The 288,358-nt window shown below is 39.8% G+C and overlaps 1 protein-coding gene, 2 long non-coding RNA genes and 1 pseudogene across 3 annotated transcripts; 2 read left to right on the forward strand and 2 right to left on the reverse strand.

The window, feature by feature from the left end:
* Window positions 1-15,251: 15,251 nt before the first annotated feature.
* LOC123393485 lies at window positions 15,252-73,271 on the reverse strand. The gene is made up of 4 exons (XR_006608273.1): window positions 73,188-73,271; window positions 68,162-68,291; window positions 36,224-36,368; window positions 15,252-16,741 (listed from the first exon to the last, which is right to left on the reverse strand). It is a non-coding gene; the product is annotated as an uncharacterized LOC123393485 (long non-coding RNA).
* Window positions 66,306-67,151, forward strand: LOC101693724 (annotated as a pseudogene).
* Window positions 73,272-73,302: 31 nt separating the features above from the next.
* On the forward strand, window positions 73,303-171,776 carry PAPSS1 (3'-phosphoadenosine 5'-phosphosulfate synthase 1). Its single transcript, XM_004748115.3, has 12 exons — window positions 73,303-73,439; window positions 87,978-88,092; window positions 94,063-94,298; window positions 100,610-100,748; window positions 103,602-103,720; window positions 120,515-120,628; window positions 123,776-123,887; window positions 125,524-125,729; window positions 128,636-128,771; window positions 142,318-142,586; window positions 157,536-157,765; window positions 171,047-171,776. Exons 1-12 carry the CDS (start codon window positions 73,380-73,382, stop codon window positions 171,183-171,185), a joined length of 1,875 nt encoding a protein of 624 aa, XP_004748172.1. The 5' UTR covers window positions 73,303-73,379; the 3' UTR covers window positions 171,186-171,776.
* On the reverse strand, window positions 129,349-177,437 carry LOC106005402. Its single transcript, XR_001178724.2, has 4 exons — window positions 177,356-177,437; window positions 147,123-147,246; window positions 142,050-142,130; window positions 129,349-129,747 (listed from the first exon to the last, which is right to left on the reverse strand). It is a non-coding gene; the product is annotated as an uncharacterized LOC106005402 (long non-coding RNA).
* Between the last annotated feature and the right edge of the window lie 110,921 nt (window positions 177,438-288,358).

The raw sequence follows: 288,358 nt of genomic DNA on the forward strand, positions 1-288,358 counted from the left end.
AAGTTCCTAGTAACTAAATATAGTCAGGAATAAGGAGACATGGAAGGTGAATAATAACAGAGGAAAATCTTTGATTTCCCAGTTTTTCAATTCTTCCGATCTTTGGCATGTTTTTAGGTAGTGGCTAGTAAAGATTATATTATATGTACAATTTGTAATTTTGACGTGAAATAACACCTGCTTTTACACTAATGTTGGCACTGAAAAGAAGCCAGGATACTTTCATATATCATTAAGTCATTTATTATATCTTTGCAACATCCTCTTAAAATATGATGGCTCCTTAGTCTGCATTCAATATTTAATATGAATGCTTTAAGATTCAGAAGAAAGTGATTGCCTATAATTTTTAAAAACATTTTCTATTTTTTTGTGTTTTAATTTTTTTAAAAGATTTTATTTATTTATTTCACAGAGAGAGACACAGCAAGAGAGGGAACACAAGCAGGGGGACTGGGAGAGGGAGAAGCAGGCTTCCCGCCGAGCAGGGAGCCCAATGCAGGGTTCAATCCCAGGACCCTGGGATCATGACCTGAGTGAAGGCAGATACTTAAGGATGGGGCCACCCAGACGTGTGTTTTTTAAAATCCACTGTTTTCTGTTTAACTTCTTAACATTATATCACTTAGTCCCACTCCTAACCTGGCATTCTTCATTCTCCTCTCTCCCCTGCCCTTGCCTTTTCTTAGCTAATTCTCATAAATTAACCTTGTCCTTCTTTTAACCATCTGTTCCTTGGTCTGGCTTCATTTACATATTTACTTTTCTGCTGATTAAATCTGAAGGAAAAAAATTATCTTTTATATATATTCTAGGTTTCTCCACCTAGCAAACTGCTGCTGATCAATAAATACATTTGATTTATTGTACTTTTCATCTGTTTTGACTCCCTCTGTCCCATCAACATTTATCAAGTACCTACTGCATGCTGAGTTTTATAAGGGAGACCAAAGGTATAGCATATATCCCTGGTTTCAAAGTGTACTCAATACAGGACACCCAGGTGACTCAGTAGGTTAAGGGTCAGACTCTTGATTTCAGCTCAGGTCACGATCTCAGGGTGGTGAAATCTAGCCCCTTATCAGACCCCATGCTATCTGCTGGTCGGCTGGAGATTATCTTTCTCTGCCCTCTCCCACCATCCCATGTGTGTTTGTTCTTTAAATAAACCAATCAATAATCTATCTATCCTCAGAGTTGGGAAAATAAGATGAACATATTACAGTTGGGAAAATAAGATGAACACATTAGAATTACATTTATCAGAATGGGATCATATTTCACCCAGAAGTAACTTAAAACTTAGTGTATTTATTTCACATTTATTTTCAAAAGGTTTTCACCCCAACTCACGGACCACATGACAATCTGCTTAGAGCCCACTTTAATTGTGTCTACCAGTGCCAACCACTTCTGGCTTCCCCTTCCCCTTCATTTCTAGGATAACACCCTTAGCCACATACTAGTTAATTTAAGTGGTATGTAACTAAATTAATAGAAAAAGCTAAGAGGAAAACATAGAATAATAGTAATTATATTCACCAAAATGCTGTACCATAGGCATGTACTCAATATAGTCAGGGTCTTGGCAGGACAAAGTTGTCAGACTCAAAGAGATTAAGTGAAAAAGAGTTTAACAAAGGGACTCTGTATAAAGGAAGTAGCCGTAGAGGCCAGTACAAAAAGGAAACAAGAAATGATGACCAGAAGTCAGGATCACCTCTGGGCCTAGGGAAAGATGTCTGCAGCACCAGTAAGAGCTAGCACCATGAGAAGGGGCTGCTAGACAGAAGCTGTGGCCTTAGGGGAGGAATGTAGCCATTCAGACTGCCGAGAGTCAGGTGAACAGTGATCCTGACCTCTTCCTTCTCTGCCCGCAGATTTCCTGCTGGTAACTGACCCGGAGGGAGGAAGGCCACATGGTGCAGTCAGTAAAGTTCAGGGTCCAGGGTTATAGAAGGGTGAGAATGGATCTGGAGGGGCAAATGGAGAAGAACCACCACAGCTCCTTCCAGAGTTTTGGGAGTCCATGAAAGGCCTGTTTATGGTAAGGTATTTCTAAATGCTGTGAGCTCCATCCAGATCCTCCACTGGGAGACATAGTAGGGCAAATTTAAAAGACCAATGACAGGACGCCTGGGTGGCACAGTTGGTGAAGTATCTGCCTTTGGCTCAGGTCATGATCCCAGGGTCCTGGAATCAAGTCCCACATCAGGCTTCCTGCTCAGCAGGGAGTCTGCTTCTCCCTTGGTCTGCTGCTCTCCTGACTTGTGCTTTCTCTCTCTCTGACAAATAAATAAAATATTTAAAAAAAAAAAAACACACAAGATCAATGACCTCAGAGTTTAGCTTAACCAGTCACTCTCCCAAACCCCTCCCCTATACCAACTACTATACAGATTAAATGTAGCCCAAGTTGTTAACATTGTATCTGCTGTTACTGAGGTGGGAAAATGCTCTTTGGTCAGGCTTGACTTTATCTTTATACAAGGGCCAATTAGGAGAAAAAGAAGCCATCGTGAAGGTAAGGTGAGCAGTTATGCAGGTGTGCCCTGGATAATCCCAAGTTAAACCACACATCCAACAAAAACCATTCTAAGTTGTGTAATTCAAAGAGTCCCTAAATATCCTTTCCTCTGAAATTTGCAGATAACCCATACTCAGGACCTTAATTAATTAGAATCAATCGTGGAAACATTCTAAGGGGTACAATGTCACACAAAAGGATTCTTGAGTGGCACGATTTGCCAACTGCTTAGTCAATTAAGATTCTGGGGCCCTAAAAAAAAAAAAAAGACTCGGGCCGTTTGCCTGTAGCAAATGACCTTCTCTTGGCTATGTAATCTGACCACAGATTCCCAGGCATTGTCTGTTGATAGCAGAGTTCTCTGAAACAACTGGGCTTTCATCAAGAAGACGGTGAAAGGAAAGCAGCCTGCTCTTCCCATCTCCGCCTACTTCCTGGCCTCCAGTTCCACATCATCTGGACCAAACTGTAGTCATTTTAAATACAGAATCATCATGATCAATACTCTCTGCTATAGAGCTGGTGAGGATAGGGAAGCAAGTATCGCATTCGTCAGTGAGGTCATGGGTCCCCTTCGCCAGAGCAAAGCAGAGCTTTCCACCTAGAGCGTACAACTGTAGTATTTTCTTTGTTAAAGAAGAGACTGAGTTAATGGCTGAGGGGAAGAGAGGTAGGACCTTGACAGAGGGTTTTCAGAGAGAGATAAATATTTGAGGTAGCTGCTTTCAGAAAAGAGAAAGGAAGCTGGCAAAAAATAAGTAAAAATTTGCCAATGTTGAGAGCCAGGCTGAGGAAGGAGCTCATAAATATATCATGAAGCGAATCCGCAGAATGATATCTTTAACACAACTGTGCCAGGACACCTGGGTGCCTGAGGAGAGGCCATTAGATGGTTTTATTGAGGACCAGCAGTTGGAAGAGCATGTTTAGTAGGGTAAACTGGTGAGAGTATTAGGGCAGCAGGTAGTAATAGGGCAGCAGGTAGTAAGAGGAGGGACAGAATTTGAACCTCTCAGAATAGGGGCCCTGCCTTATTTTCTCGGTCCTTGCTGTATCTCTGGTACCTGGAGCAGAGGTCTCTAACCTCATCTGTGGATTAGAATCTCTGGGAGAGCTTTAGAAATCCCTGATGCCTAAATGGCACCACAAACCACTTAAACTGGAATCTCTGGGTGGGTCCCAGGCAGCGTATTTTATAAAGGTCTCTGAATGAGTCAGTGTACAGGCAAGTATGAGAACAACTGGTCTAGAACAGTATCTAACAAAGCAAAAACCTAATACATTTAGTTCAGTGAATGAAGTAATGGAATTAGGGGCTAAGACTAGGAAAATGGATAAATACTGAAGTCTCTGTGAACTTGAAGTGCAGGGTTGAGGGCACTGCTCTTAGAGGGAGAGAGAGGGATTGCAAATTTATCATCTTGGAATGGACATAGTTGCAAGAGATACGATTTAACAACGTTGGCCAAGGGGATTTTGCGTGGGTACCACAGAGTGACGCTTGCTACTGTAACAGCAGTTAAAGATCTGAAGTTAAGGTATTGGAAGGTTTGTGGAGTTAATAATAATAATAAGCTGCACAGGGGATTGCCAGAGAGGAGGGGAGGAAGACTTGATGGTCATTGCTCTGAGGTTGGATGGACATTGACCTCAAGTGAACTGGTTCTGACCTAGGCTTCCTTCGGTTAACTTAATGACACCTAAATTCCTGTTTTTCAGCAAATTCCTCAGGCCCTCTGAGTCTGAGATCACCTTTGCTTCCCTGGTACTGTATCCATCTGACACTAAGACAAACATACTAAAGACTTATTGGGAATTACTTCATTCGTTTTCCTACTTTCAAAAAAAGTATCAGGCAAAGGCACTGAAGGCTGGTGATGCAATCGTAAAAAGCGGGAAAGGCTGCCTAAATCCACTTCCTTCGCCTACTAATTTTGCCTGAGGCTATTGTGACCCAGGTTTCTATTGAATAAAGATGGCGCCAGAAACCAAACCCATAAAACTCTCTCCCACAATGGTTTAGGAAAGAAATACGAGGCCAATAACGTCTAAAATGTCAAGTCTTCTTATTTGCATAAGACATATATTGCTTACTTATCTTATCACAACCCAGGACTTCTGTATTGGATTATGCCGGGTCACATTGAACTCTCATTGGGAATTAAACAACTGGGGTGGGTTGGGTTCCCAGGAAAAAACTAGATACACCCTCCCCATTGCCCAACACCCAAGTCGTTTCCAACGAACTATTTTTAAGTAGTTGGATAAAGTATGGTCAGGTGGTGAAGAAGTTGGTAACTCATTATTTTATTTCACGAAGAAGTACTTGTACTTCTCCTCCCAGCGAGGTAAACATTAACTTTCTAGATGGAAAACTGCAGTCCTAGTCATCTCTGCAGCACTCCCGTCACATGACATGTCTGGGGGCAGCTCCAGATGGCAGCACACAAAACAAATGGTATGAGCCTCAAGCAGTATTTGATTAAGAATTGTTCTCAGGGTGCCCTGGTGGCTCAGTGGGTTAAGCCTCTGCCTTTGGCTCAGGTCTTGATCTCAGGGTCCTGGGATCGAGCCCCGCCTGGGCTCTCTGCTCAGCAGGGAGCCTGCTTCCTCCTCTCTCTCTGCCTACTTGTGATCTCTCTCTGTCAAATAAATAAATACAGTCTTTAAAAAGGAAGGAAAAAAAAAGAATTGCTCTCTTGATGGGAGACAATCAGCACTCAAACCGGCAAACTTGCTGGTGAACTCTCAGGAGCATGCTGCCCTGGTGGGATGTTTTGGGAAGTTGCAGGAGAACCAAAAATACCCCTCTTACCTACCCCTAGGTAAGAGGAGGTAAGCCAAATGAATGGTCACAGGAGACTCTCTATTCCAGGGAGGGGAGTGAATAGAGGACTTCAAACCGAGGCCTCAAAGTGCTCACGAAAGTGGCAGGATTAAGGAAGGAAGCATACTAAATCTCTCTATCCCTTTGTCCTTCTCCTGTCCCAGGCCACCCCTTTCCATTTCTCACTTAGAACCTACAACAGGCAGCTGCTTTCAAAGAATTTCCTGCCTCTGCAGGTGGCCCTCGCATTCCATGTCCCTTTCTTGCGGCAGTCAGGCTCTTTTTAAAAGGCGGTTCTGGTTTTATCACTCCCCTACTTGAGCCCATTACATGTCACCCATCTCTGACAATGGCTGAAAAGGCCCACTAGAGCTTGATTTCTGCTTACCACTCCAGTTTTAAAGCTTGCCACTACCCACTCTCATTCTTCGCTCTCGGAACCTTCCAGTTTGCTTAACCCAGTGGCTTCACCTCTCTGGAAACAGTGTCTTCCACTTCTTTTTCTGGCTAACTCATTCTTACTTACCAGGACTCAATTTAGATATCCTAGTGGGTGCCGGTGTGGCACCCTAAACTTCCCTGCCAGGAGTTATTACAGCCCTTTGGCTGTTAAAATTATCTGTCTTTCTTGCTGGCCAGTATTAGCACACACTGACTATTTAATATTCGGGCCATACCCTATCAAGCATTTCCTTAGTGTATCTCCTGTGATTCCCAAAACAATCCTGTGAGATGTGAAGCAAATGTGAAGTCATTTGCTTAAGTCCTATAGCTAGAAACTTCCACAGAGCAAGATGTTGGTCTTGCCTATCATTTGATCCCTAGCATCAAATGTATATCAAGCCTTTAGTAACTAGCACTTACGTTGCCTTTAGAATGTACTGGGCATGCCACAATTTTGTATATCAATAGCATGAGGAACCTGAGGGATAAAAGTTAAATGATGTGCCCATGGTCACAGAACTCAGCAGCCAGGCTAGGATTTAAACCTAAGCAGCTGGCTTCAGAACCACTACACTCTTAACCACTGCTGTATTTTTCCTTTGCATGAGCAGAAATATTAAGCAAATGAATTAAAGAGTCAATAAACCCAAGCAAATTGAGGCCTCCATTTACTAAGGTAATTCATTAGTCTTAGGATTGCTCCCATGAAGTCCTTTACAGCACCAACAACAGAGGGGTGAATGCACAGTTCCTATAAAATGAAAATACGTCTAAAAGAAAATTCTTTTTAACTGGCAGCATCCTGGGTTACTGAGTAGTAAGCAGCGATTTAAAAAAAAATCAACTAAAGTTTCCTTCTTCTTCTTCTTTTTTTGCACTGAAATATGTACTCAAATGACATTCTCTAGAGAAAATGGGGAGAGAAATCCAATGGAATTATGGTGAGAAGTGGAAGTCAACCAACTATACTGGAAGAGAACTGCTGTGGTCCAGGGAGGGGGAAAAAAAAAAGAATGGAAAAATCCTTGCAGTTCCTAACAAGGCAAAAAGTTTAGTTTGGCCTTGTCAAGTACAAATAGAACTTGGGTGGCAGAGAGAAAAAAAGCAAAGGAATGCTTTCCTAGTTGTGTTTTTCTCCCTTCCCCAAATGGAAAATTTTATTGGTGTTTCTTCTGATTTCTGCATTGTTTTGGTGGTTTCTCCCACAGTGAATTGTTTTAAATGAACAACTCAGCATCTTTTCCTTCTTCTTTATAAAATAGAAGAAATTTAAATTAATGGGAAATTTTTTTCTTTAGGATAATGACTTGGAGCCTACGAAGGCAAGAGTGAGAGGAACCCTCCCCTAATCATCAAAGGATATGTCCCAGTGGTGTTGGTGGCTTCCACATAGGAGACCCTTAGTAATTGTCATGAATTTGATGCCAGGACCTTATTTGACTTGGTTGCTCTCTCTCTCTCTCTCTCTCTTTTTTTTTTTTTAGAGACAAGAGACAATAGTTGTTGACTAGGAATCTTGGCCTGCAGGTGGGAAGGAGTTCAGAGATGAGGGTAGGATTTGTGGGTATGTGAGAGATATAAAATAGGCAGTTGGAGAGGTGAGTCTGTAGACCAGAGGAGAGATGAAGTCTGGAAATATCCATGTAGGGTGGAAAATAGTTAAACCAAGGAGAATCTGAAGAAATTACCTAAGGGCAAGTCATGACTAGGAAAGAGAGGTTCCAGTATTAACACCTGGGAGACTCCAACATTATGTCCTCAAGTAGAGATGGAAGATGGAGAAACCAATAAAGGAAGTGGGTGATTAGAAGCAGCAATGTGGGAGAAAATCAGCAGATGTCTGGAGAGGAGTGCTACATGAAGGAGACAGGGACCAACAGAGTCCTCTCCTACTGGGTAGCTTGGTAAGAGACATTTAAGAGCCTCTACCACACTGGCAATCACAGATATTTGCCATCCTTGGTAAGGACAGTTTCCGGGGAGATGGAAGCTAAGGTGGAGTTCACCAGAGGGCTTGAGGATATGAGATGGACTGTATCTTAATACATTTCCAACAAGTAAGAAAAGAGGAACAACAACAGAAAATAAACCATGAGGTCAAAACTAACGGGAAAGGAGAAAACAGCAGGTAAGGCACTGTTGATACATTTTTGGAAGATGGAAAGCATATGAAGCAGAAGCTGACTTGACTCAGTAGGGCATGTGGGATATACGCTTAGGTAGCTGGGGGCAGGGACACGGTTGGGGAATTTTGAGGAGAAACAAATCAGTTTGCTCTGTAGAGCTCTTTAGATGTTCTGCACTTGGATCTGGCAGGTACTTCATCCAGTGCCTGGATGAAAACAGAGATGCTGGTTGAAAGTTTTTATACAATGATGAAGCTCACTGATCCCTTTTCTTAGATGATCCAGCCAGCTGACTACATTCCCACGTGCCCCCAGCCTGCCCAGGGAGTTTTATTCTCTGGAGAAAATGGATTAGGGAGACACTCTTGACTTCAGGACATCTAGTCCAGTGAAAGAACAGGACACGGCATGGAGTTGTAGGCATGCAGACAGAGTGAAAATGTTCATGCTACATTCCCAGAATTCTGTCAACAGACTGGAAAGCAGATTGGAGGATTCTTCTCTGGAGAACCTAAATTAACCCTAAGAAAAGACTGACAAAGACTGATATTTTCAGATTCATCTGGTGAGAAGCTGCTGCCTTAGTCCCCTCAGACCACTATACCCAAATGCCATAGACTGGGTGGCTTAAACTTGTATTCATTTCTCTCAGTTTTGGAAGCTGGGAAATCTGGTGAGAGCTCTCTTCCTGGCTTGCAGACAGCTAGTTGTATCCTCACATGGTGGAGAGGATTTCTTTCTCTTCCTCTTCTTATAAGGCCAGCAGGCTTATTCACTTAGAACACCACCCTTACCACCTCACTTAACCTTAATTACCTCCTAAAAGCTCTATCTCCAAATATAGTCACCTTGGAGGTTAGAGCTTCAACATGAATCCAGTGGGGGATAGAATTCAGTCTACTGCAGTAAGTAATAAATAAATGTCAATAGTGAGTCTTTTAATACATTTTGGGATCTATTATCATGGTGGGATGATCACGATCAATGCAAGGGGATCCAACAGAAGAGAAGAGTGAAGAGGTTGTGATGCCCCAAGCGGTTGGCTCAGTTGATTAAGTGCTTTAACTCAGAATGATCTCAGGGTCCTGGGATTGAGCCCATGTCGCTTCTCCCTCTACCCCTCACTCCATTCATGTTCACTCTCTCTCAAATAAATAAATATACAAAATCTTTTTTCTTTAAAAAAAAAAAGACTTTTAGTACTAGCTGGATATTTAAAAGCTGTGTGTATATACTGTAACTTTGTAAAATACATGAAATGAAAGGAGAGGAAAGGGGATGGGAAGTGTGGAAAGCTTTTTTAGGAAGCTTTGCCCCCAAAGGCGAACAAAGGTATGTATACAGCAGCTCCAGTATTCAAGGGTGGACTTAAACATTTTTTTAGAAATTAGAGTAATAATACTTAGTTAACAAATCAAATAGTGCAGAGTTTATAATGAAAAGCAAAGTTTCCTGCCCCACCCTTCTAAGATCATAGCTGTCTGTTCACTTATTTTTTTAAAAAGATTTTATTTATTTATTTGTCAGAGAGAGAGCGAGCGAGAGTGAGCACAGACAGACAGAGGGAAGGCAGTCAGAGGGAGAAGTAGGCTCCCTGCGGAGCAAGGAGCCCAATGTGGGACTCGATTCCAGGACGCTGGGATCATGACCTGAGCCGAAGGCAGATGCTTAACCAACTGAGCCACCCAGGCGTCCTGTCTGTTCACTTATAGAAGTTGAAACATTTAACATTCTCTTTCAGTGACGTTTGGGTGTACATTCTCCCACCCTGGAAGAGGAAGGCGCACATAGGATATCCACAAAGGGAGAGGAGGGTCTCACTAGCCTGGGAGCCACGGCTGGGCACAGTCGCTTTGCCCAGGTTTTACCACCGGAGCAGGGTGCCCCTTCAGAGGGTGGGACGCTCCGAGGGGAAGGAAGGAAGCAATCAGGACATTTCTGTGATCCCTCAGAATCGGTGTCCTCATTAGGAAGAAGCCTATTCCAAGAGGAAGGAAAAACCAGTTCCGTGTGTTGCATAGCTTCAAGCCGTGTGTTGCACAGTTTCAAATGAATTCCAGAGGGGAAAGGAAAAAGAGGGATTTCGAATCTCTGTCCTTCTTGGGAAAAAAGGTGAGGAGTGGCTCACAAAAGCTTTCTGTTGGTATCTTTGTCCAGACCCTGTGTGGCCATACCCATGAAGAGACACAGAATAGTTCTTGCGGTCACAGCTCTACAAGAGTATTGTACGTAAGGACAGATTTTAGTGCGCTCCAGTCCTTATAGCCATAACAGTATGTTGTAAACACATACTGTTTACCTCCTGGACATTAATGAATTATCGTATTAGTTTAGAAGAATAACCCAAACTACCAAAGATTTCAAAACAAACCTAAAGAGCCCCTAAGGGAAATGACCTCACTGGCCTGCAGATCATTAACTAATGATTTTTAAAGATTACATTTTCAATTATTTGGCATCCTATGCTTCTCCTGTTTCTAGCATATTTAAAAGAATGACAGATCTGCCGAGTTTAATGTAATATAATCCATTATAAAAATTACTGAACTCAAAGGCTATAAGCAGTGCCAAACACAGGTAGGGGCCACTGCCCGGGGATATGAATTCAGTCTGGAGGGAGGTTGTCATAACCAACTTGGGAAGAATCAACCAACTGTTTCCAGAGGGATATTTCAGAGGTACTGCCCAACAGAGACCCAGCTCTCAAGTTTTCCAGGATTCTGTCATACTGACATGTTGGTAGGGGAGTCGAGTCCCTGCCTCTTTTAGCTGTGACACATGGTCACACCAGCCTGGAGGAGGGACACTCTGATGACTTCAGGGACCAGGCAGATAAGTAAAGTGGGATTGATGTTGGGACCCCAGAGTACATGTATTCAATCGAACCTACACTTTTCCGGTAATCCCCCTTATCTCTAGGGCATACCTTCCAAGACCCCAAGTGGCTGCCTGCAAACCCAGATAGCAGCACCGAGCCATATCTACTATATTTTCTCCTATCCATGCATACCTAGATAAAGTTTAATCTATAGACTAGCCACAGTAAGAGATCAACAACAATAATAAAATAGAACAACATACTGAAATCAAAGCTACGTGAATGTGGTCTCTCTCTTTCTCAAAGTATCTTTACTTGCCCGTCTCCTGATGATGGGCTGATCTCTTATCTCTTATCCTTATCTCTTATCCTGCATGATAAGAGGAAGGGAGGCAAAAGACATTGTTTGTTGTGACATAGTGTCTGGTGCTGTCAGAAGGAAGATAATCTCCTTTCAGACCCCTGTTGACTGTGGGTAACTGAAACTGTGAAAAGTAAAACTATGGAGAAGAGGGAGGAAGGCTCTGCATACATGTATACATATACATACAAAACTCACTATGTTGGCCAAACAAGAGTCCTTCTTAGGGGCTGCCAATCTGTGACCCTTGCTCAGCTGAGGGAATGCTACCCCTGTACAAATGCTAGGATCATAACCGACCTCCAGAGTTGCCTATCCTGGGACAGAACTGATTTAGGCTTAAATATTTAATCCAAAATAACTGCCTATCCTTCAAGTCCTGCGCCAACTCCAGCTTGCCTGTGAAATTATCCCTCTCTCCCTCAGAGATGTAGCCTTACCTTGCTTTATATCTGTTATAGCAGTCACTGTCCCTTACCGCAATGGCTTGGGTATGTGTCAGTCTCAGCCCTTGAATGGCCCAGCCTTACCTAAAAAGTCATATAACTCTTTGTAGAATTTAAGTGAAGGAACTGCTTAGTATTTTAACGGATATATAGAAATTACAAAAAATCCTGTATCTGTATCCAAACCAGAGTATCTTCCCCAAGTACTCTCTCCATGTTTCCCAAACTAGGGTTCCTCAGAACATTAATCCTGAGAGATGCTTCTTGAAGAGTGCTCTGTGGCCAAACCCATACCCCGATGAAGAGTCATAAAGCACACTGACATTATGAATGCTCTGAGACGATCAGGAGAGACTAAAGAAATGTTTACTTTTTTCATCCAGGGTTTTCTTCATATATTAGACCAAGAGATCCCTTTTTAATAGGATTACTTAATGGCTTGTTCTCAGAATGGAGCCTTTGTTGGGGCAGAGGGGACAGTTTCTGGCCACTGGCTATTTACCATCCAATCCTGACCATTCATTGTCTTTGGTAAACTACTTGGCTGCTTGTTGCCTAAACTTTATCATCTATAAAATGGGCATAACAATAGAACGGACCCTTATAGGACTGCTGTGAGTATTAAGGGAGTTAATACGCACAAACTATGTGTCTCTGCCTAGATGTGGAATTTAGGTTAGAAAATCAGGCTTCTGGCCTTCAAATTCAACAGCTGAGAAATAAGGTACTTATCTAACTGGTGGCTTTGTTACCAATAAACGCTGTTTAGAGAAGGAAGCGTGTTGATGGGTTTGCTACTATGATCCACCACATCTCTGCCTTACCCACCCCACTTCACTCATTTTGATTCAAGGGTCTCAGTCGGAGGCCAGGAAGAACATGCATTCCTTCTCTGTAGGGGCAGAGTGAACAGGGAAAGTATCTGTCAGTGGTGGATTCGTTGGCTGGGACTGCCGTAACAAAGTATCACAAATGAGCAACAGAGCAATAGAAATTTACATCTTACAGTTCTGGAGGATAGAAGTCTAAAATCAAGGTATTGACGGGACCACAGTCCCTCTGAAACCTCTAGGCAAACAATCCTTCCTTGCTTCTTCCAGTTTCTTGCAACTCCGGATATTCCCTGGCTTATGGCAAAGTAATTTCCACCTCTGCCTTCAACCTCACATGGCATTCTCCCTTTCTCTTCCTGTGCACTTCCCTTAATGTGTGTCTGTCTCTGTGTCTCAATTTCCCCTTTTATGAAGACATCTGTCATGCTGGGTTAGAAACCACACCAAGGCCCTCATTTTAACTAGATTATTTTGGTAATCTAGACCTTATTACCAAATAAGGCCCCATCCTGAGGTGGATGGGTAGGGGTATCTTCTTTATGGGGACAAAATTCAACCCATAACATTCTGAGACCAGGTGTCTAAAATAGAGGAAAAGGGACTGAAGGTAAATTCTGAGACTTCATCACCAATCAGAGACTAATTTCTCCTTGCTTGGGAATCCAGAAGAGAATCTAGAAGTGCTACCAGTGCTTTCTCTCTTTCGAGGGCTGGAATTTATAAATTTACCCTTATCCCGATGGAAAATGAAGAAGTAGGGAAACGTTCTCCCCACCCCCAAAATGTAGCCCAAGGATAACTTTGGGATTACATAAATCTTTTGGAACTGCTTATGGTCCTACCTTAAAATTTGTTAGTTCCATGTCTCCTGGGGCTCAAGGGTCTATCTGTGTGTACTGAAGAAAACACTGGTTACCTAGACACTGGAAGACTTGAGTATTCCTTGGAGCTGCACATGGGGCCACCTCAATTGGCTCTGCCCTTGGGACCTACGTTCTTTCAGGCCTGATTTTTTTTTTTTTTTTTTTTTTTTGCAATATCCTCATTGGTCTTAGAAACAACCTTTAGCAACTAATCACAACAATAATAGGTATTTTGATTTTTAATAAAGTTTTGGGGGAGGGGATCGCTATTTAATGAGAAGAAAGTAGAGTTACACATGGGGCAGACAGTGTTTCAAATAGCAATGTATAGAACAAGCCAGGCATTTTGGTCCAGGGAGAGGAGCTGGCGAGTGGCCAATGTTTACAAAGTGTTTGACCCATATTGGCTCATTCAATCCTTATGCCCTGTGAAGCCTGATGGTGGGCTGTGGGTTGGGGCAACCTGTCTTCCGAGCTTGCCCTTTTAAGAACTGAGTTATACACCCTCCTCTGCATGAAACAGAGGATATTTGTTTTTATCCTTCTGCTCCAAGAGAGGTTTGTGTCCATTCTTTCACAGTACTTGAGACATTTGGAATTATACCCTCCCTTGATTGTGAGACCCTCTAGAACGGGAACTGGTCTACCCTCGTCTAATTTGTTGTCACCAAGCAAGTAAGTTTTCAGTTAAATGAATGAATGATTTTTGGCCAAAGAATCCTTTGGGGATTTTCCTGATCCCCACAGATATTACACTCTTGAAAGTACAATGATTAATGAATTATGATTGCTTCACACCCAAAAACAAAAACTTCCAGGCTAATGATCAGAGAAGAGACATTATGTTGATCATTCTTTGTCATTACTAGAACTTTCCCCACAATTTAAATTAAGAAAGCCCAGTTTCTTCTGGGGTCTCTTTATGGAATTGTCCAGGAACAGGTGCTCAATGCTGGTGCCATAGTATCTTTAGGCAACCTGCTGAGTGGTCACTTACATGGGCTCTTTCAAGACTCAGTGGGATAAGGTGACTCTCTCAGTGATTGTCAGTAGAGAAACGGGCTAACACGATGCCCCATTCAAACCTGAAGTTCGTTTATTTAGTGGATTTTAGAATGAAAGGAGTCGACTGACCCTTGTGTTACAGTCTATTTCTTGTGAAGCACCTGATTTCTGGAGCCCCTATAGCACAGGCTGGGCCTAATCAATTCACAGAAGGAAATTCATATATTAGAAGAAGCTCAAATCAAAATCTGACGGTAACTGACCCTGTGACTAACTTAGGGAAATGGAAGGGGGAGGAAGCCCTGCCTACTTGCTTATTAAACCCAGCACCCTGGTCCTTCTGTTACTCTAGACAATCTGTTCCTATAGAACGAGGGGAAATAATGTATTCATGGGAAAATAGGTACTGGAGGCTGGTTGGGGGCCAAATGGTAGGAATAGTGGTACAGAATGTGTCTCTTCTGTTTTCTGAACTCAAGAGAGAAAAAAATGGTTATGGCTTCTTGGTCTGGTGGTTTCTGACAAGCCTAGATCTTCAAATATTTGTTCAGTAGCTTCTGTTTCTTAATTTAGTCATTCACTTATTTATTAGTGTATTCATTAAATAACTTGAATAACAAACATTATTGTCTACCTACTGTGTGTCAGGCATGTAGCAGCACACTTTGAATATAGAGATGAATGAGACCTATTGCCCATCTTCCACAGTTTAGGGAAGAACGGAACCATGGAAACGCAGTAGACTAGAGAAACACCTTGAAGGCAGGAATACGATTAACTCACTGGGTAACACCAACACATGGCATGGTGGCTGGCACAGAGTAGGCATTCAATAAATGTTTATTGAGCGTCTTAACGAAGGTATTGGTCATCCATTAAGAAAGCAATGATCACCTTTTGGTGTTAAATGGCAAAATACATGTAATATAGTCAAGGACTTCAATAAATGCCAAAAAGTGATTTGCATGGTAGTAATTTAATTAGATTCGCTATCCCCCCACATCACCTATACAGTAGACATTCTTTAATATATTGAAGCCTCAACTATGCCACAGTGCTGCTGGGTTCGAACTACTCTTTCAATGATTCATCCTGAGTTAAAAGTCTCAGTGTAGAGTACTCTTCCTTAATACTAGCTAATACTTCATTCAGCGGGGGCTCGACCTAAGCGAAACAACCAGATATAAAAAGGGCATCAATCGTTCTAGTTACCTCTGAGAGAAGAATAGCATGGCACGGGATGACAGTTGCTATGAGGACATTTATTATAACAGTGCTGTGTTTATATTCTTATTGATTTCTGATAGCACTTTTAAAATAGAAGCCATGAATTATGTATAGCCAAGACCTATTAGGAACTGCAAGGGAGCTACATTTAAAACAAATGGCCCAAGAAATGTACAGTCAGCTGGCTTAGAGGGAAAATTTCTAACAACAATTTATTCGTACCCGCTACTGGTCACGTTCATGGCCTTACCGGCTGCAGAGGAGTGTCTCTGGTGGGCTATAGCTGGGGGTTGGAAACCAGCTGCAGAGAGTGCACATATGACCCAGGGCGGCCAAGCACTGGGAGTTGCTATTACCAGTGGTGGGACGATTTTCCTCACCTCCTTAGATGATTGCTTAGAGAGGGCCACAAAGTCCCCTTCACGAGACTGCGTCCTTTATAACTGAGTAGCAGTCTCTTCATATCATGATATGGACGGAAGAGCATGAGATAGGGCCACACATGTCCAACATCGGGGCCAGTGACACTGCTGGCTTGAACACGCTTCAGCCATGGCTTTCCCCATAGCTGCAGATGGAGGTCTTGAGGCAATGGCTGTCCTACAACCAAGTAGTGGCATGCACGTTAAGCTCTCCTAGTCAGAGAACTCTGTGGATAAGGGATTTGACTTGGCACTTCTAGGAAGAGGTCTCTTTGGAGTTTAGGCTCAATGACATGTGACAGTTGGATTTGAGGCATTGCAAAGATAACATTCCTTAGCTTCCCTTATCATGCGAAGACATACAAACAGCTGCTGGAAGGGCTTGGATGTCTTCCAACTGTGCAAGTGGAGGAAGATGTCCAGGAGGAAGTGGGAAAAGTGAACAATCTGTGTCGAGACCACAGGGAAGCATGCAAGTAGCCTCTATCATGCACAGGGACTTTGTGGCCACCCGGACTCAGCGTCCTCCTGCCAGCACCAGTCAGGGAATGAGCCAGTGGTTCTCTTGAAGGATGGTTGAATGACCAGGCTAGATACAATGTCTGAGCATGAGCTGGCTCTATGACAATTAAAAGGCACATCCGGGCCCTTTTCAATAGCTTCATCATAGGGCAGTGACCTGGAACTGGGAACCTGGTTGGCTGAGACCTTTCCTCCTGGCATGTAATATGGAAGCAAAGTGCATTCTTTCAACAAATATTTATTTATTGTTTGCTGCATGCTAGTTGCCAGGATTCCAGAGGTGGAAGACTTAGATTATCTTGATAGAGTTTACTATTAGCCTAGTGAGGAAAACAAAACAAAACAAAAACAGCAACTTTAAAGCCAAATCATAAAAATAAATAAATACATATTTTAAAGTAGTGATATGTGTTTTAGAAGAGAAGTATGGGATACTCTGAGGCATTGTTTTAAAAGAGGCTAAATTAAATTTGGGGGTTGGGGAAGGCCACCATATTTTGAGTATGTTAAGCTGAGAGTTGAAGGCCAGAGTTAAAATTAGCAGAGACAGAAAGAGAGAGAGGACTTGTGCCTGCATGTGTGAGGGATGGGAGATGAGTGCTGGGAAGATGGGAAGAATCCTGGGCTGAAAGAACAACAAAGGTCTTGTGGGGAAAGTCTGGCCCTTCTGAGGAATGAAAACAAGCCAGGGTGGTTGTCATGTGGTGCCTGAGACAGAGATGGGCATGACTTGAAGCTGGGGGTAGTTAGAGAACATGCCATTCATGGTTTCGTAGGCCCTGTTGAGCATCTTTGATTTTCTCCTAAGGATGGAGTGTGGTTTTTAGTGACTTGTAGTGGGCAGATGGATTAGGGGACACACCAGCTGCTAACCTGAATGGTAGTGCTTCTCAGTAGTGTGTGTGTGTGTGTGTGTGTGTGTGTGTGTATCTGTTTAAAGGGATTGGAGTGTGACCTTGGGTACAATACCAGAGAAACAGGGTGACATTTTATAACTTACTACATGGACTATCAAGGACGGTGATAGTGCTTTATGAAGATTGTGAGAAGGGTATACAATCGTGCAGGAAAATACTTCATTTTGACTTGATCTCCCCCAAACCTCATATGCCAGGAGCACAGTGGTAGACTTCCAGAAAGGAGGAGCCAGGAAACAGAGAAGGTCTCTGCCGAAAGGTGAGTCTGAAAGCAATCGTTCAACCAACATCTGGCCCTAATAGAACCTCTCTTTGCAAACTGCTCCCTCCCACCTGTCAGCTCAAGAAATTCAAAGGAAGTTTAAGTAACTCCTTAACTGACCCTTCTCTTAAGCCTGAAAAATTTTTTTCCTGTATGTTTCTGAGGAAAGAGTAACCAAGAAATACCAAGCTGCAAATCTTTAACACTCCAAAGAATGCGTGTGGTGCTGCCCACATTTGCAAAACCTGAGCTGGGATTTTGTTTTTGATTAAGATCCTAACAATAATCCTAACAATAATCTCAAGGAGCATGTACTTTATAAGATGCTTTTTGCAAGTATGTGTAATTCAACATGTTCTGCATTTCACCTGGAAAGTGATTTCTTTTACTTTTAAATTTGGTGTGTGGAAAGCCTGTATATAAGTAGGTGTCAAAACCTCAATCCCAATGAATCAGGGAAACGGCCATCATTTCAAGTTATGTTTTTATGAGTACAACCAACAAATATTAAAAAAGGAAGTTGTTGTCTAAAACAAATATATGATCTCTTGTTTACAGATATATTATATTAGGTCAGGAGAATAATAAATTCTTGGGTTTTAAGTAAGTATTAGAAATGACAACCATGACTGCTCCAGAATGAATCTGAATGTGTTGGAGAGGCAATGGGCTGTTTCAGAAGATCGAGGATGAGAACAAAAAAGTGCTCGGATTGCACAGTATAAATGAACTCCATACACTGCCCAGTAGATGACTGACAGGCTCGAGTCCTAAGTCAGTAAATCTGAACTAATGCTTAACGTATTATGTGCCTTACTTCACAGAAAAATCACTTCACTTTCCTCTGTTACATCCGCATAACTTTAAGAGAAATGGGAAAGTAATAATAAACCACTTGACAACCAGAAGTGTGGTCACAAAGAAAAATGATTCCAAACCCTTTGGCAATTGGGGGCTGGATCCATGGAACTGAGCAGAATGAGGCTTGAGCAAATATTTCTCAAGTTCTATATGCCACAGGATTGTGCAGTCAGCCTTCTAGAAAGTACAGCAGGCCAGTCTTATTCCCAAGCTCATCTTGGACCATGAAAAGTGGATATAGCCAGCTTGACTAGGCAGTCTACTCATAAAATGTAATATGCACAATACAGTCTCAGTATTATATAAATGCTTCATCATTCCTGAGTCTTGATTGTCCATTGAGTCCCATTTTATTTTTTAAAATATTTATTTACGAGAGAGAGAGAGAGAGCATGCATGGGGGCAGAGGAGGGGCAGAGGGAGAGGGAGGGGAAGGGAGAGAATCCTCAAGCAGACTCCCTGCTGAGCACAGAGCCTGACATGGGATTCCATCCCAGGACCCAAAGATCATGATCTGAGCTAAAATTAAGAGCCAGCTGCTTAACTGAGCCACCCAAGCACCCCCTCTTGAGTCCCATTTTAAAACTCCGGAGATTCCATACTAGAGTGCAAGGGAAATGAGCACTTCTTAGCTGTGAACATGGCTCAAAGGTGAGAGGGTAAAATTTAGACTGCCATTCAGAGCCCAAAGATTCCCAAAGTTTGAACCATAATTTAATTGTCTGAAAATTAATTTTTCGGGGGCGCCTTGGTGGCTCAGTGGGTTAAGCCTCTGCCTTCGGCCCAGGATCCGTCCCAGGATCGAGCCCCGCATCAGGCTCTGTGCTAAGCAGGGAGCCTGCTTCCCCCCCACTCCCCACCACCTGATTCTCTGCCTACTTGTGATCTCTCTCTTTCTGTGTCAATGAAAAAAAGAAAGAAAGAAAGAAAGGAAGGAGGGAAGGAAGGAAGGAAGAAAGTTAATTTTTCTTTGCGGTTAATTTTCGAGAAACTTAAGGATCCATTTAGGTAACATACCAATATTTTAAGGAATGATCCCTAAAGGAGTTGTTCTAATGATTTATTAGTTAGTATTTGAGAAGTGCTGGTAAAGAAGGAAAGGTCTCATCACTGATCACTGTTTTATTTAGCCTTGCATAGAGATCTCTTCCACTTTTACAATTTGTGTTGGTGCTTTGTTTGGTGTTATAGTTAAAGTATACTTGAGTATTATTAAAATGGAAAATGCTATTTAATTTCTTTGTTTTATTTTCTCACTTTATATGAAGATTCTTTATAATCTCTAACCAGGAAATTATGAAGTCCTTAAAAATAAAAATAAGTAAATGCTGAGAGCATCAAGGTATATAACTTCTTCAATAAACTGAGTTTTGGGGGCATCTGGGTGGCTTAGTTAGTTAAGCTTTTGCCTTCGGCTCAGGTCATGATCCCAGGGTCCTGGGACTGAGTCCTGCATCCAGCTCCCTGCTCTGTGGGGAGCCTGCTTCTCCCTCTGCCTGCAGCTCCCCCTGCTTGTGCGCGCGCTCTCTCTCTGTGTCAAATAAATAAATAAAATCTTAAAATAAATAAATAAACTGAGTTTCTGAGATAGCCATAATCAAGAAACATCTAGAATAGTAACTATAAATCTACTTTGTATATCCTACATGTTAATGTTTTACCTATTTAATAAATTGTAAATCGAATGAAATCCAAAATTCTGTTAGTTATTTAAAAGGAAGGGACTTAAATGAAACATCTAGAAGCTGATTTTTTAGCTACAGAAATTAGTTTTACATGTACAATTGAGAGGCCCTGTCTTCCTGCTTTGTTCCCACCAGCTGCCTTTATTTGAACACCCTTCATGGAACACAGTGAAAATCAGAGGAAAGGGTATTCATTTGAAATGGTTTCTTTGGATTCTTTGGCAGAGGAACAAACTCACTGCTTAAAATATCATGAATTCTTGCAGCAAGGCAATAATAAACCTTTTTGATGTGAACTGTGGTTATTTTCAGATATGTAACACGTTTCATTTGCTGAAAGAGTAGGCCTCATTAACAAATTTGTGTGTGTGTGTTTATATTATGTGTATATTCTGACGCATAACAACATAAATTCTACCTGCTAACTGTGGGAATCAGCTTCAGTTAAGTAATTTTATAAGACTGAGAGGACCTTCCCCACCCCTGCCAGCTTCTCTGCCTACTTGAGATCTCTCTCTGTCACATAAATAAATAAAATCTTAAAAAAAAAAGTCTGAAAGGACTTAAGACTTTTTAAATTCCAGATAAAGAACAGTAACGTCACTGCTAGGCTACTGATTAATTTCAACACCTAAGATTATGTTTCCTGCAAAGATCTATGCTTGGACTCTGGACTGTAGATTTTCCACACCCCAAGCTTCTATATCATTCAGCTCTCCAGAGATCATTTCGTAGATTGCTATAATCTATTAGAAGAGGAAACTTAATCCACTGTTTTATTTCAGAAGTTCTAGAAATTGAGGAGATAATAATAGGAAACTCAGGAACAAGTTTCTTTCATTATACTATTTAAGGAGTTTTCACCCACACTTCTTTATTCTCTTCATTCTCTATTATTATTTCTGCAAAACTTTTGCAGGTTGCTCTGAGCAATAAAATAATAAAAGTCTAAAAATATGGTCTGTGTGTTCTGGGCAGTTTCTGTCTAAAGCAATTAGCAAGAATATCTGGGACTTGGCAGAGACTTTCAAATGGGATTTGCCTCAGCCGTGCTTTAGGGAGCAAACTAGTGATCAATGGTTTATAAAATACTCTTGGGTTTGCATGCTATTGAATGGCCTGGCCTGGCCTACCTTCAGCCTATAATTTACCTCTGGGACTCCAAAGTGGGTTTAGTTGTCATTCTGGACACAAATGAGTTGTGTAAATAACAGGTAAGGTGGAGACTATCAGCTGCTCACCAAATTCTGTTCCACCCTTTTCTAAACTGTAGAGTCCTAGGTGGTCCCATAGCTTACAAGCAAGAAGTGCCATTTCCAAACCCCCACAGAGCTCGAAATGGCCATTAGTGATGCCTAAGAGAATAGTAGTGATGTGTGTCATTTCCAGGTTCAGACCCTGAAACATGACATGCGGATGCTTCCTTAGACCATGGAGGAGAAACAAGGATCATTCATTCTTACAGCTAATATTTACTGAGAGTCTACTCCTTACAGGCAGCATTCTAAATGCTGAGGCAGTATCAGTGAGTAAGAGACCAGAATCCCTGCCGCTCCCCTGCCTTGGGCTCAGATGGACAATAAAAAAAGGTAAATAAGCACTATGTACAGTGTGTTAGAAACAAGTGCAAAGGAGAAAAATAAGACAGGGGTGCCTGGGTGGCTTAGTCAGTTAAGCGTCCGCCTTGGCTCAGGTCATGATCCCAGGGTGTTGAGATCAAGACCAGCTCAGCAGAGAGCCTGCTTCTCCCTCTCCCTCTGCCTGCCACTACCCCTGCTTGTGCTCTCTCTCTGTCAAATAAATAAATAAAAACATAAAAAGAAAAGAAAAATAAGAGAGGGAAGGGGAATTTGAAATGTTGAGTAGGTATTAGGCCACTGTAGGAGATGAAATGAGACCAAATGCGGGTATAGACAAGGCAAGAGGAGGAGAAGCTGCTGCATTCTGGATGTATGTTGAAGGCCGAGCCCAGAGGATTTACTGAGGGACTGGATATGGGCTATGAGATAGAAAAAAGGAAGAGTCAAAGATAAAATCAAGATTTTGGCTTGAGGAACTTGAAAAATGGTATTGCCATTAATTTAGGTTGGGAAAACTACAGAAGAACTTGGAGGGAAATATCCAGAACTCGGTTTTGGGTATGTCAAGGTTGTGCCCATGAGATTCCAACTGAGGTGTTAAGTGGCCAGTAAAAATATGATCAAAATAAACTAAGAGTATTTATTTGGAAACCATCAATATAGATGTTATTTAACATAGCAAGACTGTGTAAGATCACCCAGAGAGTGAGTAATGTAGAGAAACAAGACGATCTGAGGACTAAACCTTGTACCCTACGCTTTAGAGGTTGAGTTGATGAGGGAGAACTAGGCCTCCCAAAACTGAGGAGGAGAGGAAAAACAAAAAAAAAAAGATAGGAAGTCTACCAGGTAAGTGTGATGATCTGAAAGGCAAATGAAGTGAATTAGAAAGATGAAGAGAACTTGGATCCTTGAATGACTATGTAAAGCACAGCCACGCCCTTATTCACCCTGTGGAACTGTTAAATGAGAGAAAAACAGACTCCAGTAATTTTAGTCCATGGGGGTATTGAGTCTCTTTATTTTTTTTTTTTTAAGATTATTTATTTATTTATTTGTCAGAGAGAGAGAGAGAGGGAGAGCGAGCAAGCACAGGCAGACAGAATGGCAGGCAGAGGCAGAGGGAGAAGCAGGCTCCCTGCCGAGCAAGGAGCCCGATGTGGGACTCGATCCCAGGACGCTGGGATCATGACCTGAGCCGAAGGCAGCTGCTTAACCACCTGAGCCACCCAGGCGTCCCTATTGAGTCTCTTTAATAAAAAAAAATTTTTTTTAACTTTCCCTTACCACCAAGTAAACTGAAAACAGTATCACCAGATAGATCTTCAACAACAACAACAAAATCAACATTCATAAAAATCTCAGATACTAACTTTGAAATGTGATGTGTGTGTGCATGTGTGGGTGTATTTGGAAGGGTGCGAACATTTCAATAATTAAAAAAAAAACACATCATCTGGAGTTGACTCTCCTATCACTTTTAAGGTCTTAGGCTTAGAGAAGCAATTGTTTCTGGCTAAACATAATCTAGTTACATGTACCTAGTAAGCACCACTAGCTTTGTTTTCTTCTGAACTATCCAGAGGGTAAATTGAGATAGTGAGAAATGATTTATTTGAAGAGCTCTTATCCAGAGCTCTTTTCGTGATCTTCGACCTTAGTTTTCCTATGGTTTGGTTATATTAATTTTCTTGACTTTCAAGGGCCAAGAGGTCTACCTCCTCAACTAACTTCTACTAATCATTCTGTCTTAAGGAAGGAAATAAACATAGAAAGATAAACTTATTTTGGTACCCATGACTTAGTTACATAGGAAGCTTTCAAATTTTGCTTCTGTGCCTAGATATTTTTACAGTGGGTACATAGTCACAGCCCAATGACTAAATGTTTACATGAGGAAACTACTCCAAAATTTTGAGACAAAATATACTGCTGTTATTCCTTTGCTCCCACATCCTATTATCAACTCTTAACCTAGAGGCAAAGTGGATCTTTGCCACCATTTTATAGCAGTGCTGATTTTATAACCCCATAATCTTCCCTTTTGCCAAAGAATTTCTAGCATGGCCCCAGTGTTTTGCAGGATCCAGATGCTTTAAGATACGCCTTTTAAAAGATGACAGAGAACTCAACAATAGCAGTGAGAACAAAACAGAGGAAAGTTTCAAATGCAAAGCTGACTATCAAATGCATGAAGGGCAAAACTTGAACAGGAGCCAGACCTTTAGATCTGGCCAAAAATGGAAAGATCCTAGCTCAGAGATATAAAGAGGAGAATAAAAAGTACTCTGAGTAGTAGATTGCCAAATTTCCTAACCTTCTATCCAAGAATGGCAGATTGCTAGAGTCTAGATGGCGTCATATCCCACGAGTCAGAAGACCTGGGTTCCCCCATCAGCTTAAACACACACAGCTGCGGACCTTGGAATTCGGGGGAAATACCAAAATCAAGGGCAGGAGCAAAACTGAAGGCCAGAGACGGAGCCCATTCAGAATGCTAGAAAGTGGTATCTATGCAGATTGCCAAGACTGAAGGGAACAGAAGCACTTCTCAAAGCTCAGCTCGTGTAATCAGAAATGTGAAAGTCAGACGAAAAGACCAAGGGCATTCAGTGGCGGGCTTTCAAGGAGGGACTGTTCTAGGAAAATGGTCTAAGACAGGTGTTTATAAGTAACCATTATGAGCCAGATGTGGAATGAGCCTTGGGTGGGTGCATCTTTCCATATGAAACAATAAGATCTGTCCCAGTTCATTGTTTCAGTCTTCCCTCACTTGTACACTTATCCCTTCACTTGTTCAACAAACACTTGGAGGCAAAGGACATGGAACTAGGCAGTGAACATAAAATGGTAAGTAGAGTAGATGTGATTTCTTATCCTCATGGAATTTACAATCTAGTAGAGATCCACAGAATTTAATCAAATCATCCGTTTAACTTATGAACAGTTCCACTGTTCTAACCACTTTGTAAATATTAAGTTATTTAATACTCAGCAGTCCACGAAGTAGGTATCATTATTATCCTTGTTTTATAGGTGAGGAAACTGAAGTAAAAAAAACCTGCCCAAGGTCACACAGCTAGTGTGTGTTAGAGCAGGACTTGAATCCAGGCAGTCTGGCACCACGATCCATGCTGTTACGCATTTATTTACAAACTCCCTTAAGTGTTCTGTAGGAAAAGTATAGGGTGCAATATAATAGGTTATAACCAGGGGATCTGATCTAATTTGGAGGGAAGAAATAAAACTGCAACAGAAGTTCAAAAATATGTGCGGTCATTAGTGCTAAGTGCTCCATGAAATTTAAAACAGGACATTGATTTTTGCAAAAGGGAAGTCAGTGGCAAATGTAGTAAGAAGAGTTTCGGGGGATATACACCCGCCAGCTCACAGTTAATAGTTAGAACTTACCAAAGAGGAATGGGTTGCTTTGTGAGGTGGGGAGTTCTTCCTTTTGTAGATTTCTTCAGAACAGGCTAAAAACCATCTACCATGGAATTATCACATAGTATGTGCTCAACAAATGTATGCTTTCTAACTGGCAGAAATGTTAGAGTGTTGGATTGTTAGATCAGTTAAACTTTAAGATCTCTTTCAACCTTAAGATTCTAAATTTTCACTAATTCTGACTTTGTGATAACAGTGAACTTGGTTATGCTGAAGTTTCTTTTCAAGGCTTAACAAAATGGCTTGATACAGAAATTTATGGTGGGTGTAATATTTTAGGGACTGTTCTAGACAAATTGTTTTCAAATCCTGGGAGTCCAATTTACATATAGTTAATGTGTTAATCTAAAGCAGGATACTTTGTATCTTTTATTAAAATTTTTGGCATGATTCTTGTGGTAGTTTTTTATATATTACTATATGAAAATAATACAATTGTGTTTATTTAAAGTAAATACATAGTTTAGACATTGATTTTGATCTTTCCTATCTTTCCCTGACTAGTTGCATTAATGAAAAAGGGTAGATAATTTCTAGAAAATGCACACAAGGGCTAGCTATAACCCCATTCAAAGATTTAAGGTAGATGTTGCTCAATTACTTTCCAAAAGATAATGTTTTGCTCACATTCTGAAATGTTTGTCATTCATGGTATAACACGCATTATAACCCTTGTCCCTGAATCTCTCTGCTTGGGGAGAGTAGCTATACAGGACTTTTATTCTTTTCCACATGCCTCCCCAATTTCTGAAAATTCTGGAAGGAACCCCATAGTGACTCTGGTGTTTTAAAATGTGATTTGGGGGCAACCCTCTCGGGTTCCCTCCCTCTTCAGGAGCTTTCTCTTGTTCCTCAATGAATTTTGCTTTGCTGCCTCCCCCCAGTTTTTTAAAAATAATAAATAAAATGTGATTTGGATACTCAGCTACCACTGTCACAGTGCATGAGAATCTGGAAGGCAAACAGAGAATGTGAATCCTTTGCCACTTTGGGGAGAGAAAGACATTTTTTTTAAAGATTTTATTTTATTTATTTGTCGGAGAGAGAGAGAGATCACCAGTAGGCAGAGAGGCAGGCAGAGAGAGCAGGGGGAAGCAGGCTCCCTGCTGAGCAGAGAGCCTAATGCCGATGCCGAGATCATGACCTGAGCCGAAGGCAGAAGCTTAACCCACTGAGCCACCCAGGCGCCCGAGAAAGGCATTACTTTAAGAGTTTCAATAGAAAGAAATGTTAAGGGTGGATTAATTCTATGGCACTCTTGGAACATTTAAAGAAAACAAATAATGACACAACCTAGCTGGTCGGTCCTCCACTTAGTCGTTCCTGCTGGGCTGGTATTACCAAAAAACGAATCTTAGGTTCCCTCCGTGATACTCTCTGAGGTAGCACTGGAGGGGTTTCGAAGGCAAACTCACAGAATGTGCTTTAGGCTAAGACAGCTCCTGCAAGTTAAGTCAGACATCCACTGGAATGAAACTTGACCAGGGCAAGCACCACTTCTATGCCCCCAGCACCTCCCTGATAGACACATAAGTGCTTTCTAATTTTTCTCAATTACAAACACTACGCTACTAACAGCCTTGTGCATAATTTTTGGGTATGCATTTCAGTAGGTCTAAAGAAAACATCTCTCAAAATGAAACTGCTGATTAAAGGTTAATTATATTTTACATTCTTGTAACTATTTCCAAAATGCCCTTCAAAGAAGTCACAGTAATCCATACTCCTGAAATTTGTGTTTTAGAAATACTGACCCAAGAAGAAAGGCACTGGGAGGCAGTTATAAGCTATGTCTGTGTGTCTGTGTGTGTTTACTGGAGATGAAAGCATCCTTCATTAGATTCCTGTTCTAAGGCTAGCAGGCTGTCCATTCTCAGAGATCCTGGTTGATGGCAACTTCTATCTCTACACTCAGACTTGAGACATTGTTTCCTGGTGATTTGTTATTTTTTTGGTGTGTCTTGAAGAAATGTTTGGTTTGTCTAGTCACCTGAGTTTTGCTTCTTTTGCTAGGTTTTTGTTTGTTTGTTTGTTTAGATTGTATTTATTCATTGGGAGAGAGAGAGACAGAGAGCACAGCAGGGGGAGAGAGAGAGGGAGAGAGAGAGAAGCTCCCGCCAAACTGAAAGCCTGACACGGAGCTTGATCCCTGGACCTGGAGATCATAACCTGAGCCGAAGGCAGATACTTAGTGATCTGAGATACCCAGGTGCCTCTAGCCAGTTATTTTATTTTATTTTATTTTTTTGATAAGGGGAAGACAAGGTAGAGAGAATGATAAGCATGGGGGAGATAGGAAAGGACATGTAACTCTATGCATTTGTGTGTACTTCTACCTAGAGCATTAGGTATGGAGGGGGGCACAGAGAATGAGGAGGGAACCTCTAATAAAAGGGCAGGTTTTGGGGCGCCCAGGTGGCTCAGTGGGTTAAGCTGCTGCCTTCGGCTCAGGTCGGGATCCCGGGTCCTGGGATCGGGTCCTGCATCGGGCTCTCTGCTTTGGTGGGGAGCCTGCTCCCCTCCCCCCTCTGTCTGCCTCTCTGCCTACTAGTGCTGTCTGTCAAATAAATTTTAAAAATCTTTAAAAAAAAAAAAAGGGCAGGTTTTGAGTCCACGTAGAAGCAAGCACAGTGGGGTTGCCGAGTTCTGTATTTAAGATCACAGGCACTGGTGTACAGGTACCACAAAAAGATGGGAAGGAAACATGCAGAAAATCCTTGTATACTTATCTTTCATGGCTATGCCTTTTTACTCTGGTCAACTTTTTTATATTTTAGGATTTTCCTACAGAGTGTGAATGTTATTGCAATATGTTAGACTTCCAAATTGGAAAAGAAAAAGAAAACTGAAGAACTTGGGGTTTAGTTCTGTTACTTTCTAATTCTGTAATCTTGGGCAAATTTTTAAATGTCGAGTAGCCACAGTCCTCTCATTCTTAAAATATGAATAAATAAGTCAATCATGAGGATTAAATGAGGTACTATAGAAAATGCTTAGTATGACAAAGGACCTGCTATACAGAAGGGCTCAATGAATGGTCCCGTCATCGAAATCTGTACTATTACTAGTGGTGGGGATGATAGTAAACATACATACAAGGAGTGTATGATAAGAACTCCTTCAGATAACTCATAATTGAAAAAGCATTGCGATTCTCAGGAAATGAAGTCCGAGGAGAGTAAAGATAAATGTTACCATTTTCTCAAGAAGAATGCTTTCTTTCTGGTGGTCTTTGCATTGAGATTAATTTTAAATCTGAGGAAGACTTGAGGTATTTTTTTTAAAATATTTTCTTTTTTTATTTGACAGAGAGAGAGCGAGAGAGCGCACATAAGTAGGGGGAGGGGCAGAGGAAGGAGAAGCAGACTCTCCGCTGAGCAGGGAGCCCAATGCGGGGCTTGATTTCAGGACCCCAGAATCATGACCTGAGCCAAAGGCAGATGCTCCACCGACTGATCCATCCAGGCATCCCTAAACCTGAGGTATTTTTAATCAATATCTTCTAATATGTGCTGTGTACTCTCTAGATTTTCCTCATGAAGCACAATTATTAGTTCTTGCTTTGCAATCAGACCAATATATGTTACTGCAGGTCATAATGCTGGCACTGATCTTTATTGTTTGGGTATTCAAATAAAGCCCAAGATATTGTTTATGCTTTTCTAAGTTCACACCCTCAGCTTCTGTCAAAGTCTCCTTTTATGAATCAAGTCTAATTCATTTATTAATAATCTGCAGGCAATTTCACTTAACTCTGGAGTATCTTTTTGCCTTTATAGTTGAATATGGATTATTACGTTTCCTTAGAATTTCTATATCAAGAAAAATAAAGCCACATTAAATTTCTGGCCGAGGAAGTTGGGGATTTTTCCTTAACTTTAATTTTTCAAAGTCATCTCATCACTTCAGCTTTTCTCCTGGGGGTAGGTAGCCTCCTCACTCTACCAGAAATCACTAGCCTGAACTGATTTCTTTGCATTTTCTTGCTTTTCAGTATTTGTGATTTCCATCTCTTTTGTGTTATGAGAGGTTTCTTGGCTTATTCATAGTTAAGTGATGGACATTTTTTACTGTCAGGATTTTTCATTAAAACCTGATTGTGTATAAATCTGAGGGAAGGCTTTTGGGGCATCCCTTTTTGACATTTAACTCTAGTGATGACCTGAGTCAGTGAAAACCTGAAAGACCAGAGCTGTTGATCTTCATTTCTTATTAGAAAATATTTTAGCTGTTACTGCCATTCATGTTCTTATTTTTCAAAGTCTTTCCTTTTCAAATAGTTTTGTATTCTCAGAACCTAACACAGTGCCTGGCATGTGCAAGCCCTTTGTGAGTGTTTATTGCTCAAAAGTTTATTGCTCACAAGTAACCAACTCCTCTGGTTAAAAATCTACCCAAGTATTTAATTGGTTAGATGCAGAACTGTGTTATCAGCCCTCCTGCTCACTAAAACCATCTCGGTGATCTGAAAAATGCCAGTGTGTAGGCCCCACTGCAGGACAATTTAGTCAGAATCCCAAGGGGGTGGGGGCCAAGGCATTTCACAGTATTTAAAAGCTTTCCAGGCGATTCTAATATGTCCTGGGGCTGAGAACCACTCATGCAGGTCACATTTTTTTTTTTTTTTGCAATTTATTTTAATGTTTACCTGATTACATTTTTCCCTTTTGTGGTCATTATGTGAATATCCAATAACCCAGACTTCCTATGAGATTTAAGATAGGCATTTGCCCAGTCTTGAATAAGCCAAGAAAAAAATAATTTTTCCACCTCTCCTCCTTTCCACTTTTATTTAGTACATTTAAGAATTCAGCTTGAGAAGGGCTCCTGGGTGGCACAGTCGCAGAGTGTCCCACTCTTGGTTTTGGTGCAGGTTATGATCTCAGGGTTATGATCTCAAGGTGGTAAGATGGAGCCCCAGTGGCTCAGTGCAGGGAATTTGCTTAAGACTCTCTCTCCCTCTTCCCCTCCCCCACCACCCTCCTCCCCTGCCCTTCTCTCTCTCTCTCTCCTCCTCAAATACATAAATAAATCTTAAAAAAAAAAAAAAGTCAACGTGAGAAAGATAGAGACTTTGAAAACAACAGGGTTGCTCTCATAGCCTTTGTTCTACCCACTGGGTATATCATGACCTCCCACTTTGGTCAACAGGATGGAAATGAGCTCTAGAAATGGTACTTGGCAAGTACACGAACATGGGCAGGGGTGTCTCCTACAAATGTTGCTTGTAATCCAACAAATAGTGACTTTGGGACTTGAAAGCTTCAATGAGAGACTAGAGTTAAAATCTAAAAGCCACTTAGAGTTCAAGGAATTTTTTCCTTCAAAGGCAAAGCAAAGTTAAATTAAAGGGTTCTGAGTGTGATGTTTTTAAAAAGACTTATTTTTTGTAGCTAGTTTAGGGCATAGTTTTGTCTACGATTATAGACACTACCTTCTAATCTTTTTTCCTCCATAATCCTAGGCTGTTTTTATGACACAAGGGCAAGAATTTCCAGAATTAAAGGGCTTTTTGTGTCCTTTTGTAGTAAAACACTGTATTCTTCCCATAGTAATGAAGCAGTCACAAAAATGATCCCACTTGTAAGATAAATATTTGGATAATTAGAGTGGTTTTTAAAAGAACTATCCCACACAAGAATATAAACAAGAAAATGTTTCTTTAGTGAATAAAAATACTCTATCAAGAGAGCACAAATTTTTATAAAATATTTGAAAAATATTTTTTAAAAGATATTTGTTCTATAGGAAGTAACATTTTTGGAAAATCATGAAAAATAGGTCACTTCAAATTATAAACAAGTAACTTTGTACTAAGTTTATCAGCTAGAAAATGAAGAGAAAAATGGACTATTAAGGGAAAATTTAGGAGGCCAAACTAGATCATTTAGATCCTCCAAATTCATTATAATTGCATTTACTTAAATTAGCAGGATAATGACCAGTTTTTAATGTATTTTTACATTTTATCTTATTTTTCAAAGATTTTATTTATTTATTGGACATTGAGAGGGAGCATGAGCAGGGTGGGGAGGGGCAGAGTGATGAGAGAGAGAAGCAGGCTCCCTGCTGAGTAAGGAGCCCCATGGGAGGTTTGATCCCAGGACCCCAAGATTATGACCTCAACTGAAGGCAGATGCTTAACTGTCTATTTTTTGTTAAGATTATAAAACTTCTAAATGAACAAATCAAACTAATCATTTGGCCCGTACCTACCCACCGAAATGCTCTGAGGTTAGCAAGTCTAAAAACTAAGCTCTGAATTAGCCTGTGTACATGAATTGATGCTTCATGCTATGTGTTCCCTCGTATTTTCCAATGCTTGTGTGTGAACTAAATGGACTCGGTGTTTTAAAAGTTTTGGAAAGCTAACCAGAAAGCGTACCTATAAAGTAGTCAAACCATTGTGATTGTACATATATATCAAAAGTATTAAATAAGTAGATTTGGAAGAACAATCAAGTTACCTGTGAAATGAACAGGAGACTTCTATTTGCAAACATGAAGTCACGGCATATTATGATCGGTTTTCTACTCCTTACGACATACGTTTTCAGTTTTACTCCCTTCTTTTCTCCTCTCTCCTCTCCTCCCCTCCCTTCCCCTCCCCTTCTCTTTTCTTCATCCCCACCCGCCTCTCACTTCTCTTCTCTACTCCCTTCTCTTCATCTTACCTCCCTCCTTTCTCTCTTTTCTTTCCTTCCCACACTCTTTTCTTCTAAGAAAAATATAGTGAGTCCATGCTATGTGCTGAGTATTGTACTAGTGGCACGGACATATAATGGCAATTTGATATTGTAAGTTGAAAGACTTAGATGGACAACTGGGAAACTAAATGAGGAACTACAGTAGTGTCAAATAATTATAATAATCAGCAAGTATTTTCTGTGCCAATGCTGTTCTAATCACTTTACTTGCATTATCTAATTTATCCTGTAGTATTTATTGCCTGCCCTCTCCTACAGAAGGTGGAAATGAGGCCCTGAGGAAGTTAAGTAACTTGGGCTGGGGTGTAGAGCTAGGAAGTGGTGGAAATGCCAGTCAAATGCGGGGAGTGTGACTGCAGAACCGTAGTCTTAACGGTTAAACTGTACCACACAGAAGAGAAATTCTTTAGTTGAAGAGAAGGGAGGGGCGCCTGGATGGCTCAGTTGGTTAAGCATCTGCCTTTGGTTTAGGTCATGATCCTGGAGTCCTGGATCCCCGACTGAGCCCTATCATTGGGCTCCCTGATCAGCAGGGAGTCTGCTTCTCCTTCTGCCCCTCCCCCAGCTCATGCTCTTTCTCTCTCTCCCTTAAATAAATAAATAAATAAATAAATCTTAAAAAAAAAAAAAGGCAAGACCTATACTTTAAAAAAAAGAGAGAAGGGAGAAAATTAAAGAGTTTGGTTGGTTTATTTTGACCATAAAAACAACAACAAAATATTTTTCTGTGTGTTTTATATAGATATAATTTTAATCTAGCTTAGCAGTGAACCTTTCATCTTGATTATATGGTTACTCTGGGTTGTTTTACTAGGGTTTAGTTTGTAGTTTTTTTTTTTTTTTTATGTATGGGATTCTGCCTGGCTTGAAATCATGCTCCAAATTTTGACTGCAGGACTAGGAGGTGTGTTGGCTGCAAACTAGAGTGATCAACTAAACCTTCCAAATGAATTGCTTTTCAAACAGGTTTGGCAAAGGATATGTGTTTAGTGAAGATAAATGTCATGTCTAAGCATTGGGAGAGTGTTCCCTTAGGAGAGATGGTTAATATTGCACAACTAGCATTTCCCATGGCAATTTCGAGATAAATAAGGGAATCTTTCAGTTTGGGAATTGATGTGCTATCTACAATTACAGCCCTATCCAAGAGCTCATATTTCAGATGCTAAAGATAGGTGCTTCAGTTACACAGTACATGTGTTTTAGGTGTATCAAATGGTTTCTAATTTTTTTCATATAGAAATGTGCCAAATAATTCTACAGGGGAAAAAAAAGAGTTCTTTGTATAATTCAGTAACATCATTCGGTTCTTTATCGGATATACGTTTTACAAATATTTTCTTCCACTATGTGGCTTGTCTTCACATCGCCTTTCACAGAGCATAGGATTTTAATTCTAGTGAAGTCCGTTTATTGGTTATTTCTCTTATTGATTGTTCTTTTGGTTTTGTATCTAAAAAGTCATCTCCAGGGGTACGTAGGAGTTTTGGTCGGTTAAACAATGAGCTCTTGATTTCAGCTCAGGTCATGATCTCAGGGTCATGGGGCTGAGCCCCTCATCAAGCCCTGTGTCAAGCTCTGGAATGAGCCCCATATAGAGCCCTGCATGGGGCTCTGCGCTCAGTGGGAAGTCTGCTTCTCTCCCTCCCTCTCTCTCAGATAAATAAATAAATCTCAAAAAGAAAGTCTTCTCCATACTCAAAGTCAATTAGGTTTTCTCCTATATTACCTCCTAGGAGTTTTACTGTTTTGCATTTTACATTCAGGTCTATGATCTATTTTTGGTTAATTTTTGTGAAGGGCATAAGGTCTGTATCTAGATTCTTTTTTTTTTTTTGGTATGTGGATGACCAGTTGTACCATTTGTTGAAAAGATTACCTTGGCTCCATTGTCAAACATCAGCTGACTTTATTTATGTAGATCTATTTCTAGGTTCTCTGTTCTGTTCCATTGAAATATTTGTCTATTCTCTTCACCAATACCATGCTGTTTTGATTAATGTAGTTCTCTAGTAAGTGTTCAAGTCAAATAGTGCCAGTCTTCTGACTCTATTCTTCTCTTTCAAAATTGAGTTGGCTATTCTGGGTCCTTTGCTCTCCATGTACATTTTAGAATCAGTCAGTTGATACAACAAAATAACATGGGGCTTCTGATTGTGACTGCATTGACCCTATTGTTCAAATTGGGGAGAACTGACATCTTGACAATAGTGAGTCTTCTTACACGTGAACATGGAATATCTCTCCATTTATTTAGTTCTTCTTTGGTATCTTTCATCAGAGTTTTGTATTTTCCTCACATAGATCTTGTACATATTTTGCTAAATTTATTTCACTTATTTCATTTTGGGGGGTGCTAATGTAAATGGTAATATGTTTTAAATTCAAAATCCCACTTATTCATTGCTGGTATATAGGACAGCAGGTGACTTTTACATATAAACCTTATATCCTGAAATCTTGTTATAATCATTAATGGCTCCAGTAAGTTTTTTTTGTTGGTGGTGGTGATTATTTCATATTTTTCTACAGACAATCATGTCATCCCAGTCCCGGTTTCCACAGAGGTTTCTGCTCTGGTGAGTTGTAATTCTCTGTATCTAACTATCTGCCTCTCCAATTTTGGAGGGAGTGGCTTTGCCCTGTGACTTCATTTCTCTGAGGAATCTAAGAGGAGTTGTTGATTTTTCTGTTTGTTAAAGTTCTTGTTGTTAGGACCACGTGGCAACTTCTAAGTTCTTTATTTGCCAAACTAGAAATCTAGGTTTTCTCCTTACCATCTTTTCAACAGTTGATTCTTTCTCATATTTCACTGCAGTGGGTGTTTCTTTGTAAACCTTTGCAAATAACTGCATTCCTGTCACTATTAGAACTACATGTTCCGGGGTGCCTGACTGACTCAGTCAGTTGAGAATCTGACTCTTAATTTTGGCTCAGGTCATGATCTTGGGGTTGTGAGATCAAGCCCTGTGTCAGGCTTTGCACTCATCTCAGAGTCTGCTTGAGATTCTCTTCTCCCTCTGCCATTGCCCTGCTTGATCTCTCAAGTAAATTAATTAATTAAAAAAAACCTACATGTTCTAATAAATTTCTCCCTTTACTTATTAATTCACAATTCTAATGCCTCTCCAATGTTAGAGTGACTTTTAGTATAGACATTTGTGCTAGTGAGACATACTTATATTCAAATAGAAGTAAAAAATCACATTATAAAGCTACACAATATTTTGAACCATCTGCCACTTTGCCTTCCTATTTCTGTAAACACGGAATTTACTATAAAATGAGACATTTAATAAGGCCAGATGAAATTGTTATTATTTTAAACTGCAAATGAATGAAGACTCTCTATGTTTTTTTCTCCTACCCCAGGGTGGTGGGGGCAGGGGGTAGAGACAATTTTGATGTTAACTTGTTATTGCCAACAAGGAGATTTTGGTTATTTTAGCAGCATAGATAAAATGGCTAGTTTCCCAGAAGTTTTAATCTATCTTTTTAAAAAATAAAAGGTAGGAGCTCAACATATGTTCATAAAACCTTTTCAAACTAAATTGCCTTTTTAAAATGTTTGAATAAATAATAGTAGAAGAAATTTAAAATCCCCAAAGAGCATCCATTATAAATTATGTTTTTCCTAACCTCTTTGCCCAGAGGAAACCACTCTCACCAGTTTTCTTATAAATATTTCCAGAGATAGTCTATCAATATTATATTTTCACAAATGATGCTGATGATAATAATCACAAATGAAAACATTTATGCCAGACACTCTTCTAAGTATTTTACAGAAATTGATCCCTTTAATCCTCATACTAGTTGTATGAAATATGCTTAACCATATGATAGTATCTTTTAAAAATAAAGAAATGTTGGAATAGAGAGGTTGGGTAACTTGTCCAAGGTCACACAGCTAGTTGAGAAGAGCTGGGATTTTACTCCAGGTAGCTGACTCCATACTATATTTTCTGCATCAGTATATTGTCTACATACTCAGAACACTGTTTTGGACCTTTCATCTTTCACTTAATATTTTACCTTGGAGGTAATTTCTATTAATATATTTAGAATTAATCCATTCTTTCTAGTGGCTAAATACTATTGTATTATATCAGTTCCCAACCTGGAACACTTGGCCATGTCTAAAGATATTTTTTGGTTGTCACAACTGGAAGGGAAGCCCACTACTGACATCTAGTAGGTAGAGTTTAAGGACATCCCTGACAGCAAAGAATTACTTGGCTCAAAATGTCAACAGTAAAATGCTGGGAAACCCTTCAGTATACAAATCAAACAGTAACAAATCATACAGTAACAAATCATAACACAAAATTGATTTTCATTACCTAATGAATATACTGGTGATCCAAAATGAGTTTGACTCTAGAGAAGATTGAGATCTCCTCATTTTTAGGTAGAGAGGACTGACCAGCTTTGCCAAGTCTCCTGTTCCTTCTGGAGCAGTTAAAAAGAGCTGCTGGAGTGGACCATCTATGAAAATAAAGTAATAATTCCTTAATGAGTATTATTTAGATAATTTATATTTTATTATTCAAAAACTTAAAAAGTAATAATATGTGTTTGTGGTAATTCAAATACTACTGAAGGATATAAAGAAAAAAGTAATTGCTGGTCTATATCAATTTCTTATGTATGCGCAAACATGTATATATGTATTTATTATAAGCATACCCATATAGCATTTTCCCACAACAATGAGCTCCTCCTACTTATCTAAACTTCCTTTCCCACCCTCACACTGCCATTCATCAGTTTATCAACCCAAGTCAACCCAAACAGATCTAACTCATTATTTTTAATCACCCTTTAATGTTATATACAGGTATACCAAAATTTATTCAGCTATTATACTACTCTGGCTCATTTAGATCATCTTTAGTTTTTACCATTAAATAATGCAGCAAATAGCATATTTATGTTTGCAACTTCTATAATTATCTCTCAAGGATAGATTCAACAAGGTAGATCGATTAGGTTAGAGGATATGCCCATTTTAAATTTGATAAGTACTGTCAGTGCATATGATTGCCTATTTGCTCACAGTCTGCTGAAAAAAAATTTTTTTTTACTGAATGACTGAAAAGAATTATAAATGAATAATGATAGAGACACAAATAATTATGGTACTGCAATAGATGAATTCTCATATGGGTATTAAGAGATGGATTATTGTATAAATACTAACATGTGAAGTGCAGAGAAGGATTTACAACATGAAAATGTTTACAATACCAAGGGTAAAAACTAGAATGCTTTCTATGTAAAATTACATATGCATAGGGTTGAGAAATGGAAGAGTACGTGAACAAGTGAAGACAGTTTGAGTGATAGAAGTAGAGATAATTTTTTCTGTTTTTGTTCTTTGGTATTCTTATGTTGTTGTACAATAAATGCAATAAAAATTTGAACATTTAAATAATTAAGAGGCAAGATCAATATAAAACTTTTATCATATTTATTGGCTTTTCTCAATCTAGCCTTAATTTGCTATTTATCCCTTCCAACAGTCTCATGTTGTTGGGACTAGGTGCTTTAAAAAGATGATCTTTCCTTCATAGAGAATGGCATCATGCTGAAAAATATCACTGGCACATCACATTTTGAAAATTAATGGTAGGTGCCAACCCAATAGATTGAGTACAGTCTCTTGAATTTGGACAAATGTTCATTTGTCTAAATTTCCTTTTTGCCCAAGTAGGTCATAAAATGTGACTTTCATTAATTTTCTTTTCTTCTGTAAGTTTTAATGATAAAAGCCAAAGTTTCGAAGATGATAAGATAGTAGAATTATGATAAGAAAAGTCTTTGTTCCTCTTGAAGCAGGTTTTGAAGGACAGGAAGACTTGGGTCTGGTCCAGAAGAGATGGGCCGAAGTATTTAGGCAAGAGCTTGACCTAAAGGATGAAAGCAGGCATGGCCCAGGGTATGTATGCCTGGTTCTGAGAGAGCCATCTAACTTTACAGGAGTTGCCCACTGTGATGTAATGGAAAATAAGGTTAGATAGGTAGAGGGCAGGGAAGGAGAAGAACAGGCACTGAAAGCCAGAGAGAAAAGAGTTTGTATTGAATGCATTAAATTGGATTGATTGAAATAAGGAGACACCGAGATCCTCAGCCAGGAAATGAGAAAAAGTGAACAGTTGTTATCTTTGCAAGGATGGAAAGGAATGTTCTTATTTAATTCTGGAGTAGGGGCAAGAGGGGCAAAACAGCATTTTGTCGCATTGCTTTAAATTGTTTTTAGTCACCAAGTTTGTTTTATTCTAATCTCCAAATAACACTGAAAGAATATATGGATTTGGTGGTTGGTTTTGTTTTAGATTTTATTTATTTGTTTGACATGGAGAGAGAGATCACATGTAGGCACAGGGGCAGGCAGAGAGAGAGGGGGAAGCAGGCTCTCTGCTGAGCAGAGAGCCCAATGCAGGGCTCCATCCCAGGACTTGACTTGAGCCCAAGACAGAGGCTTAACCCACTGAGCCACCCAGGTGGTGGTTTTTTTGTTTGTTTATTTATCAAATGCAATCATGGGTTAAAATATGTTGAGAAACACAGAATGTAAGCCCATATATTACTACTTTCCACTAATTAAAATAAGGGAATATAATACGAATAGTTTTCTTGACAGTTAAATTTTTCAAAAATGACCCACCTCTCCCTGTGCTCCGACACCCATCAGTTTCTGATCCTTACCGTATGTCTTCTGGGATTTACCTTTCTACATAAGAGTTCTATATTTATGATGCTCTATCTTGATATAGTATTTTATATGTGATTAACTGATCTTTTTACATTGATAAATGAAGATATAGCTCTTATACAACTACCCTGCTTCCCCTCCTTCCCAATATAATTGGATGGTAGGTACAGAAAGCTCCAGTTCTGATATATATGATACAATAAAACATATTATATTATATATATAAATACAATCCTAATATAATTAAACCACCGATTTATCTGTATTTTATCCCATATTTATATTATTTTGGCTGTCTACATATTTTTCAGTGCTCAATCTAGTAGTATACCATGATTACTCTATCTTCTCTTTCCTTGGAGTTAATAACTGTCTCAATTATTCATTTTGGAGTCATCTAAATAAGTTTTCATATAACCCAATACTTGTCAGATAATCTGAATTCCATTTTTAGTTTATTTCCAGAAACTTTTGCTCTCCTGCTTCAATCTTGACTGATTGTTTTCTGGCCCCATTTTATGAATTGTTACTCTTCACTTTTGTTTGCTATTATACTGGGAAATTCCCTCACCCTCTTCTCTGTTGGATCCTTTGTTTTGGGAATTGTTTTCTTCTTTGAGGTTTTTTTCTCTATTTGTTTGAGACTCTGAGCGCCTAAGAATGGCTTTGAGTCTGCACAAAATGGCCATTCAGTTTCTGCAAGAAAGAGACTGGAGTCTTGTACCTGGCTGCAGGTGTTTAGGGACCCGGAGAGAGAACGAGGGCTAGTAATGGGTGAGGATGTGCTTCTTTGATAAATACATGGACTTCTACTTAATCTACCTATTTTTAGCCCCTCAGCTCCCCTGGAGCTTTCTGTACCTACTGTCCTTAACCTCAGAATCTTTTTGATTCAGGCTCCGCAGGAATCAATCTTAAGTCTGAAATGGGAAGGGAAGTCACCAGGCTCTTTGAGATCTAAATGTCTCTTAGGCAGACTTTTGAACGATTCTCTTAATCCCGGATCTGCACCTCACATTCCCTTTCTGCACATTCTCAAGTTTTGCAGGTTGGTTCTCTTTCTTCTTGCTGAAGATCTTCTAAGTCAACAGCTTTCCATCCTCCAAAGCATATTGATGTTTCCTATTCTCTGTGTCTTCTTTCCTGTTTTTTCTTTATATATATATTTTAGGCCTATATATTTTAAATATGATTATTGTCACTTTAATAGGCTTCCAGGAGAGAATGGAAGCGATGCATTCTGTTCACCCTATTGCATCAGAAATCTCCATTTCTATTTAAAATCCTGTGATAGTACATTATTTTCTTTATCTTTCATTACGAAATTATCTTTCAAAGATAATTTTGGCAGAAATATTAAGTAATGCATTTTTTAATCATGAGGATTGAAATAAGAATAATATTATCATTCTTTGAGCTGCCTTTGAAAATGTAATTTTTAGTTGTTCACACGTGACTTTTTATCTTTCTCTTGAAAATCTTTTCCTTTCCCCAGTGCCTCCCCATGATCGGTTTATCAATTGATTCAACTACAACATTCTTAAGTCTCTGCAAGGATCATCCCTCCCCATATTCTCCAATTCCTCTAAAACTGCATTTCTCAGTAAATTTACATTTGTTATTATAACTTCCCTCTTTAGTTATATTTCCAGAGAATACAGTGGCTGATATAAAACTGACAAAGTAAAAGGAAGGCAATGGTTGGGTTACTAATTTTTGTACATATAACTCCAAGAATTTTATAATGCATTTTTTAAAAAATCCCCAACTTTAATATTATGTATGTCTGCCTTCATCTCTGGAATTATCTGTGTATTTATAGTTTATGAAGAAAGAAAAGGAGAAGTCATGGATAAAACTGTGTTAATGAATATGTGTTTTACCAATATAAAAATAAGGTGATAATAGTTTATATATAATTTAAATAATTAACATTTAAGAAATTAAACACCAAAGCAAGTAACCAAAAGCACCTTCTAGGTACCAACAGCTAGAATAGTCGTTCTTTGGCAATATTTCTAGTGACCAAGGATGACAGATTATCTCTATATGCTATCTAAATGGAAAAATAGTTGAGGTTTGACATGGCCAACAATTGGTATTGTTGATTTCTTCATTGAATTGACTGTTAGTAATGTATAAACATCATCAAATTTGCTATATTGTTCACAGTTGATGAGTTTAGTTACATGTGTGAGGAGCTTAAGCTAGCTCTGTGTATATATATATATATATGTATACACACACACACTCTTTTATAAAGCCATTAATATTGAAAAATGAAATTTTAAATCCACTACAGACTTGCTTATACAAGCTCCTCTGTTATATCCCTTACAGCAGAGTCACCCTGAAATACAGTGGTTGCTCAATACATATCTGCTTGCCTTTTTGGTTTTTTTTTTTTTTTTTTTTTTTTTTTTTGCAATCTGTTCAAGGCTTTTGGTATATAAAAAGTAGCTAAGCCATAAGGGAATTCTTCCAAACAGGGAGTACATATATAATGTAAGAATTATTTTTTATGTGCTGCAAAAAAAGTCAGGAGTGGATTCACTTATTCTGCACTGGGAAAAGCATTTTTCTGCTAGGTATGCTCTCATACACAGCCTCTAATTAATCTACTAAATTATCTGCTCACTTTTTATCTTCCACCTCCTATAAATAGTCTCCTTTCTCAGAACTTCAAATAAAAGCAAGCTAACTGCTTAGGCAGGATGCCCTGACCAGTTAAACCAGCCTCACTCTTAGCATACTTCTCTGCTTTGTTGACCTTCCTCTAGACCATCTAACATAAATATCTGTCTTTTTCCAAGTCTTACTTCCAGATAATGGAGACTGGTTTGGAAAAAGGATACATAAAACTCATTGGCTCTTTAATTATTTGGGGGATTTCCAATATGAACTCGATTTTGCTCCCTAGATACCCTCCTTCCCAACTGGCCATATAGACAATGTGAAACCTCTATCGCTTTAACCAAGCTTGTGACTGTTGACACACTTCCCTTATCTCTGCCCTATCAGAGGAAACAAAAAAGCAGCTGCCACTTAATGAGCACTGACTTCCAAGTGCTTGCAACCCAACTACACAGTGGGTCTCTTATTCCCCTTTTGTAGGTGAGAGAAGTGAACTTCATGGAGGAAAAGAAGCATGCTCAAGGGCACTCAGATCATACACACACAGAGCTCATCAGATAGCTCTGATTCATGCCTTATTATGTTTTGTCTTTGTTTTCCCTTTTATTATCTTCTAAAAGATGCTATTTGCGGCACCAGGGTGGCTCAGTGGGTTAAGCCTCTGCCATCAGCTCAGGTCATGATCTCAGGGTCCTGCGATCCAGTCCCACATCAGGCTCTCTGCTCAGCAGGGAGCCTGCTTCCCCCTCTCTCTCTGCCTGCCCCCCAGGTCTACTTGTGATTTCTCTCTCAGTCAATAAATTAAAAAATCTTTAAAAAAATGCTATTTGATCGGGACAAAAAAGATATACTATATATTATTGTTAAAACTAAATAATGAAATGAATGCCCACAATCTCATCGTTTAATTTAGGAACTGGAACATAGTCCTGTTGCATCTACGTGGGTTCTTCTCTCCCCCACTCTCTGGCCTCTCCTCCCTCCCAGAGGTTTTGTATTTATCATCCCCTTGCTGTTCTTTAGCTTTTTAAAAAATTTTTTATTATTTAGTTTTTTGTTCTTTAGCTTTTTGTTTCAAGAAAATTCAAAGGACAGAAAAGTTTTAAAAAGCTTACAAAAATTCCTGTGTACCCCTCAACCGATTCAGCAATGATCTGATTCACCGTATTTGTTTTCTCATTCTCTTTCTCTTATGCATATTGTTGTCTCTGAAGCATTTGAGAATAAACTGCAGATAGCATGCTCATTTGCCTCCAAGTACTTGAGTGTATGTTTTCTCAACATGAGAATTGAAAACAGTTATCAAAATCAGAAAATTTAACACTGCTTACATTACTCTATGATCTACAGTGTACTTTCACATTTCATCGGTTACCCTGATAAAAATATGCTTTATAGCCGTCCCGCTCCACCCCTCGCACAGCCCACACCCCCACCACGGGATCCAGTCCAGGGTCACATATTACGTTGTCTCCAGTCTCACTTGATCTGGAACAGTTCCTCAGGGTTGGTGTTCTCTGACCTTCACATTTTTCAACGGTTAGGCCAATTATTTTGTGACTGTCCCTCGGTGTGGGTTTTCTTCATAGAATGTTTCTTCATAATTAAGTTTAGGTTGTGTGTTTTTGGCAGGATCATTATGTTAGTGAGGTCATGTCCTTTTCAGTGCAACACACAGGAAGTCCATATGTCATTTTTCTCCATTTTTTGGCGATGGCAACTTGGATCAGTTGGATAAGGTGATGTCCTCCAGGTTTATCCACTTTAAAAGCACTATCTTCCCCCTTTGGAAGTAGTAAGTAAGTTGTGGAGACGTCTTTGAGACTATGTAACTATCCTGTTCATCCTCAAATTTCAACCCAATAGTTTTGGTATCCATTGACAATTTTGTCTGAGTCAATGACTACAATGCTTGCCAAATGGAGATTTTCTACCTCCATAATTCCTGCATGAGATTCTGCTATAAGGGAAAGCTTTTCCTTCTTCTTGGCTTATTTATTTATTATCAGTAGAAACTCATCTGTTTATTTAATCTAAGCTTGAACTTTCATCGCTGATCAGCATGGCCACATATGTCATAAATCAACTTTCCACGTGTTCCTGGATCTTTCTGGGCTCTCTTGTTCAGCTGGTCATTTGGTCTTACCTTTGCCAAAGCAACATTATCAATTATCATGACTTCACCATCAGTTTCAGTGTCTGGTTGGCCAAGTTCCCTCTTTTTATTAAGGAATGCCTTGGATATTTCCCCTTGCCATATAAAAAATCAGTATCAGCTGTCATGTTTCACAAAAACCTCTGTTGAGGGACGGCTGGGTGGCTCAGTTGGTTGGACGACTGCCTTCAGCTCAGGTCATGATCCTGGAGTCCCGGGATCTAGTCCCGCATCGGACTCCCAGCTCCATGGGGTGTCTGCTTCTCCCTCTGACCTTCTCCTCGTTCATGCTCTCTCTCACTGTCTCTCTCTCAAGTAAATAAATAAAATCTTTAAAAAAAAAAAAAACAAACCTCTGTTGATATTTGGAATTATCTTAGTTCTGCAGGCCAATCTGGAGAGAATTCATTCTTATTGTATTATTTATATTTACATGAATATAAGTAATATGTATTATGATATATATAACCCAAAGTCACCCAGTAAGTACATTTTTGTAACTTAAGTTTTGTTGTAAGCATCTTCTGTTGTCAACACTTATTTAATACATTTAATTTAATATGTTTAATTATGAAATAGAATACATTTATTTCTTTAACTGAATTAATTTAATATATTCCACCATATAGAATACACTATATTCCCCTCAATAAATCACCCTTTAGTGGACATTTTTGGTGGGGTTTTTGTTTGGTTGTTTTGTTTATTGCTGCTATTCTAAGCAATGCCTCAATGGTAATAACTGCTAAATTCTGTGGATATCATTATGTCCAGGTGAAGACCCTGTAGCTCCTCAGATTTAAGTGACCCACAAACTGCTGGTGGCTGGAAAAGCAGGAAGGAGCTAAATCACGATCTATCCTGGGTCTGCGCTTGACAGAGTAGGAGACCCCGGGGGCCTTCCACTCCCACCTCCATAGCTCAGTGATGTGGGGTTCAGGGAAAGTTACTTCACCTCGGGTTCCTCATCTGCAGAACAGGGTAACCCCTATCTCAGAGTGATGTGCTGAAGACCACAGGAGCTAATGTAATAATGTATTTGGTCCTTACCCTAGCACATCATTTTTTAAAAACAATTATTTATTTATTTGACAAACAGAGATCACAAGCAGACAGGGGGACAGGCAGAGAGAGAGGAGGGAAGCAGGCTCCCTGAGTAGAGAGCCCAATGCGGGGCATGATCCCAGTACCCTGGGATCATGACCTGAGCCAAAGGCAGAGGCTTAACCCACTGAGCCATCCAGATGCCCCACATAATGTTTTTTTAATTCAAATTTTAGTTAGTGAACATACAATGCAATATTGGTTTCTGGAGTAGCATTCAGTGATTCATCAGTGATTCATACAATACCCTATACCCATCACAAGCGCCCTCTTTAACCCACTGAGCCACCCAGGTGCTTCCCTACAAGCGCCCTCTTTAATACCCATCACCCATGAGCCCATCCCCAACCCACCTCCCTTCATCAACCCTTGGTTTATTCTCTATCATTAAAAGTTTCTTACAGTTTGTTTCCCTCTCTCCTTTTTTTCTTTCCCCCCCTTCCCATATGCTCATGTTTTCTTTATTAAATTCCATATATGAGTGATGTCATATGGTATTTGTCTTTCTCTGACTTATTTCTTAGCATAATACATTATAGCTCTATCCATGTTGTTGCAAATGGCAAGGTTTCCTTCTTTGGGATGGCTGAGTAATATTCCATTGTGTGTGTGTATATATACTGGACCTCTTTTTTTTTTTTAAAAGATTTTATATATTTATTTGACAGACACAGCAAGAGAGGGAACAGAAGCAAGGGGAGTGCGAGAGCGAGAAGCAGGCCATCCACTGAGCAGAAAGCCTGATGTAGGACTCGATCCTAGGACCCTGGGATCATGACCTGAAGGTGGACACTTAACCGACTAAGCCACCCAGGTGCACCTATACCACCTCTTCTTTATCCATTCATCTGTTGATGGACATTTATACTCTTCTCCATAATTTGGTTATTGTTGATAATGCTACTGTAAACACTGTGGTGCATGTAAGCCTTCAAATCTGTAGCTTTATATCCTTTGGCTAAATACCTAGCAGAGCAACTGCTGGGTCATAGTGTAGTTCTATTCTTAACTTTTTGAGGAACCTCCATACTGTTTTCCAGAGTGGCTGCACCAGCTTGCATTCCTACTAACAGCGTTAAGAGTGTTCCCCTTTCTCCACATCCTTGCCAACATGTTTTTTCTTGCGTTTTTAATTTTAGTCATTCTGACAGGTGTGAGGTGGTATCTCATCATTGTTTTGATTTGTATTTCCCTGATGCTGAGTGATGTTGAGCATTTTTTCATGTGTCTGTTGGCCATCTGGATGTCTTCTTTGGAAAAGTATCTATTCATGTCTTCTGCCCATTTCTTAACTGGGTTATTTGTTTTTTGGGGTATGGAGTTTGGTAAGTTCTTCACAGACTTTAGATACTAACACTTTATCAGATATATCCTTTGCAAATATCTTCCCCCATTCCACAGGCTTCCTTTTACTTTTGTTGACTGTTTTCTTCACTGTGAGGAAGCTTTTCATTCCGATGAAGTCCCAATAGTTCACTTTTGCTTTTGTTTCCTTTGCATTTGGAGATGTGTCTAGTAAGAAGCTGCTATGGCTGTGCTCAAAGAGGTTTCTGCTTGTGTTCGCCTCTAGGATTTTGATGGAGTCCCATCTCACATTTAGGTCTTTCATCCATTTTGAATTTATTTTTGTGTGTGGTGTTAGAAAGTGGTCCAATTTCATTCTTCTGCATGTTGCTGTCCAGTTTCCCCCACACCATTTGTTGAAGAGCTTGTCTTTTTTCCAGTGGATACTCTTTCCTGCTTTGTCAAAGATTAGCTGGCCTTATAGTTGTGGGTCAATTCTGGGCTTTCTACTCTCTTCCATTGATCCATGTGTCTGTTTTTGTGGCAGTACTATACTGTCTTTGCTGATTACGGCTTTGTAATAGAGCTTGAAGTCTGGAAACGTGATGCCTCCAACTTTGCTTTTGGTTTTCAGGACTGCTTTGGCTATTCAGTCTTTCGTGGTTCCATAAAAATTTTAGGATTGTTTGTCCTAGCTCTGTGAAAAATTCTGTTGGTATTTTTAAAAGTTATTTATTTATTTTTATGATTTTATTTATTCATTTGTCAGAGAGAGAGAGCACGCACACAAGTAGGGGGAGTGGCAAGCAGAGGAAGCAAGGAGCCCCATGTGGACTCCATCTCAAGGCCCCAGGATCATGACCTGAGAGGAAGGGAGATGCTCAACCGACTGAGTCACCCAGGTGTCCCACTGTTGGTATTTTGATAGGGATTGCATTAAATGTGTAGATTGCTTTGGTACACACTGATGGGAGTGACTTCAGGTCTGCAGTGACTGAACTTCAGGAAAACATCGATGACTCCAGGAAATTCCTGGTTCCAACATGCCAGTTTTTGGGGTCCACTTTGGGAATAATGAGTTGGGAGATTACTGAGTAAGTAAGATTCAAACTCCTCCTCCCCCCTGGGTTTCAAGTTATTTTTCTGCTTGACTCCCCCCACTTTACCTGTCTCCTCTACCGTTTCCGAACCTCAGAAGATAAGAACTTTATCTTCCTTCCTCCCTTTGTTCTACCTGTGGGCTTGGGTGGCAGACTTCCATTTTATAATCTCAGAATTTATGAAATTTGGGGTATATTTTTACGAGATTTTATCGTATTTATTTGTATATTTTGCTCTTTCCTTTCATTATAAAGTACGCTACAAAAGCTTGAGGATTATTTTGTTTTGTTTATAGCTATATCACAAATGAGTAGCACTTCTAGCATGTAGGCACTCAAACATATTTACTGAATAAAGTAAATGGGTAGATATTAAAATCTTGAATTACACAGTAGATTTGTTAATCTCTTCCTCTAACTCTATTGCTTATTGCTCTATATTTTTAAACCTATCTTATCAGATACATACAACATTAAAAGTATTATATCTTCTTGGTCAGCTCAATCTTCCTTAAAATGTTTTGGGTTCTTTTACTTCCATTTGGTCGTAAAACCCATTTCGGCGCTAACATGCCACCAAGCTTTCCTTTGGCTAGTACCTGCCAAGTGTGTCTTTCACTTATTTTTACTTTCAACTTTTTTATGTCCTTATGTGTTATGTCCCTCTCTTCTAAACAGTTTTTGGCTGGATTTTTTAATACAATTGAACAACCCATCATTTAACTGGTGTGTTTAGTTCATTTATGTTTATGATGATTAGTGATACATCTGAATTTATTTCTATGTGTCTTAAACCTATTTAAATTGCTTATTGATTTTTTCTAATTTTAAGTTACATTTTTAGAAAATGCTTTATTTTTCAGATCAAATTATTCCTGTTAGTCTTGTTTTGTCTGCTTATCTTTAATTTCATTGTTTAGTTCCATTGTAACTTAAATAATTTCATTTTTTATTTCAGTATATGTATTTTTACAGATCTTATTTATTTATTTATTTGTCAGAGAGAGAGAGAGAGCAGCAGACATAAAGAGAAGCAGGCTCCTTGAGCAGGGAGCCTAAGGCAGGGCTTGATCCCAGGACCTGAGATCATGACCCGGGCCAAAGGCAGAAGCTTAACCCACTGAATCAACCAGTTGCCCTTAGTTCTGCTTTTTTAAATGCCTGTGATTTTCAGCTCTCTTCATGTGGTAGTTGACTTTTCGCATTTCTTCTTTAGTTTACTGCTCATATCTTTTGTCCATTTTTTCCTGGAATCCTAAATGAACTTCATATTAAAAGCTCCTTGCCTTGGGGCACCTGGGTGGCTCAGTGGGTTAAAGCCTCTGCCTTCGGCTCAGGTCATGATCCCAGGGTCCTGGGATCGAGCCCCACATCGGGCTCTCTGCTCAGCAGGTAGCCTGCTTCCTCCTCTCTCTCTGCCTCTCTGCCTACTTGTGATCTCTGTCTGTCAAGTAAATAAATAAAATCTTAAAAAAAAAAAAAGCTCCTTGCCTTAACAACAATAAATATATTTTTATTTAATACATTTTACATTTTTTTGTTTTTTTTTAATTTTTAATTTTTTATAAACATATATTTTTATCCCGAGGGGTACAGGTCTGTGAATCGCCAGGTTTACACACTTCACAGCACTCACCAAAGCACATACCCTCCCCAATGTCCATAACCCCACCCCCCTTCTCCCAATCCCCTTCCCCCAGTTTGTTTTGTGAGATTAAGATTCACTTATAGTTTGTCTCCCTCCCAATCCCATCTTGTTTCATTTATTCTTCTCCTACCTCCTTAAGCCCCCATATTGCATCACCACTTCCTCATATCAGGGAGATCATATGATAGTTGTCTTTCTCCACTTGACTTATTTCGCTAAGCATGATACGCTCTAGTTCCATTCACGTTGTAGCAAATGGCAAGATTTCATTTCTTTTGATGGCTGCATAGTATTCCATTGTGTATATATACCACATAATACATTTTACATTTTACAAGAGATGAAATTCCAGTTAATGTTTTAATTTCCCAAAGAAAATTAGACAGAAGATTTATATAATAATTCTCTTTTCAAAGAAAATGCACCTCTGATCTCTCTCATCCTCACTATGAGGAAATTCACAGCAATTGTTTTCCTGTCCCTAAGCTCAAAGTTCCATAAGGAAAATATATTAAAAAAAGGGAGAAAAATGTGTTTATCCTTCTGTTCTATTTATCATGTAAAATAACATTTCTGGATTCCTGTGAGATTAAGTAGAAATTAATTAGTTATGTCAAATAACTAAATTTACATAAAATTCCAAAAACAGAATATGACATAATTTAAAAAATAGACACAACTTGTATTTCTGTTATTTTAAGGAAAAAGCAAGATTCAAATATTTTTTTAAAAGCTGGAAATTAGTGATCATAAAAGTTATAAATAGGAAGAATTAATTTTCAAGAATGGCCATTAGAGTTCCTTTATGGAGATGTCCAAAGGCTTATTCCAGTTTTAAAACAGCCAAAATGTTCAACAAATTCAAGAATTGTACACTCCCAGTTTGAGGCTTCAGAAACCTAGCCTTAGGAAAACAGCACAATTTAAGAATGTTGCCATCTAGTGTTCAGTTTTTGAATTGGCCCCATAAAATTAGTGTAATCTGGATAGATTATTTGAAAATGTAGTATAATCTTGACTCTTTGACATTGGAACCAGGGATCAAGAGAGAGTTTCCTGAGGTAACTGAGTAGTTTTTAAAATTAAGGAAGGAGGTGGTTACTAAAGATGTGTGTGTGCATCCATGTGAGGACAGCAGTGAATGAAGGTAGACAACAGGAGGCAAGAATGGCAATCACACAGGATACTTTAAGGAGAATAAAAAAAATGTGAGAAGCTAATAATTATTTTATTTTATAAATTCTATAAATTCTAAATTTATACAAAGATTGAGGGTCTAATGTTTGAAGTGGTAGAAAAATAGTGCAATTGGCCACTGAAATATATTGGATGGGAAATTTAAAAAATAACATGTATTTTATGCTTACAACTTTTGAGGGATTTTTTTTTAGATAATAAAATCTCCTAATTCTTGAGTATTTAGTGAATGCCAGATATTCTAAGTGCTCTGCATATAATACATATTTGACTTCTATAGTTACTGTTAGTAACCCCCACTTAAAGATGAAAAAATTAAGCTACAAACAGTGATTTGTCTAAACCAAGGGGCTGGCTCCAGTGTCTGGGTTCTTAATCCATGTGCTACTCTTCTTTTTAAAATAGCTAAAGAACAGGCTGAAGTCATCATATAACATTAGATAGAAAGTTAAGTCAACTGCCTGAATAATTTTGACCAAATTTTATCATTTTTATTAGCTGGATCTGGTGTTAGCACTGGTAAACTCCTCCAACAAAAGTGCTTAGTTTTCCCTTTTACATCTGCTATACTCTCAACAAACTTTAGTGTATATATATATATGCCTTTCATACAGAAACATTATAGTGGGGCGCCTGGATGGCTCAGTTGGTTGAGCATCTGCCTTCGGCTCAGGTCGTGATCCCAAGTCTGGGGATCCATTCCTGGGTTGGCCTCCTTGCTCAGCGGGGAGCCTGCTTCTCCCTCACCTTCTGCCTGCTGCTCCCCCTACTTGTGCTGTCTCTCTCCGACAAATAAATAAATAAAATCTTTAAAAAATAATGTTATAGGACTCTACTCTTATTGGTAAAGTATGTATATTGAATTCTTCTTTAGTAGTAGTGGTAAATTTCTTCTCTTCAACTCTTGATCCTCTTTCTGATCACCCGCCCAACTATGGTCATTATGATGAGTTGAGTTGTGTCCCATCCCCAATTCACATGTTGAAGTCCTAACCCTCAAGACCTTGGCATGTGATTATATTTGGAGATAAGGTCTTTAAAGAGACCTAATTAACCTAAAATGAGTTCATTTGGGTGGCCCTAATCCAGTATGACTCATGTCCTTTATTTGTTTGTTTGACAGAGAGAGAGAGAGATCACAAGTGGGCAGAGAGGCAGGCAGAGAGAGAGGGGGAAGCAGGCTCCCGCTGAGCAGAGAGCCCGATGCGGGGCTCAATCCCAGGACCCTGGGATCATGACCTGAGCTGAGAGTGGAGGCTTTAGCCCACTGAGCCACCCAGGTGCTCCGACTCATGTCCTTTTAAGAGGAAACTTGGACACAGACGGTTACAGAGGGAAGACTGTGTGAAGGCACAGGGACAGTTATCTCTACTGATATCTCTAAGAGGTCTCAGAAGGAACTGTCCCTGCCAACAACTGATCCCAGACTTCCAGCTCCTAGAACTGTGAGAAAATAAACTTCTGTTGTTTAAAACTACCCAATCTGTGGATCTTTAGCGATTTATTACGGCAATCCTTGCCAACTAATACAGTCATTGTATTAATCAGGGTCTTAGTTAAAAAAAAAAAATAGAAACACCCTTGCCAGTTTAAAAAGAAAAGAGACATTTTTCAAGGAAAAGGAGATAGCTTACGAGAATCTTTAGAGGACGAGAGAGCCAGGTTTGGAGGCTAGGCACTTCTGAAAAATAATGCCTCAATCACATTCTGAGATTGTGCCAGTAACCACTCCAATGAAACCAGACGCTCTAATGCATGCCACTCATTCTAGACATGAGATGGCAGAACACCTGTGTTCTGATCATGATGGAACCAGGGCCCAAGTGTGCAAGAGCACCTGGCTCCAGGTGTCCCAAACAGACCAGGTGAGACCACTTGCAGCAGACAGAATACAAAGGCAGAGACCCCCAGTGGTGGTGAAGCAAGAAAGGGGTTATTTCCAGGAGGCCAGCACCAGGAAGACAGGGGGCTAATGTCTCAAAGCCCATCTTCAAATACTTTAAATTTATGTAAGGAAAATGTGGGTCAAATGTTGGAGGGTACCTGCAGGTGGCTGTGAAGTTCAAGTAGATCATTGTCTTGGGGGAAATTATGCAGTCTTACAGGCCAGTCATTATTGCTGGAGAGCTAGTTTGGGGTAGTTTGGGTTCCCATCAGGGAATGCTTTGCCCATGAGGTCTTCAGACTGAGTTAAAACACAAGCTGGAAAGAACTTACTCGGTTAAAAAGGATAGCCTGAGGTTAAAATGAAAGGAGTTAAATGTAGTTAAGGTCCTCTTTCTTTCTTCTTCTTCTTCTTTTTTTTTTTTAATGTTTTACAATTTTTTAATAGGGGTGCCTGGGTGGCTCAGTCAGGTAAGTGTCTGCTTTCGGTTCAGGTCATGATCCCATGAGGGTCATGAGGGTCCTGGGATCAAGTCCTGCATCAGGCTCAGTGAGGAACTTTCTTCTCCCTCTTCCTCTGCCTCTTGCTCCTCCTACTTGTGCTCTCTCTCTCTGTCAAATAAACAAATAAATCTCCAAAAAAAGATTTTAATTAATTGATTAATTTGACATGAGAGAGAGCGAGTGAGCGCACAAGCAGGAGTAGCTGCAGGCAGAGGCAGAGGGAAAAGCAGACTCTCTGCTGAGCAAGGAGCCTGACTCAGGGCTCGAGCCCAGAACCTTGGGATCATGACCTGAACCAAAGGCAGACCCTTAACCAACTGAGTCACCCAGGTGCTCCTGCATTCCTCTTTCAGTGAAAGATGACATCTAAGCTGTCGCCTTGACAAAAACAACAAACAAAAGGATTTTTCTGCAGGGCTTGCCTTGTCACACAGCTCATTTCTGGTTTGATGTCCCACATGTAATTGTCCCACATGGGTGTGTGTGATTGGAGGAGCCTAGGTTCCTTGCCTGCCACCTCGCTGAGAGTTGAGTGTGGGAGAGTATTCTGGTTTCTGCCTTGGGGAAGTGGATCAAAAGACAGGAAATTGCCCAGACAGAGAAAGGATTCTCAAAGGGTGGTGGTATGCCAGAAAAGGCACGTAAAGGGAATGAACTTCAAAACCTCGGTGGTATGATTCTTTGACCAGTTGCTCAGGTGGTAAATTTCTCTGAGACCTAGTTGTCATTTCCATAGTCCTTAACCTTTTCTTGAATCGATTTTTATTTTCACTGGATAAAACGCTCCCTGATCTAGAATTCAAAATTACTATTAATCACAAACAGCTGGGCTCCTCACCCCCCACCTGTTGTGTACCTTTGTAAGAAAGAAAAAAAAATCAGGCAGGTTAATATGAAGATGTTGGTTACCAAGTGTTCATTCATTCCTCCTTACGTTGGTAAAGGGACCCCCATCTTCCCTCAGGGGGTTACTCCTTCTCCCGTCTTTCCCTGTGGTTTTTGTGGGGATAACATCCCTGCTCTGCCACTCCTGCCCAAGTTCCAGAAGACATATGACTGAGTTTGGCCACAGAATGTACCATATAGCATCCCTCCTCCCCAGCTCTGTGATTAATTTAGAATAGGTAGGCACACTGTCCAGGACAAGTAAATGTCAGTCCATCCCAGGACACTTCTCTGGGTCTCTGGCATCTCTCTAGCTCTTCTCTTTCATCCGTGGTTGCTCAGCTAGGACAGAAGTCTTGAGCTGCCGCTGACCAAACTGGTATTTCTTGATAGAAACTCTCCTGAGTGTAAAGCTGGCACACAGGTAAGTAGAGACAAGGGATAGAGAGAAACAGTCCAAATATCCTTGAGCACCTAGAACAACCTGTGCCAATAGTTATTTTCAGTTTAAATCCATTTAAATGATTTCAGTCGCTTTCAGCCAAAAGACCGGTTTGGTTGGTTAAAGAAAGTAGTTAATTGGTAAGCACAGATTTTTCCTGAAACATTCTGCTTTAACAAACATTTATAGTACCTCCAACTCGATGTCCAAATGAAAAAACTTGGCCTTGTTTTTATACAGTATGTATATATCAGCCCCTTCTTCCACCTCCACACCCCCCCCCGCTGCACCTCACCCACACACACACAGAGTAAGGGAAAATATAAATATATCAGAGGTTTTATTCATCTTGGTTTCCTTCTCTTCAGATAAAATGACCTTTTCAGGATTTGATGCGAGATAAAACATACTTGCATATATTTCTCTGTATTTTTGGCTTTATCCGGGTTTACTCTTGAATGTAATGCAGGGTTTTTTTTTCCCTTTCCTGTAGCCAGTGTTTGGATGTCAGTATAGTGTTAACTACACATATTTTGTTTCTTGTTAACATATGTGGCTTCATTCTCTTCAGGTTTGACCTTTCAGTCTCTTTCCTACATTTTACTATTCCGAGGTAAATGCTGGGGTGTAAATACACATTTCATAAAGGAATATTACAATTTTGGGCAGACTTCATCTCTCTATCTCCTGTAAGAATTCATCAGTTCTGTCAATGATAGTACCCTACTTTAATTCGCTTCATCTTTTAGCTTGCAGTACCTGGTTTTAACTGTCCTCTCTCTGTCTTCCTTCCTCTTTCCCTTCTTCCCCTCCTCCCTTCCTTCTTCCCCCTTTTTTTCTTTTTCCTTTCTTCTTTTCTCTTTTTTCTTTCCTTCTTCTTAGTAGGCTCCACACCCAGCACAGAGCCCAACGTGGAGTTTGAACTCATGACCATGAGATGGAAATCTGAGATCAAGAGTGGGATCCGTAACTGAGTGAGCCACCCAGGAACTCCATTGTCCTTGTCTTCTAATCATAAAGCAGATCCTACTACACCAATCTGAAGAGAAACTGTTGTATTAAAGGAAACAGATCACTATCACCATTTATATCTTTGGAGGAAATATTTCATTAAAGGAATTATACCTGAATATTTATGGACTCTTGGTTCTTGAGTTGTGTTTCTGCATAACTTACAAACTAAGACATAAATGTGCCCTGGAGAAACAATAGAAATCAGCACTGTCTCAGTTGGTTTGGGTTGCTATGATGAAATACCACATACTGGGTGACCCATAAACAATAGACATTTATTTCTCACAGTTCTGGAAGCTGCAAGTCTAAGATCAAGTCTCCAGCATGGTTGCCTTCTGGGGAGGGCCATTAGCCTGGCTCATAGCTGCCTCTTTTTTGCTGTGCACTCACATGTTGTAAGGGGCTGGGGATTTCTGGGGGCTCTTTTTTATAAGGCACAAATCCCATTCATGGGGGCTCTATCCTCATAACCTCAGCTCCAAGGGCCCCACCTCTTAACACCATCACCTTTGAGATTAGGATTCAATATATGAATTTTGGAAGGACGCATACATAGAAAACTATGATATATTAGTTTGAAGATATCTGTCTCTGATGCTCCACAATGCCTTCCTTTCTTCCAGTTTTACTTTAACAACATTAACTTTGTATTTTATTGGACAAACTGTCACACTTAGTGTGTTTTTTCATATGATTTTGAAATGTGTTCTTCTAATTCCAAAATAAAAACTTAACTCCTAAATATTTAAATTCTTATTCTACAACCCTGCTTTCACGAATTTCATATACTCACATTATCTATATGGAATATAGTTCCATATAGATATATATATGTTCCACGTGAACATATATATAAGTTCCATGTGAATATCTGGGAGTTGTGTCCAATAAAGCCAGCTGAGAACACAACTTTTATGTAAGGAGTGAAGAGTTCTGATTTAGGATCCTATGCATTTTATGCTGCTACACTGTTCAACCCAGAAAGGGAAAAATCCTAAAGTTGGGTATGATTTCTTACTACAACATGGTAACACAAGGTCTGGCCTTCTGAATGGCTTGTTTGCAATGAATGCTTGGGTTTCTCAGAATCTTACCTCACAAACACTCAGGCCAATGTGACCTACTCAGTATCCTGGATATAGGGAGAAAAGAATTAGGGATGAGGGGAAGGCAGAGCAGAAGGCAAGGGGAAAGGAGGAGGAGGAAAGAGGACGTGTTATCCTTTGTAAATAATTAGTAAGCAATTAGTATCCCCAAGTTTGTAAGTAAAGGATAATGTTCCCTGACTGAAACAGGATCTTGTTTTAATGTTGGGAATTTTTAATTTCCTAATTGCTATCGATATTTGCAGGGTAAACAGAGCAGATGTGCTTTCAAATTAGGTTAGCCGATTATAAACAAATCGAAGTCTCAAGTTCAACTCGATTTTTTCTTAGTTCCTTATTGTACGAAATTATTTTAATTTTGTTTGCTGCAAAAAGTATGCACAGTTAAATTGGCTTTTCTGTGATTAAATATTTCAAAACTTCCTTTATTTGATTTTTAATTTTTACTGTTAAGGGTTATTTCCAAAAAATAAAAGAAGGTAAGTGATAAATACCTACACAGATACATCTCTACACAAAAAATACCTATATTTCCTCTAAAATGGGTCATTTCTGAAGCAGACACATGTAATTATGAATATAACTCAGGCACAATATATTAAGTTTATGCAATGAGTTTTCAAATTATTTTTATATATTTTTGTTTGCCCATTGCTATGTAATAAACTACTTAAAAACAGTGGCACAAAACAGCCACCATTTATTATGCCTCACAATTCTGTGGACTGGGGTTTGGCCAAGACTTGCGTATTACACTACTAGGACCAGAATGTCCAGGATGACTTCTTCATGCCCATGTCTGCCATTTTAGTTAGGATGGATTGAACGATGAGGTTTGGCTGGTATAGTTGCGCTGGAGTCAGGTATCTGGGGCTTTGGTTCTCCCTGTTGGTTGGATTCCTTGGTCTTTTTCATGTTGTATCAGAGCCTCTCTTTCTCCATGTGGCCTCTTCAGGTAGGACTTTGGGCGAGGTAGCCAGATTTCTTAAATTGTCAGGTTTAAGACTGGAACTGACACAGTCACTTCTGCTACATTACGTTCACTATAGTAAGTCATAGCAAACTGAGCCTAGGCTCAGTATGGGAGAGGACCACACAAGGGGATGAATAATACCAGGAGGGGTGGTTCATTGGGGAGAGGGGGTGCCTTGCGGAGACTAGCTGCTATAGTACATGTATCCCCTGACAACATCATTTCCTGGAACCCCAATCATAAAATCAAGCGTTTCTCAAGATGTATCTTTCATGTAATCTGAGGCTTAAGAAATGCTTCTCAGAAAAAGAGAAACTGGTCTAAAAGATTTGGGAGATGGTGTAAACTATAGCCCTTCTCTTGAGATTATAATGACATGCTAACAACATGTCATTGTTTTGTTTTATTTTGTTTAACCCGTATTTCCCACACATTTAAGTGCACAGATTTTGTTTTTGTTTTGAAGAGATTTCCTACACATGTCATTTTTAAAAAGAGGATTTTATCTAGTTATTTGAGAGAGAGCACAAACAGAGGGAGAGGGAGAAGCAGACTCCCTGCTGAGCAGGGAGCCCAATGTAGAGCTCTATCTCAGGACCCTGAGATTCTGACCTGAGCTGGAGGCAGCTGCTTAACCAACTGAGCCATCCAGGCACCCCTGTCATTGTTTTGTTTTTTGTTTTGTTTTGTTTTGTTTTTGTTTTTTGCTTAACCCATATTTCCCACACATTTAAGCACATAGAACTATGCCTGGCACTTAGTAATCACTTATAATTATTTGTTGAGTCAGATTTTTCACATGACCCTTTTCCACAAAACACACACTGACATTACAAAGAATTGATATTTCCAACAGAAGGAACTTTGGGAAAATAGCTCTGTGAGAGGACAGTATAAGATTCTGAGTTTCTTCTAGGTTGACAACCCCCATCTAGGTGCTTTCTAATAAATGAATTGCTGTACCTTAGACTACAGAACTCTATCTACTGGTTACAGGTGCTTAGACTCCAGATGGACATTTGACCTGGAGGCACTGATTTGTAGGCTAGCCAGCAAGTTAAAAGAGACTTGAGAGCTTTTACTAAAAGGGGTAGCCTGAATTGTTTTATTTTTTATGTTATTTTTTTATTAACATACGCTGTATTATTTATTTCAGGCATACATGTCTGTGATTCATCCACCTTACACATTTCACAGCACTCACCATAGCACATACCCTCCCCAATGTCCATCATCCAGCTGCCCCATCCCTCACACCTCGCCAAGGAGTAGTCTAAATTGGATTGTGATAGATCAAATTATATCCTGTCACTTGGGTAGTTTGTGAAAAAATCTGTCAGTTAGCAGAAGCAGAAGTGGAAAGTAAAGGAGTTTCCATTCTATGGAACACTATTTCTTTTTCTTTTTTTAAAGATTTTATTTCTTTGAGAGAGAGCATGTATGCACAAGTGGGGTGGGGAGAGACAGAGGAAGAGGGAGAAGCAGACTCTCTACTGAGCAGGGAGCCTGACATAGCACTGGATCCCAGGACCCCAAGACCTGAGCTGAAGGGAGACACTTAATTGACTGAGGCACCAAGGTGCCCTTAGTGCTATTTTTTTTATTACCGCATTTCATGTGGCTGCAGAAACTCCTCCTTTCCCTTTCTTCTCCCATCTTGAGAATGAAACTCGATTAACTAAGGTGGCCGTCCGTGTTTCTATTTCTTACTATCTGAAAGAGTCTAATTAGTACATGATGTCAGGGAGTGAGGCCTATGTTCTCTCTCTCAGAATGAGAAAACACTCTATTCAACTGCATAGTCAGGGGAGTAGTGCACTATCACATGGCCCCTTTGCCAGCATGCAGACACTGTAGGAGCTCCTCCTAGTGTCCTACAACAGGTAGGCCAAGGTCAGCTGGCAATGAAAACTGCTCAGTGTTTACAACTGTCACAGGAAACTCTTTGATCAACAGGTGCAGAAGAAACTGGCTACAGGGGACAATGTTTCTTTAAAGGATCTGAGAAATATATGATGAAAATTCTAGTTCTGGACATGTTATTCCCTCCCCACCCACCAACTACCAGAAAGTAATATCAGAAAATTAATTACAGGAGGAAGGTATGGGTGAAAAGGAAAGGGCACATGGACACGAGGGAAGCTGAACTATGCAAATTTCATGACTTACTAAGGCAGAGCTCTCCTAGGGAACAGTGGGAAACCAGGAGAAAGGGTGTTTGACCTTAAGTCTAAGCCTATGGTGGAGTCAAAACGCAACCACTCTCTAGTGTATTGACTAGGGGAGAGTGGTGAGATGTGGAGAACAGCACCAGAAAACTCAGGTTAGGTCCAGAGCAATGCATGTCTAGGATGTCAGTGAGAAGAGACAGAATACTGACGTTCGAACACCAAGTCAAACAGTAGGCATAGCTGCAATTTTCAGGAGGGAGAATTAAGTTGAGATGCCAAAAGTGAACAAAACTTGCCTGCTGTTGTCCAGACAGGCTCAGTGAACTTGGGGATTTAGCATTTGGTGTCAGGATTCCTTTTTTAAAAATAGTCTTTATTTTTTTAAAAAACAGTACAGATAAATTAAGCAGATGGTACGGAGAGTTCCCATATACATCTACATTGTTTTCCCTATTGTTAGCATTCACCTTTGTATGAGACATTGTTACACTTAATGAATCAATACTGATACATTATTAACTAAAGTCCATGGTTTATTTGGATTTCCTCAGTTTTTGAATTTCTACCTAATTTCTTTTTCTGACCCAGGACCCCATCCAGGACATCATATTACACTTAGTTGTCATGTCTTAGGCTCCTCTTGGCTGTGACAGTTTCTCAGACTTGCTTTGTTTTTTGTGACCTTGGCAGTTTTAAGGAATACTGGTGAGGTATTTTGTAGGTTGTCTGTCTAAGGGAATGTGTCTGACATTTTCCTCATGATTCGACTGGGCTTATGGGTTTTTGAAGGAAGATCATGGGGTAAAATGTCATTTTCATCACATTAGACCAAGACTACACATTATCAGCATGCTTTATTACAGTTGATGTTGATCTTACTAACCTGGCTGAGGTAGTATTTGTCAGGTTTCTTCCCTGTGAAGTTCCTGTTTGCTTTCCATTTCCGTAATGTAGAGGAAGTGAGCACAGTCCATATTTAAGGAGTAGAAATCTTTGCTCCCTCTCCTTGAGATTTGACTATCTACATAAATTATTTGGAATCCTTCTGCATGGGATATTTGTCTCTTCTCTCCATTTATATATTATTCAGTCATTTATGTGTCAATATGGACTCAAAGATATTTAATACTTGTGATAATCCTATACTATATTTTTTTCCTCAAAATTTTTCCAGCTTAGCTCATTGGGAGCTCTTTCATTTGGCTGCTGTGCTTCTTTGACAGATCTACATGAATGCTGTGTTTTATTGTTTTCATTTTTTTATTTCTTGTACTTCAAAAACACTCTGTCAGTCCAAGATGTTCCAGGCTCATCCTGTGTATTTCTTCACTAGTCCTAGAATCAGCTGTTTCTCCCAAAACCATGGTTCCTTTGATTGGAAATGGTATTAGAAAGCAAGATCTGGACCCACTCTACTGGAGTGCGGTTTCCTGTGAGCTCTCTCAGGGAGAGAAGAGCCAAGAAACACGTACATCACTTATGTATATATACACATATCTATAAATATTTCGTATATAATCATCCACATCTGTATTAAACTAAACATGAATTGTTCCTAATGTGTCCAATTCAAATCCAAAATCCACTACCTTCCCTGCTTACCTCCTCCCACCTCTCCTCCCCTGACCTTGCTTATCTGACTCTCACTCCAGTGGTGAAAAAATGGGCTCCTACTTTGTGATCCACTTACATAATTGTTTAATTCCATTCCACATGTATAGTGGCACTGGAATTGGTAAGCTGTTCCCTTATGTGGAATGACTTTATCAACTAGCACAGTGCTTATATGCAGTTCCTTTTGCCTTTCGGTTCAGATTCCACCTATTTCCAAATTTACTTAGGTGTACCCTCCTCCCCTTTAGAGGCACCTAATTTACTTAGGTGTACCCTCCTCCCCTTTAGAGGAAGTGAAAAAGGATGGAGGATTATATTTAGAGATTAAGATCATTTTAAAGGGGCACTGGGGTGGCTCAGTTGGTTAAGTGCCTACCTTTGGCTCAGCTCATGATCTCAGGGTCCTGGGATCAAGCGCCACATTGGGTTCCTGGTTCAGCAAAGAGTCTACTTGTCTCTCTCCCTCTCCCAACTCTCTCCCTTCCTATTCATGCTCTCTCTCTTGCTCACTCTTTCTCAAGTAAAATCTTTAAAAAAATAAAATCATTTTAAAGACATAGCGCACCTTTTGAATTGTTGAGACCAAATTATACTGTCTAGGGATATATTTTAAATGGTGAAACTTAAAAAAACAAAGGCAAAGAAGTTATTACTATAAAAGTAGCTGCATAAAAAAAGTAACTTCTACTTTTGGGAAGATAAAGTATCAGTGATTGGATATAATCTCCCACCAGAAACAATGAACAAAGTCCACTAAAATGATTAATGAAACAATGGCTTCCCAACATTGGTATCAGGCAGTTCAGGCCAGTGACCCCTGAGAGATTGGCAAATAAATGAGGTAAGACTTATGACTGCCTCAGCTTACTATCTGGAGACAGTTTCCTGGCCACAGTGCGGGGAGGGGAACCCAGGGAATCTGTGGTCCCACTGAGTTGAGAATTTGAAGCTGGGGCTCTGAGACAGAGGATAGAGTACTTGAGAGGACAGAGTTACCACAGAGAAAGCTCCAGAGATGGCAGAAAGTGCACCGGAGCAAAGGCAAGTGAGGAAACTAATGTAGGACAGAGAAAAATACCATCCAAAAGGAGCAAAGGGGAAAATGCCCTGAGCTCACAACCAGCAAAGAATAGGTCACATCCCTACTAGCCAGAGTGGAAAACCATGCTTTTGGCAAAGGAGTCAAAATGGTATTTTGAGTGGTGGGGCACAATTAGTCATAGGCTAAGGCTTTGAAAGGGCCAAACCATTTCTGAGTAACTTAACTGTGACCAAGAATAAAGCTGAAAAATACTTATAGGATGACAAAAATATGCAGCATTCAACAAGGTAAAATTCACAATATCTGGGGTCTGGTAAAGAGAAGGAACAGGGCAGGGAAAGAGGAAGATATGACCTAGACTGAGAAAAATGAATCAATAAAAAGAGATAAAAACACAGAAAATGATTCATAAGTAAGGACATTTATATACACTCAAAAAAGTAGGAGAAAGACTGCTCATGTGAAATGGAAGCATGGAAGAGACATTTTTAAAAAGAGACCCACATTGGGGCTCTGAGAGGCTCAGCTTGTTAAGGGCCTGGCTCTCGGTTTGTGCTCAGGTCATGATCTCTGGGCTGTGAGACTGAGCCCTGCATGGGGCTTTTGTACTGGACATGGGGCCTGCTTAGGATTCTTTCTCTCCTTCTGCCTCTCCCAATAGCCCCCCCTCAAAAAAATAAATAAATAAAAATGAAATAAAAAGAGACCCATGTTGAACTTCTAGAGGTGGAAAATAAAATGTCTGACATGGAATATTTACAGAATTTTTGAAACTCAGTAATAAGAAAGCAAACAATTCAATCAGAAAATGAGCAGAAGATCCAATCAGACACTTAACCAAAGAAGATACAGAGACAGCAAATAAGCACATGAAGAGATGTTTAACATCGTTAGTTATTAGGGAAGTGCAAATTAAAACTATAATGAAATACCACCGCACACTATTACCACTACTAAAATGAAGAAGACCAAACATACCAACCTGCTGGCAAAAATGTGGAACAATTACAATTCTCATACACTGCCAGCAGCAGTGTAAAATTGTACCACCACTTTGGAAAATGGTTTGGGCTGTTTTTCAAAAAATTAAACAAATGCCTACCACATGGTCCAGTCATTCCCCTAATATTGATAAACCTAGGTTTATTCCCTGGGTGAGGGGTGGGGGAAGAAAACATTTGCTCACACAAAGACTTGCATATGAATGTTCATGGCAATTTTATCTGTAAGAGCCCCAAACTGAAATTACCCCAATATCCTTCAATAGATGAATAAACAAATCATGGCATGTGCACATGGTGTGAATTTAACTAAGCCACTCACTGTAGCAGTGCCTTGGCACCTATGTTGTTTGGCCAAGGGAACTGCAGGGACCTTACATGGACACTAGCCCCTCATGCAAACACATACCCCAGATAACAGCCCACAGAGTCACACGCAAATGTTAGGTTCCTCATATGACTTCCCCAACTGCCCTTGTGATCAACAGTCTCCCCAGCCTTCCAGGACTTTCCCCTATGTGCCCCTTAGATGAGACCCCACAGGGGTGTCTGGGTGACTCAGTCAGTTATGTGCCTGCCTTGGGCTCCTGCCCTGATCCCAGGGTCCTGGGATAGAGCCCCTCCTGGGGCTCCCTGCTTAGGAAGGAGCCTGCTTCTCCCTCTCCCTCTGCCCCTCCCTGTTTGTACTCTTTCTCCCTCATGAATAAATAAAATCTTAAAAAAAAAAAAAAAAAAAGATGAGACTTACACAGAGCTTACCAGAAACCCTGGTCTCTTTGATTTGAATTCATCAACCGGGTCTTAGTCTGGGAACCCTAGAGCATTCCACCTTGGGATCCTAATAAAGGCATTTGCCGCAGGTCCTGCCTCTTCCTGCCTCTTTCTTTGCCTGCACCCCTGCACCTCGCCTTGTGACCTGGGAGTGATGAACCTGGGACCGGGGAGTGATGAAATTTAAAAAAAAAAGATTTTACTTATATATTTGAGAGAGTGTGTGTGGGGCAGGTGGGGGTGGGGGGGGAGAGCAAGGTGGAGGGGCAGAGGGAGACACAGACTCCCCAGTGAGCAGGGAGCCAGACGTGGGGCTTGATCCTGGGACTCCAGGATTGACTGTGGCCTGATCTGAAGGCAGACACTTAACTGACTAAGCCACCCAGGTGCCCCTGAACTTCTTTATTTCTTTTGTGTTCTGTTGTTGAGCCACAATTTACCCTCCAGCACTTGTGCTCAACTTAACAAATGTTAATTTAACGAAATCCTAACACCCTACAACAGAGTCAGGTCATCAACAAAATGGAATAAACTACTGATACACACAACATGGATGAGTTTCACTATGCTTATGCTGAAAGAATCTAGGAAAAAGAATATATGCTGTTTGGTGTTGTTTCCCATTACTTATTACTCAGCTACTTTAACATACAGAAATTACCAACACAATGTTTAACACAGTAAAATGCTTAAAAATAATATATGGATCTGTTTTCAGGTACAAGTGACACCTAAATTAAGAACCTAGAATAATTTTAGAACTGAAGAATTCCTTGAGTAAATTTATCCAACTGACCCCCACATAACCCAGAAGTTATATGATTTACCCTTTTAATTAGTAGAAATTAGTAGTCTTTTAATTAGTAGAAAACCTAGAATTCTAGCATGTTATTTCTACTCACTGTGAAAAAGAGCTCCTTTGAATTATCAACAAACCATAATTCACAAATAGAGTAATTTTTAGTAAGCTGTCTTATGAAAATCACTATTTGGGGACTTTTTTTTTTTTTTTTTTAAAGATTTTATTTATTTATTTGTAAGAGAGAGAGAGTGAGAGCGAGCACAGGCAGACAGAGTGAAAGGCAGAGTCAGAGGGAGAAGCAGGCTCCCTGCGGAGCAAGGAGCCCAATGTGGGACTCGATCCCAGGACGCTGGGATCATGACCTGAGCCGAAGGCAGCTGCTTAACCAACTGAGCCACCCAGGCGTCCCTGGGGAATTTTTTCTAAGATAAAAAATGGCAATAACCACCAGGGAAATGTTTCACATGAAATTGATAAGTGACATTTTAAGGATTTTTTTTTTTTTTTTTTTTAGTCCTATTTCTCTTGTTCAATCAAATCTCCCTGCTGGAGAAGATATGTCTTCATGTATTTTCTCCACATATGCAAAATGTGAAGAAATGGACTGCCTTGACCAGGTGGGTGATTTTCTCTACAATCTGGCTTCTAGCAAGCCCAGAGACTTGATGTGAGTAGGAGGGAGGGAATGTTCCAGAATCTGCAGTGATTCCTTCCAGATGGAAATAAAATATCATTGCTTGCCTCCAAATCATCTCACCAGTTTCTCAGTTGGTGGAGCTTTAACTAACAATACAGAGGGTGGAGGGCGAATGGGATCCTCAACGTGTGTTACCTTGTGCAGCAACTTTTAAGTTCTGCCCATCCCAGACCATCTTCTCAGAGTGACATTTTGCTACTACTCAGGTGAGTGACTTACGATATGCTGACACCAAGCTTTTAGGTAACTATTACCCTCTTCCTGAGAATACCTGTGTTCCTGAAAGGGTAAAGACACACTTCACTCGAGGTGCCTGGGTGGCTCAGTGGGTTGAGCCGCTGCCTTCGGCCCGGGTCATGATCTCAGGGTCCTGGGATCGAGTCTCGCAACGGGCTCTCTGCTCGGCGGGGAGCCTGCTTCCCTCTCTCTCTCTCTCTCTCTGCCAGCCTCTCTGCCTACCTGTGATCTCTCTCTGTCAAATAAATAAATAAAATCTTAAAAAAAAAAAAAAGACACACTTCACTCTGGGTTCCTAATTTTTATAGCTCCTTGTGTCAGCTTAAAAAATGTAATTTTCTCTTTTCTGTTTTGATGACTGTTGGAATGTATATTACGCTATGAAAGTAAGTATCTCAGATAGCTAGGAATGCCCATTCATTATTTAGAGTGGTAGTTCTCAAAGTACGGTCCTCCCTCGCTAATGGCTTTGCCTCATATTCACATGAGAAAATAAAAACCCTCAGCGGAAAGTCCTTCATCTTCCCACCTCCCATACAAATGGGCTGGTATCTAGGCCTGTCTTCTCTTTTTACTTTATTTTGCAGGAATTACCTACTCTGTGTCAAAGGGCTACCTTCACTTGTGCCCTGGACTCAAATCCTTAAGGACCTCCATCCATGAGTTAATTACCTTTGCTCTCTGTTGGGTCATTCTCATCAGCATATAATTTGCTCTAGTTTATCCTTTCTTTTTAAAACATCCTACCTTGATTCTGTATTGCTTCTCAGCTGTCTCATTTCTGTCTCATTTCTCTGCTCTTTTTTTAAAGCCAAACATCTTAGGGGTTGTTCCCACATGCTCACTTCATTTGACCTCTAATTCATCCTTTTATTTTTTGTATGTCTCTGTCAGAATTATCTAAATAGTGTAGACTCAAATGACTATAAGGAATTTTAAGACAAAGAGCAAATCCCTGGTCATCTTCATCTCCTCCCCCAGTTTTCCTTCCCTAGAAGCAACCATTCTGAAGTCTTTCAGGTGAATCTCTTGGTCCATATCTCTGTATCTTGAAATAACAAGATTGCCTGTATTGCTACTCATGGTCTTTATGTTTTAGGCAATATCTCTACTGGTTTCTCACTTTGGAAAATGAAGATTTATCCCTCTTTCTTCTTCTGTCACATCATACACACATGTGTACACACGCATTCATGTTTACGTTTCTATGACCAAGTATGTGTGATTTAGAGCTGAGCCAGGTAGTAAAACTATTACCATCCTTCCTTTCCACCATTGATAGTTTTACTCTGAAGATGGTTCCTTGTTTTTTCTTTCATTGTGTGTGTGTGTGCACGTGTGTGTGTGTGCGTGGTTTTCTTTGTAGCCTTCTTTATTGTTTATCTCTTCTTAAAAATAAGAAACCTGGTTTGCAAATAGTCATTTCCAGGAAACAAGCGTTTGCTTTGTGGGGTGCAACATGGAGATGACCAGTGGAACTGCTGAGCCGGTTTCCGGGGAACTGGCGTCTGTGGCACATGCCCTTTCTCTCCCAGCCGAGTCTTATGGCAACTATCCTGATATTGAGATGGCTTGGGCCATGAAAGCAATGCAGCATGCTGAAGTCTACTACAAGCTGATTTCATCAGTTGACCCACAGGTCTTGAAACTCACCAAAGTGGATGACCAAATCTATTCTGAGTTTCAGGAAAATTTTGAGAAACTCAGGATAGATATGTTGGATCCAGAAGAGCTCAAATCAGAATCAGCTAAAGAGCCCCCAGGATACAATTTTTGGCAATTGAAATTGCTCGGAACCGAGTATTTACAGTTTTACACCAGTGTTCATGACAAAGAAGAAGAGAAAGAAGGCAACCATGGAAGAGAGAAAGGAACTGACAGTGGATGGGCAGAAGAGAAAGGAGACATCAGAGAAAGAGAAAAAACAAAACCAACAAAGGAGAAGAAAAAGAGAAAGGAGCCAACAAAGAAATTAGCAAGAGTGGTGAAACAGCTATGTAAGGTAGACAAGGAATAGCACCCTGGAAGCTATGACCCAATTATGTCTACAGATACTATGATGCTACTTGCGCAGACCATGTGGTTAAATGTATCTCTTTGTGCAATTGAAAGACATAAAGAAGTACATCTTTCCAGCCTAATAATCAAGAGCTACTTTTGTTGTTCTCTTGTCTGAACCAGCTTAGAGACTATTAGGGTGTTAGTTGAGCATTTCTTGGTATAGTGTTTCTTGGTTCTCACCACTGGTCAAGTAAGAAATTTTACAAATAAATTTCTTTTGGTTCTTAAAAAAAAAAATAAGAAACCTCTCAGGCGCCTGGGTAGCTCAGTCAGTTAAGCATCTGCCTTCAGCTCAGGTTATGGTCCTGGAATTCAGCTCTGCATTGGGCTCCCTGCTCAGCAGGGAGCCTGGTTCTCCCTCTCCCTCTCTCCCCCTGTTCATGCTCGTTTGTGCTTGCTCTTTCTCTCTCTCTCTCTCTCTCTCGCTGTCAAATAAAGTCTTTAAAAAAAAATAAGAAACCTCTTATGTAATTAAAGAGAGAGACATATGCCCTTGCTGCCTTTTTTTTTTTTTAAAGACTACTTCACTTGAGCTTAGCCAGAAGGCCAAATACTTCATAAGTGGTTACAGCAAACACTTCTGGTGCTGCATGCATATCCTCTCCACCCTTACTACTGTGGAACATACCATCCTGACTTCCACTGGTGAATAAACCTCCATTCTTTGCATGAAGGCTCTCTGTGGGACCAGTGCTCTTTCTGCTTACGTGGATTGCACCCAAAATTACCAGGGAAAGAACACTCCACTTCCTACGAGTAGTCCTTGAATAATGACTGAAGGGAATAATGCCAGCTCTCTCCTCTCAGGTAACCTATTTGGAAGCACGTATTCAATCTCAGAGTTGCTCAATGGGGTTAAGCTCCAGTTACCTACAATGGCTGCTTTATTGACTTCCTTCATGTTCCTGAATCATGTTCCCACTCTACTAATGGTGTTTCCTGGGCTCACTTCCCAAATAAATGACTTGTACTCAAATACTTCTTTCCATGCCCTGCTTCTTGAACAACACAGATTAGGACAATCAGTGCTGAGTATTTCTTATTATATCATATTTTAAGATACCTGATATGTGCCCCAGTTTCAGAAGATGCTAAAATTGGTAAGTAGGTGCAGGTGGTATCAGCCTAATTCCTCTATTATAAAATCACCTTTCCTACTTGTATTAGTCAGAGTTTTCCAGAGAAACAGAACCAATAGCATGGATAGACAGAGATTTAGTGTAAGGAACTGGCTCACGTGATCACGGAGGCTGAGATGTCTCATGATTTGTAGTCAGCAAGCTGAAGACCCAGGAGAGCAGTCGGTATGGTTCCACTCCAAGATCCAAAGCCTGAGAATCTGAAGAGCTGATGGCCTATGTTCCAGTCTGAAAGATAGAGGGCGTAAGCCCCAAAAGCCAATGTTTCAGTCGGAGTCTGAAGACAGGAAAAAACCAACATCTTAGCTCAAAGAGGTGAGGGAGGATTTCCCTCTAACATGCAGAGGAGTCACCTTTTTGTTCCAATCACGCCTTCCACAGGCTGGATGAGGCCCACCCACATTTGAGAGAGCAATCTACTTAGTCTACTGATTCAAATGTTAATCTCATTCAGCGACACTCTTCAACAAACTCACCCAGTATAATGTTTAACCAAATATCTGGGCACCCGGTCATCCATTAAGGTTGATACCTTAAAATTAACCATCACACTATCTTTCATGGAATACTTTTAGCAGACACTAAGGGTTATTGACTATATTAATTACCTCATCAGGTGTTTCAAATGGCGATTTTTCTTTTTCTTTTCTTTCTTTCTTTATTTAAATTTTAGGTAGTTAACATAGTGCAACCAATATTGGTTTCTGGAGTAGAATTCAGTGATTCATCACTTATACATAACACCCAGTCCTCCTAACAAGTGTCCTCCTCACTACCCATCAAAAATGGTGATTTTAAAATGTTAACATTCTGGGGTGCCTGGGTGGCTCAGTGGGTTAAGCCACTGCCTTCAGCTCAGGTCATGATCCCAGGGTCCTGGGATCGAGCCCCGCATTGGACTCTCTGCTCAGCAGGGAGCCTGCTTCCCCCTTTCTCTCTGCCTGCCACTCTGCCTACTTGTGATCTCTGTCAAATAAATAAATAAAATCTTTAAAAAAATGCTAACATTCCTTCTGCATTTATTAGTTAAAATTTTATCAGTATAAACTGTTCTTCATCAACTATTTGATTACCCTGAAATACAGCTTGTATGGAAAGGGAATGAGAGGGTCATCTGGATGGCTCAGTTGGTTGAACGTCTGCCTTCAGCTCAGGTCATGATCCCAGAGACCTAGGATCAAGTCCCGCATTGCACTGGGCTCCTCACTCAGCGGGTAGCCTGCTTCTCCCTGTGCCTGCTCTTCTCTTTGACAGATAAATAAATAAAATCTAAGAAAAAAAAAAAAGGAAGCATGCCATAAATGTGTCCTTTTTGATGTCTTACTTTTCTAAAAAGTTATCATTAATATAACCCCAAACTCCTTTTCAGTTGTCTGAATCATTTTCAGTAAGGTCATTTCCATCAGAAGCTCTATTCATTTTGTCTTCTTAAACAAGGCTTTCCAAGTGCCTTCTGACTCCTTGGAGAGCCTTCTGACTGAGTATCCTCTAGACCCAGTACCTGGCAGTCATCCCTGGATCTTCCTTTACCATCAACCTGGGAATTCCCTTTGGGCTGTCTCCTGTGTGGAAACTCCTGTTTTCTGAATGCCATGTCTCCTTTTTTCCCCATTTAAGCAGAGCATATCTTCCATTATTTCCTTGAGAAAGGATGTAAAACTCTAGGTTGGAAATTCTTTTCTTTTGGAACTCTGAAAGTATTGGTCTATTTGTCTTCTAGCTCTCGGTGTTTTTATTGGTACCCTCAATTAATTTTTATTCCTGACTGTTTTTGAACTTTCCTTCTCTCTGGAAGCTTATAGGGTTTCCAAACAACAGTACTGTGTTTGTATGTTCAATTTTTATCCACTGAGCAGGCAGTAGGGAAAGACTCAAGTCCTTCACTTCTAGTATATTTTGTTGAATAGTTTCCTTGGTTATTTCTTCTTGTGATTTTTCTCTTTCTGGAATTCCTAATATTTGGATGTTGGGTTTCCTGGACTGTTCTTTCTTTTAAAAATTCTATTTCTATTTTGGGGGATTTTTGCTCTGCATTCACGAGGTATCTTCACCTTCTCTTCCACTCCTGCTATCTTGTGTTTAATTTCCAAGAACCCCATTTTGGTTTTGAATACTTACGGCATTTTCATTTCATTGATAAAGCCTTTAATATGTAGCTTTAAAATTACTCCTTAAAAATTATAACAACAAAGCTATTATCACCAAAAGCGTAAACCTTTAATATCAAGAATCCAGGGACTTCAAATTTTCTCTCTTGCTATATACATTAAAAATTCTTCTCTATATGAGTCGGTGGTCAAATATATTCCATACATTTAATTAGTTAATTAATTATTTTTTAAAGATTTTATTTATTTGAGAGAGAGAGAGAGACAGAGAGTGACAGAGGTAGCAAGAGAGAGCAGGAGCGAGGAGGAGAGGGAGAAGCAGAGTCCCCACTGAGCAGGGCCCAACATGGGGCTCAATCCCAGAACTCTGGGTTCATGACCTGAGCCAAAGGAAGATGCTTAACTGAGCCACCCAGGCACCCCAAATTCCATATACTTTAATTGCTTAATAGTTATCTTAAGTTTCCTTTTCATCTTTAGTTCTTCATTTATCCCCCTTTAATTGAATTATTTGAGAATCAGGTCATTATAATGTAGGATTTTCCACAGTTTGGATTTAATTGCTTGCATTTATGGTGATTTAACACCTTCCTCTTTCCTCTGCATTAACTGTAAACTAGGTAATTAGGCCTGAAAGCTTGTTTAGAATCAGGATTGACTGTGAAGGGGCATTAATAGTACAGGGGGCAAAAAATCATAGTACAATACAAAATCAATAGTACAGGAGGCAAAAAAAGTTCTGATGTTCTTTATTTTCATGATGTTAGCAACCATGAGCATCATTGTCTTTATCCATTATTTCATTAGAAGGCAAAAATGGTGATATCATAATCCTCTCTTCCCTTCTTCATTTATTAGCTATATTTCTACAAGGAGAACTTCCTCTCATCAATGTTTTAAAAAGGTTTATCTATTTTAGAGAGAGAGTGTGTGCATGATGGGCAGAGGAGGATGGAGACAGACTTTCAAGTGAATCTGTACTCAGCACAGAGCTTGACAGGGGGCTTAATTTCAAGACCCTAAGATCATGACCCAAGCTGAAACCAAGAGTTAGATGCTTAACCAACTGTGCCACCCAAGTGCCCCTCTCATCAATTTTTTCACTATATGACTTACAGTTAATGCAGAAAAGGCAGGGTACATGTTTAATTCTTTCTTTTATTGGTTTTCAAAATAATGAGTTGGTTCTCTAGCATCCTCCAAAGCTGACAATGAGTTTTCTTCTAATTATCATCATATCAACATCTACATTTAAACATATTTTATTTGTGTCAATACCTTATAGTTATTATCCCTTTATTGGTCTAATCTGATTTTGCCATCTTTGATGTGAAAGAAGCCAACTTCTTGAAGTTGGCTTCTGAGTCCTTCTGACATAATCCTGTGGTTTTTGTTGTGTTTAATTCTAGCGTTTCTTGATAATTTCCTTGTTTCTGGTTTGACAAAGTGTTACAGGCTCATTCGCATGACTGATGCCTGGACTCATGAATTTGAACTGAGACTATCGAAGTAGACACATAATATAATTTAACTCTAAAAATGTCTTTCATTGGAAAATCTCAGAATTATGGACTGAGAAGCAATAAGCACACCTAGAAGCCAGATTGTGCTGTCTTTATATCATTTCCCTCTAAATATCATTTTGTAGAACTCGTTGGAAAAATGGCTCATTCCAAATGCGGTGCTGTGTTCTCATTTGAACTTCCAAGTTCATTCCTGTTACTGGCAGAATTGAGAATTATATTGAAATTCAGTTCTGTATGTAGACTTCAAATGGAACATCCCCTAGCAAAAGCTATAGGGAACCACTGATATTTTACATGGTTAAGTAAACAAAGTTAGATTTCCATTTTAGAAGTACTCTGACAGCAATTCAAGAATGGTGTGTGTGAGGGTGTGGGCAGCCGCTGCACAGGTGGGAGGATGCCTAGTAAAGGGTATTAGTTGTGATTCATCTTGGCAAGGCCTCATAAAACACAGCAACAGTGGGAGAAATAGAGAACTTATTTCCTAGCTTTTATTAAGTAACAACTTCAGGTCTTTGTGACTGAAGATCGTGTATGTGTGGAGGGGCACGGGAGGGTGGGAGGTAGAGAGTACGAGAAGCAGAGCTTCAGACAACTCTTTTCGTGCTGGGGAAAGCTGTGGGAAAGTCCTTAGAGTAATGAGATGGGGGCGAGAACCCGAAGAGGAAGCTCCCCCATATCCCAGCCCATTTTCCTATTAACTAGTCCTGTAATAATTAGGTGAACTTGAAAATGTCCACGGGTGGGCTACCCTGTGGTAACCAGCAGACTTCCCTAAGCCTGGATTTCAGTCCTCTTAAGAATTTCCGGAAAAGCTAGTAAATAGTAGCCCGTTTGGCCTATCGGATGAGAATCACTGGACGGAAATCTCCGGCTATGAAGAGCGGTCTCCAAGTGGGAAGGAGGCACCTTGCAGATAACCAAGAATCCCAGTCAAGATATTAATTATTGATGACCAAGGATGAGGTATTGACTGTTTTTTGAAGTTGTGCGCCGCTGAGCAGAATTTTAAAGCCACTAGGCGGAACGTGTGACGAATGAGCTGTTCGGTCAATCATTTCTTCTCTTTGTGAGGCTGTAAAATCCCTTTTTAAATGTCACCAGGGTGACAAGGATACCAATTGGGCACACAGGAGACCGGCAGCCAAGCTAAAGGAGGAAAAGCTAGAGGGGCAAGAGACTACATCAGTGTCTTCTCCCAACCAGCATCGGCTGAAAGGGAGCCCAGCACGCTAAAAGCTGAGAGCCAGGTATCTCCTTTGCCCTTCCGTGGGCAGCCAGCGCCTGCCACTCGCTTCCAGACTCAGCGCCTGCGCAGCACGAGGGGGGAAGCTGAGGAGAAGCCAAGAAACTTCCACGACTACCTTCCCAGGCCCCGCCCCTTTCTCAGAATCGAGAGGGAGGAGCGTCGCGCGAGCTCCGAGCTCTAAAGCCCCGCCCCCAACTCTGGCCTAAGGTTCGCGCCCGCCGGTTCGCCCCTCCCTACATACCTCAGCTCCAGACCCATTTCGGAGGCGCGACCGACGCGCCACGCAGGAGGCACGAGCACGAGCGCGTGCGTACGTAAGCGCGCGCCGACCCCAGCGCGAAGAGGCCCCGCCTTCCCGTCCCGCCCCCTCCGGCCTCTCCTCCTGCTACGCTCGGGGAGGTGAGGATCCCGGCACCCGCGCGCACTCGGCGGTATGGAGGTCCCTGGGAGCCTGTGCAAGAAAGTCAAGCTGAGCAATAATGCGCAGAATTGGGTGAGTCGGGGCAGCGGAGCGAAGGAGGCTCTGCGAGGCTGTGGCTGCAGCTCGTTCCGGAGCCGCTGCTTTCCTCCCGCCTCCTCTGCATCCTCCGTGGACTCGGGGATGGTACCCGAGGCCGCGGCGCCTCCCAGCTGGAGCGGTGGGGGTACCAGACGGGCTGGCGCGGCGGGGGTCTCCGGCTGGGCGCGGTGTGCGGTCCGACCCACCTTCTGGGGGCGAAGAATGCCCTCTTCCCCAGCTCCTCGGCTCCGAAGAGACCTGGAAGATAATCTTTTGAGAGTGAGCTGTCGGCTGCTGAAGCGTAAACCCCCGACGGCGGGTGCTGCCCGCATCCCTTGAAGTGGCCTGAAGGTCTGTAGAGGAGGCGGAGGCGGAGGCGGGCGCGTTTGGTGCGTTCTGGTTTTTCTTGGCTCTGCCGGTGCACTTAGCCCAGGTTTGGATCCATCTCCACGTCTTTCCATTTCTGAGTTTCAGTGTGAAGGGAGAGTACCCAACAATGTGGCCATTCATGAGTTGAGACTGCTCTGAACTGAGGTTCTTTGTGGCTCGGTATTAAATTGGAATGTCTAACAAATAACATGATGGAGTTTTAAGGACTCGATTTCTGGAGACAGTAAGGTATGGGAAGACTAATGGTTTATAACGTTTAGCAAGAACTGCCGGTTGGATTTGATGGTCTAGTGCTGTGCCCTCAGAAGGTTGCTTCCTTCCTTAATTCTTTGATGATCAACAGCCTTAAGATTTTGTAAGTATAGAGCAGATTGCAGTGGGGGAGGGGGAGGCAGTGTCCAACTTTTGAGTCAGGAAAGGAAATGGTTTTCAATTTACATGGGTTTTTATTTCACAGTACAATACCATCACGAGGTTTAATTTTAAATGCAGCCTTGCGAACTTGCATCATTACCCTTGATGAGTCAAATTAAAAAAAAGCCGTTTCAGGCAAATACTCGTTTGAAGTCGTAATTTACCATATCGGTTCTTACCAAGGATTCTCATCTGATTCCTTTCTCCTTTTAACATTAACATGATAAGCAGGGAAAGGAGATAAAGGTGAATTACAACACTGGAATGAGCATTGGGCTACTGGCATGGGCTTTGGTTCCAGCTTTGTCATTTGGTAGCTGAGTGCTCTAAGGGAAAACCATCTATCTCTTTGAATTTCAGCCTACTTAACAAGGATGTAATAGTGTGCATTTCACTGGGCTGTTTCGAGGAGTAAACAAAATAATGAATTTGAAGTTTCGATGAAATCACTACCATGTAATTTAATATTGCTCCTGTACCTTGAAGTAGTTCCTAGTTAGGGAAATAAGGTTGACTAAATTAAGGTATTTACAGATAATTTTAGTTACACCATCCATTATTTATTAACTGTTGCTGAATAGGTGTGTGTTCTTTGTAGAGACCTGTGCTGTTCATGGAGAAGATGAAATATGAGGGACTCCATGCTTACCTTCCAGTTGCTCATGGCCTGGTTGGGCTTGTAAGTGGCATTTGCCAGGTGATGAATATATCTGACCACAGTGAGTGGTGCAAGACATGTTTTATTGAAATTTAGAGCAGAGATTAGTTTATCCTGGGTGTTTGGGGAGGGTTTATGGAGGTGAAATGTACTCAGATTTGTGAGTCAGAGGGACACTGAATAAATAAGGGCTAGGAATAAGAATTAATATTATTTTTACTCCAGGAACATTGAAGAAACCTGTTTACTCTGGGGAATTTTTTTTTTTTTGGGGGGGGGAATTTTTTAAAAAAATATTTTTATTTGGGGCGCCTGCATGGCTTGGTGGGTTAAGTCCTCTGCCTTCTGCTCGTGGTCCCGGGGTCTTGGCCTTGAGCCCCGCATCGGGCTCTCTGCTCAGTGGGGAGCCTGCTTACCCCCTCTTTCTGCCTGCCTCTCTGCTTACTTGTGATCTCTGTCTGTCAGATAAATAAATAAAATCTTAAAAAAATATATATATATTTATTTATTTGAGAGAGGGGCAGAGGGAGAGAATCTTTAATCAGACTTCCTCCTGAGCATGCCACCCATCTTGGGGCTTCCTCTCCTGACCGCGAGATCATGACCTTGGCCTAAACCAATAGTTGAACACTTAACTGACCGAGTCACCCAGTCGTCCCAACTCTGGAGAATTTTTATTGAGGATTGGAGTGACGTTTGAATGGGTAAGGTGGGGCTTTGCTGAGTTAAGACTTGATTCTGTGGGAAATTTTTGAGGAGGCTAGAATTTTTAATTTTATGGGCCTTAGAAGTCTTTTTTTGCCCCAATAGAGAACATCCCTCATATTTCCCTTTCACATACTTAAGTCAGCTGATAGACACTAGTGTAAAGAACACATCCATACAGTTTTAAGTTTCCATCATATGATGAAATTGAATTTCTAGGAAGCCTGGGCTGCTGAGGAAATTAAATACTGCTAGAGCCCAGATGTGGAAGCCCTGGAGAACAGACAGGGTTATAGTGAGGTTTTAATGAGTTAATAGATTTGAAGCATGCCTAGTGCATGAGCACTATTTAAGTTTTTCTTGGTATGAATTCAAGTGTGAGGGTACAAAGAGCCAGACTAAGGTGGTGGGGGGAATAGTAGAATAGGTGCGTTAAAAACACTCAAAGAAGAGTAAGAAGGAGCTAACTAGAATTAGGGGATGAAAGAGGGAGGCTGGTTAAAAGTTGATCCTGAGGTTTTAGTCCTGGGAAATGGGGAGAAGGGTGGTGACATGCTGGGAAATGGGGAAGTGAGTTGGGGGCTGGAGTAATGGTGATAATAGTTAAACACTGAAGGAGAGTTACTGTGTACCTGATACTGCCTGAAATGTTTTACCTAAATTAACTTACTGAGTTTTTGCAGCATTTCTGAAGTGGGTTTCATGAGAGATAGTCCTTTAAAGCTGCCTGGGCTCAGATCTGGGCTCCACTATTTACTAATCATGTGATCTTTGGCTAGTCTCTTACTTTCTCTGTATCTGTATCTTTATCTCTATAACATGGAAATGCTAGTCTTACTGGGGTGTTGTGAAGATTGAAAGGCACTAATGATGAAGTCCCTGAACCTAAGTCAGGTTCGGTGGGGTGAGGAGGTTCGGAGCCGACGACTAAAGAAAGAATTCTTAAGACGTCATTGGTGCAAAATGGTGGTTTATTAAAGCACGGGGACAGGACCCGTGGGCAGGAAGAGCTGCTGCGCTGGGTTGTGAAGGTGGGCATGTTATATACCCCACGGTTGGGGGGAGGTGGTGAAGGAATGGGAGATTTCGACAGAGTTCTCACATGCTAGGGAGGGCCTACAAGGTGCGGGGGGGGGGGGAGTCTTTGCCCTTATGGCTTGATCAATGTCGTCTTTAGGTCAGGCACTAACATCAAGATAATGGGGGATTCTTGGTGGGGCATTATGATCTGGCTATCATTTACATTCCCTTCTACCCCAGTCTCCTCCAGTTTATGGTGGGAGGGGGACATTAGGGCTTCAGGAACCAAGAGTTATTTGCCTCTGGAAATTTGTGCTATTGATAAGGTAACCTCCCTGTTTAGGTCTCTAGGACATCTTGTAGGGCAAGGGAGATTGCTGTTCTGCAGGATTGCGATCCCTGCAAGTTAACTATTTATCGTTTTATGGCAGTCAGGGGTGCCTGAGGAATGCTACACATATGGAGGGGAGCGGGTGAAGAGGGGGTGCAAGGCGCCAGCTTTTGCTTTGTCCTCAGCCATCCTCCTGCTCCCTCATCACTAATATAAGAAAAACGCTTAGAACAGTGTCTGGCATACAGTAAGCATTATGTCTGGTTCTTATTTATTTATTTATTTATTTACAGTTACCCTCTTCATTACAAGTAATATTTCTACATTACAGATGAAGAAACTGAGGCACAGAGAGATCGTAGAATTTGTTAGTGGTGGATCCAGTTTTCAGCTTGCTGAGTGTGAGGGACAGCTTTAGTAGATATGCTTTCCAGTAGAAATATAACGTGACACATATATAGTTTAAAATTTTAGAGGGCGCATTACAGAAAGTGAGAAGAAACAGGTTGAAATAAATGTTAATAATGTATTTTATTTACCCCACCATATCTAAAAGTCATTTCAATATAAATGTAACTTCAATTCTACCATAATCAACATAAAATTACTAAGATATTTCACTTACATGTATATTTTACATGTGCACATCTCTGTTCTGACCAGCCTCTTTTCAAATACTCAGTAGGAACATGTGGACAACACAACGGTAGGGACTGAATTGGGTTAAGGTTGGAAATAAAGATTTAATTGTTAAATTTGAGTTAGAGAATACAGTGAAAAAAGAGAGTAAGTCCTAAGCTTTGCGTAGTATCTCCTGTGAAAGAGCAGGTAAAAGCAGTGGATTCAGGAGAGATAGGCAAAGACATGGGAAAATGTCATGTTACAGGATTGGGAATGTTAATTAGTATTACAGGAAGGTGTCTCCATACGTCTACAAGAATGGGAAAGAGAAATCAGGAGTGAACTTGCTCCATTAGCTTCCTCTTAGCTCAGTCCAACAAAGCACTGGATGTAATGAATATCATTCTCCATCTGATAGAGCCTTTCTCCAATGGGATCAGCTTTTATCTGCCCTTGGGAGGAGTGTGTTAGCTGGGCTGAGGGAAATGTGGGGCACTCAGTTCAGGCCCAAGTTTCTTTACCCACTTGGTAAAATCATGTTGGCTTGAATTACTTGCTTGGACCTGCCTCATGATGGAGTTGGAGCCTCCTGCCCACAGAGTCATCTGACATTCGGAAGCACATATAGTCTCACTGTGGTTTGGCTTATCATTCCCCTCTCTCCCACCACTCCCCAATTTTCCATAGCTCCCTATCTCCAGCCTCAACATCCCTTCCATCCTTTCCATCCTCATGGTTTTACACAAGCCCTTTCCTTCTGCCTGAGATGCCTGTTAGCCTTTATTACTTACTAAAATCTTCAGAGCGGTGGGCTACTTTACCATATGGCATGGCTCTTCTCTGTGCACACACTCTTGCATGTTGCTGAATTGTTACACCCTTGTATTATGTTGCATGCTGCTATTACCATAGATTATGTAGTGAGATTTCATTACAGATGTGCTGTGTCTACACTTTGCTCATACAGCAGGATGGGGATAAGGCGTATTGTATAGAGTAAGCTTTGGTGCTTCAGTTATGAAAAGCCTATACAACATTAATATCTCTGCATAGCTTAAGTTAGAGAATGAACTCCATACATGGTAGGGCTCAAATTACAGTTTTGTCATTAACCACCTGTGTGATCATGGGTACATTACCTAATGCGGCTGAGCCTCCCTCTCCTCAAAGGTAAAAATGTGGATAATAAAACAGCTTATAGTGGGGATAATAGTACATCCCTTCTGGTGTTGCCATAAGGTTTAAATAAGTCATTGTATTTGAAGCACAGTGGTGGTACCTGGCACATGAGCAGTATTTAAGGTGTTCTTGTTATTATTTATCAAATATTTAATATCATCTTTGTGCAAGCTTTGTTCTAGGTACTAGGGACACAGTGGTAAAAAAAAAAAATCCTACCCACTCTCATGGATGTTGCATTTTCTGTAGCAGGGAGTTAATTGAAAGGTAAACGAATGAATAAGGTAATTTTTCCTTTTACTGGTTCTACCTTTTCGAGCCATTTGTTCCTTATAGTGCTATATGCCTTTCCTAGAAGGGCAGTAGCCCTTTCTAGATTTGGGGGAAGACCGAGGTGGAACAAAAAGAAATGAGCCTGCAGATATGGAACACACAGCTGATGAAAAGCTGGGAAGAGGCCAGTATATTCATTCTTCAAAACATTGGTCTGACTGTGGTCAGACGTAGGTATTGATCTTCCTTCTGGAAGTCAGGGAGATGCTGCTGGAAAAATTGCATAAAGAAGAGGGAAACAAAAAACAAAGAGGAAAAGCCTCTACCAAGAATGGACTCTTTATGTTGACTAACACCAATAACAAGGATGATAGCAAGGTCTGGATCTGTGTTGTCTGACCTGATAGTTGCTAGCCACGTGTGGCAACTTAAATTTAGTTAAAATTAAGTGAAATAAAGAATTCTCCTTCATTGCATTCACCCCATTTCACATGCCACATTGCCTGTGGATCTAGTGACCAGTGTTTTGGGCAGTGCAGTATAGGACCTTTTCATGGTCTCGGAAGGTTGAACAGGGCAGGTCTAGATAATACCTTTGGGATGGCTGCCAACAGGTTTTTCTACTCTCTGTGTATTTATGTATTCATTTTTACTTTTAGGGGAAGGAAATATCAAGCTAGTGGCTTCTTTGGAATCCTGCTTCTGGGCGATTCTGCAGCCCTGACTTCTGGTAGGGTACCACAGTGTTCGCCTTCCCTTAGCAGATCTGTGGCTCTCAGTGTGAATTATGAAATGAGCTTTGCCTGGGTCTGTTACATTGACTTTTGAGGGGTAGTCCTCTACCTCAGCGGTTCTCAACCAGGTAAAATTCTGCCACTCCTAAGGGGGTTTTTTGGTGACGTCTGGAGACAGTTATGTTTGTTATGTGTGTGCGCACGCACACACTGTGGGGCTTCTGGCATCTGTTGGATAGAGGCCAGGGAAGCTGCTAGACATCCCACGGAACATAGGTTAGTGCCCACAACAGATAATTACCTGATTCTAAAAGTCATTAATGCTGAAATTGAGAAACACTATTTTATCCTTGGCTTTGAGTAAGAAGAAGAGAAAAAAACTGCCCAACTGAAATGCAAACTTAGTAATTTAAAGTAAAATCTAGTTGATAATACCATTTTCTCATCCACCAGCATGGAAGTGACCATCTTTTGTTCTGAGACAGATCAATTATTTATAACATACTAATGACACAATAGTCAAACTCCAATCCTGAATCGTTTTGAAAGCAAGTTCCTAAGTAATTTAAGTGAAGAGAGTAACTTCCTTTTGGTATTTACCTAAGTGGTAGTTATTTCTGTGAAATACCGTTTAAGAATATAGTTCTTTACCAAGTGAGTTTTAACTGAATAAAAATTCCAGGAACTTCGTTTGATTCCATAGGTCTGGGGTGGAGCCTCAGATTCACTTCCTGACCGGAAACATCCTTCCAGTGAATGTGAATATTAGACATTTATAGAAGTCCAGTTTTTAATTTTTAGGTGAATGTAGCCATTATTCTGTCTCTTCTCTTTAGTTTCTTTGATGCTTGCATCCCTTACCTCAGTCTCTCATATGTTTGTACAGTTCGTTGTTTTTTCACTATATTCATGGAGTTGTATCACCATCACCAATATCCAATTTTAGAACATTTCATTGCCCCCAGAAGAAATCCCAAACCCATGAGCATTCATTCCCCTTCCTACCCCTTCCTCCCTCCTCTGTAACTCCTGACAACCAGTAATCTACTTTCTGTTTCTGGATTTCCCTATTCCAAACTTTCCTATAAATGGAATCATACAACCTATGGCCCACTGTGTCTGGCTTCTTTAACTTAGCATAATGTTTTCAAGGTTCATCCATGCTGTAGTGTGTTATCAAACTCCCTTCCTTCCGATGTTTGGATAATATTCCATTTTATGGATATATACCATTTTGTTTAACTGTTCATCAGTTGATGGACATTTGAGTTGTTTCTCTTCTTTGGCTATTATGGGTAATGTTGCTGTGAACATTCGTTACACGTTTTTGTGTGTACTCTCCTACGGCTTTAGTAGTTAATTTCAACTTCTGAGGGAGACGTTAGTGTATTTTTGTCTGCCCAGCTTCTGAGCTCTTTCTTATGTGTAGTTACTCTGGTGGGAGGCACAGGGGTCTGTCATGGTGTAAAGATTTCTTTACGTGTTTATAGTTTGTCTCCTCCTCTGAAATGATTTTATTTTATTTTATTTTATTTTATTTTATTTTATGTCTAGAAGTGTCTAGAAGGGATCAATCACCAAATAATCTTGGATTTATTTCTGACTTGTAGGAATCTCTTACAGCTGGGTTTTCCACCTGGAGGTCATCCAGGGGCCCTCCCATTAAAGGTATTAACATCATAAAATCCCCGTTAAATATTTAAATGTTACTTAATCTTTAAAACAGACCTGTTGGAGAGCTGTCATGTATATACAGAGCACATGCATGATATTTGACGGCAATCAGGTAAGCATACCAGGAACTTTGTTTGATTCCAAAGGTCTGGGGTGGACACGGAGATTCACTTCCTGACCGAAACATCCTAGTGTCTGCTGTGCGACATGGTTCGCCGTAGCAAGGTTTTAAGCGTAGCATTTTCAAATTTTCTCAGTCTTCAGGAATGTATGATCTAAACTTTTGCTGTTTGACTTTGGCTTGTTAATATTCAGAAGATTAACTTCGGTTGTCAGTAACTGCATGATGCGATCGGTAACTCTGTGAAGTAAAGGCTTCTCCTTGTGTGTACTCTACCATCTCTCCAGTGTATTCACGTGATACTCTGCCATCTCTCCATAGTACGTCTTGAAACATAAAAGAAACGAGCCTGTTATCATTTCAGAGATTCTCTTTAGGGACCACACTGTTTAGCAGTCAGTTTAAGAGGGGTGGTGGGGGGGGACGCCTGGGTGGCTCAGTTGGTTGAGTAGCTGCCTTCGGCTCAGGTCATGATCCCAGTGTCCTGGGATCGAGTCCCACATCGGGCTCCTTGCTCAGCGGGGAGCCTGCTTCTCCCTCTGCCTCTGCCTGCCATTCTGTCTGCCTGTGCTCACTCTCTCTCAAAAAAAGAGGGGTGGTGGGGTGACTGATGGATGTGGAGTCCAGAATTACTCTTGATATTTGGCATATGCTCTGTGCTTTTACAGATTTCACTTAAAAAGGCAGTTTTTCATCAGATCAAAGTAAACTCACAAGGCATACAGTTCTTTGAATGACATCATAGAAGAAGTTAATTTCTCCCATAGGGAAGTGTATAAAATAATAAAATCGCCCATGTGGAAATTAAGGTGGGTCAGAAAAGGTACCCAGGGCCACTTGTGTACATCATGGCAGACATTTGTAGAATGTGTAGAAAATGCACTCCACAAATATCAGAGGCCTTGTGATGTTAGCCTAGAAACAGGACTGATGGTTGTTCAGCCCCAAGTGGAGAAAGTGAGTAAATTCTCTTGGAATGAATTATCCCACTTCTGCTAGACTAAAGATTTCTGAATGTCAGTCAGCATTTCATTTGTAAGTTATACAGAGAAAACAAATCATGCTTTAAAATAAATGCCTCAGATCTAACTAGCACTGACTAGGCACACGGAAAGAGGTTGGGTACTGCGGAAAATAGAACTGTTAACTCATGTGCTTGACCTACCCTCTCAAGAAAGTCCAACTATATACACACAGAAAGGCAGCTGAAAGTATAAAACAGTCCCTAAAGAACAAATCATATGGGCAGTAAGTATTACAGGACTGCTGAGTATATGTACCAAGCCACATAAATGTTTCTACAAACCTCGCAGCCTCTTAAAGAAATTTGTAAGCCTGATTTCTCCGTCTTGTGGAGAGAAGCTCGGCCACTGAAGACAGAGAGTAGGAATATAGAATCACTCACTTGGCCTTAGTGACTCACTGATGTCCTTTCTCTGGTGGAATTCTAGGAAGGATTTGGCTAGCATGGGTGGAAAAGAAGGGAAGGGGGATTAAAAGAGTTTTTCTGTTGGAAGTGGCCTTTAGAGTCTTGGTAAAATTCAGGCATAATGCCACCACCTTGCCATTCCAGTAGTTTTTAAAAAAATGCACTTTGATTTACACTTTGAAACTGGGAGGTGGGGGATTGTGACAAATCTTTTTTAAGAGTGTTTTTTAATATGAAAAATGTCAAGCACACATAAACATTAAGCCTCCTTAGACTGCGATATCTGCTGCCAGAAGTTTTTTTAAAGGTTGGAGCAAGGAACCCTGAGGTAGCATTCTTTTCTCATGGTTAAAATGGACAGCCTCTGCTTATCTTTATTTTCTCCAGATCACATCCTCCATTGTTGATAGCTTCTCAGGTAATTTTGACATTCTACTCAATTTAAAAAGAAAAACAAGAGATATTTTACAGGGCCAGAATGAATTAAAATTCCTCCAGTACATGTTTCTTCTTGCCCTAAAGCAGAATAACTTGGAATAAACCCCAAAGCAAAATGACCCCAGTCAAACAGGTTCTGCCAGTGTAGGCAGTTAACTCACCAAGCACCCTCCTGAAACCACCCCCTCAACCCCCTCCCTCAGGCTCTGCTCCCTTCTCCCCAGGCAGCTGGGCTGGAAGCTGAACCTAGTGACTGATGGGAAGAGGTGTCACTGATTCCCAAGAGATGAAGACTTCCACATGCGGAACCTTGTTTTTGTTTAAGATCTTGGAAATGTCGAGCTGGAAAATAATGTTTGCTTCATTAGTTCATTGAAAAGAAATAGGTAGGGAGATCCATATTATAATTTTTTAAAAGTGATGATTGAATACGTAGAGCATAATTTTATTGGAAATGCGTTTGTTCATGAGATGATTAGTGGGGGAGGGGTGCAGTTTTTGTGGTGTGCCTGTTAAAAGAATTGTCAGATTGTCCCTTTGGCCACAAAGGGTTTTCTGCAATGAGTGATAGTAGGACTCAGAAAGGTAGAGAGATGCTTTGTCTTGTACGCTAGGAGGATCGTGGAGGGGGAGGTGGGAGAAGAGATCCGGCACCTCAGGCAGAGACCATTTTTAGAAAGGACTACCATCTAAAAGTTGATCTGGACAGAAATATATTCCTTTACAAATTCATACTTTTAAAGCAGCCCCCCCCCCCAACCCACAAAAAACCATGGTTCCTGCTTCTATAGTTACAAGGCTGTTTATTCCCCGTTTTGAAGACACCCCCCCCCCCCCCCGGCCAAACTACAGCTCTGGTTGGATCCACCCGGGTTGTTTTTCTTTCCTTCTGTGTCCCTGAAGTGGCTGTGGAACACAGGACCTGGTGACTGGTGTTGCTTTGAATTGATGATTGTTGGCTTCACGTGAGTCATTCGGACTGCATGTCCACCATCCTAGACTTCCCTGGTCCCTTGTGCTCAGTCTGCACTCTGTCTGGAGGCGCTAACCCCAGAAGTCATCCCAAGTCTTAAGTGTCCTCGTTTTGCTGAAGCCTTGGCTGGCCACCCTGTCTGAATGTCACTTCTCTGAAATTTTTTCACAATTTGCTTTGTCTACTTTTCTTTTCAGTATTTGTTCCTGCCTAACTTATATAATTTATTTATCCTCGGCCCCTTTCATTAGTCCAGGGCTTTCAAACTCGAGCTTGCATCCTAATCGATTGGAGGTCTTTAAAATACAGATTGTTGGGCCCTACCCCAGAGTTTCGGATTCCCTTGGCCTTGGGGCAGGACCTGACATTTCTTTTCTTTCTTTCTTTTTTTTTTTTTTAAAGATTTTATTTATTTATTTGACAGACAGAGATCACAAGTAGGCAGAGAGAGAAGAAGAAACAGGCCCCCTGCTGGGCAGAGAGTCCCATGCGGGGCTCCATCCCAGGACCCTGGCATCATGACCTGAGCCAAAGGCAGAGGCTTTAACCCACTGAGCCACCCAGGCACCCCAGGACCTGACATTTCTAATAGTTCACAGGAGAAGCTGCTTTCTCAGGGGCCACATCTTGAGAATCACTGCACTAGAGACTAGATAAGTGAGGATTAGATAAGTTCCCTGAAGACAGTGGTTTTTATTGGTACTGTTTACTGTTGTTTCATCAGCAGCTACAAGAATGTCAAGCATGTGGTATGCATTCAGTAAATAGTTGAATGAGTGTTGAGTAAAACTGTCTGGAAAAGTAAGAGTTATAAGCAGTATCAAATACAAACACCCTATCAAAAAATGCTGTCACATACCTATTTTATAAATACATGCTTCTAACTATTGGGTATTTACCCTAAAGCTACAAATGTAGTGGTTGGAAGGGGCACATGCACCCAAATGTTTATAGCAGCAATGTCCACAATAGTCAAACTATGGAAAGAACCACCTAGATGTCCATCAACAGATGAATGCATGAAGAAGATGTGATATATATATGTGTGTGTGTGTGTATGTATATAATGGAATACTATGCAGCCATCAAAAGAAATGAAATCTTGCCATTTGCCATGATGTGGTTGGAACTAGAGGCTATTACACTAAGCAAAATAAGTCAATCAGAGAAAGAAAATTATCATATGATCTCTCTGATATGAGGAATTTGAGAGGCAGGGCGGGAGATTGTGGAGGGTAGGGAGGGTAAAAAGGAAACAAGATGGGACTGGGAGGGAGACAAAAAGAGACTCTTAATCTCAGGAAACAAACTGAGGGTTGCTGGAGGGGAGATGGGTGGGAGGGGTGGGGTAGCTGGGTGATGGACATTGGGGAGGGTATGTGCTATGGGGAGTGCTGTGACTTATGTAAGACTGACGAATCACAGACCTGTACCTCTGAAACAAATAATGCATTTATGTTAATAATAATAAAATAAAAGACAAGCTGGTAAAAAGAACCTAAATTAGGTGCGCCTGGGTGTCTCAGTCAGGCGTTGGACTCTTGATTTCGGCTCAGGTCATAATCTCGGGGTTGTGGATGGAGCCCTGCCTGGGGCTTGGTGCTCAGCTGGGAGTCTGCTTGAGATTCTCTTTCCCTCTGTTCCTCCCTGCCATGTGCATGTGCACACGTTCTCTCAATAAATAAATAAATAAATAAAATACAAAAGAAGAAGAAGAACCTGAATTATGTTTTTGCTCCATAGGAAGAGAAATAGAGACTCTGTAATTCTTTTTTTGTTTGTTTGTTTTGGGTAGAAAACAGCTTTATTGAGATATAATTTGCATATCATTCAATTCATCTGCTTAAAGTGTGCGGTTAAATGGTTTTTAGTGTATTTATAGAGTTGTGCAACTGTCATCACAGACGATTTTAGAGCATTTTTATCACCTCCAAAAAGATCCTGTACCCATTAGCAGTTACTCCCCCAGGCTCCCCCCCACCCCCATCTCCTAGCCTGAGACAATCACTCAGTCACTAATCTACTTTCTATCTCTATAGATTTTCCTGTTTTGGACATTTCAGATAAATAGAATTATACCATATGTGATCTTTGTGACTGGTTCCTTTCACTTAGCTTAATGTTTTTGAGGTTTACCTAAATTGTAACGTGTTTGAGTACTTTATTCCTTTTTACTGCCAGGTAACATTCCATTGAATGGATACATAAATTTTCAAATAGTTTATCTAATTTTCAGCCAGTGGACAGTTGGGTTTTTCCACTTTCTGGCTTTTATGAATGATGCTGCTATGAACTTAGATATATATGTTTTGCATGGATATGTTTTCCTTTCTTGTGGGTGTACATCTATGAGTTTAATTATTTGTTCATATAGTAACTATATTTTAACATTTTGTAAAACTGCTGTTTTCCAAAGTGGCTATACTATTTTACATTTTCACCAGCAAATGTCTGAGGATTCTAAATTCTCAGTAGAGTCTCACCAGCACTTGTTACAGTCTTTTTGATTATATCCATTCTAGTGGGTTATAGAGGTGTCTGTCTCATTGTGGTTTTGATTTGATGTGCATTTTTGTGATGGCTAATGATCCTGATTTTTTTTTTTTTTTCATTTGAGAAAGAGAGTGTGAAGCAGAGAATAGAGAATCTCAAGCAGGCTCCAAGCCCAGTGTGGAGCCTGATGTGGGGCTCAGTCTCACAGCCCTGAGATCATGACCTGAGCTGAAATCAAGAGTCATATTCTCAACTGACTGAGCCACCCAAGCGTCCCTGAACATCTTTTAAACTGCCTGTTTTGTCATTTGTATTTTTTCTTTGGAGAAATGGCTATTTGGATTCTTTGAGGTCTGTGTAAATTTATGCTGTTTTTGTTTAAGAAGAAAATATTGGAAGAAAAATTGCATTCCACTTTTTTTGTGGAATAACCACAAATAAGCAGTTTGTCTACTTTTTCCATCATGCATTTCATGTTACCCACAGACCTTCCACACCTCGTTCAGGAGTCTCCTTAGATGCTTCCTTCTCAGCCGCGTTTGTTCGTCCTTCTGTGTAAAGAGGCATCCATCCCTAATCCCTCTTTCCAGTCTTATCCTGTTTTATTTTCTGAACGCACTTGTCACTCTGATATTACAATAAATTGCTCTGCTTTGTCTCCTGCAGTGGAATGCAAGCTCAGTGAGGGTAAGGACCCTGTTGAGTTCACTTGGTATACTGGTAGGGCCTCAGTAAATACTGGCTGAATGAACGATTGAGTAGAAGACTGGGCTCTGGAGTCCACCACTCCCTGGTGTTCTGGGAACTTGGGCAACCTGTTTAACTTTTCTCAGGTTTAACATCTTCATTTGTAAAGCCACAGTAGTAAGAGTCTTTGTGTTCCTCGGTGGTTCTAGGGTTAATTTCACTGGTGTATGTAAGGCACCAAAGGCCATGCTATGTACTATAAAGAAAAGAAAGCTGTTAGTTTTAATCTTTCTCCTTGCTTTTGGCATGTTATATAGAATAGTGACAGCAAGGAATATGTGTTTTCTTTTTAAAGGACTCAGTTGAATCTGAATTTTGTTTCTTTTTTCCAGGGGATGCAGAGAGCAACTAATGTCACCTATCAAGCTCATCATGTCAGCAGGAACAAGAGAGGTCAGGTCGTGGGGACCAGAGGTGGTTTTCGTGGTTGCACAGTTTGGCTAACAGGTACAGTCAAGAGAGATAAACCAGCTAATTTCAAAAGCAGTGTTTATAGGGGCGCCCAGGTGGCATTACTCAGTGAAGTGTCTGCCTTCAGCTTAGTTCAGGATCTCAGGATCTCAGGGTCCTGGGATCGAGCCCCACACTGGGCTCCCTGCTCACTGGGCTCCCTACTTCTCCTTCTCCCTGCTGCTCTCCCTGCTTGTACTCTCTCTCTGTGTCAAATAAATAAATAAAATCTTAAAAAAAAAGTGGTGTTTATAGACAGCCTTGAACCGGGATGAAGCATATTTATTTAGATTTTGAGTTGTCCTTGTATCTGGAACATCACCATATGTAACTAACAACGTTGCTGGATTATAACATTTTAATAATTCCCTTTGTTCTTTATGGAATTCTTGTTGAAAAAAAGGGGAAAACCAGAATGCATCTTAAAATTACTTTCTAGGGGACACCTGGGTGGTACAGTTGGTTAAGTGTCTGATTCTTGGTTTCTTCTCAGTTCATGATCTCAGTATCACGAGATTGAGCACTGCATAGAGCTCCACGCTCAATGTGGAGTCTGCTTCAGCCTCTCTTCCTCTCCCTCAGCACCTCCTCTTGCTTGTGTGCTCATGCATGTGCTCTCTCTCTCTCTAAAGTAAATAAATCTTTTTTTAATGCACACAGAATTACTTTCTAGTTGATAACTACATTACATTCTATAAGCTTTTTGCATGCAAACAAGACCTAGATTCTGCCTTCAAGAAGATGATGATGTAAACCATATGAAGAGGAACAATGAGTGATAAAGAATTTCTCATCCGTTTCTGTCATTCACCTTTTGGTTTGGCCTCTGATTGGTTCTCGCATTGGTCTCAGATCGTTTCTCGCACTGGTTCTCCCAGAGTCTCCCTTTAGGCCCACCTGCTGAGTGGGTTAATTGATCTAGATTTTGGTACTTCTAGAATCATACTTAAAATTTTGATGCATGTTGCCAAATAAACCACCAAAATTTTATATCTATTTACTCTCCTACCAAAAGTGTGGGAGGAGTTCCATTTCCCAGTGTCTTCATCAACGTGGATATTACCAATACTTAAAATATTTTCTGATTGGTGAAAAGCAACGTTCTTGTTTCGTGTGTGTGTGTGTGTGTGTTTAATTACATGCTTCAATTGTAGACAAGTCCGTTTCTATATGAAGGAAGATACCATCCTCACATTCTTCTCATTCTGACATCTAGATTGTTGGTGAATTATTTTTTCATTGTCCAGGTTCGTAATACTTAGATTCTTACTTTTTCCTAATTCTTCATCTTAAATTTTTGTAATTGTTTTTGAGTACTATAAGTAAATTGATTCTGTATCCATCAACTCACTATCAGTTCTTTGATTATGGTATGCCCAGTCATGAGTTCTTTTTCTGAGTCCAGTTTTAAGTGTTCGTATTTCGTCATTAAGTGGTTTTTGAAAGATGGTGTTCACTGAATTCTGAATTTCCTGAGTTTTTATGTTTGAGAATGCCTGTCGTTTACGACCATTTGACTGGGTCAAATAGATATTTGGTTCAACTTTTTTTTTTTTTGTCTTGTAATTCTTTTTTTTTTTTTTTTAAAGATTTTATTTATTTATTTGACAGAGAGAGATCACAAGTAGGCAGAGAGGCAGGAGAGAGAGAGGAGGAAGCAGGCTCCCTGCTGAGCAGAGAGCCCGATGTGGGACTGGATCCCAGGACCCTGAGATCATGACCTGAGCCGAAGGCAGCGGCTTAACCTACTGAGCCACCCAGGCGCCCCTTGTCTTATAATTCTTAAAATATTATTTCATTGTCTTCCAGTATTAAATGATATCAAGAAGTGTGAGACTCATTTGATTTTTTTTTTTTTTTTTTGGTTTTTAGAAACTTTCCTATTTTCATCTGGATCCCTGAAAAATTATCTCTTTTCCTATATTTTAGTTTTGCCTTTCTCGTTTAGGCCCCTTATCCATCTGTGGTTGATATTTGTGTGCAAGTGAGGGAGGGATCTATTTTGTTTTTTTTTCCCATGTGGATAATTCTTTGCCTCAAGAACATATATTGATAAGGGCATCCTTTTTTTCCTGCAATGCCAACTGTCATATGTCACATATCCACTTATGTGTGAATTTGTTTCTGGGCTCTCTGATCTGTCCTGTTGGTCTGTTCCTCTATTATTACCACATTTCCTTTTTACTATATACTTATAAGTCATCAAATCCAGTGAAGTAAGTCCTCTTAACATATTCGTCAGTAATATCTTGACTTTCTTTCTTTTTGCTCTTTGCTTTATTGTATACATTTTGTAATTGGTTTAACCAGTTCCTCCAAAATCTGGTAGGGATTTAGTTTGAGATTACATTGTATCTAGAGGTCAGTTTGGGGGAAAATCAATCTTTAGAAAAATTGGATAATCCTTTTCTTGAACATGGCTTTTTCCATTGATCTTATCACTTAGCGATGCTTATAAATACTGTTCATCAGACATAGTGCTTGTTTTATGATCTCATAGATAATCAGTTTTCATATATATTTGACAAGAACATCTAATCCCTGATGAGTATAATATTTTGTAATGTTTATTAGATCAAGCTTGTTAATTATGTTGTCAGATTTTCTATAGCCTTTGTTTTTTTCGGTTTTTTTTTTTTTTTTGGACAGTAGTGTTGGAAACAGAAGTAAAGATTTCTTTTTGTTGCAGTTCAATAGCTTAACCAGGACCTGTCATGCTATTGAGTGGTTTGCCATTTTCCTGGAATGCAGTTTGTTTTTTCTCAGATTTTTATTTCAGATCAACTTTCTTTTATATTTTTAGATTGGTTGGTCTCCTAGTTTCCCAGGGCTACTGTAACAAGTTATTTCAAACAATGTGGTGGCTTCAAACAGCAGAGATTTATTCTCTTACAGTTCTGGAGGCTGGGAGTCTGAAATGAGGGTTTTGGTGGGGTTAGTTCCTTCTGTGAGCTCTGAGGGAGATTCTGCTCCAGGCCGATTCTCCTGGCTTCTGGAGGTTGTTGGCAATACTGAGTGCTCCTCTGTTTATAGATGTAGTGCTCCAGTCCCTGCTTTCATCCTCATATGGCCTGGTAGTGACACTAGTCACTGTATTTAGTGCCTATCCTGGTACTGTATGACCTCATTTTAATTTAACTAATTATATCCACAAAGACTCTGTTTCCAAATAAGGCCACATTCTTAGGTTCCAGGTGTATATAAATTTGGGGGGAGGGGAATTAGTTATTCAGTCCAGTACATTTGGTTTCTTTTCTTCAGATATACTATTTTTCCTTATCTAGTTCTGGATTATCTCTCTTGTAATTTTGTGTTAATTTTCTCTAACTGCTCTAAGTTCTTTGCCTTCTTGTCTGTGTTCGCTGTAATCATCTCAATAAAATTTTCTATGTCGGTAATTAAATTTTCAGCAGTCTTCTTAATGTTTTTCAAATACAAATCAAGATGAATATATATACACACGTATGTATAAATAGGTACTCTTATTATCATTTGGTTGTCTCATATACAAAGTCTAAGAGTTCAGGTTTCAGGATTTTTTTTCCCCTCATACTTAGTGCTCACTGCCAGTTAAAAACAATAGCAAACAGAACCCCCTGCATCCATCTCTTTATTCAGTTACTGTTACTGTGTAACAAATTACCCCAAACCTAGTGGCATAAAACAGCCGTTTTAATTTGCTTACCATGTTGTGGGTAAGGAATTGAGGAGGGCTCAGTGGGGCTGTTTTCCTGACGTCTGAAGGCTCACCTAACTCACTTACTCACTCACTTGATGCTGTCTGTCAGCTAGGAGCTTAGCTAAGGAAACCATCTGCTTGTGATCTTGCTAGCATGGTGGCCTCAGGGTGTTTAATAGCAGGCTTCTCTCAGATGCAGAGTCCAAAGAGAACTGACTCTGCTTTGGAAGTTACACATTGTTGTCATTTTCACTTTGTCCTTTTGGTGATAGGAGAATCCCAACACCAGCGCAGATTCAAGGGTAGGGAATTAGACTCTACGTCTTGTTGTGACAGTGACGATGTCACATTGTCAAAGAGGTTTTAGGGTGGGAAATTCTGTCGCAGCCATCTTTGGAAAATACTGTCTGCTATAACCTTTAATACAAAGTGTTTTTTTTTAGATTTATTTGAGAGAGAGCACGAATAGGAGGGGCAGAGGGAGGGAGAGAGAATCTCAAGCAGACCCCACACTGAGTGACCATGAATGAGATCATGACCTGAGTGGAAACCAAGAGTCAGGTGCTTGACCTGCTGCACCCTCCAGGGACCCCAATATACAATTTTTTTTTTTTAAAGATTTTATTTATTTATTTGACAGAGAGATCACAAGTAGGCAGAGAGGCAGGCAGAGAGACAGAGGAGGAAGCAGGCTCCCTGCTGAGCAGAGAGCCCGATGCGGGACTCGATCCCAGGACCCTGAGATCATGACCTGAGTCGAAGGCAGCGGCTTAACTCACTGAGCCACCCAGGCACCCCCCAATATACAAGTTTTTAATGTATAAAGCAAGTAATACTATTGATCCTCCTAACATATCCACTTTTTTTTTTTTTTTTAGTCATCCTTCTAAACTATCATGACTTCTTTCAAGGGAATCAATATGTGAGACTTCCTTTTTTTTTTTTTTTTTTAAGATTTTAGTTATTTATTTGAAAGAGAGAGAGATCACAAGCAGGCAGAGAGAGAGGGGGAGCAGGTTCCCTGCTGAACAGAGAGCCTGATATGGGGCTCGATCCGAGGACCCTGAGATCGTGACCTGAACCGAAGGTGAAGGCTTAACCCACTGGGCCATGTAGGTGCCCCTAGACTTCCATTTTTATGTCTTGCTTCATTAGTTGTGAATTCTGTACTTACATACTCATCAGGGTGGCAAGTGTTAGTGCATAAATATATGCTTTCCTTTTCCTTCTTGTTATTTAGTGAGTAAACATTGGTAGAGGAAAGTGAGTTGAAGTAAGGATATTCTCTCAAAATTAATTATATTATAAATTGGACTCCCAGATACTTTTATTATGGTAGTCTATGGGATGTATTGATCCTGGGATATAAAGAGAACTTTATAATATTATTTTTACTTACTTTTGTCCTTTTTATTGCTTCGCCAGAAATAATTTGAGTGTATCACTCTCTTTTTACTTTGGCACGTGGCGTTGGAATAGTGGTAATGAGAATCCTTTGAAAATGAGTAATTTCTAGGATACCTTTGGGCATGGACAGGAGTTATTAAAAACATAAATGCTTGAGTAGGAAACCCTGTAGTCTTGGATCAAAATGGTGAATGGCCTGCTGTTGCAACATTAAGCCGGGAGCTGGAACCCTCCAGCACATTCAGAAAATACCATTCAGAAATGGTATCACAGCGCTGCAGTTCAAGAAACTAGTGTTAGTGTGAGGTGATACAGTATGTGAGAATGATGACGTGAAGGAGGCCATGAGGCTTTCTGAGAACCTTATGTAACACCACAGGATGTTTCACACTGAGAGAGCACGGGATCTGACCAGGAGGAAACAGATTTCGCCTAATGAGCAGCGGACACAATACAAGGAGGGTAAATTCTACCTTGAACCCCATCCGAAAGAAGTTCTTTGGGAAACAGAACAGAGAGAAGAATGGGCAAGGAGAAATCATGGAGTGAAAATCTGTGGTTGCAGCTGCCCTCAGATATTTTTAAGAAGTTGAGTAAACCTGAAATGTGCTGTTGAGAACTATTTGAGCTACAAATCTATTAATTTAAATAAACGTCTGTTGTAATTAAAAAAAAACCCAAAACATAAATGCTTATTTTATTAGAACCAAAGATGCTTTTCTAGCTCAGATGTATATCTTATGGAGAAATGCAGGAGAAGTATTACTGAGAGATGGCTATGAAAAATGAATGTAATTAAGCCTGTGATTTTAATTCCTTATAACTAAGTGGTTATCCTTCTAATGCTGCATTTGAACTGTGCTTGGACTGTTGGCTTCTAGGCTTATCTGGAGCAGGAAAGACCACAGTGAGCATGGCCTTAGAGGAGTACTTGGTGTGCCATGGCATCCCGTGCTACACTTTGGATGGTGACAACATTCGTCAGGGTCTCAATAAGAATCTTGGCTTCAGTCCTGAAGACAGAGAGGAGAACGTTCGACGCATCGCAGAAGTTGCTAAGCTGTTTGCAGATGCTGGCTTAGTGTGCATCACGAGTTTTATATCACCTTATACTCAGGTATGTGGCCTTTGTGTTGTTGCTGTTCTCATGTCGTTGATTGAGAATATGCTGTCACGGAGAACAAACTGTTTAAACATGGGCATGTGCTTTGAAGCTAAATTCAGATTAAAATAATTAACCTACAGCATTTCTGTGCTGTGACTTCTGAGTAAATTCAGTTTTGGTAAAACCTGCTATGAGCCCCCCCCCCCACTCCCACAAGGTAACTAAACTTGTTAACTCAAGCCAGTGGCCAAATTATTTCAAGCTTGTCTTTTCAATTCAGTAAACGTACAGTAAATACTCAGCATGTGTCAGACACCAGGGAGAGTTTTCAGTTTCTTCATGTGGGCCTGACTATGGCTTCTTTGCTCCCAGGTCTTCAGGCTCTTCTTTCCTTACACTCTTCCTTTTATTTTAGCACCAATTCACTGTTTTTAAAATTTTTTAAAAGTTTTTGTATCTCTCTTAAAAAATTTTATTCTCACTGTATGAGTTTTGTTTCCCTGCCTAGAAGACAGTCTTCTGCCTCTACCGATCCTTCTTTTCTTCATATCAGTTGACTCCTGTTTGTGCTTTGAGAGTCAAGTTAGGTGTCTCTTCCTCCTGAGTACCTTCTCTTGGTCCTTGGGGCTTACCTGTCTTTGGTGCCCTTATTATTGTGCCATAGTGCATTGTTCTGTTACAAATACCAGGTCATTTGTCAGTGGTGCTAATAGCAGCAGCTGTAATAGTAGTAGTAGTAATAAAAATCATAACAGTTAACATTTATTGAATACCAACTAGATACTATGATATAATCGATTTAGTGCTCATCAGCCAATGGAGAAGGCAGATGTGGAGTGCCTGGGTGGCTCAATCAGTGAAGTGTCTGACTCTTGGTTTTGTCTGAGGTCGGTCCTAAGATCCAGCCCCACCTGAGGCTCTGCACTCAGCATGGAGTCTGCTTGAGAGTCTCTTCTCCCTCCTCATCTGCCCCTCCCCTTGTTCACTCACCCTGTCTCTCAAATAAATGAATAAATAAATAAATAAATAAAATCTTAAAAAAAAAGAAAAAAGGCAGTGGTGAGGAGACAGATGTAAATTACCCAGGGTCACATATTGTACATGATAGAGCAAGGATTTGCACCCAGACCGTGTCGCTGGAATCCATGTTCTCTCCTACTATGCCTTGTTACCTCTAAACCCCACTGGCTGCTTGAAGTCTGAAACACATCTTACTTATCTTTGTAATCTTGATGTTAAGTCGGGCTCCTGGAACAGAGTAGATACTTAGTGTTTATTAAATGACAGCTTAGCTCAGATGTGAAAGAACAGGTGAATTACTATGTGGCTAAAGGCTTTGGGGCCAGAAACAGTGGACTGGAATTCAGCTCTGCTGGTTACTGTTATGACCTTGGCCAGTTGACTTGACCTACATAAGCTCAGATAATGCCTACTTCATAGGGTTGCTCTGAGGATTAGGTAAGTCATGCATCCAGAGCTCTCAGCACAGTGTGTGGTGCGTAGTAAGTATTCAGTAAATATAACAAATAATAGCACGGTTCTAGTGCTGTATTGTGAATTTGCATGGCTACTTGGACTTTTTTTTAAAAAGCAACACTAAAATATGAGCTATTAGAATTATAGGGAAGTATCAAATGGAGTATTAATTATAAAATTCACTTAATTGAACCATGGCAGGAATCCTAAAAGGTCCTGTGAGGACTACTTTTCATTTTCCTGAAACATTGGAAACAATGTCAGTGTATCATTTTTAAAGGTTACCAGGTTATGAAGTATATAAAAGAATGATAGTTGTTTGAGTTCTTGCATCCTTGGATATGCACAGTTTTCAGAGTAATATAAGTAACTGATACTCTTGTACTTCTGGGAATTTGTGCAGCTCTTAGAAAAGGAGAGGGTAACACAGGATTTGGAGAGCTGTCAGCTTGGTCTCTAAAAGCATATGCTGATCTGCTTTTTGGCCTTCTTGTCTCCATAGTATGGAGCAGAATTTGTTGATCTCATCTCTGAAAGCTAACTAACAGTGAGGTTTGGCCTCTGCTTAGGATGTGTCAAAATCTGTAATATTTATATCAGACCATATAATATAGCATGTGTGTATTATTCCATGTCACCATTGAACTTGAGGATCTTGGTTCTAAAAATAAACCTGGTGGTTCCTAGCTAGTCTGGTGGGAGCCTAGAGATGAGAACAGTTGCAGTGTGTTGCAGCAGGAGATGAGGACGATGTCTGTGGAAGGTCCTGTGTAAGAATCACTGAGGAGGTGCCACTTGAAATGAATCCGGGAGGAATCAGAGCATACCAGTGAGGTGGGAGGGAGAACACTGCCCTGGCAGAAGAGACAGTGCAGTGTCTGCCGCAGGATCGAAATGTCAGGGAGTTTGGTCTTTTGGGGAACTGTAGGTAGTTTGTTATGACTGCTGTGCAGGATGAATGTGAGGGGAGATGAAGCTAGAGTGGTTTGCAGAGGTCCGATGATGAACCTTCACTGCTCAGAGCTTTGCTGCCCAGGGGACTGAACAGTTTGAGATTGTTCTAGTGAATGCTATCACTGGGCTTGCATTTTAGTAAAGTCGCCTTTGAAGCCCGGAATAAGCATGGCCTGGAGATAGGAGACCAGTGAGGAGGCTTTTGGAGTGAATTCAAGCAGCAATAATGGGAATGGAAAATATGGGGCATTTTGAGGGCTCTTGAGCCCATAGCATCAGAAGGACATGATGCCTGGCTGATTGCTGAGTTTGGGGTGAACATGAAGGCTGGTTCTTTCTGAATAGAAGATGAAATGATTGAGGTGGAAAATACAGGATGGGGAGGGAGGAGATGATGATTTTATTCTAGGTGGGTTAGGTTTGAAATCTAGTGGCGTATCTAAGTGGGCCATTGGAAAATTGGTCTTGGAGTGCAGGAAAGCTGTGTAGAATTGAGAAAGATTTAGGAATCATTAACTTTATTCAATGAAACCTAGTTGAAATTAAGTATAGAGTAGTTATATAGAATGAGAAGAGAGCCATGTCTAGAAACTTGGAAAAACCTGCATTTTAAAGGACAGTTGAAATCAGTTAAGGTCACAACTTAATCATTCTGCTACATGCTGTGGTTGTAAAGCTAATGAAGAATTAACCAATATATCAGAATAAGATCTATGACAGGTATATAGTGGGTCCTCCGAGAAGCCAGAGGAATCAAGGGCCCTCAGTCATTCTGGGCCTGTGAATTCCTGGAGGAATTCACCACAGAGCGTCCCTGTGAGGAGCACATTGCTTTATGCAGAAGAGAACAGTGGAGGGTTTCTGGCAGGGCAGATGACTAAGGCATAAGGCCCAAACAACCTGGTAGACCAGGCAGGTACTAATTATTAATAGAACATTAAGTGCAAGACTGAGAATGGTGGGGCCAGGTATAGAAAGGCCTGATGCCTGGGGTGCCTGTGTGGCTCAGCTGTTAAGCATCTGCCTTTGGCTCAGCTTGTGATCCCAGGGTCCTGGGATCGAGCCCCATGTTGGGTTCCTTGCTCCACAGGAAGACTGCTTCTCCCTCTTCTACTCCCCCTGCTTGTGTTCCTGCTTTTACTCTCTCTCTCTCTCTATGTGTCAAATGGATAAATAAAATCTTTAAAAAGAAAGAAAGAAAAAAGGCAGTCTGATGCCTCCCACTAAGAAATTTGGGTTTTACCCTTATGGTCTTGGGGAATCTCTGAAAAGTTAGTGATATGGTTAGGGTACAGTGTTAGAGTATGGCTTTGAGTAGAGCAAAGCTAGAAGCCAGCACACTTTTAAAAGGGTGTAGCAATTGACCAGTTGAGGAATGAGGTTGAGCTAGGGAGTAGGGAAGAAATGCAAATTGGGTTGGTCTAATAATTAGAGGCAAAATTTGAAGGACTTTGTGACAGAATGCACAGGGGGTGGGAGAGTGGGGGGCAAAGGAAGGAACCAGATCAACTCTTTTTTTCTGGATGAATATGTTGCCTTCCTTGATTTGGGCAGTATAGGCAGGATTCCAGCTTGGGGGGAAAAGAGAATGAACTGTGTTAGGAACGTGCTAAGTTTGAGGTGGCTGTGGGTGTCCAGGTGGGTGTATTTAGGAGGAAGTTGGAAATGTGTGTTCAATTTCAGGAGAGAAGGCAGGGCTCAGACTTAAGAGTTGGTGTTTATGTCGTAGTTGACATTGTGAGGGCTGCTGAGAAAAGTGCTCAAGGACTTAATGTGAGCAGTGGGCTCCTGATGGACTGTGGGCAACAGCCGTGTTGAAGAGATGGGATAAGTAGGGAGAGCTGGGGAGCCTGCATTAGGAATAATCAGGGGGTAGCATCATTGCCATACACAGGGTTAGTAATGTGGAATGCAGCAGAAAGTCCTGTCATTTAAAGGCTGAAGAGTACGCATGATTAAGGGATTTTGTGTAATTTGTTAGTTCACTTGTTTTTCTTTCTTTTCTTCTTCTTTTTTTTTTTAACATTTTATTTATTTGAGAGAGTGTGTGTGCACATAAGAAGGGGGTGGGTCCAAGGGGGAAGTAGAGTCCCTGCTGAGCACGGAGCCCTATGCTGGGCTGGGTCCTGGGACACCTGGATCATGACCTGAGCCGAAGGCAGACGCTTAAGCGACTCACCCAGGTGCCCAGTTCACTTGTTTTTTGTGACATGTTTATTGCCCCTAGGAAAAAGGTGGCAGAGAGGGCAGAGGCTGAAGATTTCAGATGGAGTAGGGATAACGGGTTGAGCAGGATCCGCTAGAGGGATGGGACTCTGGAATATGAAGGGAGAAGTGACAGGAGTGAGCGAGACAAGGGTAGCTGGGCAAATAGACAGGCTTACATGGCAGAGAAGAGAGAGAGAGCATTTGTGCCTGTGGATTTTCTTGTTGAAATAAGGAAGAGGAGAGTGGTGACAGTGGAAGTAGGCATGGTTTGTCAGAGGGACCATAAGAAATGAATGCTAAAGTGAGCTGGGGGGTGTCAAATGATGGGAATGGTGGGGGCGGACTTTGGAAACATTGGCCCTGCTTGTGTACAGAGTATGAAGGTGAGAAAATCAGTGGATCTCTGCGGGGAGGGGGGTGTGGTACTTGGTTTTAGCTAAGACCAGAAAGAAGAGGTTGACTTAAAAAGGGAACTATAGGGGCGGCTGGGTGGCTCAGTGGGTTAAGCCTCTGCCTTCAGCTCAGGTCATGATCCCAGGGTTCTGGGATCGAAGCTCACTTCAGGCTCTCTGCTCAGCAGGGAGCCTGCTTCCCCCTCGATCTCTCTGTGTGCTCTGCCTACTTGTGATCTCTCTCTCTCTGTGTCAAAGAAATAAATAAAATCTTAAAAAAAAAAAATAAAAAGGGAACTATACCAGAGGACAGGGCAGAGCAATGAAGTCACGTGATCACCAGAGAGTTAGGGGTTTAGGGGTAGGGCAGAAAAGTAAAGTTTTGGGAATGCTCAAGACAAGAAGTGGTCACAGGAGTTAATGTTTGGCAAGTGGATAAACCCCCCCTCAGAGTTCTGAGTGGACTTCTTGGGAAGTGAAGTTGCTTTCAAGTCAGCTCAGGCTGAGGTTGAACGTGTTATGAGAGAGAGGCCTGATGACCTCTGCATTTGGGCTGGGCTTTGGCTTTGGTTCCTCATAAAACTTGGTGAAGTTTTTTATGGGACATCTATTTTTTCCCTTCTGAACTTCCCAATATCTTGGATTTTTAGAATAGTATACCCCTTAAAATTGTTATAAAGAAAGGGTATATTAACCTAAGAATTTCCGGGATTTTTATATGTATACATATATATATGTATATATATATTTAAGATCTTATTGATCTTATTTATTTACTTAAAGCACAGTGAGGGGGAAGGGCAGAAGCAGAGAGAATGAGAAACAGACTCCCCACTGAGCAGGGAGCCTGATGCGGGGCTCCATCCCAGGACCCCAGGACCATAACCTGAGTGGAAGGCAGACACTTAACTGACTGAGCCACCCAGGTTCCCTACACACACACACATACACACACATTTATATATATATACATATATATATAGATAGATAGATAGATAGATTGATTTAGATTTTATTTATTTATTTGAGAGAGAGCACCTCTCTCTGTTTATTTGAGAGTGTGTGCCCGAGTGGAGGAAGGGGCGGAGGGAGAGAGAGAATCCTTGAGACTTCCTGCTGAGCATGGAGTGCGATGTGGGGCTGGATCCCAGGACCCTGAGATCATGACCAGAGTCAAAGTCGGAGACTTAACTGACTGAACCCCCAGGTGCCCCTCAGTTTATACTTTAAAATATAAACTGTTCTTTTTAGTATTTGTTTTCCACTGATTCAGCCGTATGTCTTCTTTCTAAGGATCGCAACAATGCAAGGCAAATTCATGAAGGTGCAAGTTTACCTTTTTTTGAAGTATTTGTTGATGCCCCTCTGCACGTTTGTGAACAGAGGGATGTCAAAGGACTCTACAAAAAAGCACGGGCTGGAGAAATTAAAGGTAAGTACTATTTTTTTCTAGTTTCTCTTTGCTTGCTTTTTTTTTTTTATGGTTTTATTTTTTAAGTAATCCCTATACCCAATGTGGGTCTTGAACTTGATCCCCAAATCAAGAGGTGTATGTACTCTACTGACTGAGCCAGCCACGTGTCCCTTTGCTTACATATTTTATCCCACCGTATCTGAGACTGATCACCTTTACTGAGAAAGAGACTGGGAGTATTCAAACAACTTGGAGCTCTTTGAGAAGAAAAAGTGGGTCTTGCTCCACTCTTGTGTCTTTGAGACCTACCAGCACTACCTGACACTGTATGTACTTGGGGGTATTGTTGATCAGATTGGAATCTTGCTCACAAGATGGAGTTTTAGAAGGTTGGGACCTCAGGGACTGCTGGAAACCTGCTTGATATAATTAGGTGCCTAGCATTAGACTGGATATCTGTGGCTAGCTGCTGTCCATTCTGCTTTTTGTTCCAGTGAAAACGAAGGAAATTCCGTAGCTAATAGGAAGGATGCTTGAATTATAAACATCTTGAGAGCAAAGACAGTGTCTTGTTCTTATTTACCTCATGGTGCTTGGAATAGTCCCTTATTCATCCTGTGTACAATTGTTGAATTAGGGTGAATCAGTATATTGCTGATTCCATCAAAATAGAGATACCTTGCTTTTTAGGTTTTATGATTTGCTTCTAGAGTTTCAACTGTGGTGAACATTTGTACATAAGAGACATTAAGAACCTGTCTGCTGTGGCCTTTGATACCGATCATAGTAATCTTCTAGACATTCTTGGACATTAGTTATGTTCTGCTGTTAACAGAACATAGAGATCACAAATAGGCAGAGGCAGGCAGAGAGAGAAAGGGGGAAGCAGGCAGAGAGCCTGATGTGGGGCTCAATCCCAGGACCCTGGATCATGACCTGAACCGAAGGCAGAGGTTTTGACCCACTGAGCTATCCAGGCACCTCAATAAAATCTTAAAAAAAAAAAAAAAAAAAAAATCTGTTGCCAAAGCTGTACAAGTGAAATCAGAATGTCACGAGGATGGGACCTGACAATTCCATTGTGTAGCTGGGTTTGAGAATTAGAACTTAAGAGCTAGTGTTTTAGGTCTGCCTGGGTGGCTCATTCGATTAAGTGCCCAAGTCTTGTTTTTGGCTCAGATCATGATCTCAGGGTGGTGAGATCAAGCCTTGCATTGAAATCTATGCTGGGCGGGGAGTCTGCTTAAGACTCTCTCTCTCCCTCTAACCCCCGCTCTCCCTGCAACACTTTTTCTACACAGAAAAAAAAAACCCAAAAAACAAAATTAGTATTTTGTTTTTACCAGAATTATTTTTCCCCTCCTATTTTACTGTGACTCTCTTAGGAATATTGGTAATGCAGAAATCTCCTTCTTGGATTCAGGACTTTATGTGATACTTAGAAATATGAAATAGAAAAAAAATAACATGGGCCATAGACTTGGAGTATATATTTTAGAACTCTCTTGGTGACTGTTTCTCTTAATAGTAATGATTTTAAATTCATGTTTTCCATTCTGCTCCAGGGTTGACCTAAGCCCTCCAAGGCAGACAGGTCTTAAGTGACTTATGCATGAGGTGATATCACAGGTGTAATATAGGAACAGCATATGTTCAGCTCAGCTGGCCCATTCCTGACAAGCATCATGCATTCTTTCTTGACAGTTCCTTGGTAACACGTATTTAAGGGGAAAACCTAAATAGAGGTTAGTATCTAAACTAATTATGTTTCATTATGGGATCTATTTTGTGATATATCAGGATTCCTGTTCTTATTTATGTTTTGCTAAAGTTGGTAGTAGTTAATTTGTCTTTCCTGAACAGGTAATCCTGGTGGCAGAGGAAGCCTGCAGGGCTTCATTTTGGCTGTAGGTAACCCCTGTGACTATAATGGGCAGATAGACTTTGGTGTGTCAGTTTTGTATTGAGAGGAAGAAAACCTTGTTGAGTTTGGCTTATGCTTAGGAGGTAAGTACTATATCCTGTATTTCCCTGGGGAAATTGAAAGGCTCTGGTTCCCCTGGTACTCATTCATATTTCTCTGTTGGCATTTCAGGCATTTACTTAGAAAATATGACAGAAAAAGCATAGTCAGTCCTCATCATCCAGAGAGTCCATATTTGCATGTTTTTCTACTCACTGAAGTTCTTTTTTTTCCCGTTCTTCTTCTTTTTCTTTTTTCTTTTCAAAGATTTAATTTATTTATTTGGCAGAGAGAGAGAGAGAGATGACAAGTAGGCAGAGAGGCGGGGGGAAGCAGAAGCCCAATGTGGGGTTTAGTCCCAGGACCCTGAGATCATGACCTGAGCCAAAGGCAGAGGCTTAACCCACTAAGCCACCCAGTGCCCCTACTCGCTAAAGTTTTTTAGCCCCCACATCAGTACTCAGTGGTGCTTTGGCAGTCAGTTGTGGAGAGTTGCAGAGTGGGAAAAGTTATAGCCACCCCAAGGATGGTGCCCAGCTGAGGCTGAGCAACGCGATACTCGGCCTTCATGTTTCAGCTTTTGTACCACAAAGAAGGGTCAACAAATTTTGTGATGACTGAGGCTTGCAGGAGCCTAACCCCATGTTTCCCCTAGGAGCCTGCGATTGCAGATTCACTAATTTAGTGTCTGTGCAACATTATTTAACTGCGAATGAGAATGGACTGTGTGTATTTAAAGGAGAAATGGAAGTTTAATCAGAAATCTTCCCAAGAAAGAAGTTTTAGTACCGTAACCCGAGAACTCCAAAAGGACAGCATAAATACGAACCTGACACAGCAAAGACCTGGACTGAAGAAATAAGCCTGTCTTAATTTCCACCTGCTTCTCTCATCCGGTCCTTTTGCAGGTTTCACTGGAATCGATTCTGAGTATGAAAAGCCAGAGGCTCCTGAATTGGTGCTGAAGACAGACTCCTGTGATGTGAACGACTGCGTCCAGCAGGTGGTGGAGCTTCTGCAGGAGCGGGTAGGAGAAGGTCAAAGAGGGAGTCCTCAGAAGAAGTGTATTTGTTTTGTACTCTTCCCCTTCCGAAAGAACAGGTGGTGGTGATAAGGTGGTGTTTCAGGTTCTGGTGGTACTGACGGTTTCCTGAGTGTGTGTGTGTCCCTGTGTTAGGTGTCGTGGGGGCACCGGTGCATACAATGCACGAAATATCCTGGTTAGTGTGGAGCACAGGCAGCTTGAGAACCAGAGGCTCTTTTATTTATTCTAGCAGTAACTTTACCACACAGATACCTGTACATTCAGCCGTGATTATTCAGCTCTACACCTTGACATTATTGTATTTAAGTTGAGGTACATAATGTAGCCAATTCTCCTAGTCTCTTAGAGAGTGCCTGGATTTTCCTGGTGCAACACGATGATAAGGATGGTTGAGTTTTAGGAAGGGAAATGTTCCAGAGCATAAAGATCTTTCTCTGGTTCGTGGGCATATGGAAGCATAAAGATGCTGGCTATTTTCCCCAAGTACTTAGGCCCTCCAGGATGTCCATGATTCTCTCAGGGTTTAGTCCAGTTTCAGTTTTTAGAAACTCTTTCTTTTCTTTCCTGTTCCTATCTTCCCTGGTCCCAACAGAGGATCACGCAGTTTACTTAGGGAGGGTCTGGCCTCTGTGTGGGTGTCCGTAGTGATCCCGTTCCCTGGTCAGGATGTCCTCACCTTTGCTGCATAGTGCTGTGCAGGGACTGCTGACGTAGTGGTACGCAGACAGTGATGCATCACTGTGTCCCATTTTGTCCTCTGTGGCCTGTGGCATCTGAACCCCCTTGATTTTTACAGTCCCTTTACCATAAACCTCTTTTGTGTAGTATCTCTTACTGGGTATATCAGACATACAAGGTATATAAGGTATATAAGGTAACTTAAAAAAATTACCTACGTCTGAGTGTATTAAAAATGTGTAGCCTTAGCATTTTTTCATGTTGTAAAATTCTGCCAGATAATTAACCTGGGACTCACTTTCCTAATGTGAGTCCTCGCTTATCTAAACATTTTAGCTGCATAAGTGAAATGATGTGTCACAGCACTGCTCTGATGTGTTCCTTTAGATGTGCAACTGTGCTGTTGCAGGTTCATGAGGCCCTATCCTGGGAGGTTTTATGCTTGTCTTTTAGCCATCTGGGTTTCCTGTTACCCAGCTTCTGGGCTCTGGAGCTTCTCGATCTTGCTGCTGTGCCTGTGGCTTCCCTCTACTCATTATCTATTCTTTTAGCATCAGCAGTCAGATGTTTGCTGTAGTTCGTCATAGTCCTAGGCACTGGTAGTACAAAGATTAAACCAGGTGTGTCTCTGTCCTGTAGGGTTTACATTGTAGGTGATGGAAATAGGAATAAGAGCATACAGCTGCTAGAAATTGTGTTAGAAGCATGGTTTCAAGGGCTCCTGGGTGGCTCAGTCAGTTAAGTGTCTGCCTTTGGCTCAGGTCATGATCCTGGGATTGAGCCCCACATTGAGCTCCCTGTTCAGCGGGGAGCCTGCTTCTCCCTCTCCCTCTGCTGCTCCCCTTGTTTGTGCTCTCTCTCTCTGTGTCAAATAAATAAATAAAGCCTTAAAAAAAGGAAACATGGTTTCAGCATGTGCATAGCACTCTGGGATGCACAGAAGAGTGAGTTAGAAAGGATTTATATCCGATCTTTCTCATGTTTGCTCTTTTTTTTTTTTTTAAAGATTTGATTTATTTGAGAGAAAGAGAGAGCATGAGTTCGAGCACAGAGAGGAGAAGAGGGAGGGGCACAAGCAGACTCTAAGCGTGGAGCCCAATGCAAGGCCTGATCCCATGACCCTGAGATCATAACTTGAGCTGAAGTCAAGAGTTGGATACCCAACTGACTGAGCCACCCAGGCACCCCTTGGTCATTTTAAAAAGATATTTTCACTGGCCATAGTATTCTGGGTTGACAGGTTTTTTTTCTTTTGGTTCTTTAAAGATGGTGCTCCATGGTCTTCTGATTTGCAATGTTTCTGATGAGAAGTCTGATGCAGTGCTTTTCTTGACTCCTCTCCCTGTAATGTTTCTTTTTATTTGTGCCTCAATTCAAGATTTTTCTCTTATTCCTTAGTTTTTAGTGATTTTAGTACGTTGTGTCTAGGGTTTTCAGTATTTTTAGGTTTTTTTTTCTTTCAGTTTAGGGTTCTTTGGCTTTTGGTTCTTTTATTAGTTCTTTTTTTTTTTTTTTAGATTTATTTATTTATTTATTTGATAAAGAGAGATCACAAGTAGGCAGAGAGGCAGGCAGAGAGAGAGAGGGAAGCAGGCTCCCCGCTGAGCAGAGAGCCTGATGTGAGGCTTGATCCCAGGACCCTGAGATTATGACCTGAGCTGAAGACAGCGGCTTAAACCACTGAGCCACCCAGGCGCCCCTCTTTTATTAGTTTTTGAAAACTCTTGGCCATTACCTCTTCAGATATTATCTTTGCCCTATTCTTTCTCTTCCTGGGATTTTAGTTAGATGTTTGTTAGACCATCTTTTAAGTGCTTTTAAGTGCTCTGTTCTTTCACTCTTTTATTCCTCCTAAAGATTTGTTTACCTTCGAGAGAGAAAGAGAGTGGGGTGGGGGGAAGACAGGGGCAGAAGGAGAGGGAGATAGAAACCCTGCACTGTGTCTGGAGCCCAATGTGGGACTCGATCTCATGACCCTGAGATCAGACCTGAGCCAAAACCAAGAGTTGAATGCTCAACTAACTGTGCCGCCCAGGTGCCCTTCTCACTCTTTTCATGTTAATTTTTTAGTTTTAATAATTTCTACTCATTTTCAAGCTTAGTCATTCCTCAGTTATGTGAAATATATTTATTTGCACTTAAAATCGTTAAACTGATAATCATTACAAAAATTGCATCATTTTTTCAAATAGAGTGTACATCTCTCTATTGAAATTTTCTGTTCACACACTGTCCACTTTTGCACTAGATCCTTTAATATAGTAACTATAAAGTCATACCTGGTAGTTCCAGCCACTGGGTCATTTCTGGATCTTGCTATATCTCTTATTGCTGACTTTTCTTGTTCTTTTTGGCATATCGTAATTTTTTATTGAATGCTTGACATTGTGTGTGGAAGCATAGTAGAGATTGAGGGAAATAATGTCTATGCTCTGGGCGTTTATATTCTTTTTCTGTCACACTGCATAGTGTGTATATAGTATAGTATATTGAGTTAATTTAGTTAGTAGCTTAGATGGAGTGGGTTTCTTTATTCTGTAGTTATTCATTATGAACTACCAGCTTCAAATTTCTCTAGCGGTAGACTACCCTACCTTGTGCCTAGTCTGGGATCTTGCCTCCTACAGGGTCTTTCTTAGTGTTTCTGCTCCACTTTGAGCTTTCAACATTCCCTGGATGCCTGCATCTCAGAAGGGGTCTCCCTACATGCTGTCACTCCTTTCTCAGTGGAAAGAGAGTTACGCTATTGCTCAGAACTCAGTGCTAGGCTCACGATGGGGGAGCAGTGGTGGTTCTCGAGTCTGCTGATCCAGCCTCACTCTTAAGTAGGATCTATACTCCGGGGTCTTAGATGGGTCTTTGTCAGTGTCGTTTCCTCTTCCTGCATGGTAGCCAACCTCTGCTTTGAGCCTGGGAGGTCTTAGTCCCATGGAATAGCAGATTGCTGGTTTGTATCAATTCAGGATATCTTGGGCCAGGAGAATTTCCTCCACATCCCTTTAGTTGGCCATTTTTATCTCTACTCCTTTTTCAGAAACAGTGGACCCTGGGAGGGTTTCCCTCCCTTCCCTATTAGCTGCAGGCCTTTGTGTGGCATGAGACAGTGATCCAGGGATTATGGACAGAATTTTTGTGCCTGTGTGCCACCAAGGGGAGCTCTCTAGTTGTGAGACCTTCTAATCTTTATTCCAAGCATGCTGGTAGACCTGCTTGTGAGTGTAGAACTCCTGGCGTCTGTGGTTCCCAGGTATGTAAACCTATCACTAGTCCTCATTTGGCCTTGAAGAATGCTAAAAACAGTTAGCTGCTTTTTTCTTTCCTGCTTTTATTGCAGCCACCTCTTCCTCCCATGTGCTCCTGAGGGGCATGTTTATGGGTCTTGCCTTTTTTTGCTGGGGACTTGTCAATCTTTGGAAGCAGTTCTAGGCACTGTGTTAGGGCCTCAGCTCTGTGATGGGCTCAGGAATGTTTACAATTTCATATATTTGCTGGTCTTTCCTCTTGTTACGTGATGTTCTATTCCAGAATCTCTGTTTAATTTTCAGCAAACCGCCTATTCTTGCTCTGCCTTTAGCCTTCTGGGGTTGTCTGTGTTTCCAGTATTTTTCCTTTTCATTTGGATTATAATTTGTTTGCATTTTTTTGTACATTATACCTATCTTTTTTTTTTTAAACTGGAGATTTATTAATGTTAGGAAGCTATACAGAGTTTTATTTTCTGTTAGCTTGAGTTATCAGTTTCCATATCCAATTAGTGGTTTTTAAGTGTTTTATAGAACCTCAGGAAAGTACACAGATACTCTCATATATAGTGTAGGGGGCTCAGGAATCTCTGAAGCTAGATAATTTCAGGTAGCACAGGCACTTCTTTGGGATTATTAAACATAATATGTGGTGGATGCTACACTTATCTCCCTCCCTTATGTCTTCCCTTTCATTCCTAACCACCTTTTTTTAAAAGCAAGATTTTATTTATTTATTTCTTTAATTTGAGAGAGAGAGTTCAAGCATCATGGAGCAGCAGTTAGAGGGAGAAGGAGAAGCTGGCTTCCCATGGAGCAGGGAGCCTGATGCAGGACTTGATCCCAGAACCCTGGGATCATGACCTGAGCTGAAGGCAGACATTTAACTGACTATGCCACCCAGGCACCCTGATTTCTAACCATTTCTTTGGGTCCCGGTGTAGAATAGCATCCTTTGGGTTAGACATTTGACCTACATAGAGGTTTTGTTTTTATTTTTGGATAGGGAACAGACGATTCTGCTGTTTTTATTTTAAAAAACTGTATTTTGAGAAAATTTTGCAATTGTCTGTAAGTCTCAAAATAGTACAGAGAGTTCCTGTCTGTCCCTCAACTGGGTTCCTCTTTCCTTAACATCATGACTATAGAAGATTTCTCAAAACTAAAAAATGAATCCTGGTAAGATTTGATAAGCTAAAGTGCACATTTATATGGCTTTCACAAATTTTTCCACTAAGGTCCTGTCCTATACTGGGATTTAACCCAGGATCCCAGACTGTACTTAGTCAGAAATTGGGTTTTAGCCATGATTCCGTGGAATGAAAATACAGACTTCATGTAGTGTCTGTCGTGCCTGGGACTTTGTAGTTCTCACTACCCCCAGTGTTTAAAACTTGAGGGCAGACTGTCCCTGTATGATTTTAGGCTCATACTACCTGATATTCCTTTAACTGGTTACCCTGTTTCCAGTTCCTTATGCCTTTTATTCCATCCCGTATTGTTCGAAGAATCCTCTTTCTCGAGTTTGTCTAGTTGTTTTGTTTTTGTATTTTTTTTTTACTCTAAAGAATTTATTCATTTTTCTCATGGTTTATAGAATTAAGGTTCTCCATAGTTTATTTTTATTTCATTTATTTTTGTAAAGATTTTTTATTTACTTATTTGACAGAGATCATAAGTAGGCAGAGAGGCAGGCAGAGAGGCAGGCAGAGAGGCAGGCAGAGAGGAGGAAGCAGGCTCCCTGCTGAACAGAGAGCCTGATGCAGGGCTTGATCCCAGGACCCTGAGATCATGACTTGAGCCGAAGGCAGAGGCTTTAGCCCGCTGAGCCACCCAGGCGCCCCCAAGCTTCTCCATAGTTTAGCTCCAAGCTTCATATTTTCATATTATTGTCCTTAATTTATTTTGCCACTTTTAAATGAAGCCTTCTGATGTTTGCTCCTAAGTAATGATTATATTAATTGCTCTTTTATATGGATGTTACTCTGTGTTATGCCTGCTAGGCAATTGGATAATTGGACAGTTTCCTTGAAGGTTTGAAAAAGAGGAGTAGAATAAAAAACCAATATTTACCGAGGACTTACTATAAGGGTCCTATATATGGGGCTTTGTGTGTTTTAACGTATTTGTGTTTTTTTTGTTTTGTTTTTTAAAGATTTTATTATTTTTATTATTTTTTAAAGATTTTATTTATTTATTTGACAGATAGAGACCAGAAGTGGGCAGAGAGGCAGGCGGGTTGGGGGGGAAGCAGGCTCCTGCGAGCAGAGAGCCCGATGCGGGGCTTGATCCTAGGACCCTGAGATCATGACCTGAGCTGAAGGCAGAGGCTTTAACCCACTGAGCCACCCAGGTGCCCCAAGATTTTATTTTTTTGAGAGAGAAAGAGAGAGAGCAAGCACAAGCTAGGGGAGCAGCAGCAGGAGAGGGAGAAGCAGACTCCCTGCTGAGCAGGGAGCCTGATGTGGGGCTTGATCCCAGGACTGTGGAATCATGACCTGAGCTGAAGGCAGATGCTTAGCAAGCTGAGCCACCCAGGTGCACCAACATACTTGTTTTCATTGTTAGAATCTGAGGGCAAGTGGCATTCCTCCTAGTTTAGCTTCTAACCACTTCTTGCTCTAATTACTGTGACAGCTTCCAAATGGTCTTTGTGCTGAGTACTTTATATATGTTTTCTAATTTTATTCACAGAGTAAACCTCTGAAATATTTCAGAAATATTGAGTAACTTTCTCATGGACATACTGGATTCTATACCTAGGATTCCAGGTGTATGATTTCCTAGGATTCATTTCCATATGCCTCTGGCTTTTACTTTCGGCGGTGTTCTCATTATACCTAAAGTGCAGTGTAATTAAATTCACAACCAGAAAGGTGTTCTGGTTATATTAGTTTAAGATGGAGAAATTTCCTTGTGAAAAGTTATTTTTGTCATAAATCTCGATGGTGACAGAAGAAATGCAAATGGATTCTTAATGCAATTCCTTTTTTTTTGAGATAGAGACAGAGAAGAGGGGCAGCGGGAGAGGGAGAGAGAATCTCAAGCAGGCTCCATGCCCGGAGTGTAGCTTGACAAGGGGCTTGATCTCATGATCCTGAGATCATGACCTGATCTGAAATTAAGAGTCAGATGCTTAACTGACTGAGCCACCTAGGTGCCCCTTTTTCTTTTCTTTTCTTTCCTTCTTCTTTCTTTCTTTCTTTTATTTTTTTTCTTTTTTCTTTTAGACAGTGGGGGGGGGCAGAACACATTTGCCTTCTTTTGGTACCACCCTCATTTGGGGAAAAGATACGACTTCATTTCCCATTGAAAGTATGTATTTCTGTGTTTTATTTGGTTGATTCTGTTAGTTAATTTAACAGATAGTTAATGCTTTATGTGCTGTGTACTATTACAAAACACTGGGGATGTGTTTTGAATTTTAATTCCTGCCTCATGGACCTTAATTTTTGGTCCTTATCACTATTATCTATAGTTATAGACTAGAATGGCCATATCAGTTCGTTGATTTTTTTTTTTTTTATTGCATGATATGGAATTAAAGAACACAGTTGAAGGGAGGTATACTCAGAGTTGGTGGTGCAAGGAGTCTTTGCCTGCCGCACCCTGAAGGCAGGGAGCTTAGTGCAGCGCACACCTTCTGAAGCAGCCTGTCCCTGGTGACCTGGGGGTGGCACAAACCGTGCAACTTATTGTCACAGAGGCATTTGTGAGGTTTTCCACAGGTGGGTTGTGGGAGCTCATGGAGTGGAGCTGATCGTAACAAAGCTAGACGGAGAGGTGAGGGGCTGATGATGTCGGGTGCAAGGGTGACAGTGAGGAGCGAGGGTGTGAAGATGAGAGGTCCTGCACTAACCACTATTACTTGTAAGACGGTCATTGTGTGTGCTAGAAGGCAGTGTCGTGGGCAGAGATGGAAACCACTAAGAACTCCCATGGAGGCAAGGCCTTCAGTAGCTGTTTCAGGAGCATTCCTACACTGAGTATGTTAAAACTCTGAGAAGTGGGTTCAGTTATCCTCAATTTACAGATGGAAGGCGACTTAGAGTGGTGACATTGTCTGTCCCTGGACAGCGCCATGAGGGGCAGTGTTGGATTTGAACACTGCATGAAGGATGCTGAAGTCCACTCTCTTCTACACTGCTTTTCCTTGTACCTGGATTCCTTCCCTTTCCAGTTGGTTTCTGAAACCGCAGTCCTTTCTGTGGCTCTCTCACTCATTCCTTGACCATCTTTTCCGAAGTGTAGTTGGGATTGAGAACTTGAGAGTATTGGGTCTTAGAAGGAGTTAATATTATTAGAATACTCTCCGAGGACTTCAGAGCCACTCAGAGGCAGCAGTATCTGGAGAGGAAGGAATGTTGACCATGTAAAGAAGGAAACTGCCTGTGCCTGTCTCTCGTTTGTGGGAAGTGTTTTTTCTCTGTAGTGTGAAGTAGGACATGATTGTTGGTTACCTGAGTTCCTTTTGCAAAGCTGGCGACCATCATGCCAGATGTACTTAAGCCCTGAAACCTAAATCTCAATGGTAAGTGAGCAGCTTGTGTTATTAAGCTGTATAAAACAAAATCTTATTTTAAGTACATTTTATTTCCTCTTCAGGCTCCATTTTTTAGACTTTTATGGGGTTTTTTTCCCCCCTCTAACTAATCATCTGGTCCTCTGATAGAGTTCAGCAGTTGGATTCTGTGCTGACACCAAGTGTCCACAGTTAGCTTGGATATTGCAGGCTAAGTCCACAGTTAGCTTGGATATTGCAGTCCCACAGAGTGCTTCTACTTCAGATGCCAGCTGTAACTAGGGTGCCCAGATACCTGTATTTCAGCTTGCTGACTGCCCATTCATGGGGGACCCGGACCCCCCACAGCCTGGGTCAGTTATTTGACTCACAGAACTCACGAAAGCACTTTACTTACCAATACCAGTTTATTGTAAAGGCTACAGCTCAGGAACATGCAAATGGACGAGGCCTATAGGACAAGGTCTGGGGCAGAGAGAGCCGTGGTGCCTCTCTGTGCTTTGGGCACTGTTACCAACTCAAAAACTCCCTGAACTTGTCCTCTAGGGGTTTCTACAGAGGTTCTATCACAGAGGCATGATTGAGTCTTTGGCCATTGGTGACTGAACTCAGTTCCAGCTTCTACCCCAGCCCAGAGTTCTGTGGATGGAGTTGAAAGTCCCAACCTTCTCATCTGCATATGGCGTGATCTTTCTTGAGGAGCCTCTTGGCCTGGAGTCATCACAGTATCACACCAAACACACCCTTAATCACCTAGGAGATACCAAGGGTTTCAAGAGCTCTGTGCCAGGAACCAGGGACAGAGACTAAATATATACTTCCCATTGTAATATATGGGAAACTTTTTATTGGAGTAGAGAGGGTAACCTGATTTGGGGCTTTCTGGAGAATGAAGTTCAATATCCTTGACAGTCAAGGCTTTTTTCTATCTAATGCTTGTGTTGCTTTGGAGAGACTCTCCTGAAATGAATTCTATCAGGTGCTGCTGCTTTAATCTTTCCATACAGTGGGTATTTTGGAATGGTGGGTGTTTTGGTTAGCATAATGTTAAGTATCCTCAGTCATCTCTGCATTGTCTTACTTCTCTTTTGATCTGGCCTGTGTAATATAATTGGGGTAAGGAAATGTGTTCGTTTATATTAATACTTAATTTCTCAGTGTTTGGTCAGAGCATCTTCAGTTTCTTAATGTTCTTCAGTTGGTATATTTTCATATTTTTATTCAAGAAAATAGAAGACACTGAAAAATATAGAGGATTTTTGGATTTAAGTTTTTCCCTGAACCCTTGGATGGTCACTAGATGGCCTGCTGGTATCGCATTTTAACTTGGTGTGTTATGACATAAGGATGTAGGCTTCTTGCTGCTGGTTTTAATCTAAAGTGATCTTTTAAATACTGTTTTTAAATCTACTAGGAACTTGAGATTTACTAGTGCTATAAATTATTTAAAGGTTTGTCTTTTTATGAAATGGTGGTTTAGTGCTCTAAATGGATTTTATACTGCACATAAAAACCTGACTTCGCAGCTCAGTTTTAAAGTCTTGCCAGAATGCTGTTTGGTGTTCATGCTTGGGATGCATGTAGTTTAGATAATAGAAATTTAATAGTTATATAAAATATGAATGAGTGCTAGCCTTCAAATCTGGTGAGCAGATTTGGCTCAGGAAAAAAGTGCCAAAAATACTTAAAGGCAAAACTTAGAATGTGGAATCATCATGTTTATTAACATGTTCACAGTTATTTAGGAAGATTCAAAAGGGAAGACAAGGACATTACTGTTTTCAGGTAGTGAGTGAGTGTTTTGTTTGCCAGTTTCCAGAGAAAAACAAACAATTCTTCTTTTGAGCAAAGATGATAGATAGAGTATATGTTAGGTCTTAGATTGTGTTTGGTCAGTCAAACAAAAAAGAAGTTTTGAGTACCCATGTAACATTTTAGAATTAATATTTACACATTCATAATATTTAACTATTTGTAGACCTACAAGATTAATGGTAGCATGTGAATTGTATACAGACTCCTGACTCAGGGGCCCCCCTGTATTCCCTTCACCCATAAATGCTGGTGACTGTGGTGCTCTAGATTGGTGGTGAGGGGTTTAGGTATATAAACACTTGCTCCAGGCCTACTTTGTGGTCTATTTTTATTTTAAAGGAAATTCTGTGAAATAAAAAATTTTATATATACAAGTTGAAGAAGAACACATTGTTTTCTTTTTTTTTTTTTAATTTTATTTATTTATTTGTCAGAGAGAGAGCGAGCGAGAGCGAGCACAGGCAGACAGAGTGGCAGGCAGAGTCAGAGGGAGAAGCAGGCTCCCTGCAGAGCAAGGATCCTGATGTGGGACTCGATCCCAGGATGCTGGGATCATGACCTGAGCTGAAGGCAGCTGCTTAACCAACTGAGCCAACCAGGCGTCCCGAACACATTGTTTTCTAATAGCTAACTGTGTCTCTGGAAATCTTAATGAATCCCAAATAAAATGGACCACTCATGTGGCCGGGACTTCACATTATGTTGTCCAAATACCTTGTCTCGCTTTGAGGTGGTTTTTGCTCATTTTAGATGTTTAAGATTAGTTTTGGGAACTGAAAAGATTTGTCAGTAGAATGTGCTAGAAACTGGCCGTGTGTACATTTAGAAGGTTCTTTTTGTATTCCTGAAAGCGAATTCTCTTCTCTCTACACATAGAATCTATATAGAACTCGCTTCCTTTGAGCAAATGTTCCATGTGCCTCTTGATTCATGCTGTTATGTTTTTGCTAATTCAGAAAACATTCACTCGATGTGTTTTTTTTTTTTTTAGAAGAAAAAAACAGTAGCAGCTTCTTGAAGTTTAGTTTTGACTTTAGTTAGGCATCGGAAGAATTTGTATTTAAGTTGTAAGGCTAAAATTCATTTGAAAATATTGCTTGATATAAATTTTGAAAAGGGAATGATTGTAATGCTTAGAATGAAAAAATTATCTTGACTCAAAATAAGAAAAAAATTCCTCCTTTCTTAAAAGGAAAGTGATTATAGCCTCTATGTTCATGCATATAAAGCAGCACATTAACTAAAAATGTATTCATCCCAAATCTGTTCATGGCTTATATGAGTGCACAAAACATTAGAAAAATAGTTTAGTTGAGCTCCTAGTGAAGATACTATTCTTTCATGTTCGGACTGGTTCTCTTGGAGATACAGGTTTGCTCACAAATTATCTGTGTATTTGTTTTCTTGATTTAGGATATGGTCTGAAGAAAGATAATGTATAGAAACATTAGTTAGTTCTCCTTTCTCACTTTGAACACCCCTTCAGAGGGAGTAGATTGACATACCCGGGTGTACCCTGCGGTGTGGTTCTGGAGAAGGGTGGGTTTCCCGATGGAGACAGCACAGCTCCGGCCTCAGCCTGGGGCCTGGGACATCACATGGGCCGTGGTCGCTGCTGCTCTTGGTCAGTATTTGTGTGCTGAATCTAGTGATTCCGGCTTAGGAAACCAGCTAAAAATGCCCTATTGCATCCAACAGAGATTAAAAGATTAGTCCCTTGGATGCTCTCCTCTGGCTCTCCAAAACTGTTGACGATCATCAGCAGTAACTGTAGTGGAAGAGAAGAGTGGTCAGCCTCTACAACGTAAAAAAGATCTATCCTTACAATAATGTAGGCTCCAGGGGTGGCAAAGAAAACTTGATGTAGAATTGTTCTTGTCAGTGAAATCCTTCTCTTCCCTGGAGTCCCGCTGTTATTTGTCGCCAGACTGTGGATTCTTGATTTTGAAGTTCTAAGTGGTCCAATGTGGTGGACGTGGAGGTTTTCAACGTATTTACAATGAGGCAGTTTGGAAAAGTTGTTTGAAAATCGCTCACTTACTCTTCTTAGAAATGTTTAAAAATTTTTAGGCCTAATTGAAGTATTCAGTGTCTTTGTTTTTTGTCTAGAATTTTATCAACACATGAAGATCACATACCAACAACCCTGGGAATTGTGAATGTTTAATAAAATCATGAAGATAGACTAAGGACAATTTGTGTGACAAAATGTGTCATAGCTTGTTTTCACTAGAGAAATAGTAATGATTACTTTTATTTATTTTTTTTTGGAGAATAGTAGTGGGACCTTAGTTGGAATCCCAGCTCTAACATTTGTCAATTAACTACATGACCTTGGAAAAAATACCTAATTTCTCTGGCTTCAGTTGTCTTGAATAATAGTGCCTGTCCTAGAATTGTACTGAGGATTCTCTGAGTTAATGTGTGTAGGGTGCTTAGAACAGCTCCTGGAATGTGGCACGCTTGCTCGATTGAGTATTTATTGTGTGTTAAGTGTGTTGGAAGACAGAACAGTAGGGATTCAGGGCCAGTTATTAACCTCTTCTGAGCCTCAATTTCCAGATCTGTTCAAGCAAAATACTTCTATCTTCCTTGGTAGGATTGTATGAGGATTAAATGCATCTCTTCCCAGGAAGCCCTTGGGACAATGTTGGTTTCACAGGAAGCATCCAGCTAATGTCAGTCCCTGCAGTTCAGGTATTTTAATTTGCTGGATTTCACAGCAGACCTGTAACATATGTGTATATATATCTGTTAACAGCTGGAAAGGATACCGGTTCAGAGATGTGGCGGTGACCTTCTCAAGGTTGCACTGGTAGAGTTTGACCTCAGATCTCAGGTGTAAACATCAGGAATAACTAACCTCTTGCTTTCTCTTGCCTCTTTTTGGTTTTGAAGATATGTCCCTAATGTTTTGTGATTAATGTATTTAATTTTAAGTCTGTTTTATGGAATTTTATCATACTCTTCCTTGTGAAAGTCCTAATGAATGCTTTTTGTGTAAATTAATTTTAGCATTCATTCCAAGTGTGGAGGGTTTCAGTTCTTTATTTTGCAGCAGGAAAAGTGGGTATGTCTCAAGATGTCTTTGAGAGCTTTACGTATCCAAGAAGCTAACTGAACAGATAGAGTGCGTGCAGTTCTCCTAATGCATGTCATATTGTTCTTGTAGGAAAAGTGGATTCTGAATTTTTATTTTCTAGTCGATGAAACAATAGGTTTTGTACAGACTCCTGAAACCACCAATGCCCTGTAATGGGGAGGGAATATATAAAAATGACAATGATAACCATATGTGGGATGGTTTGTTTTTCTCAATTCCAAATTCTCTTAACTGCTATAATTTAAAATAAATGTATTAACAGTGATTTCTGAAATTATTCCTTGTTATTGCACAGAATAGACTACCTTAAGCTATTTCTTTTGCCAGATTATAGGTCATTTTTTTTCTTTCCAGTTTTATTGAGATAAAATTAAAATACAAAGAAAACAAGGGACTTTTCTATATGTGATTTCCTCTTCAGGTACACAGTGAAATCAAGTATTGTGTATAGATCGTATATGTATACTTAACTGCTTCTTTGACTATTGGCAAAATTTAAGACATGCCTCTCTAGCTTGGCATTACTAGACACAGTATGCCTTGGTGTGCCTGGGTGGTTTAGTCGGATGAGAGTGTGACTCTTGGTTTCAGTTCAGTTCATGATCTCAGGGTCCTGAGAGCAAGCCCTGCATCAGGCTCTGCATTCAGTGGGGAGTAGGCTTAAGAATTTCTCTCCCTCTCCCTCCACACCCCTTCCCATTCTCATGCTCTTGGGAAAAAAAAAAAGAAAGAAAGAAATAATCTGCCTCATTAATACAAAGTTGTATAGTATTTTTATCTATAGGAAGCTGGTGGAAGGTATCATTCTTCCTTCACCATTGTCTTGAATGCCCTCATGTAGTATTTGCCCCATAAACACAATGAATAGCCTTCAGTTGTGGGTGCCTGCAGGAAGCTTTGCTGCAGTAGGCCTGGAAAGGTATATGAAGTGTCTTGTGCTGTGCATGGCTTATGTTGTAGACACTCCCTTTTCCACTTTCTTCCTCCTGTGAACAGTGGGATGCTCGAGGGACAAAGGGGTCTCCCAGAAAGTACCCATGTTTGCACACCACAAATAATTAGCTAAACTTGGTATTGTAGCAAGCAGTGTTTCTTTCCTGTATTTAATTTGTATTCTTTTCTCTTTTCCTTCATGCTTGGGTTTATCCTAAGAAAGATCAGAAGCCTTGAATTTTCCAATGGGAGCAGACTGATTTTGACACTTGATTTAGCTAGTGCTGAACTATGTCTATTTTGTTCTGTTTTGGAGGAGAAATGTAGGAGCATCCATCTTTCTAGATTTCAGAACCCATAGGGGCTGCTTGAGTAGTGGCACCAGGCCTTTTGTGAGATCCTCCTATCTTTGATACACATATATGACTGCTTTTCTCCTCTGTTGAAGATATTAACATAAATCCATAAGTCCAAATACAAGTTGGAAGTTACTTTCCTCGCTTAGTCAGGAAAATAGCAACCAGATTTGAAACTCTGGTTTGTCCGTTGATACTTGTTTTGAATTGCTTTTGTTTTTGTTTTGCATTTTTTTAATGGGCTATTTTTTAGAGCAGTTTTAGGTTTACAGCAAAAGTGAGAAAGTAGAGTGAGTTCCCATATACCCTACCCCACCGCCCAACCAAGCACAACCTTTCGTATCAACACCCCTCACCAGAGTGGTACATTTGTTACAGTTGAAAGAACTACTATGACACATTGTCACCCAAAGTTCATAGTTTACAGTGGGGTTCTACGTCTGTGGGTTTTGACAGATGTATACTTATCCGCTGTTGTAGTATCATATCATTTCAGTGCCCCCAAATCCCCTCTTGCCTTCATTTCCCCTCAGCCCGCCCTCACCCATAACTCCTGGCAACACTGGTGTTTTCATCATCTCCATAGTTTTTCCTTTTCCAGAACGTCATATAGTTGGAATCATACAGTAAGCAGCATTTTCAAATTGGCTTCTTTTGCTTAGTAATATGCATTTAAGTTTCTTCCATGTCTTTTCATGGCTTGGTAAGTTTATTCCTTTTTAGTGCATTCATTGACTAGATGTACCAATTTATCCATTCATCTACTGAAGGACATCTTAGTTGTTTCTGAGTCTTGGCAGTTAAGAATAAGGCTGCTTTAAATATCTGGGCAGGTTTTTGATTGGACATAGATTTCAGCTTGTTTGGTAACTGCCAAGGAGCGCAGTTTCTGGATTGTATGCTAAGTGTGTGTTTGGTTTTGTAAGAAGCTGCCAGACTGTCTTCCAAAGTGTCTACACTATTTGCATTCCCATCAGCAGCAAATGAGAGTTCCTGTTGCTCCACAGCTTCACTGGCAACCGGCGGTGTCAGTGTTTCGGATTTTGGCCGTTTCCCTGATGGCATGATGTGGAGTATCATTTTATATGCTTGTTGGTCATTTGTATATCTTCTTTGGTAAGGTTTTGGTTCAGGTCTTTGGCCCATTTTTTAAAAAGATGGGGCTATTTGTTTTCTTACCGCTGAGTTTTAAGAGCTCTTCGTGTGTGTCTTAGATAACAGTCCTTTTTCAGATATGCCTTTTGCAAATATTTTCTTCTGGTCTGTGGCTTATCTATTCATTCTCTTGAGAATTATTTTGTTTTGAATAACAAAGTATTGCTTGGATGAGATACATGTATGAAAAGCCCTTAATCATTGCCACTTTTGTATGCTTATAAAGGTGACCTAATAGATTTGGCTTTAAAAAAGTTGAAGCAATTAAACACATTTTGGTAATTATTCCTTGGGGTCTGACAAGTGAGCAAGACTTGTAGAGATCCTCTAAGGAGCTGTGTTGTGATTACAGATACATTCTTCTATGTTCTTAGAGACAAGGACTGTCCCAATGTTGTGTAAATGTGTACTTGGAGTTCACATGAAACTTCTTGACTGCATTCCAGATGGGGTCAAAAAGTGCTGTTTCTCAAACCACAACAGTAGGGGTAAAGCTGATGTACTCAGGAGTACCTTGTGGCATGACTGAGAAGGTGGCGTTGGTGACTCTAGGGATAAAGATGCATATGAAAGCTGAAATAAAAGGGTTTTTGACATGTTAAAGATGAGAGTGGTAGTATTTAGAGTGATTTTGTTTGTTCCCAAATTCTTCTTATTACCTCTTAGTTGAGGTCACCTGTTTTTCGCAGTTGCTTGATTTTGACATCGGTGGCACATTCTCAGAATTTATTCTTCGTCACTAGGTAATGGGATGTGATGCTTAAAGACTTTTGTACGTGGCATATTATGTGTTGAGAGTAGACCAGCAGACCTCAGGAAAAGTTGACTGGGGAGGCACAGGATTCAGAGCCCACTTTTATACTTTGTTTTGAAGTCTCCTTTTGGAGTGTTAAATTTTCTTCATTAATATACCCTTTGGAGAACTTTAAATTGTTGAATCAAATATTTAATTGTACTTTCTTTGTTGTATAGGATATTGTACCTGTGGATGCCTCTTACGAAGTAAAAGAATTATATGTGCCAGAAAATAAACTCCATCTGGCAAAAACAGATGCAGAGACATTACCAGCATTGAAAATTAATAAAGTAAGTGCTTTGTTGCTTTTCGTGCCAAGTGATTTAGCCTAACATATAATCATTATCTATAAATCTTGTTTAATAACTATGTTTAAGGGCGTGGGTGGTGATGGTAGGGGTTATAGTTATAGTTTATATCACAATTTCCAGGGATGGGAAATGTATTTAATTTGTGAAGCCATATTCCCAAAATATCATGGCTTTGATGTGGTTTTAGTCATAATATGTACTTTTTTTTTAAGTGGGGGGAAGGGCAGAGGGAGAGGGAGAGCAAAAATCCTTAGGCAGGCTCCATGTCCAGCACATAGCCTGATGCTGGGCTCCAATTCATGACTCTGAGATCATGACCAGAGCCGAAATCAAGAGTAGGAGGCTTATCTGACTGAGCCACCCAGGTGCCCTAATATTTACCTATTTTGAAACAGCAGACCAAAGATTGTATAAAAGTTTTCGGCTTAGGGACACCTGGGTGGCTCAGTGGGTTAAGCCTCTGCCTTTGGCTCAGATCATGATCTCAGGGTCCTGGGATCGAGCCCTGCATTGGGCTCTCTGCTCAGCGGGGAGCTTGCTTCTTCCTCTCTGTCTGCCTGCCTCTCTGTCTACTTGTGATCTCTGTCAAATTAATAAATAAAATCTTTAATAATAAAAGTTTTCAGCTTACCAGAAAGAATGGGTTCTTAATGCTTCAGAATACTATAAGTACAATAATTAAAATGAACATTTTTTCCCCCTCCAAACAGGTTTCATAATATTCTGCCAAAACCCTGAATTTCTTTCTTATTTTGTTAAGAGTAATTCTGTATATGTCACCTCTAATAACATTGAGTGTCCCCCTCCCCAACTCCTTACCCCCACTAAAAAAACTACTCAGCTAAACTGGGTATGATGACAATGGAAACTGTAATTTATCATTTTGAAATATTAGAGCATTTTAAACTTTTTCATTTAGATGTACTTTAAAAATGGGGAGATTAGGGGCACCTGGGTGGCTCAGTGGGTTAAAACCTTTGTCTTTGGCTCAGGTCATGATCCTGGAGTCCTGGGATCGAGCCCCAGCAGGGAGCCTGCTTCCCCCTCTCTCTCTGCTTGCCTCTCTACCTACTTGTGACCTCTATCTGCCAAATAAAAAAAATAATAATAATAAATGGGGAGATTAAGGACTGAGAACCTGGATCAGAAGTTGACTTTCCTAGCCTTTCTTTTAGTTCGTAAAAATCCAGAACACTCAGGGAAGCACTAAGTCTTAAATTAGGGAGGAAAAGAAAACAAACAAACAAACAAACAAACAAACAGAAAAAACACCCACCAACAAACTTCTGGGCTTAGAGAAAGCCTCTTTAAGTAGTTATTCAAATCCGTGGTTAGAAGTAGATTACTTGATGCACTTTGTGTGGTTGGGTCTGATCAGAAGCTAAGACATGCTGGGGGAGCAGAGGGGGAGAGTTGGGAGACCAGAGCCCCTCAGAAAGGTGACTGTTGCAAGGGAACAGATGTTGTCACCGACATACTTTGCATCGAATGAACCCCCACACACAGGGCTAGAGAGAGAATATGAGAATGAATGAATATGAATCCAGGTCAGTCAGACTCTACAACCCAGAAACACAGTAGCTTTTTTAATATTGTGGTTTGTTCTTTGCATGGCAGGATGAAAAGTAATTAATTAAAAGAATTCATCTTAAGTCAGTAGTGTATTAGCGTGGGCTGCCATAACAAATACAGTAGACCAGAAGGCTTAAGCAAAAAAAATGACTCTGCTAACTGTTCTGGGGGTTGGAAAGTCTAAGATCAAGGTGCTGGCTGATGCCGTTGCTGGTGAGACTGTCTTTCTGGCTCGCTGACAGCCCTCACTCTCTGTGTCATCATAAAGAGGAGAGAAGGAGCTCTGGTGGTGTCTTTCCTCTCCCTGTGAGGGCACCAGATCTTTTGGAGTAGGGCCCCACCCTTAATGACTTCATTTAACTGTGTCCTGTCCTTATAGCCAGGACTCCAAATAGAGTCACACTGAGGATTAGGCCTTCAATATAGGAATTCGAGGGGGGCACAGACATTCAGTTCCTAACATATACCATCTAGAATTGGATTTTGGTGGGAACAGGTAATGAATGGCCAGGTCTGAGAGTTAGGAATAATTGATGAGAGGAAAGCCTGAAAGCAGGTGACACAATTTGGTCTATGCAGATGATTGTTCCTGTGAATGGAAGGAGGGGGAATACCTGTTATTTGAATGTGAAGTGAAACACATCAGCCAGCATACTTAGGGAATAAATAGTAAGCTACATTTTACACCCCTTGGCAGTTGCTTTATCTTTTCTCGTTTGAGAAACATATGCACGGTACGTGTGCACACACGCAGTTAAATGAGCACATCCAACTTGCCTTAATGATACATAGTCCACCAACTCCTTCTGGTAGGAGATGCTACAAGTCTTGAAGATGAAGAAGTCATACAGTCTTTGTAAAATGAGGGGTGCTCTGACATTGTTGAGGCACTTGTTCTCATAAATATATTTTTTAAAGATTTTATTTATTTGACAGATCACAAGTAGGCAGAGAGGCAGGCAGAGAGAGAGAGGGGAAGCAGGCTCCCTGCTAAGGTCCCTGCTAAGGTCCTGGGGCTTGATCCCAGGACCCTGAGATTGTGACCTGAGCCGGAGACAGAGGCTTAACCCACTGAGCCACCCAGGCGCCCCATTGATAAATATTTTTATGTAAGGTTTGCTTTAGTTTGAGGCAGTAGTTATCAAAGTCTAATTTCCAGACCTTCACTGTTAGGATTTTCTGGGAACCTATTAAAAATACAAATTCTTGGGCCCCACAGCAAAATGATTGAAATAGAATCTCTGGAGGTGGAACAATCTTTATTTTAATAAAGGCCTTCCCGGGGTTTCTTATAACACATTAAAGCTTGAGAACTACTAGTGGAGGAGATGCTATCCTTATTAGAAATGCTTTGAAGCCTAATGTTATTTACATTTATTAGGAGAAATGCACATTTTCCTAGTGCCCTTAATCTTTATTAGATTTGTATAATCTATAATCATTCTTGAGGTATTTGTTCCCATTGCTTTCAAAATTAAACTTCTAAAGGTTATTGCTGCTTTTGTTCCTAAGTGTATGAAGTAGAAAACTTTCCTTTCCTGTCTCGTTTGCTAGGTGGATATGCAGTGGGTGCAAGTTTTGGCAGAAGGGTGGGCGACCCCACTGAACGGCTTTATGAGAGAGAGGGAGTATTTGCAGTGCCTTCACTTTGATTGTCTTCTGGACGGTAAGACCATTTACTTCTCTAGTACATCGAGCCTGGAAGAGAAATGACACAGATTCATCACCATTGATAAAAAACAGTGGTGATGTCTTTAATGGAGGTAGCATTTTAAGACTAAGTTACATCAGTACTGAATTCCCTGAGCAAACTATGAAATCTTTTCTTTCCCCATTTTGTTTTCCTGCATGTCATTTATTGCAGAGAGAAGGAAAACCTGGGGATTGGGGCTGAGAGTGTATTTAGAAAGTGAATATAGTTTCCCTGTGCTGTATCCACTGGAGCACCTTGATAAATTTGTCTCTGAAAAGTGTACATCTGTACTGAATTTTGCTCTACTGAAATCCATGCTTGAGTGTTCTAATAAGGGATCAGGGAGTCCAAGTTAAGGAGTCCTGAAACAGATGGTTAAAGGGATCATTCTTCTTTTAAAACACTGAAAAAGGAAAAGGTACCAAGGAAATTGATGGTTAGTATATTGTAATGATAGTTCAGCTGCCTGAACCTTTGTATACCGTTGGTAAAATTAATTAATTACATTAAAGAAAATATTTTTAAATGTCACAGAGCCCTACTAAATTGCTGCCATGTTCTTCTTTGTTATGATTTCTTTTAACTAAGGAGTGAAATTGATAATAGAAGTTATAACTCCTAGTCATTTTTCTTAAATTTTATCATATAAAAGTGTTAAATACTCCTTTTTGGTTTTTCTTCTTTAGAACCAATGGTAAAGTCTTTGTGGACTGACTTCTTAGTAGTCATTTAGTCTGGGTTTGGTACAAATCTACCTGTTAATTTTCCCTTTTAAACTGTACCTCTTGGTAACTTTAAAGCAGCCAACCAGTTATCATTAATTTTATTTACATCTTTTGTCTAAAGAGGGCATGCCATGATTTCCAAAAGAATATGCTTTTACTAGGTATGTAAATAAGATCCACATATGAATTTGAGAGTGCATTTTTTTTTTTTCCTTCTAACCTGGGGACAATGATTAGAAAAAACATTTAGAGCTTGGAAGGTTGGAAACTGAGAATGTGCTTTTGTCTCACTGATCATACATTTTGGTTCAAATTGATTACTTCCTCTGTTTCTTGGCCAGTAATTGCTGACATTGGTTCAATTCTGATTAAAAACCAAGAAATAAAAATACCTTTTGGGTGTTTTTGTCTTCCTGTCTCAAGGAAACCCAAGTATACTCAAGTACACTTGCCACTCACAATATATTTACTGGAAAGGTTTCCATGTTCCTGGAAAGGCCTGGAAACATTGTTCTTTGTCTTTGATATATTGGAGGTACTCAGTATATTTTGGGTGACATTAGGTGTAATCAGCTGATTCTTCCTTGTTAAAGAGTTTCTTTTACTAATGTGGTTTTGTGACCATTTTTTTCTTCCCAAAGACAGTTTCATGAATTATTGTGAGAAGTATGTTGCTACACAGTGTTGCTGCTCTTAATGTTTGCTGTTTTTTTATTTTTTATTTTTTAACCTCTGTGGTTGTTTGTTCTCTCCTGATTTTCTCTGGCGGGTACTGGACCCATAAATCTTGTATTATTTGAAGAGTGTCCTTTGGAGTGAAAGGTGGCTGTGAGTCCTGTTGAGTAATGCAAACTGTGTGCTTTCTGTTCTTTTGTGCCCTGCAGGGGGTGTCATTAACTTGTCAGTGCCTATAGTTCTACCGGCTACTCACGAAGATAAAGAGAGGCTGGACGGCTGTACAGCATTTGCTCTGATGTACGAGGGCCGCCGTGTGGCCATTCTTCGCAACCCGGAGTTTTTCGAGCACAGGAAGGAAGAACGCTGTGCCAGACAGTGGGGAACAACATGCAAGAACCACCCTTACATCAAGGTCCTTAACAAACCTTGCATTTTATCTCCATGGGCCGATACTGTGTATGTTGAAGTGTGGGCATTACCTGTATATCCACAATTCCTTTGGGATTGTTGATATTTTGCAGAATGGACACTGGATCTCAGATTAGTGTGATGAACACATGATCTTGTCATTTTGGTCTGGATAATATTTGTTCAGTAAATCTTTTTTTTTTTCTTATGAGGTAAAAAGGGGATGACTGAGGGAGAGGGAAAAAATCCCAAGCAGGCTTCATGCCCAGCGCAGAGCCCAATGTGGGGCTCGTTCTCACAACCCTGAGATCATGACCTGAGCTGAAATCAAGAGTCGGATGCTTAGCTGACTGAGCCACCCAGGCACCTCTAGTTAATCTTTTTTAAACATCTTCTATACATTAGGTCCCGAGTTAGGTACTGGTTCTGGGAATATAGGGCTGATGTAACAGTGGACACAGTCTCTGTATGGTTGGAGCTTACTGTCTGGTGGGGAGCAGACATCATGTTCTATAGGAAGGCTGCGAGGGCAGGTGCTGTGGGAGCCTACGGCAGGGTGATTGGGGTTTTAATTGAACGCTTTGTGTCTGGTATGAAAGCAGTGAAATCCAGTTAGTCTTTCCAAAGGGCCTCATGTATTTTATGTGTTTTATGTGAAATGTCATCACTGAAGTAAAATTTCTGTCATTTGTTTTAAAGTATACTCTGAGCTTTAAAAGAAATTAAGTGAAATTTTAGTAGGTTGTCTAGACAATTTTTAAGACATCTGTTTAGGTCATGTAAATGTGTTAAATCTTGTCTCATGAGGAATAAAAAGTGATAAACTTTTTAAGATAGGGAGATATTGTTTTAGAAAATAAGGAGTTTGAATTAGTGATGGTATCAGACATTCCTTTGGTATTAAAATTCTACAGTTATTAATAATAAATAGTAGTTTACAAAACGTGCTTACTTATGTAAATTCTTTGAACCGCAAAGCAGACCTATAAGGATGGGTGGCATTTCTATCCTACATATAGAGAAATTAAGACTTACAGGGGATAAATATCATGACCAGAATTATACAGCTAACAGGTAGGATGAGGGTTTGGTTTGAATTCAGGACTTTGGGCTTCAAAGCCCTCTTCCATAATCTGTAGCAGAGAGCAATTATTGGTGTTTTTTCCACTTTTACTTAAAGATTTTTATTTATTTGACAGACAGAGATCACAGGTAGGCAGAGAGGCAGGCAGAGAGAGAGGAAGGGAAGCAGATTTCCTGCTGAGCAGAGAGCCCAGTGCGGGGCTCCATCCCAGGACTCCGGGATCATGACCTGAGCTGAAGGCAGAGGTTTTAACCCACTGAGCCACCCAGGTTCCCCTCCACTTTTATTTAGAGTAATCCATAAACTTCTTGGGATACTTAGTACTTGTATGCAACCTTGAGGATCCAGCAAGGTTGTGATAGGAGGAACTGTGAAAAACAGAATTCCAGTTTTAGGAAGCAGGAGGAGCAGACTCCATGCATTGGAGAGATGACTGGTTGTCGAGCAGGAGAGAGGACCTTGGGAAGACAGAGGGAAGATAGCGTTCTACCCTGAGATGTTAAGATCTTGTTGAGTCATGAGTGGTTTACATGTATTTCTGCTTCGTGCTTTTCACACCACATTTCGGTCATTTACACTGTCCTTATAGTGATCCTTGCAAGTAGAATCCTGGAGAGTCTTAGGCTGGGTTCAAGTTGCCCACAGTGACAGTGGTGTCCGTTTGTGCCTTGCTAGGAGTGGAGAGGTCACAGGCAGCCTTGGAGCATGAGTGAGGCCCAAGCAAAGAGGTGCTTTAAGAAGCTTGCCTGATGGTCTTGTGCAGGATGTTTCCAGCCCATCCCCCTTGCTCTGGTACTGGCCACGTTCTCCAGGTCTCCAGCCTAGAGTCGTGCCCTGCCTGCAGTCTGCTTCCTCATGTCTGTCACAGTCTGATCTCCTCAGAGCAGCTGGAGGAGATCAGCTCTTCCTGAAATACTTGAACTCCATGGCTGGTTCCTTTTAGTCACCTTGGGTTCATTGCCACCCTCCTCAAGAGAGACCTTCACTGACTCTTCGCTGAAATGTCATTGAGTCTAATCCCCAGGAGCTCTGCTCCATTGCCCTGGTTGTTCTCTCTTAACAGTTTTCACTAGCCAACACTTGCCTGCTTTCTGCTCAGTCTGTCCCACTAGAATGCAAGCTCTGTTAGAGTGAGGCCTTTTTCTGTCCTGTTTGCTGCTATATTCCCCAGTGCCTAGTGCAAACCCTGGCACGGCCAGTTACTAGATAAATACTTGCTGATTGAATGGTTTGATGGGTGGGGAAGGACTTTTTGGCAAGCAAGACCAGGTTGGAAGGGACCGTAGCAATCTAGGTGCGTTATTGGCACAGACGCTGAAGCGAGGGTGGGCAGGGGGGTGAGGGAGGAAGGGTGAGCTGGAGTTGTGCTGTGGAAATGGACAGGTCCAGAGGTTACATCCCTCCTCTCAGGGAAAGAGCAGGAGTAAAGCTGTGAGAAATTTGAGGTGGTGTGGAGATGGGAAGGTATGAATTTGTGTCCAGCTCCATCATCACTTGAATTGCTCAAAAGTTTAGGATTGGAGAACACAGAGGCTGGGGTGACCCAGGGTTACAAATGTTTCTGTTCATCAGCATACAACAACAGTGAAGAGAATGTTTTTACCTAACAAGTTATAATTACTCATTGTGTCCCAGAACCCTCTGAGGGCTTATAAAATACATTCTAATTTTAAAACATCTCTAATCCCAATTCAGTTGATAAGCCAAACAGATTTACCGTTGGCCTTAAGATGAGGGTAGCTTAGAGCTACATGTACCTCCTGTGAGAAATGTTCTTACTTATTTTGATCTTGGTTTCTGTTTAAACATTTTCTTTCTTCCATTAGATGGTTATGGAACAAGGAGATTGGCTGATTGGAGGAGATCTTCAAGTCTTGGACCGAATTTACTGGAATGATGGTCTTGATCAGTATCGTTTCACTCCTACTGAGCTAAAGCAGAAGTTTAAAGATATGAATGCTGGTAAGACATGGATCTCATTATCTAACACAGGACTATTTGGAGTCTCTGCTTGATGGGAAAGTTCTAGAATTTTTCCATTGCTTACTAAAGTATAAAAGCACATCGAGTAAAGATAATTGCAGGATGGAGTATGTTGAAGTGGTAGTTGATCTAAACCCACCTGGGTAGTTTGGTTATGTGGGTACAGTTTGTGGGTACAGTTTGATCGAACACTTTGTATACTGTGTGGGAGATCGTTGCCAATAATAAATTGACCTTTTATTTGTGTATTATAAAACTCACATGCTAAAGCTGAGTAGAACTATGGAAATTATTTGAGTAATTCACTTATATCAGTGTGCTTTATATTTTTTTAAAGATTGATTTATTTATTTGACAGAGAGAGACAAAGAAAGAGGGAACACAAGCAGGGGTTGTGGGAGAGGGAGAAGCAGGCTTCCTGCTAAACAGAGTGTGGGCCTTGATCTCAGGACCCTGGGATCATGACCTGAGCACCACCCAGGTGCTCTATTTCCGAATATCTTATGAGTCTAACATATCACTGCAGAAAATAAGAGAACAACAATATCATGTTGGCTATTTATTCAACAAATGTTTGGTGTACATCTTTATACCAGGGTGCCAGGTGCTGGGGATCCATAAATAAAGTAGCTGAGAGCCAGTTATCCTTACATCAGACAACAACAGGAGCCTATGGTATAGAAGACAAGGACAGTAAACAGATAACAGGGAAGGTTGTCAAAGAGTGGTTTAGTAGTAGTTTCCTATTTCTGGATTAACATGAAATGGAGTAGTATGAGTAGAGTTCGTAGATGCTGTTCTTTATACTGCAGGACAGGGATTTTTATACCGGACAGCTTGCAATCCGCAGGTCTTCATACAGAGGTAATTGAGTAACGTGTTTATACTGGTACAGCCACATACTTAAATCCAAGCTTCCATGTCAGGGACTGGCATTCACGATAGAGCTTGGGATCTGAAGAATTTGAAAGATTCGTTACAGAAGTAGTTAAGCCCTAAGCCTTGGTGTAGCTTTTTAAAAACACTTTCTGTGTAGAAAGGGAGTATTCAGGGCTGAGAAAAGTTAATGTGGTGGCTTTTTAAGGAGCTAGCTAACTCAGCCATAACTCAGAAGCCCCCTTCCGAGTGACTATGGAAGCTGGGCAAGAGCACTCATTTCAGTAGTTGTGTCTAGCTTCTGTGGACTCCAGAGTCTGGGGCACACACTGTCCCCTGCTTTAATACCAAGAAGTCATGTGGTTGTGGAGAAATTACTTTTTTCTCCAAGTCTCGCTTCCTTCAGTTGTAGAAATAAGGGTGGTAATAATACTTAATTCATAACATTTTATTTTAAAAAGCAAAATGTGGGGCACCTGGGTGCTTCAGTCGGCTAAGCATCTGACTCTTGATTTTGGCTCAGGTCCCGATCTCAGGCTTGTGAGATTGAGCCCCACGTAGGGCTCTGTGCTGAGCGCAGAGCCTGCTTAGGATTCTCTCTCTCCTCTCTCTCTGCTTCTCCCACAAAAAAAGACAAAAAAGTTAAATGAGATCAGTTGTGTAAGGCACTGTGATCTCCGACCCATAGTAAGAGGTCAATGTGTCATAATTTCTGAGTCTGAAGGGCGTCTCACCTCTATTTGCGTAAAGGTTAAAGAAAGAATATCTATTTATTCTTTTTTTTTTTTTTTTTAAGATTTTATTTATTTATTTGACAGAGAGAAATCACAAGCAGATGGAGAGGCAGGCAGAGAGAGAGAGGGAAGCAGGCTCCCTGCTGGGCAGAGAGCCCGATGCGGGACTCGATCCCAGGACCCTGAGATCATGACCTGAGCCGAAGGCAGCGGCTTAACCCACTGAGCCACCCAGGCGCCCGATTTATTCTTTAACTCTACTGTACTTTGCTGGTATTTGAAATAAGAGCTTAAAATAGATTGGGAACTGGAGACCACACACTGTCCAGAGCTGTGCAGTTTCCTCCCAGCCCGCCTCATTCATTCAGTTTCTGCTTGGGCCCTGTATGTCCTCTGAGCCCAGGATCCATACCCCACTCCTCTACACCTCCCACCCCTGGCCCTGGGGCCTCTTTAACTTCACTATCTCTGAACTTGAAGCTACTATGCAGGAGTCTCTCTGAATGATACACTTGGTGCCCGCCTACACTATAGTGTTTTCTTCTTTTTTGCTAGCATGTTTTGGGCCCAGTCACAGGGGAATATTTCATGATTGTTCTAAGTCAGTGAGAGTACCTCATTCTCTTGTCAGTGATTTAAGGGTCCTTGTAGAAGTTTGTTCTGGCCATTGAGATGTAAGAGAGAAGGGTTTCCAGAAAAAGGTTTTCTTTCTTTTCTTTTTAAGATTTTATGAGAGCGTACGCATGCGTGTGAGTCGTGGGGAAGGGCAGAGGGAGAAGCAGGCTTCCCGCTGAGCCGGGAGCCTGATGCAGGGCTGGATCCCAGAACCCTGGGATCATGACCTGAGCCACCGAAGGCAGATGCTTAACCACTGAGCCACCCAGGTGCCCCAGGGGTTTTCTTTTTGACAAGAAAGTGGCTTAGGACAAAAAGTCGTCTTTTCTTAACCCTCTTCTTCCTGCTTCAGATGCTGCCGGGAAACGGTACAGCGTTTGGAGCTTGGGTAACTATTTCGTATCTGTGAGAATCCATGAGAATCTTAAACTGGCTGAGTTTCTGACCCAGTCGTAGAGTCCTCTGATTCCAGATTTCTTACTCAAATACTTAATGTATGTTTGAACTGTTTAAGACACTTCTAGCTGGATCTTATTTCATTTGCAACCAGAATTATCTGATAGTTTAGTACATACAGGCTTTTTCCTTTTTTTTTTTTTTTTTTCTGGTGAACAAGAACATGTTTAATGGAAGATGTGCTGAGACCACCTCATTTACTTTAATTTTTTGCCAAAATTTGAATTCCTAACTAATTCATGTTCATAAATTAATTGTTAGCACTGGTGAGGGGTCTTATCAAGGAGTTATTCATAATTGGAATCTTTAATATTACATCTGTTTTTCACTCTTGCTTGGGAGCCAAACATTTTAAGTCATTTAGAGAATTTGTTGCATAATGAGTGATTGCAACTTTGTTTAAAGTAGCTGAGAGCCAGTTATCCTTACATCAGACAACAAAGATTGTGGAGTATTATTTTGTTTACTTTTCCATTTTAGACTAAGGCAAATACGCAACAGACCCAGGAGTTTCCTTTGTAGTTCTTGTTCTCTCTTTTCGGAGGGCCATTAACAAGTCCTTTCCTGGCGTGTTTGTGTCTCGTACATAGTGCAAGGAGAGAAAACAGAATCTTTATTTTCTCTTTTACCCAGGGTTTCTTTTCCTACCTCTTCCTATTTCTCCTCCTCTCATCTTTGAAGAAGAATTTTGATGATCGGACACGGGCTGTTGTCTTGTGTTCATTACTGGTATGATAGCATTTGCTGTGCTGAGCCGGTTCTGTAGCTGGAAGGGTGGAGTGGTCTTTAATAGCTCCATCAGTGATTGCAAGGGGACACTGTTCCAGAGAGCAGGTTCTTTCAATCACTGGTGGTTTACCACTGTCTTAGAAAGAAGAATGGATTTCACTTAGGCCAAGTAAGAGCCAGTTAGTATTTATTACACACAGAATATTGCTTTCTTGATGGACTACCAAGGGAAAGTTGACATAACTTCTTTCAGGCTAGTACCAGTATCATAGTATTAAAGAAATCTGAGAAAGCTTTGTTCATCTTACAAACACGTTTTTAAATTAAATTAAATTTATTTTTTAAAGATTTTATTTATTTGATAGAGCACAAACAAGGGGAATGGCAGGCAGAGGGAGAAGCAGGCTCCCTGCTGTGTAGGAAGCCCAACATGGGGCTTGATCCCAAGACTCTGGGTTCATGAACTGAGCCGAAGGCAGACACTTAACTGACTGAGCTACCCAGGCACCCCTAGACTGTTACTCTTATTCCCCAAGGTATCGCAGCAATAAATTGTTTTACATTCTTGAGCTTAGAAATGTTTTCAAATTGTAGTAAAAAAAGTGTTGAATATAAAGCTTTTTGTCAGCTGGGCTCTGTCCTTGCTTATTCTTTCCCCTTCCTGTCTGTTCTGTCTTGTGTCCATGTGTTGGGGTTTAAGGAAAGTAATGGAGGGGAGCTGTATCCTGCTTCCATCATGTGGGAAACATTAGCAGATAATCAAAGAATACAGAAAGTTGGGGGGAGCTCTTGCCCCATAGCATCCTCCTTCAGCACTGTGATCTGGCCATGCCTCCATCCCCTACAACGAGCTTCTAGTCACCGCCTCTCCTCACAGCTTCAGAAACACTGTCTTCTTCCAGCGCCCTCAGGAGTGCTAACAGGATGCAGAGCTGCTAGTCGCTAGAGGTCTCATCAGTCCTTTTGGGTTCCCGTAACCTTGACCACTGTTCTTCAGTTACTCGCTTTGTGGAATTATGTTGAGAGCCTCATCTGAGTGTGCCTTGATCAGACTAATAGAGGCTCCCTACACTTTGGATTACAGTATCTCCAGCTCACTGCCTTATGGTCAAGAAAGTCGAATGCGGGGCGCCTGGGTGGCTCAGTTGGTAGTGTCTGCCTTTGGCTCGGGTTATGATCCCAGGGTCCTGGGATTGAGCCTCACGTCGAGCTCCCGCCTCTGTGGGAAGTCTGCTTCTCCTCTCTGACTCCTCCTGCTTGTGTTCCCTCTCTCATTGTGTCTCTCTCTGTGAAATAAGTAAAAATCTTTTTAAAAAAAGAGTCTAATGCCTTCAGAGACTATCTGCTTCTGCCTTAGACTTCTCATGAATCATTCCCAACTTTACTTAAAATATCCTTCTAACGTCTCCATCCATTCATTAAAGTGCAGTTTGTAGGGATGCTTGGGTGGCTCAGTTGGTTAAGTGTCTGACTCTTGATTTTGGCTCAGATCATGATCTCAGGGTTGTGACAGTGAGCCCTGCATTGGGCTCCATGCTCAGTGGGGAGTCTGCTTGAGAGTCTCTCTCCCTCTCCCTATGCCCTACCCCCTCCTCGCATGTGTGTATGTTCTCGCTCTCTAATAAATAAAATCTTGGGGAAAAAAAAGGAGTTTCAGTTCATGAAAAATGCTAATTAGTATTGTAAGTAGAAAGGCAAATATTTAAGTGACCTGTCTTATTTTTTCCTCCCCTCATAAGCAGTTTAAGTAAAAGAAAGCCAGTAATTTAGGACAGTCTAGAGGAAGGAGGGGAAATCAAGCTCTTTCTTACTTCCAGCTCTCTTCAAAAAAAAGCTGCCATAAAAACAAACATTAAACACATAACCTTCCCTAACAACTCTAGAGCTGTTGTCAGTACCCTTGTTCAGCTACCACATTGACTGAGGGAAAATCAGAAATGCCTGTTACTAGAGCTTTGGGGTAGATAAAGTGGCAGATAATAAAGCTTGGGTGGGACTGGAAGAGAAGACTTATTAATTACTGCTGTATGTAGGACAGTTTTACAGAAGTTGAGAGCAGGGAAGCAGGAAGATGTTGTAATTCTGGGTTAGTGGCTGGGATGTTCTCAGGGCTCTGACTGTGGGCGTGGCGGTGGAGCACAGTTCTGAGATATGTGGGGACAGCCCTCCTGTGAGAACTGACGCTGTCTTTGGGCACTTGGCTACAAAGCTGCAGAGTAGGGTCACAGCCAAGTTCTTGGCATCTTGGGACAGTAATGTTTGCTGGTGGTGATGCTGGCTTAGGCAGCCCATGTCCTCCACGAATCCAGGGCACTCTATGCTCGTCCTCTCCCCACCACCAGGAAGAACTCATGGTTGCCATTTCCTTCCCCTGTCACAAATCGGTGCATGCTCAGGAGAACCATCTCCTGTTCTTCCCCTCCCACTTTCTGGAAGGAAAGAGATCAGACAGTACTGGTTTCTTTAGTGTGTTGGCTGCTGGACTGGAGGGAAAGGGACAGAACCTGCATTACTGGACTGTCCCTTTCTTTAAACATGAAATACTGAAGGACTAGGTTTTAGGAGTTAGACCTGCGTTTGGCTTGAGTAATAGAGAAGGTGGAAGGATCGAAGGAATGGGGATAGTAATGGGCAATATATACTGAAATGCTTTCAGTCATAAGTCTAACTGATGAAGTGGACGGTCAGAATTAGAGATGCAGCTAACAGAGGCCAACTGTAGGTGATTAGTAATTGAATCCAGGGGAATGGGTAAGTTTCCAGAATGAGAACATGAGGAACTTCATAGGACCCAGCAAATGAACCTATTGCTCCAAGAGGGACCACAAGATGTCAGAGACAGGTGATCGACCCGAAAATGGCCAAGCAGAGTATAAAATGTCCTACATCTATGATTACAAGTGTGTAAAAATATCTGTATAAGGGGAAAACTAGGCGGTTGTGCAAAACAACCAAAAACAGCTCTATTAGGATAGTGCGTTTTTGGGTGATTCCCCACCCCCTTCCAAATGTCCCCAGTGTTTCATGGCTTTTCCTTTAAAGGGTAGAGAAAGGGCTGGTGTCATGGTTAGCAGGTTATGAGGACAGTGGGGTTGGGGCTCGATGTCAGAGGACAGGATGGCGTCTCCTGGTTTTGGCAGGGGTCTCATACTCACAAAGGAACATTGGTTGACTGAGTGGATCCAGCCCCGTTCTTCTATCACTTGATCCTTCACACTGTCACCAGACTTATCTTCCGAAAACAAAGACACAGTCATGGCCTGTTGGAGTTGAAGGACCTGTGTTTCTTTTATCACACATTTCTTCTTCGATTAGTGAATGCTTTCTTCTCCTTTCTGACCAGATTGTAAGCTCCTGGGCCCAGGACCAGTGCTGTTTTGGATCCCTACCTCAGGATTGGCATAGCTGTAGCAGAAACCCCCATGGCCTGCAAAGCCTAAAATATTCACTGTGGCTCTTTATGGAAAAGGTTGGCTTTTATAGGCGGCGTCAGCAGCTTCGTAGTGTCCCTTCCTGACCCTCCAGAAGTCAAGATTATGGATGGAATTCCTGGTCTTTCCCCAGGAACACGGTTACAGAGGGCTAAAAAGAGATGGAAATCATAAATGTCAGTAGTAAATTCCAGTCATCTTTTAGATCATCTCCCATTTTCAAGCACAGTTGAAATCATGGACTTATTGTAAGTAGAAAGGCAAGTATTTGACACCAGGAGTGGTGTGACAGTGGGGAAATCACTGTCCTTTAGAGAAAGAGGATGAGGACGTGAGGCTATAAGTATTAGAGGCTCCAGGTCCATAGTGACTCATAATTTTTTTTCCATCCTCAATGGAAAATTGATGGAGGAAAATTTAATAGTGATGCGTACTGGGTTGAGTTAGCTGGGACAGCACCCTGGGAATGTCAGCCTCCAGTGGATCAGGTGCTCTTCTTACATCTTTCATCCACGTCAGTTCTCTAGTGGAGAAACCAGATGGGAGGGATGAAAATGCAGTCTGGATCTAACAGACAGTTAAAGCCATTTGTGCAGTTCATTGATAATTAAAAGGGACTGGGTAGAAGGTTAGGAAAAACCTGGCAATACTGGCAAGAAAAAAAATGGACAGACAGATCAAATGGTCATTGGGTTCCTGAGTAGACTGATATGAAGGAAGTAATTCTGCCTGGAAGAAATTTTGGCAGTCAGATCCTTTATATGCTGCTAATGTGAACTTTCACTAAGTCATCCATCTTCACTTTATCTGTTAAATGACCAGTGTGAAGCTAGATTAATTCTTTTAGGAAAGAAAGTCTACATAGATAAATTATTAGGATCTGTGAAATATGTGTATTTGAGACCATTTATTTTACGTGTTTCCTTTTGCACATCCTGCCATATAGATACTCCTGCCGAATGGTGATTTTACAACATAAGATTTGACCTGAGTGAAGTCTAGGCATGTAGTCATCATATACCTAAGTGGTAACACCCAGGGGGGCCCTCTACAGAGACAGATGCCTGTTTCTGATTAAGGAGGACAAAAGCGAATGAGCACAGTGCTAACATGCCCTCGTCTTGGAGGCATTAGCTGAGTGTTAGTTTGTACCCGAGTGGACCTTGAGCCACGGGTGGAACAGTGGCTTCAGTTTCTTGCCAGGAATATTTAGATGTGTTTTTTCTCCTCTCCCTCCCTCCTCTCCCTTCTCTCCTCTCATCTTGAATGAATTAAGGAATTCAGATGTACAAGGGACCGCAGTATGCATCTCCCTGTGCTGGGTGCTTTATATTATTTTGTCTTCATAACAATAACCTTAGTATCATCCCTATTTCAAAAATGTACAAAGTGAAATTCAGTCCTTATAGGCCACAGTCCGTGTCTAGAAACTGGTGTACTTACAATATGAATCCATAATTAACCCTGTTCTAAAGTAATGATTCTTTTGGTACCCTGCATGTATCTTCTCTTTTAGACCTTGTTATTATGGAAAATTTCAAACTTTACACTACTTGTAAGTAGGTATCATAGTATACTGAATCCCTGTGTGCTTCTAGCCCAGCTTCAGTAGGTAGTCAGCTCTTGACTAATCTTGTTGCATCTTTGCCCTCCTTGCTACCTCACCCCTGCATGTGATCTGAAGCAGAGCTCATACCCCCTTTATTTCATGTTTTAGTACCTATCTCTTAAAGACAAGGACTTAAAAAGGACAGCCATGATACCACTTTTGCAGCTTAATAATAATAATAATCACTTAATGTAATCAGATATCCACTCAATGTTCAAATTTCTGATAACTTCATAGTAATCACTTTTTAATTTAATTTGCTTATTTAAAATATTTTATTTATTTATTTGAGAGAGAGAGAGAGACAGAAATAGAACAGGAGCTGGGAGGTGAGGATATGGAAGCAGGCTCCATGCTGAGGAGGGAGCCTGACATGATGCTTGATCCCAGGACCCTTGGATTATCACATGAGTTGAAGGCAGGCGTTTAACTGACTGAGCCACGCAGCCACCCCTATAGTCACTTTTTAAAATAGTTTTTTGGAGATTCCTCAAGAAATTAAAAATAGAACTTCCCTATGACCCTGCAGTTGCACTCCTAGATATTTACCCCAAAGATACAGATGTTGTGAAAAGAAGGGCCATCTGTACCCCAGTGTTTATAGCAGCAATGGCCACGGTCGCCAAACTGTGGAAAGAACCAAGATGCCCTTCAACGGACGAATGGATAAGGAAGATGTGGTCCATTTACGCTATGGAGTATTATGCTTCCATCAGAAAGGATGAATACCCAACTTTTGTAGCAACATGGACAGGACTGGAAGAGATTATGCTGAGTGAAATAAGTCAAGCAGAGAGAGTCAATTATCATATGGTTTCACTTATTTGTGGAGCATAACAAATAGCATGGAGGACAAGGGGAGTTAGAGAGGAGAAGGGAGTTGAGGGAAATTGGAAGGGGAGGTGAACCATGAGAGACTATGGACTCTGAAAAACAATCTGAGGGTTTTGAAGGGGCGGAGGGTGGGAGGTCGGGGTACCAGGTGGTGGGTATTATATAGGGCATGGATTGCATGGAGCACTGGGTGTGGTGCAAAAATAATGAACACTGTTATGCTGAAAATAAAAAATAAATTAAAAAAAACACTAGTGACATATGGTGACAAACATAACATGGAAATATATATATATATATACACACACGTACATACACACACATATATATAATTTTTGTTATATATATGTATAATAAAAGTTGTATAAAGAAAAAATAAATAAGTAAAATAGTTTTTTTGAATCAGGATCTAAATAAGGATCCTGCATTGTATTTGCTTCATGTCTCATGTCAAAATTTTTCACTTTGTTTTTTAACTTTTTATTTTGAAATGATTTTAAATTTACAGAAAAATTAGGATACAGAATAGGAACAAGAACTCCTGTATATTTATCCAGAATCTATAGTTACTAACATTATACGTTATTGGCTTTCTCGTTCTGTCTTTAAAAGTTGTAGACATGACGGGATGCCTCATTGCCCCTTAGTAAGTCCGCACGCATTTCCTAAAAATAACGGTCTCTTACCTATTTATAGCATGCTCATCCACATCCAGAAAATAACATTGGTGTAGCACCGTCTAACCCTTATACTCCATTCAAATCATGCCACTGTCCTAATAAGGTCCATTATAGCAAAACCAACAGCAGTCAGGTTTTTTTCTTCCCCACCTTTCCTTTCTGGTTCAGGACTCAGTCATGTCTCTTTATAGTCTACTTCAATTTGGAAGGGTCATTTAGTCTTTATTTTGTCTTTCATGACCTTGACATTTTTTAAGAGTACATATCATTTACTTTGTTGAATGTCGGTTAGTGTGGATTTATCTGCTGCTTCCTCATGTTTTGATTTGGGTTACACGTTTTTTGTCAGAGATACTACGAAAGCAGTTGTGAGCTTTCAGTGCATTGTATCTGGTGGCTTACAATTTTGACTCATCTTGAACTTTTGTTTTAAGGTTAATGTCTTTAAAAAATTTTACTTTTGTCTCTTGTTTAAGATTGTGTTTGCCAGGATTTTCTGTTACAAAGTTAACAAGTTATTTTGTGCTTATTAACTAAAAAGTATTTTGGGCGAGAGATTTTGAAACTATAAATATCCTGTTGTTATCAAACTTTTACCCACAATTTTTTTTAGCACATTACAAATATGGTCAAATGGTGATTTTTCTAATTGTCATTCTTCCGATGTTTATTAGTTGACTTTTACCCAGAAGTGGAGTTTCCCCTTCTCTCCATTACTTTGTTGATTTATTTTATTCTTCATGGACTCAGATTCCTGTTTTACTCAAAAGGTTACAGTTTGTTACTATTATTGTTTATGTTGGTGTGTAACTTGTGCTTGTTGGGATTAGTCATTGGGTCGAAATTGGTTGCTCTGTCCTTTTGACATGCCCCAGGCCCGGGACATCATTTTTCAAGCACTTCCTTTCTTTATGACACACAAGATGTTCCAGCTCATGTTGTGAGTTCCTTGCCCTAGCACTAGAACCAGCCATTTTGCCAGTGTTATTTAGAATGTAAAATTGGTGCTTTTGTGTTGCTCATCATCATTGGGTAGTGGTTGCTTATAGGACCTTTCAGTGGGTGAGCTGAGAAATGTGCATTATGTGTAGGCACACAGGCACTTAGATACAGCACACACATGTTTATATTTGTTCCTATCTCCTCTCTCTGGCTGAAACCCCTGAGCTCACACTGATACTTTCAGTCTTAATCCAGTAGCACATAGTCTATTCTAACCTTTCTCCTATCTGTGTTTATGCCTTCCATCTCCTGCAGTTGAGAACACTGGCTCCCCTTATCCTCACTATGTTTATGTGTTTTCTGTATCTCACTGTGTGTAAGGAGTCTTCCAAACAGGCAGTCTTCTGGGGCCCTGGGGCTTGCAGGCTTGAGCTGGGCCAGAGTCCTCTCTCCGCAGTGGGAGTCTGGAGTCTGTCCCCCACCCACCATCCGTGCAGTGACTCACACTAGCCTAGGAGGAGGATGCACTGATGCTCAGTAAGTGGGTCTGTTGTGAGCAGGCTATTTATTTCATGTATTTTTGTGAAAGAGAGAGAGGGAGAGTGAAAACCAGATTGGGGGCGGGGAGAAGCAGGCTCCTTAATGAGCAGGGAACCTGACTTGGGGCTTGATCCCAGAACCCTGGGATCATGACCTAAGCTGAAGGCAGCCGCTTAGCCAACTGAGCCACCAAGGTGCCTGTGAGCAGGCTGTTTTTAAAGAATGGGCAGCATTAAGTGAAGGGAAGAGAGGAGAGAGTTGAGTGAGTGACATGACTTAGGCCAGAATCAGAGTGGGTGAGTAAGGTCAGGCAGTAATCTTCTAAATGTTGAATTATACCCTCTTCATTTGTTTTTTTGTGAGGGACTGGAGTATATACAGTAGAGTCAGGAAGTAAAATTGCCTCTTGCTCCCAGAGATAGGGGAGCTCTGGAGCTTTACTTAAAGATCAAAAAGGATTTTTGGAGTTTTTTTTTTTTTTTTTTAAGTAAGAGCCTAGCATGGGGCTTGAACTCATGACCCTGAGATCAAGACCCGAGCTGAGATTAAGAGTGTGGTGCCCAACCAGCTGAGCTACCCAGGCACCCCCTGTTTGGGGATCTTTTTATATCTATATATAAAACAAGATTTGAAGTGAATTCAGGCTAGAAAAACTTTCAGGTTTGTACTCCTCTTCCCATCTCCTTAAAGCAGAATAATTTTACTTATTTATTTTATTTTTTAAGATTTTATTTATTTATTTGACAGAGAGAGAGAGACAGCAAGAAGGGGAACTCAAGCAGGGGGAGTGGGAGAGGGAGAAGCAGGCTTCTTGCTGAGCATGGAGCCCAATGCTGGGCTTGACCCCAGGACCCCGGGATCATGACCTGAGCTGAAGACAGATGCTAAACGACTGAGCACCCAGGTGCCCTAAAGCAGAATAATTTTAAATGCTCATATATTTGTATCAGGACTTCGTTGTTTTTTTGTACCTCATATCAGCTATTTCTTGGGTGAAAACTAGCCTTGTTCACGTATAAAAGGTAACTTGAGAACTTCAGAGCATAACAGTAATGCTGTAAATCTTGGAATATCATAGGATGTGGCTCTCCCCACACCCCTCAACAAACCCCCAAGCCCCTGGTCAAGTAAGGGAACACAGATTTCCTCCTGTGGCCTTCTGTCATCATGATAGAAGAGGGTCAGAATTGAGAACCTAAGGGGGAAGATGGTTATACTCTTTGGTTTAAATTTGATGGGAGAGGGGAGGATGTTCTCCCTGAGTCAGGCTGGAATCATCATGGCGTGATGCTATACCAGATGTTGGCAGGGCAGTAACATATAGAGCTCTTCTAACTGGGCTACCATTCTGTTCTGTGAAATTTCTCTATTATGATGCCAAAGAACCATGCTTTCTGAGAATGTCTCCTGATGGCAGACCCTTGCAGGAGTAGAGTCAGGGTTGTAAGCAGAAGATACAGAGTCAACCAGCTTAATTCATCTAGCAGTTTTCATTGTTTGGGTAATAGCAGTGACTCTTGTAGGGTATAGTGTTGTTGCTAAACTGTAACCGACAATATAGACCTGGCATCACAAAAAAACATCGGGTTCCAGTCAAAGTCACCAGTATAAATGAGCATATTTGGATAGTAAGTAAATTTTTTAAACTGTAAATTTTTCTACCTTTCTGCCCCCCTTTAATAAAGCAGTGTCTTGGGTCCAATGGAGGGATTGACCTGGTGCGTAATTAAGGCACAGGCCAGGAAATTGCACCCACCGTAAGCACTTAAACCAGGAAGTTGGGACCAGAAAGTGTGGTTATTCTTGCTTACCAGGAATGCAGAAAGCGGTTGTTGCAAATCCATGACCATCCTCTTACACATCCTCAGGCATTTGATTTGTAAAGTAAAAACCTGGTGGAAGGAGATAGGTCAAGTTGGCCTTGGAGTAAAAGGTCAAAGCAGGACATGTTTTTTACCTGACTGGGGGCTCATATGTTTGCTTAATCCTAGGCATCAAACTTCGGGAAGAATTGCTTGTCCTTTGGAAGATAAGCCATGAGAAATGGACTGTTCCTGACTCTGGAAATTCTCTTTTCAGATGCTGTGTTTGCCTTTCAATTACGCAACCCAGTGCACAATGGACATGCTCTGTTAATGCAGGATACCCATAAGCAACTTCTAGAGAGGGGCTATCGGCGCCCCGTCCTTCTCCTTCACCCTCTTGGTGGCTGGACAAAGGATGATGACGTTCCTTTGATGTGGCGTATGAAGCAGCATGCCGCGGTGCTGGAGGAAGGAATCCTGAATCCTGAAACGACAGTGGTGGCCATCTTCCCATCTCCCATGATGTATGCTGGGCCAACTGAGGTAGTCTGCTTTTAAGATTTTCAGTGCAGTGGAAACCACATTTACTAACACAGCTAGTGCTGGTTTTCCTCTGATCGGTCGGTCTGCTCCAGACATTCAGCATGCCTGGAGTACTCTCACACTCCTATCGGGAATGCTCTTTAGAGGTGACCCCCCAAAAGCTGTCTTCTTGGGAATGGGAAAACAGAGGCTTCTCTTGCTATTATTGTGGTTTTTGGTCCCAGTTTTGTGAAGGAGAGAGTGCTCCTTGTAGACAGAGGCCTGGGAGAACTTGGGAAGGTGTGACAGGGGCTCCTCTTAAAACCGTTGCCCAGTTACGGGCAGAGCTCCGATAATACCCATCTCAGCCCTTTAACAAAGTACTGTCATTCTTCCCCAGAGACAGATTTGGTCTGATTTTTGCTGCTTCTGAATTTTGGAAGGGCCAAAGGTATTTTAGCGGGAAGATAAACATGGTGCCCTTTAAAAATCATTCAGAAGCCATTCTTCTTCTGTTCTTCTGTGAAGGACTGGTGCTTAATAGAGTCAGGAAATAAAATTACTTCTCGATACAGGGTGCGGAGAATGTTCTAGAGTTCTGTTTAGTGGTCAAAAAGAATGTTTTGAGATCTTTTTATGACCATACATACAGAAGAGGACTTAATCAAGTTTTTGCTTCAAGGCAGAATGGCCCTTCCAAAAATACTGTTGAATAGATGAATAAGTCAATGAATGACCTAAAAAACAGTGTGTGGGAAATTCTTAGGCAGCTTTCTGTTGAATTTTCATGATGAAGAATAGAATGCACATTATTATTACATTCTTATTCAGCCCTTGAAGGGAGATGGATATACTTAGATTTATTTGGGAGGCAATCCCTCTTAAAAAGAATCTGAATAATTTATACATATTCTGTGATGTCTTCCTCCAAAGAAGTTTAGGAAGTCTAGGCAAACTTAGGAAGTTTAGGAAGTTTAGGCTCAGGTGTAAATATTTTTGTTAGAGCTTTGTTGTGGGTCTGTATGCTCTTACCGTCTCTTTACGAAAAACCAAGAAAAAATAATAATAAAAAACCCTGAAAGATTAAAGTGTATTCCACTCTTCTTTTAGAGCCAGTCTAAATAATGCATTGGAACTTCAGTAGGTAGAACTCCTCATACGCTTTTTTCCCTCTTTGTGGTATCAGGGGTTCATGAGAATTAGGCAGTGGATCACCCTTTAAGTTTCCTAGAGATCAGCACAACTTCTGTCTCAAAGAGGAGCTACATTGTTTTGGAAATAAAGTGACAAATTTTGTTCCAGTGGTTTTTCATCCTTTCCTTTGGTGCTGTCTTCATCATCATCATTTTAAGGAATCCAATTCTCCAGAATTCTAGAATTAAAGGATGATTGATTTTTAAAGTGGGAGTGACCCAAGCAGGTTTAGGGTCAGGAATAGGCCACCTAGGAAATTCAAGGGATTTATCTTCCCAATTCAGGAGATATTTTGTCCTCTTTGTGTTTCATTTCTTATTCCCTAACATGGGAAGAGAGATGACATTTTAGCTAAACTAAAAATTGCTTTTAGAAGGGTGAGGATAAGAGGATAAATAGATAAAGATAAATAGTAAAAATAGTAAATGTAGTAAGAAATAGTAAAAAATAGTAAAAATATTTAGATAAATAGTAAAAATAGCCAGCTGTGCCAAAACAGATTATTCTTCCCTGAGAGAACACCTCAAAGGATTAAAGCATGCTGTTTTGTCTACATTGGAAAGATTCCTAACATCTTCTGGTTTCAGAAGCAAGTGTGTTTCTTAAAGATTCAAAGGTGAAGGTACATAAAGGCACCTTTGGGGTGCTGCTAGCACTTTGGCTTCCTTGAGAGCTGTGTTTTTGTAAGCATAGCTGACTAGTCAGTGAGCTGGCTGCCGCAGGCCCTTCCTTGGCCTCAGAGCTGATGCCTGTTGCCTCCCACCCGGCGTGGTCTGGTGAAGACCGTCCAGGCCTGCCATCGAGGAGTCCAGGCATGGTTCTGGTTGGTCCCCAGCTGGCTTGTAGTCTCAGGCTAGGCTTCTGTAGACTTCTCTGGGTAATGTTTAAATGCACAATAAATGGTTATTTAACTGGTACATCAGGAGGTCAGACTAAATGTTTTTGAAACGTTTTTTGCAGGGCGTTCTCTAGTTTGTCTTACTCTTCACTTCATATTTAAGTATAGTATACATGGGAAGCAGGACACATTTCATAGATGTATGGTTAAGTGGATTTCTTCCGTTTGAACAGTCATACAACTGGCATCCAGACTTTCAAAAAACCCTCTTATCTGCATCCCAGAAGCTGTCCTTCCTGTCCTTCTGTTCCCTCCCTGTTCTCCCCCAGGGGTCGCTGGTATCCTCGCTTCTCACCTCAAGGATCCAATTTGCTTGTGCCAAAGCTTGGATACTCTGGGAAGCAGATTCTGAGAGCAAGATTAACATTCAGGAAATTTATTAGAGAGAGCCTTTGGGATCAACGCCTGCTGGAAGACGAAAGAGAGGAAGGGAGTGGGATTGGGCAGAGGGAAGAGTGAAGCTGTGGTTCAGTCTTAGGGGAAGCCTCATTTGACCCTGTGTGGAGTTCTGGAAAGGCCCTCAGAGATGTTCCATGTTGCACAAGGGATAGGCATTTATGCCACCTTGTCCACCAGTGTTTGGCTGCCTAGGGAAGGGGTATGCCCTTGGGCACTACTGTTTTTTGCGGAGGCAGTTTCTGAAGAGGGCTGACAGCTGTGGAGACTGTCCTGGCTGCTCTCCCAGATGCTGGGGAATAGTCTTCTCTTTCTGGGGATGACCTGAGTGTTGCTTCAGTGTCCAGTCCAGCCTTTTTATAACTGAAATCCTACAGTATATGCTTTTTTATGTCAGGCTTCTTTCACTTTACATTATATTTCTGGAACTCAGCCTTCTTGTAGTGTAGAGTCGGTTGTAAGTCAGTCATTCTCAGTACTCCTCGTGTGACTATACCTGATACTGTTGTGTGTGGACGGTTTCCAGTGCTTTGGTAGTAGGAATAGCGCTGGCATGAAGATGTTAGTGCATGTCTTCCAGTGGACATTTGTGTTGTTGTATACTGAGGGGTAGCGTTGCTGGGTTGTGGGGTATGCATTTGTTTGGCTTAGTAGATACTGGCAGCGAATTCTAATGTGGTTGTACCATTTTACTCTCCCAAATGAGAAAATAAGTATTTCCTCACTTATACTTGATTATCTTTTTTTTTTTTTTTTTTTTTTTTTAGGGATTTATTTGTTTATTTGAGAGAGGGAGAGAGTGGGCATTGCTCGTGAGTGCAGGAAGGGCCAGGAGGGAGAGTCATAAGCCAACTCTGAGTGTAGAGCCCAATCCAGGGCTATATCTCACCACCCTGGTATCACAACCTGAGCCGAAACCAAGAGTCTGATGTTGAAGCAGCTGCATCACCCAGGCATCCCTTGATGATCTTTCTGATTTTACCCAGTTTGGTCCTTTAGCCTGACTATTTAGCCACACATTTTCTAATAATTTACTATTTCTTAACCAACCTCAAGAATGTTTTCATTGAATTGGTTTCACTAAAGAGGAAATGGAGGAGCAGTTAATGAGTTGTATTTGTATATAGTGAGTGAGAAATAGAATATAAAAATAGCTTATTTTTAATGAGCTTTTACTATATCTGCCTGGCAATATGTCAAGGGTTTTACTTGTATTAGCTAACTTAATCCTTACAATAACACTAAGAGGAGTAGGTATGATTATTCTCAGCTTATAGATGAGGAAGCTGAGGTAGAGCTATAAAAAACTTGTTTGAGCCTAGGTGGCTCAGTTGGTTAGACGACTGCCTTCAGCTCAGGTCATGATCCCAGAGTCCTAGGATCGAGTCTGCATCGGGCTTCCTGCTCAGCAGAAAGCCTGCTTCTCCCTCTCCTTCTGCCTGCTGCTCCCCTTGCTTGTGTGCTTGCTTGCTCTCTCTCTGTGTCAAATAAATAAGTAAATAAATAAAATCTAAAAAAACCCAAAAAACTTATTGCAGATCACAGGTCATCTACAGATAATCTGATTACAGGACCATGTACTAGAACTTCCACAGAATGTTTTTTTGTATCTTGTGGTGTATTATTAAAATAGGTCTTAAAATAAGTGGCCACATAGGTTTTGAAAACAGACTGGAAACAAATTTTAAAATATCTTAGAGGAGTTCCAAAGCGGTGAGGTAGGATGGCCCTGGCTGGCATTCGTTAGAGGAGGAACCTAGGTACAGTGACTTTCAAACGTGTGTTTTATGACAGCCTAGAATGATGAGTTGTGATATTCTCGGTTCGTCTGTATTCCTGCTCTTTGTTTTCTTGGGATACCTGCCTCATGATCTTACTGATATCTGCTAGTGTTTTTGTTGTTGTTACAAAGGGTGAGTAAGGTGATGTAAATCATTTAACGGGTTGTCTAATTGGTGACAGCACAAGGTGATGAATATCAACTGCTTTTACTAAAAAACAGTAAACCCTTTCCTTCAAGTTCTCAACACCCCAGGGTTCTGTCCCCACTTCAGGAGAGCTGCCCATACCTCAGAGCTCTTGTTGGTCTGTGTGAAGTCTTGGAATTCCAGCTTTGGAGGAGAGCCTAGGCTGGCCTCCCCTGGCACAGACTTCCCGTCCAAGCACGTGTCCTTTGATTTGGGATGTCCTTCACTGTTTGAGAGAATATATAAAGAGCATGAAAATAAATAGTAGCAAGACAATGAAAATAACCACAGACACATACATGGGTATGTCTGTCACACACTGAATAGATGCTCTGCCTTCATTGTATCACCTCATCCCTGCAACAGCTCGGTGAGACAGCTTTATTCCATTTTGCAGAGGAGGTTGCTGAAGCTCCGAGAGGCCAAGTACCAATGGTGGCCCATCAGAGAACGTCAGAACTGGGCAGTAGTTACAGTAGTAAAAGCAGATTTTATTCAGGAACTATTGCAGTGAGGGAAAAAAGACCACAATGTAGAATTGAGCTCAATTCCGAATAAGTTGTAGACGAGTGGGTATTGATAGCCAAGGGGCAGAGTGGGTGTTAGGAGGGCGGTATTCAGTGGATTGAAAATCACCAAGAAGAAGACATCAGAAGTTACAGGCAAGAGCTGATTGTGCTTAAACAGACCTTGCAGGGTTCTTCTTGCTGAAAGCATGCCAGTTGACCGAGTATCACTTCCGGCGTGGTGGGTGGTGGGGAAGAAGGATTTGATCACATGTCAGGTATAGAGAGTTTCTGCTGACTTGACTCAGCAAGAGTTTTGCTAAAACTGGGTAACACAGGCTCTGTATGGATGGAACTGAAGGTGGAGGCTTGGAGGGCTTAGAAGGGTCTCACTAGAGTTAGGTCAAGCAGAGAGTCAGGCCCTCACTAGCAGGACTGCAGAGCTGGGACCGAAATTCAGGCCAGTCTGATTCCATGGCCTGCCGTTCATTTCTCCAGAGCTGCTTGCCACCTGGAAGTCTCTGAGGGGCCTGTGGTCAGCAGTGCGTGGGAGGGCAAAGGAGTCAGGGGCCTGCACAGAGCTCTCAGGTTTTCTAGAAGGGTCTGAAAGCACCTTAAAGTTGCTCTGCCTGTAGATCTCTATCTGGAGTATCCGTTAGGAGCTAAGAGGTATGGTTCTTGCCAGGAAGCTCTGGATCCGGTACCTGAGAAAAGGGCAGGTTTTAACTTCCGAACTTCGAAAGAGCCAACTAGAAGTTCTAGTAAACTTCTCTGTATTTTAAACCCTTAAATGTTTTACTGATTTGTGGCCTGGCACGATGGAAACGGTTATATGGAGTGGCTTGTGAAAACTGTGCGTTTCTCTTTCTCAAGTGCCCCCCTTGAGTGTTTCACTTACTTGGCTTATTCACAGCCTTAAGTGAAGAATTTTTTTGTAATTAAAAAAACATTCATTTTGGTAGCTTTTCCAGTGACATCAGGAAAACGTCTGCCAGTAATGCTTATTTGCCAACTAATAATAATAAAATAAAAACAATGACTGTTCTTTAATCATTTTCTGTAGGTCATTTAGAAGGCATTGGTACCAGATTTGTTTCCCTAGCACAAATGCTTTTCAGAGCAGTGAGCAGCTGTGGAGCCTGTCTGGTTATCAACAGGATGTCCCTGATTTTCCAGTCTGTAAATTTAATAGCTTGATTCCTAAATTCCATTTTAGAAATTGGGTGGGTGGGGGGCAGCATGTATAGAGAAAGTTACTTTTCTAATGCCAAAAATGTGTTCTCTGTGTACATTTTTGTTTTTGTGAGGTATTCATTGATTGTAGGAGATTGTGGTGGTCCCGTCTCACGAAATAATAAGTCCATTTTTGTAGAGGATAAATAATGCGTGAGCGTGCTGAAAGTACGATGCATTCTGGAATGTGACTGTGTGCCACTAACAGCTATATCCTTGGGTTAAGACATTTGAGTAAGGATAACGAGTTGAACTTTGGAGGAAACACGGGGTTGGACGTAGAGATTTCTCTTTGCCATGCAAGTTATTGATGCTTTATTTCCTTAATAGAAACTGTTTCTGTGCAGATAAGCAGATGCCTGACACTGGGACAGTAGGAATATTCTGCCTCCTGGATGACAGTGTATTTATTTAATTAGTCTGTGCTTTGTACCAGTGTCTGCGGCTTAAATAGGATGTGTGTTTGGATATAAATCTGTTCCTCCCCATAAGCACTTCTGAGTTCCAACAACCTAAAGAGACATTTCCTTCTGGAGATTTAAGCCTGATTGTAAGAGCTGTTAACTCCCCGGTTTTAATTATAAACTTTGATTTCCTTTGGGGTGTTTGATAGTTTTGTCTTATTTATTGTATTCATGTTTCTAGAGTTGTGCAACACAGGCTCTTACTAGGATCTCTGGGGTCACGTATTACCTAGTTCTCCTAGGATATAAAGCACATTAATATTTCTATTGCACAGTGAATGATTTTTCACACCAAATGGGATCAGTAGAGCCCACAGCTAACTTCATGTCAATTTTGATCAGTTTTGCTATGAAATTAGTTTTAAAAACTAGGTACATGGAGGTTTTTGAATTTTAGGTGCATGTGTTACCTAATCGTGGTAAGTTCACAAAATGTACATAGATCCTGCTGTATGCCTTAAACTTACACAAATTTACATCAATTATAGCTCAAGAAAGCTGGAAAAATAGGATTTCAGGTTTTTCAATAAAGAGTTGTGGGTATGTAAAGATTTAGAGTCCGAGAAACATTTAGAGTCTGTTGGTGTATATTGAAAGTAACTTTGGGGATCTGTATAGTCTGATATTTTATATATTTTTAGCTTATGTCTGGTTTCTTGATAACCGAAATTACTAATTTAATTCAGAGACATTATATTTTACAGGTGTTTTAGGATGCTTTTCACAGGGGGAGAATGCCCTTTTTTTCCTCCTGATTTTCCTCTAGATTTTCTGCTCAGCATCTGTTCTTGTTTCTTAGTGAAGCAGCATCACGTTCCAGTATCGTCTCTTAGTCTGTTTTTCTTGCAGTTAGGTAATCTGTACTGTTCCTTCCCTAAGGGTAGTGCTAACCAGAATTTGTCCTCCTGACGTCCTATCTGGCTGTAGGGCCTGGCACAGTGTAAGGGGCTCAGTAAGAATAGGTATGCCTGAGTTTGGGGGTTAGAGATACCCAGGAATAATACTCGTTCTCTCGGTTGTCATTTTGCACCTTAGACGTGTTACTGAAACGTGCCAAGTCTCACTTTTCCTATTTGTGAAATAGGTAATAGTAACTGATTAATATGCTATAAACATTAAATGAGATAATATTTACAGAACACTTTGTACAGTGACTAGCATATCAGGAGCTCAGTAATTGGTACCTGTGTTGATCTTCTCTCACCCTGGTAAAGAACTTCATGAAATGTTTTCCAATGCCTTACCACCTTTGGTTCCTTAAAATAATAATTGGTGAGATGGTGGAGAGGCAGAGCAAATCAAGCACTTCTGTCTTTTATCAAAAGCAAATTTTGGGGCCCCTGGGCTTGAGAGGCAGGAGTGAGATGGGGACGCTGGGCCATGGTGGATTTACTCTCCTTCCCCTCGATCCTCCCAATCTGCAAAGCTGGGCTCAGCCAGGGAAGCATAATTTATGAGAAAAAAATCAGTTTGGTTGCTGATGGTTGTGAACAAATACATCTCTTACATTTGAGTTGTGTTATTTCAAAGACTCAGACAGTTGAGATTCCTTGCACATAAATGGAATCTTTGGGAGAACTTGTAATGAAGATCATATCTCAGTTTCTTGATTTGCAGAATGAAGGATTTGGATTCCAGTCTAAACTCCCTTTCAACTCTAGAGATTGTGTGATGAGGGTAATTGCAAATTGTAATTCTCTTCTGGAAGCTGGAGAATGAAACATCTAAGTAGAATTTGTAATTTTTATATTGCATGTCATCTGTGTGACTCTCATGAGGGTTGAATACTGTTCAGTACCTGTAAAGAGTAATAGAAATTGGTACTAGAACTAATTGGCACAATTAAGATTGAAAGCCATAGGAACCCGTAATCTAATGATGGGAAGGGTGAACCTCTTTTTTCATTTGCCTCTCTAGATTTTCCCAGTCACTTGAAGAGTTTAAAATGATTCCTACTGCTGAGGAATCAGGAGACAGTCCATTATGATTTAGGAATTTCAGGAAAACAGATTAATATTAAAGAGATGTGATACTGTGCAAAGAAGAGAGAAGAGTATTTTTTTTTTTTTTTTGAGAGAGGAGTATTTTAACATGGAATTTGTGAGGTGAATGAAGGTATAGTTTTTTTTTAACCCAACAAAAATAGGTCATGGATTGACTTTGTAAAGAATTTTTGTACCATTGAAGTAAGTACACTTTTGATAGTTAGGGAAGGAAAATCTGCACATTTATGTAAGAAAATAGTTTCTATGCCTAAAGTCTTTTATAAACCAGCTGAGTATTTGATTTTTGCTGTATGGAATGTTGAATTTAATAAAATTTATTACATTTATATAAAAGTAAATTTCAGAGTGAATATATAAAGAAATAGGTCTCCTAAGCTGGATTTAGAATTGTTCTATTTATTATCCTCAGTTATTTCTTTCAGAGAGTGTGTAAAGGGTTAGGGGAGGAGGGAGAGGCAGAGGGAAAGAGAAAACCCCAAGCAGGCTCCATGCAGCCCCAACATGGGATTTGATCTCTTGACCCTGAGATCATGAAAGAAAATGAGAGGTGCCAGTAAATTAGCTGCCAGCTAGAATGAAGCTATCGACACTCTAAAGGAAGATAATGCAATTCAGACTGCTTAAAAGAAATCATGCACAGGTCCAGCATGTAGTAACAAATTATTACAAATATGAAGAAGCAGGAGGGTGAGATCCAGAATAGAAACTGTCCCTAGACACATACTTCGAGATGATGCTGTTGTAGGAATTTGCAATTAATAGCATTAAAGCTTCTTAAAAGCAAATATGGTCTTATGGATGTAGAATCTCAAAAATATGGAAACTATATAAAAAAGAATCAAATGGAAAGTCAAGGACTAAAAAAGTAGATCTGAAATGAAAACATCTGTTGGAAGGATGTAAATGCAGACTGGAGTTTGTAGAAGGAAAGGTTAATGAAAGAGAAGTCAGATCAATCAAAGTTACTTGAAAAGGAAAATAGATGGGAGAAATGAGCAGAGCCTCAGTGAGCTGTGGGCAGTATCAAGCTATCTAACATATGTATAATTGGAGTAATGAGAGGAGGAGAGAGAAAAAGAAATGTGCCAAAAAAGGATCTTGAAAAAATGATGGTTAAATTTTTCTAAAATTGGTGGAAAATGTCAATCTACAAATTCAAGAAGCCTAATAAATCTTAGAATAAATCCAAAGATAACCACACTTAGGCAGAAGCAGTCTGTTGAAATTTCATGATATAAAAAGGATCCTGAGAAGGAAGCTCCTGGGTGGCCCATTGAGTTAAGTGGTTAAGCGTCCGCTTGGTTTCAGCTCTGGTCATGATCTCAGGGTCATGAGATTGAGCACCTTGCCTGGCTCCACGCTCATTGGGGAGTCTGCTTCCCACCCCCTCTTGCATATACACTCTCTCTCTTTCTCTCTCAAATAAATAAATAAAATCTTCCAAAAAAAAGAAAGAAAAAAAGAAAAAAGAAAAACCAAACGATGAGGGAGGGAGGAAGAGGGAACAGTAGGGAAATAGTAGGAACAATGACTGACTTCTCAGGAGTGATATGAACAAGAAACAATGGAGTGATATCTTTAACAAAAAGAAATGCCTGTTAATCTAGAATTTATAGTCAAGCAAAATAAAGGTGAAGTAAAGACATTTTCAGATAAATAAGAGTTGAGAATTCTATTAGGGAAAAGTTTTTCAGAAATCTTCTGGCAGATTTCCTCAGAGGTCCCATTGTTTGCTCAGAGACCCACAGTGTATGGCTGGCCGTATGGCTGTACAGCAGGGAAGGCTGCAAAAACAAGGACCTGGCACTTTCACCCTCTAGACTGAGGTTTCTGTCATCAAGAAAGAGATCGGGGCAAAGGAAAGTCAGTTGTATAGGCAACCAGCACTGTTCGCCACGTAGGAGTTAAATTACTTTTGTAATCAGAAAAAAAGCCAATCTGTTATTTGGCACACAGATGCAGGTAAAGTAGAAAATAAGTCACATGTTAGGTTGGCCATTTATGGATTCTTAGAAGACTTTATAGGAAAGCCATAGACATCACTTGTATTCCTTCTTCCTGTGCTTTCGGTATTCCAAACCTGCTTGCCATATAAAAAGATAATACATATTGACCTCAGTTGTGCTAGAGGGATAAACAGGCAGCTCTCACAGAGTTTCAGTGACCACCTTCTAGACAGCCTGTCATCTTTTTCATAGAGCAAGTGAATTTTCTTTGGAAACACTGGCTAGGAAGTAATTAAATGCAACTGAAATTGTCATGGACTATTTCACAGAGTAGTAGTAACAGTGGCAATGTTTGTGACTGTCCTTTGTTGAGGGCCAAAGGGTATGTTGAATGTTTTCAAGCCTCCCACCAATCTGATATGTTAAACATTATCTTTTTCATTTTTATAATTTTGGAAACTGAGGGTTCAGTTTCAAGTCTAAACTTTACTAAGGGCATTCGGTCATGAAGGGGCAAAAGCAGGCTTTAGATCTGTCTTCCTAAAGTAGATACAGGATGGCTGGCTGTGGGTTGACTTGCATTCTTTCGATTAAAGCATGTTACCTTTTCAGTGGGTTGTAAGTTGATTCATACCAGGCATTGTTGGAAGAGTTACATGTGATTTGTTTATTCCTGGTTGTTAACAGTTTTAAAAGTATTCTCATAGGGAAGTCGGTCCCTAAAGTACAAATTGAAATTATTTGGTCACTTGCAGGAGAATGTTGACTCTGTTTGTGTTTGTTATGTTTACCTTTAATTTACTCATTTAACATCTAGAAGAAATTAAAGAGGCAATTAAATTTCTGGATATTTTATAAGCCAAAATCAGAACTGGCCACTGCCAGTTGCTTTGTGATCCTGTAAGTTACTAATTTTTCTGGCTTTGGTTTCATCTTGTAGAAGGATAGAGAGGGTTGGATTAAATGTTCTGAGCTTCCTTACATGCTAAAATTAAGCCATACATCCTTGGTTCATTGACCATTTGGTACTTGAATGATTTACTTATCTAGATATAAATATTTAGTGAACAAAGTTCACCTGAAATCAGAGAACTTCGATTGCCTTTTTAATTTAACTCTGTAAGCAGTAGTTAATTTGCATGAGGCTGGAATGATTTTCCACTTAAGTGAAATTGCCAAGTAGTTAATTGATTATTTGATTTTGACCCTTTGATAAAAGTTCTGAGTCAGAACTAGCAAAGGTCTTGTGTGTGTCTATAGTGAAGGGGCAGAAGGGAATGACCAGAATCTTCATGAAGTGCTGAATCTAAGAGTGGTTAGAGGAAGAGGGGTCTATATGAGGAACAAAAGTCTTTCATTATCATGTCTTGCCATCTTGTTCATACAGGACTATTATAGCTCATTGCAAACAGTAGTAGTGCTGCATAGTGGGAAACATATAGTGATAGGACCTTGGGGTCCTCTTTATTTAGCTAGCATATGGGGAAAGAGAATTAGGATAGTGCTCAAGAGGTTTTTGAATGTTCCAAGTTTGGAACTGGCCACATACCATTTGGGCTCTCATTTTTTTCAGCCAAAACTCTGCCACATGACTACACTGCAAGGAATACTGGGATTATATTAAACTGTGTTCTGAGTAAGAAAGGTAGTATAAGGTCCTTAGAAATATGGGTATATGGGAAAATAGGTGAGTGAAAAAAAAAGTCAAGACAATTATTAACTCTAGGAAAAACAAACAGTTGTATAAGGAGGGGAATAAAATAAAGATGGTAATGGCTAACATTTATTGTGTACTTTATACCAAGTACTATTCTAAGTCTTTTTTTTTTTTTTAAAGATTTTTTTATTTATTTATCAGAGAGAGTGGGGGGGGGGGAGAGAGCGAGCACAGGCAGACAGAATGGCAGGCAGAGGCAGAGGGAGAAGCAGGCTCCCCGCTGAGCAAGGAGCCCGATGTGGGACTCGATCCCAGGACGCTGGGATCATGACCTGAGCCGAAGGCAGCTGCTCAACCAACTGAGCCACCCAGGCGTCCCTATTCTAAGTCTTTACGTTTCATATATTAATTTTCTTAAAAAAGTCATGAGATAAATACAATTGTACTTCCAATTTTACAGACAAATGTTGCTTTCACCAACAGTGGTGATATCACTGTATTTATTGGATAAATGGCATAGGGAATGAGGAAAATGGAGTAAGAGTCAAGCATCATCATAGTAGGAAATATAAATAGTCAAATCAGCAGTATACAAATGCCATTTAGAAACACAGGGGTGCCTGACTGGCTCAGTCAGTGGAGCACAGAACTCTTGATCACAGCTGCATGCTGGGTGTAAAGATACTTAAAAATAAAATCTTAAAAAAAAGAAAGAAACACAGGTAAAAATCAGTAGAAACGGCTGAAAAAGCTGAAACTCCTCAGGGTGATCAGTTTGAGTGTTGGGTTTGGGATTGTCCTTATGTTATTGCACTTTCTAAGCCATGTCAATAAAAATATATCTTGGTCCAAGATGAACTACCGAGAACAAATGACAACATTTGTGTGGGTAGTCATCATTTATATCTTATTTTCAACCTAGATCAGAATGGTTGTGTAAGTCACTTGAGTGGTGGAGCTTAATGCTGAAAGGGAGCTGAGGCCAGATTTCTAGACCTGGGTTTCCTCTGCGTTTTCTTGGCCAACTCACTTAACCTTTGGGTGATCATTTTCTTCGTATGTTAAGGAGAATGATGCTCTCTTACAGCTACTTTAACTTATAAAGTTCTGAAGTTCCAGGTGTTAAATGAATTATTTTTTTATTTCTCCACACTTGCTAGTGTAGCTGTCTCTGCTTCTGAGCTCATTTTGGATGCTGTGTAGCTGTGGAGTCACAGCCAACACCTGGTTTTACTCTTACCTGGTATCTGGGGTATGAGTCACTTAGTTATCAGGTTTTCTCAGTGCCAGTGTGTGTATGTAAGGATTCATATAATTGAAATCCTTGTCATCCAGTAGCTTTTTTTTTTTTTTAAACCTGTTCTAATATAACAGAGAAGAGTGTATACCTCACAAGTTTTTGTATGGTTCAAGGACTTCTTACAGCGAACGTACTCTAATTACCAGCAACCAGGATCGTAGGTCCCGAGACAGAACCTTACCAGGGACTCCTAGAGCTAACATCAAAATGGATTAGATACAAGCTCCTATTTCCAAAGTTGGTAATTTTCAATTACAAGATGAGTAAGTTAGTTCTGAGGATTGAAGGTTCTGCTTAGTGATTATAGTTAATAATACTATATTATGTACTTGAAATTTGCTGGGAGTAGATCTTAATTGTTCTCAGCTCACACATATACACAAAGGTAACTGTGAGGTGATAGATGTGTCAATTAACTTGATTGTGGTCAATATTTGACAATATATTTGACTATAACATCATGTATGCTTTAGATATATACCATTTTATTTGTCAGTTATTCTCAGTAAAGCCGGGAGGAAATAAAGAACATTACCATTAACCCAGAAGCCCCTTCCAGTTGCTTCCCTCAAAGGATAAACTGCTAGCCTGACTTCTAAGAGATTAGATTTGAACTATATATAAAGGACATATTGTGGTTGTGTACAAGCATATATATAGACACATGTACATTTACATATCTCTTAAGAGGCAAAAATATTTATAAATACATATGCATAAACATCTATACACATTTATGGTTTTAGATTTTAGTGGGAAGGACTTGCCAATTTTGTTCCTGGCTTTCCAAGATGACATATTTAAAGTTGTTGAGATTTCCTACTGATACTCATTATATAAATACTCCAGGTCCTTCTCAATGTATGATGGTGTTATGTCCTGATAAACCCATCATAAGTTGAAAATACTGTTAAGTCAAAATGCATACCTAACATACCACACATCACAGCTTAGCCTAGCCTACCTTAAATGTGTTCAGAACACTCATGTTAGCACAGTTGGGAAAAATCACCTAACACAGAGCCTGTTTTATAATGAAATGTCGAATACGTCATATAATTCATTGAATGCTATACTGAACATGAAAAACAGAATGGTCAGCATGGTTGTCCGTGTGTGGGTAGTTTACCTTTGTGATTGTGTGGCTGACTGGGAGCTGTGGCTCACTGCCCCTGCCCAGCATCATGAGAGAGGATTTTACTGCATATTGCTAGCCTGGGCAAACTCCAGAATTCGAAGTTAGAGGTATGGTTTCTCCTGAATGTGTATATTACTTTCGCACCATCATAAAGCTGGGGACTGTAAGTTTGCGGCCATCTGTATCCGTGTATTTATTATCCATTTACTACTTCTAAGTGCTGGCCTAAAAGCAGAGTTACCAAATATGAAAACTTGTATTCCAGGTCCAGTGGCATTGCAGAGCACGGATGGTTGCAGGAGCCAATTTTTACATTGTTGGACGGGACCCTGCCGGCATGCCTCATCCAGAAACAGGGAAGGACCTATATGAGCCAACCCACGGTGCCAAAGTGCTGACAATGGCCCCTGGCCTGATCACCTTGGAAATAGTTCCCTTTCGAGTCGCAGCTTACAACAAGAAAAAGAAGCGTATGGACTACTATGACTCTGAACAGTAAGTTTTATATTCACAGATCTAGGGAATGCCCTGTGTTCTAAGCTGCTCCCAGGGCACGTTGTCTCAGCTTTACAATAACTTGACTCATGGCAGACTTTGTTGTACGCATTTCAGAGAAAGCCCAAACCTAGGAAACTAACTTCTCAATATGCTAGGAGTTAGAAGCAGAGATAGAAATTGAATCTGGGGGCGCCTGGGTGGCTCAGTCATTGAGTGTCTGCCTTAGGCTCATGTCATGATCCCAGGACCCTGGGATCGAGCCCCGCATCAGGCTCCTTGCTTAACAGGGAGCCTGCTTCTCGCTCTCCCACTCCCCCTGCTTGTGTTCCCTCTCTTGCTCTCTCTCTGTCAAATAAATAAATAAAATCTTTTTTAAAGAAAACTTGAATCTAGTTTTTATGATCCATGATTTCAGGAATTTTGTTTTGTAGTTCCTAAGGGCAGTATCGACATTTCTTTGTCAGCCATATCTACTGTATGGTGTAGAGCATGTAGAAGGAGTCGAGGGACTTAGTGATGATTAGTCTGGTAAGCCCAGAAAATCTATTCAGTGAGAGAGTATAATATTTGTACAATCCCTATGGGACAGGCACTGTCCTGATTGCTCTGTGGGTAATAAATTAATTATTCCCCACAATATCCTATGGTATTGTTATCCCTGCTTTATAGGAATACAAAGTTCTTATAACTTGCCTAAGGCCACAGAGTAGTAAATGGCACCTGGCAGTTGAACCCAAGCAGCGTGTCTACCAAGCCTGTGCTCTTGACTGCTAAGAGTGCAACTTCTTTCTTCAAAAATCTTAGAGGAGGGGCAAAAACGAAAAAACTTTTAGTACAGATTATTGGTAGTGTTGAACATGTATCTATGGCCCTTCTGTATTGATCTTTATAGACAGTATCAGTCTAAATTTAGAGTGGTGGTAGAAGGCCCTAGAATAGGAAGTCAGGGGTTCTAGTCCTGTCCTTGCTTGGTGACTTGAGAGTCCTGGGCCTCTCTGGCCTGGGTTCTTCTCTAAAGTGATGGCAATGGAGGAGCTGATTACATCTTAGCCTAAAGTCTGTACTTCTTTCCGTGATCTGTAGCACCTAATTATTTTTACACTTTAGCAGATACTTGTTTTGTTGATTAATGCTTATTTAGTACACATTACATCTCCTTATAGAGTATACATACTTTTTTAGCACAAATTACAATTCATGTTCAAGTAGAACGGTTTTTTTTTTTTTTTTTTTTTTAATATTTATTTATTTGAGAGAGAGAAAGTGAGACAGAGCATGAGCAAGGAGAAGGTCAGAGAGAGAAGCAGACTCCCCGTGGAGCTGAGAGCCCGATGCGGGACTCGATCCTGGGACTCCAGGATCATGACCTGAGCCGAAGGCAGTCGTCCAACCAACTGAGCCACCCAGGCGTCCCGAGAATGGTTATTTTTTATATATATATTCTTACATTTACTTCTACTGACAGGTGCAAACTAAAAGCTGACTGTGGTCTAAAGCCCTTTAATCTGAGAGCCCTCATCCTTTCTCTATGATACTTCACAATTAATTCTGTATTCAGGACTAATGCTGACCGTGACCCCGTGTCCTCATTTGGTGTGGCCCATTTTGTTGATGGGGATAAGAAAGGAAAAGAAGTCTTTCATAGATTAAAACATTTTCTTGTTTCTAAAAGCAATATAAAGTTTGGTGTCATTGAATTTCTTTGTGATAAATGATAAATTATCTGGGTAAAGAAATACTACCATTTACAGTGGCATTTAAGGGATTTATTGACTTCCCATTTAATGGTCTAAATAATTCTGGAGAAAAACAAATGCACAATGCTAGGTGATAGGCTTTTCAGAGTGATGAACTATAGCTCAGATTAGGAGTCCACGAATAGGAGAGGCTTATATAACGGATACAGGCGACTCCTAAGTGTACCTGAGGCCTAGGTGGGGGCTTGAAGACAGAAGCTCTTATTCTCTGAAGATCTGAAGTGTGGCCCACATTCCAGCATACTTCTGAACCACACCAAGAGAAGAATTTGCAATAATGCAGACCATTTTTACTTTTTTAGAAGACCAGCATTCGCCAACACGTAGAAATAGTTCTGAATCGTGGCATGTTGTGTTTTGTTTTGTTCTAAGAACATATGTCTGGGTATGTCATTTGTGTGTGCGTATATATGTATGTGTGTGTACATACACTTAGTGCACACACATGGTGCAATTTCACTGTCTCAAAAACAATGCAACTCTAAGAGGGGTGTACTGAGAGTTGCAAATGGTCCTTTTCTTCCAAAGGGATGCTTTGGAAGCTTTAGCAAGAGAATTTTAAGAAAAACAAAAGCAATTTTAGTAAAACCTTGAACTATATTTCCACCATAGGTGATTGAAACTGAAACTATAAATTAAATATTAAGGAGAGTGAAAAAAAATAAGTTTCTAAAACAGTCCTGCCCTTTTGTGGTTAAAATTATGTAGGGCCACCATCAGGGATTCTAATTTACTGATTCTGAGGAGAGGCCTACACACCAGCAGTTCTTTAGAAAGCTCTCCAGCCGAGAACACTTGATGGAGAGTAGCATTGCTTTCTACAAATTTGAAGATTTTTTTTAAAAAAATTAATTAATTGGGGAGAGAGAGAGAGAGAGCACAAGTAGGCAGAACGGCAGGTTGAGGGAGAAGGAGAAGCTGGCTCTCCGCTGAGCAGGGAGCCTGATGCGAGCTTGATCCCAGGACCCTGGGATCAGGACCTGAGCCCAAGGCACCTGCTTCACCACTGAGCCACCCAGGTGCCCCACTTTCTACGAATTTGTAACACATAGAGTGTCAGAGGTGGGCTGGGCTGGGAAACCTTTTACTTGTCATCCAGCATGTAGCTGATTAGTTTGTGTACAAGATGTTAACGTTCCCGAAAGTAATGATTAGTTACAGACTGAGGAGAGAGAAATAGAATCATCCTGCCAGTGGCTAAGTAGTTAATACTTAGGTGAGTTTCCATGCTGATGAGTTAAGGAAACAAAACTAACTAGAGCTGAGCTGTTCTTTTACCCTTCTCCTTGTTCTGCTGTCTCATTACTGAGGTTTCTTCGCGTGCATGGTCAGGTGACTCCATCACCCAAGGGATCCAGAACCCATCTGTGTATAGTTGACTGATGGGGTGGGAAGCCCTTGATAACTTTCATGTTTTGTTAAATCTGTGTAGTATTGCTTTAAGTCTCTCTCTTAATCATTCAAAAGCTAAATAATTACATCAGTTCTCATAAGATTTTCCAGTGATGAATTCTATATTAGTTGCATGAGTGGCTCATTTTCTTGGAATTTTTTTGAGTTACCAAATCTTAATAAATTGTAACTTGGGAAGCCTTAAAACTGCCTTAGTTTCTAGTTTTTTATATTTGTGTTCAAATATAATTAAGTTGATGGGACTATGTTGGAAAGTGATTAAAATTTTATGGAAAGGCGATCGTCTTTGATGTAGTGAGAAAACACAGTTATTAATTATGCACATATGAGGTTGTCTTATGTTTGATTAATGGACGTTCCTCAATGCCAGCTTTTATGTAATTAATGATTTTGTAGGTTTTGATTTAATTAAATACTAGTGTAAGACAAGGCTTAGGGAGGAAAAAAAACAAACTATGAAGATTTCAAGCAAGATATTGATAGGAATTATGATAAAAATCATCTGTTTTTACTTAGGAAGTTAAGTAAGTTTATATTTGCTATAATAGTGATTCAAGGAAATTTAGTTTTAGGACTACAAGATTCAACCCCATTCTTTCAGACATTACAAACAAACTTTTACAGAGAATTCGGTTATTTGTAAAGTTTCCTTTATGCAATAGATCTCTGTATTTGGGTAGAAAAATGCAAAATTATGGTCCAGATTATTGCAGTAGCGACTCAATAAAAACTACTACATGAATGAGAGTGGCCTTATGGAAGTGGGTGAATGAAGGGACAAGTGGAGGAAAGTGTTTGTGATCTGGTTATTTTCACAGTACCAGTAGAGTATTTTCATAGTTTCAGTGCTGGAGTAGATCTTAATTCATATATTATTGCTGTCATTTAAAAAAATAATTGTAGGTGTCTCTCAAGGCTTTTTGATATAGCCTTCCCTTTTCTATACTTTCCACAGGAAAGCCCATCATCTGTAGTGGTTTCTATGTGATGACTCTTAAAGCTACACTTCAGTGTTTCCCAGTTGCTAATTGTGTTAGCTTTCTAATGCTGCATAGCACATGACCACAAAGTTAGTGACTTCCTACAGTACTACTTATTGTCATATTCTTTAGGTCCGAAGTCTGGGTGGACCATATTGGGTTTTCTAGCCGGGCTGGGCTCTTATCTGAAAGTTCTGGAAAGAATCCACTTCCAAGATGACCCTTGTTGGCAGAATTCAGTTCCTTGCAGCTGTGGGGCTGAGATCCCCATCGTCTTACTGGCTATTGGTTAAGGATTGCTCTCTGCTCCTAGAAGCCATTCTGTGTTCTTTCCTGTGGATACCTCCATCCCAGCAATAGAACCTTCTTCATGGTAAATCCCTCTTATATTTCAGATGTGCCTGACTTTCCCTTCTGTTACCAGCTGAGAAAAGTCTTTGCTTTCAAAAGGTTCCAGTAATTAGGTTAGACTCACTCAGATAATTTCACAATTTTAGATCACTCGGTTAGTGTAGCTCATTGCAAATGACCTGCAGTGGTAGTACATTCTTTCATAGACCCCTCCTTGGAAAGCATTCTAGAGAAGTGAGAAGCTTGTGTTTTCTAGAAGTAAAATAAAAGTAACTTTTTTCTCTCATGGTTAATATTAAAAATAATAGGTAGAATATCCTAAGGAAATGTGTGATATTTTCATTATAAAACCCAGTAGTACTCATGTTCTGGCTTTTTAATCAGTTGTAACGTCGGAAAGAAGAAGTGGGGACAAGGGAAGGGAGCCATGCATTGAAAGGTAGCCAACAATATAAGGGTCCCAATTAGAACTCTGCTGTGCTAGAAAAAACTATATGGGAGGAAGATTTATTATTTTTAACACCAGGGACACCAAAGTTACCTTGAACCAAAGGCCGAAGATCTGCTCCTTCTCTCTACCCCAAAGCCCTGACCAGCTTTGACTGCTCTTATGAGATAAAGGGACATAACTGTAAGTGCTAGAGAATAAGTAGAAAGAGCAAATGGAACAATTCTCAGGAAAATACTTCCCTTAGTGCTTAGGAAAGCAGCCTGGTGGAAGGAAAATAGTCCTCGGTCATGTGTGCTTTCTCTTTCAAATTTTTGTTCCTGGAAGGTTGCTTCTTTCTGGGTGAGTGGGATACTCTGCCTATGATGCATTTTTGGGTGGTAACAAATGAATAGGATGCGTCCCCTCAGTGGTCAGCCAACTCAGAAAACAAAACAAACACATGTTTTAAAAACAATTTTTTAAACATTTAAAAGGCAAAAAAACCCAATATTAACAATTTAAAAATAACACTCATGCCTTTGTACTTTGATTTTTTTTCTGTGCTTTGATTTTATTCTTTTTCTGTACATTCATTTAACATAGTTGAGTTTATAACACAGTTGAATTTTATATCCTGCTTTTAATTATTTACTTTTCATGCAATTCGAAGCTCTCTGCACACATTGCGGTGTCTTCTTGTTCATTCTGGTGCCAGACTGTGCCATGCGTTGTAGTGGCTGTGTGCACAGGGCAGGGCTCACTCAGCCCTGCCCTGTGCACACAGCCACTACAACGCATGGCCTGGAGGCCACGCGATGCTGCAGAGCAAGACTGGCCCACAGGCTTCCTCACAGCTCACACGTGTCCTTAGGTAGCTAGCATATCTGCCTGTCATACCTGGTCCCACCTCTTGTGCCTGTTGTCCAGCACACACGGGCTACAGTGTTTCTACAGCAGGATTTTCAAATGCTGCATGGTTGAGGCCTGGCTGTGGTCTCCCCTCAGAGTGTAGGGTGGTGCCATGTCGTCCCTGAGCTCACTTACCTACAAACAGCTCCAGGAGGAGCCACCAGTGTTATGTTTGGTATTGTGATTTTTTTTTCCCCCAATCTGCTTTTCTTTTTCCTGTGACTTTGGGATCTTCTCACTTTTCTTGTGTTTTCTGCCCCTTTGGAGGTAGAACTGGGATTTCCTTATTATAGCAATATCAAATCAGTTTCTTTCTTAACAACACGCCATTTAGCAAGCTTTCTTAATCTTGGCATTATTGACATTTGGGGCCAGATAATTTGTTGGTTGAGTGAGGGGTCCAGTGCGTTCTAGGATGCTTACCCTGGGGAGGGCGACCTGAGGTTGCAGAATCACCTCTGTTGAGACTCAAAGATTTGTAAGAATATTGGCATATTTGGATACTTATGTTCTTTTTAATTATTTCATCATTAGTGACAAGTCCAAAATATGCTCCTTTTTTCCCCTTTTTGAAAAATCTCTCCAGACTTTCTACTTTCATATTTGGAGCTGATCTGCATGTTTTGAGAGTAATAGAAGTCCTGGCTTCTAAATAAATGGGGATAGTCACATGTGTCTCAAAAGTAGAAAACAAATCACAAGACAAAGAGATCCTGGTGACAAATATGAAGGAAATTACTTAATACAGTCAAAGCAATGTCCTTGTTACCTAGCAGTGTCCTGGGTTTACCTCGTTTTCTGGTTAACTCATCCATGCATAAGCTGTTTGGGTCATTGATTTTGAAAAACCCTTTGAAAAGATATTCTCTGTCTATACCCTGTAACCAAGTAGGCTGTATATTGGAAGGACCCAGGAACATTGGTGTTCTGTTCAGAAGAGGGGAGGGCATTGTGCTGAGAGGAAGTTTTCCTACTGCCAGAGTTCAGTCATGGACCTCACACCAGGCAGTTTGATGTGGATGATGGCCATCTAAGGGTGTGTGAGTTTAGCTTTTTGAGTATTGGAATCTACTATTGAGTAATCAGAGACTTCTTTCAGAAGCAGTTGAGAATGGTGATGCTCTTATTCCCGGTTGAAAGCGCAGAAGCCCCATTTTGCCCACTAAGATATTTTTGGGTCCTTTTGAAACCTGTCCGTTGGCACTCAGTTAAAGGCTTCCGTTCATCTACACTGTGGTAGATTAGAGGGTTCATGTCCCTCTTTGGTGACGAAAATTCAGTTGACTTCAATACGGTTTTTAGGGCAGTCCTGGAAATTCGTTATTTGATTGAATGTCTAACAGGAGCTGTTCTCTAGCTTTTACTTACAAGATTGGGATGCTGGGAGGAAAACATGATGAATTAAGGATTTTGGTAAGTAGGTTCCAGATAACTACTTTTTTTGTGTATTTCAGTTGGTTTTTGGTTTGAAACTAAAAATTGTTAAATTTTTCATGTATTATGCTAGCTGGTGCTTTTTAGTTCCTGGAAAGAAAGCCGTAAGTAACTTTTTATCTGGTTTTGAAGAGATGACTCTTGACCTCATGCCTAAGAATTCTTAGTGTTTTGATCTACACAGTATTATATAAGAGCTGCTTTCAAGTTGGACGAAAAGTTAATTAGAACCAAAATAGTTCTTAGATTCACTTATAAGTTACTACTATAATTTTTCTATCAGAGAAGAAATTGACCTTTGTTTCTCTGATTGCTTATTGTCCAGTTAGCATTTTTTAACGAGCTGATCTAATTGAATATGAACCTTCAAAAGATACACTTGATGGGCCATCTGCTGACCCCACTCTTGTCCATTTGAGCAGCTCGTGCTGGTGGCTCTGATGGCCGCAGATGTGGACTAAGAGACAGCAGATGCTTGTAAAGATTTAAGATCTTCAACAAGTGGCCAAGAGTCATTGTACTTTGGAGTTAGTCAAGATGCTGGCCACATGTAGTCAGTACATCCCACATGGGACAAGATGCTGGTGCATCCCACAGGGTCGCTTGTAGCTTGCTCGATGGCGTGCCTTTCCCCCTCCCTGCCACTTGAGCCTCTTTCTTGAAGAGCTGTGGATTATAAGAATCTGCGACCAAGTGGTTTTGAAAAGGAAAAAAAATCCATCATATTTGGTTTTCTTTTTTCAGGTGCCATGGGAGATTGGTTAACTTGTGTAATTAGATGGCTTATTAGAATTGCTTTGTAGTGAAAGCCTTGGGGTCATTTATTTAGTAGCCTTCTCTGCTTCTGGCAGATTGCTGATTACTCACAGGTAAAGTGGAGAGCTAATTTTAGACTATTCCCCACACGTCTGAATTTTCACTTGTTTTAATTATTTCTGTAAGGTGATGCCTAATTAAAGATGAACTGTGAAAAATTCGATTATGGGTAATGTGACTCTTGTGCCAGGTCCTTGCACCTGACTTCTGATAAAAAGTAAAATCCTTCTGTGACAGTACAAGCATGAGGCGGAGGAAAATAAATGTGTTTTCTGTAGCCAGGGTGGAGTGGAACCGCCACCATGTGGGAACAGAAACTCCCATTTCATGTGATGAAGAAATGTTTGTGGCATGCAGGGCAGATGGAGTGTGAAATAGCGTCAGGAAAAGAGGTACCCAGGGACCTTGGTTTTAAAATGCAATTTCAGAAGGAATGCAAGCAAACTTCTGGATTCCAGACAGTTTGGCATCATGGGGAAGAGAAAGGGCTGTAATTGGTCTGGCTTTTTTCCTTTCATCAGATAGTCAGGACAGAGTCATCCCACAGCCATGCTCTCACATCTTTCTCTTTGCCTTCAAGAACCAGCACTTGGTGCATGGGACACAAGGTTTCCTTTGTTGAAATCAGACTTTAAAATTAATGTGGCCATAAAGCTCTAGGGTCCTAATTTTCCTCAGCAAAGATTATTTAGGGTGCCAATCAGTGAACCTCTGGAGCTAAATGAACTGACTTTTCATTGGGTTGGAGTGAGGATGTTTAGATACAGTCGGATAGCTCTCTGGATCGCTCTACCCTCTTGGCTTTCCCTCTGGCTCTCCCCTCAGCAGTAACCTGGCTGGCTTGGAGACAAAATCAGCAGTGTTAATGGATTCTATTATGAATATCCATTCCCAAATAGCTTCTTCTTACTCTTGAAGACAAGCTTCACATCTTTATTGAAAAGGTTGAGACCATCCTGCATTAACTTGGCTCGTCTTTTTCTAACCCCCTATCGTCGCTGTTTCTTATTTCCCCGATGCTCCTCCTTGTCCAAGCCCCCCTTCCTGTGTCCTTCATGCCAGACTTCCTTCTCCATCTTTCATTTCTCTCCTGGCTTTCATCCTCCTCCCTTTTCTCAATCTTGCCATTTGTTTTTTTCTACCTATAGAGTTAGTGCTTGCTAAGACCTACCTTTTCCTTTAAAAAAATCTCCTCTTTTTTCTACTCTGTCTCTCTGCCAGTTTACTACTCTCTCTTTTCTTCACCATCTACTAAAATTCCTCAGTTAAGGAAAAAATTCTGATTTGTTAGTCCAGTGGGGTTTCTTTCCTCATGGTCATTTTTCTCAGCCTCTCTGTGGCCTTAACAACTTCAGAATTTCTCTTCTTCTGTGACCTCCATATCGTCTTGGTTTTCCTTCTACTCCTTTGACAATGCTTTTCCTTTTACTAAGTCCCCTTTCTTTGGAGAGCTTGCCTGGTTTCTCCAACTCAGTTTTCATTTTAGTGTTGATAAATTTACAGATTGTTTCTAAGCCCAATCTTACTGAATGTTTTGAAATCTCCTCTCACAGTCTTGCTTCTTTTCTAGGCATATCTCACATACAGTCAATTTCTTTTTTTCCCTATAGGTTGTCATTTGTGTAAAAGAAAGATGTTGGCTTATTTCCTGTTTCAACTGTGGTAATCAGCCATCTGCATGGGCCCCTCTGTTCTAGAAGATCTGACTTGTCTTACACCTTGAACAGATAAGAGCAGTGAGAGATAGCCCCTAGATTGAAACTATTTGGATCCATCTTTTAAGGAATATCTGTTAACCTTTCACTTTTATTGATCATCACTGAGAATTTATAGACATTTAAAAGAAGTTTTACCTAAGCAGATGAGAGCTGCTGAAATGTTGAGCTGAATGCGTCTGTATATCTTCCTGTCTTTTTGGTAGTTGAGAGAATAGGAAGCAGGCAGGGTGACGAGGGGAAGATGTTGCACGCCTGAATTTTAGTAGTACTTTTCTGCTTAACAGTAAGAAGTGATTTTCCTGTGACTGATGAAATGAGTCACACCATTTTGTATTGCTATCCTCCATGTATAGTATTCCAGAATAAAATTTTTAGAAATGTTTCAAAGTGGGTTGGGGCATTCACTAAAGTGTGGGTATCTCCCTGGGGAGTGGGGCCAACAGCTAATCGAAGAGGAAGAACTTGATTCAGGAAAGAGTCATGTTGATCTTAGGAACTGACAGTTGAGGTCAAGCATAGGGCCAGACCGGGTGAAAGAGGTACACAGAGCCTGGTGGTCATACCACCAGTTGCAAGGTTTAGAAGCTGCATGAGCAATGGGGTCTTTAAGCACACAGACAAAATCAGAAAAGCAGAAAGAGAAACCAGAAACCGGTTCCTGGTTTGGATCATGAGGAAGTCACAAAACTTGGTCTTTCTTGGTCTGGAGCCCACTGTCTGAGGGCTCCTAAGTAGATTAAATGAACCAGGTTAGGAAGGTGGTATGTTTAGGCAGGTTCCCCTGCCTAAAGTGGAAGTAAGCAAGGTCAGAAGACATCTGAAGATGATTATGGAAGAGATCATTATGAAGTCATGTAGAAATCTCTAGTGTTGAGTAATCTAGATTTAGATGAAAGGGAATGTACAAGTAGCTTGAATTCACCACAGCAATAAAAAACCCTGTATTCCCCCTTTATTGCCAGAAGATGAAGAGTAGTGACTCATTAAGACTATATGTGGTTCTACATTGAACTAGTAGAATTTGTCTGTACATATACCTTTTCATTCTTTTATATTTTACTAAATATTTACTGAGTTCCTGATAGGAAAGTTAATAAAGTACCCGATCACTGGTTCATAAATATTTCTGTGTCTCTAGCACCATTCAGATATACTTTTTTTTTTTTTGAGGATTTAATTTATTTATTTGACAGAGATTGCAATTAGGCAGAGAGGCAGGCAGAGAGAGAAGGGAGGAAGCAGGCTCCCCTCCAAGCAGAGAGCCCAGTGTGGGGCTTGATTCCAGGACCCTGGGATCATGACCTGAGCCAAAGGTAGAGGCTTTAACCCACTGAGCCACCCAGGTGCCCCCAGATATACTCTTAACTGTTAATGCTGCTGTGTAAGTATGAATTAATAGCCGTTATAACTACCTTGAGACCAGAATAGGAAGCGTAATACTGTAGCAGCATCTTATTTATCTGCTCCTCAGGGCAGTATGCCAAATAATTGAGGTTTCAAGTTAAGGTTAAATTTCTGAAAATTATTTAAACTCACTTTGGGTAGATATTTTTTAAAATAAACTTTTACTTATAAAATGATATTTGATATATTATTTGATTTTAATATTGATAATTGATAAAAATCATTGTAGAAAGGCACAGAAAACATGAGCAAAATTAAAAGCATTTGTAATAATACTGTATAGAAATAACCACTATTGATATTTGGATTATATTTCTTTATAGTCTTCTTTCCACACACTCTGTATTTTAACAAAATTGCATTTGTATTACACATACAGCTTTGTGTTCTGATTATTTTACTCAGTGCTGTACCATAATTTATTTAGAACCTTCAGCCTTCAGGTCATTTACAGTATTTTACCATCCCCAAACAATGTTCAACTAGCTACCTTTATGCATAACATTTGTGTGCTTTGGTTATTTCCTTAGTGTAGGTTCCTGGCAGTGTGATTATTAGTTAAAAACACGTACTTGACACTAGTCCTTTATCTGATATGTCATTTGCAAATATCTTCTCCCATTCTGTCAATTGTCTTTTGATTTTGTTAACTGTTTGAGGAAGTGGTGATGCAACATGGAGGCTTAAGTGGGTAGGAGAAGAATAAATGAAACAAGATGGGATTGGGAGGGAGACAAACCATAAGTGACTCTTAATCTCACAAAACAAACTGAGGGTTGCTGGGGGGAGGGGGTTTGGGAGAAGGGGGTGGGATTATGGACATTGGGGAGGGTATGTGCTTTGGTGAGTGCTGTGAAGTGTGTAAACCTGGTGATTCACACACCTGTACCCCTGGGGATAAAAATATATGTTTATAAAAAAATAAAAAATTAATTAAAAAAAAAAAAACACGTACTTGGCCTCCCTCCAGAAGCAAGTGGCAGTTTATGATCTATGATCCCCAGTTTAACGCCACAAATAATGAAGTGGCAAGGGAGCATATAGCTCCTAACTGGGAGTAAACACAGCCTGTGATCTGGTGCCCTAAGTGACCTAGAGCTCTTGATGGGTCCTGGTCTGCTATGTAGGTTGGTTCTCCTTGTCTGAGGGAAGAGGGTGAAATTCCTAGTAGACTACGTAGTAGACTGTAGCCATAAGTGCTCAGTACTTAGGGGTTTAAGGGCCTTTGTGTGTTTTTGAATATAAGATGAAAAAATGAACATCATTTTTATGGTATCTTATCAGTGGGATAGTACCAATTACTACTACTTAACTTGCTTTTGCTGTAAAACGATGACTGTTTTTCTCTTAATGCCCTGTTATGCATTTGACCTTTCAGATTCAGATGTCCTAAAAAGTTTTCAACCTGTGGAAGTTAAATTGGATTTAATACTTTCTTGTTTTTGTAAATTTCTACTTCTAAATTAGTTGGCATGGGCTGGGGAGGAGGAGTAAGGGAGATAGGTGGGTATGGCTGTAAAGGGGCAAACCGAGGGATGGTCATGGTTTTGGAACTGTTAATGCGTCTTGACTATGGTGGATACATGAACCTACATAGGTGATAAAATTGTATAGAACTAAATACACAGAGCCTGCGTAGAATTAGGGAAATCTGAAACAGGTTGGTAGGTTGCGTCCATACTGATAACCTGATTGTGATACTAGGCTATAGCTTTGCAAGATTCTGCCATTGGGGAAACTGGGTAAAGGGTACATGAGCTCTCACTGTATTATTTCTTACGATTGCATGTGAATATACAATGATCTTAGTAAAGATTTCAATTAAAATTTGTTTCCAAGTTCCAAAAATGGGTAATGTCTGATAGCATGGTGTTTTTTGTTCAATGGCAAATCTGAAATCAGATCAGTCATTCATTTTACAAGTACTATGTTTTTTCCAGACTTTTTTCCCATTAAACTTATCTACCATGCACAGAAGAACAAAAACTTTTTAAAGTTTCATTGTCACTAAGATTCTAAATATGGGAAATCATGTTCTTTTCTTTCTTTCTTTTTTTTTCTTTCAGCCACGAAGACTATGAATTTATTTCAGGCACACGGATGCGCAAACTTGCTCGAGAAGGCCAGAAGCCTCCAGAAGGTTTCATGGCTCCCAAAGCCTGGACTGTGCTGATGGAATACTACAAATCCTTGGAGAAAGCTTAAGCTGTTGACCTAGTCACTCCACCTTTGACACTTAACTGAGTAACAAGAGGGGACCACATAATTACTGTTGGCATTTCTTTGTGGTGGTGTCTGTCTGGATACACTTCCTAACAACAGACCACTTTCCTTAACTAGCATCAGTTTTGGTCTGCCTTATGAGTTTTGTTTTGAACTAGTATAACACACTGCTGGTTTTAATGTATCTTTTCCACTTATTATAGTTAATATTCCTACAGTACAATTTTAAAATCTTGTCTTTTTATATTATATTTATGCTTCTGTCTTATGATTTTTTCAAGCTGTTATATTAGTTGTAACCACTAGTATACACATTGAATCTCATTTTTCATCCCTTGAAAAAAGAAAAAAATCACTAAACAATAAACTTGGCTAGACTTTGTTTTAGGAATTTTACAAAACATCTGTAGCAATTAGATTTTCTTTTTCTACCTTGAAAATATAAACTGCTTTCTCCTTTCCGTCTAAAAAGCTATTGATCTCTCAGCTAGCTGTTATAATCTATTCTTATGATCTGTGTAAGCCCCGAATGAACTTTCATTATTCAATAACATTAAACTTTTTGGCTTCTTATTTATGTGATGTTTTTTGTTTTGTTTACATGAAACCTTTCCTACTTGAGAGACATTTCTGATGGAAGAGGGAAATTGCAGGCATCTTTCATTTCTGGAGTCTAATAATTAGTTCCTGCACTGTGTTTCATAGTGAATTTTTAAGTGGGAGAATAACGCATTCTCAGTCTATCCAAAAACTCCACCAGTTTCCCCAGATACCTCTCATATTCTTAAATACCTGAGGTGGTGGTACCAGTAATAGAGACCCGATAGAGGGAGTTAGGGGGAATGACACTTGGTCCATTTGGGGAGGAGGCAGTGGATCAAGTTTGCTTTTGTAGAATATCCTCAAGTTGACTATTCAAGTGGAGATGCTGAGTTAGAAGCTGGATATACAATTGTGGTTGGGATGCCAGCATATTTTTTTTTTTTTTAAGTAGTTTTGAGCGCAGTGCAGAGCTTGAACTCATGATCTTCAGATCAAGACCTGGGCTAAGATCAACAGTTAGACATTTAACTGATTTGCCACGTAGGCACCTAGCCACCTAGGCATCCTGGGGATGCCAGCATTTTTGATTTGTAATCATACTCTCTATGAAATAATCATGATCTGTTCTTAAAATTTAGCATTAAAAAGAGATGGCATGGGTGCCTGGGTGTCTCAGTCATTAGGCAGCTACCTTCAGCTCAGGTCATGATCCCAGGGTCCTGGGATTGAGCCCTGTGTAGGGCTCCCTGCTCAGCAGGGAGCTTGTTTCTCCCTTTCCCTGTTGCTTCCCCTACTTGTGCTCTCTCTCTCACTGTCAAATAAATAAATAAAATCTAAAATAAATTAAAAAGACGGCAGAGTATACATGGAGATAGTATATTAAGGTGAATGAGAATAAAATGCCACTGGGCAGAGAAATAGAAGGAAAAATACAAAAAAAAGTAAAAATGGATTACAGAAGGATTCAGTTAGTGAGAAAGTTGATAAACAGAATGGAGACTATGAGTAGATGCTTTCTAGGGCTAGGTTTATTCACTAGTGGATACTGAATAGAAATATTCACTAGTGGGTGATGTATATGCATAGATATGTTTACGGGAACAATTAGAGGTGACAGTTGATGGGTTTTTGGTGCCACATTATCTAGGTCTCTTTATTTAGGGAGAACTTCTTTATGTAAGTCTACAAAGGTTGAAGGGCCCCATAGATATCCCCTCTCCAACCACAAGCAGCTAAAGTATAACATAGCACCTTGGCTAATTTAGAAACTCTACCTAAAGTGTTGAATGTATAGGGAGAGTGATGCCTAGATAATAAACACCATACGAGTCACAGTTTCATGGTGGCAGTGGTAGAGCTGAAATTCTGGGGGCTGCTAGTGTCTAGTGGAAGGGGAATCCCTGGGGATGGGGTCTCCTGTGCAGAAGTAATATCCCATCTACAAATATTCTAGTGGTATGACCTTGGATGAGTCCTCCATACCAGCCTCCTTTCATTCCTGATCATTTCCTAAGCCTCATTCTTAGGCATTTTCCATCAAATTCTATAGGATACCCAATAGCCTTCCTATAAATTCCTTTGCTACCAAAATTATCTGGAATTTCTATTATTTGCCACCAAAACCCCTGATTATAATATAAACATGTGAGGAAAATGTGTATTTCATGTAAAAATCTTGATAGTTAAAATTCAGCAGCATATTTTAAGAGTTAAAATATAGAAGAAAACATTAAAAAATATATTTGGCACTTCGGAAACTTGTCCTTTCGAAACTACAAAAATGTACTCGTAAAATCAAGATGAAAACATGAAGAGAAGTTAACAGCATTAGGGTGAAATGTGGTCTAAAGAGGAACTTCTTTTCCTATCATGTAATTGTCCTTTCTGAATCTCGTCCCCACTGGGTCCCTGGCCTCCAGCCCACCAAAGAGGGACATGATGAAAATGTGATTCTAGGAGCCTGGGCCGTTGGGATTGGCCACACACTTGTGTGTTCCAGAGAGATGGGAAGAAAATAAAAGCACCCAGTGATGCTAGTCCACAGGTTGGTATGAGTGTCTTTACTCTACAACTCTGATACACACAGACATTTAATTTTTCCTCTTCCTGTTTCATAAAAAGTATAAACCAATTTTTAAAACATTCAACCCTTTTACCAAACTTCTCTTGCCAAGTGGTCTTGGAAATCTCAGTGCCATTTTTAATCTATCCATCAGCTGGAAAAGGGAATGGAAAAAGATTATTTTTTTAAAGGACGGAGGAAAAGAAAGTGCAATCATCTTGGCAGAAATATAATGTTTTAAATCTGTCAATTCTCTGTTCTGCTCTGGTAATCAAGACCACATATTTGAGTTTCATTTTCATCCAAGAGGAGAGCAATTATGTCTATCTCTTGGAAGTCCACATTCAGATACTTTATCAAGAAAAATTCGGAAGTCATGCTCCCCACATATGGTCTATTTTTATTAGCACAGATGTATCCAGGGGTGAGTTGGCTCACAAAGTAAGGAAGTATTTGGCCACTGGGCCTCTTTTATGTGTGTGGTATATTTCTTAGAAATATACAAACCGCTTTGGTTATGTTTCGGCTGGATTCTATTCCCTGCTCCACACATTCTTGTCTTGAATATAATTATATTTAAATTGCACAAAGAACATCCTGCCCACTTAGCTCCCAGTCAGTCTTCTTTGGACTGAAGTAAAAGCCTCCCTAAAGATACATAACTGAAGGCTGATTAAGCAGGGTGTGTGAAGATCCAAGCCCCCTCCTTGTCCTGACTTCCTGCTTCCCTGGATTCCCAGTGAACTTAGGGCCTAGATTTGAGGGAGCAAAATAGGAAACATGAAAAATTTCATCAGGGATCTTCATCTCTCAGATATGCACCAACACTGAAGCATCTAAAATGATCTGCCTTTGTCAAGAAAAGGAAGACATCTCCCCGAAAGGAGCTAGAACATGGGCTCCCTCTTTGCATTTCTCACAACAGCTCTGGCTTATCCTCTTTGAAAAGTGTTCTCCAAGAGCACAACCACTCCAGTTGCCCAAAAGGACGTAGGTATCTCTAAAAGTAAACACACTGGGGCCTTGCTGCCCAACCAGCTCCCCCAAGGAAAACCAACTGAATTCGAATAATTAAAAAAAAAAAAAAAAAAGAAGTTATGTCTGATACCTGGTTTCATGGCCCGGGTTCCCAAAACTTGTCCTAAAAAACTTTCAGCCTCAGAGTTGAATAGTGCTATTTTGTGTGATATTTACATCAATGCAGATGGAGGGAGTTAACTGATCATACGTTGTGAGCTAATTCCAATGAGCTACTCAAATGCATCCATTAAAGAACTTGGAGAGAGAAAAAGTTAAAAGCTTAGATATCTAGATGTTTTGGCTGAAGCCAAAGAATAAGCTTAAAGGAGAGTACAGTTTTGTGATGAAGAGTTCAGGCTTGGGAATAAAGTTTGACCAATTCCTTGTTGGTTTTGTGACCTGCAGCTTCATAGGCCTCAATTTTCTTACCTATGGAGTGATGGTTATAGTCAGGAATTATATGAGAATGTGTGAAAAGCACTGCTCCAGCATTATTATTATTATTATTATATGTAAAGATGTAGTCTTTTGGCCAAGAAACAGTGATACCAGTATCTGAGAGGAGACCTTGTAATCTTTGCTTCATAATACCATTCTCTAGCCTACTGAACAAAGTGACTACACATTAATGTCACAGACAAATCTAAGCCAGTCAGAACAGTGTTCCTGGTTCAGCCATACTTTTTTCCCTTTCTCCTTGTGTCCAATTTCTCCTGTGTTTTCTAGATTAAGAAAACAAGTACATTTTTGCAAAGAGAAAAAAGAAAAATACACACATTTGTCTAAAACAAGCATCGACTAATTCAAATGCAAAAGAAAAATCATTGAAAAAATAGCACTTTGGGAAACCATCAAAAGATGTCTTAGGGGCACCTGGGTGGCTCAGTGGGTTAAAGCCTCTGCCTTCGGCTCAGGTCATGATTCCAGGGTCCTGGGATCGAGTCCCGCATCGGGCTCTCTGCTCAGCAGAGAGTCTGCTTCTCCCTTTCTCTGCCTGTTGCTCTGCCTGCTTGGGATCTCTGTCAAATAAATAAATAAAATATTAAAAAAAAAAAAAAAGATGTCTTAATGAGTGGGAGATGCCTGGTGTCTCAGTCGGGTAAGCATGGGCCTTCAGCTTAGGTCGTGATCTCAGGGTCCTGGGATCGAGCCCCCATTAGGCTCCCTGCTTGGTCAGGAGCCTGCTTCTCCCTCTCTCTCTGCCTGCTGCTCTTCCAGCTTGTACTCTGTCTCTCTCTGACAAATAAATAAATAAAATCTTGAAAATAAAATGTAATGAGTGGAAGTCGGGATTAGAAAGGAGTTTATTCTCAACATTAAGTTTAATGAGGAAGGTCTGCTTTAATCAAATTATTTAATTAAATATTTAATTAATAGAACTTAATTAATAGAACTTAGTTACATTTAATATAATTAATTATAATCAATATAACTTAAAGTTATATTAAAGCTGCATTTATAAGCATTACACGTTTCATGTAAAAGCTGAGTTCAGCTTGTTTGACACCTCAGATCAAACACAAAATCTTAAATATATTTGACTTATAGAATTGCCATACACATGGTGCATCATGGATTAGCTAATTATGTTCATCTTCTAGGGATATAATGTATTAGGAATATGAAGTACAAAATTGAATACTGTTTGCCAGAGTTATGCACGTAGGGATTCTTTTCCAGTTCATATAGTCAAAAGATCTCAAGGGGGCACTTGGGTGGCTCAGTTAGTTAAGCAGCTGCCTTCGGCTTAGGTCATGATCTCAGTCGGGGTCCTGGGATCAAGCCCCCAGTCCAGGCTCTGCTCTTCTCAGTGGGCAGTCTGCTTCTTCCTGTCACTCTCCCCTCTGTGCTTTCTCTCTCTCTTTCAAATAAATAAATAAAATCTTTACAAAACAAATCTCATAGCTAAGAGTAAGATGATGAGTAAAGAATATAGCATAAAATTTAAATTTATCTTAACAAACATCATTGAAATCTTAGCAGCAAATGTTTCCTGAGTGCTTACTATTTTATTTGCCAGACACTGTGCTAAGTGCTTCACATGTATTATTTTGTTTAGGGCTTGTAACAATAAGTGGCATAGCGAAGAATATTAAGAAAGGAGAAGGGGAAAACCAAAGTTTAAAAAATGAGAATTGAAATGAAAATAGAGTATAACATCATTTTGCTAGAAGAGAGATGAGAAAATAATAAAGAGGTTGGGTGTAGGATAAATGGTCTAAAACAAAAATCTCTGTGTTAATAATAATTGAGTACAAATGAAACTGTTGGAGGAGGCGGTAGGAAGACTGTGACTTCCTCACCCAGGAACTGACGCCGGGCACCTGGAGGCTCCTCACCTCTCCCCTCTGCTTTGAAAGGTACCTTTTGTGGCTCACCTTTCCCAGAGTGGGAGCCGGTTTCAAGGATACAGACTTGAGAGAGCCGGTGTTTAGGGGACTATCTGGACAGTGTATATGAGTGAATTCTGTTTAGGCCTCTGTATAATCTTTTAAGATTTCGGTGGGCTGAAGCGAGAGCTACTCACCTTCAGGCTGCGAAGTCAAGCCTCCGAGGTAAGTTCCCTGGCTCAGTAGACTTGCCGCTGCCCCTCTGGAGCAGGTTGCTTCTTTATTCCGTCTCTCCTTGCCCTCCCTTTATGGGGTCGGGGTTCCGAGTTCTCTGGAAGTTCCCATGTGCCTGAATCCAAATGTCCCGGTGATGATAGCCACACCACCTGTAAAGTACTTAGCAACAAATTAAGAAGAAAAGAATCGGGTCTAGTTGAATAAAACTGTAAAATGTTATGAAAAGATAAAAAGCAAGATATAAAAAACTGAAGCAGTTTGCTGAAAAGACTGAATACCACAGGAATGTCAGTCTTCCCAAGATTAATAAATGTTCAAGGCAATTAAAAACCTCAATGAATTTTTGAGTTTCAGATGAAATAATTTTATTAGTTCATTTGGAATAATAAATACCAAAAATAACAAGAAAATTAAAGTGAGGGGAGACTTAACTCATCAACAGACCCAAAGATTTATGAAAGATAGCAAGTGGTTATTTTAAGCCACAGAGCTTTGGGGCGCTTTGTTATACAGCAATCACTAATTAATATGGGTATTACAGCTCATATAGGTTCCCCATGGAACATGGCTGGGGAAATTGGGGTTGTGATTGAGGGTAAAGAGAAATAAAGGGGTGTTAGAGAGGAGAAGGGAGTTGGGGTAAATTGGAAGGGGAGGTGAATCATGAGAGACTATGGACTCTGAAAAACAATCTGAGGGGTTTGAAGTGGCGGAGGGGTGGGAGGTTGGGGTACCAGGTGGTGGGTATTATAGAGGGCACAGATTGCATGGAGCACTGGGTGTGGTGAAAAAATAATGAATACTGTTTTTCTGAAAATAAATTAATTAATTTAATTTAAAATAAATAAATAAAATTTTAAAATTTGAAGTAGGGACTAGAAGCTTATGATTAGAAGGATAAACTATAGAATCAGCTAGAATAGTGGTGACAAGGTAGAAAGTAGAATTAAGGGACAAAGTATATTGAAAAAAGAAAACAATGTTGAGTTCCTGAGCTACAAAATGGATGATGTGCTCGATAAAATACAAAAAAGATAAACTGAGTTCCCCGGATCAGGGGCTGGGAGTGAGATGGGTTGTTTATGACAACCCTTGTCCAAATAATTCAACTGTCAGATATTCAGTCAGACGCAATTCAGGGCTGGGTAGACTGAACTGTTCACTGAACAGACCTGATTTTTTAGTGTCATGTCGACTCAGCGACATTTCTTCTGGTCATAGCAACTAAAAATTTGCGAATACAAATATAAAGTAGATAAAATGCAGAGAATAAAAATAAATACAAATTAGAAAAGCAATAATTCCAATAGTAGTTTGCTTCTGCACTTAGAGTGACTATCCAGGCAATTATAGATTCACAAAGGTTGGTGGCCAGAGTGTCAGATTTATTGGCAGAAACACCTAGTGTGTCATGCTGACCGATCACCATGCGTGGGGTCAGTGTACCTGAGCTGAGTATCCTATGAGATCATTCACCTTTGCATTTCCTGACTTGCATGTTTTAATTCATAGCCTGCGCATTGTATTAACATTTTTCTTTGCATTTAGTTTCCTTTTAAAAAATGAGAACAAAAGAAAAATGTTAATGCCGCATTCTCTCAAGGCAATCACCATATACTGAATAATAGCTGTGCTGGGACTCTTAAGTTCCTTATATTTTTAAATCTTCAGAACAATAGGGAAAGGATTTGGTTCCTCTTGTTCATATCTCTAATGGATTAAAAGTACTGTGCTTAAGGTTTTCATAAAGTTTTCTGTTCCTGCCAGAAATAAAAGAGAATGAAGAACCTCAATAAAGAAAAGATAATACAGCTTAGAGATGAACTTGTAAATTCAGTTTTGAGTGATTAAAATTACATTAAATGGAAACTTTCAAAGGCAATCTTTTGGAAAGGGGGTCTAGAGTAAGGGCTTATCACGGTGATAACTCTGAAAGACAGCAGAGGTGATATGGTGAAAGTAAGGAGCTCTGCTTATAGGGGAGTTTGGGGTATGATGTTAAATGGAATTTCAAAAAATGTTCCAGAACTTTCCATATAATAGGTATTCAGCATATGTTTGCTTTCTTCTCTTTCGAGGTGGAACTAGGAGTTGTCCGGCCTTTATTCCACCTTCTTTACAGTTGGGGTCCTGATTGTGTTGAGGGTGGCAATGGGCCAAGCCCCAGGGAATGGGTCATGAAACACTTGGACTGATCATGACAGTCTTGTGGTCAGGTCTCCCAGCCTCCCCTGCAGCATTCACCAGCCATGAGGACCAATTTGGGCCAAGAAGACCTAAGAGGAGTTCTTTTGGGCTGGGGGCTTTGCTTTCCTCATGAGAGAGAAAGGACACAGCTAACCACACAAAATTTCCTTTCTTTCTGACCAGTAGGCAGACAGGAATGTTTCCTCAAGAAGCTCTATAACAAGAAGGGATGGATGGCATTTAGCAATTTCTGTTCAGTTGTCTCAAGTCTAAAGAAATGTTTTTCAGCCTGGAGCCTTGACCATCTGTATTAAAGTCACTTGGGTTGGTATCTCTGGGTTGAAGCCAGGGATATGCATTTTAAATATGTGCTTTGTGTCCTTCTTATGTACCCTCCGGTCTGATATCTCGTGCCATAAAAGTTGAGGTGGAAAGTTCTTTTGAATTGAATTTTTTTGAATTGAAAAGGTTAAATGTTTTGATTTGGATATGCATTCCAATGAAAGACTTTAATAAGCTTTGAAATTGATTATAAGCCCCGGAAGTGTGGTTTATGGAGAAGTTATTGTTTAGCCTCACTGAATAAAGCCCTGATCCTTTGGACATTTTTGAGAAATATTTAAGTTGAAAGTAACTGCCGTATTTTCCACTATAGGTAGAGGTGAAGCAAGAACAATCCTCTCCTGAACCAGGGCTTTGATACGTTTCTCTCCTTTGCTAAAATGTTCAAACATATTTGCTTTCCCATAAATAATTCTCAGGGATTCCTGAAATACTAAGGCCCATGTAATCTTTTTAAGGAACAGAACAAGACCACTACTAACAATAAGAATGGTTTGTTAAGCCTTTTTTTTTTTTTCTTTTGGCTCCTACATTGCCTCTTCAGGTGTTTGTAGTTTGCTTGGTGCAAGACTCCGTCTGGGGAATTGACAAGACGCTCCAGGTGGCCCTTTCTGTCTTAGTTGAAAGCTTCGTAATCAATTAAATGAGATTAAAAATTAAATGAGATTAACAGGCATTATGAGGTATCTGTAGACATCTCCAGACGCCCCCAAAGTTGGTCCTGCCATAGAGGACCCTGCGACGCTAGGGAAACAGGCCGTGTGGCCCCACACAGTGTCATGTTTCCGTTGCCCCTTCAGCTGAGGTGTCAGGGACACAACATCGGCATTTTTCTCCTCAGACCCAGGTCATTCTCCCATTCTCTCAGTATTTCTAGCTCTCCTTCTCCATGGCAGTTCTACTACAATGGAAATGTTATAAAATAAGAGAAGAAGGAATACTTAAAGTCTCAAAAAATGCTCACACCAGAGGCAGGTAGGCCTCATTTTGTCTTTTGGGTTTCTTGTCGTTGCTGTTGTGTTGAGTTTTACTCAGGCTCTGGGAAAATGCAGGGCAACTTTGTCACATTCATGGAGTCTGGGCATCTCTTGACCACGAGAGACAGCTCACTGCCTCTTTGGCTGCCAGGAATCATTTGTGGAAGATTCCCACCTGCCAATCCTGAAGTAAGACCTGGGATATGATTATGGAGAATATTTTTTCCAAGCAAGAGACTTTTGATGATAACCAAGGCTTCCGGTTTGGGGAACTTGCTTAAAAAATGAAATCGAGGGGCGCCTGGGTGGCTCAGTGGATTAAGCCGCTGCCTTTGGCTCAGGCCATGATCTCAGTGTCCTGGGAAAATCGAGCCCCACATCGGGCTCTTTGCTCAGCGGGGAGCCTGCTTCTCTCTCTCTCTCTCTCTCTGCCTGCCTCTCTGCCTACTTGTGATCTCTCTCTCTGTCAAATAAATAAATAAAATCTTAAAAAAAATGAAATCGATTTAAAAGTGTTAGAGAAAATCTTGTCACAAAAAGTCGCTGGTTACACACTAGTGAAAAAAAAAACCCAAAATACTGGAAGACGATCAGCTACACCGGATTTATTGTTAATACATATTAAAACACCCTAAAGATCTTGTTTTACTTTGGCTAGAATGCAGTGAGATTAGATATAAGATTTCAGGGTATGGGCTCATTTTGCTGGACTCCAACTGTCTAACTTGGGCTACCTGAATGTTCTGGAGAGTATCACCTTCACCTGCCTCTGGCAGTTGGGGAATTGCTGAGGTTTTAAAAATTTTTGAAAGACTTTATTTATTTATTTGACAGAGAGAGACACATAGCAAGAGAGGGAACACAAACAGAAGGAGTGGGAGAGGGAGAAGCAGGCTTCCCATGGAGCATGCAGCCTGGTGCAGGGCTTGATCCCAGAACCCTGGGATCATGACCTGAGCTGAAGGCAGACACTTAACCTACTGAGCCACCCAGGCGCCCCTGCTGACATTCGAAATGAGAGGCATTTAATACAAGCAGAGGGGCAAAGCCTACCGCAGTAAGAAGGAAACATTTACATTGGACCCAATAGGAGCAGCCACTATAGGTTTTTACCCACGAGTGTAAAAGGAGGCAAACAGGGTTTGGTAAATAACTCTGGCCATGAGGAGCTGAGCAGAGAGAAGACCCGAAGAGCTAGGGACAGAAGGACCTGGTGAAGGGCTGTGCTTTTTTCCAAAGCGGGCTTGGGGGTCCCGGCTTAGGTGTAGAGAGCAGTAACGGAAAAGGGAGGATGCCTTTACCATCCACCCAAACGACTCCCTGGGCCTTGCAGATGTGACCTGTTTTTGGTGGCCTCGAATGCTTTACCTTGTTCTCACAGGTGAGCTTTGAACAATCGAAGTCCAATAAGACCAAGTCTGTTCCTTTTGCTGCGGCTCCAAATACTGGATGCGTCTGTTTTTAGAGTTGGTGCCTCAGCAAAACCTCTGGGCGGGGTCCCCTCTTTTTCCTCTTCCTCTTCCCTGGGGGTCCTGCCTCTAGTTGGTCTACTAACACTGCCACGTTCTAGGATACTGCCACCAGATTCGATGAACACCTGAGCAGCAGCCTTACCGTTGAGTTTCTCGGAGAGCTGCAGGTATCCTTTCCTTCCATCCTTCCTTCCTCCCCCGTCCTTCCCTCTTTCCCTCCCTCCCTTCCTTTTTAAAAGATTATATTTATTTATTTACTTGAGAGAGAGAAAAAGAGACCACGAGAGGGGCTGAGGGGCAGAGCAGAAGCATACTCCCCGCAGAGCAGGGAGCCCAATGTGGGGTTTAATCCCAGGATCCCAGGATCCCAGGATCATGACCTGAGCTGACGGCAAACAGTTAACTAACTGAACCAGCCAAGTGCCCCAGCAGGTGTCTTTTCTTGATTGGAATTTCCGGGTGTATGAGGATGAGCCCTGAGGAAATAACACTAACAGGCGGCATTTGCTGTGGGTTACAATGTGCCCATTGTACAATGGGCATTGTACAATGTGTACATTAATTCTTCTAGACTTCACAGCTTGGTGGTATGAGTTAACACCATTGTCCCTGTTTCACAGATGCAAAAACTGACATTTGGGTTAAGTCTTAAGGTCACATGCCAATAGGTGTGGGCTTTGGAACAGGAACCAGAGTGTGGTTGATTCTAGAGCCTAGTTTTGTGTGAAACATGGTTTCTGTTGAGGGGTTAGGAGGTGTCCATAAGCCCTTTGAGAGGTGTAGGTACTTAAAGATAACAATATAAGATTGAGATAAGAATAATTAAATAGTTGAACATCTACGGTGCACCAGGTTCTGTGTTGAGTGCTTTTCTCGTTGCATTCTTTTTTTTTTCTTAAAGATTTTATTTATTTATTTGATAGGCAGAGATTACAAGTATTCAGAGAGGGAGGCAGAGAGAGAGAGGAGGAAGCAGGCTCCCCATTGAGCAGAGAGCCCAATGCAGGGCTTGATCCCAGGACCCTGAGACCATGACCTGAGCTGAAGGCAGAGGCTTTAACCCACTAAGCCACCTGGGTGCCCCTAGTTGCATTCTTGAAGCAAACTGAAGTGCTAAATAAAATTCTCATTTTGTAAGTAGGAAAACTGAAGCTTAGAGAGATTAGGGAAATTATTCAAGATCAGGGAGCTAGTAAAATGCTAGGTCAGTTCTAGATTCGAACTCAGGAATTTTGCAAAGATGGCACACATTTGGGGCTATGAGAGAACGCTAGTTGATAGGTGTTTTCTGATTCTTATAGGATGCTTAGAGTTGAGGCTATTCCTTAATCTAGACTCCCAAATTTTTCTGAAGCCCTCCTGATCAGAGTTGCTTCTGATGCTTGATAAAAAGTGTGCATCCCTAGACCCACTGAAGCAGAATCTCTAAGGAAGGAGTAGAGAGATTGGTGTTTCTGAGAAGCTTGCAGAGTTCCAGGAGCAAAAGCAGCAGCATTCCATGTCTACGGGTCTAGACTGAAAACTTGCATGCTGGGGCTCCTGCCATGGTCTGTTGGCCGAAACAAGTCACAGGGCTGCCCAGATTCAAGCGGTGGGGAAATACAGTTGATCCTTGAACAATATGGTTTTAGACTGTGCAGGACTTTTTGTTTTGTTTTGTTTTTGACAAATACAATACAGTACTATCAATGTATTTTCTCTTCCTTATGATTTTTAAATTTATTTTTATTTTTTTCTTATGATTTTTTAAAATAACGTTATTTTTTCTCTACTTTGTTGTAACAATACATTATATAATATATAGAACATAAAAATATGTTTTTTTAAAGGTTTATATCTTTTGAGAAAGAGAGAAAGAGTGAGCATGCAAGTGGGGGGAGGGGCAAAGGAGAGGGAAAGAGAATCCTTAGGCAGACTCCCTGCAGGCACAGAGCCCGATGCCGGCAGGGGGGCGGGGTGCAGGTGGGGGGGTGGGGCTCGATCTCAGGACCCTGAGCTCATGACCTGAGCCGAAATCAACAGTTGGTTGTTTAACTAACCGAGCCACCCAGACTTTCCCCCAACATATGTTAACTATTTATGTTATTAGAAAGGCTTCCAGTCAACAGCAGTTCTGGGCAAGTCCAAAGTTGTAGGTGGATTTTTGGTTGTGCAGGGCTGGCCACCCCTAACCTCCAATGTTGTTCTAGGGTCCACTGCAGTCTCTATCTCTTGATGGAAGGAGCTGCAAAGTCAGATTGTGAGGTCACATTGCAAACACTAGTGGGGAGATATTCTGTGGTCATTTATTTTTTGCACTTTATTTTTTCAGGAATCCCACCAAGACTGGGCTTGATGTTGCCCCGGCTCTTTCATTTCCTACAATCTTGTCCGAAAGTATTGCCTTTCCCATGATGCAGAGAATACTGGGATGCTTAGTTTTACAGAAACAAAATAAAATGGTGGATTTTATAATGAGATGGGAAGAGACTGTGGAAATCCTTTTGTTTTGTTTTTGTTTGTTTGCCTTTTTTTTTTTTTTTTTAATATTCTACTTCTTTATTTGAAAGAGAGTATGAAAGAGAGTGTGAGAGAGGAGAAGGTCAGAGGGAGAAGCAGACTCCCTGTGGAGGTGGGAGCCCGATGTGGGACTTGATCCCAGGACTCCAGGGTATGACCTGAGATGAAGGTAGTTGCTTAACCAACTGAGCCATCCAGGAGCCCTGGAAATCCTTTTGTACCTTAACAATTACACTACATTTTTCATGGCAAAGTACTAAAGCATTGTTTAACTTCAAGATGTATTTCACATTTTTTTAAACACAAAGACAAGTGTTCTGAATTTGCTGTCCTTTCTGTGCAGACAAGGGGTTGTTAGTAGTATGCCACCCAACAGACATTTCTTGAAAACATAAACACACTTATTCTATCCTTCAAGTTTAAAGCGATGTTTTAACAACGAGAAAGAAAGTAATTGCTTTTCAAAAGAAACTCCTGCTATGAACAAAGCATTTTTAAACTGGATGTTTGGAAATGTTCCTGCTGTTATGTGATTTTATTGTCAAAAACAATATAAACATGTCATGTACAAATTTTCCTCTCTCAAACTTAAAAAATTTGAATCTAAATTTTCTGTTTAAAAATACCCTTCAGATGGAGAGTGTGAATGAGTTTTGAAACAATTTGGTAATAGTAAGAAAACGCAATAGTTTCTGGTTCATTTACAAAGAAATAGACTGATATCAGAAAGATGAAAATTTACTAGTGGTATTTTAACAGAAAAACATTGAAAATTTTTTTCAATCCCAGATTTATAAGCAATTATATAGTTTCGCCCTGTGGATCAAAATATCTGCATAAGAAGCTTTTTTTCAGATGATAGCAACATCATAAAACGTTCAGCTGCAGTTTAAAAACATAACAAGTTCCATTTAATCATGTATGTTCACTAAAACAATTAATATTGATGTTAAATTTTAAGCGTAAACATTCCGAGGATTAATAAATACAATTTAAATTTGCTAAAAAATACAGATTACATTTATCTTTTTCAAGTTTGAAGTTCAGATTTTCTATTTTCACATTGCATAATTATAATAACTCACAGGACAGTGGATACACGTGTTAAAAATAAATGATCACACCTATTAAGTTGGCTCTTATCAAAAGACCACAAAGTGAGTGTGGGTGAGGATGAAGAGAAACTGCAAACCAAGGGCGCAGGGTGGGTTGGTGTTGCTGGTGGGAATGTAACATGGCACCAGAGCTGTGGAAAACAGCCTGGCACTTCCTCACAAGGTTACGTGTGGACTTACCATAGGACCTAGCCCTTAACTTCTCAGTATATCCCCCAAAGAACTGAAAACGCAGATATCTGTGCACCAATATTGATGGTAGCATCACTCACAGTTAGACCAAGGCTGGAGACAGTCAAATGTCCATCAGCAAATGACGGACTTATTCTGCCTTAAAAAAGGAATGAAATTCTGATACAGCCTACACCATAGACGAACCTGGAAAACATGCTGAATGCCATAAACAAGACACCAAAGGACAAATATTGTATGACTCCACATTGATGGGGTACCTAGAGCAGACAAACGCAGAGGCAGAAGGTATCATGGAAGTTACCAGAGGCTGGGTGGAATGGAGAACAGAGGTTACTGCTTAATGGTTATTGAATTTCTCTTTGGGCTGATGAAAAAGTTCTGGAAGTGTCTGCCCCGTATTGTGAAAGTACTTACTGTCACCCAGTTGTACACCTAAAGATAGTGAAAAGGGTAAAGTTTATGTTATGTATGTTTCATAACAACAAAAATATAAAGAAATGCACACATTTTGGGGGGAATGTGTGTTCAAAATACTACTGGTAAATACAAGCATATATAAGAAAAGTGTGGAGATCACAGAGGGAAGGGATTGTTCGGTGAGCTTGACTCATAAATAAATGTAGAAAGTGGGGCTTCACCCAGGTTTCTGTGTACCATCCAATCAGATGTCAGAGAGCACAGAGCTTTTTAAGGATTTCTTTGTCATTTCTCCAACTGACTACATTTGGTCGTCACTGGCTTATTTCCAGTAGTAATGAACAGTAGGAACCATTAGGACAAAAAACAAAACCAAACCCCATGAGATTTTCCTTAGAGAAAGGTCAGGGGCAACAGGGGATGCTGCAGTATCTGGTTACTCTGTAGGGAAGTTGAAATTTGTATTGGTGTCTTAAGGTTGCCATGACAAGTTACCACAAACTTGGTAGTTTAAAACAGCCAAATAGCAACCTTTCACAGTTTGGAGGCCAGATGTCTGAAATCAAGGTGTTGGCAGGACCATTCTCTCGCTGAAGGTCTAGTGGAGAATCCTTCTCTGCCTCCTCCAGCTTCTGGTGGCTCCCTGTGTTCTTTGGCTTACAGATGACTGACTTCAGTGTCTGCCTCCCTCTTCGCATGGGCTTCTCTGTACGTCTGTGTCTTCTTTTACATCTCTTATAAGGATACTTGGTCATCTGATTTAGTATCCACTTGGGTAATCCAGGAAGATCTTCTCTCAGGATCTTTAATTGAATGATATCCGCAAAGACCCCTTTTCCAAGTAAGGTCCCATTCACAGGTTCCGGGGATTGGGTTGTGAACATGCATTTTTTGGGGGTGCGGTGGGGAATAGGTATCATCCAACCAACTAAAAAACTCAGGGTATTAAAAAGATGTTGGCAGCTTCTCAAAAGAAAAAGCCAAATGTATGGAACCAGAAACGAGCAACAGAGAGTCTTACCAGGAATTCTACCAGAACCTGAAATCTGCCCTGGCACTTCACAGGCTATAAATTTGTATAATTCTTTGTGATGGTTTCAAAATTGTTTTTTTCTACCTTTTGTTTTACCAGTATTAAAAGGTAGAACAATTAAAACTCTCTTAGCATGAAATCATGATAAGTGATACTAACTGCTCTAACAATCTCAAAATGTTGGTGGCTTAATACAAAAATAGTTTATCTCTTGCACTTATTACAGTCTGCATGCAGATCATTGTTTTTTTAAAATTAACATATAATGTATTTTTTGCTTCAGGGATATAGGTCTGTGATTCATCAGTCTTACACAAGTCACAGCACTCACCCTCCCCAATGTCAATCTCCCAGCCACTGCAACCCAACCTCCCCTCCCCTCCAGCAATCCTCAGTTTGTTTCCCGAGATTAAGAGTCTCTTATGATTTGTCTCTCTCCCTGTCCCATTTTGTTTCATTTTTCCCTCCCTTCACCTATGATCCTCCATCTTGTTTCTTATATTCCTCATATTAGTGAGATCATATGATAATTGTCTTTCTCTGATTGATTTATTTCACTTAGCATATGCCCTCTAGTTCCATCTATATCATTACAAATGGCAAGATTTCATTTTTGATGGATGCATAGTATTCCATTGTATATATATTTATACCACATCTTTTTTAAATATAATTTTTAAAAATTTTTAAATAAACATACAATGTATTATTAGCCCCAGGGGTACAGATCTGTGAATCACCAGTTTTATACACTTCACAGCACTCACCATAGCATGTACCCTCCCCAATGTCCATAACCCCACCACCCTCTCCCTACTTCCCTCCCCCCGGCCACCCTCAGTTTGTTTTGTGAGATTGAGAGTCTCTGATGGTTTGTCTCCCTCCCGATCCCATCTTGTTTCATTTATTCTTTTCCTACCCCCCCAAACCCTCCATGTTGCATCTCCACTTCCTCATATCAGGGAGATCATATGATAGTTGTCTTTTTCCAATTGACTTATTTCACTAAGCATAATACCATCTAGTTCCATCCATGTCGTCACAAATAGCAAGATTTCATTTATTTTGATGGCTGCATAGTATTACATTGTATATATATACCACTTCTTATTTATCCATTCATCTGTGGATGGACATCTAGGTTCTTCCCATAGTTTGGCTATTGTGGACACTGCTGCTATAAACATTTGGGTGCATGTGCCCCTTCGGATCACTACATTTGTATCTTTAGGGTAAATACCCAGTAGTGCAATTGCTGGGTCCTAGGGCAGCTCTATTTTCAACTTTTTGAGGAGCATCCATGCTGTTTTCCAGAGTGGTTGCACCAGCTTGCATTCCCACCAACAATGTAAGAGCATTCCCCTTTTTCTGCATCCTCGCCAGTATCTGTCATTTCCTGACTTGTTAATTTTAGCCATTCTGATGGGTGTGAGGTGGTATCTCATTGTGGTTTTGATTTGTATTTCCCTGATGCTGAGTGATATGGAGCACTTTTTCATGTGTCTGTTGGCCATCTGGATATCTTCTTTGCAGAAATGTCAGTTCATGTCCTCTGCCCATTTCTTTATTGGATTATTTGTTCTTTGGGTGTTGAGTTTGTTAAGCGCTTTATAGATTTTGGATACTAGCCCTTTATCTGATATGTCATTTGCAAATGTCTTCTCCCATTCTGTCAGTTGTCTTTTGGTTTTGTTAACTGTTTCCTTTGCTGTGCAAAAGCTTTGGATCTTGATGAAGTCCCAATAGTTCATTTTTGCCCTTGCTTCCCTGGCCTTTGGCGATGTTCCTAGGAAGAAGTTGCTACAGCAGAGGTCAAAGAGGTTGCTGCCTGTGTTCTCCTCAAGGATTTTGATGGATTCCTGTCTCACATTGAGGTCCTTCATCCATTTTGAGTCTATTTTCATGTGTGGTGTAAGGAAATGGTCCAGTTTTGTTTTTTTGCATGTGGCTGTCCAATTTTCCCAACACCATTTGTTGAAGAGACTGTCTTTTTTCCATTGGTCATTCTTTCCTGCTTTGTTGAAGATTAGTTGACCATAGAGTTGAGGGTCTATTTCTGACTCTCTATTCGGTTCCATTGATCTATGTGTCTGTTTTTGTGCCTGTAGCATACTGTCTTGATGATGACAGCTTTGTAATAGAGCTTGAAGTCTGGAATTGTGATGCCACCAACTTTGGCTTTCTTTTTCAATATTCCTTTGGCTATTCTAAGTCTTTTCTGGTTCCATATAAATTTTAGGATTACTTTTTCCACTTCTTTGAATAAAATGGATGGGATTTGGTAGGGATCGCATTAAATGTGTAGATTGCTTTAGGTAGCATAGACATTTTCACAATATTTATTCTTCCAATCCATGAGCATGGAACATTTTTCCATTTCTTTGTGTCCTCTTCAATTTTTTTCACGAGTACCCTATAGTTTTCTGGGTATAGACTCTTTGCCTCTTTGGTTAGGTTTATTCCTAAGTATCTTATGGTTTGGGTGCAATTGTAAATGGGATTGACTCCTTAATTTCTCTTTCTTCTGTCTTGTTGTTGGTGTAGAGAAATACAACTGACTTCTGTGCATTGATTTTATATCCTGACACTTTACTGAATTCCTGTACAAGTTCTAGCAGATTTGGAGTGGAGTCTTTTGGGTTTTCCACATATAGTATCATATCATCTGCAAAGAGTGATAGTTTGACTTCTTCTTTGCCAATTTGGATGCCTTTAATTTCCTTTTGGTGTCTGATTGCTGAGGCTAGGACTTCTAGTACTATGTTGAATAGCAGTGGTGACAGTGGACATCCCTGCTGTGTTCCTGACCTTAGTGGAAAAGCTCTCAGTTTTTCTCCATTGAGAATGATATTTGCAATGGGTTTTTTATAGATGGCTTTGATAATATTGAGGTATGTGCCCTCTATCCCTACACTTTGAAGAGTATACCACATCTTCTTTATCCATTCATCTGTTCTTTTCCATTGATCTATGTGTCTGTTTTTGTGCCAATGTCATACTGGTTTTGATTACTACAGCTTTGTAGCATATCTTGAAATCTGGAATTGTGATACCTCTAGCTTTGTTCTTTTTTTTTTTCAAGATTGCTTTGGCTATTTTGGGGTGTTTTGTGATCCCATACAGATTTTAGTATTATTTGTTCTAGTTCTGTGAAAAATGCTATTGATATCTTGATAGGGATTGCCCTGAATCTGTAGGTTGCATTGGGTAGCAGGGACTACCCAACTCTTGTTTTCCACTCAGATCATGATTTCAGAGTTTTGATATCAAGGCTCTGCACCCCGCCTCTCCACCCAATTGGGCTCTGCACTCAGCAGGGAGTCTGTTTGGGATTCTTTCACCCTCTGCCAATCCCTGAACTTCTGTATTCTCTTTCTAAATAAATAAATAAAATTGTATTTAAAATTTCTTGATTTTTTTCTAAATGTAAGATATATCATAAGGATTTGTATGAAAAAACATGATAAAATAAAAACTGAATAATAACTGAAAGAGGAAATTAAGACAATGAGAACATGAAAGTGAGGGATATCTTATATAGGCATTTATGTTCTATGAGCTTGAATCCCTTTCCTTATTTTTCATATGACCAAAGTTGCTGTTCCTTCCCTCATTGTACCTGTTCAGAGTTCATACTTCAAATCTATGTCTCTGTGCCTGAATCAAATAATGCATCATAGTGGAAATTCTATTTAATTAGTCTCACCCATAAAACTTATATTTGCTCTTGATATTTGCCTAGGAAGTAGGAAATAGTCTATTGCATTTTTTATAAAATGGAAGCATAGAAACCTTAGGGAAGGTTGTCATGCAAGCAATTGTCATAATGTTTAAGTTCCCAAGACAGATTGAAGGTAGCTCTGGGAGGGATCCTTTAGCAAAGTGTTGTTGAGGGATCTTGATTTTAAGCTCATAAACTGTGTCCTTGATTTTCAGCCCATGGTTGGTTATGGTTAAATAGTTATTCAGTATGACTCTGATCCAAATGTTCTATTTCTCTGACAAGAGTCAAAGCCAAGTATGTCTTTGGGGGAAGTGACTTCCCTTCTCTGAACCTTAGTTTCCTCACCTATAAAATGAGAATCTCACAGGGATTTGGGGGTTGGTAAGATCAAATACTTGAAAGGGGCTAATTCAAAGATCCTGGGACATAGTAAGGGATTCATAAATGTTCATTTGGAATTTTATTCTGGTCTACCAATATTTTCTAGTCAGAGCCTGGGTCCTGCTCCGTTGTGGCACTTGGGTGGGGGTACAGATCATAGCTGCAGAAGGAACAAAAGCCAGTGTAATACTACAGCCTGGTCTCCCAACTCTGCTATAGCGCATGGTAGTCAGCTTGTTCTAGAACATGTGGGATTCCAGATATGCATATTTGTAACCTCAAACATCATCAAGTTTTAAGTGAACTTTCAGTCTTAAAGGGAACAAACAGAAGGGTGGGTTAGAGGGCAGCATAAGTAGGCTGATCGTCTTAACCCAATGAGTATGTTTGGGGATAAGGAGCCAGGATGAGAGAATACGGCCACATATCAAGTGATGATCTGGCCCAGCGTGATGTGCTGGGGTCTTCTTGGCAAGCACAGCACTGAGCATGTCAGGGCTCTGAGGGTCTGCTTTGTTCTCTTTTTCTCCTTCAAGTATCTCAGATCCATTTGCCAGGGAAGATATGAGCAAGACAGATTGGTCCCGTGCCTGGAGCTGTCTCATCGGCTTTGTTTTACTACATTTCTCTTTTCATCCATCTGGGTCCAGGACTATGCACAGGGAAGAAATAATTGCAAAGGAAGCCTTCAGCTTCTCTTCTATACAATATAGAGGGGAGGTAGGGATTGGACATAGGTCTTGAAGAGTTCTTCATAAGACTACCATTTTTCTGGGTATGGGAAAGACAGATTAAGAACTGCCATCTTTGAAAATGTCACAGAGGACAACAGATGGTACAATTTTCTCTGTCTTCATTGTTGAGTTTTATTGAAGATTGAGGAGAAAAAACATCTGTTCTGGCTCCTTTCTGTGTAATTAAGGTATCTCTTTCCCTGACCATTAGGTAGTCAATACAAGTCTATTGCCCTCTGAAATTCAGGTTCTTATAGGCAGGGGTCTAAAACCAGTTCACAGATTTCATGAACCCCCTAAAATTTACATTGCATTGCTCCAAAAATGTCCTGGCTACCCCCTTCCAGTTAGTATTTCTCCTTTCTCCATGGAGGAAACCACACTCTTCTTTTGGGAGGTCACTTCCTTGCTTTTATTTATAGTTTTATCATTGAAGCATTCATCCCTACATACCAGAGTTTGGTTTTGCCTGCTTTTAAAATTTTATATATATGCTGTCATCCAGTATGCATTTTTTTAAAAGATTTTATTTATTTATTTATTTGACAGAGAGAAAGAGGCAACAAGAGAGGGAACACAAGCAGGGGGAGTAGGAGAGAGAGCAATAGGCTTCCTGCTGAGCAGGGACCCTGATGCAGGGCTCAATCCCAGGACCCTGGGGTCATGATCTGAGCCAAAGGCAGACACCCAGTGACTGAGCCACTCAGGTCCCTCTCAGTATGCATTTTTTAAAGATTTTATTTATTTATTTATTTGACAGAGAGAGAGAGAGATCCCGAGTAGGCAGAGGCAGGTGGGGCGGGGGTGGGGGGTGGTGGCCAGGCAGAGAATCAGGCTTCCTGCTGAGCAGAGAGCCTGATGCAGCCAGATCCCAGGACCCTGAGATCTGAGCTGAAGGTAAAGGCTTAACCCACTGAGCCACCCAGGCGCCCCTCTCAGTATACATTCTTTTGCCTGGATTGTAATTTTTGGTTTTATGTTTGTGAGATTCATTTCTTGTAACCTGTGGCTGGTAAACCTGGGTAAGAGTTATGAGCTGTGGTCTACTCTCATTGTGTTTATATTTTATTTTTATATTTCTTTATAAAGAAAGTAATGTAACAAAAATTTGAGTATCTACTTTAGGTTAGACACTGTAAATCTGGATGTTTGTGGAAGAAGAAAGCAAATGTTATGTTGTGTGCTTAGGTTTTTATTTGTGGAATGTTCAATGAGGGAACTAACTAATATACAGCATATAGAAGATAATCTTGGTCTAAACTCTTGCTTCTTGGTTTGAAAATACAAAGTCATACAGGTATGTGTTTGTGCATTTGCTTGGATATCTATGAAAACCTCTATTTCACGCATGGAGAGAAAATAAAGGTCTCTTTCACACAGTAGATGATCAGCCCCTTGTCTAAGAGTGATGAATTTTTCAGTATTTAGCTACTTTAATGTGCTGAGGCATTAAGAGGAATTTACTTTGGCTTGTTACAAACTTTGACCAACAGTTATAATCTTTCCTCCCCAACATCAGAGATAATGGAAGATCAGAGTATTGATAAAATCCATCCAATTCTATATATTTGATTCAAAACCAGAGACACACAAAACCTTTACATTTATAAAGTACAGAGATTAAAAAGCACGTGCCTGCCTTATCTTCTACAGGCCTTCGACAGATCCAACTTTATGTACTGATTCATCTAAAAATAGACCTTCAGCTCATGCTTTTGCAAATGAAGAAAGACCTGATGTATTTTCAGGAACAGCAGCACTTCTACTATCATTCTCTCTTTGCCTGTCAAGAATGATTTTTTTGTATGTTTGACAGCATCAGGGTCTAACTCATAAGCATCATGAAACGGTGTTCCAGCAACTTGGAGCACATATCTATGCTCATAGTTCACCAAAGTGAACTTATTCATAGAGTGGTGCATATGCATTTTTTGGTGAAACAAAGAAGGTGTTGTGGGCTCTGCGCCACACACTTCATCCACTTGTGAAAAGCTGTCTTTGTGTGTCTATTCTGACTCCAAGAGAAGAGGAATCAGGACTTTCTGTGTATTACTGTGTATTTAAACCATTAAACAAACAACGATTAATCTCAGTTCATGGCGAGCACTCAGTGGAAGTATTTGGAAGTTGTTACTCTAGGCTACTGCGTTCTGGCAGCTAGCATCTGTGCAAACAACATTTGCTTCGGCATCCACAACTTTTGATAGGCGTTTTGGCGACATTACAAAGTCCTTTCTGCCACCAAAAGACCTCCTTGCCACCATGGTATTTGCTGACATGGAGGAAAAGCAAGAACTCTTCTGACCTTGTTTATCCAATGAATAAGGCCCACAATGAGGAAGCAGTTTAAGCTTGCTCATTTCCAGAGTATAAGAACGGACATGGATACTTTATGTTCCCCTAAAGACAGAGGGATCAAAAAGTCCTCCTGGCCACCTGAGTTAGTGAAAGAAATTACACAGAACTTTTTTCCCCCTTTTTCTTTTTAATTAACATATAATGTATTATTTGCTTCAGGGGTACAGGTATGTGAATCATCAGGCTTACACAGTTCACAGCACCCACCATAGCACATACCCTCCCCAATGTCCATAACCAGCCCCCCATCTCTTCCTGCCCCCCTCCCCAGCAACACTCAGTTTGTTTCCTGAGATTAAGAGTCTCTTATGGTTTGTCTCCCTCCTGATCCCATCTTGTTTCATTTTTTTCCCTCCCTACCTACTATGATCCCCCACTGTGCCTCCCAAATTCCTCATATCAGAGAGATCATATGATAATTGTCTTTCTCTGATTGACTTATTTTGCTTTGCATAATACCCTCTAGTTACATCCATGTCATTGCAAGTGCAAGATTTTATTTTTTGATGGCCGCATAGTATTCTGTTGTATATATATACCACATCTTATTTATTCACTCATCTGTTGATGGACATCTAAGTTCTTTCCATAGTTTGGCTATTGTGGACATTGCTGCTATAAACATTCGGGTGCATGTGCCCCTTTGGATCACTACATTTATATCTTTAGGGTAAATATCCAGTAGTGTGATTGCTGGGTCCTAGGGTAGCTCTATTTTCAACTTTTTAAGGAAACTCCATACTGTTTTCCAGAGTAGCTGCACCAGTTTGCATTCCCACCAACAGTGTGGGTGGGTTCTCCTTTCTCCACATCCTCACCAACACCTGTCCTTTCCTAAATGGTTAATTTTAACCATTCAGGTGTAAGGTGGTATCTCACTGTGGTTTTGATTTGTATTTCCCTGATGCTGAGTGATGTGGAGCACTTTTTCATGTGTCTGTTGGCCATCTGGATGTCTTTGCAGAAATGTCTCCTCATGTTTTCTGTCCATTTCTTGATTGGATTATTTGTCCTTTGGGTGTTGAGTTTGATAAGTTCTTTATAGATTTTGGTAACTAGCCCTTTATCTGATATGTTGTTTGCAAATCTCTTCTCCCATTCTGTCGGTTGTCTTTTGGTTTTGTTGAATGTTTCCTTTGTTGTGCAAAAGCTTTGGATCTCGATGAAGTCCCAATAGTTCATTTTTGCCCTTGCTTCCCTTGTCTTTGGTGATGTTCCTGGGAGGAAGTTGCTGCAGCTGAGGTCGAAGAGGTTGCCTCCTGTGTTCTCCTCAGGGATTTTGCCTCACTGAGGTCTTTCATTCATTTTGAGTCTATTTTTGTGTGTGGTGTAAGGAAATGGTCCAGTTTCGTTTTTTTGCATGTGGCTGTCCAATTTTTCCAACACCATTTGTTGAAGAGACTGTCTTTTTTCCATTGGATATTCTTTCCTGTTTTGTTGAATATTAGTTGACCATAGAGTTGAGGGTCTATTTATGGGCTCTCTATTCGGTTCCATTGATCTATGTGTCTGTTTTTGTGCCCATACCATACTATCTTGATGATTATAGCTTTGTTGTTTTTTTAAGATATTTTAAATTTATTATTTCACAGAGATAGAGCAGAAGTAGGCAGAGCAGCAGGCAGAGGGAGAGGGAGAAGCAGGCTCTCCACTGAGCAGGAAGCCCAATGTGGGGCTTGATCCCAGGACTCTGGGATCATGATCTGAGCCGAAGGCAGACACTTAACTGACTGAGCCATCCAGGCCTCCCAATAATAACAGCTTTGTAATAGAGCTTGAAGTCTGGAATTGTGATGCTGCCAGCTTTGGTTTTCTTTTCCAACATTCCTCTGGCCATTTGGGTTCTCTTCTGGTTCCATATAAATTTTAGGATTAGTTGTTCCATTTCTTTGGGAAACAATTATTAGTATTTTGATAGGGATTGCATTAAATGTATAGATTGCTTTAGGTAGCATGGACATTTTCACAATATTTGTTCTTCCAATCCATGAACATGGAACGTTTTTTCATTTCTTTGTGTCCTCTTCATTTTTTTTTCATGAGTACCCTATAGTTTTCTGGGTACAGCTTTTTTGCTCTTTAGTTAGGTTCATTCTTACGGTTTTGGGTACAATTGTAAATGGAATGGACTTGTTAATTTCTTTTTCTTCTGTCTTGCTGTTGGTGTATAGAAATGCAGCTGATTTCTGTGCACTGATTTTATATCCTGACACTTTGCTGTATGAGTTCTAACAGTTTTGGAGTGGAGTCTTTTGAGTTTTCCACATAAAGTATCATATCATCTGCAAAGACTGAGAGTTTGACTTCTTTGCTGATTTGGATGCCTTTTATTTCTTTTTGTTGTCTGATTGCTGAGGCTAGGACTTCTAGTACTATGTTGAATAGCAGTGGTGATAGTGGACATTCCTGCCGTGTTCCTGACCTTAGGGGAAAAGCTCTCATTTTTTCCCCATTGAGAATGATATTTGGTACATAGAACTTTCTTAACATCAGAAATTCATTTTTAAAATTCTGATGTTCTGTACAACAAATTCTGACTTGGTGCTTGTTCCTTACTATTTTAAATAGGAAATACATGTATGATACACCACTCCCTCCCCACCCCTCCAATTTCCTTGAATGGAATAAAACCAGTAATTATGTATATGACTTATGTATATAAATAACAGAGTGTAAAATGCTTATGATAGTGTGTTGCAATCAGTAAAAACAATAAAAACAAACAATAAAAACAACCATTGATAAAGAGTTGCTTTACATGCAGTGGCAGGTTGAGTTTCCCCTGTGTTCACACTCTTCAACTTTCAAAAATTCTGTGTGTGTCTGACATTTTAACAATTGTACTTGGAATTGCAGAATTTTCTTATACATCATTTTGTTTAATATGTTGTAACAAATGTGATGGTTTATTTTATGTGTCAACTTGACTGAGCTAAGGACGCCCAGAGAGCTAGTAAAACATTATTTCTGGGTGTGTCTGTGAGCTCATTTCTGGAAGAAATTAGCATTGGAATTGGTGGCCTGAGTAAAGAAGGTTGGTCTCACCACTGCAACTGGCATCTTCCACTCCCTTGAGGGCCTGAATAGAACAAAAAGGCAGAGGAAAGGCAAATTTGCTGTTTGAACTGAGACTTCCATCTTCTGTGCTCTGACTTGAGTGGTCTGTGTTCTCTGACCTTTGGACTTGACTAAGACTTAACACCACGTGCTCTCTGATTCTTGAGTCTTGCACTGGGACTTACATCATTGGTTCCTCCAGTACTTGGGTTGAACTCTACCAGCTTTCCTGGTCTCCAGCAGGCACACAGCTGATTAGGGGATTTCTTGGCTGCCATGTGAGCCAATTCCTATAATAAATTTCCTCTTACGTAATGTATCAGCATACATCCTATTAGTTTTCTTTCTATGGAGAACCTTGATAGAATGAATTTTAGAGATAGAACTCAAAATCTTTTTTTGTATAAACATCAGCCAAAATAAGTTGTGCTGAAAGTTATATATAAAGTTAGGTATTGAAAACCAAAAGATGTTCTGCCATAAAACATTAGCTAGGGAGATGTTCTGTGGTGTATGACTATACAAGACTCTTATTTTAAGTGCAGAGCCATTGACCTATTAAATTCTGGTGCTTGAGTGTTTACTGTCATTGAGTGGTCTGTAGGAATAGCCATTTTACATTGCAGATGTGCAGGTGGCGTTTCATAATGGTGTTAGACTCATTTCTGTTTCTGTTTTCCCTAATCCCCAGAGGCTTCTAGCCTACCCCAGAAGAGGGGTAGTGCATCTTGAGATTTTGTTACTTTTACCCACCTATGGGCATATGGGGAGAACTGAGCATGTAACTCTAAGAAGGAGGGATGGAACGAGGAACTGGCCCTGACCAGCATTTCTTATGGGTTTACAGGAATAATTCTCTATGTGACTGATGTTGGCATAGCAGACACCAACAGGGGACATTGACCAATGTGAGTAGATTAGAAAAAAGCATTGTCTTTGAGGACAAAGAGACCTGGGTTTCAAATCCCGGTATCCCCACTTACTAGCTGTGTGACCTTCAGCAAGTTTCTGAACCCCTAAGGTGCATTTTCTTCATCTACTAAAAGGGAATGGTTAGTATAACTACTTCAGAGGGTTATGTTAAGGACTAAATGACACAAAAATCTATAAAGACCCATCACGTAATAGACTGTTATGGTTAACTTTGTAACAATTTGGAGGGAGTTTTGGATGAGATTAATACTTAAATTAGTGAATTTGGGGGAAGCAGATTGTCCTCCATAATGTGGGTGGGTCTTATCCAATCAGTTGAAGGACCAAAGAGAACAAAAAGACCAGCCTACCTATGCAAGAGAGAATTCTCCAACAAACAGCTTTGGACTTCATTTGTATGGTTGGCTTTCCTGGGTCTCTAGCTTGCTGGCCCATACTGAGGATTTAATTTGCCTGTCTCCATAATTGGATGCGCCAATTCCTTACAATGAATTTCTTTATTTTTTTTTAAAAGATTTTATTTATTTATTTGACAGGGAGAGAGAGAGAGAGACAGTGAGAGACGGAACACAAGCACGGTGAGTGGGAGAGGGAGAAACAGGCTTCCTGCTAAACAGGGAGCCCCATGTGGGGTTCGATTTCAGGACCCTGGGATCATGACTGAATAGAAGGTAGATGCTTAATGACTGAGCCATCCAAGTGCCCCTGAATCTCTTTCTTTATATGCATCCTATTGATTCTGTTTTTCTAGGAAACCCTAACACAGAGATCCATAATAAACTAAGAACTCAAAGATGAGACTTATCTGAGCTTAGCATCTGCATGACTAACATAAAACCACTAACCAAATCAACAAACACGCACTAGTTTGAGAGTATAAATACCCTTAAACAGGAATAAATTCCAAAAATTCATACACTCTAAATTAACACCTTGGTAACTTAGAATACTTTCTCTCTTACTTATTGAAATTTTTCTTTAGGATATGATAGACAATGATGTTTTCTGCAAAGTCAGAAATCTGAGTGACTACACTTTTTTAAAGAGTGGATACTTTTTTATGTTTAATATCATTCTTTTATTTATTTTGTATATTATTTTTATTTTTAAATTAACATATAATGTATTATTTGTTTCAGGGGTACGAGTCTGTGATTTGTTATAATACCCGGTGCTCATTACAACACATACTCTCCCCAATGTCCATCACCCAATTACCCCATCCCCCCACCCCTCCAACAATCCTCAGTTTGTTTCCTAAGATTAAGGGTCTCTTATGGTTTGTCTCCCTCTCTGGTTACATCTTGTTTCATTTTTTCCTCTCTTCCCATACCATCCTCTGCCTTGTAAAGGTGAATAGTTCTGATGTATTGAGACTTAGCGTTGCTTCTCCCTCCCCTCCCATTCCTCCCTCCCTCCCTCCTCTCCCTTCCCCTTCCCTTTTTCTTCCTCCCTCCCTCCCTCCCTCCCTTCCTTCCTTCCTTTCCTTTTCTTCTTTCTTTCTTTCTTTTTCTTTCTACATTTCTTGATAAACTCTGCTGGACAACTTGGGGCTGAAGACTATCATGTCATCTTTGCAACCTTGATGACAACGTCTGATGCATAGAATCTATCTCCTAAATCTTTAAAATATTAAAGTATTAAATTTAAAATATTAAAAATTAAAATATTAAAAAGAAGATCTAGGGAGTTCAGATTACTGGTCTAATGATATTTGATAGACCTTGAATCTCATTTTGTCTATAGTAGGTGGAATTACCTACCCAGTGAAAGTCTGGATCTCAGAGTAAAAAATGTGTTCCCTAGGAATAGGGTTGCTACAGTAAAATTTTGCATATTTGGGAGCAGTGGGATGGGGGGTTCTGAGTTGCAAAAAGTTGGCAGTACAGAATCAAAAGAGAAATGACTTTCTTTACATTCATGAATAACCTGGGTTAGGAAACATCCCTAACCCTTGTTTATGTCTCATAGGAAGATTCCTTCCAGTAAGTTGTGTTAGGAAGTCTAACTCAGGAGATTTGATATGTTTCTGTGGTGCCTTTGCTGCTGCTGGTCACCAGGGGAAACTGCTTGGTAATTTGCAGTGGGAGGGCAATGCCCCTTTTCCTCCAACAGTGGTCCTTCATCTCCATCAGAGCCTTCCCAGAATGGGACCATTATGCCCCATTTTCCCAATGGCATTCAACTTGCTAGTCTTCCCCATACTGAGCAGCCAATGGACTATAAGGAAGACATAAAAATTGATTTTACTAAAGGGTCGGCTGTACCTTAAAAACAGGGGTTCAGTGAAGAGTGAACCACGCCTATAACTATTGAGCACACCTGTACCAAACAAGACCTTACAAATTTAGACATTCAATAGAAGAGGAACCCTTTTGAGCACCCCTCCCCACCCACTTGTTCCCTCTTTTGCTCTCTCTGTCTCCCTGACTCCTGCTCTTTTTTTCTGCAGACTTCTAGTTTCAGCCCTCAAATCCTAATGTTTTCTTTGCTCTGAGAAACTTCTTGCATTTTTACAGAGTTTTGAAAACTCCAATGGTTCTGGTTTGGGATTGTTGATACTCTCCCTTGCCAAACTTGGCTGATGTTGAAAGAGAAGAGGAAGATCTAGGGGATGGGAGCAGAAGGGGACCCTGGACTAAGCTTTGTGCTCTGGAAGACCCTGTTTATCAGAAATATATACACAAGAAGTAAACTGATTAATTGATTTAACATAAATATACACACACAAAACAGATTTATTTATTTATTTTTAAATTTATGAGTGGATGGGTACCTCTGCCCTTCGAGTTCTGGAGCTCAGTGCAATTATAGCACCACCCAGAGCCCAGGGCCCATGAAATGCTTTTTTCATCTCTTGCCCTCTATCCTTGAAAGAAAAGGTGACCATATCTCTATGCCACATGGATTGCGCTGAATGCAGGAAGGATTTGAATGGCAAAGATACCTAAGTAAGAGAAAAGGCAAATGAGTTAACTCACTAAGCCCTTCCTCTTCAAAATCGGCTTTTCAACTAGCATAAATGCAATAGCTTCTTTGCATAGTGAAGTATCATTTCCCAGTAGTGCTAGAGCCCATTTTCTTCTCTTTATGCTTCAATTTGTGGATCTAGAGATACTTATGAAATTAGCAATCTATTTTCAACAGTTCGTATGTGGTTGCTGTAGATCGCTTTCCAACATCCCAATTCCTGTCACTTACATTTTATACAAGTAGGTGTAGATGGAATATTGGTGAAGAGTGATAGCAATTTTTTACACTGGCAATTGAATGGACATTGAGTGTTAGAACCACAAGTGATTTGGTTTTTATAAATATATTTAATAAGATTTACTTGTATTTTTAAAGTGTAAAATTTATATTGATTTATATAATTTTATTTGATATTTTAACATTCCACCATAATAATTTTTTATTTTGCCTTTTGCTTTCTGTATTAATTTTGAATATATTAGAACAGAATCATGGTTTTTGAAAAAATATGCAGGTAATTTTAATTTAAAATTTTAATTTTTTTATTTTTGATGATGGTATAAACAAATTTTTATGTAGCTTAAATATCATTACTTTAAAAAAATTTGTTAGATTTTTATTGCTGTTAGAAGACATGTGAAAATCTTCACTATAAGAACATAATAAAAAAAGAACATAATTAATGATTTTCTGAAATGGAGGTAAGAACACTTAATGAAATACATAAAAATTTGTGAAAAATATGGATCTTTTATTAGTCATACAGACATCACTGCCTCATCAATGGAACAGTCAGATATGTAGTATAGTGAGTAAATTTTGTCTTTCAAAATCTTTTGCCAACTTTAAGTCATATGAAAACCATAGCTTTATATTATCTTTTCAGTTTTGTTATGAATGTATTTGTCAAGGTAGGAGGATAAAACACACTTTACTCAACAGGTTGAGCTTTCACTTTTAAATACTTGGATAAATGATATATGGCCCACCTACATTTTCCTGAGAAAGAGGAAAGCAGCCCGGGACATCAGATAGCTAGCTTCAGGTGTCTAGGAGCCTAACTTGTTATGACCAGGGTGTGGTATTCTCAGTGGGAGAGACAATTTTTTGAGGAAACCAACATCAGACCAGGTCTCTACCTGTGATGGAGCAAGACAGAAACACGAATACTCGAGTCATGTTCTGGGGACAAGAATATTTTCCAGTGTCAACTATGCTTCAAATTCAAATTTTTTTTTTCCAAGCTGAAAAATGCCCAAACATTCCCTTCTCCTAGTTATTAATGAGAGACTTCTACTTCTTTACCCATAGAACCCAGTTTCCACTCTCTTCTCATTTTCTAGATAAGAATAATAAGATCCTCAAACATAAAATTATACCCATTTCCTGCCAGTATCCAATCCTTAGTAAAGTCTCACTGCCTTAAATCTCCTCAGAGTCACTTAATCCAATACTCTCCTCCTAAGAAGGCCCACATTCCCCATGATGAACGTTCTCTCTTGTTGCAATGAGTCAGAATTCCCATCATGCTGCAGAGGACTTCCTGGTGGTCTTTGGCTGGAGGGCTTTGACAATACTCTTGCTTCCAGACCTGAAAATATTTAAGGGAGGTCCTGCCTGGAATCTGGATTCCAATTCCTGTTCAGCTCCCACACCTGTTGCAGTTGTTGCTGCTTCCTCACCTAGTTACCAAGGACAAAACACACTTCAAAGGTCATGATTAATTCTACCCCAGACAGCACAGGAGGAATGGGAAGTCCTTCTCTTTGAAAGAACTTCAGCTTGTTTCTTGTGAAATGATAAAGCTGGTGTTGTTTAGTTATTCATGGAAGAATTCAATAAATATTTATCAAGCACCAGTTATGTTGTCACTATTATAGTTGATGAGGACACGGCAGTGAATAAATAGATAAAAGTCCCTATGTCCATGGCACTTACATATTGTGGAGCATTTTAACTTTTTCCTACATTTGGTTTATATTGACAAGGTCTCTATATTAGATGCAAATGGCTTTTTCTTAGTCATTCAGGATGGATAACACCATGGAACGGAGCTTTTTTGATGACCAGTCTTTCTCTTCTCTGTACCATCTTTTCTCCTTTCTGTGCCCCAACCCCTTACTGAATTGGGGGAGGAGGGTTTAAGTTTCAAATCACACAAAATTGAGGGCTAGATTCTCTGAAAATTGTTCTGTTTTGGTAGTTTAATGTTTTTTGCTATCAGTAACATGTATTTGCACACATAACTTATTAAATTTAAACAACTGGTTTCAAATTAAATATGTCCACTTTCATCTCTAGCATCTGGCTGGCACTATTTAAGGAAATCAGAGCTTGACTTTGTAGTCACAAAAGATAACCTTAGTTCTAGCACTGATGAAGTTATCATAAAATCAAAAATAATGAAATCCAAACTTAATTCAATGCCACAAATTTGTACTGAATACTTCTAATAAGAAAGGATAGTATCTTTCTTTTATGAAGGTCACAGTGCTTTGCAAACATTAGTGGACATTTCCAAGACAATGCCTAGATCTGATCTCAATAAATTTGTAGCATACAGTATATACATATAGCTTACTGTATATACAAAGCAACATTTTTAGTAATGACTCATATATAATAGTGTCTGCAATATGGTTTCCATTATAGCTTTAGTCCTCATCTGCTAGTAACTTTCTCCAAATTTAATCTTTTGGGTTGAAATTTTCCATGCCTGGTTTAAGCTCAAAGGTATTTAAAAAATCATTTTTTTTTTTTTTAAAGCTGCAGGGCTATTCCTTTGGCTATCATATATACCTCTTTTAATTTCAATGTAGGCAAGAGGGGGAGAAAGGGAAAGATTTTAGCATATGAATATGGTATTTGTGTGTTCAGTTAGAACTATAAAAAGGCCTTTATAGCCTAGACCTAAGATCATTTCTCTCAGCTCATTTCCTGAAGTAACTGGAGCAGGCTCCCTATTATCTGGTATGCTTTGCTGCTGCAGGAACTATTCCTCTCTATCAAAACAGGGGATAAAAAGACCCTTAGAGATACAGTTCCCATGGCAATTAAATATGTACGGTTAGCCAGTTACTGTGATAACTTGCACACTGTGCCTTGTCTCTGAGGCTCTTGGGATGGGAGTTCTAGCCTCCAACATACCCTTTGCCCCCACTCCCTGCTCCATTCAGCAAATATGGAATGGAGGAAACCAAAAGTGCTTTCTCTTAGAAAATATGGACAATTTGGTATTTGTATTGAAAAAGATGTCTCTAGTTTTAGTTTTGGTATTCACATTGGCAAACTTGGAACTCTTTTGCAGACATTATTTTTGTCCTAGGATATCTATAAATGAGCTAGAAGTACACCCTTACTCTTCATCCTAAAATAAGGAATAAGCACGCGGCCCTCATGGAGAGGGTGGTGGGTTGACGCTTATTGTTGTATGCAGATAAACAGCGTTCTGGAGGACATAAAAAAGAGGAGCACAGGCAGGAATTCTTTCTGGGCCCACACAAGATAAAATGAAATACCCCATATCTTGCATTCTCATGTGACTTGAATCTTCCCCTCACACTGGATTTAAACTTTATTCTCATCTTAAATGTCATTAGAAAGTCATCACTTTTGAAACTGTGTAGCTTGATCTTTACCTAAAAAAAAAACCATCAAATTGCCCTAAAGGCATTTAAAAAGATGACATCTTAAGTATCCTCTTTCTAGAGACTTAGCCATGCGCATATATATATGCAGAACTGGTCTGCGTCCTTAACTGTCTATTCTCCCTGTAGCTCTCCCATGTAGACATATACATACATATCCATGTAGATTCAGAATTTTCCACAAGGAACAAAGGGAATCTCATAATGAAAAGCAACATTTTTTATGGATCCATGCCAAGGTACCGGATCCTTGTTCCTTTCCAGTTGATTTATCTTAATGATTCTCTGTCAGGCAAAAGCCTTTATGAATTCTGCATAATGTCCTATTCAATTACAGCAGTATGCTTGCCTCAGCTTTGCAAGGCTAAGCTTGAGATGATTTTTTCCTCTAAGAATCTCTCCCATATTCAACGACAACATAGGACCAGTTCTGCTGGGAAACTGCCATCAATAAATAGTTTTTGTTTTGTTTTGTTTTTTCAAAGCATGAACCATGTTTTTTAATTTTTTAAATTTTTAAATTTTCAAAAATTAAGTCAAGTTTTATCTACCTTAGTCTATATTTGAATCTAGTTTTTCATTTCTTTCCTCCGTTTAGTTAGATCTAGATCTTAGAGCTATGCTTTGAATTAGTTTTATGTATAGTAGACAGAAAACATTGTCAGAGTGTTCCTTCGCAGCCTCATCCTTCTACAGAGAAGCATGGGCATAGCTGGGGTTGTTCTGCAATAGTGCTGTCTGACTGAGCTTTCTATGATAATGGAAATGTTCTATAATCAACTCTATGCAGTAAGATAACCACCAGCCACTTGCGACTGTTAAATGTTGGCAATGTGGTAGTGTGACTGAGAAACTGAATTTTAACTGTTATCTAACTTTAATTAATTCAAATTTAAATAGCTTCCTATGGCTAGAGGCTACTTTCACAACTCCTGTCTGTAGAATTTAACTCTGGAAAATTACACCAAGATTTTTAAGGTGGTTCCTGTAACGAACCCTGTCAAAATTAGTACCTTAAATAATGATTTAATGTTATTGCTCACGATTTAGTGGGTTGACTGCTCACCTCGGTAATTCTCATGTGGGGTTTCTCAGGTGCTTACTGTCAGGAGACACATGGGGCTGGAGTCCTCTGAAGGCTCAAATGCTAACGTTTAACATGGCTTCCCACTCCATGTCTGGGTACCTGAACTGCTTTGTCTGGAACAGGTGGGGACTGGCCAGGTATCTGTCTCTCCATGAAGTCTCTCCAAATGACAAGCTTGGGTTTTCTCACAGCATGGCAGTCTCACGTAGTTGAATTTTTATATTGTATCTGGTTCTCCTGAGGTGAGTGTTTGAAGAGATAGAAATAGGAGCTACCATGTTCTTCTGGCGTGGAAACTGGCTCAACATCCCTTCTTCAATGATCTATTGGTCAGAGTATTCACAGAGATTGTTTAGATTTTAGTGAAGGTGTCTTAGATCTTACCTTTGGATGGGAAGGGGGTAAAAAAATTATGCCCATTTTTAGTTCTCCATAGCCATTCTGTAGGGTGGCGAATTCTCTGAAGTTCAACTAGAAGAAATATGTAAAGGCAAATGCTTTCCCTTTCCTTCTTTACCTGATCAATAAAGTAATTTGAGTGGGGGCACTTGAGTGGTACAGTCCTTAAGCATCTGCCTTCAGCTCAGGTCAAGATCTTGGGTCCTAGGGGCGTTTGGGTGGCTCAGTGGGTTAAAGCCTCTGCCTTCGGCTCAGGTCATGATCCCAGGGTCCTGGGATAGAGCCCCACATCGGGCTCTCTGCTCAGCAGGTAGCCTGCTACCCTTCCTCTCTCTTTCTGCCTGCCTCTCTGCCTACTTGTGATCTCTGCCTGTCAAATAAATAAATAAATAAATCTTAAAAAAAAAAAAAAATCTTGGGTCCTGGGATCAAGCCTCCCATCAGGCTCCTTGCTCAGCAGGAGTCTGCCTCTCCCTCTGCCCCTCCCCCTGCTCATGCGTGGTGTATGTGCACGCCCACGAGCGGGCTCTATCTAATAAGTAAATAAAATCTCTAAAAAAAAATTCCAGTTGCTCATCCCAAGGCCCCCAAAATGACAAAAGCAAAGAATTTTGTACTTTTGTTGGGGTTTTTGGTGAGTCTACACTGAACTGGGGACCTCAGATATGAGGAGAAACTTAGTGTTTTTATTTTAACTCCGGATTCAGCTTCATGCGAGGAGCAAACACCATTGGCTGAGGTCATTTTCATGGTGCTAAAATGATTGAGAACACCAGATTCTGGTTAAAAGTCCTCTCCACATTGCATGTGTAGAATTGCCTTTTTGTTGTTGTTGTTTTTGTTTTTAAATTTGTGCATATGTAATGATTATTTAAATTTTTTGTTTTGTTGATGCAGCTTCAGTGGTTGTATTGTCTTTTTATTAAAATTTTTTTTTCTGCCACATTCAGCATCAAGTTGATTTTTTAAAAAATTAATATTTGAGGTTAGCAAAAACTCAGTTTCCATAAGTACATAAGCTTGGTGTATCTTTAGATATCTCATGTTGCTTTACAGACACATTTGCTCATTTGATTTGTATTTCATTATACATTCAAGACATTTCTTCAGTTCAGCATCAGCTTTCTTCCACTTTGAAACATCTGCCTGGATATCCTGTTGTCAGCCAGCTTCCACCTGTCTCGTCCAAGAAAATTATGTTCAGGTGAACATTGCTTCTCTCCTTGAAGGCTGACTGCTTCCCAAGATTGGTGTTAATCATATCATCTTGCCAATAAGCATTAACCAGTAATGTTCACATGATACCATGAGATGGCCTGGATGTAGGTCTCTTGTCATACCGGAGGGTAAGCCATTCCACCAAATGGAAGGCCTTCAGTTCAGTCTCACCCACATCCGGCTGCCACTGTGTGAAATGGCCTCCGAACACATCTGCTGATAATTGCTTTTATTTGGTTTTCTGCTCTTTGTTTCTTAGATCTTCATGGCAGAGAGTGTTTTTAGGTAATCAAATTCAGTGAAGCTTTAAGATCTATCTTGCAAAAGGAAACCTGGTTGGGTAGGACTTCCTTGGTGCACACCCCACACTTCTTAAAGGGGTGCTTTTTTTTTTTTTTTAAAGATTTTATTTATTTATTTGACAGAGAGAGAGATCACAAGTAGGCAGAGAGACAGGCAGAGAGAGAGGGAGAGATTGGGAAGCAGGCTTCCTGCTGAGCAGGGAGTCTGATGAGGGGCTCGATCCCAGGACCCTGGGATTATGACCGAAGCTGAAGGCAGAGGCTTAACCCACTGAGCCACTCAGGTTTCCCAAGGGGTGCTTTTCTCATGACTGGAGGACAGATGAAGGAGTAACTGGTGATTCCTTTTTCCATCCACTCCTTTTACTTTTCCCTGCTGTCACCCTCATTCTGATGCCATAGTCAGTCTCACACCCTGTCCCTGTAGGCCCTGCACTGGTGTGCTTTCGTTCCATTTGTCTGGAAGCTCTAGGTGATGTTTTAGTCCTATTTATTATCAACAGCTATGGCTTTTGATACCTGGCAAGGCCTTCTTCGCACAGAGAGTGGGTAAACAGCATGTATGCTTTTGGGATTGGAGACGTTCGACAAAATGAGAAAACCAGTGCCTGGAGCCTGAAACGCAGTTTGTCCCTCCCATACCTCAGGGGTTTGCAGCTTCTTTCCATCCTTATAACTACTATCTAGTCCAGACCATCAACAACTCGTCCAGTTCCTCCCCTCTCCAACAACTGCCCGAGTGATCGCTTGAAAATGTGTGTCTGATCCCGTCTGTCCCCCGCTCTTATTACTTCCTGTGGCCCTTGGCATAACGTCAAATATCCTTACCCTGATCAGAACAGTGTCCACGTGTCCTGATTTACCTCTCACCATGTCTCACGCTCTCATTTAGCTTGGGCCATACCAAACATTTACAAGTAACTAAAATATACATCCTCCTTGGTACTCAGGGCTTTTGCCCACATACCTGAGCCCTCTTCCAGTAAGATCCTTCTCTTGACTGTTTAGCTAACTCCAGCACTTCTGTCCCCAGTAAGTCTTAGTCGAAATATCACTTTCTCCAGGACACCATCTTCTCTGGTTCCAAAGACTAGCCCTATCCCACCTGTTACAGACACCCTCTTCTCCACCTTGTCACACTCATTGTACTCACATCACTTGTGCTGCTTTTGTTTTCTCCTGCAGAGTTCGTTTTGTGCAGGTAGGGCCCATGTCTAATTTACTCACAATGTGTCCTCAGCCCATACAATGCCTGGACCAGAACAGACACTTAGTTACTGGAAAGCTGAATAAGTTCCACATAATAGAAACATCTCCAATAAAACATTATTGTTGAGCATGACTCTCATATAAGAAATTATAATGCACATAACTGTCAACCCAAAACAGCTCTGTGACAGGAGATTTCCTTACTATCAAAAGAGTGATCAGACCCCCTGCCTTTAAGTTTAATGCTTGCAGTAATGAGTACTTTTGGGAACACAGTTGATACATTCACAGTGGTGACACTGCCTGAGATATTTTTAGACAATCTCAGTACCTGGGTACCAAGAGGGCCATAAGTCAAAAGCGACAAAGAGAAAAGAGCTCTTCTTCTGTAGGGAGCTGTGGCCCTCCTTTCATTTTTTCGGATGTTGCTGCGTGCACATTGTGCCTGGCCAAACCCCACTTTACATGAAAGGGCTTCATCAGCTTTGAAAAAACCATATGGTAAAAACATCGACACATATTTCTTCTGATACCTTCAGGCACTGCTAAGCAGCTGGTATTAATGAATAAGTGAAATCATGGTATGTTGTTGCTAGGAAGGACTAGTTTATAGCCAGGAGAATTACAGATTACTAGGCAAGAACACACAGGAATAGAAGGGATGTGTGATTTCTGCATTTCATCTAGATTTGGCCACCTGTCCTGCTGGAGGCAATACAATGCCGGGCTGATTAGCAAGTATTAATTCTATTCCTACTGATGGTGGTCCTGGGAGATGGGAACAATAGTTTCAGTACTTACCAAAAGTATTTCGGAGCCAATGTCCCTAACTGAAGCCATGGTGGGGAGCTATGAAAAGAGACCCTGGTTTTAAACAACATTTTGTAATGTTGTTTCTCTAGATTTTCCATCTTTCCATACAGAAAGCGTATTTATATCCTCCCACTATATACATTAAAATTTTTATTACGCTGAGACTTAATTCCTACTATAACTTTTTAAGAGACTCAATTCTTACCATAACCCAGATGTAGGAATTTCCCCGTCTGTCTGCCTGGGATCCTTTCCAGTTTCATACAATTTTTGATGCAAAACTCGGCCTTTTTCACCAGGTTCACAACAACAACAACAAAAATCCAAGCACACTTTTTGATAGTTTTTGGTAGTTTTCATGTTATTTTGCATTTCATGTTGCAAATACCTGATTGATATAGCTACATGTTTCCTTCAGAGCCCTGGCTGTCAGCTTTGTCTTCTAGGTTGCCCTTTGCCTGGTCTGTGTTCAGTCCCTCTGAGTCCACTTTTTCTCTTCTAAGATTATTCACAGGTATCTTTTTAACAGAAAACCAGGCTGGATTTAATCCATATGCTTAAACAAAAATTTTTACAGAAAAGGTTGTTGACCAACAATAGATACGATAAAACATTCTCTAAGACTTACCCGAGAATGTGTTGGAGTTGGTGTCTCCTCTTCCTTTCCCTACTCTGTTTTTTCCCCTTTTATCTCCTATTTGCTGCCAGTTACAAAAAATTATTTATCTTGGAGGCTTTTTTTAAGGTTTTGGCAGTAATAGAATAAATTCCCAAGGGAACTGGGCTGTGAAACTTTTCCTTCTTAATACATTTGTTTTTGTATAGATGCAAAAATTATAGTGTAAAGCAATTATAAAAGTACTTGAGCTGTTTCTCTACAGATACGGGTGTGGGAGTGTTCTTCCATTCCTCTCATGCAGCTGTCAAGAGCTTTACCTTCTTCTTTGGAACATAAACTGTTCTAGCTCATTGCAACAAGATTAATCCAAAATGGAAGACAGGAACCAAGCACATTCTTAGCGTTTGGATAGGTATAAATTCCAAAAGGTGGCTTTCAATCTAAGTCCTCCATGTTGCAGGGAATTTCTTATCAGAAGTGGATGGAAAGGAGAGTTCTCTTGGCTTTTGAATGGAAACTATGAAGAGTCTATAAATGTTTTACTTTTTAAAAAAAAATGTTCTTATAAAATATAATAAGGGAACTTTGGACACACAACCAAGCCAGAATCCAAAAGAGGTTTCAGAAAGTTAGAGTGGTGTGCAGAAGCTGAAATAATATTGGGTAATGAGTTATGGATGGTAGATAAAGTAGATAAAGGTCTAAATAGCTGGTATGAGGGATTTTGATGTCTGCAGAGGAAGAGAAGTCTAGGTTGAAGGCCCTATTGGGAATGAAATCTAGTGTTCAGCGTTCTTAATTTTTTAAAATTATTTCTTTGAAATTTTATTTATTTATTTGAAAATTTTATTTATTGACAGAGAAAGAGAGAGCAGGGGGAGGGGCAGAGGGAGAGAGAGAAGGGCAGAGGGAGCCCCCTGCTGAGTGTGGAGCTCCATCCCAGGACCTGGAGATCATGACCTGAGTGAAAGACAGACATTTAACCGACTGAACCAACCAGGTACCCCTTCACAGTTCAGCATTCTAAATATATAATAATAGCTGACATTTAATGTGTACCTACTATGTACTGGGAAATGTTGAAGCACTATGTATAACCTTTTTAAAACTCTTAATACTTCCACGCAAATGGAGAAAAAGGATTTAGCCTGAAGAAATAACAAAGGGGAAAAAAGGCAGTAAGAGGGAAGAAATAAGAATCATCCAGAAATGAAAAAAAAAAAAAAAAGAAAAGAAAAAAGAAAAGAAAAGAAAATGCATCCGTGCTTCCTTTTCACCCCTTACAAACTATGTCATCCTTTTAAAGAACCTGCACTTCATTCTAATGACAAAAGAGGGTGCTCTTGAACTAGAAATCCTAATGCATAACAGGAAAAATCAGACTAAACTGGGAAGGTACTGGAAGAAAATAAAAATGAAAAAAATATTTTGACTGGTGAAAACTACTCCCAGAGAATCAAACAAAGAGTAGAAGAAAGGTATAACACAACACCCCATGCTGAACTGAATATCAGGCAAGTATTTGGAGATATTAAAAATTCAACTTAGAATAAAAAGTCAAGTAATAGTAACAGAAATAGTGAAAAGTGTTAGAAATGTATTGAGGGCTGATTGAAATTGGGAAATAAATTAAAGGAAAAATTAATCTCAGAACGAAGATTAAGTTATAAGGTGCATGGTAGGGAATAGACTTATGTGACAATTTAATAAAGGCATTTTTATTTTATTTAAATTTATTTTTAGTTTTTTTAAAAAAAGATTTTATTTATTAATTTGAGAGAGAGTGAGAGTGGGGTAGGGGGTAGGGACAGAGGCAGAGGGAGAGGCAGAGCAGGGGGTAGGGACAGAGGCAGAGGGAGAGGCAGCTCCCCGAAGAGCAAGGAACCCAATGTGGGACTCTATCTCAGGACTCTGGGATTATGGCTTGAGCTGAAGGCAGACACTTAACCGATTGAGCCACCCAGGTACTCTAAAAGGCATTTTTAAAATATAGGAGCCTAGCCAAGAGAAAATAATATAAAGAATGAAGTAGAAGGACCAGCAAAGATGATTAAAAGACAATGAAAATCCAAATCAAGTATAATTGGAGTCACGGGCGGGGGGGCGGATAAAGTAAAACATAACAATGAAACAGAACTAATATTTAAAACTATAGTCCAAGAAGACTTTATGGAAATGAGAGAAAACCCAAATCTAACTATTGAAAGAGCCCATGGTAAATGTGGGAATATTGATTGGAAACAATGAACTCTGTGACCTATTCTAATAAAATTATGAAACTGTGAGGACAATTAAAAATCTTTGGGTTTAAATTATTTATAAGCATAAGAAAATGAAATTAGCGTTAGATTTATCAAGACAAATCAGGATATAATTGGGCAGCATTTTCACGAAACTCAAGAAAAGAGAACAAAAGACAAGTATTTTCTATCCATCCAAGTTTTATCTTAAGAGATATATTGGTTTCATATGGATGTGTTAATAAATCACTGCAACTTGTTGGTTTCACAGAAGTTTATTCTCACAGTTCTGGAGGACTGAAATTAATGTGTTGGGAGACCATGCTCTCTTTGAAGTTTCTAGAGAGGGGTCCTTCTTGCCTCTTCCTAGCTTCTGGTGGCTCTTGGTAATTCTTGGCATTCATTGGTTTATAGCAGTGACATTTCAATCTCTGCCTCTGTCTTCACCTGGCCTTCTTCCTTCTATCTCTGTTCATCTTTATCCAAATGTCCTTCTCCTTTCTCTTATAAAGACAATAGTTATTGGATTTAGAGCCCATCTGAAATCTAGGATGACTCACCTGGAAATTTTTGGCTAACTATATCTACAAAGACCCTATTTCCAAATTGGGTTATACTGACAGGTACAGGATTTCTCTTTTTGGGGGACACAGTTCAATCTGCTACAAGCCTTAAGGCAAAAAAAATAATCAGATACTTCAACACATCACTCACAAGACAGAGCAAAATGGACAAAAATGGTAAGAATATAGGAGACCTAAAGAACATAACCAATGAAGCAGATTTATTGGATGTTTATTAAACATTAAACAGTGATAATATAGAATAATCAGATTTACTAAAATTGGTCCCAGTAGAAAAAAAATCTTTTCTTAAGATTTTATATTTAAATTCAGTTAACATATAGTGTATTATTAGTTTCAGGGGTAGAATTTAGTGATTCATTAATTGCATATAACACCCAGCACTCATTACATCAAACAACTTCCTTAATGCCCAGAACACAACATACCATGCACCTCCCCTCCAGCAACCCTTATTTTATTTCCTATAGTTCAGAGTCTCTTATGGTTTTTCTCTCTCCCTGTTTTAATTTAATTTTAATTTTTCTTCCCTTACCCATGTTCATCTGTCTTGTTTCTTAAATTCCACATATGAGTGATATCATATGGTACTTGTCTTTCTCTGAGTGACTTATTTTGCATACCAAAATCTTCTCTAGTTCTATCCATGTTTTTACAAATGGTAAGATTTCATTCTTTTTCATGGCTGAGTAATATTCCTGTGTGTTTGTGTGCGTGTGTGTCTGTGCACCATATCTTCTTTACCCATCATCTGTCTATAGCCATCTGGGCTCTTTCCCTATTTTGACTATTGTGGACATTGCTACTATAAACATTGGGGCACATGTGCCCCTTTGAATCACTATGTTTGTATCCTGTGGATAAAAACCTTGTAGTGCAATTGGGTCATAGGGTTGTTGCTGGGTCATAGGGTAGTTCTACTTTTGACTTTTTGAGGAATCTCCATACTTTTCTTCAGAGTGGCTGCATCAGTTTGCATTGCCACCAACAGTGCAAGAAGGTTCCTCTTTCTTTACATTCTCACCAACATTGTTGTTTACTGATTTGTTCACTGAGTTGTTAATTTTAGCCATTGTGACTGGTGTGAGGGGATATTGCATTGTGGCTTTGATTTGTATTTTCCTGATGCTGAGTGATGTTGAGCATTTCATACATGGCCATTTGTATGCATTCTTAGGAAAAGTGTCTGTTCATGTCTTCCACCCATTTCTTGACTAGATTTTTTTGTTTGTTTTTTTGGGTGTTGAGTTTAATAAGTTCTTTATCAGTTCTGGATACTAGCCTTTTATCTGGTAAGTCATTTGCAAATATCTTTTCCTGTTCCATAGGTTGCCTTTTAGTTTTGTGGACTGTTTTCTTTGCTGTGCAAACTCTTTTTTAAAAAAAATTATTTTTATTAACATATAATGCATTATTAGCCCCAGGGGTACAGGTATGTGAATCATCAGGCTTACACATTTCACAGCACTGATCATAGCACATACCCTCCCCAATGTCTTAACCCAATCACCCTCTCCCTACCTTGCAACCCCCAGCAACCCACAGCTTGTTGGTGAGATTAAGAGTTGTCTCCCTCCCGATCCCATCTTGTTCCATTTTTTCCTTCCCTACCACCCAAACCCCCTGCCCTGACTCTCAAATTCCTCATGTCAGAGAGATCATATGATAATTGTCTTTCACTGATTGACTTATTTCACTAAGCATAATACCCTCTAGTTCCATCCATGTCATTGCAAATGGCAAGATATCATTTCTTTTGCTGGCTACATAGTATTCCATTGTATATAACACATCTTCTTTCTCCATTCATCTTTTGATGGATATCTAGGTTCTTTCCATAGTTTGGCTATTGTGGACAATGCTGCTATAAACATTCAGATGCACATGCCCCTTTGGATCACTACATTCATATCTTTAAGGTAAATACCCAGTGGTGTGATTGCTGGGTTGTAGGGTAGCTCTATTTTCAACTTTTTGAGGAACCTCCATGCTGTTTTCCACCGTGGCTGCACCAGCTTGCATTCCCACCAACAGTGTGGGAGGGTTCGCCTTTCTCCACACCCTCGCCAACACCTGTCATTTCCTGACTGGTTAATTTTAGCCATTCTGATGGTATGAGGTGGTATCTCACTCTGGTTTTGATTTGTATTTCCCTGATATTGAGTGTGTGGAGCACTTTTTCATGTGTCTGTTGGTCATCTGGATGTTTTTGCAGAAATGTCTGTTCATGTCTTCCATCCATTTCTTGATTGGATTATTTGTTGTTTGGGTGTTGAGTTTGATAAGTTCTTTATAGATTTTGGATACTAGCCCTTTATCTGGTATGTCATTTGCAAATATCTTCTCCCATTTTGTCAGTTGCCTTTTGATTTTGTTAACTGTTTCCTTTGGTGCAAAAGGTTTTGATCTTGATGCAGTCCCAATAGTTCATTTTTGCCCTTGCTTCCCTTGCTGTTGGTGATATTTCTAGGAAGAAGTTGCTGTGGCTGAGGTCAAGAGGTTGCTGCTTGTTTTCTCCTTAAGGATTTTGATGGATTCCTGTTTCACGTTGAGATCTTCCATCCATTTTTGGTCTACTTTTGTGTTTGGTGTAAGGAAATGGTCCAGTTTCATTTTTCTGCATGTGGCTGTCCAATTTTCCCAACACCATTTGTTGAAGAGACTGTCTTTTTTCCATTGGACATTCTTTTCTGCTTTGTCGAAGATTAGTTGACCATAGAGTTGAGGGTCTATTTCTGGGCTCTCTATTCAGCTCCATTGATCTATGTGTCTGTTTTTGTGCCAGTAGCATACTGTCTTGATGATGACAGCTTTGTAATAGAGCTTGAAGTCTGGAATTGTGATGCCACCAACTTTGGCTTTCTTTTTCAACATTCTTCTGGCTATTCGAGTCTTTTCTGGTTCCATATAAATTTTAGAATTATTTGTTCCACTTCTTTGAATAAAATGGATGGGATTTGATAGGGATTACATTAGATGTGTAGATTGCTTTAGGTAGCATAGACATTTTTACAATATTTGTTCAATCCATGAGCATGGAACATTTTTCCATTTCATGTGTCTTCCTCAATTTTTTTCATGAGTACCCTATAGTTTTCTGCGTACAAATTCTTTGTCTCTTTGGTTAGGTTTATTCCTAAGTATCTTATGATTTGGGTGCAATTGTAAATGGGATTGATCCTTTAATTTCTCTTTCTTCTGCCTTGTTATTGGTGTATAGAAATGCAACTGATTTCTGTGCATTGATTTTATATCCTGACACTTTACTGAATTCCTGTACAAGTTATAGCAGTTTTGGAGTGGAGTCTTTTGGGGTTTCCACATAAAGTATCATATCATCTGCAAAGAGTGATAGTTAGACTTCTTTGCTGATTTGATGCATTTTATTTCTTCTTGTCTGATTGCTGAGGCTAGGACTTCTAGAACTACATTGGATAGCAGTGGTGATAGTGGCCATCCCTGCCATATTCCTGACTTTAAGTGGAAAGCTCTCGGCTTCTCCCCATTGCAAATGATATTCACTGTGGATTTTTCATAGATGGCTTTGATGATATTGAGGTATGTGCCCTCTATCCCTACACTCTGAAGAGTTTTGATCAAGAAAGGATGCTGCACTTTGTTAAATGCTTTTTCAGCATCTATTGAGAGTATCATATGGTTCTTGTTCTTTCTTTTATTAATGCATTGCATCACATTGATTGATTTGTGAATGTTGAACCAAACTTGCAGCCAAGGAATAAATCCCACTTGGTCGTGGTGAATAACCCTTTTAATGTACTCTTGGATCCTGTTGGCTAGTGTTTGGTGAGAATTTTCGCATCTGTGTTCATCAAAGATATTGGTTTGTAATTCTCTTTTTTGATGTGATCTTTGGTTTTGGGATCAAGGTAATGCTGGCCTCATAAAAAATGAGTTTGGAAGTTTTCCTTCCATTTCTGTTTTTTGGAACAGTTTCAGGAGAATAGGAATTAATTCTTCTTTAAATGCTTGGTAGAGGGGCGCCTGAGTGGCTAAGAGATTAAGTCTCTAAATTCAGCTCAGGTCATGGTCTCGGGGTCCTGGGATTGAGCCCCATGATAGGCTCTCTGCGTGGCAGGGAGCCAGCTTCCCCCCTTCCTCCACCTGCCTTTCTGCCTACTTTTGATCTCTCTCTCTCTGTGTCAAATAAATAAATAAAATCTTAAAAAAAAATAAATGCTTGGTAGAATTCTTCAAGCCATTTTGGGAAGCCGTCTGGTCCTGGGCTCTTGTTTGTTGGGAGATTTTTGATGACTGCTTCAATCTCCTTGCTGGTTATGGGTCTGTTTTCTATTTCTTCCTGGTTCAGTTTTGGTACTTTATAGGTTTCTAGGAATGCATCCATTTCTTCCAGATTGTCAAATTTTCTGGTGTAGAGTTGCTCCTAATATGTCCTTATATTGTTTGTTTTTCTTTGGTGTTGGTTTTGATCTCTCCTCTTTCATTCATGATTTTATTTATTTGGGTCCTTTCTCTTTTCTTTTTGATAAGTCCGGCCAGGGGTTTATCAATCTTGTTAATTCTGTCAAAGAACCAGCACCTAGTTTTGTTGATTTCTTCTTTTGGTTTCTATTTCATTGATTTCTGCTCTGATCTTTATTATTTCTCTTCTCTTGCTGGGTTTAGGCTTTCTTTGCTGTTTTTTCTCCACCTCCTTAAGGTATAGGGGTAGGTTGTGTATTTGAGACCTTTCTTGTTTCTTGAGTGTTGGGGTCTGTGATCAAAGGAATGAGACTGATGCAAAGCAAAGATCAAGCAAAGCTTTATTTCGCACGAAGCATCCAGAATCAAACTGACCAGTTGGGGCTATCTCTTATGAAGAAGTGACGATGATGATGACAACCCCAAAGACACATACTCTACTCCCATGACGCTGCTGCAGTGAGGCTGCTCCCCGCACAAGGCCGCTCCCCAGACTAGGCCACTCCCCGACGACTACGCTTCCCGAGGGCGCTGCTCCCGACGACTACCCCAATGACTACAACCCCGACTTCGCTGCTAGGGGTGGCGAGGCCACTCGCGGGGGCACCGCTCTCAATGACTATTACTCTAATACTCCTCCCACCCAGCCTCACACACTAACCTTTGTAGAGGTGGTTGAGCCCGCCCACACAATGGGATTGCAACACACAGGGAAAACTGCACAGTCATGCTCGGTTGGCAATACAGGTGACCAATTGAATTTCAATTCACCACAGTAAATATATGCACGCCCCACTGATTGGATGTCTCCATCCAGCCTGGCCCGTCCCTATATCCAGGGTTTGCAAGTAAGTTCCTCTGGGAGGGGCAGGATCAATCTAAGTTTACAACAAAACGGCTCCCTCTGGCTAACCAGATCCCTACATTGAGAAAGGCTTTTATCACTATATATTTTCCTCTCAGGACTGCATTTGCTGTGTCCCACTGATTTTGAACAGTTGTGTTTTCATTATCATTTGTTTCCATGATTTTTTTCAATTCTTCTTTAAGTTTCATTCATTCTTTAGTAGGATGCTCTTTAGCCTCCACATATTGGAGTTCTTCCCAACTTTATTCTTGTGGCTGAGTTCTAGCTTCATAGCATCATAGTCTGAAAATATGTGGGAATCATCCCAATATTTTAGTACCAGTTAAGACCTGATTTGTGACTCAGGATGTGATCTATTGTGAAAATGTTCCATGTGCACTAGAGAAGAATGTTAATTCTATTGCTATGGGATGGAATGTTCTGAATATATCTGTGATCTCCACCTGGTCCATGTGTCATTTAAGACCTTTATCTCCTTGTTGATCTTTTATTTGGATGATCTGTCCATTTTAGTAAGGGGATGTTGTTAAAGTCCCCTACTATTATTGTATTATTGTCAATGTATCTCTTTGATTTTTTTATGAATAGGCTTATATAATTGACTGCTCCCATCTTAGGGACATAGATATTTAAAATAGTTAGATCTTCTTGTTGGACAGACCCTTTAGGTATGATATAGTGTCCTTCCTCATCTCTTATTATAGTCTTTGGCTTAAAATCTAATTGATCTGATGTAAAGATTGCCACCCACGCTTTCTTTTGATGTCCATTAGCATGGTAAATTGTTTTCCACTCCTTCATTTTCAATCTGGAGATGTCTTTGGGTCTAAAATGAGTTTCTTGTAGACAGCATATTCGTGGGTCTTTTTTTTTTTTTTTTTTTTTTCATTCTGGTACCCTTTGTTTTTTGATTGGGACATTTAGCCCATGTAAATTCAGGGTAACTCTTGAATGATATGAATTTAGTGCCATTGTATTGCCTGTAAGGTGACTGTTACTCTATATTGTCTCTGTTCCTTTCTGATCTACTACCTTTAGGCTCTCTCTTTGCTTAGCGGACCCTTTCAATATTTCCTGTAGAGCTGGTTTGGTGTTTACAAATTCTTTTAGTTTTTGTTTGTTCTGGAAGTTTTTACCTCTCCTATTTTCAATGATAGCCTAGCTGGATATAGTATTCTTAGCTGCATGTTTTTCCCGTTTAGTGCTCTGACTATATCATGCCAGTTCTTTCTGGTCTGCCAGGTCTCTGTGGATAAGTCTGCTGCCAATCTAATATTTTTATCACTGTATGTTACAGACTTCTTGTCCCGGGCTGCTTTTAGAATTTTCTCTTTGTCACTAAGACCTGTAAATTTTACTATTAGATGACAGGGTGAGGACCTATTCTTATTGATTTTGAGGGGGATTCTCTGTGCTTCCTGGATTTTGATGCTTGTTCCCTTTGCTATATTAGGGAAATTCTCCACAAGAATTCTCTCTAATATACTTTCTGCTCCCCTCTCTCTTTCTTCTTCTTCTGGAATCCCAATTATTCTAATGTTGTTTTATCTTATGGTATCACTTATCTTTCGAATTCTCCCCTCGCGGTCCAGTAGTTGTTTGTCTCTCTTGCTCAGCTTCTTTATTATCTGTAATTTGGTCTTCTGTATCACTAATTCTCTCTTCTGCCTCACTTATCCTAGCAGTAAGAACCTCCATTTTTTATTGAATCTCATTAATAGCATTTTTGATTTCACCTGGTTAGATTTTATTTCTTTTATTTCTCCAAAAAAGGATTTTATTTCTCCAGAAAGGGATTCTCTAATATCTTCCATGCCTTTTTTAGCCCAGATAGCACCTTGATAATTGTCATTCTGAACTCTAGTTCTGACATACTATCAATGTCTGTATTGATTAGGTCCCTAGCCATTGGTAATGCCACTTGTTCTTTTTTTTTTTTTTGTGGTGAGTTTTTTCACCTTGTCATTTTATGCAGATGATAATATATGAATGAGAGAATAAAATACTAAAAGGGTGGCAACGACCCCAGGAAAGTATATGCTAACCATATCAGAGGAGACTTGAAACTGGGGAGAGTAGGAGGGGATAAATAAATAAATACATAAATATGTATGTATTAGACTGGTGAATAGAACAGAGCTACCCACTTGATTTTGGGTGTATTCTGGTCTTTTAGAAGAAACTACCTCCCCAAATTTTAAAGAATGATAAACATATATATACAAAAATAAGATTAAACACGATGAAAGGATGCAGTATGACTGTAAAGATGAGAATTAAAAAAAGATTTAAATTGGGACGCCTGGGTGGCTCAGTTGGTTAAGCAGCTGCCTTCGGCTCAGGTCATGATCCCAGCGTCCTGGGATCGAGTCCCATATCGGGCTCCTTGCTCGTCAGGGAGCCTGCTTCTCCCTCTGCCTCTGCCTGCCATTCTGTCTGCCTGTGCTTGCTCTCTCTCCCTCTCTCTCTCTGACAAATAAATAAAATCTTAAAAAAAAAGATTTAAAGAAGGAATTGATAAGTTTGTTGGAAAAAGAAAAAAAAGAGGAGAGAATGTGATCAGGTTGTAGACTATGACAAAACCATGTGTTAGATTTAGGGTATATTTTGATCTATTAGAAGAAATTGTTTCCCAAAACTTTAAAGAAAAATAAACCTATATGTACAAAAAATAATGTTAAATACAATTAAGGGATAAAATATGACTATAACAAATTTAAAAAGATTTTTAAAAAAATTGTTAAGGTAAAATAGTTAAAAAAATTTTAAAAGAAGAAAGAGGAAAAGTTAAAAATAGAACTATAACAAAAATAAAATGAAATAAACTTAACTTTTCAAGAATAAAGGATCATGGGAAGAAAGCCATTAATTGTATGCATTGCTTTCCCCTAGCTTTGGAGTTCTGCAGTTCTTGTTGATCGGTGAACTTGATCTTCGCTGGATGTTCTTGCTGATCTTCTGGGGGAAGGGCCTGTTGCAGTGATTCTCAAGGGTCTTTGCCTGAGGCAGAATTGCACTACTGTTGCCAGGGGCTGGGCTAAGTAATCTGCTCGGCTTTGCTCTGTGGAGCTTTTGTTCTCTGAATGCTTTCTGTACAGATTTGGAGGATGGGAGTGAAAATGGCAGCCTCCCAATCTCTGGTCTGGAAGAGCCAAGAGCTCTTGGCCCCACTCCTCAGCATGCCTCAGAGAAAAGCAGTCAATCCCTCCTGTCCCCCTGGTCTCTAGCTGTACTCTGAGCTCACCAGGCCTGTGACCGAATGTTTCTATCTCTCACGCACGACCACGTTTGGAGTCTCCAAACCCATCACATTCCTGGAGCATACTTCCGCACCTCTCCTCCTGGAGGAAGAAGGAGGCAGTCTCTCCTTCTTGGATATGCCACTTGTGGGGTCCCTGCTTGAAGAATAGTGGTCTGACCGTGCCTTGGATCATGGTTTAAGTTAGCCTCAAGCTGAGAGCTCACTCCTTGGCTCCATCTCTGTAGCCAGCTTCCCCTCTCTGATACCTGGCAGCTCCACCACACTCAGACACCCCTGGTCTTTCTTTGACCCTGCAGGTCCTGAGACCACACTGTCCCCACAAGGGATTCACCTCTGCTTAGCCTCTGGATCAAAATCCCTCAGTGGAGCAGACTTCTAAATGTTCTGATTTTGTGCTTTGCTGCTCTACCGCTTGCTGGCCCTTCCCCCTGAGGTCTATCTTCCTGTTGTTTTGGATTCACTTCTCCACATGTCCTACCTCCCTAAAAGTGGTCAATTTTCTGTTCTAGAATTGCTGCTCTTCTCTTCCTCTCCTGTTGAGTTTGTAGGTGTTTGTAATGGTTTGATAACTATCTACCAGAACTCCTAGGACCTAATGATATTTCAGTCTGCTACTCTTCTGCCATCTTGCTTCCTCCTCTCAGATATTGTGCAAAAACTTTTTATCCCGATGAAGTCCCAATAGGTCATTTTTGCTTTTGTTTCCCTTGCCTTTGGAGATGTGTCTAGCAAACATTTGCTGTGACTGAGCTCAGAGAGTTTGATGCCTGTGTTCTCCTCTAGGATTTTGGTGGGTTCCTATCTCACATTAAGGTCTTTCATCCATTTTGAATTTATTTTTGTTTATGGTGTATGAAAGTAGTCCAGTTTCATTCTTCTGCATGTGGCTCTCCAATTTTCCCAACACTATTTGTTGAAGAGATTGTGTTTTTCCACTGGATAGTCTTTTCTGCTTTATTGAAGATTATTTGACCATAGAGTTGAGGATCCATTTCTGGGTTCTTTATTCTGTTCCACTGATCTGTGTGTCTGCTTCTGTGCCAGTACCATACTGTCTTGATGGTTACAACTTTATAATACAACTTGAAGTCCAGATTTGTGATGCTGCCAGCTTTGGTTTTCTTTTTCAATATTACTTTGGAAACTCAGGCTCTTTTCTGGTTGCGTACAACCATATTGTTTGTTCCATGTCTGTGAAAAATGCTGATGGTGTTTTGATAGAGATCACATTGGATATGTAGACTGTATTGGGTAGCATAGACATTTTCACAATATTTGCTCTTCCAATCCATGAGTATGGAATGTTTTTTCATTTTTTTGGTGTCTTCCTCAGTTTCTTTTATAAAGGTTCTATAGTTTCCAGAGTATAGATCTTTTACCCCTTTGGTTAGGTTTGTTCCTGGTGTTTTATTGTTTTTGGTATAATTGTAAATGGGATTGACTCCTTGATTTCTCTTTATGCTGCTTCATTGTTAGTGTACAGAAATGCAACTTATTTCTTTGTATTGGTTTTATGTCCTGCAACTTTGCTGTATTCCTGTATTAGTTCTAGCAATTTTTTGGTGGAGTCTTCTGGGTTTTCTACATAGAATATCAAGTCATCTGAAAAGAATTAAAGTTTGACTTCTTTGCCAATTTGGATACCTTTCATTTCTTTTTGTTGTCTGCTGAGGCTAGGACTTCCAGTACTATGTTGAACAGCATGGTGAGAGTGGACCTTCCTGTCATGTTTCTGACCTTAGGGGAATAGCTCTCAGTTTTTTCCTGTTGATGGTGATATTTGCTGTGCGTCTTTCATGAATGTGGCTTTAAGATGTTGACATATGTTCCCTGTATCCCTACATGGCAGAGGGTTTTTATCAAAAAAGGATGCTCTATCTTGTCAAATGCTTTTTCTGCCTCTATGGAGAGGCTCATATGGTTTTGTCCTTTCATTTAATAACATGGTGTATCACTTTACTTGATTTGTGCATGTTGAACCACCCTTGTAGCCTGGGAATAAATCCCATTTGGTCATGGTAAATTATCCTTTTAATGTACTGTTGGATCTTATTAACAAGTATCTTGATGAGAATTTTAGCATCTGTGTTCATCAGGGATATTGATCTGTAATTATTTTTGGTGGGGTCTTTGATTGTTATTGGTAGGGAGGGACTGCAACGGCTCTGTGTAAAAAAACGGTTGTCAATAATTAATCAGAAATCAGTAATTAAAAAATGGTTGTCAATAATTAATCAGTAATCAGTAATTAAAACAATGACGTTTTGGTGCATGTATGTCCAAATCAATGAAATACAATAAAAAGTTCAAAACAGGTCCAAGTACATACAGAAATTTATCATAGGATAAAGATAGGATTATCATAAGATAAAGGATAAAAATGCTGGAATAGGGGTTCCTGGGTTGTTCAGTCAGTTAAGCAACTGCCTTCAGTTCCAGTTATGATACCAGGTTCTGGGTTTGAGCCCCATGTCAGTCTCCCTGCTTGGTGGGGAGTTAGCTTCTCCTTCTGCCTACTACTCCCCTTGCTTGTACTCTCTCCCTCTTTCTCAAATAAATAAATAAATAAAATATTAAAAAAAATAAAATTGCTGGGACAGAGATGGGATTTTAAATAAATGGTATTGGGACTACTGGATAGTTATTTGGAAAAAATTTAGTTAGATCTCTTCATCATACTATACACAAGAATAAGCATCAAACAGATCAGGATCTAAATGTAAAAAGTGAAACTAGAAGAAAACATTGGTGAATTCCTTTATAACCTACGTTTGGGGAAAGTCTTCTAAATATGACTTAAATCTTGATGCAATAAAAGAAAGATTGATCCATTTTACAAAATTAAAAAAAAACACCTCTTTTCATGGGAAAAAAGCACCAAGTGACAAGTTATGAAAAATGTCTATAGTATGTACAATAAAGTGCTTAGATCTTACATATATTAGAAAAAAATTAACATTTGAGGAGAAAAGACCAAACATTGCACTGAAAAATGAACAAGACACATGAACTGACAATTCACAAAAATGATATAAAATGGCTCTTAAGCATGAAAACACATTCAGCTTTACTCATAATAAGGGAAATGCAAATCAAAAGTATACTGAGATAATATTTCTTACCTATTAGGTTGACAAGCATGTAAAAGCTTAATAACATACTCTGTTGGCCAGACTGTGAGGACGTGTCATGCTGCACTGTCATTCATTGCAGATGGGAATGCCAAGATGTTACATCCCCTGTGGAGGGGGATTTGGCAATATCTAATAAAACTCCATATGAATTTTTCCTTTGCCCCCCAACCCCACTTTAAGAATTTAACCTAAAGATGTTTCTCCCCAAATATGAAGATATATGTACAAAATTGTTCACTGAAGCATTAGCTGTACTGCAAGATACCATAATCAATCTAAATGCTCATATATGGGGACACCTGGGTGGCTCAGTTGGTTAAGCAGCTGCCTTCGGCTCAGGTCATGATCCCGGCGTCCTGGGATCGAGTCCCACATTGGGCTCCTTGCTCGGCGGGGAGCCTGCTTCTCCCTCTGCCTCTGCCTGCCATTCTGTCTGCCTGTGCTCTCTCTCTCTCTCTGACAAATAAATAAATAAAATCTTAAAAAAAAAAAAGCTCATATATGATAGACTAGTACATCATGACTAAATTATGGTATGTTTACACAATGGAGTACTATGGAGCTGTAGAAAAGGATAACGATCAAACCTATTAACTCTTATGAGGTGCTTTTTAAAAATTGATGAATAATTGACATAAATATTTTATTAATTATATTTATTATATTTATTATAAATTTATAATATAATTTATTATATTATATAATGTACAATATATTATATGTATATATGTACACATTATGAACATATATACATGTATTATACTTGTATTATAATATAATTTATTATATAAATTTATTTATTTATTATGTATTTATTTATTATAAATAATAAAGTATTTTATTAATTCCAGGTATACAACATAATGATTTGATATTTATATACATTACAAAATGGTCACCATAAGTCTAGTTATCATCTGTCACCATACAGAGTTGTTACAGTATTATTTTCCCTATGCTGTGCATTACATACCCATGTCTTATTTATTTATTTACTTAGTAACTGGAAGATTGTATCTCTTAACCCACTGAGCCACCCAGGCTTCCCTGGAAGATTGTATCTCTTAATCCCCTTTACCTATTTCACCTATTCCCCTACCTCTCTCCTCTCTGACAACCATCAGTTTGTTCTCTGTATCTGAGTTTGTTTCTATTTTGTTTTGTTTGTTTTGTTTTTTAGATTCTACATGTAAGTGATATCATATAGTATTTGTTTCTCTGTCTTATTTCATCTCTAATAATACCCTCTAGGTCCATCCATGTTGCTGCAAATGGCAAGATTTCATTTCTGCTTACAGTCAAGTAACATTCCACTGTGTGTGTGTGTGTGTATTCAAATATATGTATACATGTGTATGTGTATATATATATATATATTCAGATACATGTATATCTATGTGTATGTATCCCTTTATATACATACATATCCCATTATATATATACGTATATATTCCATTATACACACACACACATAATCTTCTTTATCCTTTTATCTTTTTTTTTTTTTTAAGATTTTATTTATTTATTTGACAGAGAGAAATCACAAGTAGATGGAGAGGCAGGCAGAGAGAGAGAGAGGGAAGCAGGCTCCCTGCCGAGCAGAGAGCCCGATGCAGGACTCGATCCCAGGACCCTGAGATCATGACCTGAGCCCAAGGCAGCGGCTTAACCCACTGAGCCACCCAGGCGCCCCTATCCTTTTATCTTTTGATGCACATTTAGATTGCTTCCAAATCTTGACTATTGTAATCAATGCTGCAGTGAACATAAGGATGCAAATGTCTTTTTGAATTAGTGTTTTTGTTTCCTTTGGATAAATGCCTAGAAGTGGAATTGCTGGATCATATTGTAGTTCTATTTTTAATTTTTGAAGAAACTCTGCTGCATTAATTTACATTCCCACCAACAGTGCACAAGGGTTGCCTTTTCTCCACATCCTTGCCAACACTTGTTATTTCTTGTCTTTTTGATGTTACCCATTTTGATTGGTATGAGGTGATATCTCATTGTGGTTTTGCTTAGCTTTTCTCTAATGATTAGTGATACTGAGTGTCTTTTCCTGTTGACCATCTGTATATCTTCTTTGGAAAAATGCCTATTCAGGTCCTCTGCCCATATTTAAATCAGATTTTTTTTGTTTTGCTATTGAATTGTTGGAGTTCTTTATATTTTGGAGGTTAAACCCTTATTGATATATCATTTGTGAATGTCTTCTTCCAGTTTTAGTATATGTGCTGCCGAAGCAAGCACATGAATATCTTCTTCCCTTGAGTACAGTGCTTTTTGGTTTTGTTGATAGTTTCATTTCCTGTGCAAAGATTTTTGGTTTGATGTGGTCTTTTTTGTTTATTTTTGCTTTTGTGTTCCTTGCTTGAGGAGACAGTTCCATGAAGAAATCAACTAGGACTGATGTTCAAGAGCTTACTGTGTGTGTTTTCTTCTAAGGGTTTATGGTTTCAGGTCTTATATTTCAGTCTTTAAGCCATTTTGAATTTTTAATTATGTATGACATAAGAAAATGGTACAGTTTCATTCTTTTGAACATTGCTGTCCAGTTTTCACCACATCATTTGTTGAGGAGACTGTCTCTTTTCCATCATATATTCTTGCCTCCTTTGTTGCAGATTAATTGACCATAAATGTGAGTTTAATTCTGGGCTCTCTGTTTTGTTCCATGGGTTCTATGTGTACCAGTACCTTACAATTTTGATTACTCTAGCTTTGTGGAGTAGTTTGAAATCTGGGATTGTGACACTTTCATCCTTGTTTTTTCTGAAGGTAATTTGGATATTCAGGGTGTTTTTAGGGTATATTTTTAAATTAAAAAAAATTAAAGCACAAAATATGTAAATATATCATATGCTATCCCTTGTATGAGAGAAAGGGGAAATAAAACATATATAATCTTCCTGTATGCAAAAAAGAAATATAGGAGAGATGAGGCAGAAATTAACAAGATTGCTTATATACAGGATGTATGGGGTGTGACAAATAATACATCAGTAAAACAAAATTTAATAGCTATATGGAAAATTTTAATGACATGATCCACAAGCTTGATTTATTTATTTATTTTTAAATTTTTTAATATTTTATTTATTTATTTTTTATAAAGATTTTTATTTATTTATTTGACAGACAGAGATCACAAGTAGGCAGAGAGGCAGGCAGAGAGAGAGAGAGAGAGAGAGAGAGACAGGCTTCCTGCGGAGCAGAGAGCCTGATGCGGGGCTGGATCCCAGGACCCTGAGATCATGACCCGAACCAAAGGCAGCAGCCCAAACCACTGAGCCACCCAGGCGCCCCCACAAGCTTGATTTAGACACCACTAAGCTAAAAAATTAGAGAACATATATTTTTCTTTCCGAAACATCATGGGAAGTATAGAAATTGCTCAATTAATTGATTTCATAAAGACCGTATTTCCTGTTCAAAATACTCTTAGATTATAAATTGACAATAAAGAATTTTTAAACAATTCTTATACATTTGGAACTTAGCAAACATAATTCTAAGTAAACGAATGGTTAAAAGGGAAATATAAATTGAAATTTTGAAATAATTAAATAAAGGACAATAAAGCTAGTGCTTATAAAAATTAGTGAGATGCAGCTATAGCTGCACTCAGAGGGTGATTTATAGCTTACTATGTATTTCTTTAAAAAATTGACATAAAAATAGTGAGCTTTAAAGTCACAAAAATAGGAAAAGAATATAGAAGAAACACAAATATAATGGAAGAAAAGTAATAATAAAAATGATATTAAAAAGCAAGCAAGCAAACAAACAACACATATGATTATCAAAACTGAAATATGGTTCTTTGAAAACTTTAATAGCATGATAACTTAAATAACATAGACAAATTTCTGGAAAGACTGACCATGGAAAATAAGCAGAAGGAATAAATCAGCAATGTAAGCCCCAAGAAAAGGACTTGGATTGCTATCTAGGAAGGGATGATGACCTGGTAACAGAGCAGAAGTCATGTTTAGCATTCCATCAAATGCAGCCCAGATACTGATTCTACTTTCATAATAAGTGTTGCACTTTTGTCTCTGGGTCTTATAGGTCCAGCCTCTTAGTCTGACCATTCTCCTCACTAATTACATGGCTCCTGATTCTTTCCCCACAGTTATAGAAACCACTGTTCAAATCCCTAACCCCAAACCCTATTTCTTTTCTCTCAGGTGTCTTAAATTCATTTGTTTTGAAATACATATGTGATTAGATCCTCCCAATCTCTTATGTTGTGACTTATCCCTTCACTCTGCAATAAGCACAGGAAAAAAATTATTCTAGAGTGCAGTCTGGGAGGAGGAAAAGCAAATCTCTAAGAGAAAAAATATTAAAGATTTAAAAATATTCTTTACCATATATGTTATATATGTATGTAGTTCCCTCAAGGTATTAATAATAGCTATCTTAGGTGATGAATCTCAGGCATGCTCAGAAGGCAAAATACTATTTATCTCATCTGAAATTCCTATTTTAGAATAGAATTTCTTTATTATATTTAGGCATGGGGTGGATGCCTTAAACTGGAATATTCTAAGAGAATATATTAGACCCCTTGCAGAAATGATAAATGCAGATATATAATGGTCATGATCAAATTCTTAATATATAGATATTTACATAAAAGTGTGTTAATCTTTCAATTAGAGTAAAATCAGCTTGCTTTCCTCTATCCTGTGACTTTTTCTTTCAAGCATTTGAATTTGGTAAACTCTCAGTGTGTCTCATTAGACACTTTTGTAACTCTTTAAAACCATGTGTGACTTAATCCATATGCTTTTCATTCATTTACAATCAAATCATCAAAATACAGCCTTTAAAGGGCTATTTGATTTCAAAGAAAATTTTTTAATAAGCATTTAAAGCCCTTTGAGAATCAAGAGGGGATGCCACATTTTTCTTAAAAACAGCACAATCAAAACCACACTCATACCCAGAGAAATATGCACTTCTGCATCTTAATTCTTTTCTGTTCTTGACTTAATGAACCATCCCTTATCTCCCTTTCATTCCTGGCGAAGTGCAGTGTGAAGTGTTTTGAAATGGGGAAGTAGTATTTTTCAAATTACTCCTTGAAAAATCTATTTAGCTATGATTTGAGCAGCTTCCGTCAACACCTTCTGCTTCAGTTTGTCTTTGTTCTACAGCAGCGATTCTTAAAGGCTAATCTGGAGACCAAAAATATCAGCAGCATTTAGGAACTTCTCTAGTCCCACGGCAGACGTACTGAATCAGTGATGGAGGGCAGAGCCCATGTCTGTTTTTTACACCCTCTCTGGGTGATTCTGATAGACACCCTGAGTTTGAGAACTACTGTCTTAGGGCCCTGCTTCACTCTTCCACTTCAAACGTGATTTTAGCAATGGTTGTGAGCTCTGTCGTTCACATCTTAGTTTGAATTGTATATAAATGTTACCTGTTTGGCAGTTACATTAAGAATGAAAGAAATCTCAAGTATCAAGAAGTTTTTGTTTTTAAAAAAAATTTTTTTAAAAAAGTCTTTACTTATTTGTCAGAGAGAGAGAGAGAGAGAGAGAGAGAGGGGCAGGGGGAGCAGCAAGAAAAGGGAGAAGCAAGCAGAGGGAGAAGCAGGCTCCCCACTGAGCAGGGAGCCCGATGTGGGTCTCGATCCCAGGAATCTAGGACCACGACCTGAGCTGAAGGCAGACACTTAATTGACCGAGCCACCCCATTTGCTTGTTATTAAAAAAAGAAATAGATAACCTTTCTGCTGCCTCTGAAACTCAGCTACTTGAAATGGCATCTGTTGCCTTAAAATCAGAAACACCCTTAAAGATTTTTTGGTCAAGAAATCAGGAGTTATAAGTTGCAGCACATTAGGACCCATAGCTCATGGTTTGTGGATGATAATTCACATTGTTGTACTTAGAGCATTTTAAACAATGCTATTTTCTGGCTCACACATTTTTTTTGTGATGGAGTATTAATAAGAAATGATAAAAATTGAAATATAATGCTGTAGGGTTTCACTAGATATTTGTTTCTTATATTAGACCTAATGGTAGTTAGAGATAGCTGTGGAACCAGAAAAACCTGGGCCCAAATCTCACTTTTACAATTTACTACCTGCAAACTTGGATGAGTTGTTTAATCTCTCCGAAACTACGCTTCTGTGTGCCTAGTCTATGCAGGAAGGGAAACACATTTACCTTTTGGGGTGTCATGAGATTTAAATGAGATGACATATGGAAGCATTTAGCCTGGTGCTCACTATGTGATAGTCATGGTTCTTTGGTTGAATAAGATAGCTGGTGACTTGAGAAAATGTCAAAGGGTGAGGTGGGGTGGGTAGGAATGGGGCTGATTATTTGGTACTTTAAAAAGAGAAACAGGTATGGTTTATATAGATTTGCCAGGAAGCTATTTTGCTCATCACCACCAGCTTCCTTGAGTGCTGTGGCACTTGGTTCTGTTTCCTTCTAACTGAGCCATGCCTCACACAGCTCCTGAAATAAATTCTCAGTATTCATACTCTATTTCCTTACCCATTAAGAAAGATTATCGAGATGGGCAGGCCAGCTGGTTGATTGAATGTGTGTTTACAGAGTGAGATGCCTGGAAACACGATGCTTCCAAGATTACAAGGAAGATTTTCCCCTGGGCTTTTCGACAGATGCCCCTGAAAGTCTTCTTGGCTTTTTGGGCTCCAGCTGGATGGAGGTGACTTCTAAACTCCTGTGATTCTTATTATGCAATCAATAATAGTGATTGACTTGATCAGCAACCATCTGGTTGCATTAGTGGCTAAATTTAGTCAAGTACATAAAGCAGAAAGTTCAGAGTTTATCAGAGTTAAAATTAAAAAGTAATAACACCTGTTTTGAGTTTGTTTTGCGAGAAGAAAACAGCTTTGGCTGGGTGTCTTCCAGATTGAGCCTTATTGCTGCCTCCTAGCCCATTTTTGGGGGTTGTTAGAGCCTGAGAGTTTCTTGGGAAGAGAGCCCTAAATTGGACTAACCTGTTTTCCTTCTCATGAAGGGAAAGCACCCTGCTGAGAATCCCCTCAAGTTTTCAGCTTGCCTTCGGAATACTGTGGAGTGCCACAATGTAAGGGGAGTTAATCAAAGGAAAGTTCTTCGGACATGAAAGGCAAAAGTAATGCAATAGAATTATGATTCTGGGACTATTTTGGCAAGGAGCTGGCTGACTGAGCACCCTGGTTACAGGCTTCACATTTTAGCTTATTTTGTCTTTCAACTTGTTTCAAGGGGTTGTGCCAAATGTTTTTTTTAAATAGTTTAAAAAACCCCCTATTGTTCATAATGACCTTTCAAAAACTTGGAAATTCACTTTGTACTAGTTTCGTCCTTTTCAATTTGGCAAAGAAGGCTTTGCATGCTTCTAATGGAAATTTTAATTATAATATTTTAAAAGGCTCTATTAATAATCTCCATAGTAATGGAGAGCTTGTTTTCAGTACAGTGTTTATCTGCTTTTGCTGAGGGCATGTCAATCCACTGTGCCTGTACTTGAGTGACAATTTTGTTTAATGAAAGCACATAATGGAGAGGTTGTGGTACTGACCAGAATGCATGTTTATTAAAATACTGATCAGAAAATATGGCTATTAAAATATTGCTCAGAAATGAGGGCTCTTTGGGAGTATGTGTAAACTTGAGACCAACCCCCAAATTTGAATCTTTGAATAATTTTGAGAAGGAATGTCTCAAAAAAAAAAATTCTTAGGGGTATGCAGAGAGAAACAGAAAGCAGACTGTGAAGGGCTTTAAGGTCATGTGACCCACATTCAGACTTTGCATCATGTAGATGTACAAAATTGGTATTGAGAACTTCATTAAGCTTCCTGTCCTTTGAAGTTTTTCAGATACTTCTGATTCAAGTTCAAATAGAAAGTCCCACATAGTATCGATGGGAAGTGGATGCCATTGAATAGATGGAGAGGAGAGATTGTACCAAGGCTTCTCGGTGGGACTGGGCTATATTAAAATTGAAGTGTAATTTAAGGTTTATAAGTCACACTTGCATGTGGTGGAAGATCTTAGAAAAGACATGGAAGCTGAATTCTTAATTTTGGTTTCATGTTGAATTAATAATACCAAAGTATGTAGGGCTTGGGATTTTGAGTGGAAATATCTTTAGGAATGAGATAGATCTGGCCAGTGAGAGGTAGAGGAAGGGTTCTGCACTATTTCTGAGTACTTGCTCCCCAGGAGTGTGGAGAGGGGATATTTGGGGTTCAACCAGGTTGAGTCCAGATTTTCTGCAAAGACTTAACTGTGCGTGCATCACTCAGAATTGGCTTGGTATGAGGGCATTTTCCTTTGGTAAATTATATTATGAAGAGATTATTCTTATGTAAATAAGTGCATTAATATTCAGGAAAGATGTGAAAAGCTGATTAGGTTAACTCCAAGTTTGAGGGCAACTTAGCAAAGGCATTCTTAGGTTTACCTCGCTCAGGAAGATGAGAAATCATTGAGCAGAGACGTGGGTTGTGTGTTCAAGGATTTATTGGGTCTGTGTGCTAAAGTGCTTCTGGGAACTGTGTCTGCCACTTGTCTCACCCACTGCTGGGTTTCCAAGTCTCTGTTGCCTCACTTGTTCCCTGGAAGGGGCTTCAAATGGGAAAACAGAGTTTACCCTCCCAGTGGTCTGTGTAAATTGGCACTTGACGGGAGCCACTGCAGCTGCTTGCTGTTTAGATTGAGTGGTCTGTCCCTTGCAATTAGCTACGAGAGGTGAACCTTGGTTAAGATTGGTGGGAGGGGATGCCTGGGTGGCTCAGTTGGTTAAGCAGCTGCCTTTGGCTCAGGTCATGATCCAACATCAGGCTCCTTGCTCGGCGGGGAGCCTGCTTTTCCCTCTGCCTCTGCCTGCCATTCTGTCTGCCTGTGCTCGCTCTCTCCCCTCTCTCTCTCTGATAAATAAATAAAATCTTAAAAAAAAAAAGATTGGTGGGAAGAGGAGCAAGTATCTGTTAGAAAGAAGCCAAAACCTATAAAATGTGTATTAGAGAGTGTAATCTTTTTAAAAAAGACTTATTTATTTATTTTTAGAGAGAGAGAGAAAGATGTTGTGTGTGCACATGCGCAAGTGGGGCAAGGGGCAGTGGGAAAAGGAGAGAATCTTCAAGCAGGCTCGCTGCCAAGCACGGAGCCTGTTGCTGGGCTCCATTCCGTGACCCATGAGGTCTCCTGAGCTGAAATCAAGAGTTGGATGCTCCACCAACTAACCATTAGGGTGCTCCAGGGAGATAAATCTTATGAGTCCCAGTTCTGCCTTTTGTTATCTATGTGACTTTGGGTAAGTAAGTTTACCAAACCTAATTGCCTCACCTATAAAATGATAATGATAATATTATCTAATACTTACTCTTACTATGTTAAGTACTTGCCTAATATTACTGCTGTAAAGTAAGGACTATTTTATCTCCTTTTACAAATGAGGAAGAAAATATTGGGAAAGTTAAATAACTTGCTCATGCTGCTGGTAGATTTTAGATACCTGGAACCTGAATTTCAACCCAGATACTTAGATTCTGATGTGGGTTCTCTTGACTGCAATAATCTTCAGGATTGTTGTCTACAAGTTTATGTCTTAAAATATACAAATTGTGTAAGCCCAGTGTGTCATGCAGAGTACACATGCAACAAATATTAACCATTATTACTATTGCACATTAAGTGCTACATATATTTTAATGTACCCAGTCATTACTCTGAAATTAAAATGATCAGATAAGGAAGCTGGCAATCAGATAGGATAAATTCATATAGCTGTGAAGAGGCACACCTGTCATCTAAACCAGGATTTTCTGACTCCAGGGACCATGTACTTTTTCCTCTACGAGTAGTTTGAACATGTAGCGCGAGGATTTCTGGAGGGCCCAGAGTTAGTATGAAGGCTTTACAAATCCATGGTTGTGCTAAGCTTGTCAGTAGATTGAATGTATGATATATTTCATACATATGTACTATTTTCAGATGTATGTTGTAATTAACATACATAAACCTACTCTATAATTAAGAAAGTATAGATTTATTAATAAGACTTTATAATCCATAACGTCTTCTTGCCATGGTGTGTTTTCTCAAAGTTCGGATACCAGAAGTACAATTATTCTTAGGAGGAAATCCATGAATATGTTTAGAGTTAAAAGAGGTTTCACGTTTGGAAGGTTTTGGATATAACAGATTACATGAGTTCATAGCCTCTGTGATAAGTGGGACTATGTGTATTATACATGGATCGACTAGCACATAATTCTTGTACCAAAGTGAAGATTATTGGGGTGAACAAACTATGGTGGTGTGGACAGACACAGTGAGAGGAGAGGAAGGCTCTATGGCGTATCTTGTGCATGGATACGCATCATAAATATCAAACAACAGTTTTAATGGAGGAAAAGAACACCCAGAGGAAATTAAAAGCAACGGCTTTGGCCATGGAAATGTGAATACCTAAATTGCTAAAGTCTTTGGTAGGGTTTGAGAAGTGTGATTTCCATTAAGACGATGGGAATCACATGGCCCTCACCCTGAGAAAGTGTGTGAGAATTTCTCCCTCAAGGGTTAGCTGAATTATAAGCATTTGAAAAGAGGAAATTTAGAGTTAATTTTCCAACTCACCATTACACTGGGGACTCTTGAAGAGGAGAAAATCCTATTATTGACTGTAGGGGATAGTGTACAAGACATAAAGCTAAGCAAGTTTTTGCTGGTGTCTTCAATGATGTGGTGTTCATAAATAATTTGAGAGATCTAGCAACTCTCTCTTTAATGTCACTCATTTAATTTTAAGCCTCCCTTCTAACCTGAATTATGCACTGTGTTCGTAATTGAATTTTATGTCTGGTTTTAGTGATTACTTAAATTGCATTTGTTGACTCACAGAATTAGAGTGAAAGGACTCGAGTGAATAGTGAATCACTGTGGCCTCTTAGGCCAAGGATTTCAAATGCTCTTTTAGCTTAAGAGTGTTTCTTCAAATGAAATCTAATGGAGAGTTCAAAGTCTATATAGATGGCACTGGAACTTCTCTGATCAAAACAGAGCAAACCTCTATCCCCTACTGAACATCCCCTCTCCAGTCCTACCCCCATCTGAGACACCTTGACAAACACAGGTCTGGGGACTAGTTTAAAAACTACTGCTATAGAATCTTTTAATTCTTTCATAAGGATAAATTTTTTATACAATCATTTCCCAAACAAATTTCATTCTAGCAGAAAGTTTAATGTGTCTTTTCCTTTCCTGACCCCCCCTTTTTTTAAGATTTTATTTATTTATTATGTCAGAGAGTGAGAGAGAGAGAGCACAGGCAGGGAGAACAGGCTCCCCACTGAGCAAGGAGCCCTGTGTGGGACTTGATCCCAGGATGCTGGGATCAAGACCCAGGTGGAAGGCAGACGCTTAACTAACTGAGCCACCCAGGTGTCCCTCCTGTTTTTTTTTTTTTTTTTTTTTTTTTTTTTAAAGGAATTATCACTCAAGAGATCACAGCTTTCTAATGGTCTATCAGCTCCAACTGATTGTGGGAAACTAATTCCTAAGGATTTAATTCCTGACTGTACATCATTGTGCTCTTATGTAATGAAAGAATATTGAGGAAGGATGGAAATATTGTAGTCGTATAAATTAAACATACCTAATTGAATTGATAATAAAAATCAATGCTACGATTTATTGAGCACACCAGGCACTCCACCTATTTTTTTTTTTCCATTAATTTCTGATAGCATTGCTATGAGCTGGACGTTATTATATCCTCTTTACAAAGGAGGGAATTGAGGCTCAGGCAGGCCAAGGTAACAAGGTAACAGAGCTGGCCTGCCATCTTGCTTCTCTGTGGTTTCTTACCTGTACTCTTCCCATAAATCCACTTGTCTTTATATATGTGCTGATTATACATCCTGCCAGTATCCTTCAGATCTGTTCATATGTGTTTGGAGGGCACAGTTATCTCATCTAAACTAGTGCTCAGAATAAAAAGCTTATATTTTCATGATCATAATGGATCTCAAAAGTGAAAAATCACGGGCAGTTTGTGACCGATGGATAATTTTTAACTTATTTTGTGCACTCCTTAAGGTGGCATTTTTGAGAATTTCTTTAGGGATTTATATTGTTAATTATATATTCTATTCACTATCCCTGGGAAGCAAATTAACGTTATAGTTTCAGTACAGGGTGAAGAGAAATACAGACAGAAAGTGAAAGATCTGGCAGCATTACTAAACAAGTCGGTGTCTGGGAATTTGAGTGTGTGTGAGATATTTGCACATTAATGCAGTGCGAGAAATAGTGCAAAATTTGTATTTGTTACTGTTCTTGAAATTACATTTGCCATTTATCATATAATGTCTCTCATCTTCAAAAAAACATCTCTTGATCCCATGTTCCATGGGATCCAAAACACTATTTGCCTGCTCACAAAACTTGGAAAGGATCTCTTATTTCTCCACTGAAACAACTGAATCTTAACGGTTAATTTTCAGTCCTCATTCTCCTAGGTCTCTTGGCACCATTTGACACAGTGTATCACTTTTTCCTTCCAGAAACCTTTTTTTCTCTTGGCTTCCATCATGCCACATACTCCTACTTCATGGGCCCCTCCTTCTCCTTTGCTGTCATGCCCTTCTCTTTCTGAGAAGACACCTTCCAGTTCTTGCCTAACTCTCCCATCTGTTTACCTCTCTCTCTTTTCCCTCTCTCCTACATCCAAACTGGCCTTGCTGATTCTTGAATACACCATATATATATATGTTTTTTGCCTTAAATCTTTGATATTTGCTTTCCCCTTCATCTGACACTTTCCCCTCCTACATACGTATGCATTCAGGTCTCTGCTCAAATATCATTACCCTGGCTGTCAACTCAGAGTCATTCTGAAGTTCCCCACCTTGCTTTATTGTTCTTTAAAGAAATTACTGTGATCTGAAATTAGGTAATTATTTGTCTGCCTAGCCTGCTAGACTGTAAGCTTCCTTATTTTATTTTAATTAACACATAATATATTATTTGTTTCAGGGGTACAGGTAGGTCTGTGTAGACTGTAAGCTTTTTTTGATTTTGTTTATTTTATTTTAATTAACATATAATGTATTGTTTGTTTCAGGGGTACAGGTCTGTATAGACTGTAAGCTTCTTGAGAGCAGGGAATTGGTCCATCTTGTGTATCACTCTATCCCTAATGACCAAATAGTGCCTGGCATTTAGGAAGGGCTCAAGATATTTAATAAACTCATGTATGTATGTATGTGTTAAGCAGCTCCATATGAAATGACAGTGCTTTAGTATTAATTCTATACAGATTAGCTGCACTCGATTTTCTAATTTTCACTCTGTTAGTTTTGCAGCAGTGTTTTAGACTTGATGGAATTTGTTAACTCAGTCCTGACTTTATAAGCTTAGACATTGTGTCTTAAGGTTTCAATTTCCTCGCTTTCCTGTGTGTATGTACTGAAGTATAACAGTTTTACTTTGAAACAATGTGGATGTATATGGAGACATATATGAGTCCACAGTGATGTGTTTGGGTTACTTGGGTATGGGTTTTACCCAAGCACATATGCACACACTCACTGGGGCATAAAGCCCATGAAGAAATTGAAACCAGATGATATACAAAGAATTCCCCAAAGGTAAAGCACCAAATCCTTCTTTCAGGAGAAGTAGTTTCCATACTGAACAATGGATACATATCTTGGCTTCCACAGGAGCCCAAAGATAGATTTTGCTGTTCTAAATTATAGCTAAGAAATCACTCACCCACTAACAGTGTTTTCAATTAACAAATAACCAAATCAGGACTATCTGTTTCATTAGTAATACTGTACAATGTGGTTCTAACTAATTTAGTGGCTGTTTCCTTTTGTAATGGGGGGCGGGGCAACTTGTATATGATTTTAGTAAGAAACCCAAAGTCAATCATCAGAGCTTCCTTTAGAGCAAGGACATAAAGAATTTAGTTATTCCACTCCATGGAGGCGTTAGGAAAGCAACTCAATAAAAAATTCAAAAGGAGTATACAAGAGAAAGACTTATCTTCAATATTTTGGAGAAGAGGATTTAGGTGTGACCATATGTAGGCATTTTTCCAAATCAGGCATGTGGATGCAGCCTTTCTAAAGTAGCTGGGTTCTCATGGGCCCTTGGACTTCTCCTCTTTTGGTAGTAATGTTTCTCTTAGAATGCTAAATCACTTGTTACTTTGTAGCAAGTGCCATGGATATCCTGGCCACCCTTGATCCCTTCTCCTCGCTTTTTATTTTATCTAAATTGGGAAATTTTTGTTTTTTGGAAATTCTTTAAGTCCGCATTACTTTGTAAATTAAAAAAATATTGAGAATTGAGAGAACTGCTGGAAAATAGGTCAAACATTTTCTGTGTGAGAATCATGGTAATTCCAAGATCCTCTCCTATCTCAGTGTACAGTTTACCTCCAATCAAATCCAATGTGCATAATTAGGAAATCTCCAAACTCAGAGGTATCCAAAATCAAGTTCTCTCAGTGTTCCAATGTAAAACAGCTGAAGTAACATTTTTACACACTGTTTATTCACAAATGTAAAGGAGTATAGCCATTGTAAATTTAGCACACTGGTTAAGATATAAGCAAATTCTCAGAGAATGAGCAAGCACTTTAAGAATGATGGATGGCCTTCTCTGAGATGAGTAAGTGTGGTAAACATATAACTTCTGGTCACATATAATTTGTCTGCCAGACAATGCCTAACCTCACCCCATCCCTCATCCTCAACCCATCTCTGACCCCACCTCATTCCAGATCCCCACTTAATCCTCCTCTTCTATCCCAGGGGGGTGGGGATCTACAACAGGCTGAGGTGCAAGACTGTGCGGAGACTTTAGAATGGGAAGAATATGTCTGTTTCACACATTACTTGTGAACAGAAACAGCTGAAGGTTTAATGGTTTGTTTTCTGGGCAGTATTTAAAAATCCCCTGCATGGAAACAGCTGTATCAGTGCACAGCTGTGTGAAAACAACCTTGTCAGAAATGACATGTATGCACATATTTTTTTTCTTATGCTATTTCGGACAAATCATAATTTCTATGTATTTCTGTTGTCCACAGGAATATATCTATGTATATTTTATAACCTATGCATGGTAGACAAGTTTATAAAGTATAAGGATAAAAATTTGATGCACACTTGATGTATTACTGTTCAAAACAGATCATATCATCACTTTTGGGACTCTGTCCACATGGGATATCCAGGCCATAGTCTGTGTTTCTGGGCTTCCTGGCTTTAATACTTAAAATGTCTGATGGAAATCTGAAAAATGATCTTTTCCTTGAAAAAAATCCCTTTGATGAACTTAGGGGATGAGAGAGCAGATGCCTGCACAAGATTTAAAAAAAAAAAAAGTGTTTTGTTTTGGGTTTAACCAGAGATTCAATAACCAGTAACCACTCCCCCCCCATGTACAGTACAATATGATGAATTTTAAAATATGTTCCTTTTTTTTACATTTTAAAATGGAAGTGAGTGCAGTGCATTTTAATCTTATATTTTAAGTTGGAGTGACAGGGGTCAGATGAAACTTAGTTGTTATGTACCAATTTTTTGAAAACTGGTCTTGGCCATGATTTAGACACTTAGGATGGAATTTGGATATTTATGTTTAATGTTACTTCTATAGTTCTGAATGTATACAAACCCGTGTAGGTACTTAATAACTTTGTGACCTTGGGTGAGTCACTTAACCTTTTGAGTCTCATCTCCTCATCTTTAAAATGAGAATAATAATATTTTTATATAGCACTGTAGGGAGGATTAAACTTATAAACAGGTAAAGCATTGAGTCCAGGGTAAGTCCTTAGCCTTACATGCCATTTAACTCATCAAGCTTGAAGGTTCTTAAGCTCTGCCTCTCTCATTCATGGCCTTGAGTTGAGACTTCTGTCTATTTTCCCCCACATTTAGTAGCTTTCTGTCTTGATCCTTGGTTTGTCTTGGAGTGATCTAATTGCCATAGGGAGTATTCTTGGGGAGAATAAAGATCGATTTATTTATTTTGAGAGAGAGAGAGAGTACACAAGCAAGCAGGGGGAGAGGCAGAGGGAAAGGGAGAGAGAGAATCTCCAGCAGACTCCCAGCTGAGCATGGAGCATGATGTGGGGCTCCATCTCACAAGCCTGAGATCATAACCCGAGCTGAAACCAAGAGTTGGTTGCTCATCTGACTGAGCCACCCAAGTGTCCCCCTTGGGGAGGGTAAAAGAGAGGTCCTGGGTCTTCCAGACTCCTTGTTCTCAGCTGCTATAGGACATTTGGGAAGCAACAACCACCTCTCTAAACCCACTAGAACAGACTTGAGATCTTGATGGAGGTGCAAAGTGAGTCCCACAACCACTCCCCCCATACATCTGGATGTCAACCCACATTCCATTTGTTAACATGCTGGGTGACAGCCTGCAGTTACACAATTAAATGTAGAAGTAGGTAACACTTTGGTGTGAATGACATACAGGAGGAAAAGAAACAAAATTCAGAATTCTGCCTGTTCCCTTACAGAGGGTTGTCTTAGGCAATGGGGCTGGGGTAGAGTGAGGTGAGAAGGTGGCATTGATTTGATTTGAAGAAAGGCAAGAAACAGGAAAGACTGGAAATCCTTTGCAAATTTTACAACTTTGCCCTCACCAGCCCTATTTATCTTCAACTAAAATACAGCCCATGGAAAGAAACTATTTCATATCATGTACAGAAAAATGGAAAATTTGCTTGCATACCTATACTTGGAGCTCTTTATAGCACATTCAGATCATACTAAATATTCTAAAAATTTTGCCTACCACCTAAATCAGTGAAAAGTCTCACTGAAATATTAATAGTTATTCCATTTGATATATAAAATTGATGCATGCCCTTCAGTTGAATAAGCTTTCTCATTTTTGATGGCTTATGCATTCAATGGACCCATATCAGAGTTCTCAAATTTGATTGTCCACTGTGGGGCTTAAGAAAAAAAACAAAAACAAAAACAAAAACGAAAGCAAAAACACTGACACCTGGGTCTCAACCCCAGAGGTGCTCATTTAATTGGTCTGAGTCCTGAGTTTTACAGTTCCACCGGGTGATTCTAACATTTAGGCAAGGTTTAGAACTTGCCTAGATTAAGGTCTAGATTAAGGATTAAACTGCTTGGGCAAAGACTGTAATTTACATAACCCGGCAAAACTCAAGCTTCCACCCATTTCAATACAGACTTCGTGAGAAGCCTCTCTTCAAGTTCCTTTTAGCCCCAGGTTCACTGTTTTATGAAAAGGTAACATTAGAAGGAAAATGGCCAGAATCTTACAGTTTTATCATTTGAATTGTGGTCATAAGCAGTGTACTCCAAATTTTCTACAGAGAAGCACCAGTGGGTGAGAACATTCAGAAATGGTAGTACAAACCCATCTTCACAATTGGAAAAAAAAAAGGGACAGTGACACACACAAAGATATAGAAAATTGGGGACCTTTCCATAGAATGTCATTAGATAGTGTTACAGTTGGTTTTTTTTTTTAATTTTAGTCTAGTTGACACACAACGTCACATTAGTTTCAGTTGTATAACATAGTGATTCAGTTTCTCTAAACATTATGCTATGTTCGCCACAAGTGTAGCCACCATCTGTCACCGTACAGTGTTGTTACAATATCCTTCACTATATTTCCTACACTGTGCCTTTTATTCCTGTAAATTATTCATTCAATCACCGGAAACCTGTGTCTCCCGCTCCCACTCATCCATTTTGCCTACTCCACATCCTCTTCCCCTCTGGCACCCATCGATTTATTATCTGTATTTGTAAGTCTGATTCTACTTTTTGTGTATACTTATTCATTTGTTTTGTTTTTTAGATTCCACATATGAGTGGAGTCATACGGTCTTTCTCAATAGTTAGCATTTTTTTTTTTTAATGTGGCAAAAAACAAATTTACCATCTTAACTATTTTTACATGCACAGTGCAGCAATGTTATTATATGCACATGCACAATAGTTCTCTAGAAATTTTTCATCTTTTATGACTGAAACTCTATGCCCATTGGACAACAACACCCACCATTCTCTAAACCTCATCCCTTGCCAACCACCATTCTACTTTCTGTTTCTAGGAGTTTAATTACTTCAGGTACCTCATAAAGTAGAATTGTGCAGTGTTTGTCTTTTTGTGATTGGCTTATTTCAATTATCATAATGCCCTCAAAGTCCATCCACATTGCATATGAAAGGACTTCATTCTTTTTACAGGTTTACTCATATTCCATCATTTGTGTATACCACATTTTCTTTATCCATTCACCTGCCAATAAACATTTAGGTTGCTTCCACATCTTGGCCATCACAGTTAATGGTGCCGTGAATGTGAGTGTGCAAATCTATCTTCCAGACTAGATAGCATTTTATATTTAGTAAACAGTGAATCATTCTCAGCACATAAATGACTAAATCTTTCTTAGGCAGGACTCAGAACAACTTAAATTCGAACGGATGTGCAAAAGAAAATCAATATGGTGTCATTTGTCAATTTGGAAGGCATTCAAGGAAGTTGAGACTTTGGTTCTTCTACTTTTCCCTAAGATCTGATTGTGAATTTTCTTTTTTAAAAAAAATATGTAAATTGTCCTAATGTGATTTATTATTTTCTTATTAGATATTATTTATCTTTTTCTTTATTTAAAAACAATGTTTTGTACAAACTCACATTAGAAATAAGAGGGGAATGACTAAAGATAAAGAGGAAATCAAAATAATTTTAAGATAATAACTGATTTGAATCTCTCCAGATATATTTGAAAATCTGAAAGAAAAAAGTTTCTAGGAAAATAAAAATTACCAATATTACCCAGAAAGAGAACAACTGAATATATCATTTATTATAGAATATATTGATAAATTTTGAAATATCAACTTTACCTAGCACAGATGAGTTTGCAAGTTTACTTTAGCATACTTTCAAGGAATTTATAGTTCTAATTCTATTTAAATTTGAGTCCAGAGAGTGTAGGTATGCTTCTAAATTCTTTTTTAAAAGCCATTGTAGGGGCGCCTGAGTGGCTCAGTGGATTAAGCCGCTGCCTTCGGCTCAGGTCATGATCTCAGTGTCCTGGGATGGAGCCCTGCATCGGGCTCTCTGCTCAGCGGGGAGCCTGCTTCCCTTTCTCTCTCTGCCTAACTCTCTGCCTACTTGTGATCTCTCTCTGTCAAATAAATAAATAAATAAATAATCATAAAAAAATCCCAGCTATTGTAACAACACTACCTAAACTATACAAAGATTGCACATAAAAGGAAACCATAGATGAGACTCCCTTATGAATATAACAGTTTATTAAATAAAATATTAGTGCAACAGGAGACTTTTTCAAATATCATATTTATTAATTTTTAAAAACATTTTTATTTTTATTATTTTTAAAAAAAGATTTTATTTATTTGATGCAGAGAGAGAGAGAGAACACAAGCAGAGGGCGTGGGAGAGGAAGAAGCAGGCTTCCCACTGAGCAGAGAGCTCGATCCTGGGCTCGATCCTGGGCTCGATCCCAGGACACTGGGATCATGACCTGACCCAGAGGCAGATGCTTAACAACTGAGCCATCCAGGTACCACTTAAAGCATTTTAAAAAAGATTTTATTAGGGACACCTGGGTGGCTCAGTGGGTTAAAGCCTCTCCTTCGGCTCAGGTCATGATCACAGGGTCCCAGGGTCCTGGGATGGAGTCCCGCATTGGGCTCTCTGCTCACCAGGGAGCCTGCTTCCCATCCTCTCTCTCTCTGCCTGCCTCTCTGCCTACTTGTGATCTCTGTCTGTCAAATACATAAATAAAAATCTAAAAAAAAAAAAGATTTTATTTACTTGACAGAGAAAGAGATCACAAGTAGGCAGAGTAAAGGGAGAGGGATAAAAAGGCTCCCCACTGAGAAGTGAGCCAAATGTGGGGCCCCATCCCTGAACCTTGGGATCATGACCTGAACTGATATATTCAAATTATTTAATTAAAACATTTCAATGTGGGGTGCCTCAGTGGCTCAGTTAAGTGTCTGCCTTCAGCTCAGTCATGATCCCAGGGTCCTGGCATTGAGCTCCATGTTGGTCTCCTTGGTGAGTGTGGAGCCTGCTTCTCCCTCTGCCTGCTGCTTCCCCTGCTTGTGTTCTCTCTCTGACAAATAAATAAGTAAAATCTAAAAAAATCCCCACAAAACCATTTTAATGTATGTGTTTTTTTTCTCCTCCAATTTTTCCCTTTGCGATACAGCCGGTGGCCAGCTCTGTACTTCTTTGCCTTGGAGAAGGTTTATGGCAATCTGGAAAGTCACAGTTGCCTGGAAGGCACTTCTTTCCCGGGTTTGGCTTCTAAAAGGGGGCTTAGTGAGGTCATATGTTAGGGATCTTGGAGGGAGAGACGGAAGGGAGGGCTTCCGAGAGGAACTCAGAAATGGGAAGACTTTCCCTAGGACTACCATTAAAGGGATGCTTGGGCTTGGGAGGGGGAATGAAAGCATGCGGGTTTCATGAGCAGCACAGTCTGCACCTATTCCTGGTCCTGGGGAGCACCTGCTCACAGTCTGGCCTTCCCTTGTTCTATTCATTCGATGTGGCAGAGGAGCCTCAGATCCACTGCTGGACCTGCAGGGAGTAGGTGGGACAGACCATGGAGGGTGGGGGAAAACAGTCAAGGCGGATCCTTGAGGCTTCACCAGCCCTTCTCAAAGCTTTGGTCCTCAGTAAGACTCGAGACCTTTTCACTACTTCGGTGAGGGTGGTGGAACTGTGGATGAGGACAGGCTGTAAAAATCAAGTAGATCTAAAGAAAATAAATATTTATGACTCGCCTGAGTAGAACACCATTATGCTAGCAAGTAAATCCATCTTCATAATAAAATAACAAACCTTAACAAAAGGAAGTTTATTTCAATAATGTAGCAGTTTTCAAGTTTTAAAAATTTACTGATAGAATTCTCTATACAAACTAAAGATGAACAATTCATATGATTATTCCCATGAATGATAAGAAGGTATATGACAAAAATCAATATCCACAACTACTTAACAAATGCATGTCTTTTGATGTTAAAAACACTGGTGCAAGGAATGATCTTGAGTATACAATTTTCCAAACTTTCTTCCCAAAGTGCTGACTTTACAGTTGGCCTTAAGAGCCCTTTCTGCATCAGACACCTCTTTCAGCTTACTAGTTTGGGATTAGAATTTTATTTTATCTAAACAGATTAAAGTCGATGGCTTTAAGCAATTTGGCCTGCACACACATGAGACTGGTCCTTATCAGTTCTATTGCTTCTTTTATTATCTCTCCAACCTGCAGGAAGACTGTGCAAAACTTGTGCACTTTAGTTTTCCTATAAAAATATCCCCAAACTGAGGTGCCTGGGTGGCTCAGTTGTTAGGCGTCTGCTTTCGGGTCAGGTCATGATCCTAGGGTCCTGGGATCAAGTCCCACATCGGGCTCTCTGCCTGGTGGGAAGCCTGCTTCTCCCTCTCCCACTGCCCCTGCTTGTGTTCCCTCTCTCTCTCTCTCTCTCTGTGCATGTTAAATAAATAAAATCTTTAAAGAAAAAAAAATCTCTAAACCATGAAGATAAGATGTACTTTGCTATTAATTCTCTTTGTATGGAACTGGAAATCTCTAGGTTTTTCTATGCCAAGCAAGACCAACTGGGTCAACAAATAGCAGTGTAATTTGTTGGCTCTCATTTTCACAAAGTACCAACTTCACATTTTACTTTTCTACTCATGGGTTCAAGTTTTTCTGCAGAGGTTGAGTAAAGTTTGTCACTGCCAGGTGAAATAAGTAGATACTGATTTGAGGGTTTTTAATTAAGAAGAATAAGTTATATGTTAAAAAATATAATGTATAACATTCTGACATTCCAGGATTCTGAGTAGTTTAGAATGTGCTTGTTGATTTGCTGTTAGGATAATGTTAGATGATTGAACTGCCTGTTTGTGAGTGTGGAGGTACTGAGCTGCACTATACGGGTACAGTAAAGTTTTTTTTTCTTGTAAATGGTGTAGAGATTACTAGCTATAAAAAAGACTTTCAAATGTGTTTTTCTGGGATAAGAGAAAGGGAAAGAAAACATCTTTGGTACAAGCCAGCACAATTTCATGTTTGAGGCACATAATGTCAAAATTTTCTTAAGAGCATAGGTTACATGTAATTAATATTCCACAAAAAAAGGTCATTAACCAGCAAGTAGTGTTAAATTTAATAGCTAATGAGGGCTTTACATTTTGGGCAATTTAATCAGATCTCTAATCATTTGCTTTTCTGAAGTATTCATTCATAATTTCTTCTTGGCTTTTAGTGAGTTAGAAAGTTAGTGAGTCTCTGGGTTAACATAAATACAGAATAGATAAAATTTTAAAATCTTTTAAATAGTTTGGTCTTGACCTGCACATATATCAGTAAATCGAGTAACTGTATTTTCCTGTATTTTATTGCTAATATTAAACCACTTTATTTTATAGAGTTCAGAGTAATTAAGCTGAAGGTCTTGTATCACACTCTAAATAAAATGTACCCGTTTTGTGTAGTACCCAGGGTTTCTATAGGAGAGAACCTTTGCAAAATGGACATCAGTAGTCAAATAACTCACTCTATTATATGATTAAAACAGTGTGATAAAAAAACAAAAGTTAAAATCCTCTAAGAGCTGTTTGTAATCTAGAAAGTGATGTTGAAGTTAATATGAACCAGCAATCATTTTTGTGTCTTTTCAACAATAGCCATTTAAGAATTCTTCACTGGCTGTTTTTCTATATCTAGGTCATTCTCCTGAGACCAACCTTAAAACCAGTAGACTACTTAGCAGTCCAGCTGGTAACAGCATTTCTGAAGGCTGTAGAATATGATCTCTTCAGCTCCTAATGACAGAACAGATTTAGTAGTGGAATTTCCTCTGGATATTAATACACGGATGACACATTATTTTCCGTACTTCTTATTTATCCCCTATGTCTTTAAGGAGTTGTTTCCCTGGGTCCAGATTTAAATTTCTTGGATGTTCATTATTGTGTGTATGTGCGTGCATGTGTGAATATGTGTGTGTATTTGGGAAGGAAATATGGTGTAGGTAAATGACTATATAGCTAGAAATCAAGCTGATGATTTCCCTCCACCCCAAGTAGCACTTTGAAGTCATTTTGTCTTCTCAGAGGGAAGGGAATCATTACATTGTACTTCATGTTGAACATGGTCTTGTGTGTCTGCAAATTAGACTATTGGGAAGTATTAGGATCAAGAAAATATGGGTTGATTTTACCTTGTATGTACTTAACAACTTTCACATGGGAAGGGAGAACCCCCCATTAGACAAAGTATGATTAAAGGCAAGAGTTGAGTAGGGAGGATTATGCTAATGCCGTCCAGAGAGTGGCATAGAGAGTCTTATTTTTTGGGTTTGAGGGTTGCCGTTTTTTCTTAAATTCTTTTTTTTTTTTCCTTTCATTTTAATTCTTTTAATTGAGACATACTCAGTGAATTTTGTCTGGTGGAAAAGACACTCGTTTGTGTATGGTGGTGTAATGGAAAGAAACTTGAACCGAATGTCTGTTTTCTTAATTAACCTTAAAGGATTTTCCACTTTCTTGGACCAATAAAATAGTAAACAAAGATAATACATATATAGAAGAAAATGGAAAAGTTTGCTAATAGTAAGGTAAGAAATGCCTTAAGTGAGACACGAACTCATTTACTGGGATGGAAATGTGGAGAAAAGGAACTTCAGGGTCCTCATACATGAACATCTCCCCAGGGACGATGTATGAGAAGGGAAGAGGAGCCACAGTATGCTCGCTGACTCAAAACTGACTTTACAGTAAGATGGGCTTCAAAGCCCTACCTTGTCTTCCTTCTGGGCCCAGGAGGTAAATTCCTGAAATGTCCTGTTACATTTTAACCTGTATTCCTCTGGAGAATGTAAGTGGCTTTGCCTGCTTGTTTATTTAGTATTCTTTTTTAAAGATTTTATTTATTTGTATGAGAGAGAGAGACTGAGCACACGCATGAGAGGAGGGGAGGTTTAGAGGGAAAAGCAGACTCCCTGCTGAGCAGGGAGACTGATCCTGGGACTCTAGCATCATGGCCTGAGCCAAAGGCAGTTGCTTAACCACTAAGCCACCCAGGCACCCCTGACTAAAGCCTTTGTATAGAATGTTTGCAATAAGAAAAACAAGGAAGCAGGGTATCGTATCATAAAAAAAGAATAGTATTTATTGTATATAATAGAAAACTCAACTCTAACTGGGTTAATAAATAAAATTTCTGCGTTCATGTTAATGAAAAAATCCAGAGATAGAACACTTACAGTGGAAGTTTGATCTAGGTTCTTGCCGTGTTGGGTTGTGATTTGCTCTGTCCTCAAGTTATGAAGCTTGTTCACATATTGGCTTTGTCTTCCTCCTTTCTTCATGGCCAGAAGATGGCCTCAGCTTCTAGATGTCATATCCTCACAGCACATTTTTCTGAGCATGAGAGAACATCTCTCAGGGCCACTGTGTTCCTACTCCAGGGGGCACAAACTCACATGAAATATATTGTAGCTCTCAGACGGGTGACATGGGCAGCCTTGGAAACTATGCCCAGAATTCCTGACAAGAATCTTGATTGTCCCAATCTTGATTGGGTTTGGACCATTGTAGGCCCTGTATCTGCTCATGAACCAGTCACTTTGTCAGGGAAATAGGATGCCTTGATTGGGTTGAAGTTGAAGGCCATGGGAATCACTCCTGTAGAAAAATAGTGTCATGGATTTCCGGAAGATACTGGGGATGGTTTTTAAAAGGAAGAATTCTAAGGAAGGCAACAGTATATTGCTTTAGATGTTTTAGATGAGAACTCTCCCCTTTGCCCCATGACAGCTACTTTGAGAACTCAACCTCTGATATTTTTCAGGGCCCCTACTTTTCTTCCTTCCTTTCACTCTTGAGACTATTCCATCTGATTTCTGCAACCATCACTCTACTGACACAGCTCTTGCCTTGTCAAATCTGATAGGGACCTCTAAGTCTTGGTGTACTTGTCCTTTGTAGCATCTGATAATCTGATTATGTCTTCTCTCTTGACTTCCTTGACATCATTACTAGTCATCATCCACACTGATAACACCCACCAATGTTATCCCCCCAGAGACAGCTACAGTTGTCACTTGTGCGTTTCCTTACTGTTATGTGACAACATGAAGAGGTGCTTGGCAAGTTAACATCTGCAGCAAGAGTTCTATTAATCTTTTGTAAAGAAAAAAAACCCCATCTATATTGTCTGGCCAGTATGAGTTTTAATGTTACAGAAAATCATCACTCAAGTTTCTTTCCAATGGAAATAATCATAATGTTAGCTTATGTAGTTCTTGGTTGGAGGGTAAATCAAAAGAATTTATTTACCCTCTTATCACCATGTCGAATCATTGAAATATTTCCTTCATTATTTGCAAGGAGGTAGCACAATAGGATCAGCTATTATCTTATGAGCTACCAATGATGGCAGTAGGTTCTGTGTGATCCAAGGGATAAAGGATGGCATAAGGTTAACTCCCTGATCTGGAGAAAGAGAGGAAGTAGTGGGTAATACCTGGGGGAAGCAGAATCGAGTGTTCCTTTCCAGGCAGTGGGATCTACTTGACCATGCATCGTCCAACTATATTTCTGAGTCAGAACATAGTAATCCTCCTAAACAGTGATTATCTCTAATTTTGATTGTATTTGCTAGAAGAAGTTTCTAAGATATTCCGAGAAGATCGTTGAATAGTGTGTTTTCTAAGCTCTTGTATCACGGAGAATATATTTCGTTGCCTTTACATGTTTGGCTAGACATAAAAGTTTTGGTCTACAGTCTCTCTCTTTTTGACATTTAGTGTTCAATTTGGTAAATCTAATGACCAACTGAATTTTATTCTTTTGAAAAAATAATCCTCCCTGTCATTGTAGACTTTTTGTATTTTTGCCATGCAAATATTTGGCCAAGTGATGTTAACTATATCCTTTTTATTGAGTTTACCACAGCATAGGATCTCTTCATATGAGAAATCAGGTGTTTTATTTTCAAGTCAACAAAGTTTTCTTCAGTTATGTCTTTAATTATTGTGTGGGATCCAGTTATGTTAATCTCTTTGTTTAGGATGCTAAAATTCTTACATTAAATCTTCTCTCTTTTATCACTATCTCTTTGTCTTTTAAAAAAGCTGATCTCTGGTAGAGGTATTCAGATTTTTCCTTTAAACACTGATTTGATTTTTCATAATTTCAATAATATATTACTGCCTTCTATAAAGCTATAATTATATTATTAGATTTTCATCCTTCCTTTTTCACATATATTTTATCTTATTTTGTTGCCTTTCAGTCTCCTTTTGTCTGTTAGAGACAGTGACTCTCTATATTCTGCTAAGGAAACCAAACTTATCTAAAATTTTTCCAGTCTCCTGCAGTATGGTACCTCTGAGTCTTCATGAAAGACTTCATTAGTCTTCATTTCCTATAGACTAAAGAATTTTCCCTTATAAAGCTCCCTATTTTCTTATGCTTTCTCAAAAGATAAATCTATCTATACCTGGTGTTTCACAAAGCACAATGTGTGGCCAAGTTGAGCTTGGCTCTATTCTCTGCCCAGTGGTTTTAGAGGGGTCTCCTCCAATGCGTTAAGGCAAGTGAATATGCACAGGTAGCCCATTTCCCACAGCTTCATAGCCTTTGGTTGACTCCAGTTGGTTTTGCTGAAATAGACTCTTTATTATACCTCTTAAACTCAACTATTAGTAGAGTAATTAGGACAGGGAGAAACAAACCCACAATTTCATACATACACTGCAACTAAGACGTTTCTTGACTCCCAGAAGGCATTGTACCACTCACTCCATTCTTTCCTTCTTAACTCCCCCCACTGCCTTCCATCCTTCCATATTCACTCACTTTCAGTGGATTCCTACAAGTTACTTTCTTCATTAGATTGTAGAAGAGTGAGGAATTGACAGAGGTAATAAGAGACCAGTAGTCTGGTGGTTTTTGAAAAGCAAGAGTCGGAGTTGGTTTTCCTTTTTTTTTTTTTTTTTTAGTACAGTGGTGGAAAAGGATGAAAGTTCTCCCTGACAACTTTTGGGCAAGCAAGCAAAAGGATATCTAGCACTGGCGGTCTGTTTTATGTGTTTGGCTCAGTTTTAAGTAGAAATACTTCTGGACTCTGGAATTAGATGGCTAATTTGGCCTGCTTTAGGGTTTTGTCTCTTTTTTGTCTTTATGGATATTTTGGTAAGAAGTTATCAGGTCTCTTTCCCAGAAACAAAACTAGCTACTCACTTTGGCTTCCTGGGTGACATAATCTATTTCTATCATTGCTGCCACCAATGCATCTTTCACTCTCTTTGAGGATATATGTCTAATCCTTACTTTTAGGTGCCAGTAAGATACCTGGATGTGGTTATTTAACTACTACTGCTTGCTTGTACCCAACTGCCCTATACATAACTCAGATCCAACTTTTTGTCTCACCCCTTGCCTCAGCTTGTTCTTTCTCCTGTTTCTCTCTCTTGGCATGTGACAACAACATTCATCATATCACTTAGGCCAGAAAAATGAGAGTTCACCTAAAATTTTATTTCCTCTCATTAACCCTTCAAACCTAATCAATAATAGTGTCAACTAATGATCTAGCACTTACTGTTTGCTCTTAAACATATAAGCTTAAATACTTTGCGTATGTTAACTTACTCAATCTTTATGATTACTTTATGAAGTAGGTATTCTTTATCGGGGCTGGAGCTAGGATAAGTCAAGTGAGATGCCTAGGGAGGCTCCCCTCTCAGGCTTATGTAAGTACAAGCTTCACTTGTTCTGTCCTAGCTCTGGCCTGCTTTATCTTATACCTCTTTTCTAGATGGGGGAACTAAGGAACAGAAAAGTGAAATAATTTTTCCAAGCTCATTCAGCTGGTATGTGACAGGGTTGAGATTTGGAATTCTTTCAGTCTGATTCCAAAGTGCACAAGCCCAACCGTTAGCCCACACTGCTTCGCATGCAGCAGCCGCCCTTCTTCCCTCAGATGACTCTTAAGTCTGCTTGTCTCACTTCCATTGTGCAACCCCTCATGATGTCTTGCCTGGGCTATTGTGATAATTTGTTAACCGGTCTTCTTGCCTTCGATAAATCTGTCAAAGCTGTAAGACTTAATACTATCAGAGTTGTTCCTGAGTGATGTGAGTAATTGAGCAATAACTAATTTCACTTCTCTAAGCTCACATGCATGATTTGACAAGTTTAGTGCTCTTTACTCCATTTGTTGGATTCAGAAAACCATGCATGGAGAAACATTAAACTGGTAGTAATCATCATCTCCCTCTACATTCTCATTCTTTTTCTTGTGATTCCAGGTTTAGAGTCTCTTTGGGGATATGAGTTCTTCCTGATAGAATAGTTTCTGGTAGGGATGGCCTTAAAGTTCCCTTCCAGTTCATGGCTTTTGTATAGGTTCCCATATTTACTGGCAAGGGAAAACAAGATGAGTAGGTTTGGGTACTGGGCCATGACCTCAGCAGGTTAGCAGAATATCGTTCATAGGGGTCCCATTCTCACAGGACTCAGTTCTCCAAGATGGCTCCCCAACCTTAGCTCCATTATAGCATCTAAGACTAGCTTCTTACTGAACCATCTCTTCTGCAGCTGGATATTACAAGAGAATATCTTCATTTTTATTGGCTTATTTACCACAGATCCCACACAGATGAGGTAGGAGATAGTTGTTTTCATTTCCAGTGATTAATCTGACTTAGGGAGATAACTTTAGTGATAAATGACATAATAAAAACATTTCTCTGGTTGGGTCATGTTGACCAGTATAAATAATTTCTAATCATTGTATATTTTCAATCCTAAACATATTTCCTTTCTGAGTCTCAACAGGTCATTGTGACTTTGCTTTATTCATTTGGAGATAGAAAAGGTATGCTATTCTTTATAGAAAATTCTCAAACTTAGTCCAACACCTGCTTCATACTTTCATCTCAATCCTCCACATTAATTACACATAGGACTTTGAGAAATATCCCACAAAGTAACGTTGATAAACGGAAAATCTGATTGTATGAGTCACAATCCTTATCTATTGAGTGATTTCTTTGTGCTAGACTCTGCTTTAAGCACTTTGTGGGCCTCCCCTCACACAGATCCAACCACCCTATGAGATGGGGACTATTATTATCATCCCCACTCTACGAATGAGGAAACTGAGGCGTGGAATGGTCAAGTATTTTCCCCAGATGACCCGAATGGCAAGTGACAGAGCCAGGATTTGGCCTGAGCAGTCTGACTGCAGAGGCCATGCTCTTACCCACTGGTGCTAACCTGCATAAAACCCTCTGGTAAGTCCTGTTGACGACAGGATAAAGTCAGTGTTCCTTTGCACAGAACACCTTCCTCTCTAGCTCCCTACATGTCAGATTTATCAGTACCGAAGAGCATACTGTTACGTCCATATGCCATGGCAATCTATGTCTTTAGGTCTCAAAGCCTTCCCTTTTTCTGGGTCTCCTCCCTCGTCCAGCTGGTGCTCTCTAACTCATCTGTTCCGTCACCCACAAATTATTTCTATTCTGGGCTAGCTCTTTTGCTCTGTCTCTCTTTCCTTTCCTTTCCCTCCCTTCACGTCTAACGAAGAGTCAGAAAGTCTTATATAGGGGTTGTGTGGAGTTTCTTTAAAAAGTAAAGATTGTGTTCAATATCCGATTTAAAAAAAAAGTGAGAATAGGGACTCAACCCAATCCCTCTTGAATTATCCTTGAATGGCCTTTTCCAATGGTCCTTGAATGTGCTTTTGATCTTTACATCCCAAACAGTTCTATTTACCTAATAATTATCTAATTATTATTTCATTTTAAATATAAGGGAACTCAGACCCAGGGAGGTTGACTTGGCCAAGATCATACAGTTAATTAGTGACAAATTCCAGATTCAGTCCAGGGGCTTTGTCTCAGAAGAATAGTCTCCTTTTTGAAACTTTTAAGCCCAGTTGTATGAGGGAGAGAAAATGGAAAATATTCTTGCTTTACTTCCTGTTCCACATTTTTCCTCATGCTAGCAATCCATTTTTCCCTTTGGCTTGAGTTTGCAGTATGTTGAAGTATCTGCCCCTCTTTTCTGAGAGAGTGCCAGGCAGATTCCCTTAGCTCTCCCTTCTCTCTTTTCTCTTAATCTTCCCCTCAGGCTACATCTTTCTCTTGCCATGTCTTGAATTAAAGCCTCTGATTGCTCATAGGAAAACATTATGCACACCATTGTCTTTATTAATTGCTGAGGTATTTAATAATGCTAGCACAGAAATGCAGAATTCATGTGCTTGTCATGTGGATGGCATGTGTACTTTCATTGCCTGTCATTAAAAAGAAAATGTTACTCAAGCTTTTATTAATGTGTGCATAGTAAATAAAGCAGCTTGACCTGTGGAGAAAGTAGAAATGTAGGTCCAATGAGTCCATATTGTAGATGTTTACCTTCCCATTAAGATAAAGGCAGAGTGTCTAACAAGGGTCATACATATGGACCAGAGCACACAGACATGGACATGAATCTGTGGCTTCAGCGACAAGGTACCACAGGTAAAGGTCACAGGAAAGGAAGCAGCTCCACAGACATCAAGGAAATAGCAACTGTTGACTGGCAGCCAGACTTTTCAAATAATAGCGTGGATCCAGAACCACTTCAAAGAGAACTGGTCAGGAAATAGTCAAGTCGTGAACTGAAATACTTTTGAGATTCCCAGAAATTCAAAAGCAGAGCCTTTAGATATTTACATTAAGGTAGATCATGAGCAATTATTTCATTTCTGGAGATTGCTCAAGGCCTTCTGTGGAAACAAAAGACTAAGACCATTTTCTGCCATGATGCCTGAAAACTTGGGGCATATTTAAATGAATAAGTCCTGAAATCATGAAAAATGTGTTTTGTGCCTGAAACAAAAGATTTTATTCTTTTGAAAAGTTGCATTCCAGGCATTACTTTTTCTATAGGTAAATGAAAATGGCCTTTTAAATTGTTTCTCACACTTGGTTGTACCGTTTTAACTTGCAAAGGTGCATCTGATGTTTTTTAGGTCTGTTAAGCTCTGCTTCAGGAGAGTTCCCAGGCAGGGAGAAAACATTAATTTCAATGTAACTATATTGATTTTTTGATCATTGTAATTAAATAATTTAAGAACTAAGTTAAAAATGCTGTGTTTGGTACATAGCAAATGGAAGGTCTTCCTTTGGCAATTTTTGATTTTCTGGGACATTGATTTTAGGATTCTATATTTCTCTTAAGTAAATTAAGTGATTCAGACCCTTAAAGTATAATTATTCAAAGTAGTAAAGAGAAAACAATTAGACTGTGGTTATTTCATTTCTTGGTCTTGACATTTGCAAAAATCATTCCCAAGACTACTTATTTTTAAATTAACAAAACGTTTCTACTCCAAACCCATAGAAGTGGGCACTCGTCTTTCAGAAAACAAAGCACCCCGCTGGCACCATTCATAACCTAGCGTTTGGGAGTGGACTTTTGGTATCAACAGACATAAAATCTGGCTACAACCACTTTACAATTCTGTAAAACTGATTTGCTTTTCTTGAGGTACATCCTTGCCCAGAAAACCTCCCACAGGGAGGCAGTGTGGTGTAGAGAATAGAACATCCATCCTCCCTTCCCTCTAGTTTTGCTACTAATTTCTATAGGATCCCCTCCGAGAGCTTTCATTATTTTCGAGTCTCTGTTTGCGGTGCTAAGTCACAAAGGCAGACTTTAATTTGACCTAAAGCTTATCTGTTTGGATGAACTAGATTTGTCTTTTAATTAGAAATATGCTTGTATAAGAGTTGGGAGAAAAATTCCTTAACCATGTAATTGAGCGACTGAAAGAACTTGAGTTAGGAATAGGCCATAGTTACTGTATCAACGAGTGGTTGATATTTTGCTCCATGCATCTTATGACCTCTCAAACATGTCATAGTTCCTATGTCACAGGTATCACAGGTGGGTAAAGGAGCTTGGGACATGTTAACTGTTTGCTCAAATTCTTCAGAGAGCCTATTAGGGTCCAGGCACTGTGCTAGGTGCTGGGGACATAGTGTCTAGTTTCAAGGAGTTCTCAGAAAAGTTCAGAGGGATCGCACTGAGGAAAAGAATGCCACGTGATAAATGTTATTGTATGGCTGTCCCGGCACAGAGAAGGACACTTGAAAAGTTAAGAGGGAAGAGAAGACAGGGAGAGTTTTCTGGAGGTATCAAAAAGCATGTAAGCTTATAGCACTGTACTGTGAGTGTTGCATACTTGGGAAAACGTGCATGGGTTAGTGTTGGTGCTGTGTCAGAAGACCAGCAGGGAATGAATTTGGACTTCTTGCGAGGATACTTGATAGTCATTGAAAGATTTTCAGCAAGAGAAGGACATGACCGTTATTTGCATTTTTGATAACTTTGCTGAAGCCAAGGTGAGAGGGAGGGAGAAGAACGGAGGTGGCTATGTAATCCCACGTGAAAAGGAACAAGGGCCTAGACTATGGCAGTGGCTGTGACGATGTAGAAAAAGGATTATATTAAAAATATAATTTTTATATTTTTTGAAGCAGTACATAAATTGTCTTCTTACTAGTTGAATGTGTGGTCAGGTGAAGAGGAGGGATTGAGGCTGACTTTCCCTCAGTGTCTGGTTTCCGTGGTTTGGTGGAAGGTGGAGCCCAAAGGCAGGAAGTATATGTAAGAGGGGGCAGAGCTTTGGGGTAATAAACGGTACTCAGAAAAGTCTGAGGTGCTGGAGCTTTGTAGCTGTTCAACAAATGTTAGTTCCATCTTTTCTCCTGTTTCTTTTCCCCGTGGAATATTTGTAGATGCCTAGTAGGCAACTGCATTAGACATGTGAGTTTGGGCTGGAAATAGGTCTGTAATTAATCAACATAGAAATGGTAGTTTTGGCCATGGAAATGGATAAAATTGCCCAGAGACACATATGTAGAGTGAAATAAGAGCAGGCAAAGGACTGAACTCCAGAGCAAATCAATATCAAAAGGACAGACGGGTGCAGAATTATTAAAATGTGTTGCTTTCTATGCTACATTTCTAACTGCATATTTCAGGTGGATAGAAGATCGGATGTTTAGAATTTGGCTTGAGAAGCGTGCCAACGGTTTTGTGAAAACAACTGGTTTCACTCAGTGGAGTCCAGGAGGAACATAATTTTGAGATAATTTTTTTTTTTTTTTGGTAGCAATACAAAGACAAAAGCAGCTCAAGTGCTGCTTATAATTGGTTCTAAAAGTGTACCTACAGATAAACCCAAATTCTGAGTTTATGAATCTCATGGAGTGAGTCTATGAGCTCTGTGTGGCATAGAGTATAGTTATTTGATTGATCTTGAATACCTGCATGGATTCTCTACTGTATCCAAAGAGATGGGGTCATATTTCTGTAGTTGTTTTTGTGCTGCTGTTGTTATTGGTGAGTTTGCCCAGTTTAGTACTATTTATTTTTTTTTAAAGATTTTATTTATTTATTTTGACAGAGAGAGATCACAAGCAGGCAGAGAGGCAGGCAGAGAGAGAGGAGGAAGCAGGATCCCTGCTGAGCAGAGAGCCCGATGTGGGGCTCGATCCCAGCACCCTGGGATCATGACCTGAGCCGAAGGCAACGGCTCAACCCACAGAGCCACCCAGGCGCCCCAGTTTAGTACTATTCTTAAGACCTTTTCTCTCCCCCTACCTTCTCCCACCCCCTTTCATGTTGTCTTCATTTTCAAACCAAGAAGATCATCTCTGGCCAGCTTTATCTTTGAGAGGCTTCTTTTTCTTCTTCCCAAGTAAAAAACTATGGTCTAAATACAAACAAATACACTGGGAGTAACTATAGATGTCCTGTTTTACTTAGAGGCATTATGATGGTGGACAATGGGATTCTGCGTGGTTATAAATTACGCAGACTGCTGGGCCCCACGGAAGAGGAGAGGGAGGCAGAAGCAGCAGCTGAGTGGTGAGTTAGAAAGTTTCACTCATGTTAGTTAAATTGGAAATGGGATTTATTCCACATATAGCAAATAAAAAAATAAAATAAAGTAAAATAAAATGAAATGAAGAGATTTTCAATCTTGAAATTGATTTTTAAATTTTTTCTTCTGTATTTTTATCTCAAGTTCCACTCAAGGGTTTCCATTATTTGGAGCCGGTTGTGTGCATACTCGCATACTCGGGGCCCTCATGCTTCTACATACTGCATTCTGAGCTGCCCAGGACTTGGTGAGAATCCAGTCACAGGAAGACATATCTGTCCTTCTCCCCATGGGAACACGATTTTATTGTAACTCCTCCTCATTACCCCTGTCTCCAGTATTCCCAAAGCATTCTGTGCTTGAATAGGTGTCCTTCTTGTTGACCCTCAACTAATCTGACAAACAAATCCACACTAATATGTTTATGGCTAGGAACTAGAACTCCGGCATTCTCTATACGGTCAAGAGAGTAAGTTACTAGAAATAGTAGCTGTTGAAATACAGTGAACTTTTCCGACTTACTCAATAGGATGACTTTGCATACAGAGATGTCAGGGAAAGTTTGTAAAACCATGGCATGTAGATAGCTAGCTGTTCATTATTTATGCAAAAGCTTGGACCTTTCTCAAGTCACCCATGTACTTAGAAAATTAAATCAGAATTTCACAGACCATGCCCACTATGGGTCAAAACACAGGAAATTATTACTCACAAAACAAACTGAGGGTTGCTGGGGGGAGGGGGTTTGGGAGAAGGGGGGTGGGATTATGGACATTGGGGAGGGTATGTGCTTTGGTGAGTGCTGTGAAGTGTGTAAACCTGGTGATTCACAGACCTGTACCCCTGGGGATAAAAATATATGTTTATAAAAAATAAAAAATTAATTAAAAAAAAACACAGGAAATTAAATTTAACCCATAAATGCATGTTGATGAAATAAAGCTTCTGGAACGAATAGGGTTAGACCCTGATAGACTCATGTTGCTCCAGACAAACTAGCTTCCTTCTCTTCGTTGTATACAGCAAACACACTGCTTTCCTCAAGGTTTCCTAGTGTGATTCCATCTGAATACAAGCTCCATTCCAGCTGAATGCCCACTTGTTAGATACTGGGATGGTGCGCTTACCTCATTTTCTCCACTTTCCAGATTTGATTGCTCTCTCTAAAACACTATTACTCCTACCACTCTTTGTTCCCATCTCTGTTTTTTCTTCAGAGCACTCATGTGTTACTGAACAATATACATTGCTTACTTGCTACTGTCTTTCTCTCTTACGAGCTCCTTGAGGTCAGGGATTTGCCTACTGCTGTAGCTCCAGAGACTCTTTCAAGGTTGGCTACATAGTGGGTAGTTAATATATATGTTTTGAATGAATGAGTCGTAGAGTTGAGCATAGAACCCAGGTCTTTGGAATCCCAATCCAGTATTCTTTTCACTATTCACAGTGGTTTTCATAGGATTTGGTGCTCATCTTTTGAGTCATTCTGCCCTTTAACCTTGCCCCCCATAAGCCTCCTTTATACCTACATCAGCTGAAATCCACTTAGTGATCACTTCTTAGGGGAATTTCCTCATCTTGTGGTTTCCACTTTTTAGGGTACATTAAAAAACAACTGGGAATTTGAATAGTGAAGATTCCTAGGCCTCAGGCCTGTGCTCTGGATTCGGTAAGCTTGGGGTGGAGTCTGAGCAGCTGAATTTTTAACACTGTAGGAGATTCTAAAACGAGTGGTCTTATGACTACATTTTAGGATACAGCTCTGTACCAGCAGATTCTCTTAGGCTCTTTGAAAGCCCCCATCTTTTAGGTTCTTACCATGGGACAATTTGGCATCAAACAATATGCAAATTCTGTGCCAGTTCTGCCATAGAATCCGTTTGGCACTGCTACTGCTTTGGGCCAATGGCAGGACAAGACAGAAGGGAGTGAGGGCAGGGAGGGGAGGGTGGAGAGAATCTGAATGACAATGTGTTGGCATGTGTGGGCTCTGTCTGAATGTAACATGGGCGGTCAGAGAAGATGGTGGTCATTCCCAGGCTGTTGGGAAAAAGTCCCTTTAAGCCCGGAGCTGTTTCTATCCTCCGCTCTATATAATGAAGACTGGAGACTCTTTTGCAGGTGCACAATCACTGTGGGTCATATTTCTAAGATTGTGATGCTTCTTTAGCAGTTAACTGCAAGAGAGGAAGACCAGGTAAAGGCGGAGGGGAGCAGTAAAAGAGTCAACAGTTACTGGAACTTCAAATCCATGATCCCTTATCTGGGAAGGGGCGTGAGGTTTTCAGGAATGTAGGTAAATAGCTGACTTTAAAGAAAGTGGGTCATTGGTGCCTGCCTCTTAGGGATGTTTTGTAGATCAAATGAGATTCTGTGTGTAAACCATTAGGCAAAGTGCCTGGAAAATAATCATCACCATAAATGATAGTTATTGTTGTTCTTAATACATGTGGGTATGGTTAAGCAGGTACTCTCTATGCTTCATTCCACCTCAGGGATTTCCCGAATTTGTCAGGGCTACAGTGTGGGAAAAAAGTTTACACGACAGACAAGGGGTGTGCTGAGCCCTTCAGAAACAAACCGCACTTACAAATGACGATATAGTCATTTTTATCACCATTGTCATTTGGGAGTTTGTTGTGTGTTTCCAACCATTTTCCTAAAGACTTAAACTCTGGAAAGTCCCAAATGTATTTGGCCAAATGCTTTTTTACTTCATTTTTTGAAGCTACATGTTTGGAAGAAAACTTATTCACATGGCATTAATTATTTTATACATAATTAAGGACTTCCAGTTAAAAAGCATTTCCAAGATTTATTTTCCTTTAGAAATTGGAGTTGCCTTTGGCTTCATTTTGGACTGGAAACACCAACCATGTCAGCTCTATTCAGGCAGGAGCAACACTTTTTCTCCCTGGTTTACTGTATAGTCTCAATAATTAGCATAGGACTGGGCAAACAATAGGTGTTCAATACTTACTGGATAAATGAACATTTAGGTGATTCATCTTTTTGTGAACCTAGCAAGTATTTGCATTCAAGGGTCCTGACTTGAGTGCTCCTTTCCTAAATAAGGTCTATGTAATTATAATGGATTTATTAGTTTCCCAGGGCTGCTGTAACACATTAGCACTAATTGGGTGGCGTAAAACAACAGAAATTTACTCTTTGACAGTCTGGAGGCCAAAAGTCCAAAATCAAGGTGTTGGCAGGGTCATGCTCACTCTGGAGGCTCTGGGAAGACAATTCTTCCTTGCCTCCTCCTACTGCTGGGGGCTCCTGGTGCTCCCCGGCTTGTGGCTGTGGCACTCCAATCTCTACCTCCCTCTTCCCAAGGCCTCCTCCTCTATGTGTCTTCTGTTATATTGCTTATGAAGACCCTTGCCACTGGATTTAGGGTCCATCTGAAAAATCTTGGACGATCTTGTCTTGAAATCCTTAACTTGACTGCATCTACAAACCTGCTTTCCTGAAATGTGATCAAATTCACACTTTCTGGGATGTGGATGTGTCTTTTAGAGGGCTGCCATTAACTCACTGAAATGAGATCACGGAAGTTTTCCACATTGATAGCGGGACTGTCTTTCCCTTGACTAGGTTTCCTCTTGACACTACTGTACACAGAGTTTATGAAGTCTCTGTAGCTGAGAAGTGGAGGACCTGGTTTGTGTTTTGGTCTAATTTAGGCTAGGAGATGGGGAAAGGCCAATCAATGTTTCATCTACAGATGAGAAAAGTACAGAGAATGTTGAAAACTAGTGGGAGGAGAGAGGAAGTTAAGTAAGTGCTCAAGAAGTAATGTTACAGTCCACCTGATCATGTCCGCATGATGTATTAGCGATGGCTATATGAAACATCGTGAGCTGAGTGATGACAAATGCAAAACAATAGTGGTTATGATGCTATAAAGGGAGCCGTTTTGTAATAATCTCAGTGTTTCGCCCTTTGAGAGCGGAAGGTGGTTTGTATAGAGAATTGATAAGTCATCAAGACAAGGCCAGAGACTCCTGGGATCAACAGTTTGAAGTGAAAGCCCCAAGAAGAATACTGATCAGGAAAGAGACCAGGGCTGGATTGTGGCTTCTGCATCGAAACCATCTGCATTCAATTTGGCAGAGGAGTAAAACGCAGTCTTCCAATGGCTAACTATCAAAAGAAATAGTGCATCAGTGGGAAGTTATTCCAGCATTAAGGAAGGAGCCAGTGAGGACACTTTCAGAATTACCGTAATTCTGGTCAGCATTTTATTGAGAGGAAATTGTGGAAATTGAAAATGTTCAACAGGTGGCAACTGCAGTGATTTTTTTTTTTCCCCTTTTGGCCAAGTGAGGACAAACATTTTCCTGAAAAATAAGCTGGTATTGCTTAAGTGAAAGGATTCTTGGAGAAAAAGGAGAAGAAATGGAGTAACAAATATCCTGAAAGGGAACGACTACACTGAATAGGTTAGAAATGAACTTTTAGCACCACGGGATGACCTTGATGAATAAAACAGTCTGTGCGCTGGTGAAGAACCCAGTAGTAACTGAAATAGCGTTCCTTTTGTTCTAAGCCTTAATCGTTAAGATGGGATTTTAATGCACAGCCTTTTATGAAAAGTGAAATAACTGAAATTTATTTATAACATGCCATAGTGGACAAGTCATATAAAAACGTATTTGTAAAAATGGAAAGCACCTGCAACTTTGGGCGTTAAGGAAAAAACTGAATTTATGTCTGGGATCCCAAGGGAAAATTGTAAATCTATCTTTTCCTGTCACTGGATATTTCTTTTGGTGAATTTATTATCAGACACAGGCAGCTGAAGTCAAGTAGTAAGGATGCTATTAAAGGTAATAGGGGTTTATGCAGAAATGAAGGTTTATACTAGCCATGGGAATGTTCTTGTCTATATACAGATAAAACAGATTTCTCCCATTTAATTTACATCCCTTCAAAATGACTAAGATAATGATATCTCTACAGCTTCAGTTTTTGTTTATGCCATTCAGATTCCTTTGTTTTTCTTTTTTTCTTAGATAGCCATCAGTCCCTCTCCATTTTCTCACCTCTGTCTACAAACAGGAGTAGCCAGACTTTTTTTCATTATGACAACAGTTATATAATCAAATTGTCCCAACAAGTATTTTTTTAGGTTTGTTTGGAATTTAATATTAAAAAGAAATAAAATTTAATACAGTTTAAGAGATCCATCCTTGATTGCTAAAAAAGACAATCACTGCAATAATTACATGATTTTTAAAAATTTTTTAAAAATATATTATTTGTAAGTAATCTCTATACCCAGCATGGGGCTTGAACTCACAAACCCGAGCTCAAGAGTTGTTATGCTCTGCTAACTGAGCCAGCAAGGAGCCCCCTTTTTTAGTTTCTTAATTGATTGTGTGAGAATGAATTTCTTTTCTTTTCTTTTTTTTTTTTTTAAAGATTTTATTTATTTATTTGAGGGAGAATGAGTGAGAGAGAGCATGAGAGAGGAGAAGGTCAGGGGGCGAAGCAGACTCCCCAAGGAGCTGGGAGCCCGATGCGGGACTTGATCCTGGAAGTCCAGGATCATGACCTGAGTTGAAGGCAGTTGCTCAACCAACTGAGCCACCCAAGTGCCCAAGAATGAATTTCTGATTATGTCCCTGTGGAGGGTAAATCAACCTATTCCTCCCAGTGCCTTTTTTCTCTCGGATATCCTGCCACTTATTCTAGGGTATATTTTATGACCTTGAGGACTTACTTACAAATTTTGAAAACCCCCAGGGCAATAGTCCATTATGAGGATAGCACAGAGCTTTAGGAGAGTACATGATAATTCATTGAGGAACAGGAAGAAAGGAATAGAATTTGCATGTGTTTTTATGTAAAAAATCAAGAAAGAAATTAAGCTTTACTAATATATTATTTAATATAGGGAATGGTAACACCAGTATATGCTTTATAAACAAACATACATGTGTATGCATTTAAAAAATCCTATTGGTGCTTTAAAATATATTTCCTCTTTATGTTTTTGAGCATTAAACTTTAGAGGGCAAAATAATTTAAAAGAATAAGTAACTTAATCATACCTCAGAACTTTGAATTTAGGTTTTCCCTATATGGGTTTTTCTTCCTGAAAGCTTTCCTTTTCTGAGATGCAAGCAAGTGTACTACTTTTCTGGGTCTCCAAAGGTCTGTGTCAGAAGTTTTTCTTACTATAGTACCTGGACAGAAAGCAGGAGTGCCTGTGAGCCTTGCAAAGACATCCTGCCATGTTACCAGATCCTAACAGACTGAAATAGTGAGTGTTTTCACGTCTACATGGTTGGAAGATTCATTCTGTTGTATTCCTTTGTTCTCCTTTCTGTGCTTCCCCCCCCCCTTCTGCCTAATTACTGCATTAAGACACAAAATCACTTGAAGTTTCCCTTTTGAGTACTGTGGTTCATCCTAGTTCAAATCCAGTAAATTGCCAAATCTTAGTTTTAGAAGGAGATTCCAATTTTGTGACGTTTTTTGGGGTTTCTCATGCCGAAGGTAACAAAGACTAGATAAACTTGAAGATAGGTATGTCTTCTTTTCTAGTAACCTTCTGCTATTTCTGCTCTTGCCAGTCCTTCTGCCAGTTTGTCACTCTTTGCATATGCCATACATTTTAGATTTTAAACCATTTAAAAGAAGACATTTAGTAATTCCAATAAATGCGGTGATGTGTAAAATCACAGAATTTTTTTTTCCTGTTTTGTTCTGCCCTTATAACTTTCTTAGTCTTTCTTAGTCAAAGAGAGAGAGGGAGAGAAAACTACTTCTCTAAAATTTTAAAAAACTCAATTTGTCCTCAATTCAATTAAAAATAATTATTGAGAATATACTACATTTCAGGTATAGTCTCAAAATAGACCCAGTCTTTTCCCCTCGAGGACCTTCTAATCCACCAAGCAATTCAGATAATAAAGAAGTTGTAAAGGAACAACTTAAAATGCTATGAGAGTGCTTTTAAAATTTTATTTATTTTATTGAGGTATAGTTGACATACAACACTGTGGTAGTTTCAGGTATACAACATAATGATTCAATATCTGTGATGTGAAATTTTACCACAGTAAGTCTGGTTAGCATCAGTTATCATACATAGTTAAGGAACACTTTTCTTATGTGAGAATTTTAAAGATTTACTCTCTTAGCAACTTTCACATATCTAGTACAGTGTTATTAATTATTAACTATTATTATCATAATATACATTCCATCCCCATGAATTATTTCTTTTAAAATTGGAAGTTTATATCTTGATTCCCTTCACACATTTTACCCCACTTCCCCTGTAACCATCAATCTGTTCTTTGTATCTAAGAGCTTGTTTTGTTTGTGTGTTTTTGTTTTTAAGATTCTGCCTATAAATGAGATCATATGATATATGTCTTTCTTTCTTTTTTTTTTTTAAAGATTTTATTTATTTATTTGACAGACAGAGATTGCAAGTAGGCAGAGAGGCAGAGAAAGAGAGGAAGCAGGCTCCCCACTGAGTGGAGAGCCTGATGCGGGGCTTGATCCAGGTCCCTGAGATCATGACCTGAGCTGAAGGCAGAGGTTTAACCCACTGAGCCACCCAGGTGCCCGATATATATCTTTCTTTGTCTGACTTCTTTCCATTAGCATAATGCCTGTAAGGTCTACCTGTGTTGTTGCAAATGGCACACTTTCATTCTTTTTTATAGCTGGATAATATTCTTCAGTGTGCGTGTGTGTGTGTGTGTGTGTGTGTGTGTGTGTGTCTGTGTCTGTTTATAGATACACCACAATTTCTTTATCTATTCATCCATTGGTAAACACTTAAGTTGTTTTCATATCTTGGCTACTGTAAATTTTGAGGTAAACATGGTAAGGTGCACATATCTTTTCAAGTTAGTGAAGAAAGACTTTTCTTTCTTTTCAAGAAAACTTTTCAAGTTTTTTTCATCTTTTTTTTTTAGAGAGGGAAGAGTGGGTGTGGGAGAGGGAGAGAGAGAATCTTAAACAGGCTCCATGCCCAGCATGGAGCTCCACACAGGGCTCAATCTCATGACCCTGAGATCATGACCTGGAATGAAATCAAGAAGCAGATGCTTAACCCACTGAGCCACCCAGGCACCCCAGTGTTTTTGTTTTCCTCAGATAAATACCCAGAAATGGAGTTATTGGATTGGTAGTTCTATGGTAGTTCTATTTTTCATTTTTTGAAGAAACTCCACACTGTTCTTCTCAGTGGCTGTACCAGTTTATATTCCCATCAGTAGTGTACAAGGGTTCCCTTTCTTTCCACATCCTATCCAACACTTGTTTCTTGTATTTTTAAGTTAGCAGGTGTGGGGTGATATCTCATTGTGGTTTTGATTTGCTTTTTCTTGATGATTAGTGGTGCTGAATATCTTTTCATGTGCCTCTTGGCCAAGTGTATGTCTTTGTTGGAAAAAGGCCTGTTGATGTCCTCTGTCCATTTTTAAATCATATTGTTTTCTTTTGCTATTGAGTTGTATAATTTCTCAAATAATTTTTTAAAAATTTATTTGAGACACACAAAGGGAGAGCGAGTGAGAGAGTGGGCACAGTGGGGAGGAGGGGAAGAGGGAAAGGGAGAAGTAGACAGCCCGCTGAACAGAAAGCCTGATGCAGGGATTGATCCCAGGACCCTGAGAGCATGACCCTTGAGCCCAAAGCAGATGCTTAACTGACTGAACCACCCAGGTGCCCCAAGAAGTATAATTTCTTTAAATATTTTGGATAATAGCCCCTTATCAGATATGTGATTTGATAACATTTTCTCTCATTCAGTAAGTTGCCTTTTCGTTTTGTTGATGATTTCCTTCACTGTGTAAAAGTTTTTTAGTTTGATGTAGTCCCACTGATATATTTTTGCTCTTCTTGTCCTGTGTTTGGTGTGAAATTTAAAAAAATCACCAAGATTGACATCAAGGAGCTTACTGCCTATTTTCTTCTGGAAGCGTTATGGCTTCAGGTCTTACGTCCAAATCTTAATCTTTTTTTGAAAATCATTTTATGTCTTTATTATTTCAGGGCCTTTCAACACAAATAACACGTTCTCTTTTCTTAGAGTACTTTCTTTTTTTAATTTTTATTTTTTTCAGTATTCCAAGATTCATTGTTATGCACCACACCCAGTGCTCCATGCAATACGTGCCCTCCATAATACCCACCACCAGTCTCACCCAACCCCCTCCCCAGCCCCCTCCAAAACTCTCAGTTTGTTTCTCAGTGTTCACAGTCTCTCATGGGTTGTCTCCCCCTCCAATTTCCCCCCCAAATCTTTCATCTTTTTTGAGTTAATTTTCGTGTATGGTATCAGATAGTGGTCCTTTTTCATTGTTTTACATGTAGCTGTCTAATTTTTCCAGCCCCATTTATTGAAGGAAATGTCCTCTTTCTATCATGTATTCTTGGCTCCTTTATCATAATTTAACTGACCATGATTGTATGGGTTTATTCTGTTCCATTGACCTGTGTGTCTATTTTTATGCCAATACCACAGTGTTTTGATTACTCTATCTTTGTAATTGAATTTGAAACCAGGGAGCATGATTCCTCTGGCTTTTTCAAGATTGTTTTGGCTCTTCTGATTCCATACAAATTTTAGAATTCTTCTGTTTCTGTGAAATAGAAATTTCAATGTGTTTCATCCTTGTCTTATTGTTTTCAGTGTACAGTTCTTTTACCTCCTTGGTTGTATTTATTCCTAGTTTTGTTTTTGTTTTTGATGCAATTTTAAGATGGGCTGTTTTCTCAGTTTTTCTTTTTGATAGTTTGTTATTAGTGTAGAGAAATCAACAGACTTCTGTATATTTAGGAGCGTTCCCTTTTTAAAAAAGCATTCCGTAATCATAGTTCCAGTGGAATGAAGCCAAGAGGGTCGCTGGGCCTCATGTCTCCCAATCCGCTTGAGCTCACACATTCCTGCTTTCCACGTTCACACAAGTCAGACGATGATAAAGAGACTGACAAAAGCACCGCTTACTTTCCTGTGCTTCTTTTAATCTGATTTGTATTCATATCTAAAAGTGGGATTAGTTTTATAGTATTTTAGAGCAATTTTTGTGTCAGTTGTTTTCAATGGGAGTGTGAAAACTTTTGAATACTTTTATTCATGGATGTGATTCGAAAATTTCATTGACCCAGTCTCTTTTTAGCTGTTGTCTCAGGCCAAGTACAGTGATGAATGTTGGGTGATTTGATGTGAAAGTCCTAAATATGATCTTGTGTTTTAACAAACCAATGAAAGTTAAAATTTGATAGTTTCCAGAACCGCATAGGGTTTGAAATTGTATCTAATGCGAAGTAAATATTTTGCAGATTTATTAAGATATGTAATGGTCTCCTTGTAAACTTTTTGCAGGCACAGATCAGTTAGCTTAGGTAATCAATTTGGATGATTTGACAGCTCTCAAAACAGAATTTCTTCATTTTAACTTACTTCATTACACACACACACACACACACACACGTATATGGGTATGCACTCACATGTGTCTATGATTGCATGTATCTGTACAGAATCTTGGAGGTCTGTTCTATTACATATGAGAGACAAGAATAGTACTAACATCAGAAATGGTTGCTTTCTGAGTGCCTAGATTATCTTACTAAGAATAGATTCCGCCCCCCCCACCTTTTTTTTTTTTTTTTTTTTTTTTATCCTTGCAAATGAGAAAGGATGAATTAGGTGATCCTGATCATGGACTTGTCTGTTTTGATTTATCCTGCATATGGGGCTTCATATTTTCAGTTATGTTTAACAACCATAGTACAAAATAATCCTACTGGTTATAGACAGCTGTAGAAAAGAGAAAAAAAAAAAACAACAAACGAAAACATGAATAAGTAGGTAGCAGAACCAGGAATAGAATTCAGACCTTCATATTCTTTAGTTTATGCTTAATTGCTAGGTCCATGTTGCTTTGTGGAAGAGGTAGTACAGTGCCACAGATATTTGGCTACAAAACATCAGGATGTCATCCTTTAAGAGATTTTTAGTGGGACACCTGGGTGGCTCAGTTAGTTGAGTATCTGACTTTGGCTTAGGTCATGATCTTGGGGTCCTGGAATAGAACCTCGGGCTCTGCTCTCAGCATGGAGCCTGATTGTCCCTCTCCCCCTCCCTCTGCTCCTCTTCTGCTCGTGCTCGCTCTCTCAAATAAATAAATATAATTTTAAAAAGAGATTTTTAGTGAGAAAACTTTGCAAGTGCACGTGCTTTCTCTTTTTTGGCAAACTGTCTGAATTAGGTTGATTTAGGACATTATTTTCCTAATGATGTTCTAGGGTTTTTTGCTCAAAAAAAATTGGGAAACACTGTATTATATGAAATGAAGTAGGTTTCTTTACTGTAGGAGTGCTCAGGATCTTTCAAGTCTTAATGTGCCCTGTAACGAACTAAAGGAGAAAAATAATAGTATGTTGTATTTTTCTAATTTATTTGAACCAAGAACCATTTTTCTGGGACCCCGTATTCATATTATGTATATTACAGCTTAGAGGTTTTTCTAAGATGGTGGTTCACAAGGTGTACCTTGCAATCGATATAATAATTTGTATACTTTCAAGTTTTAGAATATAAATATAGCAAGGCCTATCTATGAGTGAAGATTCTAGCTGCATGTCAAGAAAAGAGATTTCCAACCATAGTTTTTTTGAGTTTCTTTGTTTTGTACTAAACATCTGCATTGCCCCCAAATTCCTATGCTGAAGCGCTAACTCTCCAGTGTGCTGTATTTGGAGGAAGGAAGTAATTTAAGGTTAAATGGGACCATCATGGTAGGGCCTTTAAAGGATCAGCATCCTTTGAAGAAGAGACACCAGAGAACTTTCCATGTCAGTGCCTACCTTCCCATGTCAGTGCTCAGAGGAAAGGCCATTTGAAGACTGCAGTAAAGGAGGCAACCATCTACAAGACAGGAAGAGCGCTCTCGCCAGAAATAAAGGCTGCTAGAATTCGATCTTGGACTTTCTGCCTTTAGAACCATGAGAAAATAAATTTCTGTTGTTTAAGCCACCCAGTTTATGGCATTTTATTATGGCAATCTGTGCTAAGATAGCGTTTAAGGCTAAGACAAAATCCCCAGATTTTGTTTGAAGCAAAAGGGAAAAGTTACTCTTTTATTGCCATTACCACCAGATGAGATATTTTGTAAGGTAAGCTGAATAGAGACAAAGGAAGTTGCCCCCAGATACAGAAGAAGGGAGGGAAGCATGGAAAGCTTTAAGAAAGGCTTCAGGGGTGCCTGGGTGGTTCAGTCCTTTAAGTGTCTGCCTTTGGCTCAGGTCATGATCTCGGGGTCCTGGGATCAACCAGCGAGTTGGGCTCCCTCCTCAGCAGGGAGTCTGCTGCTCCCTTTCCCTCCTCCCATCCCTTTGCTTGTGCTTGCTCTCCTTCTTGCACTCTCTCTCTCTTAAATAAATAAATAAAAACTTAACCAAGAAAGCTTCACATTGTGGCTTTGAAGTATATTCTGCTTACTTTTATTATTGGGTCATTAAATATCAAGGATTAACTGGCAGTGTGGTGACAGAGGACCAGTGATGATGAAGTAGCCAAGAAGAGCATGTAGGCAACATTTACTGAGCATACATGTGTCCCCTCCGTCAGAGTAACCTTTGCCCCATCCAGCTGAAAGTTAGAATCCACATCTCAGACTCAAACTCATTAATTTTTTGCCTCTTGATTGGTTATGCCTTTGGTTGAGCTCTGCATGTTCACAAAGACTGAGGCCCAGTCCAACACCAGCTTACATCTGCCTCTTCTCTCTAAGATGGGCAGGAACTATAAAATCAGACATAAGAAAGTAGTTCTCAAGGCAGTTTCTTTTCTTTCTTTGGGAATTTAACAACATATATGAGAGAGATCTCACAACTGCCCGCTTTGCAGAAGATTTATTTAGAAAATGTAAGCAGAGGGGCACCTGGGTGGCTCAGTTGGTTCAGCATCCAACTCTTGATTTCAGCTCAGGTCATGATCTCAGAGTTGTAGGTTTGAGCCTAGGAGAGGCTCTGTGCCTGGCATGGAGTCTGCTTGTCCCTCCCCTCCCCTTGCTCTCTCTCTTCCTCAAATAAATAAATAAAATCTGAAAAAAAAGAAGAAAGAAAACATAAGCAGAAAAGAACCATAAGTGTTACATTATTCTCCAAAGAGTGTGTGTGTGTGTGTGTGTGTGTGCGCGCGCGCACGTGCACATGTGTACTTGGGCAAGTTGTCCCCTTACACTGATTTTAAATATGTGATTCATTGTAGAGATTTTGAATTCCATGCTTTTAGATTATATTTATTTATGAATCACATCAAAGTTTTTAAACAGGAATTTGTGGTTTTTAAAAAAATGTTCTATCATCAAAGGCAAACACTCTGAGCATTAAAAAAATCATTTGGCTTCTAATTTGATGTAACACATGATTTCTCCAGGTGAAAAAGTAAGGGCATTTGAGTGAGACTCAGAAGAGGCCAGAGTCCATGGAAGGGTTGCTTTGACTCTCTCAAACACTGCACAGACCTGTCTTCACATTGAAGATCTAAAACAGTGCATGAAAGAAGAGGCACAGGTGTTGACCAGGCCCGTGAACCAAGCCCACTCTGTTTGTGTTAATGCACAGTGAACTCTTTTCCTGGGAAGTCAGATCACAAATGAAACTTCAGAGCCTCACTTTGCACTAATGAGGACTGATCTCTAGGTGATGCCCTTTTCCTTTTGGACTTGAGCTTGCCGTAGGTCATGAGGACATCTCAGCAGCTGAAGTCTCCTTTCTTTATTTTTTAAAATTTTTTATTTTTTTAAAGATATTATTTATTTATTTGACAGACTGAGATCACAAGCAGGCAGAGAGGCAGGCAGAGAAAGGGAGAGGAGAAAGCAGGCTCCCCCTTGAGCAGAGAGCCTGATGCGGAACTCGATCCCAGGACCCTGGGATCATGACCTGAGCCGAAGGCAGAGGCCCCAACCCACTGAGCCACCCAGGCGCCCCTCTTCTTCCTTTATTTCATCAGTGTCCTCACTTGTGGACTTCAACACAAACTACCAAACAAAAGTAACCCAAGTAAAGCAGTTCAACGTGTGCCTCGCTTCAGGAAATTTTTGTAACGGTTACATTTTGTGATTCTATCTTATGTTGTTTTTGTCTTAAAAAGTCACCACTTTACTCATTTTGGGGAAACAATACTGTAACCACGGATCTTCATCAGTTCTGCCTTGAAATTAGAAGCATCCAAATAAGATAAACAAGAACAAGGGTTTCCTCTCCCCATTGAGAGTGGATTTTTCACTTCCTTTCGCTTCACTCAGACATCTATGTTACAAACGTGGAAAGTAGTCACTTGACATAAATATATCCAGATAAGGACCCTGGATTTCTTTTCCTCAAAGAATTACCTTAAGAAAGAGAAACTCTGGACATAGATCAAGGTGCTGTGCTGAAGGACTAGAGCTGGAGACCAGTGAAAGGTTAGTGTCAGTAAAAGGACTCTCCCATCTGCTAAATCTGCTATCTCATCATGGTGATTTAAGAAACCAAGAATGTCCTTAAAATCTGCTTTGGAAATCTTTTCCTTTCAAATCCTCTTAGCAAGCAGCATTTAGTACTATCTTAACAGTGCAGCATGATTACAATGAAAACTCATACTCAGGTGAGAGAGGCTTGTGATGCAGGAGGCTGAAATCACTTGTGACTTGGGGGAGAGGGAAGAAGGGGGAGCGAGGGCACCTCATCCATATTTTCTGGGAAATGCTAGAAATGCCCCTAATCTGCCTCTCTCTATTCTTTTCATAGAGAGTTGCTCAGTAAGATGCAGAGGTGACTGGACTTATCATTGGTGGGAACTTGGCATATGGAAAGCTGTCTCTGGCGGGAGACAGAGCCAACTGCTCTTGGTTTTCATTCTTGATAGAAAATGCAGCAACAAAATATGTCCATGATTTAGTGAAAAGCCTGTGATATTAATTTCTCTGAGTACTTTTCCAAACATTTCAAGGTCTTTCAGGTGCATTCCACACCCCCCTTCTTTGTTTTTGTTTCGGTAATCTCACAGGAAACAAGTCTCAGGGGATTGTTCTAGAGGCCAATTTTAGATTCAAGGAGGTTGAGATAGACTCTCATCTCCCAGGTTAAGAATGTCTTCCTTCCATGTTCAGGTCCCTTCCCAGGTGACCCGAGAGGGAGGAGGGGAGGGGATCCACACAGTTAGGATTTGCCTCTGTGTGGAAGCTGCTAAAGCAATACCATCTTTAGATCACAGATTCCAATGTACATTGAAAATGTCAACACATCAGTCCTCACACCAAAACCATCATTAAATAAATAACCAGAATCATACATAAATGGAGTGGTAGCAAACTGTAGAGCTTATGTCCTTTCCATGGTACTGAAAAAAAAAATTTAACTTGAAATTTGGGTCCCATGCAAAATTTTAAGAATAAGCATTCTTTCAATTCTCCATCATCACACCATCCTAGTCTCCACATCTCCCCCACTCCTCCCCCAGCCCCCCTCAAAAGTCCACCTTCCAACCTCTTCATGACTCTAGTTTCAGATACTGTTTGGGTAATGGTTAGATTCCTGAGCATAGACATTTCTTTCAGAGGGGGAGTAGAGCATCAAGATGAGAACTTATTATGTCATCTGCCAGTCTTAATAAATGACCATTAAGAACAACAAATGAATTTTAAACGATTTTAAATGTGGTTTAGAAAGGAAGCTTTTGAATTTTGTAGGTCCATTTCACATGTTTATTAAAACACTGCACAATGATATGCATTTTAAATAATGAGCTTTTACAGATATGTTGTTTGATACTAAACATAAACAACCTAATGTTTTCTAAATAAATATTGGGTTCTTTGAAAATACTTAAAAAAAAAAAAAGATGAGAACTTATGCTATTCCTCCATCTTTGAGAAGGATGAAGATACAAACCTACATTGCTGGAAAGAATGTCAATATCACCCAAGTAGGGGACCCCTGATCTGGATTATGGTGGCTGGGAATGAAGAAGGTCTGAGAAGGGGGAAAGCCTTAGGTGGAAGGTCTGTTCTTTGGGTTGCTTGCGAACAAGAGGAGATGGAGGGCAGGGACACAGGAAGAGGGCTTTGTGGCAAAATGGAGCGGTGAAGACATTCGGACCAGGAGGTATTTTAGGAGCAGCTGCGCACCAGTGGCTGGCAGAGGCCATGATGGCTGTGGTGGAGGAGAAGCAGCAGCATGAGGGTACGGCAAAGCATTCACAAGGCTGGGCTCACAGCCTCTGCGTTGTTCCTCCGGTCAGGGTCAGCAAGGTAAACCTGAGGTTCATGTTGTAGAAATAAGTTACAGGGTCAAGGTTCTCTACTTTCATGCCTCTGAAAAAATATCCTAACTTTTGAGAAAATCTCAAAATCTTGAAAATCTCTTCACAGAGCCAAAAAGGGTCAGAAGATTAAGAGTTACTCCAAAGCAAGTAAGGAATAAGAATTTGCAAAAACACCTCCTCCCTCATGTTTTCTTTTTTTTCCTGTCCAGTCAATGTGTTATTTGAGTTTCAGTGCATAATTAATCATGCATTTCTACATATTTTTTAATTCTAAAAATCCTGTGACATAGATTTACCATCATTTCTGCTTTACAGATGAAGACATGAGGTTCAGAGAAGTGGAGGTAACTTATTTAATGCCAGCAGGTGGCAGGATCAGACTCCCTCGCTGTCTCTCTGGCCACCATGCTGTATGCTAGAGTGACTATCCTTCTACCTTCACCAACCACCACATACATTATCCTTTATCATTGCCCAAAGTTTAGACTTGTTTTCAGAGCTTTGAACATTGATGTTGTGGGCCTGAATGTAAGCTTAGGTGACAGAATGACTGAGATTTGTTCAATTAGTCCTGCAGAGCTTTGAATAAGGTCATATTGAAAACTCAACAAACTATACTCTTGCTCAATGAAAAGTCCTTGGTGGGTTTTTCCGAAAGTACGTATTATGGTCATTAAAGGCCATTGAGAGAAATGTGACTTGTTGAAATGGAAGGGGGGGGTACACAGTGGACTTAATTTCTTAACGAATTGTTTCATTTGGATATTGTTTAGAAAAAGCAAGAGGCAAATTGGAAAAAAGAAACAAGAGCAGGTTCAATTAAATCCATTTTTACTTGTTAAATAGAGTCCCTTAAATCAATACAGCTTTTAAATTCTACTGTATTTGGCAACATGTGGAACATCCAAGCAGTCTAATAGAAAGTGACTCTCAGTGGAGGCCTCTTCATATGAATGGAGCAGCAGCAGCTCTATGCATACAGATGCTCAAGAAAGCCAGTCCTCTCCCACTGAGAGGGGATGTTTCCTGCATATCAGTCCATCGGTCTTTGTGCAGCACTCTCTTCTTTCCAGAGCAAAGCAGTTTATCACATGGCTCAAGTCTACTAGAATTTCAGTCTGCCATTCTTGGCCCTGGCGAGGTCCTGACCATATGTTCAAAAATAAAAAAGATCAAAGCACTAATAAGTAGTGGTCAGCATGCCTTTAGTCAGTACAAAAGAAGAAACAAAACAGGGCAGCAGGCTTTATTTCAGCAACTGTGCAAGAAAAGCCCCAAATCACTACCACACCAGGAGCTGCAAGGAATGCTGGGATCAGAGTCTCTAAAACAGGCAAATTGGTCCACTTTAGAATGCAGAAAGCAAAAAAGCAAATAAACAAAAAAAAATAAATCCTAAATAAAACCAACGTGCTTGGACACGTCAGATAGCAACATCTTAACATATTTTGCAGTTTGATGCTAAAGCTTAAAGAGCTTTCACAGATGGTTTATTTTTGAACTCCTGCACATGGGGCAAATATTGAGCTTTAGGACATAAAGAATCACAGGACTTTTGTTCAGCTTGTGTCACGGGAACAGAAACAGTGTTGACAATTAAACATAGTATTTTGTTTCCCTGGGCCCTGTCTCCTAACCTCTGCCTGAAGTCTGCCACCATCTAGAGGTGTATAGGTTCTCTGTGCTAGGCTGGCATTCTTTCATAATCAAGCCTCCACAAAGTGATGACGGACACTGAAGACTAGGCTCTCCAAATCCATGATTTCCTTGGTCTCTCTCATTGCAGTTTTCAAGAGTACAAGTGGGGAGTGGGTTACAAAGGAGCACCACAGCAATGTTAAGAACAGGTGTGGCAAAGAACCAGTCACTGGAAGGTTAGGGCGAACAAAGTATGATTTGGGTAGAATGCAAAGCTGCATTAAATTACTTGGATTCAGAGATCCCTCAGCTGCCTGATCTTAGAGCATAAATGTCAAAAACAATAAAAAAAAAATCATTTGGGGGTTGCTGGAGAAAAGGAGAGAGGGCAACTGTGTGCCCAAATCTGAATGCATGTGGGGATGCTGGAGTTAGTTCAGCAGGCAGAAGAGGCAGTGAGTGCTAGCTAGCATTCTCTGCCCTCCCGACTTGATCTGATCTGCGAAGGAAGTCAGGGAGCTCTGTGACTTTGTAAAATTTCTCAAGTGTCCTCGGAGATAACAGGTCAGTTAGGAATTGTGAATTTTTGCACATGTGTGACTTTACAGATGTGTGACTTTTTGCTTTGATCCCTAACCATCCATAGGAGCTTAGTATCACACAGGAAGGGATTATAGCAAAGTCCTCCCCAACTGCAACTTGTATTCTAGGGACAGAGATTCCTTCCTACCTACCTACCTACCTTCCTCCTTTCCTTCCTTCCTTCCTTCCTTCCTTCCTTCCTTCCTTCCTTCCTCTCTACCTCCCTCCCTCCCTCCCTCCCTCCCACTCTCCCACTTTTTTTGGGTCACTTAATAAGTGAAGCACTAAGTCTGGCGTTGGAAGGATAAAAGACACAGCAAGACACATTCCTGTTGCAGCCTACTAGACAGCGTCCTGCTCCATTATATAGTGCTGGCCTGAGCCCCTCCATCACTTGGATGTTGTGATACACTCACAGATTTTCCCACGGGATTCCAGCAGCGACGCTTCCTCAGGAACTGTGGGTTTTCTGTGCGCCACCACTCCAGCAGTAGACTCTTCCTGAGAAACTAGACATGAGAAAACAAGGCCTTATTTGAGGGGAGAGCATTAATTAGAGAGGCCTCTGATTCTGAGACCTAGACATGGTGACGTTGGGAAACACTCTCTTCCCTTTGGCTGGGGGTTCTCAAGTCCATGAGAGGGAGATCACTGGCCTTTGAATTAGAAAGGTCGCAAGAGTCCTTCTACCCCCCACCCAATGGCAAAATGACAGATTTGAGAGACTCCACATTCAGAAAAGGTGATAAATGGAATGTCCACTCCGTCTGTCAAATGGAAATTCGTTTCAGGAAAAACTGCATGCCCATACTCAAGATTATCTAGCCCCGTTTTCTGGGATAATGGCTAGTTTTCAGGATGTTGGCGGAATAACTCACTCTTCTCACTTGTTTATCCTAGTTTTAATCTCCATCAGCTTACTTCCTGGCCCCTGTCCCCTGGGATGCCCTAACAGGGTTCTCTCTCCTCTTGCATCTCCTTGTGCTGCCTCCACAAGATGGCCAAAGCCCACTTCCTCTCCATGACCATTTTACTGTGTGCACATTGGTCTCTCCTCTCTCCGAGCTTCTGGAATTGTGCTGCACAGGCCACATGTGGTTATTGAGTATTTGAAATATGGCTTTTCTTCATTGAGGAATGCTGTGTGAGTATAAACACACACTGGATTTCGAAGAAGTAGTACAGAATAAAGGATGCACGATGATTAAATTTTTTATTGATTTCATGTTGAAATGAATATTTTGAATTTATTGGCTTAAATAATATATATTTGTAAATTAATGTCACCTGTTTTTTTTTTAAAAATGTGGCTACTAGAGAATTTAAAATTACATATGTGACTTACATTATAGTTCTATTGGGTGGTGCTGTCCTAGAACACATGAAGTTGGAAATAATTTGTCGCTGGATTATATTTGGTCAGGATTCCCATCCCAGTGCATAATGGTTCCCTTTCCTCCACATGCATGCCACCATTTGTAATCTTTCATCTTTTTGACAATGATGATTCTAGCAGGTGTGAAATGATATCTCATTATGCTTTTAATTTGCATTTCTCTAGTGAATGGTGATGTCAACCATCTTTTTTTTTTGCTTTACTTTTTTTAGTAATTATTTTTTATTAACATATAATATATTATTTGCCCCAGGGGTGCAGGCCTGTGACTCATCAGGCTTATATACTTCACAGCTCTCACCATATCACATACCCTCCCCAATGTCTATAACCCAACCACCCTACCCTAGGCCCCTACCTCCCAGCTACCCTCAGTTTGTTTTGTGAGGTTAAGAGTTTCTTATGTTTGTCTTCCTCCCGATCCCATCTTATTTCATTTTTTTCCTTCCCTACTCCCCAAACCCCCCACTCTGCCTCTCAAATTCCTCATATCAGAGAGATCATATGATAATTGTTTCTCTGACTTATTTTGCTCAGCATAATGCCCTCTAGTTCCATCTACATCTTTGCAAATGGCAGGATTTCATTTCTTTTGATGGCTGCATAGTATTCCATTGTAGATCTATATATCTATATATATCTATAGAGATATATATATCACCTCTTCTTTATCCATTCATCTGTTGATGGACATTTAGATTCTTTCATAGTTTGGCTATTGTGGACACTGCTGCTATAAATACTTGGGTGCACATGACCCTTTGGATCACATTTGTATCTTTAGGGTTAATACCCAGTAGTGTGATTGCTGGGTTGTAAGGTAGCTCTATTTTCAGCTTTTGGAGGAACCTCCATGCTGTTTTCCAGAGTGGCTGAACCAGCTTGCATTCCCACCAACAGTGTAGGGGGGTTCCAATGTCAACCATCTTTTTATGTACCTGTTGGCCTTTTGTATATCTTCTTTGGAAAAATATCTGTTCAGGTTCTTTGCCTACTTTTTAACTGTATTTTCTTTCTTTCCTTTTTTTTTCTTTTTGCTATTTAGTTGTATCAGTTCTTTTTATACTTTGGATATTAACCCCTTATCAGTTATATGGTTTGCAAATCTTTTTTCCCATTCCAGAGTGCATCTCTTCATCTATGCTTTCTTTTGCTGGGTAGCAGCTCTTTAGTTTGATGTACTCACACTCATTTATTTTTGATTTTGTTACTTGTGCTTATGGTGTCATATCCAAAAAATCATTACCAAGACCATGTAAAGGAGCTTTGTTCCTGTTTTCTTCTGGGAGTTTCTTGGTTTCAGGTCTTACATTTAACTCTTTAATCCATTTTTTATTAATTTTTATAAGTGGTATGAATATGGGCCCAGTTCATTCTTTTACATGCAAATATCCAGTTATCCCAGTGCCATTCATTGAAGAGCCTATCTTTTCTCTATTGAGCATTCTTGGTTTCCTTGTCAAATACTAGTTGACCATATATGCTTGGGGTGATTTCAGGGCTCTCAATCTCTTCCATTGGTCCATTTTTCTGCTTTTATGTCAGTACCATACTGTTTTGATGACTGTGGCTTGAAATTAGGAAGGGTGATATCTCCTGCTTTGTTGTTCTTTCTGAGGATATTTTTGGTCATTTGGGGCTTTTTATGGTTCCACATAAATTGTAGGAGTGTTTTTCTACTTGTGTAAAAAATGCCATTGGATTCTTGAGAGGGAATGCTTTGAATCTATAGATGGGATTTAGTGGTATTGATATTTTAATAATATCAAATTTTCCAATCCACAAGACTGGAATCTTTCCATTTATTTGTGTCATCTTCACTTTCTTTCATCAGTATCTTAGATTTTTCAGAGTAGAGATATTTCATCTCCTTAGTTAACTTTATTCCTAAGAATTTTATTGTTTTGGATGCCATTGTAAATTAGATGGGTTTCTTTATTTTTCAGAAAATTCATTTTTAGTATATAGAAACACTACTTATTTTATATATTAATTTTGTATCCTACAACTTTAGTGAATTTATTAACTAGATCTAACCAAAATTTGGTTGAGTCTTTAGGATTTCTACATACAAAATCATGTCATCTGAAAATAGACACTATTTATTTATTTATTTATTTAATTGGCAGATCCAGCTAGGACTTCTAGTACCATGCTGAATAGTGGTGGTGAGAGTAGGTACTCTTGTCTTGTTCCTGATCTTGAGAACAACCTACAGTTTTCAGCCTTTTACCATTGACTATGATGTTAGCTGTGGACTTGTCATATATGGCCTAATTATGTTGCTTAATTTGTTAAGAATTTTTTTTTTATCATGAATGGATTTTGGTTTTTGCTAAATGCTTTTTGTGTATCTATTGAAGTGATCACATGATTCTTTTCTTTCATTCCATGTGATGTATCATATCGATTGATTGCATCCTTATATTCCTGGGATAGATCTCACTTGATCACAGTGAATGACCTTTTTAGTGTACTGCTGAATTTGGTTTGCTAGTATTTTATTGGAAATTTTTTCATCTATATTCACCAGGCCTACCATTGGCCTACAGCTTTCTTTTTTAGTAGTGTCCTTTTCTGGCTTTGGTATCAAGATAATGCTGGCCTCATAAAATGAGTTTGGAAGTGTTCTTACCTCTGATTATTAAAAGAATTTGAAGGATTGATGTTAATTCTTCTTTAAGTGTTTGATAAGACTCATCTGTGAAGCTGTCTGGTCCCCTTTTCTTCATTGGGAGATTTTTGATTACTGATTCAATCTCTTTACTAGTGACTAAGCTCTTCAGATTTTCTATTTCTTCCTGATTCAGTCTAGGTAAGTTGTAAGTTTCTCTGAATGTTCCATATTTTTCCAGTTGTTCAGTTTGTTGATATATAGTTTTCATAAGAGCTTCTTGCAGTCCTTTGAATTTCTGTGGTATCAGTTATAATGCCTCTTTTTTATTTATAATTTTATTGATTTGGGTCCTTTTTCCTTAGTTAGTCTAGCTAAGGGTTTGTCAATTTTGTCTTTTCAAAGAATCAACTCTTAGTTTGGTTAATCTTTTCTACTGTTTTTGTATTCTTTGTTTCATTTATTGGTGGGGTTGTGGCTTTGCTTCTTGCCTAGGCATGGCAAACCAGGCTCTAGGACAAGCATAACTCCTTATTTGAAGGTCTGAATTAGGCAGATCTTCACCCCACTGAATTCCCTGATCAAAGTGTGTCCCCAACTTGTTCTGCACATGAACAAAATTTTGGTTGGGATTACAACTTGGGCACAGCAGGTGTGGAATTGATCTGCTAAGTTTCATGTGCTCACTGTTGCAAGCCCATCCCCCCTTCTCCATCACAGCTAGATTCCCAATGGTTGAGCCTTGCTGACTCCCCTGCAGTTCCATGGTGGGCTCTCAAAAAGTAATCCCAGTGCTGGAGTCCCACCTGACTTCCCAGTGGAGGAACCAGAGTCTCAGGCGAGACCTTGTTATATGGTGCTGCTCTGTCCTGGGGGAAAAGCAGTACAGTCAATGTGGAGCTGCTTCTCCTACCCTTTTTTAAAAAAAATTTATTTTTATTAACATATAATATATCATTTGCCCCAGGGATACAGGTCTATAAATTATCAGGCTTCACATTTCACAGCACTCACCATAGCACAGACTGTCTTGGTCTCTGGTACAGGAGATGCTTCAGCTTCACTCCATGTTGTAGGATTTTCTCAGCAGTGTCTTGTTCTTAAACAGATGTCAGTTTTTTGTTTTTCATCTTGGTAACATCACTCCTATTTTGTGCATTTTAGACTCTCACAGTGACACCCTGAAAGATTTCAAGTTCTGAAGGATTATTTTAGTGAGCTTGACAATTACTGTACCTACCTTCTTGCTAAAAAAGTTCAATCCATTGATGTGCAAAGGGTCTCTCATCTTTGAGAATCTTTCCTTAAACTTTGGTTACTGTATTTATTAGTTTATTAATCACAGAAAAATTTTTATTTGAAACTTAATTGGGTATTTTTTGTTGTTTTTTTTTAAAGGATTGGGTATATTGACAAATATTGTCTTCTGGTTTTCAATAGGTAAAAATAGTTATACCTGCAGGATTATATAGATATTGATTGTTCTTTTTTCATTTTAACATATATATATATATATATATATATATATATATATATATAAAATTTCTTTTTAGCATAACAGAATTCATTGTTTTTGCACCACACCCAGTGCTCCATGCAATACATGCCCTCCTTAATACCCACCACCTGGCTCCCCCAACTTCCCACCCCCCCGCCCCTTCAAAATTCTCAGATTGTTTTTCAGAGTCCATAGTCTCTCATGGTTCATCTCCCCTTTCAATTTCCCTCAACTCCCTTCTCCTCTCCATCTCCCCTTGTCCTCCATGTTATTTGTTATGCTCCACAAGTAAGTGAAACCATATGATAATTGACTCTCTCTGCTTGACTTATTTCACTCAGCATAATCTCTTCCAGTCCTGCCCATGTTGCTACAAAAGTTGCGTATTCATCCTTTCTGATGGAGGCATAATACTCCGTAGTGTATATGGACCACATCTTCCTTATCCATTCATCTGTTGAAGGGTATCTTGGTTCTTTCCACTGTTTGGTGACCGTGGCCATTGCTGCTATAAACATTGGGGTACAGATGGCCTTTCTTTTCACTACATCTGTATCTTTGGGGTAAATACCCAGTAGTGCAATTGCAGGGTCATAGGGTAGCTCTATTTTTAATTTTTCAAGCAATCTCCACACTGTTTTCCAAAGAGGCTGCACCAACTTGCATTCCCACCAACAGTGTAAGAGGGTTCCCCTTTTTCCACATCCTCTCCAACATACGTTGTTTCCTGTCTTGCTAATTTTGGCCATTCTAACTGGTGTAAGGTGGTATCTCAATGTGGTTTTAATTTGAATCTCCCTAATGGCTAGTGATGAACATTTTTTCATGTGTCTGATAACCAATTGTATGTCTTCATTGGAGAAGTGTCTGTTCATATCTTCTGCCCATTTTTTGATATGATTATCTGTTTTCTGTGTGTTGAGTTTGAGAAGTTCTTTATAGAACCTGGATATCAACCTTTTGTCTGTACTGTCATTTGCAAATATCTTCTCCCATTCCGTGGGTTGCCTCTTTGTTTTTTTGACTGTTTCCTTTGCTGTGCAGAAGCTTTTGATCTTGAAAAGATTTTATTATTTTTTTAATTTATTTGATAGAGAGAGGGAGATCACAATAGGCAGAGAGGCAGGCAGATAGAGAGTGGGAAGCAGGCTCCCAACTGAGCAGAGAGCCCCATGCGGGGCTCAATCCCAGGACCCTGAGATCATGACCTGAGCTGAAAGCAGAGGATTAACCCACTGAGCCACTAAGGTGCCCCAACATTTATTTTTTTTATGGTTCAAATTTAAATACATAAGTATCAAATTATATTGCCTTTGATTTTTCCAAAGAACAAACTTCTTAAAGTTTGTTGATAATAATTCAAAAATTTTGAAACAAGTTTCTGTGAGATAATATAATTCTGACAACTTTTGAAACATATGTTAGTAGGATTTTTAATTGCTTTAATGATGTGTCTTTCATTTTAGAAATTTTAATTGCCTGTTCAGGTCATTTGCCCCTTTTAAAATTTGCTAGTCATTAGGGGTGCCTATGGTACAGTGAATAAGTGACTGACTCTTGGTTTCCACTCAGGTTGAGATCTTGGGGTCATGAGATCGAGCCCCACATTGAACTCCATGTTGGGCCTCAATAGTCAGCATGGAGTCACTTGAGTCTCTCTCCTTCTCCCTCTGCCCCTTTCTGCAATAAATAAATAACTCTTTTAAAAAATTTTTTAAATTTGCTAGTTCTTTTTATTGACTTGGGGAGCTTTGAAAAATATGGATAGTTAGTTCTTTGTATCTGTCTTGTAATTATTTTCTCTGTCAGCTCTGCCCATTCAATTCTGTTTATGGGTGCTTTTACATTGGAAAACTTTAAGACAGTCAAATCTATCTTTTCCTTTGTGACTTTTTTTTTTTTTTTTTAAAGAAAGCCCTCTTTGTTTTATGAGTACAAAGAACTCGTCTTCTATGTTTTCTTCTACTTACCTTATAGGCTTTTCTTCATATTTAGTTACTTACTTCATCTATAGTGTGTTTTATGCATGGTATTATATTATAGCTTTTCCATATAGGTATCCAGTTCTTTTGGCATCACTTTTAAAAAAGTTTAACCTTTGAGTTTGAAATGTGAGACTTATTACATATCCAATTCTTGTATATACTTGGATTCTTTTTATGGCTTATATTTTGAACACTGAATTTTATTTTATTCCTTCAGTGTCTCTGGAATATGTTTGACATCTCACTAGCCATTTTACTGATTTGCTAGTTAGTTCTAATTTTTCAGTTGATTCTTGTGTTTGATAGACAAATTTATTACTTATAATTTATTTGCAATTTTCACTTCAAATATATATAACTTTTTTTTTGTTTTATTCATTGGCAATATAGTTAATACGAACCTAAATGTTAGTGTTGTCATGGACATCTTTGCTTTTTTTCTGTCATTATTAAGATGTTTGTCATAGGATGTTGATGAATATTCTTTGTAAAGTTGAGAGTCATTTCCTTTTGTGGTAATTGTGAATTACATGAATAAATTTTTTAGTTAATGTTCCCTGTTTTCTTGTATTAAAACTTTTTCAGGATGTATTATTCTTTTAAATTGGTTAGTTTTATATTATTTCCATCAAATTTTATAAATGAGATTTGACTTAATTTTCTTTTTGGTGTTGGTTTTGTTGCCTTTATTACAGACAAAATAAGTTTGAACACTGGTTTGTGGAAGGTAAGTGTGTATTGGAAAAAATGTGTGTTTGTACATCAGTCTTTCTAGGTGAAGTGGATGTATGAAATAAAGTATAGTTTTCTTACAGAATGAGGTTGGGGAGAAAGATTGGAACTTGTATTCTAGAGGCCTGTGAACACATTTTTAAGAAGTTTTTTTCTTTGTTCTGTAGGGAAGCTATTAGAATTCAAGTATAATAGAGGCCTAATTTGATTTGTGCTTTGAAAATTGGAGATGAAAAAATATTGTTTCAAGCAAAGAGATTGAAAATGAAAAATACAAAATAAGAACAATTGGATTTAGAGTCACTGGATATCATGACATTTAAGAGTGCTGTATAAGGAGAGTGTCATGGGCATGAGAATGAATGAAACAGCTTTTAGGTCGTTAGTGGATTTTGCAAAGAATCTTCATGAGACTTGTCTCAGAGCATTGCAAAAACAATAGCTAGACTGTTTAAGAAAGAAGTGCCTTCCAGGCATATGTTGATGCAAAGTTAGTGATAAAGAGAATTTAAACGTTTATTAGCAGGGTTGTGGTTAATGATACATTGATAACATGCAGTTAAACGTGGGGGAATGTGACTTAAATGTAATTTTGCCTGTCAAATTTTATCACACAAGAAAGGAGATTTTACCTTTTATACAGATGTTTGATGCACTTATGACTTGCCACTAGAGAGTGAACCCAAGAATCTATGTCCATGGTCATCAGTTAGAAAGAAATAATCCCTTAGTTCTCTGAGAGGTGGTTTGTTGGATTGTTCTATACAACTGCTTTCCTTAAAAACCTGTTCTTCATGAAATGTGGCACAGGCATAGAGAATAACAGAAAACATAAATGCATAACTCATTTAATTATCCCTAAGTGTAAACGTGTATAACCATCCTTTTGGAGAAGGAATAGAACATTGACAGAACCTTAGAAGTTCTCCCTCCACTCAGTTATTATCCCATCTCTGCCACAAAGGGAACCACTATCCTAACTTGTATGGGAATCATCTTTTTGATTTTCTTTAAGAGAGTCATCTAATAATGCATCTCTAAACAAAAGAGTTAATGTTCACTTCTTTGAACTTTATGTAAACTGAATTGTATATTACATATGATGTTGTATCTGGCTTCTTTCACTAAACATATTTTTAGCATTATTCCACATTGTTGAGTATAGTTGTAGGTTGTTCATTACCATAGTAATCCATTTGTGAGCATATCACAATTTTTGGTTTATTCTATAGTTAATAGACACAGTGCTGCTATGATTCTTACATATATCTCTTGGATCACATGGGCATGCATTTTTGTTGGGTAGGGGTGAAATTGGGTCATGGAAAATGTATGTATTTTTTTGTAGTTGATAATGTGATATTAAAAGGAGGCTGAACCATGTTCCTGAAGGCACCATAAAAGTGTTCATATTGGGGCACCTGGGTGGTTCAGTCAGTTGAAGATCTGACTCTTGATCTCAGCTCAGGTCTTGATCTCAGGATTGTGAGTTCAGGCACCACATTGGGCTCTGTGAAAGGCATGGATCTTAATTAAAAAAAAAAAAAGTTCTGGGGAAGAGTCAAGATGGTGGAGAAATAGCAGGCTGAGATGACATCAGGTAGCAGGAGATCAGCTAGATAGCTTATCAAACCATTCCAAACACCTACAAATCCAACAGGAGATCAAAGAGAAGAAGAACAGCAATTCCAGAAACAGAAAACTGACCACTTTCTGAAAGGGAGGACACGTAGAGAAGTGAATCCAAAGCGACGGGAAGATAGACCATGGGGGGAGGGGCCGGCTCCCGGCAAGCGGCAGAGCAATGGAGCACAAAATCAGAACTTTTAAAAGTCTGCTCCCCTGAGGGATGTCACTCCAGAGGCTAAGCCTGTGTGAAGCCCATGCAGGGACAACGTGGCCTCAGGTCCCGCAGGGTCACAGAAGGATCGGGGGTGTCTGAGTGTCACAGAGCTCGCGGATATTAGAGCAGGGAA

This window comes from Mustela putorius, unplaced genomic scaffold (assembly GCF_011764305.1).
Source record: "Mustela putorius furo isolate JIRA1106 unplaced genomic scaffold, ASM1176430v1.1 tig00000868_pilon_pilon_pilon, whole genome shotgun sequence".
Classification (NCBI taxonomy): Eukaryota; Metazoa; Chordata; class Mammalia; order Carnivora; family Mustelidae; genus Mustela; species Mustela putorius.

Bases quoted from the DNA above. Each gene is read 5' to 3' on its own strand.
- PAPSS1 (XM_004748115.3), top strand. From the start codon at position 73,380: ATGGAGGTCCCTGGGAGCCTGTGCAAGAAAGTCAAGCTGAGCAATAAT. The intron at 123,888-125,523 runs GTAAGACCATTT...TGTGCCCTGCAG, and splicing joins CTTTGATTGTCTTCTGGACG to GGGGTGTCATTAACTTGTCA. The intron at 128,772-142,317 runs GTAAGACATGGA...TTCTCTTTTCAG, and splicing joins GTTTAAAGATATGAATGCTG to ATGCTGTGTTTGCCTTTCAA.